The following is a 288358-nucleotide window of genomic DNA, read 5'->3' on the forward strand; positions in this document are numbered from 1 at the left end:
TGTTGTAAAAGTTGCAACTTAACAACATTCGATGGCAAGGCTCACTCTATTACTTACAGCACAAAGAATATAACAATGATTCAAAGTTACTAAGACAGAATCAAAGTTACCAATACAAAAATCTTAGTGCACTATAATACCAGGTTATGCACGTTATTGGTCACTTACCAAAGATCTGCAGTTGGTGGGAGGTCTCTCTGCCTTGAGGACCAACGTTGAGAGGTGTCCCAGCTCAAGGGGAGATCACCATGCAGCCAGCTGCTTAGCAGGGAGAGGTCAAAGAAAGCTCACTTAGGCTGTCGTATTTATGGAATAAAGTGGTTGGCCTGTAGTCAAATTACATGCCATGGAAAAGGTATGCATGAGACACCTTGTACCCACAACTAACTTTGTTCCTTGATAAATGAGTCTTGGAAAAGCCACCTGATATTCATGTGTTAATCGCATGATCAGTGTTCCAAGCTCATATGCATCGATGCTCACTGTGTCGCTCTGCTCCTTTGTGGGTTTTCAGAGAACAGATTGGAACTAGCAAAGATCTTGGCCTGGTTACGGCTTAGGTCTTTACCTCCTTTGGAGCCTGTACCCAACTACCACTAGTTTGGTTAAGGAGTTGAGTGCATCCGTCACACTTGGTCAGTTTGTTCAGGTACTTTTAGCCAGGCACAGAGACTCTGCAAGAAAAATATACATAATTCAAAATAAAGCAGTTAGCTATTGGCTAACACACAGAAGAGCTAACTAGGGTTTAACAAGCTATAAGACTAAGCATTAGTACACTTGCCACTATGTTAAGCTACCCAAGAAGTCTTTGCTGGGCAGGCAGGCAAGAGTCAAAAGGGGAAAGGTCACTTCCCATGGCTCTCTGGAAAGGATTCCCAGCATTGCCAAGTAGCCATCCTCCACCAACTCCATCAACACTGATAACATGACACAATGATTCCCAGCTAGTCCCCAACTAGACTGGCTAGCTTGACCAGACTTCCCCGGGTGATTTTTCCCTTTAGGATTTTATACCTTTTCATGCTGGTACTTTCCCCCCTGAAATCCTTGAACTACCAACGATCTCATGTCAACAGCCCTACTTCTATCTGTACTTTCAACTTTCTTACCTCTCTACAGATGTTCTCACAGCTCTCTCATAGCAGTCTGGATCAAGGTTATGCAGTTGTGCCATATCAGAGCGGGGCCTTGGATATACGTACACAGGCAGCTAAGGACCTGGGAGAGGTGGGGCGAAATTCAGAGCTGTGGTTACAGAGAAAGAGGGACTCAGGTTGGATTGGATGTCTTCTTCCAAGCTGTTCCAAACTACATTGCTATGATTTGGTATATAAAGCACTTTGGTACCTAACTTGGGACTTTAAATTCTGTAGACACTGTGACACTCAACACATTGCAGTGCCAAGTTCTCTTGTGGATTTACCTTTGTTCTTTTCTTTCTATTTCAGTTTTCCCACCTCAAATATGAGAAATCTGACAACTTGCTTTTTGAAACACTTTCTGACCAGGCATGAAAATTCCTTATAGACATTATTCAATAACTTCTTAGGTTTTTGGGTACTAATTAGTACCTTGAACATTATTTCTAGAGAGCAATGAATTCATATGTTAGTAAGTCTGGAGCATTCAAATGATAAGCTATTACATTGTTCATTCTGGAATTTCTGGATTATGTGGATCAGTGTGCAAAAGCAGCATCAGAGATTATTGCTGCTACCCAAATGGAGAGGCAAGAGAGGGCTGAACATCTATAATCCATAGCAGAGTTGAAAAGATTCAGAAAAAGTTAAATATATCAACAGATTTTAACAGGTATCTCCAGTAGAGGCCTAAAAGAAGAAACTTTTTCAAACACAGATGAGGGGGCTCAAAGCAGAAAAATAACTTAATATATTATCTTTAAAATAGTATGTGCAAAAATCTTCCACCCCTACATTAAAAGACAAAAAGGAGTGCAATGACACCCATTCAAAATTTTAAAAGTTCTAGAACTAAGCTGTCTTAATTTATTCCCTTTAGTTTTCATTACATGATGATATGCCATTTTTCCCATCAGATCCCTTAATATACAAACCCCCCATGTTTTATTTACTGCATATTATTCAAATCCTACTTTCAAATATAGAATTGATAAATTTCCAGTAAGCTTTTCTAATTATACTGTCTAAAAACATTAGAGGAAAGAACTTATAAGCATATTACAGAGAGCTGTTAATAAGCATAAGGGAGAAAAACAGAAAAAAAACCATGCCAAAATTTTGGCAACCAATTTTAGACATCTGTGATTTGCATTTTCAGTAAAACTAAGCAGTTACATAACCTTTCATGTATATACTCCTCTGAGTTCTGACACAGCAGTAAATGTTCTAGTGCCTCCAGACCAGCACACAGGCAATGAAAAATGAGTAACTAGTGACTGTCTGTGAAAAGTTCAGCTTACATGACTCACACGACATGCACAGGAACTCTGTGGAAGAAATAGATGTAATTCTCCAGAATAAGGTTCTGAAGAATAGAACTATCCTTCGACTAGAAATCATTTGCTTGACTAGAAAGCAGAAGCATCATGAGAAAATGGAAAACCTGACTAAAGAAGCAGGGTGTTACTCAACAGAGGGAAGCATGAGATATCACTGCAACACAAAGAGGCAGGAAACAACTGGCTAGACAGCAATTCAGAAGAAAAGGATCAAGGTGCTGAAGCGCATCACAAGCAAAGTGTAAGTCGGCAACACTATGCTGTTACGAAAAAAGGCAAACTGTATATCAGGAGGTATAAAAAGTAACATAGCCTGTAAGGCAGAACACTTCCTGGTCCACATCCTTCCGACGAAAAGCAACCAAGCTTCGACAACTTGAGACAATCCAAAGGACAGAAAGGAAAACAGTGTCTTAATAGGTATGTTATGTTTAACCTACCAATGTAGTTTAGGAAAAAGAAAATAAGAGACTGAAGACCTCATATGTAAAAGTGCTACAAACTGGAGAAACCTTCACCACGAACACCCTGAAAACGATAAGTAACAGGTTTAAACGAAACTTCCTCATGGCTACATCTTCTGATGGAAGCAGTGACCCAGGCAGCTTGCGGCACACTGTACCTCTCTGAATGTCTTACCGAGGCCTGTCAGATGGGGACCCACAGCCGAAGGGCAGGGCAACAGCCACAGTGAACTCCTGATCTCCCTTCCTGCCTTATGGTCCTGCGATTCTGGGAGTGGAAAGTTTGACTTTGTGAGCCATAACCTTCCTTAACGTGGTTTCTGAGTGGGATTTCGTCAGACAGCTGCATGCGAGACAGTGGTGCAGCACCAGACTCATGGCCTCAACCCCAAGCCCTGCTGCAAGCACCAGGCCACCTCCTCGCCCTGTCTGCCTTGGTGGCCAGAGCGAGCATCCCCCAGAGCCAGACCAAGGAAACACAGGAACCCTGGGGCCATGGCACCAGAGGCAAAGGCCTCTTGGAGACATCACTCCTACGTGTGGTTTCTGACCAGCTCGAGACTGGGAGGCTCGAGAAAGTGTCCGTTTGAGCAAAGTGTCCATTCTCTGCTCCTCACAGTCCTCTCAGGCTAACCCTGCCTGTCCTCCTCTCCCTGCTTGGCCTCCCCGGGGTCGGCCCCTGTCCCCGGCTGACCCCAGGCCCTGCAGCCCCTCCTCGCCCCGGGGGCACCGGAGCGGCCTGGCCTCCGCCGCCTGACACCTCCTCCGCGGGTGCCCGGCTCCCTCGGAGGGGGCAGATGGCGGCAGGCGCCCTGACTTTGGGAGGGCAGCCAAGGGAACCGGCCGCCTTTCCCGGAGCCGGGGGGGAAATTCTCGAGTCGCTGCTCACCCGGCCTCCGCGAAGTGGGAAGAGGCACCGCCCTGCCCCGGGGAGGGACGGCCGTGCACGGCCCCGCCGTAGCTCTTCCCGGCACTGACCGCGGGGGCCGGCGCGTCCCGCTGGCCGCCAGGAGGGGACCTGTTTCCCCCCAGTTCCTGAGGGAGCTGCTCGGCGGCTGCAGGTGAGTTACGTCGGTCTCTCCCTCTCGCGGCAGCACCTCGTTCCCTCAGTAATCCCGCTTTCCCCTCTCCTCCCGCGAGGAGACCCCGGCAGCCCTCGCTGAGAGGAGCGCTGCCTGCTCCGCTGAGGAAAATCCAGCTCCTCCACCCCGGTGCCTTTTTTGAAACGCTCTGTGGAGTTTTTACTTTGAATTTTAGCCCCTCTGGTGCCCGTTAAGCCCTCTTCACCCTTTGCCTACCCTTTAACCCCCGTTTCTCCAGGCACTCCTCGGCACGGCGGGTGCGGGAGGGCTGCGGGAGGGAGGGGAGCCGGCGTCTCGGCACCGCCGTCCTCGTACTGCTCCTTCGTCCTCCAGGAACAGATTGCCGCGGCAGCACCATCACTTACCGTTGAATTTAACGCGTTTTATGACCCCCCCAACCTCCTCTGCTTTCAAGATGTCACTGCTTAACTACAGCGTAAAAGCTGCTGGTTTGACCTGAGCAAAAACTACTGAGGTGAGGTACATCCCGGGAAGAGGATGCTGCTCCTGCCAGGTGATTAGGTTTGGTTTTTAACGTCTCCTGTTCCTACAAATTCGCGAAGGTGTTGACTTGCCCAGACCTTTAAATCCAGCATCGTACAAGGTGTTGCTCCTGCTTTCTTTTAAGTAGCTGAAATCTGTTGTTTAATCTCAAAACCATCAGAGTAAATGAGAAAACATCATAAATTCCAATGTGGTTCCTGCATTCTTTGGAGTTTGACTATTTTTTTTGGCATAACCTTTTTATCTCTCTTTTTATCTAAATATTGCATGCCTGGACCAGTCCCTACTCCAGCAGAGTAAACCAGATCCTAACAGCATTACAAGTGTATCATGCCTGAAAACACAGTAAAATTATTCTTCCTGTTGGTATGAGTCATGCCACCATGTTATGTGATGCCTTCCCTACAATTGTTAGCATTTGCTTTCTGATGGGGCAGGAGTAGCCTTACATAGTTTGTTGAGCACTTTACATTTTTAGACCCCATTTTTTTGCTATTTAATTGCTTTTTTGTTTGGATTCCAGCCTTCATGGGACCATGAAATACATAACGTTTTCCTGTTTTGGCAAAGCTCTTTAGAAAACCCACAGCATGTATCAAAGAGCTTTCTATTTATCAAAAAACAGGAGGTAAAGCTGTCCCTAATTGATCAAATGATTACATGCCTATCAGACCTTAATTATAGAAATTCCTTTCTTCCATGTGCAGCTTTGTAAACTTGTTGCTCACCCATTAGATCACAAAGGCTTATTAGGAGCTTTCAGTGTCTTACACACATATTTTTTGTGCTAAGTGTAATTGAAACCATCTTTGAAATTGCTTGGGAGAAGAAAGCCTGAGTACAAGGACTAAAAGAAGGGTTCATCCACTTTAGAATTTGGTGTCTCAGCTATTCATTTTTTTCAGAATTCAGAATTGTTACAAATGAATTTTTCTGTGAATAGTGTGATGTTTATTTTGAAGAGGGATTTATTTAGTTGCAGGATGCTTTGGCAGATGCTACTTTACCAACACTCAATAGGTTTCCGATGGCTTGACACTGCTCCCTGTTTCAAGTAAAGCTGCCTCAGTTGGATGTCAGCTCTGCACTGTTGATTTTGCAAGGGATATCATACTGGGAATTACAGGAATCAGGAGAGCGGAGGCACACTTCAGTGCACAGTCTTTGTACAAATCATTGACTTAGGGCATTCTAGCTCATTTTGGCACTTACCTAGTTACCTGTTTGATTAAGAAGAAAAAAACACCTCCGGAGGACAAGTTAGTCTACCTATGGTCTGGCTTACTTTCTAGGCGTGCCTCTTTCTCTTTGGTGGCTATGGAAGGAGTTTATTAGGTTTTGGCACTAAACACATTGGTTCTGTTAGCAACCTTGTACTGCGTGGTATGAACTTGAATTGTGATTCCTGTCCTCAGTCTGTCTGTCTATGAAGTAGAGGGAATGAAAACATAAGATGAAAAATGTGATATAAATCCAAAGTAGTAGTATTACTGCATTTGCCTCACTGGCAGTCCTCTTGCATGTCTGGTTTAGGAAAATTTGTTCGATCAATAGTGTTTATGATTTGGTGTCCCTATGTAATACTCTCCTTTAAATGGATAAAGTTTTCTGGATCCTAGCAGCTGAAAACATTTCTTTTCCCAGCCTGTGTACAGGCTCTGGTTCATCTGAGGATGTGGGTGGCGACTGGCAGCTATTTTAAATAAGCAAAGCAACGGGCACTGAGAAAGGAAAGTTGTATGATTTGAAATATGTGGCTTTAGGAAGATTGATACAAAACAGATTGACTCTGTGGTCAGCTAACACTAGATGTTCATACCAGGGGCTTCCTTTTCTTACACACATGGATATTCCAGGTACTGCAGCAGTATGTGCACTGTATAGCTTCAGCTCCCAGCCAATGACTCCCAAATACTATGAGCCTGATCTTGAAAGACGTTTCAGTTGAATTTTGGTGCTTTAATGCCTTTGAAGAGAGGTTTGACTAAATGTCTATCTTAGGCATGTTTACAAGATGAATAATGGGAATTTCTTTTTCCTCTCATCCATGGCATCACAAAAGCATTGGCCTGGACAGGACTTCGGGGATCATCTAAGCCAGCCTTTTGCTCCGAAGAAGAAATAGTTTACCTGGAGGTACTTATTTAGACTATTCCAAACTACTTACTGAAGGAGATTTCATCTCTTCCCAAGGTAATTCGCTCCTGTGCTGTCCCTGCTTCTTGAGTGATTGCTTTTTAATTGTCAGGTCTCTGAACAATTCCTGTTGCTGCTGAATATTACTGCAATTGCCACCAGGTCTCCAAAATGGTTCTGTTCTATTGATTTGTCTATAAGTACTGATTAATTTCAAGTTAGGCTGGGGAGTCCTGAATCCATTTTTATCTGTTTCATCACACCCCAGGTTACATTTTTCCAATGGGAAGAATTACAAGTAGACTATATATTCATGAGTTAAAAAAATCTATCAGTGATTTAAGCTACAGACTGACAAGACTAAATTTATTTCCCTACAGATGTTGAATTTTTGGAAGGGGGAAGAATATAGGGTAAAATGAAAAATTTCTTGCTCAGTTAACTTCTATAGCTCTGACAGATCATTTTGTGCCCAGTAATCCTCAACTTACAGCTTAGTAGTATTCCCCATTTTATAGATCATTTCACAGTGTGTACCAATAACCAGATTCATCACAGAAATTAGACCTGTAACTACTGTTGTTAATGACGACAAAGAATTAGAGCTTAGGGGAGTGATTATTTCCTTCTATTTGGCACTTATGAGGCCATATCTAAATTACTGTGTCCAGTTTTGGGCTCACAGTACAAAGAAGACTGACAGAGTGGACTGAGTCCAGCAGAGAGCAATTCACTGTCACTTTTCTTGTGGCATTTGATGATTGCTCCCTGTTTCTCAGAGGTAGTACTTTGCCTCTTTCAGGGTGATGAATTATTTAAATACCTAAAAACCTTCCCTGGCTTCCTGTCTTCATTCCCTTTGTTGTTCAATTATTTTCACTTCTGGCAAGGATGTAGTTAATCTATTATCGTAATGGTGTTTTTAAAATGAAATTGATAATATATTTTGTACAACTGTTTTAATTCTCCTTTAATCTTTGTAACCAAGACACAGATTTTTAAATGATGATTTTATAAAAGTACTTAATTATTGATAATACAGAATAAGTGCTTGACATTAGTTGGTAGTAATTACTGTGATTAATTTGTTAGTCATAGGCAGAAGTTTCTGCATAAAGATAAGTCAAAATATTACTCATATATTAAGGACTGTATTTCTTTTTCTCTTGAATAGTGTTTCATTTATTTAAATTTACTTCATATTCTCTTTTGTTAGACAATTCCAGAACTTTTCGCATGAACACTGGTTTGATACAGTTGTGATACACATTATCACAATTCATTATTGTGTGGTCACTCGCAGAGGCGATCAGCTCCGGTGCAGGCGCGTCCTGCAGCGGAGCGGCGGATGGTGGCGTACAGGGGGGTGTCCTGAGCCGGGGAACCCACGGGGGAGCGCAGAGACCCGCCGGAGCTGACGGCTCTCACCAGGGCGGCTGATGAGTCCTGGGCGGGGCCCGGAGCAACGGCGGCCACCCCCCACTGCCACTCGAGGCAGCCCCTGGGAGCGCTAGGAACAGGACGGGCAAATGGGGCGTGGCGCATCAGCTAGGGCGTGGCATGGCAGTTAGGGCGTGGCATGGCAGTTAGGGCGTGGCACGGCAGTTCGCGAGGGAGGGTGCCTCTTCGAAGGAGGGGCATTCCACAGGCCGAGTGGGGGACTTGGCATGCACATAACCCAGCAGCTGGGCACAGGTCAAGGGCACTCATCCTACCTGACCCTCAAGGCAGAATGGCGGCCACTCATCTGAGGGTAAAGGCCGCGGCTCCAGCTGGGGGGTCTGCACCATCTACCCCAGCAGCGGCCGATGCCTCCACGCAGACGGAACTGCTGAAGGGAGAGGCTGCGGTGCAGACCTCAGGCTGCAGGGAGTGCCTAGACCTCTCTCCTGGGGCAGGGACAGGCAGCAGACCTGCCTGCAAAAGGTGTGCCCAGGTGGAGGACCTCCTGCAGCAGGTGGCTGAGCTGCAGGAGGTGGTGAGAAGACTGCATAACATCAGGGAGGTGGTCAAGGAGCTAGATAGCTGGTTCCAAGCGCCGTCTGCAGTGGACCCGCAGCCCGCGGCCAAACAGCCAAAAACGCCCCCACTGGCCCACGCAGAGGGGTGCGGGGGGGCCAATAATGGAGAAGAATGGATGGTTGCAAAGGCAAGGACCAGCAGGAGGAAGAGACTTCCCCCGAAGCCTGAGGTGCCCTTGCAGAACCGCTTCATGGCTCTGCAGGCCAAAGAGGAAAGTCCTGTCACACCAGAAGCGCTGGAGCTGAGTAATGCAGCCTGATCTGGCACCTGTATAACAACCAGCACCACTAAGAAAAGGCGACGGGTGATAGCAGTAGGCAACTCTCTTCTGAGAGGTACGGAGGCACCCGTTTGCCAACCAGACGCACTCTCTAGAGAGGTGTGCTGCTTACCGGGGGCTCGCATCAGGGATGTCACCAGGAGGCTACCAAGCCTCGTACAGTCCACTGACTATTATCTGCTGCTGCTGTTTCACGTGGGCACCAGTGACACAGCCAGGAGCAGCCTGAGGACTATAGAGCCCTGGGAGTGGTGGTAAGGGATTCAGGAGCACAGGTAGTTTCTTCATCAATCCTGCCGGTCAAAGGGAAGGGGTTTGAAAGGGCCAGTCAAATCTGGCGAGTCAACAAAGTGTTACGGGACTGGTGCCACAGCCAGGGGTTCGGCTACTTAGACCATGGGACTCGCTTTGAGGAACCTGGTCTACTGGGGGCTGACAGGGTCCATCTGTAAGAGGAGGGGAAGAGCATCTTTGGTCATAGGCTTGCCAAGCTGGTGAAGAGGGCTTTAAACTAGAGATGCCGGGAGAGGGGAACCTCAATCCATCCCTCTCCCACCAGTTTGATGCCAGGGCCAGCAATAGATGCCCAGAGCCTGCAGAAGGAACACAGGTCAGCAGGAGAGTGCCTGAAGAGTAGCACAAAGGAACTCCAGCCAGTAAGACAGCTTCATCGGGGGCCCAACTTAAATGCCTCTATACAAACGCACGTAGCATGGGGAATAGCTGGACGGAGTCCAGCTGTCTCACAAGGGAAAAAGGATCATGGCTCATGAATTGGCAGGGCTCATTGAGAGGGCTTTAAACTAGGTTCGAAGGGGGAAGGGGATAAAGCCAGGCTCGCTAGAGATGAGCCGAGGGGTGGCGTGCCGATGCCGGGGGCGAAATCGATAACCCAGCTCAAGTGCATATACACCAATGCACGCAGCATGGGCAGCAAGCAGGAGGAGCTGGAAGCCATTGTGCAGCGGGAGAGATATGACTTAGTCGCCCTCACAGAAACATGGTGGGGTGACTCTCATGACTGGAGTGCTGCAATGGATGGCTACAGACTCTTCAGAAGGGACAGGCGAGGAAGGAGAGGCGGGGGGGTGGCCCTGTATGTTAGGGAGTGTTTTGATTGTATAGAGCTCAACGATTGTGATGATGGTACAGTTGAGTGTCTATGGGTAAGGATGAGGGGGAAGGCCAACGAGGCAGATATCCTGCTGGGAGTCTGTTATAGACCACCCAACCAAGATGAAGGGGCGGATGAAGCGTTCTATAAGCGGCTGGCAGAAGTTTCTCAATCGCTAGCCCTTGTTCTCGTGGGGGACTTCAACTTCCCGGACGTCTGCTGGAAATACAACACGGCAGAGAGGAAGCAGTCTGGGAGGTTCCTGGAGTGTGTGGAAGACAACTTCCTGACACAGCTGGTAAGTGAGCCTACCAGGGGAGGTGCCTCGCTTGACCTGCTGTTTACAAACAGAGAAGGACTGGTGGGAGATGTGGTGGTCAGAGGCCGTCTTGGGCTTAGCGACCATGAAATGATAGAATTCTTGCTTCTTGGTGAAGTAAGGAGGGGGGGCAGCAAAACCACAACCATGGACTTCCGGAGGGCGGACTTTGGCCTGTTCAGGACGCTGGTTGAGAGAGTCCCGTGGGAGACGGTCCTGAAGGGCAAAGGGGTCCAGGAAGGCTGGACGATCTTCAAGAAGGAAGTCTTAAAGGCGCAGGAGCAGGCTGTCCCTGTACGCCGTAAGAAGAATGGGCGGGGAAGACGACCGGCCTGGCTGAACGGGGAGCTCTTGCTGGGACTCAGGAAAAAAAGGAGAGTTTACCGCTTGTGGAAGAAGGGGCAGGCGACTCAAGAAGAGTACAGGGATCTTGTTAGGTCGTGCAGAGAAGAAATGAGAAAGGCAAAAGCCCAGCTAGAACGCAATCTGGCCGCTGTCGTTAAAGACAACAAAAAAAGCTTTTACAAATATATTAATGACAAGAAGAGAGCCAAGGAGAATCTCCATCCTTTATTGGATGCAAGGGGGAACATTGTCACCGAGGATGAGGAAAAGGCTGAGGTACTCAATGCCTTCTTTGCCTCAGTCTTTAACAGGCAGACCAGTTATCCTCAGGGTACTCGGCCCCCCGAGCTGGAAGACGGGGACGGCGAGCAGGATGAACCCCCCGTAATCCAGGAGGAAGCAGTCAATGACCTGCTATGCCACCTGGATGCTCACAAGTCTATGGGGCCGGATGGGATCCACCCGAGAGTGCTGAGGGAGCTGGCGGAGGAGCTCGCCAAGCCGCTCTCCATCATTTATCAGCAGTCCTGGTTAACGGGGGAGGTCCCGCACGACTGGAGGCTTGCCAATGTGACGCCCATCCACAAGAAGGGCCGGAAGGAGGATCCAGGGAACTACAGGCCTGTCAGCCTGACCTCGGTGCCGGGGAAGATTATGGAGCGGCTCATCTTGAGGGCGCTCACAAGGCATGAGCGGGACAACCAGGGGATCCAGCCTAGCCAGCACGGATTCATGAGAGGCAGGTCCTGCTTGACCAACCTGATCTCCTTCTATGACCAGGTGACCCGCCTAGTGGATGAGGGAAAGGCTGTGGATGTGGTCTACCTGGACTTCAGCAAGGCCTTTGACACTGTCTCCCACAGCATTCTCCTCGAGAAGCTGGCGGCTCACGGCTTAGACAGGTGTACTCTGCGCTGGGTCAAAAACTGGCTGGATGGCCGGGCCCAGAGAGTTGTGGTGAATGGAGTTCAATCCAGTTGGCGGCTGGTCACGAGCGGTGTTCCCCAGGGCTCAGTTTTGGGGCCGGTCTTGTTTAATATCTGGATCTGGATGAGGGGATTGAGTGCACCCTCAGTAAGTTTGCAGACAACACCAAGCTGGGCGGGAGTGTTGATCTGCTCGAGGGTAGGAAGGCTCTGCAGAGGGACCTGGACAGGCTGGATGGATGGGCCCAGGCCAACTGTATGAGGTTCAACAAGGCCAAGTGCCAGGTCCTGCACTTCGGCCACAACAACCCCATGCAGCGCTACAGGCTTGGGGAAGAGTGGCTGGAAAGCTGCCCAGCAGAGAAGGACCTGGGGGTGCTGGTCGACAGCCGGCTGAACATGAGCCGGCAGTGTGCCCAGGCGGCCAAGAAGGCCAATGGCATCCTGGCCTGTATCAGAAATAGTGTGGCCAGCAGGAGTAGGGAAGTGATCGTGCCCCTGTACTCGGCACTGGTGAGGCCGCACCTCGACTACTGTGTTCAGTTTTGGGCCCCTCACTACAAGAAGGACGTTGAGGTGCTGGAGCGTGTCCAGAGAAGGGCAACGAGGCTGGTGAGGGGTCTGGAGAACAAGTCTTATGAGGAGCGGCTGAGGGAACTGGGGTTGTTCAGCCTGGAAAAAAGGATGCTGAGGGGAGACCTCATCGCTCTCTACAACTACCTGAAAGAAGGTTGTAGCGAGGTGGGTGTTGGTCTTTTCTCCGAAGTAACAAGCGATAGGACAAGAGGAAATGGCCTCAAGTTGCGGCAGGGGAGGTTTAGATTGGATGTAAGGAAAAATTTCTTTACTGAAAGAGTGGTGAAACATTGGAAGAGGCTGCCCAGGGAAGTGGTGGAGTCCCCATCCCTGGAGGTATTTAAAAGACGTGTAGATGAGGCGCTTAGGGACATGGTTTAGTGGGCATGGTGGTGTTGGGTTGACGGTTGGACTCGATGATCTTAGAGGTCTTTTCCAACCTCAATGATTCTATGATTCTATGATTCTATAAACAAGAGGAGTTAGAGACGTGCGCGTGCCTGCTGGGCTACAACCTTATTGGTATCACGGAGACATGGTGGGATGGCTCCTATGACTGGAGTGTTGGAATGGAAGGATACAGGCTCTTTAGGAAGGACAGGCAGGGGAGATGAGGAGGGGGTGTTGCCCTCTTATGTCAATGACCAGCTGGAGTGCATGGAGCTCTGCCTGGGGATGGATGAGGAGCCGACCAAGAGCTTATGGGTCAGAATTAAAGGGAAGGCAGGGACAGGTGACATTACGGTGAGGTCTGCTACAGGTCACCCGACCAGGAAGACTGAGCGGATGAGCCCCTCTATACACAGATAGGAGCAGCCTCACGTTCACAAGCCCTGGTCCTCATGGGGGGACTTCAACCAGACTGACATCTGTTGGAGGGACAACACGGCAGGGTATAAGCAATCCGGGAGGTTCCTGGAATGCGTTGATGATAACTTCCTTCTCCAAGTGGTAGAGGAGCCAACAAGGAGAGGTGCTGTGCTGGACCTTGTTCTCACCAACAAGGAGGGGCTGGTGGGGAATGTGAAGCTCAAGGGCAGCCTGGGCTGCAGTGACCACGAAATGGTGGAGTTCAAGATCCTTAGGGCACCGAGGAGGGCGCACAGCAAGCTCACTACCCTGGACTTCAGGAGAGCGGACTTTGCCCTCTTCAGGGATCTGCTTGGTAGAGTGCCATGGGACAAAGCCCTGGAGGGAAGAGGGGCCCAAGAAAGCTGAGTAATATTCAAGGATCGCCTCCTCCAAGCTCAGGAGCGATGCATCCCAACAAAGAGGAAGTCAGGCAAAAACGCCAGGAGGCCTGCATGGATGAACACGGAGCTCCTGGACAAACTCAGACACAAAAAGGAAGCCTACAGAGGGTGGAAGGAAGGACAGGTAGCCTGGGAGGAATACAGAGAAATTGTCTGAGCAGCCAGGGATCAGGTTAGGAAGGCTAAAGCCCTGATAGAATTAAATCTGGCCAGGGACATCAAGGACAACAAGAAAAGATTCTATAGGCACGTTGGGGATAAAAGGAAGACAAGGGAAAATGTGGGCCCTCTCCAGAAGGAAACGTGAGAGCTGGTACCTGGGATATGGAGAAGGTGGAGGTACTCAATGACTTTTTTGCCTTGGTCTTCACCGGTAAGTGCTTGAGCCTCACCACCCAAGCCTCAGAAGACAAAGGCGGGGACTAGGAGAATGAAGAGCCGCCCACTGTGAGAGAAGATCAGGTTCGAGACCAGCTAAGGCACCTGAGGGTGCACAGGTCCATGGGACCCGATGAGATCCAACTGTGGGTCCTGAAGGAACTGGTGGATGAAGTTGCTAAGCCACTATGCATCATATCTGAGAAGTCGTGGCAGTCTGGTGAAGTTCCCAGTGACTGGAAAAGGGGAAACATAACCCCCATTTTTAAAAAGGGAAAAAAGGAAGACCTGGGGAACTACAGGCCAGTCAGTGTCACATCTGTGCCTGGGAAGATCATGAAACAGGTCCTCCTGGAAGCTATGCTAAGGCACATGGAGGACAGGGAGGTGATTCGAGACAGCCAGCATGGCTTCACCAAGGGCAAGTCCTGCCTGACTAACCTAGTGGCCTTCTGTGATGGAGTGACTACAGCAGTGGACATGGGAAGGGCTACAGATGTCGTCTCTCTGGACCTCTGTAAGGCCTTTGACACAGTCCCCCATGACATCCTTCTCTCTAAACTGGAGAGGTATGGATTTGATGGGTGGACTGTCCAGTGGGTGAGGAATTGGTTAGGTGGTCACATCCAGAGGGTAGTGGTCAACGGCTCAATGTCCAGATGGAGGTTGGTGACGAGTGGCGTCCCGCAGGGGTCTGTATTGGGACCGGTACTGTTTAATATCTTCATCAATGACGTAGACAGTAGGATTGAGTGCACCCTCAGCAAGTTTGCAGATGACACCAAGCTGAAGGGTGTGGTCGACAGGCCAGAGGGACGGGATGCCATCCAGAGGGACCTGGACAAGCTGGAGAAGTGGGCCCGTGTGAACCTCATGAGGTTTAACAAGGCCAAGTGCACGGTCCTGCACCTGGGTCGGGGCAACCCCTGGCATCAATACAGGCTGGGGGATGAAGGGATTGAGAGCAGCCCTGCCGAGAAGGACTTGGGGGTACTGGTGGATGAAAGCTGGACATGAGCCAGCAATGTGCGCTCGCAGCCCAGAAGGCCAGTCGTATCCTGCGTTGCATCCAAAGAAGGGTGGCCAGCAGGTCGAGGGAGGGGATTCTGCCCCTCTACTCCGCTCTGGTGAGACCCCACCCGGAGTACTGCATCCAGCTCTGGAGCCCTCAGCATAAGAAAGACACGGACCTGCTGGAGCGGGTCCAGAAGAGGGCCACAAAAATGATCAGGGGGATGGAACACCTCTCCTATGAAGAAAGGCTGAGGGAGTTGGGGTTGTTCAGCCTGGAGAAGAGAAGGCTTTGGGGACACCTTCTTGCAGCCTATCAGCACATAGCATATGGCATTTGTACTATGCATCAATAAAAGTGATCTAGGCTGTGTCATTAGTGAACTGACAGTGTAAATAACTGGAGAGAGAGCATTAAATTAGACATTTATTTCAGTACAATAGTTGAGAATGCCTCTTAAGAGCAGAAAAGAGTTTGGATTTGTTTTCCAAATAGGAAGTAATTTTAACATATAATCTAATATGTCATGACTTCCACAATACTTTCCCACTGTATTTAATGTTGAATTTAAGTGATACACAACAAATAGGGCAAATAGCTTTGTGTCCAACCCTAAAGATGTTTACAAAATCAGGAGTCCTCTGGGGCCAGGTTTTCATCATGCTGATATAATTAAGTCTGGAGTTATGCCACTGAACCTAACTGACCACCCTTGTATTAAATCAGTCTTAGAGTAGAGAGTCAACTCCCTTTACTTTAAAGGCAGTTTTATTTTCACTTTTTTCTGAAAAAGGGCATGCAAGATTTGGCTCTGTATCTCAATATTCATTTCATATAATTCAAAAGAATAAAAATCTATTGAAGTGTTACCAGAAGTTTTAACATAATCTGCCTTGGAAAGACTTCTTTTTGTGTCACTTACTTGCCAGTCACTGCTCTATAACAAAGAGCTATTCTGTCGTGTTTATTCCAAACAAAACATATAAAATTATTTTCCCTTTTAGATATTAAATTTGATCAGGTGATAAAAAAAGTCTAAACTTAGAAAATCCAAAATGAAGCAGATTTCTCTAAGTCAGTTCTTGGAACAGTCTATTAGTTGCATGTGAATTAGGCCTAGGTTCTCAAGAATATTTAGATTCTTTATTCATGTTGATTTTAGTGTTGTCCAAATACTTTTGAGGATATTGGTAAAATGGCAAGAAAGACTGCAGAAGCCTATACATTAGGCAAGGCAACACCTTTTAAATATGAGGGCCTCCATGTGAAGCATTGTCCTGGTTTCGGCAGGGGTAGAGTTAATTTTCTTCCTAGTAGCTGGTACAGTGCTGTGTTTTGGATTTAGTATGAGAATAATGTTGATAACACACCGATGTTTTAGTTGTTGCTAAGCAGTGCTTACACTAGTCAAGGGCTTTTCAGCTTCCCATGCTCTACCAACTGAGAAGGCTGGAGGTGCACAAGAAGCTGGGAGGGGGCACAGCCAGGACAGCTGACCCAAACTGGCCCAAGGGACATTCCATACCATGTGATGTCATGCTCAGTACATCAACTGGGGGAAAGCTGGGGGTTGGGGCCGCTGCTCGGGGACTGGCTGGGCATCGGTTGGCGGGTGGTGAGCAACGGCATTGTACATCACTTGCTTTGTATTATTATTATTATTATTATTATTATTATTATTATTATTATTATATTTCAATTATTAAACTATTTTTATCTTAACCCACGAGTTTTCTCACTTCTACTCTCCCAATTCTCTCCTCCATCCCACTGCGGGGGGGGAGTGAGCGAGCAGCTGTGTGGTGCTCAGTTGCCAACTGAGGTTAAACCACGACAAACACTTGTGCTCACAAGGAAAAAGCTGGGGCACAGTGCAGCAAGTGTGCTTGTTGTGAGCGTTGAGCCCTGGGCTGCAGTGCTGCACGCAAGACTATTCTACATTTTCTATGTGACCTTTAGAAAGGTGAAAAAAAAAAAAAAGGTTGAAATCTTTTCTTTTGATCCTTTGGAGAAATTCAGAGCTTCTCAAAAACAGTGAATCTAAGGGAGGGTCATTAAACTTAAGTGTCTGTAGCTCTGAGGTATTAAATTGAAGGTTTTCTGCTAGGAAGAAATTCTGGAGTGAATTCCTGGCCCTCCTGAAGTCAGTAAATATTCTGTCCTTGGCTTTAGTGGGGACAGAAGGTCATCCTGGTTATCTGTCCTGCACGGAAGCAGCAGTAGAAGACTCTTCATCAGTATTCTACACAGCTCCAGAAATGTAAAAAGTGGAAATTAAAAGTTAAAGATAGCTGTATCCATAGTCCTGTTCCTGTTGTTTGGATTCCTGTACCCTCTGTGCCCGAGTGCTTTTATCATACTGCTGCTGATTGTTTACTGCTCCCTTCCACACGAGGGATTTTGCAGGTGATTCATGTTATATGAGATCTGATATAACGATCAGTCCCTCAGGACTGGCCTGTGCAAGTCAAACGGAGTTTCATCCTGTCACAACGTGAGTGTAAAAGCTGTAAAAGGAATGCCAGATAGAGCTATGTGGTGCTTGAGGAGACAGTCCTTCTAGGAATGGAACTTGCTAAGACTTTGATACATGTATTTCAAGTCCAGTCTAACTAAAGCCCTCCGTATAGTGTCCTGGGTGCTGCCAAAGGGCAAGACCATGCTTGCCAAAGTCTGCTGGATTCATTAGTCAGGCTCCAGGTGGAGTAAAACCACAAGGCCTTTCGCACCTTTGATGCTTTTTTTTTTCCTTGTTAGGATGGGTATCTTGGTATTTGTGCAGGAGGAAAGCCAAGACATATCAGGACAAACTTTTGTTTTAACATTCCTTAGAAATAAGTGGAGGGAAAACTTTAAAGATATTGTGTGTTTTATTTGTTTAGAGTAAATTGAACTTTTTGAGTGTGGTGTATTTTTCCCTATGCTGTAACCAGGTCCTAAAAACAAGAGGGTTTTTTCATTCCTTATCTTTCTTTGTCCATTCTTCCTGAATTTCTCTTAAACTGCCTGGAGTCTGTGTGGTTGAGCTTTTATTCATTCTTAAATACAATAATATTATCTGGACTATTGTCTGGCATGCATTTCTCGTAAAAGAAACAAATAAATAGAAATGTCTTCTTTCCTGGTAAGTCTTGTGCAGGAAAAGGCAGATGAATGATGAATCCCTTCATGGTTCTGGCAGTACTGCTCCCCCTGAGGACTTGCTACGCTACATACTCACAGCAAGGTAAATGTCTGAACATTTGCTTTTTTATTTGGACGCAATCTATAACAACTGAAGCTTTGGACTTGCTCATTTGTAAGTCTCTGGTGATCAAGCAACATGTTACACGCTTAAGCAAATGATTCTCTTTGGTAAGGTGATTAAGCAACTTGTATAACTACCTTTTGTAACTCTATCATGCAAAATTGCCTTTTTAATCAATAACTTGCAATGATGTGAAGCCAGAGTGTATTTATTTATCTGCCCCCCCCCGTCTCATATGTTTTTGATCTGTACTCTATCCTCTTCAAATAATTTATTTCCTCTTTGACAACTTTTATGCTTTCCTACCTCTTGCCTTCACTTTCTCTTTTTTGTTTGTCTCATCTATGAAAACCTTAGCACTTCTGTTGGCTCTTTTCTGATTGTGCCACAAGATTCCAGGGCCAGATTTTTATTTCTTACACTTCACATATGTATCCAATACAAAGAAAAAAGCAAATATGCAATTCGGAGGGAACAAAGTTGAATATAGGGATAACTTTCCGGAAGGATGTGTATTTTAAGGTAAAAGTACTGCTTGCACACTTGCTGCTGGCAATAGCATTGGGCATGACTCCATTAAAACAAAAAAAAAGGAATTAATATTTTTAATTGACTTTTCTGTGACCACCATTAAGAAAGCAGAACTTACCAGACTATAGTCTGCATTATAGAAGTTGTATTGCCTTAATTAAGTGAGTGAAGAAGGGAGAGGGGTGTTTTTTTTGTATAAATGCTATCACACTGAAGGGGGTAATATATCTGTTTCAGACTTTTTTGCCTCTCTCCAATGTTGAAATTCATGTGTTCACACTCCATTCACCCAAGGTGCCATTTCCTCAGTTTTAAGACTGTATTACCAATGCCCCTAGAGTGGCAAAACTTTGTAATGCAGGCAAGTCCAAACAGTTACTGCGTTACAATAACTTGGTCACTTGTTTTCACATGCAGTTGTTCGGGAATAAAATTAGTCTCTGCTGATAATCATAAAGGTATTCATATAGTCTTGAGTTAGCTTTCAAGTTAAAACAAGTCTTAAGATGCCGTGATTATTTAACTTTGCTAGGAAGGGAAGCTTGTAACTGTGAATGGTACAAATATTTCTACATGTGTAAATTATGCTACAAAAGTCTTGAAGTCCCACATTGTAACTCAGTGGTCTTCAAGATCTTGGATATATCCTTAACTATATTGTTTCTTCTGTTTGTTGGTACTATGTATAAGCCCTGACTGGTGATCTAGACTGTCTTACGCCAGGCTCTGAGGAAAACAAAATTGTGTGAGGTCTGAAGTGATATGTCATCTAAATGAAAGGAGATAGTACACTCGTACAGATGGAGAAAAGACAGAAACTAATGAGACCTTTGGGTTTTTGTCAAGTTGATTAAATGTGGCAGGTGAAAATATTCTCCATGGTGAGAAAAGGGATGAGATTTTAGCTTGGACAAAAAGATACAGATGTAGAGAAGAGAGGCAAGCTCATCATCAATGCAATAGGGATAGTAGTGACACCTGCAGTCAGAATTGGCTAGAGAAGGAGCAGAAAAGAGGATAGGGTAATGCAGAAGATACGCAGGGGTTTCTTTTAATGGTGCACCATAATGGTTGGCAGAAACCCCTTCCTTTTTCAGGAAGGGGTTTCTGCCAACCGGCTGGCTTTTCTTTCAGGCGCATTTGTTTCCTTTCCCTTGGAGTCTTACTTTGTGCCGGTCAGTTTCATTGAGAGACTAGCTGGGTCCCTTCCTTTAGGTTTGTTTATTTGTGCTGGGCCCATCTGTTTCCCCCATCTTGCTTCAGCACTGCAGAAGGAAAACACAAGAATGGCAAGGGCCAGAGCTTTACATCAGCCACCTATTTGCATATGTGAAATGAGATCCCCTCAGAGGCTTGGTACATGGTGCTTCAGGTAGAAGGATGGTGAACAAACAGGTAAGGTTGACCAGAAAATGAGCAGCTAAGATTACATACTGGAGAGGAACAACGTTACAGTCAATTCCTTAGCATAACTGGGATTTTAACAGGCTTTATCTTGTTTTGATGGTGAAAGTCTGTAGAATGTGGGGAGATGAAGTGTGTCTTGTCCTACCTTCCCAAAATGACGTAAGATACTCTGCTTCCACAGTTAATTTTATGGCTCACTTTGTTGCTTTGGTTTTTCTGGCTTCTTGCCTGGTCAGTCCTTGGCAGTGAAGCTAACAATATTTCTGTTTTCCAGTAAAACCTAAAATTGCTGCTCCCTCATCATTTAGGCAAGTGAAATTTATCCCCAGACCTTTCACTTTGTTTATTCAGTTCCAGACATCTACTAGTTGTCATAGGTGCTGGGTTTTCTTATGGTAGTATAAAACCGATAGCCATTATCTTTCAAAAGCAACTGTCAAGCAGCAGGTATGGTTTTTTTAAGGACCATGTCATAACCATAGCCAAAAAGGAAATTTTACTTCTGCGCTTGAAACATTTTTGCATTTACCTTACAGAGACACTAATACTGTCAAATTCTGCTTTCACGTAATTTAAACATGTTCATCTTTTTCCAGTAATTATATATTAAGGCTGCAGTGAGAATTGATAGAAGGTACGTGTGTGTATATGTGTGTGTATACTTCTTCCTCAGAAACTTTTTTAGGATACCACAATCCTGTTTCTGAGACCAAGTGTTTGAACAATGAAACCTTGATTTCTCCTTCCAAGCATATCTGAAGAAGCCTATTCCAGTAGTTTCCTCTAGATCAAAAGCATATGGTTTTCATTTTGCTTTGACTTCCAGTACCTTTCAAAATGGAATTGATTAAAAATATATCAACAGAGTTTGTAGATGATTTGCTAAAAGAGAAACAATCCTTTCTTTCAGTGTTTTTTTATAAGATGTTACTAATGGTACAATATATACTTTCCTCCATTATAGGCTGAACTTGTACAAACAACTGAGCTGTGTCGGTGTCTGTATTCTCATAATTAATAACTATGCTTATAAAGTATTATTTGCTTCCTTTGATTGATCTGGGATTGTTATAACTGCTGCTTCTCTTGAGCCTTTAATTTCCTACAGTTAATGTAAAGATCCATACATAGGGAAACTGCTGCACAGAAGTTAGTGCAGAGCAGACACCACAGGATAAATTGCAAAATGGTTTGGATATCTGGTTGCTGCCAGAAGCATCTGTCAAAACATAGATTCTCAAACTAAATTTCCTGAATGCTTATGTTTCTGCCCGTCATATTCTGTAAATGTCTCAGATAATCATTGGGTCAGTGGGTGAAGCACATCTGGGAGAAATGGCTGGAGATCGCAGTTTTGTGAGCAGGAGCTGCTGAGGTCTCTCAATCCAGCATGTCCCTGAGGACTGTGGCTGTAGTGGGGCAGGAATGCCCAGAATGAGTTCTGTCTTATTAAAGCATACAGTTATTTCTGTGATTTCTTTTCTATGTCCTGGTCAGTATAAGCATTCTGACCCTGTAACAAGCAGAAGCATCTTGGAAGGCAACTGTGACAAAAGAAAAAGCATAGTTACTTAGTCATTTCAGTTCCCTGGCTTCATTAACAACCAGCTCAATTTTAGGGTTTTTTTTTTTGTTGGTTGGTTGTTTATTTTTCAGGAAGGAGGGAAGATACAGATCAGTGAGCACCGTATTTCATCTCTTCCAAGGGCTAGGTTTTCTTGGGAGGGGTGACAGAGCAAACATCTGAAAAGAGGGACCACTCATAAGGTGACCTGTACTTTTCAGCAGGCTAGTCTTCTTAAGGGGGCTTTCCTTTCCTGACACCAAAAGGGACTTCAGTCTGACTTTTAAACTTTATTTTATTCTGGGAATTAACTCCAGACCCACAAAAGGACAGAGGCACTGTTATAACTAGGTGTCTAATTCCAGCATAAGAATCCACGGCCCTGACTAAAGTACCTAAGCTCTATGTAGAGCAACCAGGAATGTACCTAATACTAGACTATCATCTGAGCTAGCTAATGGAAGGAAACTCTTAACCTATCCTATTCAAATACTTGATTTGCATTAACTAATTTAATCTTAAATAGGTCAGAGAGCAAAAGTGAGCCTAGATTTTCTGCTCTAATGATGAGAAGGCTTGCTGGGGGTTGGGATTTCTTGGGATTCATTCCCTGTTAATACATTATGTTGTTCCTCTTCAAAAGACTATAAAGGGATGGATCAGTATTCCCATAAAGTAGCTAGTAAATTGAGGGCATAAAGAAATTAACTAGCATACCCAATGTCATGGTGGGGGGCTACTGGGTAGATTCAGGAATCTCATTCTAGCCTGCTGATGCCTTAAGATGAAAGATTATCTTTGCTTTTGAGATCAACAGCATGAGTCTTGATCACTTCCCCCCCCCGCCCCCCATCAGAACTGTCTGGTGTGGAACCTATCTTACTTCTAACCGCTGTTGTTTCAGATCGGCTTTGTAACTTAGCAAAACATTAATATTTTTGTGTCCTTTTTGTGCTCCTAGAATCCACTGTGTTTCCAGTAACATACCTTAACATTTCCAAGGATTTGGCTCTTCAGCGGCTGCTGGTGGAATGGGATGTTGGCAAGTCAGCGCATGATGCTGAGCTGGCAATGTCTTTTGAAATACAAGTCCGTCGAACAGATAAAACTATTACTGTGTGGACAGTAAGTGTATTTTAAAAAAATGTATAGTAGTTATTTACAATATAAAGGAAGCTAAAGGCAAATCAAATGTTCAGATGCATATGCAGATACCTTTGCTGTATAGGTTTACAATTTACAACATAGTATTTACAAAACTGTACTAGAAATACCTCTGTATTTCACTAGGTGCCAGACTTGGTCTAATGCTATGCCCAGTTTTTGTGCAAAAAAAACCCTGGCTCAGATGAAGAAGTCATTTCCACCTGTGCAGAATGTAGATACGCCTTGCATACCCTTATTGGGGGATTGTGGTGGGCAGACTTAGATCTGATTTTGAAGGCTTCTGTTTCCCTTTCAAGGTGCAGGTCCCCTAAGTGGCCTTCCAGAAACGTGTCTTCCATTGCTCCTAAAGGCAGTCTGTTTTGTAACATGATTACTACCCTTCACTGGGGAGTAACTGAGCATGAGTCATGTTCCTGCAACTCCTCTTACCTTATGAACCAAACGATAGTCTTACTGTGAGCGAAGCTTTTTAAGCCCTGTGCTTGGCTCTGTTAGCAGTTACCTTATACCCACCTCTTCCAGTTAAGGAAGAAGTAGTGATGTCTCTTTTGCAAAGTCCCTATCCTGCTAGTTCTTCTTAACACCTAAACCAGCCAAATTTTCTGAAGAGGTGGAGATCACCCAAATCATAGGTTTAAGCCTGCTCCCAATGTTTTCCCCAGTTTGTGACCTCAGTGTGAGAACTTTGTCTCCAAAGAAAATTTCCTTTGGATCTGACAAAATCTTTTGGGAACTAAATGCATGTTTTAGGGATCTTATAACCTATTATGAGTCATCTGCTGATTGAACTATGGAAGAATATGAAATGCACGTGTTAAAACTTAGTAAAACTGGAAAACTGCTCTAGCTCATTTAAAGCTGCTATTTGTGAGAAAGCACATAAAGCAGAGACAGGCTTATTTTTCTGAAACCAGAAGTCCATAAAACAAGATGGGCACTGTTAAGAATCACAACTTACTCTGATCAGCCAAGTTGGTAGTATTTTGTCTCTGAGTTTGAAGAACCACATCTTCACTGCAGATGAGCTTTATGCAGTTCAGAAGATTTTGACCACTTTGATACACAGGATAGGATTTTTAACACACCATGAGTAGATCTAACCCTGAAGTCAGAAACTGGGGTCATATAGCTACAAACAATTAAGTGGTTTTTTGGAGTATCCTTCCAACAAACTCTTATTAACTTGCTGGAAGAGAGTTTTTCGAATCCAAAGACGTAGTCTGTTCTGTTACTTATAATAAACATGACATGGAAAATAAACAGGGTATTTTGGATGTCACTACCACACAGAAATGTATTTGCTTCTGTGTTTTTCTGAAGAATATGTACCAATAAAGAAACTTTGTGAGTCTGCTTATACCAAAACACAGAGACTCTATATAACTTCCAAAGCAGTGACTACATTCCTCAGTGTTATAACTGAAATTTAATTGTAAGCCTATTGCATAGTTTTTCTCAGAGTGGTGGTATTATGAAAGTGCAGGTGTTGCTGATGGAAAGCAGTAATGGAAAGCAGTTCTCTAGTTGTCAGCGTGAGCCAGGGCTCTGGTACAGCTCATATGAGCAGCATGGATCTATGTGCTGAGAATCTGGTACGGCTGCTTTAAGAAGTACTGAAATACATGTTCTGTTCTAAAATGTATTCATAATTACTGGTGATTAATAGAATTTTTTGAGCCACTTTTTCCTGCTTCTTATGGGCTCTCATGCCAGCGGAGATTCACACTTGGGGTACATTTTCCTCTGTGTGTCTGTGTGACTACATGGTGCCCTGGTTAATTTGAGTTGCTGTGCCGTGTATTGGTGCAGCTCATTTAGTGCCCAGGTAGGCCTTAGTAGGTACATGCTGAGAGAAATTTGTAGGATATCTTCTCTTAGAGAGCAGCAGAACTTTTTTTTTTTTTTTTCTGTTTGTCTGCATTTATATAATTCAATATAAAAATGTTTGCCAAATTACAGAGCATTTAGCTCTCATGATTTTTGAACTCCATTTATATTTTAGGCTGTCCTTCTTCTGTTACCTTCATGGAGCTCTAACAGTTTTGGATGTATTTTTTCATGTTTGTTGCATGTGCATATTACAGCAGTCAAACATTTTAGGGAAATCAGCAGATATTTTCCTACTCTGCCTGTCACTGATGGTAGTACTGTCCTCAGATGGTGTGCCTCAGAACTACAGTAAGATATCATCTACATAAATCCTTACTGGCCAATGCAGATTCCTGCTGTAATTCAGAGCCAGGGATATGTAACTCAGAGCATTAGGCAAGGTGCACTTGCAGACAGCAGCATCTGTGCATGCTATTACTCGTGTAATAGCAGGCACAAATAACCCACTGAAAGTCTCCAAGAGTGAATCCATTTCATGAGAAGCAGGGCCTGACTCACAGCTACGCTGTCAGAATCAAGTAGTCTTGCCAGCACATCAGTCACTCCACCGCTGCTAGTACAGATTTGTAAGCAGTACTTAGCTTACTAGTTGCTTAGTGTAGCAAGTGGGATTTCAGAGATTCATTTCTCAAAAGCATTTTCCTCCTTTGAGCTTTCTCTCTCTGTCACTGCTTTTGATTATACTTCCAAAGTGTCTACACATCGCTGTGTTTTCAATACTTTGTCTTTCTGGCCTTTGTTTGTAGGAGGTTCATAACATCACACTCGATAAATCGGGAAAGCCACTTCATTGGATATGGGATTCAGACTTACCTTTGGAGTGTATGTCACACTCGGTGAGAATCAGGAGCAAAGCAGAAGGATCAGAAATCTGGAGTCAGTGGAGTCTGTGGGAGACCGTCCTGGGTAAGCAAAACATGACTTTGCAATATTGGTTTTATTTTTTCCAGTACAAAGCTAGATTGGAATTCACCGGTGACTGTAACAGTGAAGTCAGATTCAGGAGAGATGGCATCAAATCAAGAATCCATTTTGAACTCTTTCATCTCTAAGCACTAAGCAACTTTTTTTTTTGCTGGCAATAATAGCAATGCTTCAGCCGTTGTTTTAATTTGCAGACTATCTTCCTAAGCTAATAGGCCAAAAGTTTTAGAGCTTTTCTTGCTCACACATTAAAACAATGAAGTACATAGAGTGGCATGGGATCTTGGATAGGTTCTAGCATAGCCTATCACCAGGTCAGATGCAGCCCTGGCCCAGGCTGGGGGAGAGAAGAGGGAGTGCATAGCTATGGCTACATCATCTGATGCATGTGTTGCTTTTGTCTTGGGTTCATAGGTTTGATTAGTATTAAGGAGGCAGAGAGAGAGGAGCAAGTCAGCTCCTTATGTCACTTGGAATGAACTTCCATGAATGATATGAGAGTAAACAGGGAGTGAACCAATAATGTAATTAATGATATCACAAAACCCTTTTTTTTTCAGATTACAATGTCTTACTAGAACAGTTTGGTTTCCAGAGAATTTGGTTTAAACAAAATAAGTAACAGCTTTAGAAAAAAATGACTACAGTGATTTTGTAAAGAAACACTATTCTTGTATGGAGCAGCAAGGGCTTTTAGTTATGGGAGACATCATGGGTAGTAGAAGCATCACAGGTCTGTATACTTGGATTGTGGCACATAAATTGCCCACCTCCTTCACCTTATATAATGGGAAATAGGATGCAAGACTCCCTTTCTTTCTCACTAACCTCAAATCTTCGAGATTTTATTTTTTCAATTGGAATTGTATAGGGATCAAAAATACTATTTCTTTGTCACAAACTGATTCTGCATTACAGACCTGAAAGATAGTGACTCTAGACTTCATCAGATTTTTGGATCAGATTCTTGAGAGTAGATTTTATCTCCAACCTGTGCAAAAGCTTGTGAGTCACTTAAATCCCACTAATTTTTGCATCCAGCAAGGAGTCCAGCATTGAAAGCCACAGGAGTCTCATTCCAAGTTAAGTATCCCCTTACTGATCTGATTCATTCAATGTTGACTCCTCTTAGCTGAGCTCTGCATGAGCTTCAGAACATGACGTTTTTCTAGCCCCCTGCTCATAATCTTCAAGAGCAGGCATTTTGGCTGTAAGCATCAACCTGTTCATAGGTGCAGGTGGTAGTGTTCATCTGTAAAGGCAGTTCTTTAATGCACACTTTTTGTTTCCCCTAAGTGAAAGGCAGTGAGATGGATTTAGTCTCTTAGGTAGTTTGTTGGACTACATTATATGTTTATGGGTTTAAGAGAAATATAGGTATGATTACATGTGAAGTTGATCTCTGTATGGGGAAGAATACTAAATAAAAGTCCATGAATGTATAATATAACATTAGCAGGTTCTTGTGTAAATGCTCAGTTATGTGTTCTGGTTGAAGATTGCTTCCATGAGCAGATTTTGAAATGGTTTATTATGTATTAATTTGCAGGCCTGGACACTTCAAATAGTAGTGGACCACAAATCTTCCCAAGTGAAAAAATTGTAGAGGAAGGCTCAGACATCACTCTTTGTTGCATTGGAAGGAAAGGCCAAATCATTAAGGAATTCTTTCTAGTCCCAGCTGTTCATGTTTTCAATCACACAAAAAGTCAAGTCGGACTTCTCACTGTGAAAAATGTGGCATATCAAAAAGTGCCTCACATCACTGTCTACTGTCAAGAGTCTTGCAATGAAAAGCAATGCTATGATCAAGCAGTGTTGTTTGTGGGTAGTAAGTGAATGCTTTATTACAGTTCTATTTTCCTGTTGTTATTAAGTCAAGAATGGCTGTGGGGAATGGGGGGAGAAAAAAAAAAGCTTGCTGTAAGTTGTCATTGTCCTGTCATGTCCAGCTGAACGCTGTTTAATGTCTGACTTCAGATCTGTACACTTGCATATAGAAAGCATTAAAGAATAGCATTAAATGTGTTCAGACTAATCTCATTAATTGATCCTAGGACAGGTGACAGATTTTTAAATATACCTACCCATTTAGGAGTTCAGCTTCATTGTCTGTGTGCATGTGGTAAAAACTGAGCACAGTCCCCATTTTGAAGGCTAGTAGCAATTTTTGCAGATCAAAAACAATACAGATTAAATTAATGAATGTATGAATATAACAAGAAATAATGACATACAGAAGTGTTTGGATTGCAATTAATTTATGGTGTTACCCTGATTTTCTCTGCAGAGTGGTCACTGAAGAAGTATAATTGAAATAATAACATCTGTAGTAAACCAGACTTTGTACATATCCGTTATTTCTAGTTTGTTAATATAGTAAAAAGGTTGATGACTTTTGCCTTGACTGCCATGCTGTTGGTGTTTTTTTGGTTATTCCCTCTGACAAGAACCACCTGATACACCTAATGATTTTTCCTGCCAAACTCAAGACCTGAGAATAGTAACATGTACTTGGAGCCAAGGAGGAGACACCTATCTTTATGGACGTCATTCACCAAAATACACCTTGTCTGAAGAGTAAGTCTCCTCGTTATATTAACTCTGGTCTGTGCTGTACAGAACAGTCACATTCTTTCCTTTAAAATCTGTGGAAAAGTTTTTTATCCTTGTTGCAATTAGCTGCCTGCCTCTTTCCAGCTCACTAATCAGCTTATTTAACAAAGGTTGAGCAGTGCAGAACTGCTCTGAATTAGACTACCTATAACAAAGTTGTGGGTCCATCAGACCAGGTTCTGCTTGATAAAGCTTGTTCTAACCATTCTTTTGGGTTAATTTGTTTGGATATCTTTCAGTAGGTGTGAAGACACCCTGCAATTAGGCTATAGATAACTTAAAAGTATAAAGTAATTATTGGGTAACACACACAACAGATAACTAGGATTTAATCAGCTCGTATGCTGAGTATTAGTGTGTTCACATTCGTTGACACTAATGCTGACTCAAACTGATGATTCCTAGCTAACCCTCAGTTAGCCTGATGAGCCTCCCTAGTTCTCTTTCTTTAGGATTTTATAAGTTTACATGCTGATGTTTTCCTTCTTGAGTCCTTGAGCTACTGACAATCTGTTGTGGTTTAACCTCAGCTGGCAACTAAGCACCACACAGCCACTCGCTCACTCCCCCCCAGTGGGATGGGGGAGAGAATCGGAAGGGTAAAAGTGAGAAAACTTGTGGGTTGAGATAAAGACAGTTTAATAGGTAAAGCAAAAGCCGCGCACGCGACCAAAGCAAAACCAGGAATTCATTCACTCCTTCCCATGGGCAGGCAGGTGTTCAGCCATCTCCAGGAAAGCAGGGCTCCATCACACGTAATGGTTACCTGGGAAGACAAACTCCATCACTCTGAACGTCCCCCCCCTTCCTTCTTCTTCCCCCAGCTTTATATGCTGAGCACGATGTCACATGGTATGGAATATTCCTTTGGCCAGTTTGGGTCAGCTGTCCTGGCTGTGCCCCCCTCCTAGCCCCTTGTGCACCTGCAGCCCTCCCAGTCGGTAGAGCATGGGAAGCTGAAAAGTCCTTGACTAGTGTAAGCACTACTTAGCAACAACTAAAACGTCGGTGTGTTATCAACTTTGTTCTTGTCCTAAATCCAAAACACAGCACTGTACCAGCTACTAAGAAGGAAATTAACTCTATCCCTGCCGAAACCATGACACAATCCTATCTCAAAAATCCTACTTCTGTCTATAATTTCAGCTTTTTTTTTTTTTTTTTTGGTAAAATCTCTCTGCAGACTTTCTCACAGCTCTTTCTTAGCAGTGTGAGTCAAGGTTACACAGCTGTGGCATATCAGACCTGGCCCTTGGCTCCTTGCTACAGAGGCATCTAAATGGAGAGCAGAGGGGCTTTACAGCAGGGCCTGCAGGGAAAGGGGAGCTCATAAAACAGGACAGATACCTCATCATCACAAGAAACTTTCATCAAAAGATCTCAGCAGAAGGCAGGTCATGTTGTGTATACCTTCATGGTCTCTGCATCATTCACTTCCATTAAGATACTATGATGGTGAATTTAAAAATGGAAGGTTAGAAGATGCACTTGAAATTACTGCTTCATTTAAAAGCATAACGGTAGATGTGAATGGTTTAATTCTTGGCAAATAAGTCCCTAGTTTAGAATTTCTATGAGGAACTCACTAAAAGCAATTTAGCTGTATCTTAAAAGGATAAAGTAAACTTAGCTGTATCTCAAAAGGATAGCAATTTAGCTGTATCTTAAAAGGATAAAGTAAACAGACTTTGAAGAAAACTTTCTTCTAATTGTAAGAATACCTGTATTCATCCTACTTCAGGCTAGGGGAAAGAACTGGGTGGCTTCTTATAGTCCCCCTCAGCCTTATTTTTTATGATGCTGTATTCTAGTTGGGCATCAAAAATTTCAACACCTATGTTGATTGTACATTATGGAAAAATGTCTTTCTCTCTTTTCTCCCCCTTCCCCCCCTCCTTCTTTGACAGGTTTTCCCAAAAAACGGTTCCATGCACAGTAAGTTGTTCTGAACAGTGCTCGTGTTCTTGGGATATAGGCCAGCAGAGGATCTGTAATATCACAGTGACTGTGGAAAACCCACTGGGAAAGAAAACTGTCACGGATGTTTTTGATGTAACTCACAGAAGTAAGGTCTTTTCTATGTCTTTGTTGAGGGTTTTTTGTTGCAGGCCTTGTCCTCCTTCTGATCTTAATACTCGAGTGCCCCAGTTTAAAGTATGGAAGTTCTTGATTTTTATCTTCACAGTTTTTATTAGTTATCTGTCCCTGTGCTATAGTTATCTGCTCTCTTCAGTTTCAGCTTTGCAAAGTTGTGTTAATGGTAGAAAACAGCTTCACTCCAAAGGTCAGATTTGGTTATTGAAATGACCCCTTAATCCTTCAAAATCTGCTGCTTTCCTGAAGCTCGTTCATAGTACAGGAAGCGACATGATACAAGGATATAAAATGGGGAGTTCAAGAAAAATATCTGTGTAGGTTACTTGGGCATTCAGTCCTTTCTCAAAATTGTTACTGCTGATGTTACTGTCTTTCCAAAATAAAATGGAGATGCACATTTTGAAAAATGGGTAAATAAAATTACTAACACCTCTCCAAATGAGATGTGATACAGGTGTAAGCAGCTATTGCCAGGAAACAGGTGATAGTGCTAACCTGTCTTGGTGCTAATAAGGGACAGTAACATCCGCTGTGCTACTGTAAGGGAGGAAGAGTAGTTCATCATCAGTGAAATAAAACAGGTTATTCTGTGAGCAGTAACTGGTGGCTGTGGTTCCTTCTTCCCTATTAGTTGTGTCGTTTATCACAGTGTGCCTTGAGTCCCATAAGTTCCTACCTACTGCTGCCTCAAAACACCTGGGTATTTCCTGTGTCTCCAGCAGTATTTCCAGTTCTCCTTGTGTCCTCTAGCCCCACCACATCCACCTCAGTGTTCCCAAGGTCCTGTGGCCGCCTTACCTGTTTGAAGAAGCAGGAGGCAACATGTGCTTTGTCTAGTTCTGAAGCTGACAGGCTGATGGATGGGTAGGCTGCTGGTGTAACCGCTGCATTCTGGCAGCGCTTCCTTCCTCAGAGGCACTGATTACAGTTTTGCTAGACACGTGTTTTCATGTGACTTGTAGGAACATATGTTAAATGCCTGTCTCTGTTAAATTTGTCTCAGAGAGGCATGAGAGTTCTAAAAGTTGATTATTTGATTGTTTGGGGGTGGAAGAAATAGAGCAGGAAGAAAGTGGAGGAGTAAATTGACAGGTTGTAGTGAGACAACACAATATTATAAACTAAGTTTTCATGGGAAATCAGGCTAAAATAGGTTACATTCAATGTGCTAAGTACATTGAAGTTTTACTACAATTTTCTTTTTCCAGTTCTAGTGATTGTTACAAGTTAAAGAAATGAGATATAATATTTATGATGCGTTAAGCTTTTAAATAATGATTGCTGTAAAGTCCTTTATGTTTTCTCTGATCCTGGACATATTTACAGTAGAATTTTCCTTACTTAAAGGATGTCAGCAAGTAAAGGAGAACTGAAGTCCATTGCTTCCAATTCTGCATGTGGTAGCTGGGACCTTCTGTATCAAACACAAGCTCCTTTGAGTCTGGAAGTCCTCAAATTGTAATTCATGGTCCATAAAGTTCTAGGATAATGGCCAAAGCTGTAAACATACCACTCACTCACATTGCCATGTCTTATTCCTTACAATTGGACTGATAATATGGGAGAGTTTGAGATCTGCTGCTCTTGCTGAATAGTGCTTAGACAGCAGTAAATGATCTCAGAAATGTTTTGGAAGAGGTAGCATTGGCACCGTTTACCAGAGGGTGACTACTGGCAGGAGTCAATGTAAGAGTTGTGAATAAAATTTCTGGTGAAGAGGGTAGATTCTGGGGTGTAGAAATGTGGCCAACGTTACTCACCATGCTACATCAGGAGCCTCTGCCAGGCCCTGGATTAGAGAATTTTACTGGATTTGCAATGGAAGTCTCTGACTCTTTCTTTTGTTCATGATGTTCTAAAATATTTCCAAGTCAGCACAAGGGTTTTTTTTAATATTGTATAACATTTACATTCTGAAACTAATTTTTACTAATTTGTATCTGCTTCAAGGCCAGCTTGGATGGGGCTTTGAGCAATCTGGTCTAGTGGAAGGTGTCCCTGCCCATGACAGGGGGTTAGACTAGATGATCTTTAAGGTCCCTTCCAACCCAAACCATTCTATGATTCTATGATTCTCCTAGAATGGCAGAAAAATCTGTATTTCTTACTTGCTTTTACTGCTCAGCTAAAATACCTTAAAATACTTTTGTGTATATTTTATGTTTTACAAGAACTAACTCAGATTTTCCACTGGCAGTTTATCCCACTGCACCTTTCCAGCTGTGGGAAGAATGCACAGATACAGAAATCACATTATATTGGAAACATCGAAACAAAGGAATTGAACTCTTTTGTCAGACTGAAGTGCTCCAACCCGATGGGAAAGTAGAACTGGTATGAAACCTGAATTTCATACACAAAAACATAGCAAGTATCTTTTTGATGTGAGATTAAAAAATAATTCCCCAGCAATACGAATACACTATAAATCTTGTGAGCATGTTGATGTGTCTGTTTTCTGGATTTGTTTGCTCCCAAGGTCTACACTGATGATGTGGTCCATGTGAGCAGCCATTGCTGGCACTAATTCATACTCCCAACACTTCCTATCCTGCTGGTCTGAGTGTACGGGGTGACTGTTCTGCATATGTGGCTCTGTCCTCTGCTGGATGGGTTCTGAGATTTGTTAAAGTAAATTGAAATACTTATGGGCCTTATAATTGCTGTTAGCTATTGCTAATCTTAATTTGTCACGTTTTTATTACTCATATCATCTTACACACAAATGGTGGGGAGGTGTGTTGAAGGCTTCTTTTATAGTAGTCCAGGAGCTTTCTGTGTACTACTGAATATATTTGATGGTAGTGTGTCTGGTTTCTAGTGAGGGAACCCCAGAACAGCTTTTCTTCCCATCCTCTTCCATCTCCTTGAAGATTATTTGAGTTAGACACCTTGCCTTGTTCCACCTCTTTCCCAAACGGTGAGGCTGACTGACTCTGCATGCATACTGTGGTTTCTCTGTAGCCCTTTTCTTGCGAAGGCAGCTTGCCTCTAGCATATTAAAAATGCATTATGAAGATCAGGATCAAGCTGCGTTCTGTCTTAAGTATTGCTCAAGAGCTGTAAGATCAAGTGGGTGCTGCAGTTGACCATTGCAGGAGACAGTTTAGAGGAGAGGCTTAAAAGCATGCTCACTTTTTGACTCTTACCAGAACTCACCCTGTCTCTTAGGAGGGGTTTGGGGAAAAAATTGGGAGAAAAGGTAGCTGTAGATGCTGTGCATAGATCTGGAACAGCAGCCTACTTACATGAACTGAGTAAGAGACCCAGACTCTGTGAGGATAAGATCGCAGTAAATTCCCTCCGTGATGTAAAGAGTAGCCATTTGTGAGGTTGTGAGTGACTCCTACTCAAACAGTTGCACAGAGGCAGCTTGCAGACCTCTTTTTGGATCTCCCAGTCTTTTGCTCTTGTGCATATCTTTTTTTTTTTTTTTTTTTTTTGACTATTGTTCCATGATTATCTTTTCCAAGTCAAGCTTAACTGGCTATCGTAGGATCTAGAGGAAGAACTATTTTTTCAGACAAAAACCTCTTGCTAATGAAACTGAACTCAGCTCTGACTGTTCTGTTTTTCTGTCTTGCAGCATAATAGTTCAGACATGCATCTCCATTATGCCAGCATCACCCTGGATGGACTGCAGCCATACACTGAATACACAGCTAGAGTACGCTGTGGGGCAGCTAAGCATTTCTGGAGGTGGAGTGAATGGAGCGAAGCCCGAACCATCAGAACAAAGGAAGCAAGTATGTCCAGCCTATTGAGAAGGGAAGCTTGAAGGATGTTCTTTGCTTCTTACCTCTGTTTGCTATTTGTTGCTACTCTTCTGCTGTGTAGCTAAAGCAGAGGCCTGTTGCATGCATAAAAGTAGAAGCACACTAAGCAAACTTTAAGAAGCTGGCTTCTCAAACAACTCTCATCCTACCTGCCAGTCTGCCATTTCATCCAGTGTAGGCAGTGGGAAATCCAGATGATTGGGAGGATGCAAAGACTGAGTTACAGTGTTCTTTGAGGGCTGGAGGAATGGTGCAGACATGGGAACAAGGACCTGGGAACTGCAAGTAAAGAAAGATTTTTCTAGGGAAATGAACCAGACATTCATTCAGAAAAAAACAATGAAGGGAGAAGGGAGGCTTCACCAAGGGCAAGTCCTGCCTGACTAACCTAGTGGCCTTCTGTGATGGAGTGACTACAGCAGTGGACATGGGAAGGGCTACAGATGTCGTCTCTCTGGACCTCTGTAAGGCCTTTGACACAGTCCCCCATGACATCCTTCTCTCTAAACTGGAGAGGTATGGATTTGATGGGTGGACTGTCCGGTGGGTGAGGAATTGGTTAGGTGGTCACATCCAGAGGGTAGTGGTCAACGGCTCAATGTCCAGATGGAGATCGGTGACGAGTGGCGTCCCACAGGGGTCCATATTGGGACCGGTACTGTTTAATATCTTCATCAATGACGTAGACAGTAGGATTGAATGCACCCTCAGCAAGTTTGCAGATGACACCAAGCTGAAGCGTGTGGTCGACAGGCCAGAGGGACGGGATGCCATCCAGAGGGACCTGGACAAGCTGGAGAAGTGGGCCCGTGTGAACCTCATGAGGTTCAACAAGGCCAAGTGCACGGTCCTGCACCTGGGTCGGGGCAACCCCTGGCATCAATACAGGCTGGGGGATGAAGGGATTGAGAGCAGCCCTGCCGAGAAGGACTTGGGGGTACTGGTGGATGAAAAGCTGGACATGAGCCAGCAATGTGCGCTCGCAGCCCAGAAGGCCAGTCGTACCCTGGGCTGCGTCCAAAGAAGTTTGGCCAGCAGGTCGAGGGAGGTGATTCTGCCCCTCTACTCCGCTCTGGTGCAGACCCCACCCGGAGTACTGTGTCCAGCTCTGGAGCCCTCAGCATAAGAAAGACACGGACCTGCTGGAGCGGGTCCAGAAGAGGGCCACAAAAATGATCAGGGGGATGGAACACCTCTCCTACGAAGAAAGGCTGAGGGAGTTGGGATTGTTCAGCCTGGAGAAGAGAAGGCTTTGGGGAGACCTTCTTGCAGCCCATCAGCACTTAAAGGGGGCTTGTAAAAAAGACCAGGACAGACTTTTTAGCAGGGCCTGTTGCGACAGGACAAGGGGGAATGGCTTTAAACTAAAGGGGGGGTAGATGTAGACTAGATATAAGGAAGAAATTTTTTACGCTGATGGTGGTGAAAGACTGGCCCAGGTTGCCCAGAGAGGTGGTGGATGCCCCATCCCTGGAAACATTCCAGGTCAGGTTGGACGGGGCTCTGAGCAACCTGATCTAGTTGAAGATGTCCCTGGTCATGGCAGGGGGGTTGGACTAGATGACCTTTAGAGGTCCCTTCCAACCGAAACTATTCTATGATTCTAAGAGAAAGAAGTTAAAGGATAATGTTTTGGCAAGACCTGTGAGTGATGGGAAAAAGAGGTTTTGGGGGTAGAATTTCTTCAAATGGGAGGAAGCAATTAAACAGGTTATCCTTTCTGCACCTAGAACCTAGAGCATCTTTGTTTGCTGTATTTATTGCAGGTCCATCAGGGAAACTGGACATCTGGAGAGAAATTACACCAGTTCTTCGGGGGCGGAATGTGACCTTGTTATGGAAGGTGAGACATTAGTGTAGAAACGGAAACAAAACCCTTCATAAAGGGGTTGGAAACTTCTCCCATGGACTTTAACAAGTTTGTGTGCACTTAATAGCAATTCAGTTTGAAAATGTCTTTTAAGAATCTAAGACAAATACTACATATAACATACTTCAGAACATGTGTAGCTGTATGATGGTGGGCTGTCCTGGCATTTCAGACATATATTTCTGTTTTTCTAAGTATTATAACAAGACAAATCCCATTACTGAGATTTCTGTGTTTCCATTTCAACCAGTATATGTATGCATGTATGGAAACAAGTGTTTCTATTCTTACAGAAATAATACATCCAATTAGTCATTTAAAGTTCTAAATGCTTCTCACATTTTTTCGGCAAAATTTACTAAGTAATTGGTGTCTACCTCCATAACTTTTTCCCCAGCAAGCACCAAGTTTTCGAGCAAATGGAAGAAGTATTTCATATGAGGTAACCTGGGAAAAAGTAGAAGATGGCTCTAAGCCTGAAAGCATCTCCTTTTCATCGGTCTGCAATAGCACAAGGATTTCCATTGATAACCATTCCTACAAAATAAGTATCATGGCAAAGAACAATGTTAATTATTCACTTCCTTCAGTATTGATCATCCCTAGAGCTACAGGTAACAGTAGGAGTATTTTCAGTTAGATTTCCATTCTGAGAGTTTTGTTCCTACCTATTTTAAGTGAAGTGATAATTTATCATTTTGGGGGAACAAATGAACCTGGTCTGTTAACTCACATCACTACTATCTGGAAATTATTACTGTATTTTGGCCTACAGGGTGGTAACTGTATGTATATTAAGCTTAAGCGCCTTGATCCATCCCTTACAACAGAAAGTCTGTTTTGCACACACAGTCTCCGCAGGGCAAAACACATTTAGCCTTAAACTAGGGCCTCAGACCTGCGGCAGGTGCTGTGAAGGTGCAGCCAGTGCCTCACAGGGAACCCTTGTGTGTGATTAGCCCCTTGTGACTTTCTGTTTATGACTCCAGATTTCTGCAGTTGAGTTCTTTTTATGAATATATAGTAATAATTACTGGATGTTTTCTGAGCTGTCAGCTTTTAGCATACAAAGAGAACAGCTTTCAGCATGTGAAAGATTGCATATGTCTGATAGCGAAGGAACGCAACTATTTTATTATTGTTTTAACAGCTTAGCATAGAAACTATATTGATCTTCATTTATGAATCTGAGGTCTCATGCAGGAAAGTAATACTCTGTTTTGTTCATTCCTAGGCACTGAAGAGCTTAAAGAAGAACAGGTTAATGGTACAGATGATGGCATTTTTATTTCCTGGGAGACCAGACATATATATGACAGTTACATTATCGATTGGTGTAACTTTCCAATGTTGCAGCCTTGTGATTTGCAGTGGAAGAGATTTGGGCCCAACACTTCCAGCGCTCTGATTAACTCAGGTGAAAGCCGAACAATTTTTCTTTCCGATGTCTGTGCAGCAATCTTTCATGCTGTGGGCATTAATTAAATTTGGGAAACAAATCCTGTGGAATATTGAAGTCTGTGCAGTGCAGGTGTAATTCTTCAAAGGCACGTGGCATCATGTTTTGCCTAGCAAATGAATTAGACACCACAAATTTACCAGCACCATTAAGCGTTGGAAGTCAGCATAGTATTTTAGAAAAGTCAGCATAGTATTTTAGAAGAAAACTCCGCGGAGTAGCTTGTACTAAGATCTTGAACGAGGATGGTGAGGTTAATGAAGGAGTTTTAAATCTTTTAGCAGGAGATGCAAAATGGAGCTCTGCCTTATCTGTAACACGGGTCAGAAGTTTAGACTCGGGCAATTTAACACCCACTGTGTAGTGAGAGGTTTAGTGCTGTTAGTGTGCCACAAATAATGTGTCTTAGGACCAGTTGTGTGTTTTTTATCCCCGTGGCGGCCATTAGACCTAAATCCTTTCTGGCTGTCTGAAAGTTGCTCTAATATACTTCCACAGCTGCAAGAATATAGCCTTCCTGGAGTCTCTTGAGCTGCGAGTTCACTTTGGAATAAAACATGTTTGAACAAAATTTGACTGAATACATTTTAATATCCAATAATGGAATTAACTTCATACAAACACATGGGAGCCTCCGTCCTTACTGAAGGAGAGTGTGGTAACACATGGGAAAAATGTTGTCCAGTTCTTCAGTGGGTTGCACTTGGTTAATCCAAATGGGAGAGGATGTCAGTGAGGATAACATGGAATCCTGATGCATGGGTATGCATCTACATTAAACAGTCCAAAACACAACCTTTGCCTGTGCCAGAAACGGAAATAAAATTATCTTGCTCTTTGATGCATTTGGAGTCTATTGTACACTCATCTTGAATACTCTAGGGCCACAAAAATATATTAAACCCCCTCTGAATTCTCTCTTTCAGACAGAATAAATGTGTTCAATTCACATTATGCACACTAAGAATTGGTTTACCCTATGTCTCCTTCAGTTGCTTTAATAGCACAATAGCACACAAAGAAGATTTCTAATGGATTATAGACCTCTGCAGAAAGCAGTTAAGTAACAGCAAAACCAAAAGACAAACCATAACCTATTTTTTTAATTAGTTCCACTATTTTCTAGCTGCTTTTGTTCCGGGGGTGAGATACAACTTCCACATCTATGGATCTGTGGCTAATAGAGCCTCCTTACTGGAGAAGAAGACTGGTTATCTCAGAGAGCTACGTAAGTTGGCAACACATTTAGGGTTTGTGTATTTGCTAAATTCATCTGTCACAAACAGAAGGATGCCACAGCCTTCCTCCTGCAACTAGCTAAAAATGTATTAGCTGTGTTGTTTCTATATCAACAGTGAAGCATTTAAAAGTTATACAGCAATGTGCATGGCCCCACACCGAGGATATTTGACTAGTGCAATGACGAGGCAGAGTCCATGTTAATTAGAATAGCTAAACAATAGCTATTCTAATAGCTTTGTGTATAATATGGACTGCGTGAAGGTTCTGTGAAGTTGACAGTTTGTGTGGAGCGCTTTGGCTTTGTTAAGCTTTTAAATACAAGTAAGATATAAACAGAAACACCACATGGGAATTCAGATGTTTTTCAAGTGAGAAGATGAACATTCTTGAAGAATAACGGCAAGTTTAACTTGAATTTCCTTTCTTCCAGCTCCTCTGCGTGACCCTACTGTGAAAAAAGTTGAACTGACTTTCAATGCAGTAACACTATCTTGGGATTCTTATCTCACAAATGAGACACAGTCTGGTTTTGTAAGAGGCTACCATGTTTATGTGTCACCTATACAAGAGGACTGCAGTTTGAAAGGATCCAAAAAACATGTTCTTCCAGGTAACTGAGATTTAGGAATTTGTGTCGTTGATATAGGTGAAAGACTTTGTGGCTGTTGCTGATGCTGCAGCCCCTTAGAAAGTTTGCATTAGGCAGGCAAATTGGCTCATTAGGCAATATATAGATTTCAACACCTGCTGCTTTTGATTGCTCTCTAATGCTTGAAGTGCTAATGGGCGGAAGTGGGTCCTGGCTTTATATAGATTTATAGCCCTCGTCCTGTTGTCTGTAGCTCCTTTAACTCCAGTGTGAGCTCCAGAAAAGATTCTTGCAGTACTGTAGGAGGAGTCAAGTTTCTGCCTCTTGTGATCTGAGTTTTGGATGAATTTCAAAAACATCTGTTTGTGGTCTACTTGGATGAGAGTCATAGGAAGCATGTTTAGTTTTACTAGGATTTGGGGTATTTTAGAAACAGATGGGATACAATTTATTTCCTTCAGAGTTGCAGCACTGTGTAAATTCCCCATTTAAATTCTTTTATAGTGAAAGTATTTGTGGCTGTGCTCTACAGTGGAGTTCCTTCAGCAGAACTGAGCTGTGGGGTGGCACAAAGCCACATTTAAACTTTTATGTCTCATCTTCCTGCTCCACACTCAAAACTGCTCCAGACTTTGCTCCATTATAATTTTCAGAAGTTTCCAACATGTTCAAGGATGTATTCCTCCCCCCCCCGGCCCTTCTTCCAGTTGAGTCATGTCCTGTATCAGATCCTTCTGTTGATTAGACTAGCACCAGGCTGAAAAGCTTGGTTTGAATTGAAGGAGGCTTATGTAGGAGTACCTAGATAGAAATAACTATAGAAGTGCCATAATTCTGCAAGTAATCCCAGTTAGACTTTAAAATCTTTAAATCAAAGATCTCCTGCTTCCCAGTTTGTCTGAGCTAGCAGACAAGGGGTGTGACTGGGAACAGGAGGAACAAGCTAACCCTTTTCTCCCTGGGGTCTAGAAGTTGCACAATAGAGAGGCCAAAGAATTTTTTTCAGGCAGAGTTTTCTTGCTTTTGATTACCTTCAAAGAACTTGACCTAAGCTTAAGGGCTACAGGATTCTGGTGAAAAAGGAAATGGCAAAACCCAGATAATTCTGTTAAAAAGCTCTAGTGAAAGGAAATTAAAACAAGCAGTTGCAGCTTTTGACAGCAAGTTACTGGGTGGTCTGCCAGAGAATTGGCAATGCTGTGGATGGTCCAGTGAGAAGGGATGTGAGTTGAGCCCAGTGGCAATGAATCAGGATGCGTCATCCTTCTCAGAAGAAAGTGTGCAAATTACAAAGAAGACTGCTTGCAAATGTTCTGTTATTTCAGTGGTCTAGCGGTCTCAGTTAAGCTGATTTGTAATTTGGGGAGACCTTATTGCAACCTTTCAATACTTAAAGGGAGCTTATAAGAAAGATGGAGAGAGACTTTTTACCAGGGCCTGTAGTGATAGGACAAGGGGTAACGGTTTTAAACTAAAAGATGGCAGATTTAGATTGGACATAAGGGAGAATTTTTTTACAGTGAGGGTGGTGAGACACTGGAACAGGTTACCCAGAGAAGCTGTGGACTCTCCATCCCTGGAAGTGTTCAAGGCCAGGTTGGATGGGGCTTGGAGCAACCTGGTCTAGTGAAACCTCTCCCTGCCCACGGCAGGGCGGTTGGACTAGATGACCTTTAGAGGTCCCTTCCAACCCAAACTATTCTGTGATTCTGTGATTCTGTGATTCTATCTTATCTGTTTCATTTTAGATGATTCAGTGCTATGCAAATACACAATTGAAAACCCAGAAGAAAAGAGATACACCGTGAAATACCTATTGTCAAACACAAAATACAAACTAGTGGTTAAAGCATATACAGGTGGAGGAGAGACTCCCATTGTTAACTTTATGTACATAGATACACCGTTTAACTGTGAGTATTGGCTGTGGAAAATTTGTCTTCTAGCAGAAGGATGAGATGATTTAAAAGGTTAGAATAATCTTCCTTTCTCAAGGGAAAACATTTAATTTAATGTAACATGAACTTGAGAAAGGATTCAACTGAGAAATGAAATGTGCATACCAACATGGCATTTTGATACTTTTAAGGGGCTGTGGTTTTTTATTTTAGAATGAAAAAAAATTTACATCCTTATTTAAGTCATATCTTTCTGGTGTCGTGGTTTAACCCCAGCCGGCAACTAAGCACCACACAGCCGCTCGCTCACTCCCCCCGGGGTGGGATGGGGGAGAGAATCGGAAGAGCAAAAGTGAGAAAACTCCTGGGTTGAGATAAGAACAGTTTAATAATTGAAATAAAATAAATTAAAATAGTAATAATAACAACAGAATATACAAAGCAAGTGATGCATGATGCAGTTGCTCATCACCTGCTGACTGATGCCCAGCCAGTCCCTGAGTAGCAGCCCCCCCGCCAACTCCCCCCAGTTTATGTACTGAGCATGACGTCACATGGTATGGAATGTCCCTCTGGCCAGTTTGGGTCAGCTGTCCTGGCTGTGCCCCCTCCCAGCTTCTCACTGGCAGGGCATGAGAAGCTGGAAAGTCCTTGACTGGTGTAAGCACTACCTAGCAACAACTAAAACATTGGTGTGTTATCAACATTATTCTCATACTAAACCCAAAACACAGCACTGTACCAGCTACTAGGAAGAAAATTAACTCTATCCCAGCCAAAACCAGGACATCTGGGAAATAGCTTAATATACGCACATTTGCATGACTTGTGAGTCCTATTTGCTAGAATGCATTAAAGAATTGCATTTGGATTTAACTAGTTTTCTAATATGGGAAAAACTACAGACCTGTGTGCAAACAGGTAATTTCTGTATGGACTCTTGAACTTATAATGTTGATTCTTACTCTCATCAGTCTTTAAATCCATTGCCAAGTTAACTCCTTCAGAAGTCAATAAGAAGGGGTTGTTGGCTTGAGCATTGTAGTTTGCTAACAGGGCAGATTTGATCACCAAAGCAGAACAGGAAATCACTTGCCTGTAGTTCTGTTCCCTTGAAAATACCACTCAGCAGTCATGGTTGTGACACTTATGATCCAAACTGGAGATGCCTGGTTTTGAAAAATTTGTTGGGAGGTGGAGGTGAAGGGGGAGGGGTAGGAAAGGGTGAAGCATTGGCTCATGCAAGGAGACATCATGTTTTAGGCTAACTAGCAGAACAGTGTCTAAACCCTCACCGTTCCCGCACAGAGGCAGTTCTGCCTCTTACACCTATGTTCCAGCTCCCATTAGCCAGCCTTCTCTTGTGCAGGCACAGCCATGCAGGGAATCAAAATGGGGGCTTAATTAACCCAGAAAAGATAAAAGGAGAATGTAATGTGTCCATTCCCTGTTGTGGTGTGTGGTAGGGAAACACAAACTCGCTGGCACAGGGCAAGAGGGCACTGGCCAGGGCAGAGGGAGAGCGAGCACTAAGCCGTGTTGCCCCTCAGCCTGCTTGTGGAAAATGTAGCCCAAGACTGTGTCTTCCATCTAGAAGGAAATACTGAGATTCTTGTGTCAGCATAAATCCTAGGAGAGCATGAACACTTGTGTAGTGTTGCTGTCTTGCTACAGTCCGTCCATACTGGAGGTACAGATGTTCTGTCAATGTCTCATGGTAAAAATCTGTCGTCTCTGGGGATCTGACAGAAAACCTAAAACAAATAGTTAAGTGAGGTTATCATTGTCTTAACTTTTGGAAGTTTACCCTTGTAGTTAAGATGCCAATAGGAGGGCAAATTAAAAGCAATCTAGTAATAATTCAGTTTTGGTAAAGGAAATCAAGGTCCAAAGACTTACACCTGTATCCCAGAACTTCCAGCCAAACTATCTTGCAACCATGGACCACACAGTTTTACTGCTGAGTTAGTGGCAAGTATCCCACATGGGCTTGATGTTATTTTTGTTCCAGAAACTCAGGCTATATTGACTTTAACAGGTGAGAAGTTGAAAACAAACTTTTAAAGTATTTTTCTTCCACAGCAAACGTGCTGTACCTTCTAGTCCTGCTAGTGATAGTTCCATCACTAGTAGCAGCTGTATGCCGCTGGAAGATGAAGTGGTAAGTTATAGTGCATTTTTCTGTTGTAGACAGAGAGCATAACTAGCATAATTCACAAACCACATCTGCAGCTTGTTGCTTCCAGCCTGGTGTAAGGCCTCACTCATTTTTTCCTTTGACTGTCCAGCTGTGTGGGTGTTGTAACTATTTGGCTTGCGGCATTTCTGAGATACTCATCATCTGCTGCTGTTTCTGTACACATCTACATGTGGCTTTTGCTGGCAGAATATGCTTTGATGAGAGAACAAAAACGTCATTTGTTTTGCTCTCTTATTTCCAGGGTGAAGGAGTGCTGCTGTCCTGTAATACCTAGTCCTAACAAGAGCGAAGTGCTGTCGTTCAAAGAGTTTAAGGTAAAAAAGATCACTGAAAATCTAGAATTTTTAATTTTTCCATTCTTTGATTAGTAAAGTTTCAGAAAAATATTTTTCTTGTGTTGACTACATTTAAAAATGAGTGACGCTCATTATACAGAAATCAACATAATTTAATATCATCATTTAGTGGAAAAATCCTCCTTTTGATATTCATGTGACTCCAGTGATCAATCAGTTTATATTCTGCAGTCTGTTACTGCAAAAAGTGAAAGCATAATTGGAGAATACATGAAATCTTTTGATACAGTAGGTGATTCTTCCAGTATTACTGTTCAAAACCCAGCACTGTCCGAGTACAACAGACCAGACGGTACTGCGCTTTGCTGCAGCCTGTGAACTGTATCCGCCCGCTCCTCCTGCCCCACGTGTCCCTCTGCTGTAGGGCACAGCAGAGGGATGCACTCGCTGGCCCTTGGGAGGGTGCAGTGGCTTCTGCCAGGCACTGCCAGGTCTGGCTGGGAGGAAGGATTGGCAAAAGGCCTTCAGCTTCTTCTGTAGGCCCGTCGAACCGGAAGCTGCTGCTTCCATGCTGCATGCAAAGGGGTCACAAAACTAGGAGCATGTCTTTACCCTGGCACACGTGGGGCTGCTGCCTTTTTGCTGCTGGTGTTCAGTGAACACTAGCGCCAGAGGGAGGAGTCCGTACAACCTAACAGCCCATGCTGCTGCCTTCCAGTTGCTAGTGGTTCGGACTAAAAACTGCACGCATCAAAACCCTGGCAAAGTCTTTGAAATAGAGGGACATGGTTCCTCCTTCAAATGTAGTCATATTGAACTTGCTTAAAAAAGAAATCTCTAAATAAATACTGTGATAAATTCCACATAAAATACAGCTTCCACTGAACATTCTGTACATATGTTTTCCTTCAAATTCTGTTCATTTATTTGAAAAATCCAAATTAAAAAAAATTTGTAAGACAATATTGGAAGTGATTATTGAAGTAATCACCCCCTTTCCTTTACTCTGGGCTTCTTTCATTGAGTAATTATTTTTTTTTTTTATTATTCTCTTGTAGATCAGTTCTGAGAAAGTATTGAAAATAAGCGACTGCATTCCTGATATGCTAGCAGTGGACAATAAGGCTGAAGCCCAGAAATTACATCCATGGAGTCAGTTGTCTTCAACACCAACAGAAGATAAGATTGGTGGTCACAATTCTTCCTGGATTTACCCTAATGAAAACGGGGAGAGAGACTTTACACCCACACCTACACCTCAGGCTCATACTTGGTTTGAAAATTTTGCTTATTCTTCTCATCTTGGAGTTGAATCTGATCCCTATCAAATACCGGTGACATTAGAAGCAAGTAAGCCAGAACTGTCAGTAGCGCTGTACCAGCCACACTACTACTTTGATATTTTTAATGAAGATGCTGCCTCAACACCCAGAGAAACAGCTGGCAGAAAGACCAGTCTGAGATACATTTCACAAACAGCTGTGCACTGCCTAGGGAGGAGGCTTTGATGTACTGTCCTCCATTGAGTCCATCCAGATTTTGGTTACACAATGTAAGTAAGAATTTCTAAAACCACAACTTCTCCTTTTGATGAAGGCTTTCACAAGCCCAACTGCCCTACTTCTGTTAACGCTGCAAAGCTCTTGCTTTGGGACAAGTTTAAAAATACCGATTTGTGCACAGGCATGATGCGTGCTAAGGTTTCATCACAAGTTACGGGCATTAGATAAGACTTACAGGCTGTTTTGTGGCCTGTATTATGTAGAAGGTTAGATCACAGCAGTTCCTCATAGCCTGATGCAAAGAACTACTGTATTTTGCAGAGCTTAAAAATTTTTTCAGAAAGTAGAAGAGCAAGTTAAACAAGCAGGTAGGTGGTTGTGCTCAAGGAGTGTATTTTGCTTGCAGTATGCTGCCCATGCGTACTATGTGCTCTGGCCGCCCCTAGCCAGTGTGTATTGTGCAGCTGTGCATGGAGCATTACCCAGCTTCGGAGTCTGCCTCAGCCCAGTAACATGGCAGGGGTGCGCTGTATTTTCTCTCTCAAATGGTGTAAGGCATCAACTCCATTCAGTGTGGCTGTCCTGGTTTCGGCAGGGATAGAGTTAATTTTCTTCCTAGTAGCTGGTACAGTGCTGTGTTTTGGATTTAGGATGAGAATAATGTTGATAACACACCGATGTTTTAGTTGTTGCTAAAAGTAGTGCTTACACCAGTCAAGGACTTTCCAGCTTCTCATGCCCTGCCAGCGAGAAGCTGGGAGGGGGCACAGGGGGGGACAGCTGACCCAAACTGGCCCAAGGGACATTCCATACCATGTGACGTCATGCTCAGTATATAAACTGGGGGGAGTTGGCCGGGGGGGGCGGTGACCGCTGCTCGGGAGCTGGCTGGACATCAATTGCATTGTGCATCACTTTTGTATATTGTTTTATCATTATTACTATTTTCCCTTCCTTTTCTGTCCTATTAAATGCTCTTTATCTCAACCCACGAATTTTACTTTTTTTTTCCCCCTGATTCTCTCCCCCATCCCACCAGGGTGGGGAGGAGGGAGCGAACGGCTGCGTGGTGTTGAGGTGCCTGCTGGGTTAAACCACAACAGTGGCGCGTTAGTGAACGATTAGAAGGAACTCTAGGAGTGCTTACCCTGTGCCCCAAAATCCAGTGATTGGCCTGCTTTTACTTCACCTGTCTTCCAACTACATTTGGTGGATGAAAGAGTCCAGAAAACAGGTTTTTATAGTACAGGCCCCTGTTAGTGGGCTTCCACTCCCGTTTCTGGTAACTGCAGCTCCTCACACTTCTGCCTTCTCTGCCTGGAAGAATGACCCTTGAAAATCCTAAACAAAATCCTCTTAACTGAACAAAGAAATGTGGGGAGTTAAGCGGAAAGGAACTGTTTTTCCAGCAGGGCAGCTATTTGCAGAGGTATTACCGTGGCACTGTCTCTCCGCTCGTGCACATGAACTTAACTTCTTTTGGCATTAACCCCTGCACTTACATAGCAAGCCCCAAACAAGCAGGCAGACAGTAGTCAGATGCACAGGTGTATGAATCCCATTTGTGAAGAACATCATATTCAGGCTGCATATCAGCTAGATCTTCCAACGCTACTTTTGCATGTATTAAAAAAAAAAAAAAAATATTTTTATTGTAACACTCGGAATTGCAACAGTAGGCAGCGGTGAATTTGGGCTTCCATTTTGATTTGAAAAAGTTGTACATTTGTAATGAAGCAGAATAGTTGGAATTGTATCTGAAGGCCTCATCAGATTAACCTCCTCGGCGCACAAGGAATCCTTTGTTTTTGCCTAATTATGATGTTGTCTGGAATCTTTCACAAGTAAAAGAATTCAACTTCAGAGCACAGAATAAGCAGTTCTCAAAAGGGAAAATACGAAGTGTTTTTTACAATTTGATCTTCAGCTAATTTATTAAAATGCATTTACTCATCTTCCCTATGTTTAACTAGCTAATCACACTTCCTAAAAACTAGACAGCTGCAGACAGAAATAAGTTTTGGTACTGGACCACATCTAGGTTTTACGCTGCTGCTGCCTATAGATATATAGGCACGGGCTGTGTTGCAACGGGAAAACCAACAAGGCTTTGGCCGAGACAAGCATTGACTGCAAACAGAGGGAGAAGTCTTCGGGCAGGCAAAGGTGAAGTACAAAGGTGCAAGCACACAGGTGGCTAATTGTGTGGCTAGAGGTATCCAGTCAACGCACACTGGGCTGTGTCCACATGCAGGTCACACACAGATTTACTTCAGAAGTAGAAAAAAAATGCAGTATGGTCCTTCCTTTCAGCCTTCAGACAGTGGAGTAAGGAAACATGGCTGGTCACATTTAACTGAGCTGCAGCTTGGCAGAGAACAGGGAAGTAAGAAAGAGAGGAGGCCGATGCTATTCAGTGGAGACATCTCAGAGAAACTTCCTCCCTTACATTGCTCTCCTTTGGGTTACAGTGAATCTGAAAGTTTGATACCATACTATCTTTACGACTGGAGAAGGAAATGTTCTAAAAGTGTTTCATCACATCATATATACTTGTGTAGTTTAAAAGTTTTACTGCTGGAAAAAAGGCCAATAAACAGAAGGGAGCTGTTTTGCCGCTACCGAAATAAAACTTCCTAGCTGTGCATTTCAAAAAGAGGCCTGTTTATTTAAAAAGGTTTGAAAGGTATCCTGAATCAAGAGTTACACATCTAAGGGATTCCGATACAGAAGTCGGTGAAAAGTCAGACTATCCCACAAAACATTTTAAATTTCAACATGCTGCAGTTCCCGATGCCAGAGGACAGCTGTAACGAAGGAGGGGGGTGTGGGGGCGATGTAGCCAGTTGTGCCTTCCCGACGGTGGGGTGAGACACGCCGGCCTGGTGGGAGTTCCCACCTCAGCTCCCTTGGTCTTCCCTGGGGAGACCCTGCACTGATGAAACGTCATTATCTGGAAGCAAGGAAGCGCTTTACCAGGTACCAGATTGCTTCGCGAGGCGATGAGAAGTTAGCTCCTCTCTGTCCATACGCCCTTCTGCTTGCCAGCCCTGATGGGTGCCATTTCATGAAACCACCTGTGCTTAAAAGCACACAAGCAGAGGATTCCACGGAGGACAACGCCTTCGTGCCAGTCAAAGGGTACAGTCCGGGCACTAGAAATGAGGATTAGAAAAGTATTTTTGCATGGGCGGGGAGGCAATTTTATATTTTTAAAGACATCTGTCTTGCATTAATGGTTGAATGAGTTAAAAACTGTCAACTTCTGTCATTTTTTTTGTTTATAATTCAACTTTGACAGCTGTTGTTGAAATGCTAATACTTAAACCATCACATAATAGAAAATTATTCTCAGTATGCTAAATTTTTAAAATAAAAATGGTGTACAAACTATTAAAGAGTCCCCTTCTACTTTTATAAGACATCTTACAAAGCATTAAATGTAAAATATATTTTTGACAAATTTTATTTTGAAAGCTTCAGGTTGTTCTAGTTAATTAGTAACTTACAAATATAAATAAAATTCCAACCCATTTCTAGTGCTGAGAGGTACATATGAGACCAGAACAACTGTAAGTTTAAGTACATTTTATTAACAATGCATCCCTTTTGATAAGATTACGCTTCAGGAGGCTTTTAATGCCCATTGACGTGAACTGTACACACTATACAAAAAAAACCAGAAAAAACACCAAAAAAAAATCAAGGTGGGCAATACCATTTTGGGACAAGCCTCTGTTTAAATTATACACAGCTCAATGCAATATTCTTACGGAAAATATATAAATACTTTTTCTTTCTATGTTACAGGTATACAATATAAATCCGATTTCAATGTCTTTTCAGTGACCTACAAACACTAGGACCTCCAAATATGTAGCAGCGTATTACTAAATACAAAAAGACCACACGGGACAGGGAGAGTAAGTCTTGAGATTTTCATTGATCCCTTCCCTCCTCAGAATGATTAATTTAGATAATCTCTTGTAATGCAGTTTTAGGGATGCTGACAGCCCAGTAATGGAGCAATTTTTCAATTAAATCTACAAAATGTCTGCCTTTTCCCCCCTTACACATTGCATCTTGTGCTAAAACACCCTATTCAGTGGCAAAATGGCATGTTACACTTTTTGGCATAAATTACATTTCTCAAATAAAAGAGTGTATTTTACAAAGCAAATCAAGCAAAATGTGCAATTTCTGCATGCTGTGGCATTGCTATCCATCTACGTTACAAAAACAGTCCAAAGAAAATCCACATTCTTTACTGAACATACAAATCTGTTGAAAACAAAACTATCCAGGGAACCAGAATCAGGACTTGAACAAAAACCAAGGTGATGGGGGGCTACTAGCGAAATACAAATACGGTTTCTAGCATGTTCCCAAAGGTCTTCTGCAGTTCTCAGATATTACTCTCACCTAGTACAACTTTAATAAGCACATGACAATAGAAGTGTAACTTTTTTTTAAGTTACAGGATCTGCTTTCAACCGGCTCCAGTGAAGCTCTGAGTAACAGGACGTTTGTGCAGCCCTGCCGGGAGGCGAGCAGAAACCTCAGAGACGCTCCGAAGCCTGGCAAGAATCCTCCACTGCGGTTGCTCAGCTTGAGCTCACGTTCACTTACAAGGTAACACCAGCTTCCTGCAGTCCAAAAAGCCAAATACCAAGTCCAGGACACAGGCTAAGAAGCAGCAACAACTCTACTAGGCTTTGATTATTGCATATTTCTCGAACAGCTACCTTTCTCTTCAGGCACCTAGTAAAGGTGCTATAGGTTTTTCCACTCACTCACTGCAAATTACAACTCTCATTCAAGACCACTACATCTGTTTCAAAATAAAACGACAAAGACTAGCAGGATTCTCACTGCTGCCTTTTTAAATGTTTGTAAGGGCAGCTCACCTCAGTGTGCCAAGCCACTGTGCCCTAAACTACCAAATACTCTAGCACTTCATTGTGCCTTGGGGAAAAAACAAGAAAACCCAACGAGAGCACATCTAGGGTACGTGTGTCAGGTCAATTAAGAACTGTCAGAACAGGAAAAGCAACGGTTTCAAATACAACATGCCAAGGGCCCAGCATACAAGTTAGGTGCCTCAAAGCCTGACCATTTCCAGCTCTAAGTGATGTCCATGACAGCTGGGAGCATTCAGCATCTCTGAATTTCAGACAGCTGAAAAGGTGTCTCCCCAAAAAGACACTCGCAGCGCCCAGCTTCGTCCTCCTCCCCACTCAGTGGAGAGAAACAGGCCCTCGGGGAAGCAATTGGGAGCCCTTTAGTTAGCTCTCTGCCCTTTGGAACGGGCTATCCCTTTCCACTGGCTGTGAAAGCAGACTGAGAAAAGGAGCCAGCTAATGTAGTAGACTAAATGCGACTGGTTTCACAGCCAGCCTCTCCTTCCCACAAAGGCGCTCGCCCCGGAGCTGAGTATTTTGTGCTAGCATGTTGAATCATTCAGGAGCTTTCTTTGCCACAGCAACCAAACTGTATTTGTATACGGTGTAAGTGAACACTACATGCTTTATCATTTATTCGACAGTATCACCAATTGTTTGGACTGGAAAAATACAAAGCGGGTGGTCTGTCAGCTTCCCTTGCAAACCTTTCTAGTGGAAGCGGAAGGATTCCTTATTAGGGTTAATATAAGCACAATTTTTATTTACTACTGTTTTCTTTTGAAGCTTTATCATGAAGCAAATAATACCCCAAAATGAGAACTTTGGAAGGGCTATTTTAAAAAAGAAATCTATGGAATTAGAAATTCACAGTTTATAACTAGGCCAATATCAAATTCCTTCAATAACAGTATCCCTTCATTTGCCAATTAAAATGAAACATTAACGTGAGCTCAATGTAAATATGTAAACTAATCCTAGAAATGTTGTATGTTATGTACAGTACAGACTCTACATCCTTGATGCATACTTGTTGAAATCTACTGACACTCATACACTTTCAGAGGAAAAAAAAAATCACGTTTTATAACCGAATTTGCAGCCATAATTTGTATGTCAAGTTTCTGTTGTCATGGATCCCCACACAAGCGAGTACTTCAGAACACAAACATTTCAGAATGGAGAGTCTCTCAGAACTATACTGACATTGCTTTTGCTTACCTTTTTATAACCAGAGGCTTCCTATGGCGCTTTCTACATTAAGTGCTATGGGTTAAACTGGTAACAAATGAACAAAGGTGTTTTTTTAAATACAGGTGATAAAACTTGTTTATTTTGCTTTAACTGCAGAAAAATAACATGAAATTGTTTGGTGTAACCCCATCTAGTTATTAAAACAAATCTCTTACACTCTAGCCTAACTGAGGTAGTGTTTGAAACTACTGTATAAGATACACTAGCCCCGTTTTTGGGAAAACTACATTATTTCCTTTGGAGTTTATACCACTATTTGGTCTACTGTGACTGACATTTTGGTTTTACAGAAGCATTTATTTCTTATGACCAGAAATGTCCAATAGTTACTGGTGTGGTATGCTTTCAGAGCATTTCAAACATGCCTTGACACATAGATACATTATTTGTGTCACTGACCACAGAAGAATTGAATCAGTTTCTTTTCGCTCCTTCTTTCAGTGGGAACTCAGGAAAATGTGATCTTAGGAACTAAATTTGACTATGAGCAGCAACTTACAATCTGCTTTACCAGAACTTCATGGTACGCAGTGCACATAAGAACTCAGTAAAGTGATAGCTGCAAAGCAGTGCTTATGTGGCAAGATGAAATTTCCAATAAGAACAAGTAAATTCTACATTTCACTAGGAATCGTGTTTTACTGTTCACAGGACTACTTATTGAAATCTCCAGTAGCATAGCTAGTAAGAACAGAGTTATGAGCATCAGGATAAATTTCACTCATCTTCACTTAAGTATTAATCTGACAATTATATAAAATGGTAAAAGTGAATGGATAAAAATACGTTCTACTTAGTACAGTCCAGCTGAATTATTCACCTATATCAAAATCAAAGGGTAATCCCTTCTATTACAGGCATTCTAACAAAGGTGGCCATGCTACTGTATATACACATTTGCATATATTTATATTACCTTCATATAAAGGCTTCTGAGTCTTCAGATCCATGATAGAAGTGACGGGGATTCTTACTTTTTTTTTTTAAGCTTGCACTCATTAATTTAGAAACCTCACTAGTAACGTGATAGAGGCAACTATTTCAGTCATTAACAGTCACTGTTTCATTCAACTTTTGCAAGAAGTCTTAAATACCAGTATAAAATTATAAGTACTGCTGCTCCAAAATTTGGTACTTAAGGCTTTTCACTACAATTATTAGTACTATCTGATGCTTGCTCACTCATCCATTGAAACTTCAAATGAACCTTTGTTTTTATAAAAGGCTGTTTCCATGGAACGTGGAAAACACTCATATTATGTCTTCTCACAAAAGCAGCAATGATTAAATACCTTCAAGTTTAGTTTATACAATATTCATTTATCTGATACAAATCATGCTTTTTAAAGGATTTTAGTTAAGAGTAAGACCAACGTTCGTACTATATGAGCATGAGTGTAGAAACTGCAAACACATGCATATCATTCAGGGAAAACAATCTGATTTCAGCATTTTAAGTTTAAATGATTTGTTATTTTTAAAATCAAACTGTAGTGAAAATCCTTAACTGGTTCAGATAAGATACATGTATGTAAATGTAATGAAATTGGAGAGACTGCTAATAAAATGACTTACAACTACAGCAATATTAAAATAACTTAAAGGAAACCTCAGATTCACAAAGGCTTTTCTTTCTCTCTGAAGTTACAAACCCCCAAGTAGTGTTATAAACAGTACAAAAACCAACAGAGCAAGGCTAACATTAATCCCCTGGTGTCCATGATTATAGCACAGCTCCCCATTGCTGGCAATGGAATGCACCCTCATCTCTCTGACTCCTGGTATCCAGGGTTTAAAAAGCAAGGCATCGTTCTGCTTCTCTGGAACAGAATCAGAAGTCAATCAAAAAAGATGTCTCTGCATGTTGTCCTCTTTATTTTAATTTATGGTAGAAAATGAAATGAAAACTTGTGGAGGTGTTCAGTGCTCGGCTCTTGCATATACTGGTAATACTATTATTAAAACTATGGTAATGTTTAGTAACTCCCCAAAGGGCTCAAAAGACTGGGGCAGTAATTGGTTGAGGAAGAAAAAGTTTTCGGTTCAGTCTTCAGGTACCAGTAGCTTCTGGAACGGTCTAGAAGATGATGCTCCAAGCTTTTTATCCAGTCAGTCAGAGGTTGTCTGAGGATTTCAGAAAGTCTGTATGCAATGCACTGCGCGAGACAGAGGTCAGGATTCAGCTGATGTATCCGTTACTGGCTGTTGTGTCGGTGCTGCTAAAACAGCTTCTGCTTCTTCATGCATCTAAAGGAAAAGGACAGATGAATTTTAACGTTGTTAGAGATTTTACTAGAGAGACATCATAAAATGGTTTCCTTTAAGACATATCTGAAATCATCTTTTATTCAAACATGAAACCGGCACCCAGCTGGCACATTTTGGTGCATTCAACGCATTTGAACCCTCCACTTACTTGTAAGAACTGTACATCTTGAAATAGCTCCTGAATGAACCTTCGAGATGGAAGTCGAAACGTACAATGTGCTAACAAGTAGGACACCTCGGAGTAAAGGCATATGTCATCAAATGCTTGGGGATACTTCTCCTTAATTCTGAAAAACAGAAAAAACAAATTTTTGTGAGTCTTGAACAGATTTCCATTGTATTTTAAAAAAATGTTCAGTTAGATTTTTATTATCATCCTTAACAAAGTAGAACTCTTCAGTAATAGGCATTATAAATTCTGGATCTGACGAAGCAAGAAAATCAGAACAGACAGCATTATTTTGTACCAAACTGGAAGAAATCTATATTAATGAGATGAAACAGAATATATGATTTGAAAGTTGTACAGATCACCTAGTCTTAAAACAATAGATTTAGGAAGAGAACAGTGTATCAAAGAATTAGCATCCACATGTACAGCAGTAATAAAAAATATGGAAAAACTAACTTAATTACCTCTAAGCATTTTTGAAACTAAAATGAGCATTTCTCCGTTTTCTTTTAGCAGTTGTACGTCAGTTTCCAATGTCACTAGCCCAGAAACCTACAGGTTTTATTATAAGATTTGGTCCCTGGATTTATATTCCTGTATTTTAACATGATTTTTTCTATAAATTAATTCCAGTAGTTGTACTCTTGCTCAAAGCAGATTTGTATTTCTCAAGAAGTTACTTTCAGTTTGTTATTCTGCTTATCTGATATATATTATTTGGCACAAATAACAAAAAAGAATTACCGTTTATTTTTTAAAGATGCATGATATACTGGGTATGTAATGAAATATCACTACAGTTGAATTACTGATTTTAAAAAGACTGGGGAAGAGTAAGAAATTAAAGAGAGCAAAAAAACCAAAAGGAAGATTCTTTGCTTAGCTTTTACGTTACATTCCATCATACCTGTGTGACAATTTTTTGAGAAGTCAGAAATAAGGTTAATCGCTATCCCAGAGATCTTAGAGAATACATACAACTAAATGTTTCTAAAACGTCTGAAATGTATTGAACTTACGTCAGAAGTCCAGTTTCATGGCCTTTAGTTCCTACTGAACTACTCAAATTGATTACTAAACGTAAGACTTCTTTCCGCAGAAGTATTCTGCACACTGGTGTATCATCTGGGATTGATTTTACTCCTGGAAAAACAAATTAAACAGTATGGAGTTTAAACAGAATAGTCTTTGACTGTGCTAATCCTATGCCACATAAGTCTGTTTTAGCATTCCATAAACACCCCCCCCCTATATATTTATGTATGTATTCTGAACTATCAACAAATATTTCCACTGAAATTAAAATTGAACCCCCCCCCCTTCAGGAATTTTAACACAGAAATATTTTAAAAAGGTAAACTACCATTTCACAAATAGAAAAACCTGTAAGATTCAATTACAGTGCTGTCCCTACCACTAAATCATGTTGCAAACTGGGTGAGTGATTACCTGCTCTGTTTCCATCAGATGTTGGAGAAGTTAGCAACCAGCTACTTCATAAGACATTACGGTATTTCAAAATGTAAAACACAAGCCTAAAAAAATGTCTCTCTTTTAGAGATTCAGTTGGGGTTTTTAATTTTTTTTTTTTAAACTAGTAACAGCGTGGGGAAAAAAGGCAATCAATTTGCTTGTAATGTCAGATACAGAGCTATTTAATAACCTGCAGAAACGTTGTATAGCAAAAGGAGAAGAGTTTAGAAGTATGTTCTCCCATCTGGAGATGCTTGTTCTTTTTATTCTTGTTTTTCTGTTTGTTTTTTTTTTTCTTTTCTTTTTTTTTTTTTTAAATAAGCATTACTTTGTTGCCGTATAAATGAAATATTATTTTTCCACAATACCTAAAAAATACTTTAAGAGTTATAGTCTCTAATAATCATATAAGGCTTTCAAACTTACCTAGTACAAGTTCTGTACTCTTGGTGCTGCTAGCTGAACCATGGGATACTGCATCACTACAGCCTGAAATTCCAGAAAATTTGGAGGAATGCACATCTAAGTGATTGTGTATGGTCTGCCCACACCAGTCAGTATATGGAATGTCTGAAAAATCTGACATAAACAAGATGTTGCATCTTTGTTATTCACACTTGTCCTCACTTCAAATGCTTTTCTTATTTTTCAACAATGGTAAGCATGCAAGACACTGATGCACTAAGTACTGTGCATATAAACCAGCTGGCAACTAGATGTTGGATTTTGGACAAATTGTCCTCAAAATGTCTAAAAGTAACTTTTTTTGATTCTTAAAATACTCGAGTGAAAATAATGAACTCTTTTTGACACTGAAAGAAGCCTAAAAACTATCACACATACAGCTCTTATTGATACATCTGTGCTCTATTTTACGTAACATAATAAAGATGCTCTTACATACACATAATTTTTTTTGCTCATACAATTACCACAGGTGTTGCAGAAAGGGCTCTGACTTCATCAATGGAAAGATGTAAGATTCTTCTGGGAGGTTTCACTATCCACAGCTTTTGGAATTTTGGATTTGAAGAGATGAATATAAAATCCATGCTTTTAATTGTCGCACAGTTAACAGAACCACAGAAAAACACAGGTCTGAAGGGAATTCTGGAGATCACTTAGTTCAACCCCTTGCTCAAAGAAGGGTTCAGCTCAAAATGAGATGAGGTTACACTGTGGAGTTTCCCCTTAAGTTCAACTGGAATTTCCATTCCTGCAGCATGTGTTTGTGGCCTCCCATCCTTTGGCTGTGTGCCTCTGACAAGAGCCTGGCTCTGCCACACCTGTAATCCCCTTACGCTATTTGAAGACTATAGCTGGGACTTTATTTGCCATTCCTTCTTGATACTGAACTCAAGCTGAAACTCAGCTCTCTGGGCCATTCCTCACGTTTTGTACATCCCCCTTGCCAACAGTACTCTTTATGTGTTACTACCTGAATTTGTAACACTTGTAAAACAGTGAGGATTCCTACTAAGCATTTTCATTAGTTTGACAGCAAGCGTCAGTTTTCAGGACGTGGATTTTAAGTACTAAATTAGGTTTCAAATTTTATGTTTTGATAAGCTCTTAGAAATATTTAAAAGAAGCATGCAGACACCTAGTCAACCTAACACCACTAGAAATCGAAAAGCTGGAAATGACCATAGAAATACCATTGGTTGCACAGTGAGTTTATTACGGAGAATTAATTTCAAGGTCAACAGTCAGTAAGAAAAAAAACCCTTACAGATTAATCCATTTTAAAGATGAACAAAATTCAATATTTTCATTCAGTTTTATCACACCTCCCCACAAGAAACACTAACCTGTACGACTATATGAAGAATTAATTTTGTTGTTAGGCTGATAACCCAGTATTTGAATGCAGACACAGTAAAGGCAGTTCTCATCTGTGTGCTCCTGTAGCCCCGTATCCTCTGTATTTTCTAAAAACTGAGAGGCATCTGATCGGCTCGTATTCATTATTTCTGTGAGACTGATCTGCTGTCGGAGCATCTGAAAAGGGCTTTTGACAACATCACTTGTACCTGATGGAAGACCTGTAGATAAGTAATTAGACATCAGAAAAACAAACAAAACCAAGCAACCAGCATTATTTCAATTAAATTTCCCCTTTTAAGCCTTTTAAGGCTGGGGAGGGGCTCTGTGCGAAGATCTAGAAACTTCTTTTTGAGTGGTTAAGCTCCCAAGATTGTTACCATTCGGGAAGTAGACGTCATGTTTTAGTCCTGGCTTATCATATATAACAAAACATTGCAAAGGACAGAATTCAACCTCTAAACACACATACTGTACACACATATTGTAAGAAGATAAGCGGTAAATCCTGACATTGTATCAACATTAGTAATACCCATGTAACACTAATGTTACCAATTTCATAGTGTCAAACAAGGTTAGTACAATATACCAGATGTTTAAATGACACATGCACCAATGAACACAGAAACGCAACTTAAAAAACCTGTAACTTAGTGCCTGTAATAGGAAGAAGCTAGTCTCAACAGTGAAGAAACAAGCCGAAGACACTTTAGTGACATGCTCTTCCTTGGGTGGAAAATACCAACAAATACAATTTTGAACAAGAGTTACTTTACACTGAAACTTAGCAAGCTACAGAAACACACCTTCAGGAAAATGTTTATATTTAATATATCAGTTTTATATATTACATTACACAAAAGAAAAAAAATTATCAGTAAGGTGCGTCTATTTGGATGTTCAAAGTGCTTGTAATAAAGTTCCAGTTAACTAGGAGGCAGGACAACAGCTATGCTACACTACCTTAGGACCAGTTTCAATGCTTCTTTTTCAGTTGTCCTACTGAAAAGACACATATTGATGCCCTACAGATTTCTGACTACTCTGGAGTAAAAAGGAAGTGCATTCCAGAACAAGCCAGGCTTTACAGACCACTTGCAATTCTCTTGTACCATGTCACATCACCTCTGCTGATCAACTGTCATGGAAACATCACAGAAAGACAAAATTTACCTCTGAAATACACACCTAACACCTTTACTGGTTCCTATAAATTCACGTGTAATCAAAGGGAAGTCAAAAGGTAGCAGCTCAATATGTGGCATACATATTTTATCTCAGCTTAAATTTTGTTACTTTCTTTAATGCAGTATCACTACCAGTCTTCGATTAGCATTAGCTCATATTATAATCAAAGATAAGTAGACATTCATCCTTTGTTTATTAGAGCAGGACCAAGCTTATGTTGCTTTGAAACAACACCACATTATCTCAAACTAAATAAAACAGGGAATTAATGGCCTGCTATCGTGAATCCAGAACACAGTTCTCAAAACATAACAGCTAAAAATAACCTTTTCTGTAAAGAAAAACCAACAAATAAACCAACACCCCACCCAATGTACAAATAAACAACAGAAAGGTACAGGAGGGGAGCAAAAACAGTACCTCCTGCATCAGGTGCGAAGACCCTAGCTCCACGGTCATCAAATGGAGGTGTGGTTTTCTTCTGGAAATACGGAGTTTCCTTTACCTGGAATATTCAAGTGAAAATTAAAATTAGCACAGGTGATAAACATATACAAAGGAAAAATACATTTTATGAGGAAATAAAGTGTTGCCCATCTTTTACTTCAGGAAAAAGATCTAATTAGAGGAAGAAAGTAAGAATGGGCTCCTGAGTACTAAAGAAAAGCCAATGAGAAAAACATACATTTGTGAATGAACATGTATTAAGCAAGGCTTATGAACAGCCACTAAATGTTAAAACAGTGGTGACAGGCTGTAACGAAACCAGTGACCCAGAAGTGGCTATTAATGATCCGTCCATGATCACTCTACACCACTGCAGATCTCAGGACAGCAGTGCAAAAACACCCAGGACACCTAAAATATTGCCTGTAAGATGGTTTAGAGTCGAGACGTGTCTCAATTCTACAAAAAGAGTTGAGAGAGAAGAGATGAGGCAACATACATATGCCACGAAGACGGTGAAGGAGAAAGAAAAAGTAGTCATTTCATAAAGGGGGAAAAGAAGCAGGTATGATGGAAAACCTTGCCTTTACTCTAGCTTCAGTAATTTTTTGAGATTAGTAAGAAAGTAATTCAGGTTTGAAAGGCAAAGACTAAGTAAGCTAAAGGTAAGGAAGCCCACTGATTTACCTTTGACATAGACCATATCCTGGTTTTGATAATTAAGTAATAGAGTATTAAACCCTGTGATGCATCAGTTTGTTAGATGGGAATGTGTTTTAACCAAGTAGAAAGAGGAAGACAATTGATAAGATGCTTAAAATAATCTGTTTTAACTTAAATATATCTGTGAGATTAAGTCAAGACAATATAATTTAATGCTACGATGATATATACACAAGTAAACTAATATTTAATCAAGATCATGGTAGCAGGAAGTTAACTGTGCAATTGTGCACATCATTTACGGCTGACCAATGAACATATCAATTAGTTGGCTAAAGAGGTATTAAAAAATGTCCACAGACTATGCTAATTTTAGTATAAAAGCTAGCTGTCAATTAAAAATCTTATGACAGCATATTTATGCTACCATTGTTTAACACTCTTCTAACCTAGTCTGTGTCATTATTTGCCTAATAATACAAAACAGACTAGTGATTTTCTGTAAACAGGGTTAGAAAAGAAACTCTTGTTCTCCAAAATGCATTCCTTGAAAGTACCACATCCGTATTTCCTCATTTCTCTAGATCTAATCTGTTCTGATGAACATGCAACAGTTGACTACCTTTCAGTATGAAAATGCAAATGAACCCATTAAGTTATCACATACATACCTGAAATATTTCATTGATATCCACTGGGAGAGCAAGGCCAATGTAATCATCAGAGCTACCATATGTAGCATTAGAAACCATGGAGCGAACAGAAGAGGAACGCTGAAGTGTGTTTTGGTTAATAGGACTTAACAAATCTTCTTTATCTAACGAAGCATAACTTAAAGCTTTCATGAACCTGTAACATTTAAATAATAAATCACAATCTTGGTAAATCTCTTATTCTGGCACATTAAAAGTAAGAAATACTGCTGACACAAAGACTGTCTTCATCTTCCCACTGTAGAACCCAGAGCTTGTTACTCTGTCAAACTACAGCTATAGACTCATTGCTTTTTTCTGTCTCATATTGTATTGCATGGTTTGGCAGTTCCTTGGGTAAAAATTTTTTCTTTGAAAGTCCTGGGACAGGGACTTGAAAGACAGCAGTATGGAACTTCTGCTTGAGGGGCTGCCAACCCTGCAAACCCACAAGTTTTCTCCAACTTACCAGGCTTTGAAGATTTACAGCCCAGACATGGTCAGTGAAGATTTAGGCTTTTAAACTGCTAACTGCCTCATTTTGATATGTACCTATACACTGAACGTACCTTCCCTGGGTATTCACAAACTCAGAGCTCAGCAGGTGCATCCCTGCAAATGCAAAGCTTGAGCCTGCTAAGGTACCAGTGATGCAAGCAAGGAACATTTTTTTCCCCTACTCTAAAGGAGCCACCCGCTAGGTCACCCAAGCATGGAGGAAGAATTTGCTCAACATGAATGCACGAAGAACAAACTTGAACCTGCACAGTGAGCAGAGCTGACTGAGACAAGCAGCCCGAGGAACAAAGAAAGAAATAGGTTGGGAAAATGAGACAGGAGAGAGGAGGCTGAAGAACAAGTCCTCAGTGCTGATCAGAGTCCTGATGATGGAAATTTCACATCTGGCCATTTGTCATTTTACTTCTCATTGAAGATAAAAAACTGTAAATGTTTTCTGCTAATCAACCTATGTAGATGGTCTATATGCAGTGGATTAAAGCTTCCTAGTAAAAAGAGACACACCTTAGGAACAGCAAATTTTCATTATATTACTGCGGATTATTATACACTGGGAGGTAAAGTACAGTAAACATTTGATTTCTTGACTTTCTGCCTTAGAAATAATTTTATATCATTTTTTGTTTTAGATGGGCAATTAAATGTCTTCTTATCCCTAACAGTTTAACAGATTTATACTGAGATAAAATTAAATTATCAAGGTTTGACCATGCATGGTTCAAGACATTATTATGCGATGGGAATGGGCAGAACACAAATTATAGGGTATCAATAGTACTCTTGCTACTAACTAATTCTGACCAGTACTAGTAAACAGTAGCAGTGGACTTACAATAAAAGTCAAGCCATACTTCAAAAGGATGAGACGAAACGGCCTCAATTTGCTCCAGGGGAGGTTTAGATTTGGTATTGGGAAAAATTTCTTCACAGAAAGGGTTGTCAAGCATTGGAACAGGCTGCCCGGGGAAGTAGTGGAGTCACCACCCCTGGAAGCATTTAAAAGATGTGTAGATGTGGCGCTTAGGGACATGGTTTAGTGGTGGACTTGGCAGTGCTAGGTTAACGGCTGGACTTGAAAGTCTTTTCCAACCTAAATTATTCTATGATTCTAAAACCCAAAAAGTTACCAATTGCATTGGTTATTTCATAATAAAGCATTCTACAATTACTCTCAACATAAAATTAAAGATAGAAGTATTAATCCTAAACATTTGTCCCTGCTTTTCCTGGAAAAGCTAACAGATATATCATTAGTAGTGATAAACACTGGTAAGTTTTCATGAAAGCATGTCTGCAGATGATAGGGTGAGAGCCATGATCAGGATTTGAGACATGCACATTAACATTTTTTGTTGGTCTTTAAAGACATAGGTGGAAAATTTAGCCTCACAAAATAATTTATGCAAAGAAACAAGCTTTTCAACCTTTTGAATGAAAAGAACAACTAGAAACATCACAAAAATCAATTTACAGCTGCTAGTTGCTACGAACACATGAATTTGTCAATGAAGCATGAATCAAATAAATTTTTCTGAAGACTGACAGAAAAATAGCCTTGGCAGACAAAAAAAAGACAGACTATTTCTTTCCAATTTAATACTTAAACAGCAGTTAAGGACAATATTTATCCGGAAGTAGTAACATACTCTGAAATTAAAAGGACCACAATTATTCAGTGCAGACACGCAGCTGTAACCAGCAAGAAAAACACAGACACTAGTTATATCATAGTCTTTCTGAACAATTATATCAGTAACCAACAAATCTGGCAATCTCTTATAATATGTATGGTCTGCAATTTTTTAACCTTATCAGAGATACGAGCACTCCAGCCATTTCAGTTCAATGTTAAAAAGGTCAGCTCAAATCCTTGAGATATAAAGAGATCACGAACAGCTAAGCACCAGGAATACTGTTAGTATGACATTGCATGCAGAGTCTCAGGATGAAGTCCACTGCAGCAAGGCTGCTTTGCACATCAAGAGCATGACTGCAAGGAATGGTACAACATTACTACAGCCGCAACAGAACCTGTACTGCCACTGAAATGACACTGGTTTGTTCGTGCATTAGCACAGGAAGCCAGTGACAGAGCAAGGAACAGCACTTCTGATTTCCCAGATAGTGCAGCTTAACTATGGAATCATCCTTAATTTAATCAGCACACTCAGTCTAGTTCTAAGTTAAGTTTTGTTCCCTTTGTTCAATCACCTTTTATGGCATCTTTACAGAGTCACGTGAAAATATCAACAAATGAATGTTGCTCTTAATCAGGACAAAAATGCATAATAATAAACAGGCACCATATACACTCAACTGGATTGCAGAGTGCAGTTCAGGGACTGGGCATTTGCTGTTCTGTGCAGTAAACAGATGAATAATGTACTGGTAGCTTCTCCCCTTTCTCTCATCTGAGAAAGGATATTTAGGTTAGAACAGAGATAGAAAGTATCTTTTCCCTTTCAATAGTAATGTGGAAATCCAATGCACTAGCTGAAAGATGATTTGAAAGGAAAAATTGGGTAGAAGAGCTTTTAAGAGAAAGTTGTTAAGCACTGACTGTAGCTGCTAGGAACAGTGTCAATGTCACGAGCTAGATATCTTATGTAACTATCCAATTAGTCTTCAGAACATCTAATATTACTCAGAAATAAAGAGGTGACACTGCCATCTAAAAATAAACACTATTAGTAGAATCTTTGCTCTGTTGTAGCTAAGAAGCCAAACCCACATTCATATCAGTGGTACCAGTATCTCACTACTGGCCTCAATGCCACAGTGAACATGAATATAGCATATTGGCAGGAGTCCCTGTCTTAAAACCTCACCAAGTGACATCAAGAAAATTCTCTTCTGAAATATAGCTCTAACTACATGGGCAATTTTGTGTCATTGCAACTTTAATAATGTTAGCAGTGTAATTGCATTTAAGTATTAAAGTGTGATAAAAGGAAACATTTTCCTTTGTTACTAACAGCATTAAAGGGGCTGAGCACAGCTATGAAAGCCGGATTTCTCTGACAGCACTTATGAAATTGAGAATTCTCATTCTATTATATTATTCTCCTAATACCGATACTGCTCTCAGTGAAGTTATGAATCATTCTGCAACAACTGTCACTTTTAGGTGAAATTGGAAAAAATATTAGAAAGATACTGTTCTTATTGAATTGCTCTTACAGCTTTGAAGTAAGAAATGAGCACATAATAATCTCTTACCGGCTTGGGGTTAGCCGAGAATCCAAGCTGCCAGACTTCATGGTAATAGTGTCAGTAAACAGCACGTCCTTTGCTGGAGATGCTAGGGCTTCTGAGTGAGACAGTGAAGGATGCATCCTCTGCTGTTGTAAGCGTTTTAGTGTAGCATAGCCAAAGGCATCACGAGAACTTGTGTAGCTAAAGTTGTAGTCAGCAAGACTTTTTATCGTAGCAAGAGAAGGAGCTTTAAGAGACTGGGCTCTTCGGGGAAGTGTATGAGAAGACCCTGGTGGTACCAGGGATACAGAGTTGGATTTTGAGAGAGGCAGGTGGTTAGACTGTGGTGTTGAACAGTGACTTGGTTTAACTGTTTTTGTGCTTACCACAGTACTCAAACTTCCGCAGTCAGTATCTACGTTTGTAGTGTCCACACCTACGGTCTCCCTTGAAGGGCTAGAGCTCATTGAGCTTATGCCACTTGTTGTGGTATCTGTATTAAAACTTAAGCTACGACTCTTGAAATGTGTTTGTGTAGTACCATCTCCTATTAGCCTTTCTCTGCTTGTGTTTTCCCGGTGAATTTCATTTCCAAGACCTTTTGGCAGCTTCAGATCATTGTCTCCAATACTTGGGGTACTATCAGTATCTTCCATGTGCTTAATTCCAACAAAAGAAGTTTCTAATCGTAAAGTCTGGATTTTAGGAACTCTGAAAACAGGGTTGAAGTCTTCCCCAGCAGGGAAGTCTATGCCACTGGAAGGTTCTGTTACTGTACGATTTCGCCTCGGGCCTGATTTACTGTCAGATGATGTCAGCTTTCCTCCTTTTGGATCACTGCTACTTCTGTGTTTTTTATTAGGTAGAGTAAGAGAGTTTAGAATGCGATTTTTCACAAGTCTACTAGAATTAAAAAAAGGAAAGGGACTACGGTCTTTGTCCTTCGAAGGTCCAGGTCTGTCATAAAATATTTGTTCTGCATCTTCAGTAATATCTAGGAAGAACGTACTAGTGGAAGTACTACCAAAACGGTCATCCTCCATGATGAACATACCTGAAATTGTATGAGACTTTGTCACTGAAAATGGACATTTCTTCAAAGTGTATAAACTATGTTGCGAAAAAGCAACTCTATAGAACCCAAAGTGGGACACTATGTGATTTACTGCAATTTTAATTCAAAATATTTTCTGAAGAACTTTGTAGTGTAAATTAAGTGTCTTGAGGAGTACCTGAGCTGAAGGTCTCATTGCTTCAAAAGAAAAGCCACACTATCTTATTTCAGTGCAAATATCCAGCTACTAGGATTACAATCGATGTGCTCCTTCAATGATATCTAAATATGGTGTATTTCTGGATTTAAATTCCAAATATCCATAGCAAAATTAAGATGTATTAGATACTCAAAATATACAAGAATTTAAATACAGCAATACCCTGTGTATGTGTATATACACACAGAATATATGTATTTATATACTAGAATATTCCTTTGAGGACAACCAAGTAAATGTAACTTTATACCTAAGCATGGAGATTTCTGCAGGATATTACAGCAAGCTGCCATGACTTGACATAAAAACTAGTAACTTACCCTGGTGTTAAAATTTCTTACTTCTACACCAAATGTAAACCTAAGACACTGTTCTCTTCCCTCTCACTTGTCTACATCTCTCTGAATGCGTATAACTGTCCCCTTGCTTGCACTCTTCTTTCTTGCAATAGCACCTTTACACCATTTGCCTGAACCTCATCCTGCCAAAAGGTTGGTAAGAACACCAAAATGCTGTTTTGTGGTGGGTTTTTAGGGGTTGTATGTTTGTTTGTTTTGTTGTTGTTGTTACTTACTTGAAGGAGCAGATTCGCTTTCACTGTTATGCCTAGAACTGGTGGACTCAGAGTTCAAGCTAAGAGTGCTGGGTATAGAAGAAAGTTCATTGCAGAGCTGCTCCATGTCATCAGGGACCACTGGCCAAGGCTGTCTACGACTGTGTCTCACTGCATCCCAGTTGTGATGCTTCAAAATGTCACATCCTTGTTTAGTTTTGGCTATTAGACCAAGCACGTAGACACAGGTTCTGTATTTAATGTATATATAGAAAAAAGAGCAACAATAATAGCATCTAATTTAACTAAACTTATTTCTCTTTTGAAAGGAAACAGTTTCAAAATAACTCAGCAGAAACTTCACAAAACTGCCAAGTAGCATTTCGTTAATTTTTATTTGTAAATCAATGGAAGCTTAAGAAATGCACTAAAATATCTGAGAACAATACACTATTCAAAAATAAAAACTAATTATTACAAAAGCCTGATTACATAAAGTAGAAAAGTACCTTTTTTAAAAAAAGGACAAACATTAATGCAGTAGCAATATTGGGCAAAAGACCATCTATTTATGCTTTTAAAGATTCAAAAAAGATATTGACTAAAATGATGGAATAATAAATTTATTCCAGAGATACTAAGTAGCAAATATTTTAACGTTTTTTTAAAAAAGGAGAAAAGTAGTATGTATCTTTTTTTCACAGGTTTCATTTGCTTACTGCATGTTCTTTCAGACTTCCTACACAATTCTGTGACTGTATAGGACTGAAATTGATACTCAGTCATCAATGATCTTTAATAACTGATTTCCAAGTAAGTGCAAAACTATATTCATGTAAATTAGGTAAGGCTATTTGAAAACCTATGGCAACTATCATCTGTAAATTTTATGTATAAATAAGATACACATACCCTCTAACAGAGAGAACCTCACAATGTTGGGCAAGTGCCATTATATCAGGAATTACATTCTCCTCTTGAAGCAAGTTAAGACCCCAATTTGATGATCCAATATTGCCCTGGAATAAAAGTTTGCCAAGTAAGTTTTGATTTTGATGTGATCTGCAGCACTATCAGTGTAAAGCTTTTGACATTTTTGTCCGTTGGTAGAACAGTTTCAAGCCATACCTTCTCAACGCAATTAGAGATTTGAGCACCCTTTTTGGCACTTCCTAGTCGTGCAAATCCAAAAAAGGACTCGGTACACTATAATACCTAAAACTGCTCACAGTTAACTACTATGTATTCCTCATTTTGCCAATTCTACTACAGCCAGTAGTATGATCTTGGTTTACTCATTTTACATTCCTCTTACACAGGCATTTTATTACATACCTACAATATCTTCCAGTAATAGTCACCTTGGACAAATGTTCCAAAATAAACTTTGGGGAAGACAGAAAAGCAGCAGATGAACAGTTGAGGTGGCAAATTTAGAAGTGTGGCTTCAATAGGCACAGACACTAGATTTTTGCCTATCCCAAGTACCAGGGGTGTCATAACCATACATATTCACGCACATCAACAGTGGCATCCAACTTTCCTGCAGAAACACTGAATTTTGGACCACCGCAGTAAATACATTAAAATGAGACCACAGTAACTGGTAACTACTGGTTCCATACTAATATCGTTGCTACATGTGGCAATCTGTTCTTTTTATTTGTTAAAAAAGAAAAAAGAAAAAAGAGACTATTAAACTCAGAACAAAAAAGGTGCAGTGAACCATTTTCAACTGAAAGTCCAGTTAGGGTACAGAATGCCAACTTGGAAAAATCACACACATTTTATGACAAAAACCCTAATTAATGATTTTATGGGATTTTGCTTAGTTATTTCAGAATCAAGAGTCATAACAGAACTCAAACAACTGCAAAAAGTTTGTAAATCTATTACTAACCAAGGCCCAAAGGGCTGCTTTCAGCTGCTTAACTCCTTCCCACTTATCCAGCATTGGGGAACGAACAGTGTAACTTAGATCTGTAACAATACTCTGAAGGAGAAAAACAGAAGAAAAAAACAAACCCTCAGTTGAAAATGAAAAGGATATCTCAGTCAAACAGGTTCTCTTGCATTTTTAATAAAAGGTAAAGCACTAATTTAAAGTATGCACCCTAAAATGAACAGTGGTAGTTTTGCAATAATAAGCATAAATTAACAGCAATGGTAATGCAAGTAGAAAATGTTAATGTAACCACTAACTGCATGAAGTTAATTCAGATTTTATAAAGATAACAGATTAATCAGACTAACATACTGCAATATATAAGCTTTCTCTTGAACTTTTCAACTATTGTATTCAGTTCATTACATCATCTTGCAAACCCACATTAAAAGTTAATTGATAAAAGCAACTATGAACTGACTTAGGGTTTATTTTCTTAGCTTTTCAGGATATTAGAAAGAAGATTTTATTCCTTCATCTCCACATTTTTGTATGCATAAAAGGATAGGCACAGTTTTACTTGTCAACGTACAATTTACTCACACGCAGACTGAAAAATTATTTCTACTGGTGAGTTGCTTTCCATTCTAAGATTTTGCTAGCCATTTTAAGAAAAACGTTGCAAGGTATTTCTCTGATATTTTGGTGTCAGGAAGGAATTTTACATGAGACTAGATGGCAAAGACTGTCTTTACAACTTTTTGGCCCCATATAACTTAAGACTTTCATAATCAACTTAGTTTGCAATGACTGTTTAAATGCCATCTCTTTTAAAACATATTTAAAAAGGGTTACAGTACTCCTTAAAATCTTTCAAGTTACAAATAGTTAATATTCTCACCTGAGATTCCAATAAATGGCAGCCCGTTTTATGGTGCACCAGTTGGCCATAAAGGTGAACTGGCAGGTAAACATGTGGTCGCTGTAATCTGTCAGAAAGACAAATCATATGCTTTCCCAGCAATTCTGACATTTTCTTTTAAAATAAATTACATTGCAGTGTAATGCAATGACTTACTCTTGAGTTTTTTCAGACAAAGAGGATTCTTTTGGACAATTTAGAATAGAATAGATTATTTCAGTTGGAAGGGACCTACAATAATCATCTAGTCCAACTGCCTGACCAATTCAGGGCCAACCAAAAGTTAAAGCGTGTCATTAAGGGCACTGTCCAAACGCCTCTTAAACACTGACAGTCCTGGGGCATCGACCACCTCTTGAGGAAGCCTGTTCCAGTGTTTGACCACCCTCTCGGTAAAGAAATGCTTCCTAATGTCCAGTCTAAACCTCCCCTGGCACAGCTTTGAACCATTCCCATGCTTCCTACCACTGGATCCTGTGGAGAAGAGCTCAGCACCTCCCTCTCCACGTCCCCTCCTCAGGAAGCTGTAGAGAGCAATGAGGTCGCCCCTCAGCCTCCTTTTCTCCAAACTAGACAAGCCCACAGTCCTCAGCCGCTCCTCACAGGACATGCCTTCCAGCCCTTTCACCAGCTTTGTTGCCCTCCTCTGGAGACATTCAAGGACCTTCACATCCTTCTTAAATTGTGGGGCCCAGAACTGCACACAGCACTCAAGGTGAGGCCGCACCAACGCTGAATACAGCGGGACAATCGCCTCTTTTGACCGGCTGGTTATGCTGTGCTTGATGCACCCCAGGATGCGGTTTGCCCTCTTGGCTGCCAGGGCACACTGCTGACTCACATTGAGCCTGCTGTCGACCAGCACCCCCAGATCCCTTTCTGCAGGGCTGCTCTCCAGCCACTCCTCTCCCAATCTATACTTGTGCCCGGCATTACTCCATCCTAGGTGCAGAATCTGGCATTTGGATTTGTTAAATTTCATCCCATTAGTAATTGCCCATTAATAATTGCCCAATGCTCCGATCTATCTAGATCCCTCTGCAAGGCCTCTTGTCTGTCAAGAGATTCAACAGCATCTCCCAGTTTGGTATCATCTGCAAACTTGCTAATGGTGCATCCAACTCCTGCACCCAGATCATTGATAAAAATACTGAACAGAACTGGCCCTAGAATTGACCCCTGAGGAACACTCCCGGTGATCCAGACATATGCCAGCCAGACATAGCCCCATTCACTACAACCCTTTGAGCTCTGCCCTTCAGCCAGTTCTTCACCCAGCGCGCTGTGAACCCACTCATCCCACAGTTGGACAACTTGTCCAGAAGGATGCTGTGAGGGACAGTATCAAAAGCCTTACTAAAATCCAGAAAAAAATACATCCATTGCCTTCCCTTCATCCACTAGATGGGTGACCTTATCACAGAAGGATATCAAATTAAGCAGGACTTTCTCTTTGTGAACCCATGTTGACTGTGCCTGATGATTGCATTATTCAGTAGCACCCAGTACGATCTTCGCCATAATTTTTCCAGGCACTGAGGTTAGACTAACAGGTCTGTAGTTTCCTGAGTCTTCCCTCACCCCCTTTTTATACATGGGAATAACATCGGCTAGCTTCCAGTCAGCAGGGACCTCCCCAGACTCCCAAGACCTTTGGTAGATGATCGAGAGGGATCCTGCCATAACATCCGCCAGCTCCTTCAGTACTCTGGGGTGAATCCCATCAGGCCCCACAGACTTGTGAACATTCAGCTGATACAGCTGGTCCCTTATGATTTCAGTGTCCACAAATGGAAAATCACTGTTTCCACACTCGTGATCCTCCAACTCAGGGGACCGGGCAGCCCAAGGTCTATCAGTATTATTAAAGACTGAGGCAAAAAAAAGCCTCTGCTTTTTCTTCATCCCTCTTAGTCAGGTGACCATCTTCAACAAGTATCAGTCCAATGTTTTATTTAGACCTCCTCTTGCTATTAACGTACTTAAAAAAGCCCTTATCTGACACAACACTGGCCAGTTTCAATTCCAGTTGAGCTTTGGCCTTTCATGACTTCTCCTTGCATATACCAGTTACAGCTCTATCATCTTCCTGCAAAGCCTGACCTCACTTCCAGAGATCACACAATTTCTTTTTTCTCTTGAGCTCCACGAGGAGTTCCCTGTTCAGCCAAGCTGGTCTTCTGCCCTGCTTGCTTGACTTGCGACACAGGGGAATTGCCTGCTCCTGTGCTTCCAAAAGGCGGTTCTTAAAAACTGACCAGCACTCGTGGACTCCTAAACCCTCAAAAGCAGATTCCCAGGGGACACTGCTAAGCAACTCCCTTCAAGGGCTTGAAGTTTGCTCTCCTGAAGTCCAGGATAGCAACTCTGCTGTCCTTTTTTCTCACTACACTGAAAATTTTGAACTCAACCACTTCATGATCACTGTGGCCAAGACAACCACCTACCATCACATCTCCCACGAGTCCTTCTCTATTCACAAACAGCAAGTCTAGGAGGGCATCTTTCCTAGTTAGCTCACTGATTACTTGTGACGAGAAGTTCTCTCCTATAAACTTCAAGAATTTCTAAGACCTGCTCGTCGCAGCAGTATGATATTCCCAGCTCATGTCTGGGGGGTTGAAATCTTCCATAAGGACAAGGGCTACCGATCCAGAAATTTCTCCTAAGTGCCTACAGAATTTTGTCCTAAGTGCCTATAGAATGACTCATCAGTGCTAATATCCTGGCTGGGCGATCGGTAGTAGACGCCCACTACAACATCTTCTTTGTTGCCCATCCCCCTAATCCTCACCCAGAGGCTCATCGCTAACTGTCAGGGCTGTACCATCAAACCTCTCCCTTACGTGTAGCGCGACACCTCCACCTCTCCTGCCCTGCCTATCCCTCCTGAACAGCCTGTAGTCCTCCATCCCAGCACTCCACTTGTGGGACTCACTCCACCAAGTCTTGCTAAAACCAATGATATCGTAGCTCTGGGAGCTGACCAACGCTTCCAGTTCATCCTGTTTGTTTCTCATACTGCGTGCGTTGGTGTACAAGCATTTCAGATATGCTCCTGAGCCCTCCATGCTCCCAGGAGCAGTGTAAAAGTTCTCACTAGCATTGCCACTCTCAGGCGATGCCATGCCAACCCCTGGCTGCAATCCTGTTGGTATCCCCTTGCCCCATCGATTCTAGTTTAAAGCTCTCTTGATCAGTCCCCTCAGCTTACGTTCAAAGACGCATTTTCCCAAATTTACCTTTGGTTGCTCCGACGAACATAGTTATCACCATCAACAGGTTTGCGGTATGTTGTAAGTGCTTCATTAAGTTGTTCTTCTATCAATTCAACATACTTTAAGTTATATTCCTGAAAAAAGACAGACAAAGGTTGAGATAATACATTTAGTGGTTTATGTTTTCATAGTATTATTCCTTCATAAGGAAGGAATAATTGAAGTGCTCCTTAAGGAAGGCTGAATTTCCTTACCATCTGAAAGTGGGGCTCACCAAAATTACTGCACTTCATACATACAGTGAGTTTACAGAGTTGACAATTGATTCCATAATTATTTCAGTGAATTTGTTAAAAAGGAAGGAAAGAAGGAAATACTTCACATCTGACTTTAACCCGAATAACCTCAACAGACCACCATGCATTTCAGTATTCCTAGAGAAGTAACAGCTTCTAAGTTAGTAAAAAAATTGTCAACAGGAATGAGACCAAGCACTTATAATCAATTCTGAAAACAAAATAATGTATGAAGAGTTTGATTCTAGTCATGACAATGATGCATTTTTCTTAATGGTCTTGTGTTCCTATTTACTTCCTAACAGCATAAGCTAATTCTGTCTTCACGAGCTCTAGATTTAACTTTAATTAGCAACAACCAGAGATAACAGGTATCTTGAAAAGTAGTATTCCCTTACACGCTTCTCTAGATAAGACCTTACACAACAACCTGTTAGAAAGTCACCACATTCCTGAAATATTTGCTGAAATATAGAAGTTATATAAAAGGCCTGGGTAAATCAAAAGCAAGCACGTGCACAGGAGCTATGGAACTCTAAGTCCCTGTCAATCTTTTTCAGCAAAATCGTAAGTCACTGAGGCAATAAATGTATTGGCATTAGCAATACACATATATGAATTGCAGTATTTTTAAGAATCTTTGACCTTCTAAACCTGCATATTCACACCCTTCCTTCTCCTAATATCAAGCACACTTTTTATTTTTAGCATTACCTTTTGCCACTTTTCCATTTGTTTTGTTACATAACCTCTTTCATTTAGATATGAAAACCCCTTTGGGATGGATAGAAATCTGTAAAGTAACATCAGACAGTTAGTACTCCACTTAAAACAAATCACGTAATTTGAGTAAAAACAAACACTTACTTGTTTCCACAGTGTAAAGTCAAACAACATATTCAACATTTACCTTAGGAGTAGAAGCAAACCCTTGTCTCCAAGATGAGAAAGAGCTGGTTTCATTTGGATAAGGGCATGAAGATTGGCCTAAAATAATTAAAAATGCATAAAGAGTATCTGAGCACTATGTAATTCTGAAAACTACAACAATTACAACAATCTGCCAGCAACGAAGCAGCAAGTTTTTCACAAAAAGACGTATCAAACAGCACTGACCTCATCCTAATATTATCCACCTTAGGTACCTTCTGTCATTAAATATCTATTACTTCACAAAAAGTATAATGATCAAAATAGCTAAATTAGTTGGAATTAATATTTAAAAGTAGGCTTAATCCAGAAGTCTACATTTTCTTGTCATTAATACTGCAGTATTTTCAGCAAGGGGGGTCTATAAACTGTTATGAAGTCCATCAATGACAATCAAGAAAGGAAACCACCAGTAGCTTCTTGCATACTTTTACTTTGCTACTGGGGGAGGGGTCGGGGAACAGCTTACAGAGCAGCATACCAAAAAGAGGTTCAAAAGGGAAAGGATACTCACCTTGTCTTCACATGCCTCATCTAGAATATCAAGTGCCTCGGAAGAAATAGTTTTATTTTTATCATGTAACTGGGTCACCAGTAACTCAATCCCCCAGTTGCTGAAGAACTCTACATTTGCTCTCAGTAATACTCTTAAGTGTTTTGTTGCGTACAACCTGCAGCTCTGCAAAAGTAAGGAAAATGCTTTTTTAAATGGAAGGAAAATAGCTAATGTAGTTAATGGTTTATCACTTTTAAAAATACATTTAAACTACCATATTTTACACCAAGTAGCTGTGATGCACACCTTATGTATTAAAACTACAGTCTATTAGAGAGCTATTTCTATCTTATTAAATGGGAAATTTGAGTCTGAGATCACAAGTAATCTGGTCACTGCAAGTCTCCTTGGAAAGCCCTTATCAATTAGTCATTCACTGTGATAGCACCACACAAAGTCATCAGGATTAGCAGGAAAAATACCTTGTAAATGGTGAGTGCAATTGCATATACTTTCATGTATGCAATGTTTTGGAAAAAAACTTTAACAAGCAAATACTAGAATCTGTGGGGAATTTATTTTAATAAATTTTAAATTGTTTCCCAGAAGTATCTGATTTTCAAACCTTCTCAGAAAAACATTTTTCTGTTTAGAGTGTATTTTCTGTAATAAGACAGTTTCCCAACACTTAGTTTACTACTATGAATTTCTCCAAGTGACAGCAGAATGAAGTTAAGTATCGTGTCAAGTTCCTGTACTGCTGTTCAAAACTTGCTGAATAAACAGCATGAACTCATTAACACCATTTTCTATTAGAAAAAATACACACAAAATAGAAGCAAAGAGGCTTAATCTACAAGAATTTGCAGTGTTCTCGAGTAGGCACTGAATAACCCTGACAATGTTATGGGTTTCCAATGACTAGGAAAGGTGTTACCTATACTTAAGACAAGCACAGCTGGAAAAGACAAAATCAGATGCCTGAATCTTTCTTCAGGTCTTCAGTCCCTGCATTTAAGGCTATGATAGCTATAACCAAGTAAATTTTATATATGTTAAAATATAAGTGATCTAGGTTGGGATGCATGTGAGTATCTGTATTCCAAGGGATAGGTGAATTGGTCCAGGTTGGACAGCACTACCTAGATTAATATCATCTTCTGGATTGTTTGTTTTCCTCCAGAAATATTGGCAAGAAGGACTTGAAAGAAAATGAGAGTAGGAAATGTGAATGTGCACAGTTAATTTCAAAAACATTGTCCCATTATTTCAACTTCAAATATCATGTGCACATTTCTATTTATTCAATATACAGAGGCTTATATTTTGGAGGGGAGGCAGGAATGACGTAACACGTACCAAGAAAGACTGTGGAACAGCGATTCACAACTCTGACACAGGCTGCACAACCATTTTGAAATGGTTTGCATCCCATCCCGTATGCCTTGTACGTGGAATAGATAACTAGCAGCATATTTATTAAAGATGAGAAAAAGAGCTATTATGCCAAAATGATCACTTGATGTAGATGTTAAGCCTACAGAATAATACAATAATATGAAACGAGAATTCAGTGTCATGTAGTTCAAGCATTAAAATCTGTCTATAAAGAATCGTTGTTACTGCTATAACTACAATGAGTGTGACACAGAGAACAAAAGATAGTAATGTTCACTTCCTGAAATACTTCCTGAACATGAATTAATCTATCCAGATAGCTAGTACAGAATTAGAACAATTTTTATTTTCTGTCTGGAGAAGGGAAAGATAAGAAGGAACTCATGACTCTGATGGGACAATGAAATGGCAAATAAAATTCACTGCAGATAAATTTCAGACAATGAGCTAAAACTGAAAAAATCATCTCAGCTTTACACACACAATAGGCTCTGAGTCAGCTCTTTCCACCCAGGGAAAAGATCTTGGGGCTGATATTAGTTAGTTCTATGGAAGCATTAGATGTAAGTTCAATGGCAACCAAAACTACTGAAAGTAAACAGAACAAAATGCGTCAGCATTGTCACTAGGTAAATCCACTGGGTGTTGATATCTTGGACAGTCTGTACAGTGCTGATTTTATCACCATCATCAGAAAGAGTAACAACTAAAAAGGTGTTAAGAACAGCAGAAGAGGGTTTTAAGTAATTGAAGGTATGGAAAAGGGTCTTTACAACACAGAATGACTCAATAGACTAAGACGTTCAAACCTCAGACCTGGGGCTGCAAAACCACCGCATGCATTTCCAACAGTTTTAAGTCTTCAAGCAGGGCCACAACCTTTGTGCAGCAAGATCACCTGTATGCATTTTGCAGATCAGAGGGGCAAAGTCCAGCATTGCTTTTCCAGATGAAGCAAAATCCTGGAATGTTCTTACTTTTGATGAGAACTGACAGGGAAACCAGTGGAGAAGATATCTGAGGAAACAGACATTCCCCTCTTTCCCTCATGCATGAACTACATGAAAAACATAGATAAAGCCCTGTGCTAAATCTGTCAGAAGAGTCTTACTTTTACTATTAAAGGGCTTTGAGATCCTTAGAAGTGAAGAAGCAAGTCAGAGGTCACTATACTTAGCTGACTACATGCACCTCAGCATAGATGCCAGCAGATGTAGGATAAGTCTACCCCTTAGCCACCTATAAAGACAAAATTTTAGGTCATGAACTGCAGCACTTGAGAACACACTGGCTACACTGCTGTTTCTACCATGAACTGGCAGAAAGGCAGCTGAGGAAGTATGAATTTGCTTTAGCATGAATGACCAAAGCACACCTGGAAGTAGGTTAAGATGTGCTTCTGCTTCACTGATCTGCAAGGATATTGCTCTGTAAATGTTTTTGTTGTATATAGTCACCTCAAAATGCTACTCTCCCCTTCTAATGCTAAGCTGGCTACAGAAATTACTTTTCCTTATTCAGGGGCACTCATCAGCAAATGGCTAACAAACCTGCTTCACAGCTCTGGGTAGCTTTAAAAGGTATATGAGGCTATAACCTCAGTTAACCCAAGAAAAAGAGCATCTTCAGCTTTTGAAATAAACAAATAAGGTATTTCATTAACAAACGTCTCGGGAAATTAAAAATTCTGAAGGGAAAAAGCCTCATTGGAGACAGCGTTCTCCCTTACAAAACACAGCTTTTCAGAAATTATGTCCAGTTCCATACATTTTTATTGCTTTTAAACAGAATTTAGAAGCCAGAGGCAGCATATAGAATCAAAATCACAATTTGTCTTCTCGATTATGAATTAATACAAACCCTTCCAGAGGCTTACTATACAGGCTCCACACATCCTACAAGATCCTCATCAGTAGCCTTTGAAAAGGGAAGGTGGAAGGCCTTTAAGTGCCTTATTTGAATTGAACTGCATGTTCTTTTTTAGTATCAGGGTTCACTTCTCACTTCTGGTAATATTTAAAAATATATTCTCCTTATGGGACAGAACAGTGAGTGGTATAAACTGTGCCAAGTTTCAATTTTTTCCTACCATGCTTGCTAAATACGAAGCAGTAAATTTTCTTTTGCTGTTAGCAATGCTGCTGTTTCAGAATTCCAGACTCTCAAACCCAGAAAATGGCAGATACCTTCCCCTAACATCTACAAAGACCTACTTCCAAACTACTCCTCAGTCAGTGGAACTGCCCATGCAAATACCTGTCAGTTCAGTATTTCCATATTCTTTCAAGTATCTTATCCTCTCAGAATTGACAAGTATTTCCACCTCACATGAATATTTTTATTTCTGGGAGACTTGTAGTTTTGCCAATTGCAGTTGTTCAAAAATACCACTTATACCCCTACGGATACAGTTAATACCAGAATAATCAAAAGGTTTTATCCTTTGGATTAGCTTTTTATGCTTTGATCTTCTATTGGGAGCATACAACACCAGAAACACTGAGGATAAGCATTTTGTCCAAGAGATGATACTGGCAATTTTGTGTACAGCAAGCATTGCTAAAGGGTTCTTCGACAGGTCAACATTTTGCCTTTTTGTCAAGTAGTACTCAGTGAAATCTTCTCTTCAAAATCCCATCCATAATCATATGTTTCCACCATAAGAACATACACAGTTGGACACATGGTAAAACAGGAAAAGAATTTCTTAAGGAGGTAAATACATTTTCTCCAAGTGTGAAATCATCTGTGGTTGATGCAAATGTAGACCCATTTCTGCTGGCTGAGACAGTCCATTCTATTTGTGATTTTCCTCTTTTAGATGAAATATACAAAATATTTCCCTATGAATTCCAAAAATTCCAAGCAGGTCAACTAATTCAGGAAACAAAACACCCTGAAGTAGTTTTATCCATCCCTCAGGGTTCAATACATTTCAAAAAGGAAGTCAGGCTCCATTTAAGAGGTTCAAACAGTAAATTTTCCTTCTTTTTTAGTATCCTGATAGTAAAAAATTCATTTACATTAATGATGAACAAACAAGATATAATTTTTTTTATATTTCTTAAATGTGTTATCACAAATTCTTTAAAAAAAAAGAAAATATTGAAAGGATTCTCATGGTATTGCAGTGCACAAAAATCACGGTACAGTCTCATCTAGTGCAACACTGAACTCTAAATAGTATCATTTAACTCACAATACATCTCAGCTCTGAACACTGCTATGGTTAGAGACCTGCTATACCTGAATGCAGACCTAACTCTTAATATTAAGGACTATTGACCCATATTGTTCACATATGAGAAAGATTACGCTTTTACTTATAGAGTAAGACAGTGCTCGGCAGTTGAGAAGATATATCCTAATAATTTCTGTTCTTTTACATTTTGGCAGAAGACTGCCAAAACAGACAGTTACTTAATCTCTGCTGTTTCCCTAGACAATGTTGCTAGATTCACACATCAATGCAAAACTGGGAAATGGAAGCATTAGAACTCAGTAGCCATAGGCTACTAACATAGGCTGAGACATCAGGATGCAAGAAGGTATCAGTGTATCTGGCAAGAAAGACCTCTAGCTTTAAAACTAATTATTTAGGTTTGAGCTCCAAAATTTGCGTTCTTAAGTTTGAGCCTGTAGAATGTCTCTTAGCTTTCTCCAAAGAGTTCTACTTCGACATCTGTCAAGGCCTGGCATTAAATAGTCAAGGTAATGCCAGCAATGCTATCATGATCTCTAATCCTTTCCACAATCCAAAACAGACCAGAACTGAATGGGTAAACCTGGGGGCTCTACAAGCTTTCTTAATTTCTAAGGTGCCGGAGAGTGATGTCTACCCTATTCACATCCAAAGTACAAGAAGCGTTTACTACCTAGTGTTCATTAAGCTTAATTACAAATAGGTGGAAATTCTATTTTTAGTTATGATCGCTAAGAGCAGCAGTAGCTCTCAACTGCTTTCTGGCTTTGTGTATGTTTGGGACAATATGTTCAGACAGTATCTGCACCCCCCTTCAAGCCGGTCTGCTTACAGCTAGTGATACCTGTATCAGAGTTGAATACATTCTGGCTCCCACCCCACCCCTGCTTAAGATAAAAAAAAAAAGTAGAAAAGTAGGTCTTTAGATATCAACCCATTCCTACCTACATAAAGCTTCTGGTGTAAGTACTGGATGCTTGAAAACATTTGGAAGTATCTCTCTCAAAATAGAATTTAAGTGTTCATACCTTACATATCAGAATCAAGAAATCTTTCCCCAAACCTAAACCACAAACACTCATTCGTAATAAAATATCTCACATTATTAGTGTATCTGTACACTTCATTGAGGAGATTGTGACAGCATGCCTGGATTTTCTAATTGTTAACTAGCTACATTTGGAAGAAACTGAAATGCTGGAGTGCTCTTCCCCCGTGTATGGTCCCTTTTTATGAGGTAAAAATAGCTGGGAGGTGGTGTAGGGGACAAGGGGCAGTACCCATTGACATGAAATCTCAATAGAAACTGCTAAATGAAGTTCCACAGTCTAAATTGCTCTTAACTGACAGCCATCTAACAGGAAGTCAGAAGTGTAAGACACAGGCATGTGTCCTCACAACATAGTAATTTCTGTTTTCTTGCTCAGACTAGGCATAAAACAGCTTTGGAGAAGAGATATCGGTCATCACTTCATTGAAAGATTACTTAAAAATACTCAGTAGGGACCTTCACCCTCTTCTTTCAATGAGTCATTCCTTCAACCCCAACTATCTTTATTACTTTCAGACTCCACTCTTTACCCACAAGAATCATCATATCTGATATCATCATATCAATCTCTGATAGTCTCAGAGAAATATGCTCAATTTCTTTCTTTCCCTCTCCTCTTCCAAAATACAATGAGACATTTAAAGCTAGCATCTACCTTATTCCCTCTTGTATCCACTCTAGAATATACTCTGCCTTGTCCAGGCGACAGAGGAATAGCTCTCCCTGAAGTAATGAAAGTTCTCTTCTAGTTAGATTTCAACTTACTAATTGTCATTTCCCTGACATCAGTGCTTGCTTGTCTACTATGTTACACCTCATTGATTTCTCTTTTCTTAAGAGTTCAAGAGCTCCCTTTCCCAAGTCTACAAAGTCTGTTTTCTTTCTACTTACCTTCTTTGATTCGAAGTACAAATCCCAATACCTATTTCTGAACCACCCCCTCGTTCCAGGAGCTATAGCTTTTACTCAGTTCCACCACAGTAACCTCAATCATTATCAAAACAGTATCTACCACTGGAAGGTTAACCTGTTTATTACTGCTAGAAACACACATTTCTGTTTGTGAAAACAATGCCTTCATGATTGATTTACTGACCTCGACAATAATGTTACACTTGGTTTATGCATTTAAAGACTTTAACTCCTTTCATACATGACAGAAACCTCTATTTGAATGACTTAATTTCCTGAGCACAAATACAATATACGGTGTGAAGTTCACAGCAAATTCAAAAGCTACATGAGTAGGAATTTCACTTCTCTGCATACAAAAATAAAAACCTTTCTGGATATATAATAGCTTAAAAATAAAGTCATACACCTTGAATAACAAAAAGAATGTCTAGTGGCAAATAACAATGGCACATAAGTTGAATCGAACTTACATCAGTAGCTGCTGTCAGGATTTTAGAAAGGATGACTCTTGCTAACCCATCTCTGCTGTAATCCAAACTAGAAACAGTCAATTTTAACAAGTGATCCTGGTTCTTCAAAGAACAAAGATTAAGAAGACTGGGGGGGAAGGGGAGGGAGAAGAAAATAAAAATTAGTATTTGAACCACTCAAACCCATTTATTTATTCAATCTGTAATTTAAACTTAAGTACTTTGAATTAGACTTTCATTTCTATATACAAAGTAAGTTCTCATATGAAATGGAGTAATTTTAAACTGTTACAGCTGTTAGAGTCAAATAGGGACCAAATAATGCACTAAACTTCAAGGGAGAAAACCCAAACCAGCATTTTTTATAATTGCTCTGTAATAATTTTGTCAGCATACTTTAATTAGTGATTATGAGTACAAAAATTAATGTTCATGAACATCTGTGAACAATTCCTCATTGTAAAACGTTCTGTGTATAAAGCTTGCCATAAGGTTAGTCCTATTAACTGTCTAGATTTTATTGTAAATCAAGTTTTCTGAAGCCAGTAAAAACTTGCGTTCCCCTAGAGAAGAGAAGGCTTTGGGGAGACCTTATTGCAGCCCATCAGCACTTAAAGGGGGCTTGTAAGAAAGACCAGGACAGACTTTTTAGCAGGGCCTGTTGCGACAGGACAAGGGGGAATGGCTTTAAACTAAAGGGGGGGTAGATTTAGACTAGATATAAGGAAGAAATTTTTTACGCTGAGGGTGGTGAAAGACTGGCCCAGGTTGCCCAGAGAGGTGGTGGATGCCCCATCCCTGGAAACATTCCAGGTCAGGTTGGACGGGGCTCTGAGCAACCTGATCTAGTTGAAGATGTCCCTGGTCATGGCAGGGGGGTTGGACCAGATGACCTTTAGAGGTCCCTTCAGACCCAAACTATTCTATTCTATGATTCTATAATAATCAAGGAAAACAACTTAATTAAAAAAACAGAGTACATCAAAACACCTGAATTTTCGCTTGAAGTTTACTATATTTAAAATAAACTGGTATTAACCACTAGCCAATCTACTCCCAAAGAAAGTTAAGTTTATTTGTACCTGAACAAAATTTTGAACTTCACAACTTCACTCAAATATACTGGACTGAAGTTTATGTACAACGTGCATCATCCCATTTCACAAACAGTATGATACCTGCAAGTTTTTGGTGGCTTGTGTGGGTTTTGTTTTGGTTTTGTGGGGTTCTGTTGTTTGTTTTGTTGTTTTGTTTTTTTTCCCTGTCTTTTCAGTACAGTATCATCTTTCCTGATACTGATTTCAGTCAGATAGGTGTGGATAGGAAAAAGTAAGCTATTTTGTGACACAATCACCCATCTCTGTTCAGTAATGACAGACTAAAAGACCCCGTCTTAAAAAAAAAAAAACAACCCAAAAAACACCAAACACCCCCACAGCTGGGGATCTTTACTTGTAAGTAAATCAAAAGAACTTTAAAGTTTTCAGCTTTACAGACGGTGGTCCACATGCACAGTTTACAGTTTTTGTAACTATTATACCCATAAGGGCAATTCAAACAGAATAAAAACACTCACCACTGAAACACGTTACATTTTTCAAGCATTTTCACTCCATGAGGGTGACAAGAGAGAGTACCAAAAAACAGAAAGTAGTGCTGGCTAAGGGTATTTAGTAACCCATTATTTTGAAGACTACGTTCAGGTTTCATTCCTGATGAAGAGTTGAGCCAATATACAATATCTTTAACCAATTCCTCCAGGTAACCTTGTCCATCCTAACAAAATGAAGAGTAATAGCATTTACTACTGGGTCTCTCTTCTTTACTGAAATCCATCATATTAAATTTCTTAAAATGTACAAACACAATACAGATACAAAATAGAAATGCTGGCTGGCAAACACAATTCAGACTAAAGAAAAAGGTTCAAGGCAAATAAAAGGAGTTTAGCTTGGAGACATCTTAGGACCAATTCTATTCTTTCCAGGAAAAGGATTGTTCAATGATATTTTCCTCTGGCCTGAGGCATAGAAGTCTTTAGCACACAAGAAGAAAGGAGGTAGAGAAAGAAAGGACATACATAGCAAAAATTAAAAAAAACCTCCAAACCCTAAATCGCATTTAATAAAACTGTATTTAATAAAACTTCTACTTAAACAGTCATCTTCCTCAGTGTGTCATCTGGACAATTCAAGATTTTAAGTTCTCTTTCTGAATTACACTGATCATTTTAGATTTAACACCCAAAGTCTAGAGAAGTCTTTACTAAAATTAAGGTTTTTCCTCCAAGTGGCATACAGCAGCACTACTCATTCTACCTCCAGCCTTGTAGCTGAAAATTTCTTACCTCTTCTGATTCAAGAAGAAATTCAGTAAACTGACAACCCACCACAGTGAGCTGCTTAGCCTTGGCATAGTCCAGATCCAGGTTGGCATACAGTTTACTGCTAGGCTTGTAAAAATACAGCAATCTCCTTACAAACCTATGGAAAGTAAAAAAGAATTTTCTGTTTTTCAGTATGACAAGGACAGTCTCACAGTACAAAATTATGCTGGTAGAAAAGACATGTTATCACTAAATTAGCTTATTGGCAATAAATTTTCAAAAGAGTAGCAGGTAGCAGTAATGAGTCTATCCAGACACGATTTCAGAGATGCAGCTGTACTGTGTGTTATAAAGGGTTTTCTATGCCATGACTTAAAATAAGCAAAGGAACTCAAAATCTCTATGCTCTTAGAAGCCATAGCTTCTTTCTCATTCTCAATGCTTATAATTTATTCTGCTGTAATTTATCCTGTGGTGAGTTTCAAAGACTATACTATCTAGACTACAAAGAGCTAAAAAAGAATCTGTGACATGAGTCTTCTTCAGCTATAATAGTTAACACTAGGGTGAAAAATACATTTTTGTGTTCTGCCAGGAAAAGGCCGTATCTATTCAGCAACAGTATTTTCATTCACCTCACTTAAGCATTTCTGAAGCATAACACAGTGATTGCAAATGCAGACTCTCACTCAGACTTTTTGAAATCATGGTGAGCAATATAGCTTGAGTTTTGCATTGCAGGAATAAATCTTCAGCAAAGAGCTTCCCCTCACCAATTCTTAGTCAAAAAATAAACACGTTTGTGCCTTAAAATAACACAGAATGTTCTGTCTGAAGGTAGATATGTCAAGCTTTAAGAAGACTTAACTGAAGCACTGAGCCTTCAGTTAAAAAAGTGAGAGTAAGCCACTATCCCCAACTCCAAACACAGGACCAATTATAAGGAAATCTGAGGGTTTCTTTAAATTTTGTCAAATGAAATGTATTTTATTCTGCGTTATTAGCAATAAATATATTACATATAGTAACACGTATTTACATGTGTATGTATATATGTGTATACTTAAGTGTGTATATATGTATGTATATACACATAAATGTGTATACACACATTGCATTAACTGTATCTCTATGAAATGAAGGAATCTGTATCAAAAATATCTGGAATTTCACTTTAACAGCCATAAGATCACCACAAGACCACTAACAGTGAAAAAAAAAACAAACAAAAAACTTATGGAAGGACAACTAAATGTACTTTACACTTCAAAAATGAAGTGGCTGAAAATTTTTTATGATCAGCAGAGAGATTTGGGGCTTAATTAGTTATAATTAAACAAGAGCAACAGCATTTTAAAGCCATTAAAGCATCCACCCCACAATCCTGCAGAAAGGATCAACTAACTGTAGAAGTTTTACACTAACTCATTCCTAGATTTTCTCAATTTATTTGGAATTAAATTATTTAGGCACTGAACAATGCTTGAGTGCAGTACAAAACCAGGGAACAGGAACACTGTCCCAAGTAGGTAGGTAGAGGGGTGGGGGTGGGTGTCATAGCTAGGACTGCAGACATTGCTTTAGAGAAGCAATGTTATAAACCACCAGATTTGGAAAATAATCCTTTACCACAAAGTACAGATTGGCAAATAATGTTTAGGGAAGAAAAATAAACCAGAAAAAATACATATGCAAAAATAAATTATGGCTATGGTTACAATGGGACTACCACTTAGCTGGAACACTATATAAAAGTAGCCTGATTACTTTTTAGTAAAAATTTAAAATGGAGCAGCATGAGCCTTTCAGCTATGGTTTAGCTTTAGGTTTTTCCTCAAATTCATGTAGAAGTAGCTTTTCATGCCTACAATACAGAATTACTCTTCAAAATAATTTAATCAAATCAATTTCTGAAACGCATGTTAAAAGAGACATCCAAGAACTAATTAGTAACACTATTACCACACATGCACAAAAGTAATAAAAATGTCTTAATGCCAACAGACATGAAAGGAACTAGAGCTGTATACCTTTGTTTTGGTGGGGTTTTCTTTTGGGGTTTTTTTTTCCCCCTCCAGGTGACACATACTTCCCTTGCCATTAATAGCAACTAGAAAAAACTTCCTCTTGGTTTTTGATGAAAGCTGTAACTCCATGACTGTACAACTGTATACCTATTCTGTCAAAATTTGTCAAGTGCTGATATCAAACACTAATGTATGAAATATCAAAGAGGTAACACTTTAAGGTTTAAAATGAAATAGGGTGTTTGCAAAGCTGGTATGATTCTTGTTAAGGGAATAAATATGTAAAGTATCTGTGCATAGAAAAGAAACCACTAAAGCTTAAAGATCTGTTTATTTAAAGCCAATATTGCAACCTAATTATCTAAATTTTCAGTTTTGCTGCTTATCTATAGACTAAGTTTTAGAAATGTGACATATGCAAGGAATAGTTTATTGCAATATTAAAAACCATTTTTTCCAAATTTCTTTCTTCAAAGGAAGTCTACATAATTTTTACATACCTGTGCAATTGTTCATCTTTATAGTTCCTTAGATTTACATTTGGCCACTAGAAAAACAGCAAATATAGCATTATATGAAACTTGTACATCAGTCCTTGATTAGTCACTAAAATTTACTCATTTCTATTATAGTTATATTTACCTAATAATTAGAAGTGTAAGTTTTCTTGCATCTATTGTTACCTATAAAAAACCCTTATTTTATTGAAAAGCCTACACTTCTTGCTCCAAGAACTGTTTGATTTTTTTCTATAGAAGGACAGGGAATGTTGGTCGCATGCTATGTGTACAAGGCCACCATTCTAATGAAAACAGCAAACTATGAAAAGCTAATGAAAAATAAAAAGTTTTGCTCAGTTTCTTCTCTGCAAATAAAAAAATTTTGATATGCATAACAGGGAAATAATTTTTGTCGTTGTTTTCATTATTAATCAGATTTGTTTTAAAAATAATAATTATTCTGTTACAGCTCACTTAAATACTGCTTATTAAAATGGTATTTAAAACTCCTCTGATGACACTTCGCAAGATGTTTTAAGAAGGATCAGATGAAGTCATAATACTCTCTTTTGGACCTATCCTTTCTTCATATTTTATTTTCCTCTGTTTTTACAGCCATCTGTTGCCTCTATGGTTTCAGATTTATTTTTGTTGCTACTAGTAAGTTTCTTCTTGGAAGGGATGGAAAAAAGTGCATCAAACATTCTTCTTTCCTACCTAAGCGATACAGTTCTACATTTCCAATTGGTATACTAGTATTAAAACATATAGTGCACTAGTTAATGATTAGTAAAACTGACTACACTAGTAACAGTGACAGATAAAGTATGAAGCTCTGCTGTCAACAACAAAGTCGCAATTCCTCCATCCTGACCACTGCTACTTTTGCTCCTTTTAACAGCTTAGACAGCAAGCTGAGCAAGTAAAAAAGGCAGTAAGGGACCACATGAGATGCAAGTAGTGAGGTTGTTAGAAAGCTGATGCTCCACAGCTGCAAGGCTGCAACAGAGACAAGAGGGAGGTGAGCAGCCACATGACATAGCGAAGTCCAAACATTGCAAACATTGGAATCTGGATCCTGCTCATTCGAGGACTGAAGATGGACCACCCTGATAACATTATCTTAGGTTTATGCTGGTGGTGTGCAGTTTAACAGGAACGGAAGTGGTTAGAATTAAACCAGAAAACACAGAAACTTCTCATTCTGAAAGACAGAAGTCCCTGATTTTGAGACATTGGCAACTGTTTGACAGAACATTGGAAAATATACTGCTGGGGAGGTCTGAGATAGCAGGGAAACTGACAGTTTGACCTAAATTTCAGGTAAAAACAACACCTTAGCAGTCAACTACATAAAACTTCCATTGTCAAAGTACTACACAGACTAATTAACAGTGAGATTCTGAAAAAGTTTCTTGATAATATCTTTAATACTGAATCAAACGTAAAAATATCTATGATTAATAATCATAGATAGCTAGTAATCCAGTAAATCTAGTAATTGCAGTAAAAAGCCTTTAAATAGTGAAATTTGGTGGAGCAAAGCTACTATCATATATGTATTCAGGTCTTTATTCCAGACAGATCCTTGCTCTCTCAAGTTATCAGTCCCTGAAAAAATGCACAGAAATATTTAGGTTCTTTTTTTTTTTTTAAAGATAAACTTGATTACGATTGTCACCATTAATCCTTTTTTGTACTTTCACCGCCTTTATAACAACACAGTAAAGAAGACAATAAGAAAATGTTACTTGGGGGTAACAACAGAAGGATGGCTTTGATGCACAGAATGATAGGAGCTATTTTCGTTCAAAGACTATACTGAGTACTCGCTCAGAAAGTTTTCTTCCTCAAAGAAAGTAAGTTTTCTGCTTAAAAAAAAAGAGGCAGTCTCTTAAAAGTCGCACATGAAATATATGTAAGATAACGCCCTCCCTGTCAGAGATATTTCCATTATTTTGTAAAAACAAATTAATGTTGTAATGAACTCGATGCTACAGCAGTATTTGTATTAGTTCCAAACATACAATGAGATTGCATACTACTGAAGTTTTCAGATGTGCCTCAGTCTAAGCACCTGAAGTTTGATCTATAACCCACCGCCAGCCTTAACCTTCAGCTCACATTATACAAAAACAATCTGCTATGAAACTGAATGAGGCAGTATCCCTGTGTAGCTTGGACTGAAGTCTAAAGTATTAGCAGCTTTAAAGTCATTATAGCTAATTCTGTAAAGTCTATTTCTATACAAATAAAGTTACATAAAATTTAATACATGCTTATTAAGAAATTTGTGAATTTAACTGTAGTGTATTTTTGCATATAGTTTAAGGGTTGTATACAAAGAGACTATATCAGCACTGATTAAACCCATGAGATTCTAATTTTTGGAAATAAAAAATATTATGGGATGTAGTATGGAGTTAATATTAGAAAGTCAAAACTCACATGTGAAATGGAGACTTTTTTTCCCAAACAATTTCATAAAAATAATACCATGCCCTTTTTAAGCTCACCTTCAGTATGGTCCCTATTAGATTCCAATTCCAGTCAAGGTTCTCTTTATGATTGAGAACTTGGCTGTCTCGAAGATTCATTACAAGTGCTTCTTCTGTATCCTGGAATACAGACATTAAAAACTACAGTAAGTTTCCTTGCATCGTTTTTTTTAGTCTTGTCACATGATATACTTACTGTTCATGTAACAATCATTAAAAGGGCTATGCTCCACAGTAATTTGCATCTGAAAGTAAATTGCATGGTTACAGTACTGCATTAAGAATCTAGTAGTAAGAGATCACAAATTGGCCCCCAAAAGCATTAAAAATTATTGTAATTTCACTCCTCAATTTCTAGAAATGCAATATAGAATCCACAAGTACCTACAAGACAAATTAAATGAAAAAAATACTACAAAGAAATCACATAAATGGCTCTGAATCAGATGAGAGAGTGAAGCTTGGAGGGCAGGATCTAAGTCTCCAAAACACAAAAGTCAAATTCAGTTTTGAAAAATCAATAATGGTAATACCTTTAAAATAAAAATGTCTTTCTGCACACGGTACTGATCCCTCTTTTGGTGCGTTGAGATTGCTTTCTGAATAATATGATCTAAATGGAGGCTGTAAGGTTTAGGTCCTCTTTTCTTCATCTCATGAAAACGTTTTAAGCAGTTGAGTGCAGCACTTGCTCGTCTAATAGGAAAAAAAATACTACAATCAGTATTTGGCAACTGTTATCCAACTAAAGAGCACCACTGCTATATCCTGAGTAAATAAACATAGCTCAAGAAAGAGCTGACCAACAATTCCAAAGTGAATAAAAAGAAAATAATTTTCTTGATTAAAGTTTTCATACATCCATAGGCTTCAGTCTTGTACTGAAATTACACAGAAAATTATCTTTCAGAATTTCTAGTACTGAAGAATGAGCCTTATTGATACCTTTTCTTCTACACTGCAATTAGTGGTGTCTATCACAGTTCACAGAAGACATTGTAAAGTTTAAAGTTGATAAAAGTATTGTGAGATATCACAGTAGGTCAACGTTCTGCAGTAAAGTTGAGAGGGCTAGCTTCAACTTTGACTAATGAAGGATTTCTTTTAAATCCCCCCCTCCCCCTCCCCCCAAAGAGTGGCAGGAGTATCAGTAGTTATGTTTCCTGCTCTTTATATCTAAACAGTTCAGCAATAGCATCTAAGAAGTTTTGCAGGAAAAGATAAGAAGTAATAGAAATGACAGCTCACAGGGGCAGAAACAGTTAATTACAAAATAGTGGTAGCAGAAAAAAAACAACCCTGCTGAGCAAATAAAACAAGAAAGTCTAAAAATGAGGAGGTAAGTCTACCTTTCTTTCCCATAAACAAAAATTCTCATAGGGTAGGAGAGTTTTTATTTTATATTATCTTCAAACAAACAAATACCTTTGAATTTGGTCACTTATCTAAATGACGTAAATTTAATCTGTAACAGGACTTACAGTTTTTCAGAGTATGAAACAACGCAGAGTGTTGACCAAAACCAAGATCCCCAAATAAAAAAATACTACTTCTACAAAATCACTTTCTTCCAACAAAAACGGGAATTCTTACTACTCTATCACGTATGTCCACAAATGCCAAAAAGCAAAAACACTGCAGGTAATCCACAAACATATCCCTTCTGCTCTTCATCCTTCCTCTCATTCCACAGCTTTGACCAAGTGAAATATCCTGTGACGGAGTTTCAGATATGCCTTTTTGGAAAAATAACTCTGTTTTCACATATCAAAATCTTCTACCGACATACAAGAAATCTTCAAAGCTAAAAAGCAGAAGAGCACTATGTTTCTTGGAAGCATTCTACAAGCGGCATTTATCATTTCACAGTGGCAGTTCAGAAAGATTCTGTAATTCTTGTAATTTATCACTGACAACACAATGAAAGACAAAATAGAAAGTTATGATCTATTTATCAGAATACTGATCTGACAAGTCAGATCAGGAATGGCAAGAGTAATTAACAAAAAAATTTCCTCTAATTTCCTATTAAAAAAAAATACACTCAATTTAAAGAGTCTTCTACAAGGAAATGCAAGTAAGAACTCTGAGTTACAGAAACACATTTTAAAGGCACGTGAATCTATCAAATTATTTGACTTCTTTCCTCAGGAGGTTTAAATTGTGTGAAGTACCCAGGAGATAGTATTTCATAACAGAGCACTTCAGAGGTTGAATTGCAAGATTAGATGATGTACAGAGACATTCTAAAAAATAAGTAAAATAAAATAAAAAAGCCCACAGGTTTTTAAAATCCTGAAAATTCAGGTATTTCTAGTCCAAAGAGGAATAAAAAGCTTCTATAAACATTTTTTTGAGTCAGATGCCTAAATATACCTCATTTGATTGGCACCAGGACTGCCAAACAGTTCCCTAATACTGTTCCCTAATACTGCTTAACTACATGCCACTGCAGAATGCTGCACTAAATTTAAAATTTCTGTTCATACATTCTTATATTTAAATGGAAGTGAAAAATTATCAGTGCAAACTTTGAACAAAAGCACCACAAAGTTTTAACATAACTATTGTTGTTACAATTACCATTTTCTTCTGAAGAAGAAAAGGTTAAAAAAAACAAACCCAAAACCAGCTCCATGCCACTATTAGATTTTTGCTTTTGCTCACACTAATAATGAGTCACTGATTCGGTCTATTTCTACTTAATTAGCTATAGATAAACAACAGAAGAAAAAAATTGGCACAGGCTTTTTTAGTTTTGAAAGCTCAATTGTATCAAAATGCCAAAAAAAAAAGTGTGAAATAACGGAGAGGTCAAACACACAGAACACATCTTGGATGTTGCTTGGTCAAACAGTGCCTCAGAGTTCATTTAAGAAAAATTCTGTGTAAAAATCTTGCAATCTATGCAAAAGTGTTCTGAAGTCTTCTATCAAAACTTTCTTTCCAAATTTCAAAATTCCTAAGTTGTTACTGTAAACACTTTTGGAATGATGCACTGGAAACTATTTCCCTAGTAAGTGTGACAGAGGATTTCTATATGCATGCATTTGTTTGCTTTTAAATAAAGACAGCAGTGGTTTCAGCCACCAGAAAACTTGTAATGTAGGTTTTCACTCAACTGTAGGGGAAAAGGAGATGTAAATATTTTTGCTTTTAAGTGTAACTTAAAATTCTTACAGTCTTTTCTCTTTCATGATGTCAAAAGATGCTGCCATATTCATTAGCGTTGGTAAGCAGTGCAGGTGATGGCTGTGAGAATGAGGAAGAATTGTGTTTGCCTAAAAAACAACAAAAGACCAGTTAGAGTAACTTATTACAACATTTTCAGCCATCTCTTTAGGATCAACATTTGAAGAACCTAGACTTTCAGAAATGCATGACAACAAAACTACCTTTTGCATAATGTCAGAGCAATAATTACACATACCATTTTGAATATTTGATCTAACTAATCAACCTGAAATGCAATTGAAAGTAACTTAAGACAATTTTAGATTTCAGAGCCTTCTAATCTCTATTGTTTGCACTGGTGTTTTTTTAAGTGGTAACATGCAAGTACATGCAAAGCATCAGGTATCCTTATGTCATATGTACTAAAAAAAAAATCTAAAATCAGTAATAAAATTTAAGCTGAAAAAAAAATCTGATTAATTAACATAGTTTTCTAAGTTACTAGACATTTAATTGCTTTTATTTTGGGAAACATAGGTAGTTCTGCAAATATTTTTTGAAACTGAATAACAATGAAGATAAAGAAATTACTTCAACCTCTTAAAACGAAACAAAAGTACAAATATTTGTTCAGTATTTTGCTAAACAGTCATCTCTGACTAATGAATCATCTCTTCAGAAAAACAAAAAATATCTATGCTTTGCAGCATACTCAAATGTCAGTAACAGTCACTCCCATTCAAAAATATTCTGGAAACCAGAAAAATAGCATATGTTATTACAGATTTTCTTCTTAAACTACATGGCTGACTTAACGCTCAGGAAATTCCACCAATTATTTAAAGAAAAACAACTGAAGAGACTGAAGAACATATTTGTTGTGGTTGTGACCCATGCTGCTGAGCTGAGACGTTGTAAATCACTGGAGTAATGAGCAATCATAGAATCACAGAATGGTTTAGGTTGGAAGGGACCTTAAAGATCATCTAGTTCCACCCCCCCTGCCATGGGCAGGGACACCTTCCACTAGATCAGGTTGCACAAAGCCCCATCCAACCTGGCCTTGAACGCTTCCAGGGATGGGGCATCCACAGCTTCTCTGGGCAACCTGTGCCAGTGTCTCACCACTCTCAGTCCTGTATCTGAAGATTGTGATCTTGTTTTCTGGAGCATTAAGCACCACTGAAATGAGTCGATAGTTTGAAGATGCAGACTATCTGAAACGAGTCGATAGTCTGAAGATGCAGACTGTCTGGTAACTCATATTCAAATTTTGTAAGACAAAGTTGTATTTCACAATTTTACCATCTCTTATGAAGTAGTTTATTTGGAAAAAAGATTAAAAAAAACACAAGAAAACTGAGCAAAAAGTGCTCTGCTGCATATGCTGTTCTTGTCATCCAGAGAGGATGTGAAAAATAAAAGAACTGTTTTGCAAGAAAGGTAAATCATATCACTTCACATATGACTAACAGCTCCTTGGGAGGCTGAAAGCTAGCACTGGAGTGTATAGGAAAACAACAATAATAACATCTCTATACCAAAATAGTTTACGTTAAGAGAGAAGCTACTGTAAAAGATATGTTAGGTAGAGGGAAGCGGAATGAAGCAAGGTCCCTTCAGCTTCTCTGTAGCAGGGGCTACCGACAGGCAGTGCTGAAAGAGCATTCCACCAAGCTGGAGTTGCATGAATGAATAATATCAAGTGCCCCAGCCACATCAAGCTGAACATGAAAAAAATTTCATCTGCCTAGCCTGTGAGGCAGAAAGCTAAACACACTGCCAGAGGGTTAACATCATTCTAAGAAAAGCAAAAATCAGCAATGGTCCTTTTCCCAAACACAGTAACTGATGGGTGAGTTTGCAGAACTCCAGCTTAAAAATACAACTGGCTACTGAGGCAAGGAAGTGTCTTGGTGAGAGTGAGAGCTGAGGATTATACTTGGAGCAGAATCCCTAGCACTTTCAATACTTTCCTAAACGGCCTCACTATTGATTCATACTGTTTTTAATATATGAAGTGCCAAAAGATCTGATGTAAATTAACCCATTATTCTGACGAAAAGTAGATGTTCCAAGTTCGTAACACAAATTCAAAGCTATAATAGGAAATATCTATTTACAACTAGCTACTAATACTACTTATTCTCAGCAAAAAATTTTACTTACCATGTGCAGAAGTTCTCCTAAAAGGATAGTTGCTCTAACAGATACATGGTCATCACTACTCGTGATCACTTCAACCAGACCCTTCAAAAAGTTAAAAAATTATTACAACATTTAACGTGTACCACCTTATTTTAATGTTTGTAAGAAAAAAAGTAGCAAGCATCTATTCAAACTTAAAGTCATTAGTTACCTCTAGAAGTCCATTGGTAATAAAAGCTGAAAGCACTAAAGCCAAATAATTATCCATGAGATCAGGCCTAAGGAGAAAGAAGTATGGAAACAGTTTAGAAAGTTAATTTCTTATTGTGTCTGCAAGAAGAACAACAAATATTTTGTCAACACCACCACAAAACAAAAACAAGGGTTTAGACTAAGTTCATTAAATGCTCACCTTGACCTGGCTCGATGGGGTAATATAGTTTTAGCTTCAGCAGCTACAAAGCCATCAGAAAGTCTCCAGCAGTCCTGAAACCTGCTTGGATCTAGAAAAAGAAAATATGGACAACGGTTAATTATAACATTGGATTTCATAGTGTTATTTTAATGGTTGTCAGTAGGTAAATAATAGTTCTTGCCAACAAATGTTATTTCAGGTTTCAAATTATAGAACATTTTGTCAGAAGGGATCTCTAACAAGTCATCTAACCCTCACTCCTGAACAAAGCAAGGCTAACTTCAAAGCTAGCACAAAGATTGTATCTAAGTATCAACCAAAATAACGACATTTCCAATTCATAAACACATTAAACTTGTTTAACAGAAAATATTGTAACAACTAAAATTTTAAAATGTACATCCATATGTCACAAAGTAGCAAGTTTGCAACAAAGAATGATTTCCTTACTTATAAACGTGGAACAAGGATTAAGCTTTTATAATCAACTGCATGACAAAACATTTATAACCACAGTTTGGAGAAGAGAATTGCTGGAACATTAAAGGCTGAAACTTGCTCCTTTTGGGCTCATACTTCTGCACCGCGAGACAAAGCAGAGGATACCCTTGGGTTTACAAAGGAGGAATTCTAAAGATAAAAGACTATCTCTGCTGAATATAAAGACATGAAAAAGCATACACTTGCCCTAGGAGAAGTAAAAGTCTGCTAAAGTGCAGTGGAGATAGCTAGCAGATACACAATATAAAGAAAAGACTGTTAATAACTTTTCTGTAACATTCACTAGCACTCCTACATTACTAATGCTTCTAACACTTGAAAGAAGTCTAATTTGTATCAATGTGTTTACACAGTCTTTTTTGTAAATGCTCCATTATGCTCCACTGCTGATCTTTTATTAAACTTAGAACACATAACAGCTGATAAAAGAATTTTAAACAGGACTTCAGAGCACCCAATGAATTCATATTGATGTAATTTACAATATAGAGGAGACAGTGAAGGGTTCAAATTTGTAGAAGAGCTTAATAGACAGAATTCTTATGTGAACTGGTTCTAAATACTTACCTACACTGAGAAGTGCCTCAATAAATTCTTCTGCGATAACAGGGAGAGGAAGACGAAATATATCATAGAGAACTTCAAGCAGACCCCGCTACCAAAAAAAAAAAAAAGGCAAAAAAACAACACAACAGGAATTTTATGGATTTACAAAAATTGTCCTTTCGTTCACTATTAATATCAAAGTTGAGATTTCTAGAGTGCTATAATTGGTGTATTTTTCAGTGTTTCTTTTTTTGATAACGTGCTTATTTTCATAAACTGAAATAATCTAGGGAAGAGAAGAAAGGGGGCTTGTTTACTTCAGAACTGTGCCTTATTGTCACTATGAATTCTACAGAAGCTCAGGGTACTTGGATTACAGATTTTTAGAATAGTTCCTGCTGCCACCATCAACCTCTTGGTTTAACAGGTAATTGGGAAGAAACATTTTTATTTATCTTGGATTCAACTCTGATTATTATGCTTTAAACTCGTAAGTGCAGCTACTGTGAACTTGCTTTGACTTGTGACCAGAGTTAAAATTAATTTATGTACTTTTCACTCCTCCATTCCCTCCTCTCAGACATACAGGGTGTGCTTCCATTCTCACATGAATTTTATAATGGAATTATAGACTTGAACTTGGGGGTGAAATAAACTTGAGGGTAGTGATTTCATAACTGCAGTCTGTGTTTAAACCACTATATTGTTAAAAAGTTAAGAATATATTAATTAAGACATCCAATTTTAGTCCTACATCAGTACTAAATATTTACCACCTACCCGTATTTCCATATTTGGTATACAGAGTACTCCAATAAGAGACTGAATCCCAGAATTTCCAGGTTTGCACAGGCTGATAATACCTAGAACGCATTAAATACATAATAATATTCCCTCACCAAACAAAAAAGCATTAGACACATTGTTAAATTTGATTTCCAGTTTGAGTACAAGCACAGATGACAAAAATTACTAATCATTAACATTTTCACCTTTATAATGTCATGTCCTTTCCAATCAATAATATTTAACAAAACTTTCTAATCACAAAACTTTGTTTCCTCATTAAAAACTATAGCTACTTTTGCCCTTTCTAGTGTGAACATTATTTTCAAATTATCTGCAAAAACAACATTTACATGGAATAAATGGCAGAAAGAAAGACAAAATTGTCAATAAAGAATGAATCTTAAACCTGAAAGATTTGCATCATCTTGGCAGAACTGAGAGATGTTTCTCCATCAAAAGCTGTATCTTAACCTAACAAATTATTCAGTTCCTTTTAATCTCAGGTGAATTCTAAACAGCAGGTTTACACATACTTGGAATAACATTCTCTGTGCACCATTTTAAACCATCTTTTCCCAAATGACGAGTACTCATCTCCAGCAGTTTCAACACAGTAGTTTTAACATTTAACTTCATATGAAATCTCAGAGCCTCTCTTATCATTTGGTCCTTTTACACTGTATTTTTATTCAATTAGTTTAATATTTCAATATTAATAGGGAAAATCTTCAAATTGTTTCTAAGTGTTACAGAATACCACCTAAAGCTTACAGTGATTTTCAGCCTCAATTTATATACAGTCTCTTCATTAAAAATGTGACTGCAAAGACAGTAACCTTGCTCATTTCCTTGACCACTTCTCTTCATACTTCACAGAATAAATTAAAAAACTTACAGTAACATGCTATCCAGAAAACAAACAAGTTTCTCCAAAATGCAACTTCAAATGAACAAAAAGAATCCAGGTTTGCACACCTTTTTGTCTTACATATGATAAATGAACCCAAACCGTCATTCTTTAAAAATTACTAGAAGATTAAAAATATCACCTAGTCATCCATATATTTTCACTAATACAAATTTAACTTTAATGACATGTGCTTTATATGAACTTGAAGAAAGTCCTCAATTCAAAACTTTCATGTTACAAAAACTTAAGACATGCACATGTGGCCACTGACACACATGTTCTACAGCGCACCTCAGAGGCCTTTTCCAAGAGCATATAGTGGCCACATCCCAACTGCAATGCAGGAATAGATTTCGGTGCATGCCCCAATTTTATCTCTAAGGACATGATCGCACATGGGGATAAAGGACATAGTAACCATCAGCTCTGAAGAAAAACGCAGTCAGGAAAATAAGGAGAGCAGAACAGTCAAACACAGCAGATAGTACACACAGGCAAAAAAAAACCTACCCAAAAAGCCAAAACAAAAACCAAAACCACCCTCAAGCCTGGTTTAGCTACATGTCCTTTGGGAAGACTGACAGTGTAAGGACATTTTTGTACTAAAAACATTTACGATGTTAGTCTCCAACATGACAAGTAATATAAAAAAGGATGAATGTCTAACAGTGAAGTGCCATTGCAAGTAACACACTCCAAGACAATTATTCCTTCAGCCACTTGAATTTTCAGGCATATGCTATTAGTTTTAAGTGAGTAAGGGAAGATGCAGCAACACTATTAGAAACTGCTTCCTAGAAGTTTTAAAGTTGTCAGAAACTTCCCAAGCTTCCTCCCCAAACAAGTGAGAATACATGTAAGAAACTTTTGAAGGATACCTGGATATTAAATTAAGCTTACTGATCATTTTCAGAACATTAAAAAATAAAGCAAATAGTCTTATAATGAAAAAGGCTTTCTATACAGTCTGAATCTTTCCTAAGTATAGCCTGTAAAAATCCTACCCAAACTTTTGGTAAACGGTCATATCAACTGACTTAGTTTATTTGCAAGACACTGTCTTGACTAAAAGAATGAGCAGTCCCTAAGGCAGTAATCTTCATGGTAGATATTGTAATATTGCAGAGAAAGGATTTAGAAAAATGCAAAAACCTGCTTTTTTGCTTCAGAAATGTCCTCTACATGAAAAATCCCAAACTATGTCCATCTGCAATTTCTCTTCAGCTATGGCACCTGGTAAAAGCCAGGTGCTAATGAAACTATCCTGTTGGTATCTCTTCACATAGACAAAAAGATTTCTTATTTACGGTGGCAGAACCATCTCAAAGGCAAATTCTTATGATGTTATTTTCAACATCCTCTCACCCCTCAAATGTCAAGTACCACCATCCAGGTACAACTTATAAGGTATTCTGTATGGGGCCGGGGGGGAAGTTGTGTCTTGTCAGTAGAGTTAGTCAAAGAAAACTATGTGTATGTCCTCCAATTTTACAGTATCAAAACACATCTTAGTAGCGCTGTAGGAAGGTATTGATAGAAATTAGACACATCAAATGAGACAGATGCTGTGTTTAAACAAACCACTCCTATACTAGAAAGTAAAATTCCCCTTCCAATCATCCAGCTTCAAACAAACAAAAAAATCTTACCTGCCCATGATCGAAATGCTGCCACTATTCCCATTTTACTAGCTAGGAACCGTGCTTCTCTGTCCTCCCTGTGATTAAAACAACAAATGTCACAATACAGTTATTTACCATAAAACAGTGTTACTAACATAGCAAGTAAAAAATAGTTAACTGAGATTTTAGATAGGGAACAAAATCCAGAGTAAGAGAAACCTTTTACGTATGCATATATGTGTGTATATGTATTCATGCAGCGTGTGTACACACACACACACAAAGATTAGAATTTTTAAGTATTGTTACTTTTCCTTTTTCAGGGGAGTTTCCATGGTAGGAGGATAACATCACAAAGTAAACACCTGTATGTGGTCTGATGAATCACTCTGCGCCTCCACTGACAGCGAGTCTACAGCAGCGACCTAAAGATTTGGACCTTATTCAGTTACCCAGAGCTAAGCATCTAATGCCATTTGGTAATTAAAAAAACCTGAATAATTCAAGTTGGAAGCAATCTCAGGAGGTCTCTAGTCCAAACTCCTGGACAAAGAAGTTGTCAGCTATGAGACCAGACCAGGTTATACTCAAGGCTTTATCCAGGCAGGTCTCAGAAACTCTCAAGGATGAAGGCTGCAGGACACCTCTGGACAGCCTGTTCCAACACTTGAGTGGCCTCACAGAAAATTCGCCCCCCCCCCTTATATCAAGCTGGAACCTCTTTTGTTTCAACTTCTCTCTGTTGCTTCTTGTCCTCCCACCTCTCACCACCATGGCTACACCTTTCTGATAACGTCTTCATAGGTATTAGAAAGGCTGCTACTCAGGGGAGGGTGTCCCCCAACCTTCTATTCTCCAGGCTAAACAAGCCCTTTTAAATCTTAAATGCTTAACAGTATTTTAGGAAGTTGCATTCTAACCTACTGTATTCAACTTCAACTAGTTTAGTATCAGGTCATTGCTTTTACTTTCACTTTGGAAAGAAAAATAGTTTAATTCCAATACCATGAACACAACTGGTAGCACAAGTAGCAGCACTAACACTTACTTGAGTTGTCCTTCTGCTGTGTCTGGATTATGCCTGTAGTGAAAATCTGTGTAAGGAGCTAAAATTCGCTAAACAAAAGAAAGACATGCATTACTTTCACATGAGAATACAGTTAAATGGGTCTTGCCCTTTCCTCAGTCCCACTCCAATCTGTCATGTTACTCCTGCTTTATAAATCATTATGCTTTTAGCCTAAAATGTTGTATTTTAAACATTTTGCACTAACACAGAAGGTGAAATCCAAGATGCAAATTAAACATTTTCATTAGTGATACAATGTTTAATTTCTGTCACTAAACAAGTAAAACTGAACCTACCTCTAATTCTACGTCTGCTCGCACATATTGTCGGGTCTTTGGATGATTAATGAGGTGCAAAACTGTAGTTATCAGAGCCTCATTTATTCGGCTTAGCTGACAATCAATCACATTTTTCAAGATGGTACTTAAACCACCCCGAAGAGCCACCACCTCGGGATTCTGAAGTGCTAAATAAAGAAAAACATGTCACTTTCGCCAGTGATGGGAAAGAAAACATTTCATGGCTTCCAGTGTGACAAACTTGTCGTCTCTTTAGTACGTATGTCTTTTTCCTCCCGAATACTGCTGACGCACAGGAAAACTTTTAATGGAACGGACAGACATTAGCAGTGAATTGAGATTTTTGATTAATTTATCATGAACAAAAATACTGGTCAGTCAGTCACCACTGTGCAGCAATTTCCCAACTTATTTCTAACCAGGTTTCCACACAGTAGTTTCTGGATTTCCCCGTAAAAAGGTTTTGTGCTTCACTGGACTGACATGGATAAAATATTTATACTAGAATATAAAACAGTAACAGATTGTTTATTTCTTTAAAACAGAAGTTTGTATCTTGAAAACATTGCTGAAGTTATTCCTCATTGATTCAGTTTGAAAAAACTTTAAAAATCAGCACCCACATACAAGTACAGGGAGTTAGTATAAACCACTGTCCAGATAGTCTTTACATGGACACATACACTGACTTCCAGAAGCCAGCTAATCATATACCCACTGTAGAAATTTTTAAAGGAGTATGTTTTGTAGTTCTCTGAACTCTTGTATGTTTGTCAGCATCTCATGTATGGAATTCTCCCTACTTCCTATCCATTAGTTTTAGAAACATCAACCGCAGCAGGGAAATGTTTTTAAGGTAAAACAAAAATTGGCAAGTCTTAAGAAGACTTAAGCAAGTCTTAAGAAGAACAGCACCTGAAATCTTCAGGTACTTTACTTAAGAGATTTTAAGTTAAAGTGATATTGTTTTACACCAAACTAATGACTAAAATCCATGAAACTGACATTAAGAACATTTAACGTCTAATTATTAAACAAATACCATTAATTATTTGAATACAATCTATTTAATACAAACCCACAGAAGAGAATCTCTTAGAAAACTGATGACAACCATGTCAAAATTTTTCTTAATTAGCTTTCAGTTATCTTACCTAGTTCACAGATAATGGCTATACAGGCTCGAACCATTCTGTCTCTTTCTTGAAGACCATCGTTTCCAACTGCTATCAAAGAATTAGTAATAGAACTGGGAAACAATGAAGCATTCACAGTGATCATCTGTGAAGAAAGACAGAAAATGCCCTCTGGTTTCTTCATAATATTTCTCTAAATATACTCACAGATTCTCCAGCATTCTGTTTCCTAGACAGAACCAGACAGACCACTCCATATATTACTTGGTTGTATCTGGCGAATCTTCAAATGATTTCTTTTGTTCTTGAAATTCTTTGTTTGTCAATTTACTTTACCATTCTCTTCATGCTTCAGTTTTTTATTTTTATATTATTTTATCATAATAGGAGAGGGTTAAAAAGATGACTGTTGCAGAGGGAACTATGGCTACCTTTTTCATATTTTTTCCAAGCATTTATCAACAAAGAATGCCATCCAATGACACAGAGTAGATTACAAACTCTTCTAGAAGATTCTTTCATACTGCAGCAGATTCTTCAATACCTATTCAACTGTTTAATCAGCCAAGACTGAAATCCCCTGTTTTGTAGGGAGATCCTTAGATTGCTGCAGACTACAAAAAAGGACAGTCAACAGAAGAAGCTACTGTAGTATTTGGAAGGCAACTGTCAGTAACACGCGATATCCTCTTGCATACTACCTGATCTTCCTAGAACTGCAGCGCAATTCAACTTCATTGTAAGTTATATAGCTATGGCACAAAACCCACACACCTTAAACATGTTAAACTGAAAAGCAAAGATGAAAACAAGACCTGTGTCCCTTAATCAAGTCATTCTTCAATTAAAAAAAAAAATTGCAATAAATTTGAGACAGAATAGAAGAACAGATTTTAATAGCCAGTGCTCATTTACACTACAGAAGAGGTCCTGCACCATGGCAATCCTCAGCTGCTAGTTTAGGACAAGCAGAATTTACACCAGATTAAGGAGCAAGGCCCTGTGCACAAGTTAAAGGCAAAAAACCCCACTCCAAAACCACCAACCAGTACCACCACTCCTCACCCTCCCCCAAATGAGGCTTTGAGTACAAAGGCTGAGTAGCTGTCTGTTCACATTTTTTTCATAGTTTGTGAAAATTAAATACACATATCCTCTATACTATGGAACATGAACATCACTAAACAGATGTATTACTAAGGAGGAAGTAGTTTTTTTGTCTGTCTGACTGCTTAAAAAGGGAACAACGTAATGTGTTATAGCCCACTCAACCATGTCACCTTTTTTTCTACTAATAAATAGAAGTGAGATGTAAAAAAAACCAAACCTCAATAACCATCAAACACCTAAAAACTTAAGGCTAGTTTTCCAAAATTTTGTTTAATATCCCTTTTGTTTCCAACAAAAGCAGGCTTATCTTTATTATTTTTCCGAAATTGATTTACCTATATTCATTTTACAGGTCCCTTACATGTCTTACAGATATTTGTTCAGACAAAGCGGATTAATTATTTTACCCTCTTTGCAGAGGATGTTAAAATGAGAAGAGATCAACCATTATGAGAAATATATTGGTACACTTTAACAAGTTTATTTTTAAGACACGTTTTTGAGAAACTTCTTGTCATACATAATGTTGTCACCCACAAAACAGGAAGCTTTAACATAGGACTCTAAAGAAAACACAAACTCTCCTCCACCCATGCAGTCTTTCACTTTTACAACGGCATGAAGTAACAAGAATTAGCAATAGAATGGGTGTACCAATCCACTCTATATTATAACCTTTTTTTCCACTGATATTGACATGTACTTAGTGTGAGGACACAAGCAGCCTCTTTAGGCTGTTCTGCTTCATTGTTTTCTTTGGTTTTAAGGCATGAGAAGGAAAGATTTCTTTCTTTTAATATTCAATTCCAAGTACATTAGTAGAATAAATATATACTTTTGCATTTGCTTTCATTCTGCTCTAGGTATTGAAATGCAGTTCTAAAGACCAAGGACAGGTGATGTAAAGCTACTTACAAGCGGGTATGATGAAATAAGTAACAAAGACTATGAATTTGGTATTTAAAGATTCCTTTAAAAAAGAGGAAGAAAGAAGGTGGTTCATATTGTACCTAACCCTGACTTCTGCTTTGAAAATAAAACATCCCACCTATTAAATTATAAAAAAATAATGGTCTTATTGACTTCTATTAGATGGAAAAACGCTTTCTGAAGCAAAATTGCAAAAGCTCTCACTAGGAAATGTAGAGGTGATTACAGTCAAGAGAGATAGTGAGCACTCAAAACCTTCAAAAAAAAAATCAGAAACCAAGTTTAAAAAGTTTAAAGTTGTTTTTCTTTTCTCTTCCTATACTACTTGAACATTTTTTTTTAAACAAGTCTAACATTAAGTGCCTTTTATAAATTCATAGAACAGGATTAATATTTTGTATTTTGTTCTTCTAATCTATGAAAAGGAAGAGAAGAAAGCGAGAGAATGTTTTAATTTTAAAGTTTTATATCTACGCTATTCTTACATAGGCATTTTTGCTATCAAAGATGAGGTTAAAGAATTGCATCCAGACTTTGAAACTGAAAACAATAGTTCTATGATGCTGGTGGAAGAACCAGTTCAGCTCTTCCATGGCTCACAGTAAATTACCTCCTACATAAATGAATTAACTCTGTTTTATTTGCCATTCATTCTCCTCTTCTAGACCTTTATACAATCTTGTAGGAATCCTGGTATCAAACCACTGAGTCTGAGATATTGAGGGAGATGAAGAGAGATGGGAAAAGGGCTAGAGCAGGGTAACAAAAAGACAGTGTGAAAACACAGAATGTGCCATTCAGGACCTGTGTCACAGTATTCCTTGTGAGAGTTTCTCAAGTACTGACTGCTCTATGCCGATGCATGCTTAACTGCTGTAGGCCAGAGAGGACATGAAAAAGGTGTTAACTTTACTGGTAGCCAGGTTGGGTAGCTTTTTGTTTGTCTGACATTGTCTTTTAAGAAACAAGGATGTTCTAGGTAGCAAAAGATGTTAGGAAACATCTTTCATCAACATAGTTCTCAGCATGGAAGAGCCATAAGCATCCCTGTACAGCATGTACATTCCATGCATGTACATCCCATGCACAGCATCCTTGTACAATGATGGAGGAAAAAAAAAGCACTGGTCATCAGCAGTATGGTTTTTTAATGCTGACCTTTCAGGATCATTTTTTCAAATCAAACTAATGGGTTTATTTCTCTTGCTTCCTCTTGTTTCTTTCAAGCAAGACAGAAGTCTTTGCTCAACTAGGAAATGCTCAAAAAAGCCCAGGAATAATGAGGACAAATTTCTGACCCAAAAAAACCCAATTCATTATAAACGTGTTTCCATTCCATCTTCTGATTTAAGTTATTCTGAATCTACATTGAAGCTCTTTTTTAAAGCAGATTAGCAAAGAACTTCTATAAATTGTGACTTCCTCAAGGATCCACTCCTTTGTGGTTGTGGGTTTTGATTGTTTGGGTTTAGGGGTGGGAGTGGTGTTTAAGCTTTAAAAATCTCTTTTTGTCACAATTGTTAATCAAGCATGTTGTCTCTTCTGTGAGACAGAAACCAAGTGAGCTCATTATAAGAAAAGGAATTGCGTATCAAACTTCCATATTTTCAACCTAAATATATATATTAAAAAATACATATACACACAAAACAGATTAAATACACATAGTGCTCCTAGGGAACCATTCTTCCAACTACTTCAAACGTTACTCAAGCCTTTGGTAGTTTTTCCTAAGATGCTCAGTAGAAGAATATAAGCATGGTAAAGAATAGTAAAGCCCAGTACAAAGGCAGAATACTATGTTGCCTGAAAAAATACCTTCAGTATCTGTATGTGCCAATTTCTCTAGGATGAACTTGAAAATGCAGCTATCACAGCTTCAAACATCTCACATCCATGGGTGCATAGTACAGTAACCACCACATATTAACTATGTCTTATCGTGTATCTGAGAAAAGAACTATGGATAGCATCAACCTCTATGGATAAAGCAGTAAGGCTAGAAGCATTCCTTCAACTGATTACTCCAGTGATGCCAATTTGCCTCATTTCTCAAATGGCAGAAAATCTCCCATCCTTGATTCACAGATGCTTAACACACACTATACAATAAAGTTCAGTCATTAGATTAAACTTAGTAATATGGTTCTTATACCCTTGCATTCATCATTTGGTAAGTTTTTCCCAAATCTTGTCCAGTATGATCCTGGAAAATTAGTAGGACTTTTCTAGCCCACTCGAGATTCTCAGTGGTAAGAGATTAAAATCAAAACAAGTCTCAGCACTACCCTTCCTTCTCTTTTTGAATTATCAGCTATAATTTCTTCTCACATGATAAAGAAAGGTAAGGTATTAAGAGACTGTGTGAAAAAAAAACTGCCGATGGAGAAAACCAGGAGTCAGCACAACTGACTGGCATAGCTGATAAGACCATACGTAGTTAGATTTTACCTTTCTGACTAATCGAAGTGCTTGTGTTCTTTCTACTTCATTACTCTGCTGTATGTCGATGCACCTAAAATAAGTTAAACACACATTTTGTTTATAACAATGCTAACTTTCACCTTAACTGTTAACAACTCGCATTTTAGTATTTATGCAATTGAATAAACAGAAGAAAAAGAGTATTATGACTGATTGTTTAAAAATTCTGCCTTTCAGCAAGCATACTCATTATGATTGATCAATTCGCTACGGTTTATATTTTTTTCAGTTATCTTCATTATAATTAAATCACTAGAATGTTCTAAAATATACAATGGCAAGGCATAACAGCTTCAACAAATATTTTCTGAGCTAGCTGCATTTGTCATTTCAAATGAGACTAAACAAAGTATTTGTAATGTTTCACATCAACGTTTTGTGTGTGTTCTCAGATCAGAAAAGTCCTTTGCTCCAACAAAATTAAACAGCACACTAAAACTGACTATGTGTGTATATTTATAAACAGAAACACACACAAATCTATATCAGTATATTAAATCCAAGAAGATTTTAACAAAGGAAGCACAAGAAAGCACAAGAAATGTTAATATTTAAATCTACTTATCCTGCTGATCTTATTATGTCATTCTTAGTTTGCCCTTTGGTATTCTTCTGTTGTGTCATGGGTTATACTTAGATTACAAACTCTTGGGCATGAACTACTTTTTAGCCCTGACTTTGTACTAGAGTTTCTGAAGCACTATGATAATACAAAGAATCAGAACAACTTCCATAAAACAACTCAAGACATGAAAATTACTGATGTTTCAACCTTCTAATAACACCACAGATTAATTTATGATTAATGGCACTTATGATTGAAAAACATAGGGATTTTTTAGATTACTCATAGTATATCATATATTAGGTCAGCATTTTATTTGGATTAGCCGGTGTGATGTATTATCCTTCTATTTTTAAAGGATGTTATTTATATTGAAGAAAACTGGCTTTTATAAAACTACATATCAAGAACATAAGAGGATATGAAAACACCTTTTATCACCTGTCTCAACCATGAAAAAGCAAGTGATTTACAATTGTACAATTTACAACAAGAAGGAAGAGAAAAATTACCTGGCTATCAAGTAATCCACTTTCAACTTTAGCACCTTCTGGAGAATACTGGAGTCTCGAATGAGATAGCGGAGTGCTCGCAATCCTGCTGCTCGCACCTCTTTTGCTTCATTTAGTAAAGCTAACCTCAGACTACAATGAAGAAAACAAGGGGGACAAACAATTATTTAGCAGCAGGTAGACTTCACCATCTAACATGCAGCTACCACCTACTCACTTAAAATAAAAAGTCTGATTTTGAAAAAGAAGTGTTCTGCATTAATTTTCTGTCTTTGAGATATTTACCTGTACAGCCTAGAAGGCAAACCTTCACCCTGCCAGCAGATGTTGTAGGCAATGTATTAATCTGAAAAAGCCACAAACCAATTTTTTCTCCCCCCCCCAAAGAACAGCTTGTACATCCATGAAATGATACATGACCAAGACCTGCATACGACTTGTTATCTGACAAAACAGCTGAGCACAATATTAGTCCAAGAAAATTAACAGGTAGAGCATTTTCTCCTCTGCTAGACTGCCAACCCATAAGCACAAGCCCTCAAAACAATGTCTTGACACCTAATAGAGACAAATTTGTACCTTAAGTAATCATATGCACCACTCACTAAAGATGTTATAGCACCATGTTACGTTTACATGAAATATGACAGTCATAATTTAAACAGCCCAACACAGTACAGGTTTCTACAGATTTCATTTTAACATATAACCAAAACGTATTTCTCTTTAGACAGATTTTGAAAGCATTTTGCTTGCACCGAGGTGAGCTTTCCTAACCATAACTGCCATCATAATGTAATTTCCTAAATTCACCATCTAGGTGAAAAGAATGAGATACTGAAGGCCTCCAGAAATGGAGTTTGAAAGTATTAAGTTACACACTGTCCTTTTGAAGGCCCTCAAAATATTTACCCCTTTTCCTTGACTACACAGGGGGGGGGGGACAGACCCCAACCCCCTCAAGTGACATATTTTAGTAGGATTCTTTCAGCGGACATCTAAGAATGTAAATACTTCAGCCAGTGAGACTGAACTTCTACCTATACAAATGGCTTATTTTTTTTTTCTTATTCTAGGATCGTCATGCATGGTAATCAGCTACTCCAAGGCCAAAAATCTTCTAAATCTTTCTGGAGATTAACTGGCCTGTGTAAAAGTCACTGTAACAGGAACCTACTTCCAGGTGATATCTAGACAAAGTAGAAAGGCTGCAATACTATATGCAAATAAACATGAACTGATTATTACTTTCAGCACCAAGTAGGGAATTACGTCAGGAAGACCATCTTTGCTGTAATACCAAATATGATTCTTCCCATAAAAAGAGTGCCACTAATTGCCTTTATTTACCTACTTTAAGCTGAGCTAGAAGCAAATAAAAAACAGGTTCTCAATACTGTGAGGTTAAGAAAAATTCTTCCTCTAAAAAAAGCTGTACTAGAGGAGATATTTATTTCCAAAGTAACTCAAGAAAAGCAGTAACTCTTCAATTATGCTGAGTACATCACAGGTATTCTTTAGATCATGAGTCATGCTTTGTTTCTAGTTTTGCAGTTTTGCAGAGATGGAAGTCTGAGGGATGCGCACATAAGACTCAGTTCTACTGAGTGGTATTTTTCTATTTGAACTTTTACCTCACAGTTTACAATTGGTTTGGATATGCCAGTTTAAGACGCTTCAGCAGAGTTTCCTTTTAGGGCAGAAGTTACCCATTACTCATGCAAACGGTGTTGTTGCTATCCATGACATTTCTTACTAGGACAGCCAAATACTGAATCTGGATTTTTTCCCCCTCATAAAGTACATTACTTTTATATTTGAAAGGAAAACATTTTTTGAATGGCACACCAAAACAATCTTTAGACAAATAGTTTCTCAAAAGCAATAATGCTTTGAAAGCTTGTTCTACAACTCACAAGAGGAGGATATTCTTAATTTGTAGACAGAAGTTAATTTAAGAATTGGCAACAGTGAAACCACTACAAAGGACAACACTATCACGAGATTCAACATCCAAAAGCAGAAGGTACCAAAAAGGGACGTGTCACTATCTTTAAATAGTAAGAATGCAATGAAAATATATAGCTAGCCAGAAAGATACAGACCTAAATAAAGGCCATAAAAATCCACAAAGGTCCAATGAAAGCAGTGACATATAGAAGTGTACAAGGCTGAACAAAAATCTCTCCATTAAAAACAAAAACTAAACAAAAGAAGTCACCAGTCAATGACTGAACTGCAAAAACCTCAGAGAAACCTGACCTTATAAAGACAATGAAGATATGCCACAGCAGGCAGAAAAAACCCACACACCTATGCGCATGTGTCTGTACGTGTCTATGTGTTCTGACTTCTCAGCTATACCACAAGGAGAAAACTTGAAAAGTTAAAATCGGACCCACTGGATAACCCAAAAGGAAAAGGAGAAGTAATGAAGCAAATAAGAAACTGACAGAGGTATGACAGAAACAAGCATTTTCTTCATCCTAGGTCACTGCTTTAGAGATCTGCATGAAGATTCCTATCCTAAAGCCTTTTTTATTAAACAAAATACGAGTTAGACTAAGAAGTGAAAACGATGGAAGAACTGGGAGAAATCTATTAGTAAGTATTGTCAGCGGCCCACCAAGCTTCACATCTAAGTGTTTGGAAAGAACGTTAACATGAACTATCTGTATATATTTGCTAGCACCGTATTATAAACAGTAGTGGCCAAGATGGAGAAAAGGCGATAAACAGGTCTATACAAAAAGGATTCCAAAGGGCATCCAGAGGACTGTTTATGATCTTAAAATAAAATCACCTTAAAATAAAACTGGTTAGCCATGTGAAGCACCCAGTAGAGTTTACACAAACTATATTCTACTAATCTTCTGAAAGACTTGAAAGGAGTTATTACAATACTGTATAAAAAGGCGTAAGTTGTTGCTGAAGATTGTATTGGGGGGGGGGGGGGGAATGGGGGGGGGAGAGAGAGATATGAAAAACAGTTTTGCAAATCAAAATCTGAAAAGATGAATTCAAAGAGCGGAGGTGAATGGAAGATTTTTATCCTGACAATTTTTTGTCCTGAATTTTATCCAGGTTCACAATCTCCTTTTGGAGGCAATATTTAGTATACAATTCTTGATTGGAGGAAACAGGGAGGGCAGAAATACAGAGAGCAACATAGTTGATATCAATAAGAATAGGCTGGGGTTATGAAAAATTTCAAGGGAACTTAAGAATTATCTGTATGCATAGTTAACAAGATGGTGAAGAAAATTCAAGATTATTAGATGTGACTTAACACACATCAGGACAAAAAACTGTATTATAAACCCATACTACATGATTCTAAAATAGCCATCAGATCAAGAAAATTATTTTGATACGCACGCTCCACGTGCATCTGTGGCTGAAAGTGCCAAAAAGACATCACAATTGTGTAAGACAAAAAGTAAGCGGAATACTACTTGCCCTAGTATTTTCAGCATCACTGCAGAAATGAAAATAACTTCCTAAGACAGCGTTAAGGCTGATAAACATTAAGACTGATAAAAAGTTTGGAAGAACTAACAAAGGATGGAATAAGAAAGGATATTCACTACCTATTACAGGATCATTCTTGCACCTTTTTCTAAAGCATCTCATCCATTCACTATAGAAAGATAACCATAGTTTTGACAAATCTTTGTTTGATCCAGCCAGGTCATTGTGAATGTTCTGAATTTTGCTTTTATGGCCAAAGCCTCTTGGCACATTACTAAAAGACCTCAAAAGTTTCTGAGGCCTACCAAAACTCCATTTTCTTCATGGCTCAAGGTTTCCTCTCATCTGTCAATGGTATGGTGCTCTGGGAACCGGGAAGACCCATCTACACTGGGAATGACAACAAAATGTGTCACTATTATCTCCATTTGCTGGCAGGAAGAAACTATAATCAGGCACCTGGACTAACAAAATTCTAAAAAGAGAATGAGTTCTAAAAAACAGATCTCTAACTTGAGAATAATTGCAATTATTGCATACTGCAACTGTCTTTAGTTTGGGTAAATATTCTATCAAGGTTACTGACCCCAAAACCTAGAACTTTATAGGAAATGTATAATTATTCTTGAAATCATTGATTCCCGTTAGTTTAATGCTTTAAGGTTAGCCATTCATACTTCACAAACGCAGAAAACTCGAAGTATTTCTTGCATCCAAATAACTTCTCATGTTTTCAAAGAAAAACAAGTTTGTTCTGTAGAACAAAAAGGTTTCCCTATGGAAATCTAAGATAACGCTGGGAACATCAGTAGAGCAAATTACAGAACTTCATGTTATTTCCACAGGAAAGGTACTTGGCCTACCTGAAGGTCATTTCCAAAATTAATTGAAAAGTTCAGTATTTGCAAGTTACTTAGAATGGCTGTATGCTGTATAGCAAAATAACCTGCAAACAGAGTACTACTGCAGAATGGCTATAACTCTGTAGAGCAGAATTTTTAAATTTGCCTCAAAAGTCTGTATTTCATGAAAACAATCTATCCTGTAAATATTTCTGAAGAACCACCAAGCAGCACGATTGTGGTTGTTAAAATGTGAGTATTTGAGTGGTGTCCTTGAGTTTGAAAAATTATCACTATAGCAGAATAACCTACATATATGCATAAAAAATTTGCTTCTCATGTACATACACAGAGGAACCATTGGACTGACCAAAGCAACAACATTAACCAAGATAATTTTCCTGCTATATTTTTATTTTTTTGAGAAGCCATTTTTGGCATTTTTTTCTAAGTAGGGGGCTATTTTTCTTCACAAGTGTGCTGAGAACAACATTTTTATCTGTTCCTTATCAATATCCGTAATTGTGTTTGGATTAGGAGATCCTTCTGCAAACTTCTTCCTATAAAAACAAACACTAGTATTTGCATAACCTTTTAAGACTTGTATTTAAAAATATTTGGTAAAGAACTCTGAATTTTGAAGTTACACTCTTAAGAGATGTTTAGTCCCATCATAAAGCACTAGAATAGATTACATAAATAAGATCAGAAGATGACAGCCTATTAAAGCTTACAGCAAAATATGCATTCACAAAACTATATTAACATTTTTTAATTTTTTAGTTCTAGCATGGAAAATCAGTTCTATTTAAGAAAACAACTTACAATATTTCCACAAGAAATTACACAAGTTTTCCCAACATTTTACTTAAAAGAGTGACTAGCTTTTCTAGGCTTGCTTTCCTAAGTCAGATAACTAAACTGAAAGAACACAAAGTCATATTAAATACTAGACCTTAGTTGTTTCTGCCACCAATGCTAAGCCTCAGGACAAATTTACCAATGTCTGTGTAGAAACACAGAAGTTCTGGAAATAAGCACGTAGTTACTTTTGACTGTCAGAAATGGCAACAAAATATAGGAAAATTCCACTTGAAAGTACATACACAGGGTGTTTTAGTAGCAGGGAAAGCAATGCTACAGACATATATACACACCAAAATAACATAAAATGTTTATCTTTAAATCCTGATTCTACATCAAGAGTATGCTCTAAATTCTGTAGATGCACATTTTTACTAAAAGTGCTTTCTGCAAGTACTGAAATATAGAGGTATTTTTTACATCTATGAGGAATATAGTAAGTAATCCACACTTTTAAACTTGTAAGTTTTTTCCCTCTCTTTGCCTGAAAGCGAATAATGTATTTCTGATTTTACTCTTAAAATATTTGTAAGGTATATGTTTGCATAATGAAATTTCAAATACATTAGAAATACAAAATACTAGCTCAAAAGTACAAAGTTCATTTCACTGCACCTAAAACAATTAAAGAACCCTAGTACTGCTCTTATGCTCCTTACTACTTACCATATTATGATGCTGTCATATGTAAAACCTAGCTTTTCTTCAGCATGGCCAGTATTACAAAGAAGCTGAAAAGAAAAGAAAATGTCTATTATTTATAACTCTTTAAAAATGACTATGTAAAACTGTAGATTTCTGGCAATGCTTTCCAAGAAACCTGAGGAATTTCATTCATGGCAAGGGGATGTGTACCAACTTCAAACTTCCTTGAGAATTTCTGCTGTCAGTGTTCTGTTCCTATATACGCCAGACACACACAAATCTGTGGCCTCTCATACTAGAGAAAAGCTTGCACAATTGTGTAAGCTGCCTACGAGTCAATTTTTCAATTCCAGATTGCTCCTCCTGCTGCCTTTAAGCTCTTTTCAGAAGAGCCACTAGTAGGGCAATTGGTAACCTGAGTAGAGATGAAAAAGACTGAAGTCAAAGCACATCTGCATTCAAGAAGAGGGCTCAGGTGAGAGTTTTGAAGCAAAGATTGACACTGGTGGTCCACTGTCATGTTCTGCCACAGCAGCACAGGCGTAGGAAAAAAAAATAATAAAAAAAAAAAAATCAGAAGGCATTGCCAATGGTAATTGTCCCGTAACTGACATTTGGCCTGGCCTGCCATCAGTTCCATAGAACTTGTACCTCCGAAAAAATCAGTGCAAAGGTTGAATTTATGCACACAAAAAGACACCTATAAACTGTCGCAAATTCTGAACATTTCAACCATATCTATCAATTTTGAACACAAGACTGAAGATTTACAAGTGCAGTTTTTACGTCCAAAACCAATCTCAAAAGGAGCAATCTAGTGCGTGCCAATGTTTTAGCCTCTTGAGGAAAGGAAAACATTCTCTTCTGTAAGAAGAGTTGACGCTGTTCTACTTTGCAAGAGCAACAAAGAAATTCCTAGTAATCTCATTTATAGCCCCTAGCTAAAATTATAAAATACTTCATTATCACATCCAAATCCCAAAGCACTTTTCCAAGCACTTCCAAAAACTCAAGTGACTAATACTGATTGCAATAGCTTTGTACTTTGTCCTCTCTTTTCGAAACTGCCATGTGTTCAGTTCTGAGCCAGCGCGGCATTAACAGTTTCTCCTCAGTGAGGAATTCAGGAAGTGTTTGTGCTAACTAGTGAATAGCCCTGCTCTGAAAGTATTAAAATATATAAAAGCCTGTGCCATGTTCTTTATATGTATTTACTGCTAACAATAAGAAATTTATAATAAACTAAACGAACAGTTAAATTAAGGCTACTGTAAGTTGAAATATTTAACATGTTCCATGCTCCCATTCTATTGTTCATCTCCACTTGAAAAACCAGCATATCGCACAGAAACTCTGCTTTTAAGCGAACCCATTTTATTAGCATGATGGTTTAAGTCCAAAAATACTTAGGTTTGTGCTCAACAAGTACAAATTCTTCCAAGGATCACATTGCGTTTTAAGAAATTATTTTTCATATAGTGAGAAAAATGCATAGCGATAATGCTGAAATCCAAAGCTGTTAATGAGATAGATTATTAAATTGGCCTAGATCAGCTCCACATTTGGGCTCAAATAATCTAAGTTAATCGAAATATTTTGGATTTTGCATTTTTCTTAACAGTGGCTATAACCAAAGATGATTACAAAACATAAGGAAAGTTATTATATAACCTCTTTTCCCCCACCTTTCAAATTTAAGTGATAATAAAACTAGACAATTGGTGCATTAACTGGTTATGACAGTATGTCACTTCCTAGCATCAATCTATTTTTATGCCATGTTGCTGGACTGCCTAAGGCCACCACTGCTGCTTTAGCATTTCTATTGACATCTTATGAACTGTAAAAATTGGCTGGCAGAGTGTAAGCAAAACAGTGTGAGAAGATAGTGAGTAAAAACAGTTCATTGTTCAGTTTCAGAAAAGTACATCAATAGTTGTTTAGGCTCATCACTTATACATCTAAACCTCTCCCCATCGTTCCACCCCAGACACAAATGAGAAATCCTAATTTAACATACCAGATTATCCTCCACAGTCTTTCTTCCTACTTAAAAAAAAAAACCCAACCAATCAGAATTGTAATTTTGATGTAGGAAAAAACATTTTTGAGAAAGCTGCTATTGTGTGCACTAGTGCCTTTCTGAAGTGAGTCTCCTATCATCGCACCTACTATCGGTTTGCATCTCGAGCGGTCCCGAGATGAAACTAAAGCAGATGACGTGTTTCAGGAACCCACCTAACTTGCTGCAATTACTAAAGAGCATTCAGTTCACTGGACCAGCTCTAGTTTAGTTGTCAGTAACCACTCTTACCAAATACATACAGTGTAGTTATTAGCTCATCAATACCAACTGTTTTCCTCTATATACGTGCTCCCACTGCGCACACCCACATTGATGCGGAAAGAAACTTGACCTTATCTTGAAACTCAAATACAGTTATGTAACCTGACAACAGTTATAACTTTGATCAAGTTCATCTGCTGTGTGGATACAAATTTCTGGACATGATGACAATTATTAAAGTGTTTGATGGTGTCTGTGCGTACATGTGAAATATTTCTCACAGAGAATGAACAGAAAAAATTGGCTAAAAAAAGTAAGTACAGGATTAGCTACTTTAGCTATTAGTTTACTCTCATTCCAGTGGGCCACTATTACTTATGTATTGGCTCTCTTTGCAATTTACACACAGTAGTGTGCTTACAGGATTTCTGCTAGAAAAGAATTTAAAAGACGGACAGCAAGATCAGAACTCAAAATGTTTCAGTGATTTGAAAGGAGTGCCCAAACTCAGTAAGAAAATTCAATTAAATAGAAGGAACAGCGTATCATATCCTTCAGGGTACCACATATTAACAGACAGATAAAAACTTAAAGGAGTCCAGCAGAGAAATACAGTATGTCCAGAAAACATTCAGAATGTTAAATACAAAAACAAATTTCAAAAGGAAAGCAAGATCTGTAAGTTACAGCAAACTATAAACTAAATGAGTTAATGTGATGTCATTTCGGGTGGGGGGGAAGGAAATTTTACCCTTGGAAATACTAATGGGACTGCATTATGTTTCAGATTAAAAGACCTTTTTTCCCCACTTCACAGGCTGCTCTCAAAACTGCACGAAGAACAAAATTTTGGATGCCACATTTTAAGAGCAGACAAACTGGAAAAAGCGTAGCAGAAAAATGTACAAGGCAGCTAGAAAATACACCCATGAAGGCTCAGCATTGGGTTTATTTAGTCTAGGAAAAAAAAGCTTGGCAAAATAAGGTTGGATTGATATATGTTTAAAAGGCGGAAAAAAAAGTCATGGAAGCTGCTATAAAGAAGATACTGTTCAGCTGGTCTCAATGCCTTGGGTATTTGCTAGTTATAAATGTCTGGTCTTAAATATATTAAAGGGAAAACTTTGCCACTTTCTTCTCATTTCACCTTCAAACAACATTAAGCAGGTCAATGATTCTGGCCCAAGTGCAGTGACTTTTGTAGATGGCTGAATTCCTGACAAAGCCAAGTAACCGTCATGTTCGACTGTAACATTTAACAATTAATATGCATGTCATTGTAGTGTAAGTTTGTAGGCAAGCAGTACCAGAATACTAAAATCTGCTTTTCGCTACACATTGCTGTATTTCACTAAAATGGCAATGGATTATCCTATCATGTAAATGCCTGGAATCATACAAATACACTTTATATTTGTATGAATCTAATATATTTGTATAAATCTATCTATATATCTTATATATAAAATGTATATATTTTAAATATATACACAATAAATTTTATATATGTTTATATATATACACACACAAACACACAGACTACACTTTGCTTGTTAAAACTGCCAATAAGTCAACTCTAAAATTCAAAATTTTTTGATATAATAGTCAATGAATGGGAATAGCACAGAGTCTTTGAGGGTATGATTAAATATTAGGACAAAATGGTACTTAGGCTAGGCCAGACAGTGACTAATTTACAGTGAAGGTTTTTTTTCATGTTTACTGTCAGCTATGAGTTTTTCATGCTACTTGGATGAGTCATAGCAATATGAGTAACACATCAACATGTCTTGGAAACAGTAGCTCAAACAACAAAACCACAGGAGGTCAACAGGATACGCCAGTTGAGTGCACACTGAGACCATTCAAATTTACATTTAACAGAATAGTCACAGCGATTGCTAGGTAAAAGTATGATATTCTATGCATCTGAAAAATAATTATTATACTGTAATTTTGGAAATACGGTTTGAACCATCACTGGTTATATTTATGAGGTCACTACTTAGTAGACTCCTGGTCTTAAGAGAAGCCCCTGCTGAAATTGCAGACTCTGGATTTAGACCCATTAGCTCTCCAGGTTTGTTCCACAGCTGAATGCTCCTAAGCAGATGTTCTGTTCCTATCTGCTACCTACTTGGATGAATGTTAGTCAGCCAATACTGCATTCAGATTCTAAGATACTTGGGTTTTGCAAAGGACAGCTGAGACTCTAAAATGATGGACTATGAATCAAAAAATCCATGAAAGCCTCTATAGTCCCAAACTCAATCTATATCTTAGTGAAATTTAGCAGCATAGTCAAAAGCTAACAGGTATCTAGAGCAGAATAGTACAGCCTCATTAAATAATGACAGAATTAGTTCTGAGCAGACTGAAAATATGATTTTCCGTATCACTGATGCTATTCAATTGCTAAATTTAAGCTAAAATGAATTAAGTTTCATTTTGTCCTTAAAGAAGCACCTTTCTTTTTGAATGAAAAACAGAAATCCCTATAAGAACATCTGTGGGTCTTTTTTTCTGTTCGTTATTTAAATACGTTTTCAGATTTAAAAAGGTATAAAGGATCTCTCAGAAGCTAACAGTGGGATAAGTCTTTTATAGTACAGGATTCTAAATGAGTACTTCAAATCCAAAAGATATTTTCCACTAAGTAAATGCAATGGTATAGTTCCTTCTGGTTTTCAGTAATTTATCACTTACTACTTCTCATGGGGGTGGGGAAAACCCCAAAGTAACCATGATGTTTTGGTATTAATCAGCAGAGGTTGGGAAACTTCAAGGTGCTTGCCTTATGTAGATGGCCATATAAATGAAAGATGCGTAATCCTACTCAGCTTACCGAAGCCAAAGGCACATACCGAGCTTGTGAACTGCTGTGACGACTGAAAGTGTCACTGACCATTAACAGGTTTGAGGTCAAAACTCAGGTTAGCTTAAACAGTGATACAGGTGGTTTGAAAGGAACAAGATTATTTCTGTCTAATACAGATTAGGCAGTACTTCATAAGCTTTTTTGCCCACAAAACTTCAGCTTCACTTATTAGGTGATAAGCAGCAGATGAGGAGAAAAATTTCTAAGTCTGCCACTGCTGCAATTCAGAACTAAACATAATTTTCCATAGCCTGAGTATCACCAGACTGGGAATGCTAATTTCTTGGAGCAGAAAACTTACAGCACCTGCTGGGCAAGAACAACCCATGTTCTGCAGCCAAAGAGCCAAGAACATGAACATTAACGTTTTTACTAAGAAGTAGTACTACCTAAAACTCGATGAATGAAATGCAAGTTTTTGTAAAATATCATGTATACCACGTACTTTGCACAGTAAGTATGGGTGCTGTGGGGACTTGGAACGTCACCAGTTAACACTCATCTTGAAGAGAAAGACAAATGAAAAGGGAGTTACATCTCTTGGGCATGCAAGCTTCATACAAGGTATCTGCCTTAGGGTATCATTCTTTCAGATAAAGTAACAAATCCTGTTGACTGCTGACCACCATTTTTGTTTAAATTTTATTTAAATTATTTAACGTCTGCATAAAATCCTGGAGTCTAGTTCAGTAATTTTTAAAGGGTGATTCCTTTCCTTCTCCTTAAATAAAGGGGCGTGGGGGGAACAAACCCCACCTTAAAAATCTAGTCCTCTTTCAAGGAAAGAAACCTGAACCTAACATACCTCAGATATCTTGAAATTAATACAGAACTTAACATTTACCATGATCTCTGTCAGGAAAGTCCACATTAACTTACATTACTTGTTTCCACATGAATACAAACATTTTGCTTCCCCTGACCAAAAAAGTAGAAGAGTATTTCTTCCAAATGCGAGATTCGTCCAGTCTTTGAAGGAAAAATCTGGGGCAGTGAGGAGCAACTGCTTAGACTGGTACTGGCATTTTCTTTTAAGAATAATAACATTCCTAACAGGAGAGTTAAATTTTATAGATTTTCTGTATTATTTTGTCAGAAATATGCTATAAAAAAATTTCAAAGGTCCCTTCCCTGTCCATAGGACAAATACCCCAGATAACTAGTAGCCTTTCAAAAATGGACTATAAAATGCAAGAATTTACAGACAAATCAAGTTCATCTTCAATATAATTCCAAGACAGGATACAAACATCCTCAGCTCTTAGCACATCTATCTTCCCCACACTCCTATTTCACACAGGGGGAACTAAGACTATATCAATTCATGGTAGGAGACCAGAGTGTAAAAAGGAAATAAAACCATCTCCCCCAAGCTCCAGGCTTTCACTCCTAACCACTGGAATGAAAAACACAGAACTGTTCCAACCACAAGGCAGACAATACAATACAATTTGCAACTTTTATTCTATTTTCATAAATGCATTTACAGTTCAAACAAAAACAGGAAGAGTTTTCAAAATCAAATGTGTTAAGTTATACATTTATAAAGCAGATATTCCAGGGGGATGAATACAAGAACAAGTGCTAAACATTAGATAGGGTAGGATGATTCCCTTATACAGGGTCACTTTGATTCAGGATCAAAACCAGGTTATGAACTACAGTCTCTGTCTTCAAAAGTCGTATTTAATTTTAGCAAGCTGCTTTTCACAAATTCATCATTTCTTGCCAGTCTTAAGTCTGAAAGTTATGAAAACCTTCCTTGTGTTTTTGTAAGTATTTTCCAATTTTAACACCAAGTAAGTATGATGAACAAATTCTTCAAATAGTCAATTATGGAATTATTCTATTTTTCTAAATGATCTTTTAAAAATAATTTTTGGTTCATCCTTTAATTACAGTATGCATATTTACTAATATACCATGTTTATAGGTGCTTAACATCTGATTTTCAATAGTAAAATGAACACTGTTTTAAGATCCATAGTTTCAAATTTTGACTTTTCGCTAGGAATCATGCATCTGCAAACCTGATCTAGCTCTTTAATTTTAAGGCAACTAGAGAACTTGGAAGCACTCACATTTAAAAGTTTCCAGATTAACACAAAAAGGAAACACAACTACACATCAGCCTTTTCTAGCAGAATAAAGGGCTTTCTTGCAACAGTTTGGAATCTCAGTAAAAACAGCAGCATTTTGTCAATGGTGGATGTCTGACAGACTGACAGACACAGTAACGCAATGACCCAAAGAAAAGATTTCAGTGTAAGTAAGTTCAGTTCCTCAGTGAATGCTATGCACCTACATGTGCTCTGAACCAACTCAGAAAATGGAGCATTTACAGATTTGTTATTAATGCACTAGAAGATAAATTTATTTGCTATTGTGACTTTGCTCCCAGTACTCACCCTCCTGCTAACTGAATCCCATACTCTACCACTGAAATGTTGTTCAATCTTACAAGGAGTGCTTTTAACAGCCAAGAAGCATGCCTACTTCAAAGATTATCATGCACGTTTGTCCTTCTCATATCGATTGGTCCTCCAAACCTGCCCTTGAGCATTCGTTCTTTCACTTGACATTGTCTCAAAACTGTCAGGTAGCCTCCTGGTTATCTTACTCAATGATTTGTTATCAGCTCATTTACAATAACGTAAACCTTACTTTACCCACAAAATTCTCCACTACTACTTTGTTTCTTGGCTACTGCTGATTGCAGAATCCATCCTCTGTCACAGAAACTTGGGTTTCATCTTCAGGCATGTTGCTCTACCTGTGGCACTCTACCAGAAAGGTGTACAACTTATCAGCTCCTTCTGAGTATCAGTCCATCCATTCCGGTAACACTCACACTGAAGCTCCAATGTCTCCTAGCTCACTGACTGCAATGCACATTTCCCTTGCCTTGACAGATGGAACACTGGTCCAACCACAACCATTCAGTATGCTACAACAAACTCCCTTTTCCTAACTCCCTGCCCACCTCCTATCAGTTGTCTCTGCTCCTCTCCACAGGTTCCTCATCTACCCAAAAAACTGTACTTGCTCTCCTTCTGAAGGCCTTTCATGGCCTCTTTCTTCAGCCTACACTCTCATCCTGCAGTTAAGTTTTTAATTCTTGCCTCCTGTCAGCTCACAACGACAGCTTCCAACATATCCATCATACTTTCAGGCAAGTACCTGACACATTCCCATGATTTGGAAGCATGTATTTGGAAAAAGCACCTCAAAAATCAGCAATACAGACCATTTCTAGAAACCACCCCTTTAAATCTTTTTCACTATGAAACCGGCAGTGAAAGTTGACAGTTGCTATTCTATTAGTGTCCAAACCACTGCATATTATGCTCATTGATACAGTCCTTCCCCCCACCATACTTTGTCAGTTTACATCCAGGGAGTCTGGCATTTCACATTTTTTATTCAATTCTGTGGAGCAGGAACCAATCTTTAGCTCTATTTGTGCAACTTAACCCATTAATTGGGAGATATTTCAGGGTTCTAAGCACTAAGATACTACAAAAATTCAACCAGAAGGACATGTAGACAAACTTCAGCATAACCCTGCATTCACATATTTGCTTGTCCTTATTTGCTCCTTTCATCTCCCACAGTATGTAGATTTCAAGTACTGTTCCATGATATTAGGCTGCTTCATGAATCTCCCAGCCAACTTTTGATAGCGTACATTCAAAACATTTTGCCTGTATGATCACTTGTTCTATGACACCATTTGAGCTCTTACCTTAGTAAAATTATTCAAGTGACCTAGTTTCCTCATATTTGAAACACCTTGTAATTTGGCCACGTTTTGGAGAATCTCTCTCATATTATCACAGGGTTCTGCAAAAGAAAACAGGTTAGTAACAGATACAGCTGACAAAAAAATCCAAAATCTAAACATGCATGCAACATACAGTTTCCTAAATGTAACAGGTACTCTCCTGGTCTTAATTAAGGATGGAGATCATTTTCGCCTCAAGAAGCATCAATTTGATTTATGCTTAGAACCAAAACCAGGCATACCCAAGTTCTTTAGAACAATGCTAAAGCCCATGAAAAAGAGAGACTCCTATTTTAAAGCGGATTTGAATCAGCATCTTAGATTTACAATTGACAAAGAAATCCATTTAGTGTCTGAAACTCTAATCCTAACATCTCGTAACTGAACAGCTTTATCCCTAGTCCCCTTCTAATTTAAAGACAAGGAGCAAACTTAAAGACAGAAGTAAAAAGATAGCACGTTACTGCCACACCACATGACTTCTTTTTTCTGTCTAGACAAAGGGTTGGTGGGATTTTTGGAAAGACGGGACTCTTTTCTGCTCTCCATATTAATCTCTGTCCACAATCACCCTAAACTTACCAGAAGGCTAGGACTTTCCAGTGACATGGGAAGTGAACTACAAGGTAAACAGGGGGACTAGGAACATCTCCTTTCTTCCTAAGGGTCCACCATCCCAACAACAACAAAAAACTCAAAAAATCCACCAAAACCCCAAAATCCACTAACCAGGATTCAGGCACCAATTGATGACCCCGCATTCTACTGGGAAATGGAAAAGGACTACCAAATATGGTGAGAAGAGGCAACACTGCCCCACCTTTGGGAATAAGGTTGGGAGTTGAGGCAGAGTGGGACAAGCAGCACAGAGTGGGACTGGGCACAGAAAGCTGCATGCAGAGCTACTGTAACAGAAACTGCAGTTAAGTGCTGTACATGACGTTATTGGGGCAGGACAGTTTTCAAAGGGAGATGCTTGACTGCAGGGTTCTCATGCAGTCTTGGATTAGACACTGTGTGATAGGCACCACAACAACACTATCAACAGCATTGTAGTTTGAAATAAATGAAATACCAAGGCTACGCTGGAGATGTGAACTGTTAGAAAGTATTACATTACCAAAAAAGAAAAAATTGCATTACGTAAAATGAAGTCTTTAGAAAAAGCCTGAAGAGTCCAAACACCAGACATCTGGAAAGCAGCGAAGAGAAGGGTTTTGTGTGTGGTGCCCCACACTAACTTCAGTAAAAGAAACTTGCTTTCTACTGCAGTACGAACAGCTACAGCTGAATTTGTGGTGTATACATACATACAGTCTTTTACTTCCCTGTTCATCCTGAAAGGATATTTGTATATTTTTCATTATACAAAGGAATTCAAAAGTGTCAGAGATGAAAAGAAAGTACCTTCTTCACCACCTCTCTACAAACCAAGCTGAGTTTTTTTATCAACTTCTGTAGTCTAAAAACTTAAAAGAGCAACAAATTTGAAAAAGCAGACATAACTAGCAATCTCATCAGGATATATCCAGAACGTATTTGGAAAGACAAGACCCTGTACTTGCACTACCATCAGGAATACAAGACAGTATTTAAAGATTAAGACACCTACAGGTAGGCACCTGAATTAAGGTGTGTAAACCTGTAAACCCACTGTAGTCAATGGAGATCTCGTCTATTAGCCAATGAAGTTGAAAACAATTAACCTAACTAGCTGCAAGATGCCTACTCAAGGGTAAGGTGAATCAATTGTATTGACTATACTGCTTATAATGAAATTTTAGCACATGTACAGACATGCTACTGCCAGACCACATAATTGTGGGTTTTTTTCAGACAAAGGATCAGTGAGATTTTCGGAAGACAAGACAGGCTCCTAAATGTGGGCATCAATCTCAAGTCATCATTAGCTTGATGCGAAATATCCTTTTCCACAAACCTAAGTCACAGCAATAAGCAAAAAGTCAACTGTTGGATACACAGCCCTGAGTACAGACAGAGCTACCTTGCATTGCAGAACAGCATGCATCGTGAAACCAAGCATCCAATAACTTTGAATTTAAATTGGAACATGTGCATGCATCTCTTTGAACCCTCCCCAACCAAGCCAAAAAACAATAATAATCTTCGATACGATCACAGAAATTAAGAGACAGTGAAAATCTTAGTAGATCCATCGCAAGTTTAAGATTCCTCTGCATAGTTTACTTTCCCAGGGCTTAACTCAGTTTGAGAGGTTTGCAGTAGCACAAGCCATAGAAACAAGTGAACAAGAGAAACACTGAAGACAAGTAGCTAGGGATAGTTATGGCACTATAAATAGTTTACATCATAGCCCCTGATTTCAAGGGAACATAATAGGAGAGGAAAATAACTTCCTCATAATTCAGTTTCTCTGAAAATACAGTTTGGCTCATTTCTACGCTTTGGCCTGCCTTGGGTAATAGGTGGGAATTTCCCTGGCTCACACCAGTTCTGGACCTGTAACATACCCCATTACGCCATAAGAAAGATCCCAGGTGAGCAGCCTTAGAGCTCTCCAGAATGTTCTACTTCAGTTCCATTGAGAACAAGCAGCAACAATAACTTTCCAAAATTACTGGAAATACGCTTGTAAGTTTTATTTTTTAAAGTGCAGGTGGCTACATACTCAAGGTAAACCTCTACTGGAACAAAGCTCACTAATGGACAGGAAAAGACCACGAGACTAGCCCAGGAAACCTCTTATACATCATTGGCAATGAACATTTCTGTTCAGCTACTTGATAGAGTGGGCACTAACTCAGAAGTGAGCAAGGTGTGCTGCGCAGAAAGGCGGCCAATTTGAATGTGAAGAAACCAGGACATGGTGATGCTACCACTTCCCATGTTAACAATTCCGTAGCAATGGCAGACCTTAATAACGAGGCTGCCTAATTAAAACGCGCTCTAAAACCATTTTACTCTACGTGTGTATGAAAAACTGCATTTACAGCAACTTTTCCTTACATTGTTCTTTTTCTGCCGAGAAAAACTCTCATTTCTAGAGAGACATAAAAGTTTGGGGAAAACCATCTTTGTAGGGCTTAACAAAGCAGCCAGGTACTTCGCAGAAGCTTCACTAGGAGTAATTTGAAGCAAAGTGGGGACTCCAGTATACGATCTACGACACTGAGAAAATTGAGAACATGACAGACATTTCCACTATCGAATTAATAATATGAATACAGCAAGTTAGCTGGCTCATACTTCGATTATATCAACAGCACTACTGCTGTAGAAAAAACAAGATAGTAAAGAAATAAACACCCTCTAATAGCATACTACCTCAGAAAGAACTAAGATTACAGAAGCCTTTTTAGTCAAGCCTTGTCAGCTCAAGTCTTGTTTTAAACTTCAGAAGAACCTTCTTGCAAAAAATCTCTTCCAAAAAAGTTAATGAAAGATTGTGACATACTAACTTCAAGGAAAGACTGGCTATCCTGTTTTTCCTCTTCTGGAAATCCATCATGTATTAGAAAGAAGTAGAAAATTTACTCAGTTACTCAAGCATGACTCATTTTTATTAAAAATGAAGCCAATAGGAAAGGTAGGCAGGCCTAACAGAACTTCATATGTGGCAGATGTAAAACAACTTAAAAAAAAAATAACATGACTTCACAGATGGAGATAGAGTCTCTTGCTAGTCTGTCCCTTACATTAAAACGGGCTTGAAAACAGACTAAATACATTCTGGATTCTACTAACTAAGCCATGTGGCTTTCCCGTAAGCAAAGATCAGATCCAGCACTGCGTATCTTCCTGTCACAAAGCCTCATACAACAGCATTGAAAAACATGGATTAATGCAGAAATGGAGAAAACATGGCACAAAATCAGAAACTGATCTCCCAAAAGAAGAAATATCATGGCCTTAACATTTCATTGTCAAGCTTAACAGCTCAAGCTGGTGTTGATAAGAACTTTTGCTTTTTGGGTTTGTTTTTGGTTTTTTTTTGGTTTTGTTTTTTTTTTTTTTTAAGGACCCCAGTTCAGACCACTGCTGCAGAGATTTCTTAGTTCTGATTAACCCTTACTCTTTAGCTCTTCAGAAGTTCTTGCTTTTCTATCTGAAAAAAAGACAAAGAAGAGAAGCTACTTGTTATAATTTTAAGACCCCTCAAAAGTCTATTCTTTCCTGACTTACCTCATTTATTACTGAGATGCTGACTCATCTCAAGCTGGCCCATAGCAACAACCAAGTATCTTCACATTCTTTCCCATGGCGCTTCTGAGGGTGGAGCTGTGCAAAATGACTGAGCTGATCTTACAGCTTTCTTCTGCCAAAAGATGCACAACCCCTTCCCTTACTTTCCTTCCCTCTACCCTGTCATGATACATCCTATCCTTTACTCCGGCACCCATCGACTTCACATTAAAATAATTCTGCTAACTAACTCAGCAGAATACTTTTCATCCTTTTGGCTATGTTAGTTTTCTGCTGGGTTACTGAGTCAAACTGAACACTAAAGTCTTACAAAAATCCAAGTAGAAGTGGCTGTGCCACTGAGCCATTCAGAGGTAGAGTGGTGGAAGCAGGACACACCCTTTCCAGAAGAAGAGTCATTAGAAAAAAGTCCGACTTTTTTTTTTTTTTTACCTGCACTTTTACACTTGGCAAATTGTCCTGATTAATGTACACAAAGCCACTTTGCCTCAAATCTCATCTAAAAACTTCTTGATATATACAAAAATTTCAAGCCAGCAAACTTGTATTCTGCAACACCAGCTTTGCTTGCTCATCATTAGCATCATTTTCTGTGTATCTGCCTTCTTTTTTTGGACAGCAAGCACTTTGAAGTAGCAGGTATCTTTGTTCTGTGTACTTCTGTTACACCAAATACAGTTTCTTACCCACAACTGTTTGCACTGAATAACACCCGGTACATACAATGATAATATTTCGCAGAGTGAAACTGGTGTTTTTAAAACCCTAGCCTCAAGAATTCCATGATTCCCTACGCCTTAAAGTAACTTATAGATGCATGTATATTAAAAATCTTTCAAGTTGTGTTGTTGTTTATTTTTAAACCCTCATGACTTTTTAGGACTTGACTCATTTTTTCACCCCTTCAGGACTGTGATATTGTTTTTCCCCAGTGAGAATCATGATGCATTCCGACAGATCCCATTCTGTGGAGAGAAAGAACACAGCAGAGCTCCAGCTACACAAAACAGCTAGTGCTCCATCTAATGCAGGGATGAAACAGGACCAGCAATAGCTATATTAGCACAAGTGACGACTCCTTTCCCCTGACAGATTGAGCAGCATTGTTTGACTACATTCAGTAGTCTAGCAGCAGGCCAGCTCGCTATTCTGTTATGCACATGTGAATAAAAAGCAAACAAAAAGAATGGTAGGCTTTAGCACACAAATAATTCAGTAACTCTGAAGTCAGGCATAATGAGTTAAACTGAGGAGTGTATATTTTATATGCATCACTTGGTAGATGCTAGGACAGTACCTGTACACAGTAACCAATGTACGTACAGTAAGTAAACTCTCAAGTGAGAGACTGCACTAGCAGCTGCTATCACACCTACCAGAATCATAGTGCCAAACAGTGAAATAAGAGACTAAATACGCCTAATGAATTCTCTTAAAGAAGGAAGTTGTACTTCACTACAGTTAAGCATTTCATCATTGACTAAGAACACAAGAGTATCTTCCTCTTATTGAAGGAAAGAATCACAATATAAATGGATGATCCTGGTAAACTTACTATACACTTATTAGAGATTTTTAAAGTCTAAGTGCTATGCAACTATATTGCAAAGATGCTCTTAGTGGCTTGTTAAACTACGTGCTGCCAAAACAAAGGAAGTTGAGTGAAACACACAACTAGAAACATTAATGCACTGTTCTCCATTTCCACTGAAATAGTCATGAGTTATCAGTTATTAAAAGCAATGAAACATTGGGGAGGTTTAGATTGGACATGAGGAAAAATTTCTTTACTGAAAGAGTGGTTAAACATTGGAACAGGCTGCCCAGGGAAGTGGTTGAGTCCTCATCCCTGGAGGTATTTAAAAGGCGTGTAGATGAGGTGCTTAGGGACATGGTTTAGTGGGCATGGTGGTGTTGGGTTGACAGTTGGACTCGATGATCCTAGAGGTCTTTTCCAACCTCAATGATTCTATGATTCTAACATTAGAAATCAGTTACTTAAAGGTGTCTATGTAAGCCTAGGTGACAGGTAATCAGTCTGCTAAAACACTTTTTATCAACACCTTTAATAATGAAATGAAATACCAATGAGAAGGCATATCCTGCCATTATCAACTTGCTGGGGAAAAAAAAAAATCAGGACAATTATGTAATCTCTCATAACATGAAGTATTCTTAATTTACATCTAATTCAAAATGTGGAAACTGCACAGAAGAAAAACAACTAGGTTCTGAGAACAATGGAAGAAGAGAAAGCTACATAAAAAAAGCAAACTGCATGACACAGAGATCACTTCTGAATTATTTATATTCACACATCAACTCCACTTTGCCAGATTAAAAAAAATTAGTGCATGAACAGTTTACATTCAGCCTATGATTTTCAAAAACACAGTAACATATGTTTAGACTGAAGGTATGTCTCAATTTATAAGGTAAAAACATAGAAATAATTGTTTGTTTGTAGTATAAAGTTTAGGTAGTTACTAATATGTTGGAAAATGTATTGAATACTAAGCCAGTATTAAAATTCTACTATCACACTTGAATCAGTAAAGTGCAAAATACTTCGCACTGATACAGTGTGATGTATAAGTTTTGCCAAATAATTCTCATAAGTTTTAGATTAAAAAACCCCCACAATGTATAACAAATCTTAACAATTAAAAGCATCCCCTTGAAAAGTACAGGTGACCAAAACAGTGACTTCTGCAGAATGTACCCAGAGATATATTTAGTTTGATTCCTATAGCTTCCATAGGTAAACCATACATAAAGTACTTTATTTTGAATACAACAGAGAAGTTCCAGTAACTCATGTTCATGAAAACAGAAAGAAAATAAAAGCTTAGAACTCAAATTATTTTCACTCTTGCTGCTTAAGAAAGCTATGAATAGATGAAAGTGGGCCAGTAATATGGAAAAAAGCACACCTCCTCTCTTTCACGGCAGTCAGCAAAGAAAGTAAAAGAACTGTTGTTCCTCCTACATCAATCAGGTAGAAATTAACCTTCACATTTTCAAAAATGTCTATTAACTAGAAAGCAGTGCAAAAGACAGCATATCCAAGGTAGGATCCAGGAATCACTAGAACCTCAGATAAGAAGAAAGTCTTGTATCAGGATTACACTTATGAGTCTAATCCTTCATATTTAGCTCTGTACATCTAGACTTGCACATACGTCCTTTGGTAAGTAAACAGGAAAGTAAAGATATTCCAGAATACACAGTTAAACTCTAGAAGAACTCACTCCAAAACTTTCAAAAGTTTAGATGTTTAAAAGAAAAAGGGAGAGAAAAAAGAAGACAGAACACAAATGGAGGCACAAAATGCTGGAGACTGAAGAATGCTCCATAGCAGCGCGCGGCTATGCATTTGTTTGCCCTGTTGTTCTACTCTCTCCTCTGCATCAATTATCAGCTACTATCAAAGACAGGACACAACGCTGGAGTGACCCAGTACAGCTGTTCTTATGCTCAAAAGCCAACAAAAGGCTGAAGGATAAGCCTTTCCCTGATTCACAACACTGGTTATGTTGGTATACAAATCAAATTAATACTTTCCAGAACATCAACTATGAATTTGAATGCTGAATATGAGTTTACTGTAATGGTTTAGAAAATTATCTTCACTTCCTCCAACCCATTTTCTTCTTTTCTGCCACCAATTCTAGAAACAGAAAATTCAGGACAGTCACAATTTTTAGCTGCTTTAACAGAAGATATACTGTGACTGCTTACATCATGCAACTACTGTTTGGTGAGCGCATCAGGCAAATCTCCTTTCAAAACTACTCAAAAGAATTCTGATCATATATTTCTCTGAATTATTATCAAACTGACAAGCAAGTTAATAATAGTATCACTGACATTAGAAGAAAATCTGTGAAAGGGAGAAATATGATAATAACTAAGAATATTTTCCCAATTAACATTCTGATTCTTCTCTGCATCATTTTAATTTTTTCAAGAACCAAAAACGTAAATGTTGTCCAGTTAAATTGCCCTTACTGATAAACTCCAAGCTGTCAGGAGGTAGCCACTGTGCCCAGAAATACCCTGTTACATAGGGTGTCATGTAAGAAGAAAAAGCCTAGCAACATTAGCAGATGTAGGATCACCCTGTTTGCCGATGAAGACAGGAAGGGCAATTTGGCAAGACATGGAAAGAGCAAAGTAATAACAACCTCAAATTCAAACTTTAATAAAGATACACAACTGGAAACTACAAGTAATTCACAAACAGCACTAACTGGAGCAGGAAACTTTTAAACTGTGGCAAATGTGCGATGTGATAACTACCCCCCTTAAAATGCTCTACCCAGAAGATTTCAAAATAGTGCACAGACTGATGATGCTTGGGAACTCCAGTCCCTCGTACTAGGGACAGGACAGGTCTCATCCATCTGTAGCTGTGACTGTTCAAGACTTTTACTCTTTCTCCTGAAAAGGTTATTTTCAGAGAAGGGACAGGAAGCATCCTATTTATAAATTTCACAACAAGATCTAAGTATAACTTGTTAAACACAAAAGACACCTAATTTGTCGGTCAATTTCAACTTCGAAAAGTCTATCCCACTGAAGTAACCTAAAAAACTGAGCTGGAAACACCACATTTATGGAAACAGCAAAATTTTTTCCATTTCTTTTTTTGTATTTCATGAAAAAAACCTCAGCAAGTCTACCCATGAGAATCACATATGGTTTGCATAAAGAAGGAGATGAATACATTCTAAATTCTCTAGATATGAGTTTGCTAAAGCTGAATTCTGACTTCACTGATGCTCAGAAGGTAACAAAGGAAAAAGATTACTTACAGATTTAATCAGGTTTTTTTAAAAACAGTAATTTTCAGGCAACAGCTGTTCTTGATAGTCCTCTATTTTTATGAAGTAATTATTTTTAAAAATACATGTATTTTTATTTATAGGCTGCCTACACTTCAAGCAGGAAACCAATCTTTTATGCAGCTGAAAAAAACAAACAAAATCCCTGTATTGTTCACCATATATCTTTACATGAAAAGATTAATGAAATTATTGTTATTCTTCTATAATTACTACATATTTTTCCATAAATCAAGTCCATATTGTTTTGCTTCAAATACCTTACCTCTATGCTAAGTATCTAAGTATCTCTTACTAATCATTCTGTAGTCTTAAATCAACAGCTGTAGTTCATTTCACAATGAATAAAATTTATGCAAATGGGATATAGAGAGGCACGTCTTTCATTTTAACCAAACAAGTGCTAACTGAGAGTAGCCATTTCAAATATGGGTGAGTAACTGTCCTAGCTCATCTTTACTATTCTGCCATCCTTCTGGTTTTAGACTTACAAGGTTACTCAAAATATCAGTGATAAACAGCATGAAATTTTGCTAACTACCCATTTCTCCAACTGAAAGGGAATTAAAAATCTTTGTGCGTTTCATTTTACATCTCAGACAATTAAGTGTATTTAATTTCTACTAAATAAATAAGTAAACTTTAAAGTAGCTTTCTGAAATGTTCCAGGAGCAGCTACCTGAACAAATAGCCAGATGTAGCCAAAACCGTAGCAGTAAGTAGCACTTGGACTAAAATGAGCTTAGAGAAGTCTGGATAGTAAAAAACAAACCCAGTAAATTTAGAAACTAAAATTCCCCTTTTAGGAAAACTTTCGGAAAACTTTCATAAAGGCTCTATCACGCAGACTAATTTATTAACGAACAATGTTGATTCCAAGGATATTGCTGTTCAGGTAGAATTTGGGAGAAGAGACTGCCTTATAATATTTAGTTACCCAAACCTATTCAGGCCACCATTGAGACGCAGCTTGCTACACTGATGAGTACAATAATAGAAGCATAAGACCATGAGTCCTACAGAGCTTTCAGTATGTGCTAACAGTAAAATTCAGTCACATAACTAAGAAAACAACTGTAAGTAGGAGTTTTTGTTCTTTGGGGTTGGTTTTTTTTAATTTGGTTTTGTGTCAGTTTTTTTACTCCATTTCCTCACTTTCTCACCTATGCATCTTTACCAGCGTTCCTCCTCTTCACCAGATGCAAGGATTTGGTGAATACACTCTTCACTAATCACGCTCTGAAGTTTTGCTAACTCCTCCTTTTTTCCCCCTGATGCATTCTACCCAAATTTTCCATCACCACAACAGATGGTTGGCAAATGAAAAAAAAAACATTTCTGCAGCATACATGAATATACTAATACTACAGATTTTTAAACTAGAATAAAGCAAAATACATTTTATTGTGAGAGTGAAAGTTACAAGTGCTCCAGTTAAAACAATTTGTCAAATATCAACCAGCACTTGCGTAGCAGTGTTAGGGCACCTTCCCTTCTTTATCAGAACTCATCACAGGAGTGTTGCTCAGTGTGCAAATTCACCTGCACTATGGTATAAGCATCTGCCTACCTGCATGCAGCTAAAATCACTTCCAATGAAAAGCAAACCTCTTATTTTAGCTAATCTTTTGTGTAGTTATCAAAGTCTCAAGTCACATGCTTATGTCTTAGTTGTAAGAAGCTAGCTGGTTTTAAGGTAGATAACTTGTGTCAGGTTTGTTTTTTTTTTTTTTTTAAAAGTCTCAGACAGAAGTCTCAGTATGAAAGATAAAAAGCATATCTGATTTTTCAGTACATTCCCCCCAACTAGTCAGCCATCATTTCAACATCAGTTCTCAAGCCATCCTATAACTCTCTTGAACATTGTTCTTTTCTGCAATGTTTGTGTTTGTATGGATATAAACAGTTGGAAAACAGCAGGTTTTCACTATAACTGACTATTTCACTTCTTCCCACTTTAAAGACAAAAACTCTACCTGATGTTGAGCGTATCTTCCATGTTATTAGGGGAAAACTTCTGATATTGCTAGGTAATTGGTAAAGTATGCATGAAGATCATGAGATTGGGCAAATAAGTGATGTATTTCTTTCTGGGAAGGCTATAGTTGACATAGCTTCCTTATTTACTGTAATTATGATGAGGGGTGTGTTTCTTTACACAGCATCTACACTGGATAGGCTCTGATGAATAAAAAAAGTCCTGAAACTAAGCACTGCATTAATCTCAAAGGGGGGTGAGGTGGAGGGGAGGGAAGGAAGAAAAACCTGAAGAACACCTATGACAAAGACTAAAACATTCATATCAAGAAGGCGGCAGAAACTAGAGATTTTGGTACTTCAACAGTTTCTAAGATTCAAATGACAAGGGGGGAAAAAAGCAGAATATAATGTTGTGGAAACACAGCATTGCTTAAACACCTAAGCAGCTATTTATACCGATCCAAAACGCAGAACAATCTCTTTTGTCAAATATAAATAGAAACCACAAAATATTACAACAGTCATTTTATTCTCTGCCCTTCAGAAGAGAAATGCTGACATTTGTTGACCAATCTAAACCACAGCAGCAAAAACATGAAGAACCCACCCACAAAAACAAATACAGAGATGCTGTACACAAAAACTTCAAAGACAAATATGAACGCAGATCTTGAAAGACATGGTAGTGCCCAGCTTCTACAGATACCTTACTGCTACGTAATCAAGTCATAAGGTTTTAAAGTTGCCTTTTGTAAGATTTTTCCTTAAAAATTAACAACATTTAAAATGTTGTTCCTGTTTTCAAGAAATGAAGTGAAAATATTGTAAGCACACACTATTTTAGTAGTTCTGAGAAGTCTTAAGATTGTAAAAGCAGTAATACCTTAGGAAGCAAAGTCAAAGGTATGCAGGTGTTATTAATATAACCAGGCCAGTGCACTATACAATTCCAAAACAACCATCAACTAAAGCACAAGTGCACACAGGAAAGCTAAGTGTATGCCTTAATTTTGGAGTTCATATACTCAGCACCTCTAACTCCTACTTTAAAACTTACGAAAAGGTTACACATTGCCCAAAGAGTTAGCAGGCCACTGTCATTCATCACTTCCCCTTTGGTCTCCCTATATAAAAAAATCCCAATATACAAGAATAACATAGCAGAAATTTTTTCAGACAGCAAGACAAGTAAGATCTCTCTCCAGCTGTTTTTCAAGTTGCCCCTTTATATCTCAAAAGAACTGAAAAAAACCGTTCCTAATTACCTTCTTGCTCCTATTATAGCTTCTGTTACAGATTCACAAACAAGGGAGCAAAAAAACAGCTATTGCTCTGTGTGATCTGCTCTAACACAAGCATCCTGCTATAGTTGCCCATCAAAATGATGGCATACTGCAAAGCGAGGGTGAAAGGTGTCCACACATTTTGACATTTTGTTTATTTGGGTATTTTTAAAACACTGTTTCAACAGTGTGGTGGAGCCCCCCTTCTCCATATTTTCAAGCCAGACCATGTATTGCAAGAGCATGCAAAGAAGAACTTAAAGGCTTTCCGTAACAGTCTTGCCATTGGTGTGGAAGAACTGCCTTTGAGCCACCAAGAAAGTATACATCAGTTACCATCTCTGCGCTGGTTCCCTTCTGCCTTGCTGCGAGCACTCCAAAAGGGGTGTTTTCCCTCCCCCACTACTTGAGCTCTCAGTATCAGACAGGTGCGCAGTGTCCCTCCCTGCTTCTTCCATACTGATGAAGGAAGCTGGAAACGGCGTGGTCATCAAATCCCAAGCTGAATTTGGAAACAAAAATTCATCCAGCCTTCTTTGACTATCCCGCAAATAACCCTTAAAAATGCCCAACATTTTTGTGGGCTGTAAACTGCAAATAGCATCCTGAGATGTTTGCTCTGCATGCAATGCATTACGATTTGCCATGTGGGCACATGGAATCAAATACAACATGGTTCAAAGTGATGCAAGCACAGTAAGAAAAGTAATACAGTTGAGATCTTGAAGTTAAATGGAACTTCTGTATCTTTTATTTTTATCTACATGATAGAAGTAAATGATGGAGAATAGAGGCAAAAAAGGAAAAGGGTATTTTTTTTTCAGGTAACACTAGTCCATTTTGTGAAACTCACTCTCAGGGAGTAAAAAAAGCCAGTTTTCTCAGCTACTTTATTCATATCTGTCTCGTGTTGTAGCTAGAAGACTCAACATTTACAAAATAGAGAGACTTGGCTCTACAAGAAAAGCTGCTAAATCAAAGTAGTACCTCGTAATGCACGTTTATTAATAATAAATGAAAGTACCAATGTTGGACATAGGTACATTTCAGTTAATTTAAGAGTACAGTATTGGACAATGAAGACTGTTACCCTCAAAAAGGAGGAAATGAAGACATACAGACATGAACAGCACTCAGCTATCAGCAGTTGGCACCCTTGTGTCTCTCCAAAGCTTCACTAAGCAAACAAGCTCTGAAAAGTTCCTAACAGCCACTGCAGGCTCAGAGCTACAGGAATCCAAGAAAACAGGCATCCCTTGAAGGAAGGACATTTAAAGGAGCCTGACTACATATGAGGTACTGCGAGACACAGCTCTCAACTAGGCAAGTTCAAAACTACTTAGGCCTTCACAACCCAAAGGCAACAGCTGAAACAAAGGAAGAGGTGTTGGTCACCCAACAAGGATAAGGTGATTCAGTTACAGAGGTGAGCAAAGAACTTAGCAGCAAATGAAGCGTGGATTACACATGCCTTTTACAATGCCCAGAGTTTTGGGAGGTATATAAGCTTCTGTAATTCAGCTTGGAATATCTGTAAAACAGTCAGAAATGAAGATGAATTATGCTAAAAGCACGTAATACTTGTATTGTGGTTACATACACAAACATGACCAGACTCCTTGTATTGTGGTTACATACACAACCATGACCGGACTCCATGCAAGAATTCCTACCACATGCACTAACCTGGTTGATAACTCCAATTGTCCTTTCTGGCCTTAAGAACTTAGGAGTTTCATTTCAGTAGTCTAATTAAACCAATCTGCCTCATCCCGTTGCTAATTCCTTCCAGATGACTGCAATGGGAGTTGCACTGGTGGCAAGTCTGTCCTCCTTTTCTTTTTCTGTTCTATTCTGAGCAGGTAATGTAACACAAGGCCAAAACCGAGTACTCCGAATCCCAATTATTAACTGCAATTTTGTAGTCAACAGGAGACACGACGTATGACCTTGAGTAGACAAAAGCAATGAGTCTAACCTGTATCTGCAGTTTTTTCTTACGATACCAACATTCTGCCCAACAATATTTATGCTGGGGATGATTTTTCCAGAGTTGATCATCCTTTCAGCAAACTGATTTTCTTAAGAAAATTATTGTCCCAAAAGAAGATCTATCAGAATCCTCTTAAAAGATGAGGTACAGCCAGGGCTGAGTGGCCCAGAAGTTTTAAAACAGAACAAACAAACAAAAAAACCCCAGAAACAGCAAACCAGAGACTTTACATTATCATCTTTAACCAGGCTAATCTTGTACATAGAGAGTCACACACACACACAAACACACACAATGCACCATCATATAAAATGCCTTTCACAAACGTTATTATGTATCATTTTTAAAAAGGCAGAGCACCAAGAAGCTCCAAAGAGTAAAACCCTACTATACCAGCCATGGTAAAAATACATAAGAGAAGAACATGGTGTGTTCTGGGAAAACATGGGCAACCCTCAAACTACAGCAGCAGAGAAAAGAGCAAACAAAAAGCACACAGAGAAAGGTAGATCAGCTCTACAAGCAGCAAAGCACTCCCCGAGCCTTACTGCACAAAAAGCCAGGAAGAAGCACGACTCAAAGCAACACAAAAAGGGCTAGCACCCTCCCCACATCTATTATTAGTTTGGGAATACTTAATAACAGCACCAGCCTCTTGCATGGGAAGAGTATATAGTATGTAGTCCACAGGTATGGACTAGTGAAGGTCTGACTTGTACGCCAAGTCATATTCATCAAGCCATCGCTAATAGGAACCTGTTTAAAACAAGGCAATACCAATATAATTTCACATTTGTAATAAAGAGGCCACTGTAACTAGAAGCATATGGCTGAGGCACTGATTATGGTGATTCTCTACTTTGCCCAAATCAGATATTTCACATTAATCAACACAAAGTTCAGTTGTCTGGGCAAAAAAACCCCCAACATTAGAATATTCTTTTAAGTTACTGAAAACACGAGCCCTGTGGAAAACTATGTGATCCGCTCAACACAATGAACCAAAACAGGGTATTATTAGTACAGCATTAGGGTAGCAATCTAAAATATTTAAACTAATTGCTTATATAACTATTGTAACAGCTGGAAAAACAAACATTCACGGTGTTCAGTGTGGAAATCAAGCCATCATCTAGCTTAGTTAATGTCTTGCTGAGCCTTTTTAACCTTTTACTTTTGTTTTCTCTTTAAAATGAAGTTAATACCTACCATGGATAGCTATACAATTACTGATCAGTCAGCTGTAGTTTCTCGGACAAAAAAACCAAACCCCACACTTTTTTGATAAGGGTATCACAAGTAAATTTAAAGCAGCTTCTTATTCAACTGCAACAACCATAACAATGATTATTTTTTTTTTTTTAAACAGGGGCTATATACAGTCACAGTACAAAACATTTTTTTCATTGTATTAAAAATTTATTTTGCATCTTACCCGAGAGACTCTTTCACAATACGATACATATGAAGTAGTTATACTGCTACTACTACAGGTCTCATGGAATCAGTAGGTGGCTGAAGATACCTCACGGCAAAAAATCAATATCATAATGATAGTCGCCTATCGAATTCTGAGTAAAAGATTGCAAACACACCACATCTAAAAATTACCACTCCAGCATTTAAATTTTGTGTATTGTTCTTTCACATCAGAACACTTCAGTATGCTACATAAAAAATTTACTAAACCCATTCATTAAAATCCTGATTCTGTAAATTTCATAAACAGATAACACCACTTGCAGTAATAACTGTGTCACGTGTTTGAACTGTTAAGGCCTTTGTCCTGCATTTTATTGACGAAAGTTTCACTTGTTTTAATTTTAAAGACAGTGTCTCATTAAAGCAATCACGTCCATTTGGAGATAGGGTGGGAAAAGCCTGTTTCTTTAAACTGAAAAAAACTCAGTGCTTTCCCCAGGAACTAAAATAGATGTGTAAATATGATACATATATGCAGAAATAACTTTCAGGCCATGGTAAAACTGCTTAATAAAAAAAACTTCTAAAGAGATCATACTGGAGGAAAAAAGAATTAGAGGTGGAATTGTTGATACAGCCTCTTACTAAGCTGAAAACTTTATTGATGCTACTAATATTTGTACTTTCTTTACATTTCACAGTCCACTTTTATCTCATTGATTCTGTCATTTCCTTCCCTACTTCCTTATAAAATGGATCTATTCAGGATAGCAGCAGCCCCGGATCTTCTGAAGCAGAACAGTTATACTACAAACACCAACTTTATTCCCTCCCCCAGACCAAGATCTTCTGCCCCAGGGATGATCATTGCTTCTAGTGGGCCAGTTTCTTTTCTGCATTTTATTCAGCTCTTTGGGACAGTCTAACCCTTACCTTAGCCCTCAGCAAGGCAAGATAAACTACACATTTGGGTAGGAAACAAGTTCCCATTTGTCTGAGACAAAGTTAGTTAGTATGTAGCAGATGTTATTGTTGCTTCCTTCCTCTTATCCTTCCCATATATCTGAGAGCAGTGGAGGATGTTTGGAGCAATTTAGCAAGTAAATGGGAGATGAGTGCCATCTGGTCTTACAGCAAGAGGCTCACGGCAGGCACCGTGGCCAGCCTGCCTAGGACAGGCAGGGATATACACCAAGGGATGGAGGCAGGACCAGCCGGCACTGCCGAGGTGCTCCCCAGAGGCGCATGGCCCGACCCGCCGAGCGGAGCGAGGCCGGAGGGAGCCCCGGCGGCGAGGCCGACGGGCGCGGCGCGGGCAGCCCCACTGCGGGACAGACGCTGTAAACAGCCCCGTCTACAAGCAACGACCTCCTCCGAAAACAACCCCAGAAACGCCCGAGGAGCCTCTGCCCACACGCAGGGGCTTCCCTCGCCTGTGACTAGGGGAGGCCAGCCCTGTGGCCCCGGCACGGCACCGCGGTGCCCGAGATGCCCGTGCTGCCGCGCAGTCGGCGGGGGCTGAGGAGAGGCTTCCACCTACGGGCAGCTCCGCTCACTACAGGACGCCGGGCAGCCCACCGGCGGCGGGCACCGGCATCCCGCTCCCTCTTCGCCTCCCCACCACCGCCCACCAAGACCCGCGGCCGGCCCGGAGCACCAGGCCGCTCGCCGCCGGCGGCTTCCCCCCCACGTCCGCCGCGGGCGCGCAGCAAGGGGCAGGCGGCGACCCCCGCCCCACCGGCCCCTACCTCGGCTGAGATCGAGGGGGACGTTCTCCTCGCCGCTGTCGTTCCGACCTGCAGGGACGGGGGAAGAGAAGCGCGTTAGGCTGGCGGGGAGGAAGGAGCCGGAGGAGGAGACAGGGAGGAAGGGAACGGAAAGGGCGGCTAGGCACCGGCGTGGAGCGGGAGCCGGCGAGGGGACAGCTGGCGCCGCGGCCTGCCCGGGGCCCCTTACCTCGGATGCGGAGGTGCCTCAACGAGCGGGCGCGGAGACTCACCGCCATGTTTACGGCCCCGCAGTCACAACACCGGAAACCTCGCCCGCTCTCGCGAGGAGAAGCCCGCGGAGCCGCCGCCGCGGCCGGCAACCCCTCCCCTCCCCTTCCCTCCCTCCGCCCCGTCGCCGCGCCGCCGGCGGGAGGAGCGCGGGGGCGGCTGAGGCGAGGCGAGGCGAAGCGGGAGAAGGCTGAGTGGCTGTTGCTTGGCTGCGGTCTCTCTCCCGTCTCGGAGCGGTGCCCAGTGGCTGCGAGGCGGGGGCTCAAGTACTAGAAGGCGGGTGAGGGCTGCCACTCCTCAGCCTCCCCGGGGCGGTGGCGGAGGGCTCCGCCTGCCTGGGCGAACGACTGGGTTACGCTTCCAGCGGCTCGGTGTCGAAGACCCGGGCGCCCACCCCGCCGCCCTGAACCGCTGGAAGCGTGACTTGAGGGAGAAGCAGCGGTCTCCTCAGAGCCGCACTGTCCCAAGGGCCGCGTTCGCCGCCGGGGTTCGCTGCGGGGCTTCGTGGGCGGCTCAGCCCCGAGAGGCCAAAGCTGAGGGGAAAGGAGGGTGGCGGGAACGAAGGTGCATCTGAGGGGGCTTCCCCACTGCGCCAGAAAACGTGGCGAAATGGCTCCTTTTCCTAAAGAGCTTGCCTTGCTGGGAGCTGGCTTCCTGCATAACTGCTCTGTCACCACATCTGAAGGTTTTGGTCTGTCAAGTGAAATTACTTTTTTTTTTTTCCTTTTGGTTTTGTTTTTATGAGGTTTTCCCATTTAGTTTTCCCTTTTTAATCTGCACTTGCCTTGTGATGAGATGGTAATTCACGTGGATGTGGCATGACCATTGGCTTTGTACACCGGATGTTTTCCACACTCTGCTTTTTAATACGTGAGGTAATTAAAAACAGGAAAAAATATCTTTTCATTTTGCTCTTTACTCGCAGTGGGGCTCTCTGCAGTCTCAAGTGTTGATCTATTTCTACCTTGATATTTGTTAAACTTACCTAATAAAATCAGCATATATATAAAAAAACAAGCCTGAAGTCCCACTACTAGAAACAGTACACTTAGATATACTTGCTCTTGCTCTTTTTAGGCAAAAGTTCAAGTAAGTAGATAACACCTTACATCGTGTCCTGACACTTAGGTCGGCCATAGCCAAGGCAAGTTTTTGCACACAGAATTCCCAAATTCTCAGGAACAAAACCGGCATATAATAATAAAATTTAAGTGTAGAAGTTGCCAGCCGTATAAAAATAGCTTCACAAGCTCAGGTAATGGTTTTCCTGTTTTGTAGTCAATCGTTTTCCACTCTGAGTTTTCCGTGCTCTCTCTTGAGGTCTTTCAATTCAGATCCTGCACTACTAATAAAAATCTGGTTTTATTAAGTATTCATGAGCATTAAGTTTTGTCTCAAAAATTGTAAATTAGTTTTTACACTGACTGGTGCACTTCTGAAACATTAATACTGATTTGGGAGATTAATTATTTGTAAAGCCAGAGTAGAAGAACTTTCTGGCATATCAGTTCATGACACACATACAAGAATCTTGTTTTAATAGGATTATGCCAAGTATATGTCAAGTATATTTAATTTAAAATACCATTTTCAACAACTTTCCTATTTTGATTTTTGCTTATTAAATATGAAGCCACTGTTCTTGAAGAACCCCAGGTTCTCAAAATTAAAAGGTCTAAACAATAAAACCTCATCCATACATAACACAGGACCAAAGCATATCAAACTTCCTTAAATAGTTTCATCAATATGCCTCAGGGCTGCCCTTTAAAATTTCATGTCCAGCGAATCCTTGACTTTCTGAAAATGCCAAATTAACTGCTACTTCTGGTAATGTTGTATCCTGTTTACTACAAATTCTGCTGGGACTAATTAATTTCACATAAGCATTGAAGCACCACTGAGCGTTGGCTCACTGTTAAACTTCTGGATTGGATTTGAACTTGTAACCTGCATGTAAAATGCTTTGGACCCTCATGCTAAATGCTAGTGCCATACAGCGCTTATTTCTTCCCTTACACATACAAAGTCAGAGAGACATGGTATATTTTAAAAGAACGAGAACATCTTCCAACAGGGGAGAGTAAGAAAGGAGTAATGTTTAAACTCCAGAGTGCTCTTTTGCAGCTTTGTTCCTGCAGGCACCCTTTAATAATCAAAATATTTCCCTTAACTCGCTGGGCTCCTGTTTTCTCTTTCTTTTTTTTTTCCCCGCTAGTTATATTTGAATTGTGCAGACAAAATTGAGGTTGTCTCTGATAATGACACACAAATTAATGCCATAATGGCAGTTATAAGTGGTAACCCACAAGGCTACGTTGAAGGTAGTTTGAGGTATAATTAATATTTGCCACAGCTCGGGGGGGGGGGCAGGAAGAACATTGGATTTTTAAGTTTTTGTTAAGGTGAAATGGAAAATAGCAAGTATGTGTTAGCCTTAACTACTGCTTAGATACATGGGAGCTCCCCACAAAAGAAAAAAAAAAAAAAAAGCATGCTGGAAAGTGAGTCTGGCCCTTAAAATGTAATGGTCATCGCTGGTATGACGAATCCTCACCCTGTGAGAGTAGAGAACATTTTGGGATCTATTTTTTGCGCTTTTCCCATGTTCTGTTCTCTCATTAATGTGGGGAAAGAATCACAAAAGTTTAATTAAAAAATAATAAAGGTTTCGTACCTATCAAATTTTCTACACATTTTCATCAGCCACTGTTGCTCCTGAGTAGGCAGGAGGGGAGAAATGTGGAGGGAAAAAAAAAGCTGTTTTGTCCATTTGGAGGTGGGAAATCAATACCAAAGACAAAATGAACTTCTTCACTGGTCTGATGGCTTGTCTGTGTCACAAATTACAGTTGATCCAGCGTAAGGCAGCCTTTTCGATTTATTATTTTTGTCTTTCAGTGTCTAAATCACTATAAATCAAATCACTATAAATCAAATTAAAGAAAAGATGTTTTAATGGCCACATGGGGAATCAGACTAGTTCAATTTTACTTCTTAGTTTATAATTCTATGTTAATATAGCTTCTCTATATAGATAAGTAAATCTCCTAAAGCTGGGGACACTGTGAAAGCAGAGTTTCCTGTGAGCTGCTTGCGTACTTCCTTTCCCACCTGCAAAGCACGACATGTGAGAACATAACAACAAACCTTCAGTGTCATCTGGAGGTTTGCAGAGGCAGGTTAATCTTGAAACTGGGTTAAAATGTTTCTACATGTTCAGTGGTGGATAGGGGCTTCTAAAGCTAGAGCTACATTTTTGCATGTACATGCAAAGGACTCATGAAGAAACTGCTTTGTTCCATCCTTTTCCAATCAGAAGATTGTCTCTTTTGCCCCCTCACGTGGGATTTTGGAGTGACAGCCTTTTTATACGCCAGATAGAGTTCTGCAATATGCTGTAGAGGATACTACTATGTGAATGATAAACCTTCAAGAATTTAAAATCTAGTATGAAGATCAAAGAGAAGAGCTTTCTACTTGTTTGGGGTCAAATGAAGAAATATGGGTATGAGGGACAAGCTAGGGGCAGAGCCTTAACTGGCTTAAATTGTTTAAACTCCATGGAAATGAATAAGGATGTGCAATTTACACCAGCTGCAGCCTGCCCTTTATATACACATAGGAGGAGAAAAAGCATAAGCTTGAATCAAGCTATGCAGATAAGAAGTTAACCTATTGAATTCAACTGAGCTACAGTGATTTGTAGTTGTTGAGCATTTTATCTTATACAAATGTATTTGTAACACTCTTCCTTAATTTGCAATATCATAAAATTGGCTTTAAACAGATGATAAATCCTGAATGATGGTGGGACAAACAGGAAGAGGAGAAAATACAGTGAATGAGATCAAAAGGTTAAAAAAAAATCATTGCTTCTTTTGCTATCTCTATATTGTTAGCAAGAATTTTTGTAATCACTCTATTTGTTTAATCTTTTTCTTCATACGAAGCCCATCAAACTGCTTAGGAACGGGTAAGACATGAGCTCTACTTCCTGCAGCCAAGAAATATTGGCAACGGAACTATAAAAAAGGAAGGTATAAAGAAACCATCACTGATTGAATGAAGTATCTCAGAAGTTAATCAGCAGCCAAATATGATAGACAAACAGGTCTGCACCAAAGATGACCAGATATTGGTTTGTCCATTTGATATTGCAAGAACCACTTGACCTGGTTTTTCTTATGTAAAAAAATCTCAGACTGTAAAAATGTCTGGCTCAGCAGCAGCTCAGAGTCAGGTCAAGAACAGGTGCTGGTGGGCGTTTGCTTTAGAAGTTCTACAGTTTGAGACAATCAAATCCAGCTCATCAGAACATTTTTAGCAGCTGGACAAATGTATAATATCAAATAAAGTTATTGGCAGCTCTGATCTACCAGCAGTCGCTCTGAAGTAACACACAGGTACTAGAGCAGACCTGCACAATGCCTGGCCTGTGGGCAGCCACGCACTGATATTCCCAGACCTCCAAGTGCTACACGGTGGGTGTAAAGCAGTAAGAGCCGGCATGCCGCATCTCCATCCAGTGATACAGAGCAGTCTCTGGGAGGATGCAGCTGCAGCTCAGGGCTTGTGTGCCTGTTGTGCAACGGAAGGCTCTAGGATCTGCTAGGGAGAGGGTTGTGCTGCAAGATTAAAAAGGCTGCGTCTTCAGAGGATGCGGGAAAGGAAACGAGGGGAAAAAGGTGACCCTGCTAGCTGCAGCTTAATCTATATAAACCAAAGTCCTTTAACGAGCTGTTCTTGAGATTCGTGTTCTATGTCTCTATAATACAGCAACGAGCAGAAATAGGAATGGTCCTTCTTCCTGCGTATAAAATCAGCTGCCTCCTGGGAACAGCGTCTCTTTGCCCTGGACCCTGCCAGAGGATCTGAGAAAATGTGAATGTGGCCAGAGCTTGGTTGAAAACCTAGCAGAATTTGGGGTATCGGGAAGGACAGAGGTCTTGAAGCACAAGTGCAATGTGAAAGCATGGATATTGCATTTTACACACATCTGCTTCCTTGGGAATCCAGCTGGCTCTTGGGGTCGCTTGGGGAGGGCAGTGGTGACATGGAGATCCTGTAAATACATGCTGGGCCATCTTTGGACAGCCTTGCACTGGTCCTGAGCCAAAACTGTCCGGTTTGGCCAATGTGACAGCAAAGACCATCAAGGTGCGGTGCCCAGGGATGTTTATTCCCTGGCACTGTTTTAAGTGACCTGTATGGATGCAGCTATAGTGCCTAGGCTCCATTTGGTTATAGGCAAGGGGTGAGTCGCCAAACTGCTCAGCCTGGGACAGGGCAGAGACTAAGTCAAGCAAAGAGGACCCTTGTGTGTAACCACTAAGTTCAGGTGGATGCTGAATTTTTTTTGTTGAACTTTTGAGCCATGTGTTAGGTTTTTGATTCGTCCCTTTTGGTCTCGTGTTCACCAAGCAGCTTGGAGAAAAAGAAAGGGGCAATTTGCAGTTTGCTCCCCAGGGAGGCTGTTTCCACTGGATTTGCTTTTAGGGGTGTGATTGCTCTCCTGGCTGATGTGGTATATTCCTGATATATTCCTATGCTAGCCTTTTCAAACACAATCCAATAGGTGTATTTCTACATATTGTTATGGAAAAGGAGTTCTACAGACAATATTTTAAGTATCAGTAATAGAGTTTGCAAAAGCAATGTGATTTGGCTAAAGAGAAAACAATTCGTAACAAAATTTTCAGCTCAGTAAATATTTTTTTCTGGAATTGCTCTGATTTTGGAAAACAGCATAATCTAAGTGAATTCATTAATATAGTACCCTTAAATCCAGCTAGAAATAAAAACTATTAATAAAAATCTGAATTGATTGCAGCTGGGTAAATTGTTAGTATTTATTCAGTGTCCAGTAATGGAAGAAATTAAAAAATGAACATACAGCGCATAGCAGAAAATTATGCAAGAGTAGCAGTAAGGAGCATACTAAAGCAACAACAACCAGCTGCAAAATAACACAATGTCAAGTGATGCTACGAGTCTTCCTGATTAACTGGGCAGGTTGCTAACTAGATTGTTAATTAGTGCAACCTCACATTTATGCACTCATTCATGTAAGGTTTTTCAGAGCATTGTGCACTGCATAATCCTATTGAAGCTGTGAAAAGCAACAGGTGTTGAGTCTGCGTATGGTTGGCATATTAATTAGACCTGAGGAAAAAAACTTGAAAAAACCATAGCTGTTAAGTGTTTCAGTCCAAATAAACTCCAGTAATAGTTTATAGGGCTGAAGCTGTGTGTAAGGGTAATTTATCATCATCCGATTCAAAATCTGTATGGCAGCAGAAACTATTTTTTCTAAGTCTTCATGGTCTTTTTTTAAAAACTGAAGAAGCCCATTAGCATTGTCTTTGGGCACTGGCTGACAAAGGCCGGCTAACATTTTAATAGCAATGCTATTATACATCATGGTATCCATACTGAAATATTTGGATATCTGAGATGCTCAGCAGTCAGTGGATATGATTAGAACAGGCTTCAGTTTCTTACACGGCCCGTAGCAAGTAGCTTGCTATGAATATAGGAGCAGAAAAAGGGGTGGGATACAAAAGATTTTTTTTTTTTTTTAATTTAAACTGGCAGTAGTAAGATTTACTTATATGTAGCATCCCAACTTAAGTACTGAAAAAACCTCCCCCGAATACTGAGGGCAGAAGGAAGGTATGTTTGGCCTGATTTTAAATGCTATGGGATAAACAGTGTAGAACACAAAATACAAGAATTGTAAGTCTTCTCAGTGGTTGGTGAGTCATAAAACCTCTGCTGGTGTCACCCACAGAGTTAGGAATCTTGCACAAAAACTGAGCATTTAAACAGAGCAGCTTTTAAAAATGGGATAAAAATGAAAGTGCCGGGGCAGGAATGCAGAAGTAGGGGAAGAGTTTAAGAGGATGAAAAGAGAAAGGAACAAGGAAGCAGAAAAGCAAAGGACAGAACACCATGGTGAGAGGATCAAGGAAAAGAGGAATAATTATAGGGAACAGGAAGTAATCGAGCAAGCAAGTAGAAGAGTACAGAGAATGTCTCAGGCAGTAAAAGGAGGCAATGACAACAAAAAAATAAGGATGTCTTTGGCTCAATACAGAAGAAGAAACTGGGCTTACCTGTGTGAGCTGGAAGGTGTGTGATGGCATCATCCAAGGCAGGAGAACGTGAAAGAAGCTGGGATGCAGGAGAAGGGAAGGGAGCTTGGCAGAGTGTCCCTTCTGCCAGCAAGAAAAGGGGACGGGAGCCCCAGATTCTGTGTCTGTATTTTGTGTACATTTTCCACCCGAAGTGCACCCACACGCAAATGAAGGAGCAGGCAGCTTTTCCTGCTAAGAACTTGAAAATCAGGAATCAGGCCAAAAAAAGAATTAAAAGGCAGGAAAAAAAGCTAGGGCTGATTTTTCTTTTCTTTATCTGTCTCATGGTGCTTGAACTATACGATTTGGTGATATTACTGAAGTAATGCAAATTGTATAATGTTTCTTAAAACCCTTGGTATCCATCTAATTCACATTTCATTCACGCTCATGTTGACATTTTGCATATTTCCTTTCTGCCTAACAGTGAACATTTTAAGTTCAAGCAGTATTTACGTGTCTGTGCGTTAAGAAAGAAAACAAACGCAGTTTCCCATATTCTTTTCAGCAAGGCCCATAATATAAAAAGCCTCGAGCAAGAAACTCTGTACATTTAATAACAGCTTAATCCTCTCTTTCAAAGTGCTTTAGAAGGAGGCAAATAGAGATAATTTAACAAATTCTATGTATGTTCAGGAGCCAGCTAGCTAGAATGAAACACAGAGAAGAAAGGCTTTGTGAGATCATTGTAATTTTGCTCCACCCAGGCAAAGAAGGGGACCTGGGGCTACCACGCTGCTGCTCTTCACAAGGCTAGGACATGTTGCGGTGGCATTCTGCAGTACTGCGGCTAACCGGAGTGGCACAGAGGTATCTTCCAGCTGGCTAGGATGCCGGAAACTGCTTAGGATGACCCTTCAGCTGCACTACTACCTTGTTTCTTAGACAGGCTAAATAGTCGAGCTGGAGGGCTTGGAGGGCTACGCAGCTATCCTGGTTGAATGGCTTCTTATAAGTAAGTTAGTTCTTTCAGAACTGGTTTGGGTGTCTCAGCCTGGCATATCCCCAGACCATGTACACGTAAGGGTTTAATTCTGGCAAAAGCCGTAGACCTGACTCAAAACCATGCCAACAAACTTGCTGTCAGCATGGGAGTTGGGAGACAGCAAGTGATGTAAGTGGAGATAACAATGTACACCACTCAATTCTAGAATGTGTCCCCAGTTTTTATTAAGTTTCAGAATATAATCTGAACTATTATTTAAATTAAGTTTTAATCAGTATCCCCTATCTGCCCCCTTTTTATTACTGTATACATGTTATATTTAAAATACACATTTTGGATGCTAATACTTTTTAAACACAAGGTGTTTTCTCTCTTCTCTTTGTGTTTAACCACAAGTAGGGGCAAAGAAGAGGAAGAGAAAATAGTGAGAGTCCTAATCTAGGAAAGTACTAAAAATATAATTAATTTAGCTTTAGCAGTTTGGTTTTATATCCAGGATTGATGGATACGTGCCACAAATTGTCCTCTGTTCATGCCTTCCTTTCATACATTAAAAACGGGGATAAAATATTTTCCTGTCTCGGAAGATAAATCCATTACTGTTCATGGGAGTCTGAGATATCATTGTGATGAATGCCATGAGAAACTAATAATTCTGGGTGCAGCACAGGCTTGGGAAGATTTGCACTAAATAAAGGAGTGGCCAGAAACTGAATGAGCAGGGCTGAATAACTGCCTTTTCTGTTAACTCTCGTCCAGCCCATGCACTAAATGAGGCGGGGATCCTGTGGAAAAAAATACTGAGCCATCACGTAATTGTAGACTGCGCATGCAGTTAAAGACGCATCCACACAAGGAGGCAGAACTGAGGCTGTGCAAATACAAGCTCATTTCTTCCACCTCGTAGCATTTGAGTGCTTCACTCCGTAGCGAAGCTACATGCAAAAGCCTTTCCGTGTAGGATGGTCTAGGGCTGCTATGCAGAAGTCATAAAGGTATCCTTTTACGGGTCCGTTAGTTTCCTCAGAAGTTGTCTTATTTGACATAAAATATACACACACGCACACATGCTTACACCTGTATCTGTCATGTAGTGGGTAGGGGCTAATCAAATTCACACAGTGAATCTAGGTTCCTCCACTGAATTTCCTTCCCCTTACTAAAGCACTGATCTTCACCGTTGAGGTGGATTATGCAAGAAGATCTCACATAGAGGGGGGTTTGTTACCACCGTGGGAGGAGTAACCAAGGGATCTGCAATTAATGTGGCTCGAGAATATAAACCTCTTACACAGGAAGGCACAGGAGATCAGCTGCATTCCTGCAGTCCAGAGCCTGCGGTAACAGCAGAGGAAGGCTCTAAAGCTCCTGAATTAGAGAAGTCTTTTTTGCCCTCCCAGTTTTTGTTTTGCTTAGCCTGTTTACTGGGACAGCATAGAGGTACAACACAGATGGAAACCAGCTCTGTTTACCTTATCTGGGGTGTTCATGCTGAAGTCTGATTTTTATGTCAATATTTTGATGTTTTCACTGCTGAATGTTCTAGCAGGCACAGCCAAATACTTCAGGATTATAGACTGAGTTTGGAGAGGGAAAAATGTCATGAGAACAGCTTTCCTTTTCTTTCCTTATGACTTTTAAAAGATAATAGGATAAATTACAGGTGAGAAACCCTTAAAACACAGTCTTTCTTAAACTGCCTAAGTATAGATTTTCCTGTCTGGAAGATTTTCTGCTTACATTTCACTTTCTGGATAGTAATGACTGACAAACAAATGCCACATTGTAGTTGTGCTGCCTTTGCAGCAATAATAAAGTTGATTTTCACTCCATCAGCTGCTCAGTGGTAATTTTCAGAAGTTATTTTTCAGCTGCTGTTGTTCTACTTTAGCAGAAGATGGTGTACCCACATTTCTTGTCAGAAAGCATACTTTTATTCAGAAGAAAGAAAAAAAATGCATCCAGTGAATGACATTGGTAAAATAAAGAACAGAAAAAATATACAATACCAGTAATTTTTCACTGTGTAGTACCTTATAAATACATTTCAACACCCTGTAACAGTCACATATTTGATCTTTTAGCTTAAAGTATCTTCTGATTATTTCTTCTGATGATTTAATGTATTATAAGACCAATTCAGTCAGTATGATCAGTAAGGAAACACAGTACCTACAACACATCAGGGCTAAGAACATGGAAAAGCTATTCAACATACATGACCGAAAACTCTCACAAAGAATAAAGTTCACTTCTTTTTCAGGGGAACAAAAAAGGTTTGTGTTCTACTGAAATCCTTTAATAAAAGACAAACTATATTCAAAAGGAAAGTTCCTTTGTTGGTCTTACTGCAACACATGAAGTTCTACTACCGGTTAAAACTAAAACAAGACTGGGCATGTATGTTAGAATTAAACACAAACTCTTTTTGAGATAATTAACTGTGTAAAGCATGAAACTATTTATCCTATTGTTAACTGACAAGTGGTTGTGTATTTCTAAATGTCTGTGTTCCCTCTCAGTTCTTTGGCATATCACTAATTTGATGCAAATACCCTCTTGAATGCCCCTGAAAAATAAATAAACCACCGGCAGCGACATGGCCAAATAGCCAGACACATTCATTGTACTTAATATACAAGGTCATGTTTTAAATTTGGGTGCTGGTGCTGATGCTTACACATAAAACTGGTATTTGTGTGACTGGATGCTGGTTGAATAGCAAATATAGAACAGGAAACTCAAGTTTGCATATAGCTGTTCAGTGTATTATCAGTGATTTTAAATACAGTATAAATTAGCTTATAGGCTATTACCTCTACAGTTAATTTTATGTTTGATATCCCCATAGCATTATACCTCCTTAGAGATTTACTGTATTTTGAACTGTCAATAAAAGGCACTTGTGTAAGATGAAATCTCGGCTCCACTGAAGGTAAGACCAAAACTCACTGACTTCAACAGAGCCAAAATTTTTTTATGTTCATTAGCTAAACTTGCTAGCTTGCTACATTGCACTGGTTTGCACAGCGTACCTTACCTCCCTTGAGGATTATAGGAGACTTGATTATCAAAAGGAGTTGCTTGCTCTGATCCAGCCACATTGGTTGTTACAGGTTTTTGATTATCTTGCAGTACAGCAAAAGCATCACACATTACAAATACATGTTCCATTTTCTGCACATGCTCACCCTCTTTATTGGGAGTTCACTGTAAATGTCTTTTGATTTCCAGTGAGTTCTGGTACATAAATGCAAAGTGATATTTATTATTATGATTCATCTGTTCATTTTACTTTGATTTGCTACTTGCTCATTCAGATAACAGCATCGCCAATGATCTTTAGGAATAAATGTTGCTTCTACAATGGATAAGCATGGAAATGTTTAATTTCTATGCTCTCTTTTAGCCAAGTCTAGTGTAAAATATAGTACTTAGAAGAAAAAGATACTATCAAAACGGCGTGATAAATCTAGAAGTTATTTCCAACCAGTTTATCCTAAATTTATAGGTCCGTTTTAATGCCTAAATTACTACAGTGACAACAACAACATACCTTCAAACTAAACAGAAATTAAATCTTAACCTAAATGTTCTGAATATATTTTGAGCAACGCTATACTATAAAGCAGACTCTTCTGTCCTTTGTATCTCAGAGTGCTGTGTGTAACACATATAACATTGTTGCTATTTTGCTATCAATATTAGTCAAAAAGCACTTACAAAATGGTCAAAAAAGTTTTAGACAGTGGTATTCTATCATTAGTACAATGTAGAAAAGGAAACTTCAGCAATAATGGTACATGGCTGTACATGTCAGTGTAGCTAACGCTGCTGCAGTTGGAATGGCAGGTCAGCAATGTATTGTCTTCTCTGATGCCCGCTTTTGATTTCCTGTTTTCACAACAGGATGTTATCACCAAAGGAAGCATTTCTTTTCAGGATACTGCCCTCCCCAGAGTGGCAGTCTCTGGTGTTTAATAGACCAGAGCCAGAGCAAAACTTGTTCCCAGGGTTTGTTGTCCTCTGTATCCTTCATAGACCTGAACTGGCCTCTTCGGGTATAGCTAATTGAAGAACTGTTTTCACAGGGACTGTCATAAATGTGGAAAGCAAGTGGAAAATTGTAACCTTAACTTCAGCTCATGTTCCCCAAATTCTAATTGCTCAGATAAATGGCAATACGAATGTCATACAAAGCAAGGGATGACAAAACCCTGAAATCCTAAAAAAGGTTAATTGTACATTTAGAAGAGTGTAAGCGATTGACTTGTAATCGGCTTTCATGACTTCTCTTGCTTTGACAATTAGGAAGTCTGAAATAGATTTCGATCTTCAATGAAGCTCTTACTTGCATAGAATTCTTCATCAGTCATTATCATAGATGCAATCTGAAATGGAAATAAATGCAAAAATATTAGTATTGCGTAGTACTTTGACTCAAGAATAAAGTTATTTGCTGTGATTGAATACAGTTATTGTATTGTTTGAAATGTTCAACATACCATCGCCAATATCATCGTAAATCTCTCCATCACTGTAAGTTAAAAAAAGAAAAATAATGTATTAAAAATTGAGACATCAGATACATATTACTATTTGCATGCAGATACAAAATAATGTAGCAGTATGGTGCAGACATTCTATCTAATTAGAAAAGTGCAACCTTTGTGGTAACAGAACAGTGTTGAGCAACATGGTCAGGTCAAAGGATTTTCAGTGCAGGTAGAGCTGGATACATTTCTTTCTAACGTGAAAGGCTTGCTTTATTAAAAGGTTGGGTTTTTTTAATTAAGGTTTTAAGTAACCTTAATTAAGTAATCTTCTAACAAACTCATAGAGACATTTCCATAAAAAATGAAATATTTACTGATTTTTTTAAATAAATAGAAAAGATGAGTAAAAAAAATCAGTAGGCCCTTGGAATTCTTATTTGTTTCTGTACTTGGCAATGCCATAATGGTTTTGGAGGAGCAGCTTTTTAGATAATGAATTTAGGTAATGTCTATAAATGATACATGCTCCCTGAATAGGAATTTTCAAAATATGTCACTTAGATACATGAACAGGCCCATGGAAGCCAATAAAGCTATTTATATATATAAGTTAAACATGTGTATAAGTGTTTGCAGGCCTCAATTCTAAAAGTGACATCTGATTTCATATTTAAGGGTCTAACATAAAGCCCATTGAAGGAAATGGAAAGGCTTTGTCTGACGAGAGTTTTGGATTAGAACCTAAATGCTGAACTCCACGCAGTTATTCAGAGCAACACTGAGCCAAATCTGCTTAATCCCAGTAAGACAGAAATAAAAATAAACCTAAAGAAAAATTGGTCCATTTTAGTTAAACATTTGAAAATGGCATCAATACACTTAATCACATTAATGTGCAGTTCAGTAATAGATTCTAGTACCAATAATGGTTAATTTATGTAATTTTTCGTGGTTTAAACCAGGGTTTATGGTTAAGCAATGCATGGATATATGTGACTAATTCTTGAGAAATCTAAACCACATAAAAATAACTCAATTTGCAGGACTAGAATGACATACTAAAATAATTACATTTCACTTTTATTTAACAAAACAGTTTAGAACAAAATTGTTAGTAACAAATTTTTCAAAACGATCACTTTGTACTTACTTCTCAACTAAATTGCTTCTCAGAACATAGCCATCTGTAAAATTGAAATATATATGTATTTAAGTTAAATTTTAATATTCATGTTATTTCTTCTGTTGCTAGCACTAGTGAAATGCAGTTTTTCTCTTCTAGATATTTCAGATGGAAAGACATAATAGATGGATAACAATGTACAATGGATACGTACTCGAGGAAAGTTTTGCTATGTCCAATTTTAGTTTTAATTATTCTTAACTGCTTGTTTAGTATAACATGGTGCTGTAGACAGGGAATAAGAATACCACAGTAGCTCCAAGACCAGTTAGATGTCTACTGTGCCAGGTACTTTACATATTAATAAAATGTAATTTCTCTTGTTTCATTGCAATAGTTTCCATTGTGTACAAAACTAGTGTTGAAAGGAGAAAATAGTAATACAGGTTATGCAAGATTAGGTTTTCATCTTATATTTTAGTTTCCTGGTTGCATGAGAGGGGTGTGAAACAATAGGTATTAACGCAAAATATAGTACAGTTCACAAACTATAGCATAAAAATGTGGTATAATAATAACAACTGCATAATATTTATAATAATAAATAACAGAAATATCTATAGTTTCCTACAGGGACAAAAATGCCTTTAAGATGTATACACTAATTAATTATCATTAACTGTAATGGTTTAAAAATTTTTAACTATCATATTGATAAGAACTGTTTATATAGATAATGGAAAAATGTGAGAGAAGCTACTCACTGGTGAATTATTCTATTACTCTGTTGCATACTAATGAAATCAGATAAAACTATACATATTCTTCAATATATTTAATCTCTTGAAAAAATGACTTGCTGTCTTTGGTAAAAGACATCTACTGAAATATTTGTCAATTGGTAAAACATATACAAGCAAAGAGAAAGCCATAACAATAATTACGTATTTGCACGTAAACATTAGTATGTTGGTACAAAATTAGGACAGTTCTAAAGGAGAAATGTGATCCTGTGTTACATTTGAAATTACTATATAAGTTTTCTTTTATTCATTAGGAGGCTTAAATGGTCACACTAAAATGGCAGTTTTTTAGTAATTTATGCACAATTCATAGGTTTTAGAATAAATTTACTAGCTTGACTTGTAAGGTTCCTTGAATTCTTCGAGCTGCTACTGCTCCTTGTACTTAGAGGAACCATTATATAGTACAGAAAGTCTCAGTTTTCTGCTAGCATTTCTGCTGGCGATCCTTCAGGTCAGTCTAGCTGAATCCCCAGATCTTACTGTTTTAAGCAATTATTTCCTTCTTCACATGATTTTTTCTTTTCTGATACACAAGACATGAAAGTAGCTTTTCCTTTTTTAAATGCACAGTAATGTCCAGCTAAAGAATCTCATATTTTGTGTTAAGACTTTTTTACGTCCAAGCCCTAATTTTATTCTGAAATTGCCCTTTTCAAGATCTGTAACTTTACTGGTAGGGGAAACCTTCCCTTGTAAATTGGCATCAGACACAATGAGCTAGTATTGTTCCCGAAAGCTGCTGAATTATCACAGTCTTCAACTGGCCAGTGTTTTGATATATAAAAATGTCCTATGATTCCTATATGGAATACTGGAAAAGTTATCTGACAAGACTAATATCCCAAATAGTCCTGCGAATAGTAATAAGTAACTAATTCTTGTCTTCATAAAGAAACATTTGCATAATTCATTTTAACTTGGCGTATTTCCGTCTTAAAATAGGTAGATGTCAGATATTGCTATAAATCTCAAATGTAAATAAGTTTTTTTCCAGAATATGCTGTATTAATTGCTATATATAAAGTAGATTAGCGGTTTGCTCTGTGAACGCCGTAGTACATTAAAAAAACTGCATTTTAAAAGAAAACTTCTGTCTTGTGCTAGAGCTGAAGGTTGCCTAGAAAGGCATAAATTTCCTGTGATAATATTTTATTTGACACTAATCTGCTTTAGCTTCTGTTTAAGACTTAACAGTTACATGAATGAAAAACAGTTCTATGCATTTAATATTTGATTGCAGCTATATAAGATAAAATTTGCTTCATTTGCTTGTATTTATATCTTCAGTGTCATGAAGATTTGTTACTTACATAAATTCTATTATAACTTTTGCCTACTAAAAATGTTAAACTGGAGGTAATCTTCAATAGTCAGAGAACCCAGTGCTGCAGATTTTCAGTCACCTGCATATTCTCTCAAGCTGATTGCAAGTCGGTACATATAGGGAAAGCTCTGTCTATTCAGGATATTCTTAGCCTGGTTGTCTTTCCTCAGATTTTAGTATCTGGGATAAAGGCATGGAAATTAATTTTTTTTAAAAGACGTAATCTTTTAAAAATTCTCTTTAAGCAGAGTCCAATAATTTCCAGACTCCTGAAGTCTCACTGGGAATCATTTAAAATCATTTGCCTAATCTAATCTTCTCTGTTTCTTCTTTTAATTTTCTCACAGGAAATACATGAAAGCAAAATTTCTTCGCTTACAGTCATGGTGTACAAACACAGCGTGCTTGCAAGCCAGATGTGCATATGCCAGTCCTTCTACCGCTGCAAAGCATAATCTAGGTTCTTCTGACAGTCCCTAGCCCCTAAATATGCGGGAGATAGAGCCCCTGCTGATGTCACACTCTTTCAAATTTACTAATCCAAAATTACATGTCCTAAGTTTCAGTTTCTAACTAATTTATTCGTATTTACATGGCTTCCATAATAGGGAACAAGGCAGCAGGTCAGCACACTCCATCTTGTTTACTTAGCACCACTGAAAACTATGACACATCAGGCCAGCTGCTCTCCGACAGTGTAAAGGAAGCTTGGAGAGGACACAGCCTACATTTTCAGGCACTGAAGTCCATTTATATCCTAATGTTTAAGCCAAACACATGAAAGTGAATCAAAGGTTTTTGTGTATTTCAAAAGGTACGTGGGTCAGACCAAGGCAACAGGAAGAAGGAATTTGAGAAGGTAAATGAGAATCAGTTCCTTGTTTCACTTGTGAAATTTCAAATCATTTCATAACAATTAACATAAGTGATAGCAGAATATGTTCCTAAGGCCATCAGCCCTTGCTTAAAAAGGTGGGAAGACATTATAATATAATTTGTAATTTTGTTTAACTGCTGGTAGAGGCATGAAGCTGTGGAAGTGCTTCATAACTTAACGATCAAACGGAAGAATTCATCTGCAAGAAAGTAACAAAAACATCTTTAATTGTTGATTTTCAGTCTCTCTGGCCTTCAAAAGGTAGTATCATAGCCTCAAGATATGAGGAACTAGAGCAACTAGAGCAAATAACAAAAACTGTCATGCACTTAACTAAAGTAGGATTCAAACTTCACTAATTAATGTGAAAATTGAGAGAGATCTATTCAGGGGTTTTCAGGGAGGATATTTTTATTTGTTTTGCTCTTTCATGCATAGGAAAGCAGTAGCTCCTGTCACTATTTGAAAGGCTTTGAAGACTACGTGAGGAAAACAGCCAACATGAACTACTTTCTACTTTGTTATTAGCTGGATTCAAAAAATGCAGCATTGAAAGCTGCTCTTTGGGAAGTGGCTACACTAGTACAATCCATATTTTGAAAAACATACATGTTGTTATGCAAGAAATTCTTCCTCACCCTGCAGGCCTGCCAGGAAGAAGGCTATACTCCAGGCTGTAACAGTTGAGTACAGAGGGAAAAAAACAGAAGGAAAGTGACTGAATCCCTTTCAGAGGTTTATGGCATTGGACTGTCTTCCACATAGGTCAGAGGTAAAAAGTAAACGTTGAGTGGAAGGATGCTGCTACTTTGAACGTAGTCTGTTCCTACACAAACTGAATTTTCATTAGGAGATTTGAAAAGTATTGTAACAGAAGCACATTAAGAAATCAAAACCAACAGTAGATGGTCCATACATCTCCAAAAATGCAAAAACTTCTGCCAATGCACACCCTGGCCAAGGGTTTCAAAGAAACACTGAAAGGCCTCACGCAGCTCCCAAAACAAGCAGGCATGCCAATGAGGACATACGCCTTGGATCAGCTGGGGGCTGGGGGGAAGACTCCTAAGCAGTTCCCCAGCCCCACCCCCCCATGCCTGTTGGAAAGATTAGGCTCCATCTCTGGCAATCCAAAATAAGAATATTGTTATTGATGTTCCCTTGGCTGCAGTCAATGGGCAAGTGCTTACCAGAGGCGCAGCAAGGATTTTACTTTTACTAGATTCTGTGGGGTATCATAGCTATACTCTTTTTGGCAAACGGAGACAGAAGCAACAAAACCATCTGCTAATCTTAGTTGATGCAAAGCAAGATTTACATAACTAAGTTGTCCTTTTTCTCACATTTGGTATCTCTTGTCTGTTAGAGTTTTAATTTTTTAAGGCAAGCTGCTCTTAAAAAACAGTAATAAACTAACAATTAGGCTCTGCTTTAATATGACAGGGTAGAGGGTTTTTTACACATCCTGACAATCATTCTCTGACAATTTGATTTGTACTACAGCTTTTTAATAAAACTTACATTTTCCTTCTTCATTCCTGCATAGGACCTTGGTATCATCTGTACTTTCTATAATTTCAAGAGACTCCCCTGGTTTAACTTGTAAGTCTTTAGGTCCCCATCCTCTCTGGGGCAAATCCTGGATTGTGGTGGTAGAGTAAAGAACTTTAATTTCACCTTCAAACTGCAAAAGTAAAATAAAAAGATGCTGGTTAAAAACCATCAATGTAAAGCTTATGATCATGCATTTTTTTAGACCAATCTATTCCCATTTATTACTAAATTTTTGAAAATTAGGCAAATAATTGTTTATGCTATGTAGTATGCACGTGCTTGCCATTTGGACTTACAAATGCTCAGATCACTATTTTTACAAGTAGTAATACTTTATCTTTCAAGGGCAAAATAATGGATTATTTACAAATTAGGGGATACAAATTAGAGGACACCATCCAGATATTTTAATCTTTGTATTTTATGTGAACAAATCTTACTTTGAACAAAACTTACTTTGAATTTTTTTCTGAACTCTTTCTCTTCTTTTTCCATCTTTTTAAGCTTTTGTGCATCTTTTTCATCTGATTTACGTTTTCCAAGGCTTGCTGATTTTGATGAACTAAAATGAGGTTACAGATAAAAAGAAAATTAGCAACACATCTGAGGTATTGACAACCTTTCTGATCATTTTAGTGAAAATGCATTTGCCTTCATGTGTCTTTAGTATGTTTTTGTTGCTCTACAAAACTAATATGGATAATACAATACAGATTTCATTTCCAAAGAAATAAAAAGTTGGGGTTGTCTTTCCTACTTTTCTCTTTTAATGAGTTCTGATGTGAATATATTTATCACATAAGTGAATATGGAAAATTATTCAAAGTATCTAGCTGCTACAGCAATAAGAACTTCACATCTGCTAAAAATAGTTTAGGTAGATGGTACCCATCACTTTAGGATCTCTAGGCAAGGAGCAATTTTTGTGAAGTCTAGGTATCGTTGGTCAATAGGCTGAATAACACATGTCCCACTGTGGAGGCAGCTGGAACATCTTAGCCTTTTGTACAGCAGCTGTGTTAGTCCTGTGTTCCCATAGAAGACCTTGCTACACCAGGGCATCTGCATTACAGGACCTATTTCAAGTTCTGTTGGTTTTCCACATCGCTGATACTGTTGACTTCTGCCAATGAGCATGGAAGGGTTTCATGCCTTAACTGCCCTTCCTGATGCTGTACCTGGGAATTTGAAGTCTGACTCTACTTTTCGATCCTTCCTGATCTCTGTAGGAGTTGTAAATGACAGTTTCACTGATGATGAATATATGTGTGTGTGTGAACTAACTTAGATTTGGTTAGGAGGACCATGTCTTTTCCTTTGGATATACAGTTCTCTCTGTTTTAATGCCTCCAGACTAGATTATTGTAGTGCACTCTGTAGCTCCACCTGAGTGGAGTTAGCGACAACAGAATGTGACGTGTTGCAGTCATCTTCACAGATGCATCTGTGCTCATAACACATCTGTGCTCCAGAGATGGCTATAACTTCCTGGTCTGGGGATAAAAGTTTTCCAACTTGAACTTTACACCTTCAGATGTGTTTCATACTTATAACACAGGGCACTATCTCCTTTTCTCTTAAAATACTACAGCAGCTGGGATCAAGTACTTACCCTAACAGTCCCCAAATTTTGATAGGAAGAGGACTGCATGCAGGGAATTTACAATGAAGTACCTTTAGGCCATGCATTTGTTTCTACCGCTTGTCCATCAGGGACTGAATTTGCTGAAATTCAAAGCATGCTTATTTATTCTATAGCCTAATTATTATTTCAATCTGAAACGGAGGCAGGGAGCATTCAACTGCCATTGTCGACAGTAGGGTTAGGAGAACTACAAAACCTGACAACGCCAAATAAAGCATACATTAATAGCAATCTGCCTCTAGTAAATACTTTGAAAATGTTCCACAGTGTATTACAGATTTCTAATCAGGGGAGTAATTCCCATTTTCACTTGCTTGAGTTCAGGCGGTGGATGAGGGAAGTCTGAAGAATCTACGTCATCATAAACATCATTGTCTCCACAATCTGAAACAATAGTGTTTAAAAGAATGGAAAATTATTATGAGATCCTTGAGTAGTGAACACATTGTGTTACAATCTATGGTAGTGTACCTAAGTTGACAAGAAATTGTGGCAAGTACTGTTGCCATTTATCATCTATAGTAACTGTGGGTTCTCTGTTTTGCACAATGTACTGTGCAAAACAAACACCAGCCAACCTTTTCAGAATAAGACTCTTTATTAATAATACTAGGTATTCACTGATATTTTAATCTTCTTAAGCTGGAGCAAGTTTTAGTACATGATGGCTAATGCAATAGCCTTTAATCTTCATTTTAATTAGTGCATTTCCCACCATGTTGCATCAAAGTATATTTTTGGGGTTTGATGTTAATGTACACTCAGGCACTCCTATAGCACTCTGGTCAATGCAACGTTGCTTAGAAGTGGATATGAATCACATGTATGTTAGTTTTTAGGCCATCTCGCAATGCCAAAGCAGTGAAAAGAATTCTTACCCCAAGAATATACTTTGAATCACATTCAGCATATTTGTGGAGAGGAAGCAATTGTTCAACTCATCAAATCAATGGCTAGAAAAATCACAGTAGGAGATGAAAGGTTTAGAACTCAGTTCAGGTAACAGCCTCAAAAATTGTAAGAACTTGCTTTTTATTCCATGGCTGAGCTGATATTTATGAATATATGTTATCTTACAAAGACACTGCAAGTGATAAAAATAACAACAAGCATCTCTTTTTACTTTTGAAGTCTTGCATTAAGTGTTTCTTTCCAAGTGTATCTGTTCATACTTCATGTCAAACAAAATGAACTAGTGGAAATCTCACATAGAAAAATCATGACTTCTTAAAAAATACATTAAATTGTCTTTTAGAGAGCTTGCAATGCATTTGTATCTCCTTGTCTGTAGCCAAATCAGTCACAATATTTGAAATTTGTTTGCTGGAACTGGGTAAGCAATGGGAAATCCTGTTTCCTTCCTTGGATGTATTTTTGTGACTAGCATGATACGAGTAATGTATACAGAAAAAAGGATCAGGAATCAATATGGAGACTGAACAATAGGCTATTAATTACCTTTTCCAAACTGCTTTGTTGAAGGAGACATGCTGGAAAAAAAAAAGATGCTCATTAATTATTTATATTACATTAATAGGCTTTTGCATCATTTAAATCATTTAAAAAACTTGCAACACAAGGGCTCCAAGTAATCTCCAGACATTTTGAAGCTTCGCTGTCACCAGCAGTACTCATGGGCTAAAAGTATTTTTACCACTGAATCAAAGTAAACTGGTTCAGAACTGAATGAAAGAAGATGGTGGTGAAAACATCAGTTGCTGACCTAACCTCTAGGCAAGATGGGTAGAAGACAATCTTTGCATTTTTCTGTTTGGCGTATTAGTCCTAAAATTTGGATTAATGGGACTAGATTTACCAGTTTATCTTGGCTACATTGCACTGATGAGCAAAGTACATTTTAACTGAGGATACAGCAAACTTAACATCACCAGAGTGGCACAAAGATGATGGATTATTTTGGTGCTCTTCACCAAAAAAATTTTTTGGTATATTTTAATTACCAGACTTAGGCAACAAATACAGCTTGTTAAGAGAGTAATTATTTTATGCAGGTGAAAAGAAAGGAGGTCAGTGTTTTTGCAGAAAAGTATCATCCTGAGGTGCAATTTGATGCATGATTTATTAGGCTGCTGTGAGAAGATGTTAGTAGCATGTGCTTTATTAGAATTAGTTAACGTCCACTGAGATTTCCTGGCAGACTCTTACAACAAATCTCCATTATCTTCTGCCCCATTGACTTTGGTTGTTTTTTCTCGTATACTTTTCTTTTTGTCATCTTTGACCTTTAGCCTCTTCAAGATTCCCCAGGACCAGATACCATTCTTATCTTCATCCTGCGATACAGACCTTTGGAGTATGCATGCAATTATCACAATGTAAAATGTAACATTCTTTTTAAAAGGTCCAGTTTAAATTCTCCATTGATGCACATAATTCTCATTAATGCCAACAATATATATACCACAAGGTGCGGAGAGTTACCTAAATGCAAAACGCTAAAATGCTAAACTAGAAATATGTATGTTAGGTCATTTGTAGATATTGAGATATATTTGTAGGTACAGATATTAATCTGGTGGTTTACTGCTTTCATGTTACTCAGCAAGGTAACATTCAGTTTGTTGTTTTCATTTCAGAGCTATTCTGTCTAGTTGGGGATTTGGGGATTTTCATGATTGCAGCTGCTTTTGCTGACATACCAAAATTAATTACAAAACAAAACTTCTCCAAAAGACCAAAGAACCCTTTTTTTTAGCTTCATGAACCCATCCTGATGTATACCCACTCGCTGATCATCCCAATACTTGCTAATTATTATGCCTAATTCAAAAATACTAAAAACTGAAATGAAAACACTCTGTTAAAGAGGCAAATTATTTAAAAGATGTAAAAACTTACCTAGTTACAGCATCTTCATCATCAATCCCATCATAAATTTCTTGATCAGAAGGAGGAGGTGGGAACATCTCTTTAACAGATCAAACAGTGAATTAATGCATTTATATTTAATGCTGCTGAATAGGGTATTCATTACTGGCCTCTTAAGTATGTCAGATGTGTGTGTAGTTTGTGCAATATCTGTGCAAATGGAATCTTTCTGTAAACCAGCACAGCCTATTTATTAAAACAGTGATTTAGACTTACCTCAGTTGGGAATGCCATCCACAGCATTTAAATGTGGCACTGCCAATCACAAGAGCATGAATACTGAAAACAAATGCATTTTTAGTGTATTCAGTGAAATTCTAAATGGCTGATTTTGGCCCAGTCATTATGATGACTTTTTAATTTTTGTGCGTGACTCGAGTGATGATTGAAGATGTCAGACCAACACTCTCAGCAAGTGACATCTTGTGTTCATCCACAGAAGCCAGAGGCAAGTGCCATGTAAGCTCCCCTTTTTGGTCTCAGTTCTGACCTTTGAGCCCCACCTCCTTCAGTGCAGGGTTAGCTCAGTTTCCATGTCCAATCCTAGCCACTGGTCAGAGTAATCACTGAAATCTGTACTTAGCTGGCAGCAGCTTCATTCAGCACTGCCAGGAGATGCTTCTGCCATGACTAGTATCTAAACTCTAAGCTGAGAAGATGAGCTGTGCTCTTGTGATCAACAGAGAATGCTACATAAATATATGTGCTATCAAAGGGGAAACTGGGTTTGAATGTATGTTCTTGACAGTGTGAAACTGCTGCAGTCATACTGCATACATAGGACTCCAGAGGACTCCAGAGGACTCCAGAGTATTGCTGAAACTGATGTTGCCCTTAACTCTGTCAGCAAAATGCAGTAATTGGTAGTATTACTGGCTATTTCAGAACTGGATTTCTCCTGCACAAAACCTCTTGGTCATGTTAGTATCTTGCCAATTATGTCTGTGCTGTTTTGTAGGATGATTTACCTTCACACAAAAAAAAGAAAGGTTTTGTCATCTTCTGGCATGCTTCTGATTCACAGTATCTAAAGACAAAACTTCTTTCTTGCCCAAGTCCCATAGGTGGAGAGAAAGTTAATTTGGCCGCTATACCTCCTTGTTTGTTGCCTGTTAGCTACCATTTAGCATGCTTATGCATAATTACTACACTATTTGGAAGCCACAGAGGTCTGGATTTGAAGGAAAACAGTACATAGAAACAACTCTCCCCAAAAAGTAGATGTAGAACTTACTTTCAGCTCCACTTTGACCACTGCTCTGACTGGAAAAGCAAACGAGAGATGTTTTAGAAAAAAACAGTCATCCTTTGGAAAAAACAAACACCATGATCACCCATCACTTTTGCAGTTATTAGTTCTACACCTTTCGGCTTTGGCACTCATCTACATTGCCAGCTGAGCACTACAAATTCTGCACTGGAAGCTCAGGCACATGCTTGTGTGTTCTATATGGGCAACAACTAAATGTGCCCATTGGGTTTTTTTTTTGTTTTCACCACACTCACACTGATTTCTTAGTCAAATAGTTGCATTCTCACTAATGCTAAAGAAAATGTGTCAACTAATTCATAAGTGAACTAGCTCTTAGATGAGGTGAGATTAACTTTTAGTAGATTCAGGTAAAGCAGGAAAAATACTCTATTTTTTTTTCCTTGGAAATAATTAATTACAAATCAGAAAAGAGTATTTTAAAATCTCATTCACAATGATTCAAAGGGTTCTAAGAGACAGAGTTATCAATACCATCTTTAGTTAATGTAAAAATAAAGGACAGTATTTTATAAGTAAAGCTGTGAAGCAAATTCTCTGTTTGCATAAACCAATGCAGATGTTTCAAGCCAATGAAGGTGCACATTTTCATACAAGCAGAACATTCGATCCTAATTGTTAGTAATTGTTAGCAACTGTTAGAAATTTCCAATAAAGTGTCATTTGCAAGGAAATGCAAACTGATGTCTATAGCTATAATGATTTACTGTATTTAGAATATATTTTATACTCCTGTTGATATCTTTAAACTTAAGTACAAAATATGACTTAGGATCATAGGATAATTCATGTTGGAAGGGATCTCAGGAGGTCATGGGACTTGGTGGGAATAAAAATATAATAAAAATATAATAAAAATATAATCTGACTGAACACTAGAGAGTGCATCCACACCCTTTAGATTCATCCCTTATGAGGGGATTTTCTTGAGATGAAGTGGTAAACAAATGAATTTATTGCTCAACTAGCTTTCATTGGGTGATGCTTTAAACCTCTAACTGAATGTTTCTAGCATTTCAAGGATTCCATAGTAGCCCAGTGTTCTAACAGTAATTGAAAAAAAACTGATAGGTTCACAGTAGCTGAGATTATTTCCAGGTCAGAGCCTTATTTAAACTTATACATCAAAACAAGATACTTGTTAAATTCTTGTGCCAAGAAATCCTGAAATACAACATCCCTAGTCACTTATTATTTTTGGAATATTAACAATACTACCGATAATGAGATATTACTATTTGGTCAAGAGGCTTTTTTTAGTATGGCATTCTTACAGTGGTTTCAAAACATGTTGATGTATGTCATTCCTTCCAACAATTCATGCTCATGAACTGAACAGAATGCTATTAATCACTAGAGAAGATAAAAATGTCAAACTACAGCTTAAAGGATTTAACAAATCTGAGCCATTCATTCATCCTTCCAAGTTCCTTACACTGTTATTTTAATATGCAACAGTGTAAGTATTCTTGTTTGCCTTTGAATTAAATAAATTTTCTAAATTCCTTGCATTGAGGTGGGTAATTGTAATGCTTGCCATAGTGAAAAGGATTGGCCAAAGATACTTCTGCAGCGAAGTACCTAATGCTCAGATTACCTAAAACCTAGAACAACTAAAGCAACTCTTCTGGCTAGGTTACGATGCTATGAGACCAATGTGCAGGGAAGAAAACTGATATTGAGCAACCTGGAAAAATATCAGATGCAAAACTATATTGGTTGCTTAAAGAATGCCAGCCTGAAGGCAGATCTTTCCAAGCGCTGTTTCTGGAGCTTATGGGGATGTTCTAGCAGCTGAGGATCAGCTGCACCTAGCAGCCAGCCAGCTGCAGTCCCTTTATTCCAGCCAGGCCTCTAGGTTAATGTGCTGGGAAGCAGTAAAGGCAGGTGTAATGGCTGAGTGTTTCAAGATGGTTGTCCTAGACATTGAAATCCTTTACACCCATACGCAGATCTCTTATCTGAATCCCGTGTTATGTGTTTCTGCACATCAGGACATGTAATGGAGAATGAGCACTGGTTTGTTGCATCACATGACGGAAGCAGACTTTTATGTGAGGTCGGGTAACAGAGGTACCACCGTCATGTTGGGTCATGTGATAGCCTTGACTTTTGTCACAAGACCGCTAGCATATTTCCCTGCCAGCAAGTTTGATACCCCACTGGAGATGGCACTTCTCTAGCTGCAGATCTATTTGCCGTGAAAAATATGGCACATTGAAGTAGACAGTCTGCAATGTAGCACTGCGTTGCAAATACATGTGAGACTGTGCCATAGAGGAGAAGCTTCTGACGAAGTCAAAAAAGTATAGCTCATACCCATCTTGTGGGATTTTATAGGCCTTATTTCCAGGACTAAACACATTAGCCACACTCTATTCTGAAGGGCCATCCTAGTCATGCTTCCAGAAGTCTCTTCTCTTCAAAAGGAAAGAGGTAGTAAGACTCATAGTTTGAGAGCAATGAAGGTGATCAGGAGCTCCCCAGTGCAGCAAGTGTTTCCATTGTTTTTAGGATCTTTTATTCTTGCATGTTAGAAAAGGCAGTATGTGACTTCAAAAGACAGAACAAGAAAAGAGAGGGAGGGAAGAGGATTGCACTTCCTGCAGGTGATCTGTAATCCTGCATGTTTTGCATTTTGTTCTCTTTTGGGCTGCAATGCTGTAGGTCCTCTTCCAATAGTATGGGTTACTCCTGAGTATGAGTGCTTATAGATGCTAGATTCCAGAATCCGTTCTTGTCCCTCTGACTACTTCAGTTTGAATAGCTCAGTTACATGTTTCTGATATAAATGGCTATTCTTTTGTGACAAGAGTCTGCTTTGTTGTAAAACCTCTCCTGTCTAGGCTGCCTGGGGTGAATCACTGGTTCCTTTTCATGCATTCCTTATACATACCTGCTAATACTGTCCTGCTCTCCAACATCATCATACACTTCTTGGTCACTCTCTGGATGTTTCACAGCAACTCTGGTAGATGGTTGTTGCTTTCTTCTTAAAGAATCATAATCAATCTCCACCATGGTTGTTTTAATGTAGCCATCTAAATGAATGAAACCATGTAATTAGGCAGAGATAGTTTTAAAGCTCATGGTAAAGAGATGAGTTTAACAAAAGGTTCAGAATCAGTGAGTGAATTGTTTTGTATGATCTTTGAAAACTTTCACAGAAATGTCTCATTCCAAGCAGCCTCAACTTGAGTGTCCATCTGTCTACACAAATACAAATCTCAGATCTGTCTCAGATCTCCCCCCAAACCCTCCTCAGCTGGTGTCAAGTTAACTTCATCTTTATTTGCTTCTCAGCTACAGCAGAAGAATTTTCTATGCAGTCTCCGGGAATCATAGGGCAAGCTCCCTTTCTTAGCTAACCTTGGGACCACTGCAGTCTTGTGGCATATTTTAGGGCAGTCCATGACATAAAGATTCTGACAGGTCATTAGGAGGGAGAGACACTTTGTTTGCATTGGTTTTGCTTCAGGTTGGTAAACACGCTGCAGCTGCATTGTTATCCTCTTGTCCCTGGATCTTTGCTAAAATGATCTGGTTATACCCCTGGGTGCAATGGCTTAGGAGAAACTTGCAGCAGAGCAGTTGGCCTGAGATTGGGACCTCTGTCTCTGCTGAGGGGAATTTTAGACAGGTGTACTGCCTGTACGGAAGAGAGCATGAACGGATTTTCTCAAAGGTGAAAAATGCTCATGCCATTTCTTGAAAATGGAAAATCCCCCACTCCGCTGCTTCTGAGTGAACCCAGTTTTTAGTGTGCTTCCCCTCAAAGCTGTAACACATTGATTTTTTTCTTTTATTTAAATGATCAGAACTGATTTTCCTCTGTTGTTTGGTCTTCTTCACAGGCCGTTACTGGCCTGTGAACATTGAAGGCTGAAGCACTGGTGAAACAAATTGGGCTGTACCGTTGGCACTTGGAAGTGAGAAGCCTTGTACAACTTGCAGTTTTGCTGAGGCAAGAATTGGTTTGTGAAAAGTAAACTAATTAAAGGTAAATTAATTAATCGACCACACATGCTCAAGAAAATACCCTTCTCCCAGCCCTCACCAAGATTTGTTTTCCTATGAACAAAACGATCCATGCAAAAGACATATTTACAAAACTTCGAAGTGTCACAGAAAAGCTGATATTGGAACTTACCTCTTGAGATCATCTTGGCCAATCCCCTTGGCCAAGCAGGATCTGTTAGAGCAGGTTGCCCAGGACCATGCCCCATCAGGTTTTGAAGATCTCCATGGATGGAGACTCCACCACCTCTTTGGGCAACCCGTTCCCTTGCTCGGTCACCCTCACAATAAAAAAGTGTTTCCTGATGTTCAGACAGAATTTTATGTGTTTCAGTCTGTGCCCGATGCCTCTTGCACTGGGCACCACTGGGAAGAGCCTGGCTCCATCTTCTTTACACCCTCCCATCAGATATTTATGAACAATTATAAGATCCCCCCCTGAGCCTTCCCTTCACCAAGCTGAACAGTCCGAGCTCTCTCAGCCTCTCTTTGTATGAGACACGCTCCGGTTCCTTAATGTCTTTTTACATCCAGTACTACAAAGTGCTCAGCTGGTATTGTCTAGTTCTACATGTGTGAACTGTTTTACTGAACTTATTGTCATTTTAGTCTCCTTAAAAATCAAGCAAGTGCTTTTAATAATTTTCATTGATTTTATGGATCAGTCTTTTAATGTCTTTGCTATAACCCAGGAGCCAGATCATCAACTCCTTATCATACTCATAGATCCACTAATGATATTTATACAATTAGAGAAACAACTTGGATTTCAGACATAAAATAAAATCTAGAAATCAGTTAGAAACTTTCCATAGGAATAGGAACAAGACAAACACTTAAAACAGGACCTTATATTCTCTGCTTCTATTTTAGGAACACCCATGTTATTTTTAATACAAAACCATGAAAAAATGCTATCCTTGTTACTTGCACGGAGCCAAGTTCTGGTGCTATTTGAAGGCTGACATGGAATTACCTCTCAATAGGTCCATGAAGATCCCAGCATATTGTTCCTAACTTATTCTAGTGCCTGTAGATGTTACATTATGTTGTACAATAACTTGCTACTATGAACTAAGCCTTGCATGCCAGCTAAGGACAGGAGGGTGAGTTGTGGTAATTGTTTACTTTGGTGGCCAGTGACTCAGCCTTGGTGAGGCTACTCCTTGATGTAATGCTCACATGTTTGCTGTCATACAGTAAAAACATTCAGGAGCACAGTGAAGAAACAGAACTCACAACATCCTTTTATCCTGCCCAGCCACTTCCCTTCTGGGTTGTCTGTGAGGCGAATGATTTCAATCTCATCCCCCTGTTTGACAGTCAGCTCATTCTTCCCTCCCTTGTGGTCAACACAAGCTCGTGCCTGATGAAGGACTTGGATGGGTCCCGTTAACTGCAGAGAAAAAGCAACAAAAGAAATCACAGATGTGGAAAAATGGAGCTCTTTCCCAAACATTCAGACAAAAGAGAAAATAACTGTAATGATTATTTGTTTCATTGACATTTGAAACGGTCTAGGCAAATAAACAGAAAGGCATCACTCCTGTTCCCAACTACCCAGTTTAAATTAATAATCAGGAATGAAAAGAGAGGGCAACGGCATAGCAGTAGAGCAGCTGAAGAAGTAACTGGCAAAATCACAGAAATAAAAAGACTAAAACCAACAGGCTAACCTATGGAGCCTTTCACAGGTTCACAAAACAGACACGTATTTCATTCCAGTGGGCAGCTCCATGTAGTTCGAGCAGAACTACTCATATGTGTAAATGTTCATTAACATTAACATGAATAAGTCTACCACATAATGTTCTGTGTTTACAATTCTACTCTATAAATGATGCTACAAGTACTCACAAGAGATGATCACACTGTTTACCGGAATTCAAGATTCTCTTTGTGAGATCTTTAGTATATGTTACGGAGAACCCACTTTGGACTGTAGTATCTGTGGCTTTAAGATATATGTGGTCTTGCAGAGGCCTGTGGCTCTGTTGACAATTATAGACTAGCTCAGGAATATCTATCCTGTATAGGTGGTGAAGAAATGGGAAAGAAAATATGCACTAAGATATATTTGTTTGCATTTAAGAATAATAACATACTTTAATGGCTGCAAGAGAGCAGTCTGCAGTCTGAAAGCATGCAGTGCACTAATGCCTACACTTCACAGGAGTCGTCTGAAAAATAGACTTGGGGCCTGACAAACACCAGCTAACCCACTATTATTAACTATTGGTATCTTCCTTTAACATTTGCTCCTCAACTCATGTCAGTCTCTCCACAGCAGACCAAGGCCATGATGTGAGAGAATGACCGTGGCTTTACTGTGTACAGACCACAATAGGAAGAAAAACAAAGCTGCCCACTATGTACAATGACACTGAAAGAAGCACAGTGGAGCATTGTGAACAGGCATTAGTTAACAGAAAATGACTGGCAGATTTGTAAACTGCGGGAGCATGCTGACCACCAGCTATATAAAAATGATATAAAACAGAAAGAACTGTCTCATCATTTAGCCCCTAGGATTTGACAGTGACCGTAGCTCCCCTACATGTGCCTTATTCCCTTCCTCCCTGTTTAGACTGGAAGTCTCTTTAGGTCTCTTTAGACCAAGGCAAGGGCAATGTGTTGCTATATAATGTTGGAAACTCCTAAGGATTGGATACTGTTGTATCTGCCTGCAGTGGGGCAAAAACCACTAGGTATATGGGATCCAATTCCCACTTTTATTAAGGACTTTTGATGCTATTCTAGTGATGTAAATGCTTTTTAAACAGAAAAGTGAAAGGAAATGTTTTTAAGGCTTTTTTACATAGAAAGAACATGAGAAGGGAATTTAACGAAAACTATAAGCACTAAAAAAATGTCTTTGCCCTCAGTACAGAGCCTGAAGCCAAGCATATGCGAAACATAAAAGGGCAGCTTAAACCTTTATTCAGAATTTGGCCAGGTGCTTGAACTACCTACCATAACAAACAGTTTTGTAGCCAGCTGAAAAGTGTATTTTGAACTTGGCAATGCTACATAATGCTTCTTACATGTCTTTGGCCAGATCACGAAACAAAAAGCTTACTTTGAACTTCTTCCTTATTTCCTGCTCTTTCTTCTCTTTTTCCTTTTGTTCTTTCTTCTCTTGGTCCATTCTTCTCTTTTCTTCCTTGTCCCGCTTTTTCTCTTTTCCCCTTGATGATCTGAAAGTGCATTGCCAGGACTCAGTGTAGCAGTGAAGCAAATCTCACTGGAGCTTTCTTACCCGAGGTTAACAAAGAACTACATGTGATGCAAAATGACTTCTCCCAGTGAAATCAACGCTACAGAATCTAAACCCTAGTGTGGCTGAACAGATAGAGTAAGCAGCCCTTTCTCTTATATTACATATATAATTTAAAGTGGCTGTCCTCAAGAGGACAGTATGCCGGAAATGGTTATCTGGAGGTAAGAGACTGGCTCTACATGTGCATGTCCAAACACCTCTGAGCTAATTTTGGCAAGCAAGCTTGGAAACTGGTAGCAGTCTAGGTGTTCTGGCACTGGCTGCAGCTGTTAAATATTTACCCAGGCCATCAGTGGTTGATGCAGCATGAACTGAAGCCTGAGCTACCACTGGACTGCGGTTTTAAACCTAATTGCAACCTGTTCCAGGCGTCTACAAAAATGACAGTCTTCTGCACTGCATCATAAATGTGCCTATCATGCCAGGGTACATTGCCTGCTGTGCCTCATATACTGGACGGTACTGAGATCTGGGCACTAGGATGTAATTAGGACTATAGCTGCAGCTCTGCCATGTGCTGCCAATGGTTTGGCTGAAGAGCTGTGCTTTACAAACCCTATGGAACTGATTGAGTGGGCTCCCTCCTCTTCCTTTTTTGGTACTTTTGCTAAACTGATATACTCAAATTACATTAAAAAAAGACTGAATGAGGATCACTTGTTTTGGTTATATAGTTTTAAAATTATCTATTTTCGAAGGGAATTCAACAATAAATTCTTGCTGAAAGTCACTCTACATCTGAAAAAAGTTTTTTTTAATAGGAACTTTAGACCGTTACTTATTCCAAGGGAATTAGAGCTTTTCTTTGGCTATTGTCATACAGTGAATCCCATACATTTAGACATTAGCAGGGCAAGAGACTCCTCAAAGTAAAGGGCTAAATGGCAGAAGAATGACCAGAGATCATATTCTGGCTCTGTAGCTATGCTAGGGGACTCAGGCCATGAGAACTGTAAATCCAGCCTCTCATCGGAGTTCTAAGTGCATTTACCTGGAAAGCAAGAAAAACAACCACAACAAAAGATCTATCTGGGACCACAGTATCTAGAGGCTGAGCTTATTTTTCCTCTTAGGCTGTAATTCCAAACAGTGATTCAGACATGTTCCTTAGATCAGAAATCAGTCCTGTTATCTAGATCACAGTAACCACATGGTTTTATTGCAGGCGTTTTTCCAGCCCAGGGCATACCAGATCTAAGTAGGAAAGAACTGTGAACAACCTGACTTTCTCTAGGTGAAATGAATGAACACAATAATGCCTGGCAGGGACTGCAGTGGAATCACACTTTTGTGCCAGGTGAAGTATCTTTGTTAGCAAGCTTTTAGTAATAAAGATACAACAGGTTATAAAGTTTAAAATTACTACCTGATGTCACTTATGTCTTCATACATCTCTCCATCACTTTCTTGGCCCTATAAGAAAAATTCAGTTTTCAATTGGCCTTTTCAATTTGGAAAGACATGAAGAAAATGGACCTGATATGTAAGCTTCATACAAACTATATAAAAACATTTATAGCAAAATGTAAATACAAATTCATTTAATCTTCCCAAACCAAGTTACGACATTTTTTAAACCCACTATTCTTTTTCTCTGACTTTGTTTTTACGATACCACAACTATAAAGTCCTGGATTGTTACAATCACACTAGCACATTGCTTAATCGAAAGTGGATGTTTTAACTGCAGTGTTAGTCCTAGAAAGCCTTTATCTGTGTTGAAGATTGCAGTGCCATGATGAAGGTGCCAGGGTTAGCAGTAGTTAAACTGGAATGCTAGGGATCTAAATGGGACTCAGATTCGGGTCCCAGAGGCTGTTTTAGTCCTAATACAGCCAGGTACTTAAAGACACGATACAAACCTGTGCTTAACTGAAACAAGTGGTTTATTACTAGACTAGAACAGTGTCCTTGTTTCTGGAAAATTTCAGTGAAGTGGAATGTCAGTGGAAATAGAAGGGGTGGTTTTGCTTTTTTTTAAATCAATTTTTGCTGTCTAGCCAGCTTTGATAATTAGTTCCAGTTTCCTCTGCTTACCCGGTTTTATTTCTGTCCTTCACAATAAGTGCGTGCTTCTACAATTTACTCTCAATATACTGGATTCATTCTGCAATTAATTTTCTAATGCATTGAAGGGATTTTACTAAATTTGTAAGTTTGTGCTGGAAAGGATAGGTTTATCATGGAGGACAACACTTACCCCCTCTGTATTTCCATGACCTATATGACAAAAAGTAAAAACAGGGTATTTATTTTTTGCTGTACAGAAAACAATTCATTCTAGTGTTAACTATTTACAAACTGCTAATGATAGTGATATTAACTAGAAATATGTGCAGGCTCCTGGCTTTTAGTGAGGGTATGAATGCAAAAATCAGCGTTTTTCCAGGTTGCTTTTGTAGTACACTGTAAATTAGAAATATCTACAAAATAGCATATTTCACCATGCATTTTTAAAAGTGGAAAATTTGTTTTAATGATTCTTTTGTGACATAGATGAACTTACCTATGCTATTTGTTTACAAAAATGCCTATTTATACAAGAAAGTAATTGTTAAAAACCTAATAAATCCAAACAGACCTCAAAGAACTTGCTTGCACCAGCCCAACAGCTGAATAATGAGGCCAAAGGCTCTTTTGCTAAGCCAGCCTCTACCCTGGGCTGCAGGAGAAGAAACTCTGTGAATCTCCTGCTTCCTCCTTACTCTGCAGGTAGTTAGGCAAGAAAAGAGCTTGGGCTCAGTTTCAGCTCCACAGCCCACATTGCTGTACAGCAGGGATGGCTAGCACACTAAATGATGCATACTGCGCCTGGCACAGACCAAGTCCTCTTGAGGAGAGATCAGAAGGCAGATTGAAATTCTTTGTGCCACAATCTGCTTCTCTGGCTGCTCCTGGTACAGCATAGTGACTCACTGCCTCTTATTGAAGGCAAGACCACAAAGCGTCATTAAAAGCACAGTCAACAAATTTTTTTTTATCAAGTATGAAACAATGCCCGCTTCACCAGAGCACACAACTTCAACTCTGAAAGAGCAGCATTCATTTTGGTTCAGATTTGAAAATCTGGTAATTTATGGTCCCAGCATATTTCTAACCAGAAAAAGGGGGGAGAGGGAAGATATTTAAAGCAGTTCCTGACAGTCTGACATGTTAATTATAGAACAGTTAGTGTTATGAGACAACCGTCTTCACCCATAAAACTGCAGAACCAGCATAATTAGTTACACAAGTCACTCATGAATACAATATGCTTTTGCTTATCTCATAAATACAATATGCTTACAGCTTCATATAGCTGCCATTAATTAAAATGTATGTATCTTACCCTGTGAAACAAATTCAACGTCATCATAATTTTCTTCATTGTCTGGACTTCTGTAAATATGAAAAAGTGGACATGTGAAACCTATGAAGATGGTTGCATGGTTGCATTTTCATTCACCATTGTTGTGGTGCTTTTTTCAGCTATTTTGTATAATGGCTGGACAGTCTGTTGAGCTGTGTATGCTACTTAAGTACCCACAAGATTCCCTAAATTGTTCTTCCTGACTGTGACTCGTTTTTTCACGTGGGGACACCTTGATCCTGAGTATAAAAGGAGAAAATGAGCCAAAGGCGCTCAGATACCACGGAGATGAGCGTGGTATGAAAAATATAATAGGCAGATGGGCTGGCTGAATGGAAAGAATCTGTTGGGCTTTTTAACCATCTTTGCAGGTGCAGGCTTCTTACACAACACACAAGCAGAACACCAGACTTTTGCACAATGTTAAATATAGCTCTAAGACTTGCTCCTCAACTTGTAGAGCTTAAGGTCTAAACAAGGGACAAGAGAAAACATGGTATAAGGTTAGGCCAGGTAAAAGGTCTCTGATGTTGTTAGATTTAAAAGTGCTGTCAAACAGAGAGAAGCAAGAAATTGAGAATGTAACTAATAATAACATCAGGGCCTTTTAACTTTATAATAGTTGAAAGAAAACTAGGGCTGACAGTCATCATCACAGAGGTGTAAACAAAGAAAGGACTTGAAAACAGAAAGTGATCTTCTAAAATTGGCTTGACGGAGAAAGCACCGAGACGGGGTGAAAGAAAACGTGTCAGCACCCAGGCGCATATTTTCAGCAGAGGGGAGAGTCCAGAGGGCACGCAGGGACGGGAGAGCAGAAGGACAGCCTGGAGGTAAACTTCGCAGGTCCCTGAAGGCAAAGAGGACACGCTTGGCTCCCAAGCATTTGGCAAGGAGGGTATCCAGGAGGGCTTCTGCAGGGGCCGCGGAGCGGCTGCCGGCGCCGGGCGCTCCGGCCGCTAGATGGGGCGGTGATGGCAGCAGCTTCCCGGGGCCGCCGCCGGCGGGGCGGGGGGGACGCTTCCCACAGGCCCGAGCACGGCAGCAGCAGCGCGAGGCTGATGTTGTCACACCATCCGTGCCAAAATACGGTATGCGTGCTGACACACACCTCTCTAATGCCTAATACATTCTCCCTGTCTGCCGTTCGCTGCCACGTGCAGTAGCTGCTGGCCGGAGAGCGGCTCATTATTCAGGCTCAGCTTGTTTCCGGTCAGTTTTGACACTAGACCGAAGTGCTTTTAACTCCTTGTCGCTGGGAGGTTCCCCTTTTGTACGCAGCTCTTCGAAGAAGGATAAAGAAGGGAGCCCCATATGCAACAGAGGCTTCTCAGCGTTATCACAACAGGTCACGACGCGGCTCCTGGTGCAGTTTCACAACCAGTGCTGAGCTCAGTTCCTCTGGCTTCCAAAACTGCTTCCTGGGGTATCAACTCATAGACCCGACCCTCCCGGCCCTCATCCCCCAAAAAATGCAGAGGAAAGCTTCAGTTATTGATAAAACTGATTTTCTACCAGCGTATGAAGTCTTTGAACCCTTCTGGATTAAAAAACCCAGGGGGGTGTCTGTTCCCTCCCCCCTCCCCTTACCAACAGGACAGAAAAATGTGTTGTTATAAATAAGACAATTTAGGGAAACGACTGAATAGATGGAAGGTTCAAGCTAATCAAAACTAATTCCAAACAGGCCAGGGACAGTGTAGGACAAGGAAGGTGGTGTGGGACCTCACACCCCCAGAAACCTGGGACACCTGCAGCCTTAATCTGCTGCTGCATGAGCAAAGTAATTGGCAGAAAAAGGTGAGAAAATAAAGTCCTTGGGGTTTATGTTCACTTACATTGTTTCAGAGCTGGGCTTGGTGTTTCTGGGAGGCAGGCTGGGAGCTGCTGGGGACTGCAGGGACGGGTGAGAGGCTGGCGGAGGAGGTGGCAACTGCATAGCAGAGTGTGGTGGAGGTACAGGTGGGGAGAGTGCTGCTGAGGAAGGTGCTATCTGTTTCAAACCTTCATTTTTAGGGCCTGGAAAAAAGCAGAACAGACTGAATTTATCAAGCAAACAGCTGAGGAAGGAACCTCACTGTTTACATGAAGTATTAGGATGAAATATCAGTACTTCACACACCCCAGAGCAAATATATTTTGTTGAACCTGCTTCTTAGATATATTTGGTGCCTTATTTTACCAGAGTAGAGAGGCTCTGCCTAGAAGAACGTACTGCCTATAGAAGGCCTTGAAAATGTCTTTGCCAAGATATGAACAAGACACAAAAACATGAGTTCATCCAGTATATAAGTTCTTGTGCTTTAAAACTAAATTATCAATTAATTCTACAATTTGCTTGAAAAGACCAGCTGCAGAGTTTCATACGAGCACTGATGCAGTCTTGCTGGAGTTTTCCTTGCTCAGACACAGAATTTTAGGGGAAGGGATGAGAGATGAAACGATATTTTGGCATTGATTAAGAGGTGTACGGGTCTCTGTACATCTTCAAGTACATTTCTAATGTGAGTTGTAAAAGGCTGGACTTAATTTTCTAGCAAGCCCATAGTAGAAAAGTGGCAGTTTGAGAAGCTGCACAGAAGCTACACCCTCAACAAACAGGTGCAGCCTTAAAAACAAGACGATGCCATGCACCAGGCACAGAAGCCATAATTACATGAGTGAGGTGGTGTGCATGTGTGCTGCACTGAATTCATGCTCCAGGTATAAGCCACAACCAAACCATAGTAACCATTGCTTTGAGAGTTCATGCTGAGAGAAGTTATTCAATACAACCAAATGAAATCACTGTTTGGATGTCACGATGTTAAACCTAGAATTTTGTTTCAAGTATCGTGAGTGGATTACAAGCTACCCAGAAAGAATTGTCCCCAGCTGTATGGAGGGAAGTCCAACAAAATCTAAGGAAGAGGAAAGCAGAAGGAAAAATCAAATTCACAATTCAGTTAAAACCAATTACAGTCGAAAAGAACCCCCTTGTCTTCTGGAGATTTTCTTCAAGTTCACACCTGTATAGTGGAGATTAAAATCTTGTCAAGAAAAAGAAACTTTCACTGCGTTGGAAAAAAGTGGCTTAAACATAGAACAACGACAAATATTTAGTAATGCTTAAAGTTACAAAAACTACTGAAAGAGTTTTCTTCAGCTGCTTGGGAGTCTGAAATTCTGTTCTTGGGATAGACAGGAGAAGGGGAATCGGTAACTACTAGAAGGACCTCTCGTGTCACACAGAAATCAAAGCAAAATTACCAAGCCTTGACAGTTTTTCTGCTTACTAACAAAGAACTCAAAAATTTCGGGATAAATTGGGCTCCATGGCTGCTTGGAGCAACTTCTCAATGTATATGTCATCAACAGTGCATTTGAAACCTGTTAAGTTCCTCCATTACTTAAACAGCAAAGTACTAAAAGTCCCAATACTGCTGATTACACAGGTGAATTCTTTGGTGTTTTTGTTAAGGAATATTCATCTTGCAAAAGCAGATCCTTACAATTTAAGATATGCCAAGATTAAAGTTGTATGGTATCACATATCTTGTTATTCGCATGTCTTTTTATAATTTTATTCAAAAGTATAGCCCAAAAGTCAAGTGAAATAATCCTTTCACTTAGTACTGAGGAGACTACAGCAGGGTTAATGTGTGCCAGCTGGAGAGAGCCCAAAGGAGAAGAGTGAGAATGATTAGAGGTCTAGAAAACATGAATTCCTCAATATCTCCATGAATGGAGATATTGAACAAATGGTGGTTGTTTAGGGAAATAATAAGACTGAGGGAGAACAAAATGAATACCTACGTCTCTGGCAAAGAAGAAAGGGATAATTTTTTTTTTCCCTTCATTTCCATGGTGGAGAAGGCAAGAAGTAATGTGTTTAAAGGCCAGCAACATTTGTTAGGAGGCACTTTCTCATTGTGAAGGTGGAATTCCCATGGCTTGAGGTCCATGTTGAAGAAGTAGGATAAACTTATGGCACGAATAAGTTCTAGTACAATTGTTATTACCCTACGCATGGGGATGGACCAAACAACTTCTTTACGTCCCTTCCAATTCAATGATGACACCCTCTGTTTCTAGTCCTATATTTTACAATACATCACATTTGAAATACTTGCCCCTATATTGAACCCAACAGCTGGAGATCTACTAAAATGTCATTTTGGCTAAAACTTGTCTTCCAGAAAGATGTCCCACTTGTTTGAAGACAAGAAAAAGAATGTACCACTACACTGTTTGTTTGGTTAAGTTCACTCACTGTTAAAATCTGCATCTTATTGTTTTCTAAGTTCACCAGGCTTCAGGTTCTATTACTTTTATTTCTACCTTTGCATACTAGATCAAAAACCTTTTTATAACCATTTTTTTTTACCCATAAGGTATTGATACCACTGAGCTTAACCAATATCTCAGATTTCTTTCTGATAACTTTAAAGACCCAACCTTTATAGTCTCATCTCAAGGCATTTTTTTTTCCATCTAGCAAATAATTTGTAGCTATTTCTGTAATCTTTCCAACTTTTCAGTGTTATAAAAAATCTGGCACTGGAATTCTACACAGCATGCACTTGTCTGCCACATGCAGTGATGAAAATTACAAGTTGTTCTTCATCTGGCCATATCTCTACTGATTGCATCCAGGGGGTTTCAGTATTTTCTCTGATTGTCATCCCTCCTCCTGTTTTGGAAGTGCAGGCACCTGAATATCAATATCAAGCAAAAAGCTTTTATTGAAAAACTGTGTAACTACATGAAGATTCCTTAAGGGTAAAACTCCAAGAATTTAGGGTTACAGGCTGGCAACCATTATGCATTAGACTTTTCTGTCACATCATTGTCCTTACTCAACTGTAGAGTTGTTTATGATGTCTAGATTTTTTCCCACAGCATTACACTACCTTGTTTCACAGGTATGATTTACATTTCTTCATTCTACACATATATTTGCATTTGAGTAAAGACAAACTCTGTTTAAATGAGCCAAGATTATACATGATTGTGCTCTTGTTGTATCTTAGTCTCTGAGGACTGTGTGTTCACATTTAACTCTTCACAGTCTTTATTTATCCACAGACTTTGTCAGCTATAATCTCTTATTGTTCTAAAATCCCTGATAAAGATGAATAGCACTGACCATCTAAGCATGTATCTGCAGTTGAATTCTTTTAAGCAGATTCTAAATAAATAAAGAAGCCAGAAAGTTTTTTTTTCATAAAAGCCATGTTAATTGGTATTAATTATACTCTCAAATTTTTGTGTTTTAACAGGGAATCCTATATAAGTTTTTCTGTGGTTATGTTTATTTTGCCCTAATATGTCAGGCATATATAGTGTATATGCACAACATGCATACATGCATTATGTTATCATACAGCATTACTTCATTGTGATTAGTTTGTAGGACTAAGGTAAAAATTTTGCCCAAGTCTCTGTGCATAACACTTCTTTCATCTGATGTCTTTTGGGAGCAAAATCCAGGCAATAGGAAACTGAGCCAGGAAAGGACACCACATGCATTTTAGATTAAGTGCTGATTTTTAAATATAAGGGCTGATCTACCTGTCCCTTTTAATTTATGTACATTGCTGGAATCTAACAATGACTAAATGATCATCATATTAATGGTAACACTGTTTTTTTTTATTTTCTAACTATTTGAACTGACTCTTCCCTGCCTTTAGAGCTGTAATTACCTACACTTACACTGACTGAGACCGATGTGGGTGTGAACTGCTTTAATTCTAATACTGAAAATAATGGGATGAGTTAGGTAGGAAGGTGGTATTCAGTATGAAAAAGCTGTTATAATCAGGCCCACAGAGCCAAAGCTATCATAATGTTTCAGTAGTGGTTTTTTTTTTCCTATTTTAATGGAGCATTTAATTTTGACTCCAGTTCCATCTTTTTGTGTCTCTGAGACACTTGGTATTCTGAGGACACGGAAAGGCTCTGTGCTGCTAGTGGAACTGAAGTCAGCTCTGGATACTCAGAACAAGAAATCAAACTGAAACTACATCCTGGCTTCACGTGCACCCAAAGCACTCTCATCACAGGAAAGAGTGTTAAGGGCCATCACTGTGTGGTAGCTTTGACCACTAACACCTCAGTTTCCAAATAGCCTCTTGTCTCTTCTTGGGACTCTCAGCTTTTTCACATGCTGTGCCCCACTGAAGAAACAGATGCAGAAACTGAAGCTCTTCATGAAGAAATGAAAGAACAGATAAAAAGGAATGAGTTCCTCAAAACCTGTGCAGCTGTATAGTGGCTAAGAGAAACTTGCCATAGAAACTGTCCATAGAAAGTACCAAATAGCCCATTACACTGCTGCTTGTGGTATTAAACTGCTTTAATCACGCCTAGAGCTTCAGCACTTACAGCAGAACTGCGCACAGAACACTGCAAACACTTCTCTTGTGTTCTTGGGGGACCTTCTCAAACAACTTCCATACGTGCAGCGACCAAAAGGTCACCTACATTCTTGGAGAATGTTTATTTATCAGGAAGTTCAGGACACTGAAGTTGTCTTGATGTAAAACTTGTGACTTTGACCCTTGCTATTCCTGGCTTGTGAAAAGGAAATAATACCTCTTTGGTAGCAAACATAACATCTAGAGAAATATCACATCTTCCCTTCATGTCTAGATACCCTGTGTTCAACAACCTCAGGAGAAATCAACCTGCGTTTAACAGTGGTCTATAATTTCCATGCTTCTCCTGTGTGAACTCAAAAAGAGACTAGTAAAAAACCCAAAATAAGTCCAGCTTTTTGGAACCCATGTACTCTATGTAGTCAAAAGCAAATTTCAGGGCAGGATGAGAAAAAGATATCCATTCTCACCTTGCTAAAATCTTCAATGCTGTCCTGAGATGGTAATACCAGAAATATGTGGCAAACTGAAGGGAAATCCCAGCAGTGCCTGGAGTCCTTATTGGAGTAACACATACAACAAGCAGTACTTGGTGGGATAGAAATCTGATGGGAACCAGTACTTCGGCCAGGGCCAGTTCTCCCCAGTCCTTTTCAAAATTGTAAAATAAATTGGACTCATGCAAGGGTGATATGGGCTCCAGTACTGACAAATCTGAAATGACATGTCTCTATTTATCCCCTCCCTAAATACCAGGGTATCTCACTGCTTGGATGGGAGATTGGCACATAGATGAAGAACAGTATCTAATTATCAACCTGAGCAGAATAGAAGCAGTCAAAGAAAAAAAACATTTTTAGCACTCACACCTGCAGTTCAACATCCATTGGCTGAACATACAAACCCTGATGATCAATTCAACTTGTATTGCAATAGAATGTGATTACTTGGCACAAAGCTTTTAACTGGCAACAATGACAATTAATAATCTTGATAATCTCCTTTGAAGTAGGAAACTATCCTGTCCTGGCAGAGGGTGGTCTGGCTTCAGCTATTCATATTTTTCTCACACCTTGGCTGGACTGCAGCAATAATGTATACCTGCTCTCAAAGTCAATAGTGCTTAAAAAATTCCAGTAGGCTCAGAACAGCTGTATTGCATCTTATCAGCAGCACACTGTCTTGCAAATGCATTAGCCTGGCCTCCAGTCTCTACACAGTCCAGACTTAACTGCAAAGACTTAACTCTTAATTATGTTTAAGGTATCAGGCTGTAGCATCTAAGCCATCTATTGCCTCGACCCAGAAATTTCTAGTCCAAGATTGCATACTAAACAAAACTGGAACTGAACAGCAATGCATATCACACTACCTTCCATTTCAAGTTCATTCTGATCGCACCTACTTCACCATAAATACATAGCAATAGACATGTGTAAGAAAATCCCTTCCATAACAAGGCAGTCTCTTGCACATACAAGGGGAAAAGCTGTTTCTTCACTTCATATCCTAAAAAGCAGACCATCCCCCTCTTTCTTTGGCCCAGAGTATGGCCTTTGGCAAGACCTTATTCCCTTTGACCCCTGCTGCAGTGAGCTACTGATGAGGTGTTGATCCCTTCTGCTTTTATTAATGTAAAGAAAACCAGACAATGATCAGCTACTGCAAGGAGACTCCAAACATTCTGCAGAAAAAAATGCCTGGAATTTTAAATTTCTTAATGAATTTCTTTAGTTTTTATAAAAAAGGACTTCAGGATTTTTCAAGCAGTTACAGGTCAAAAGTTTTGCATTTTGAAAGAAGCATCCTTTTATAAAACAAAATGCTTTTGAGCTACTCTGCAAATGCAACATTGTTTTTCAGTTTTACTGCAAAACAGTCCACCATTTCTACATGCAAGGTCTCGGAAGCTTTCTGGGTTTTACAGAGGGTTTGCTAAGAACCTGCAACAACATCTGCAGCAGCTGATCACCCACTTCCTACTTTATTCATAATGTGCAGAGAGCTGTTCTCTGCTCCACTTCCCTAACCTGCATATTCATTTAGATACAAGCCATGGTTTCAGGTTTCACAATTATGCTGCTTTGGAGGTGCTCAAAGTAAGCAGGTAAACGTACAACATTATTGAAGCTCAGTGCTTTTGATTGTACTGTTGTCAGACATACCGTAACAACAGAGACACAAAGATTATTGGAGACACTGCTTACACCTTGGAAACAAAGACCACAGAAAGTTTTTGATTATTGCCTTCCTTGAGTCCAGACCCCACTTTAAGAAATGCCCGGGTACAATCTTTTCTTCATTTTCTTTTCTTTTATTCTATTCTCCTCATCTTTCTCAACTCTACTTCCAGTTAGATGGTAAAGCTGTTTTTTCAGCATTGTACAAAGGAAATCACCTCCATAAAAAGGGGGAATTTTGGAGGAAGGGAAAAGGGGAAAATGGAGACCTAGTACAGGTTTCCATCCATTTTAAGACTACTTTGCTCATCATCACTCATACATCATGAAAAACATGATCAGAGCAGATGGAGAATTTGTCCTGTTTTAAGCAGAACTTCCCACTGATGTCAGTTGGGAAATCTTGTTTCCAGAGCAGATGCACAGACTACCTTAAGGGTATTTCACATAACACTTAACACCTATTCAATGCCTTATAGTCTCAAAATGACATAGAGATGACATATTAAGTCCCAGATCACATACCTGGTAGAGGGTTTTTCCCATTCTATGTGAGAATGTAGAGACAAACAGATGAAGATTAAGCACCACCTGAAAGTGAGTACCTAAATCTACATTTAAGGCTGAGAGCTGAAAAATATGAAGCATGCGTGTAATCTTACTCCCAAAAGAAAACCCACAGGTTCCATCCAAAGTACTTGGGCATGTAAAAGCTTGCAGGACTGAGCCTTATGGTGACTAAATACGAGGTTAGATATTTAGAACACTTTGTCTGGGCAGTGCTGACTGGCATAAGGAAAGTCATTTCACACTATAGATGTATAATCATACGCAGAAGCCTATCCTTATGTAAAGGGGAACACAAAATTAATTCCCAATTGATGTATAGGTTAAACTTTTCATTGTCTGATAAAAAGCCTTAACGATTACTTCTTTTTTTTTAATAAGGAATATTTACAACCTGAGCCAGTTAATTTCATATTACATGGTATCATTTCATATGCAAGAAAAAAGAACTGCAACTGGAAGTATTCAGAGATGGAGGACATGTAAGATAGCAATAGTTTAAAGTAAATCTTTGGTAAATCATTTCTATTTGAAAGAGAAGGCAAAAGAAAATGCATACAATGATGCAAAGGCAAGCTAAAGAAAATGTACTAGAAGAAATTTACATAAAACGTGCCTATTTATTTCCCAAACCAACAAATTGATGAAGGGGTTGATAATTTCATAAACCTATTGTTCAATCTGAAAAATAATTACATCATACATAGCATGCAATTCTAGTTAAAAATTAATCATAGCAGTATAAACACTGATATGTAAAATATCAAGCTGCATAAAAAATTCCCATGCAACAAAGTCTTGCATTCAAATAGTGGGGTTTTGCACATTTTCTCTTCAGGATCTTCAAACAAGGAACATCATTGTTCCAAGTGCACACATTTTATGAGGCTTCAGTTTTGAGTGGAAACCGATGACCTCAGAAATATTCATTAATAAAATGAACTTTTTAGGATAAAATTAATTCTTAGTGTACTGTTTCAAAAGCTTCCTAACATCTTTACTATGAAATGCTTAATATTTTGTTTGTCTCTACTAGTTTGAATATTTATTCTAGTATTTAATAATTAAAATCAAAGCTGTCAGGAATGACTGGCTGTTTCCTATAATGAACTATTTGGACGACTAACTTAATTAGTCAGCTTATTAACTTGTACGTTGTTACCCATGTAATGCAATGAAATGATGAAGATTCATTAAAAGTGATTCTTCCTGTGAACCAAAATAGGTCTAGGAAATAAAAAGATGGAAATACTTCCTCCAGTATTGTGTATATTGTCTCAAATTCAGGCATTATGCATGCTGCATAGGTTTTACATCTGTGAGCCACTAAGGAAATATTATTTAAACAGTACAGAGAAATAAAGACTCCCCAGCTCAAAGAGAAATTTCAGTACATATCAAACTTCAAATATATGAGAAGTATATTGCAAACATTCTTGTAATTATGAGTAAGCAGACTACAGAGCATTTTTTTGGAGCTAGCTAAACACCAGACCTTTAGGGTTCGAGATGCATTCTCCAATAATAGTACCAGCAACATGTCCAGAACCTCATCACCACAATATTTTTGCGTATCTGGGAAAAAAGTGGGTTTTTTTCCACCTTTACCATAAAGCTGTCTGTAAAGTAATGTGATATGCTGGATACACTTCATTGCTACAATGAGTTGCAAAGTAGATTTTCCGCAAAATATGTATCAACTTAAAGAATGGGAAACTTTCAGCCAGTTTGTATTTGCTGTGGCTTAACCCAGCAGGCAGCTAAACACCAGGTAGCCATTTGCTCACCCCCCCCCCGCCCCCAATTGGGTGAGGGAGAGAATTGGGGAGGGGGAAACAAAAAAGTAAAATTCGTGGGTTGAGATAAAGACAGTTTAATAGGACAGAAAAGGAAGGGAAAATAATAATAATAATAATAATGGTAAAAGAATATACAAAGTAAGTGATAGTGATGCATGATGCAATTGCTCACCACCCACCAACCGATGCCCAGCCAGTCCCCGGGCAGCGCCCTCCCCCCCCCAGCTTTCCCCCAGTTGATGTACTGCGCATGACGTCACACGGTATGGAATGTCCCTTTGGCCAGTTTGGGTCAGCTGTCCTGGCTGTGCCCCCTCCCAGCTTCTTGTGCACCTCCAGCCTTCTCAGTCGGTAGAGCATGGGAAGCTGGAAAGTCCTTGACTTAGTATAAGCACTACCTAGCAACAACTAAAACATCGGTGTGTTACCAACATTGTTCTCATACTAAATTCAAAACACAGCACTGTACCAGCTGCTAGGAAGGAAATTAACTCTATCCTTGCCGAAACCAGGACAATATCATTCTTATCGAGCTCTAAATTAAAATTATTAATATAATTTGTATTCACATTACTTTCTGGGATATGGACAGGTTTCAGAATACTTGCAGCTTTAGTACAGCAGCTTTACTTGTGTACTGCGACCCATGTAATGCAACCAAATGATGAAGGTTCACCAAAAGTATTTCTTCATGTGAATCAAAATAAGTATAGGAAATAACAAGATTTCAAAAACTAAAACAAGGAAATGTAAGTAAGCAGAGAGAATTACTCAGTTCCATCAGTTTTACTGTTTTTCTCTCTAGCAGTTTCCTTTCTGTCACCTTCCATGATAAAGTCATAGCTGTCTTTTTTTTTTCCTCCTTGTAAATTCTCCTTTCTAACTAGTGTTCTCAATACTCCTTCGCAAAGACTCCTTTTGTATGCGGTATAATCCCAAAGACATTGTGTTAAACCCATCCAACACTGACCCTGCTGGAGGGTGGACACTGGTTTCTAACACAGCATAACACGTCATGTGTTTCATTCATTCCTTTCTGAAGTCCAGACCTATTGAGAGAATATGTTAGGCATATACTTTGATTCAAAACAGAATTGGCCTCAAAACAATTCAAACTGCATGTCAATGTGTGTTTGGAGTTGCTAGTAAGTGATCATTTAGGCTTACTCAACAGAATTAACAGGTGCATTCGCATGGTTTATCTTCAGAGTCCTAAATCCTGCATCTTAGATTCTGAAGTCTCCGTTCAGGAATGATTATAGCTGACTCGATGGGATTTAGTGTAGTCAACTGCAGGAATGACTCTAGAATTCATAGATAGTCTATAACAAGTGTATGCATGAGAAAAATGTATTTCTGTGTCTCCATACTATGATATAAACAACCCATATCTTACTGTTAACTTTACTAGAATCAGATCATCTGGAAGGGAACAAGTGTGCCACGTAAGGCCTGACAAACAAAAATGGAGATATTTAGGAGAAGATCTGTGAATGTGCCAATTGCAGAAGCTATGACAATTCACAACTGAGAACTGTCCTCTGGTGGTTTATTGATGGATACATTTTATTCCTTTTAAACTAAAAATATATATTAAGTTATTTGAAAGATGTTGCAGACTGTTGTAGCTAAGGAAATAATCAAGGGCAATGAGTTTAAATACTAATTTGCAATGGGTTTTGCGTACTTTTACTTCCTAATGCACAACAGCAGCAAGTTGTACCCAGAACAATCTTCTGCAGGGAAATACTAAATTTTGGTTTCCCTCAAGACTTATTTTATCTATAACTTGGATTAGATTTATCTATTTCCTTAGGTAGATAAAAACATTTTCTCATTCATATTTCTATCAGGATGGTTGCATTCATTTTTAAATTGCAGTGATTTATCTTTTTCAGTGCTGTAAGCCATACAAGCAGTTTAGTTTGTAGTCTTGTCCACATATTTTAGCAGAATTATATGGCAAATCCTTGACCAATTAAAGGTAATCCTTCACAGACTTCAGTGTGGCAGGGTTTCCTCCATAGCATTAATATTCTTTGCTATGGAGGCTCTTAAAAAATCTGAAAAATTTTCTCTCTGACTGAAGCAGACTGAAAGCATTTGTCCACTCTTTGCTTATTGAAAAATTTAGTCTTACATGCATATTCTGTAATTATGGTGCATGTAATTATAGCTGGAGAATGAAGATGTGAGCAAAAAGACTGAAGGAAATTTAGTTCAGCTGGTCTTTTGGAACTTTCAGATTGAACTATTGAAAGATGGCCAGCGAAATAATACTGAAATTAGAAAGGAATTCAAACCTCTTTTTTGAAACTGACCTTATGCCAATCCCATGAGCAAGACAACTCCTTTGGGGTCAGACCCACACAGGTAATGTAATTGCACTTGTACCAAACTATGTACATTGTGTGGGATTTCATATGCTGCGGTCTGATTTTCGTGACAAATGCATAACTTTGATTATATTTCAGCTGACCATCATTCTTCAGTTCTAGAAACTTCAAAAATTGATTCTCCTGTTTCTCAGAGGTGTAAAATATTTCAGTATAATGCTGCTGAAAGAAGAATCATTTGGGTTCTCTCACTTTTAGAGAAGGAGAAAGAGGAATGTCCTTAGAGGAAGGCTGAAGAGCTTTTACATTCATTTCCACTAAAAACTTCTCGTCCAGATTTTGTAGTTGCTTTCAAGCAGATCCAGCAAAGTTAAGTTTTTGGGAGATCTGTGTGATCATAATTTCAACTTCATTTCCATAGATTTCAGGTAAATGTATGGAGGAACGAATAATAATAGACATCAACATCGTGAAATCTAATAAAAGACTAGGTAAAAAGCCTTGAAGGTCTTCAAATTCCCACAAATAGTCTCACTTCAGTACATTTTTGATATTGCTTAAAATTAACATTTTAGCTATGTATAACAAAGTCCAGGCATTATGTTGCACATAATTACCATGCTATTCTGAAATTATCATTTTGACATTTTCTTGAGCTGTACCTGGTTTTATGGCGTGCTATAGTTCACGTGTGCAAACAGAGGCATCACATCATTACACACAGCTATCCCCAGTCCACCCTGAACAGTGTTGTTTGATATCATCACCTACTTTTAGTTTCATCTGTCTTAGAAACAGATGATTTGGCTCAAGTTACAATTCTTTTTATCCCCTTACACCTTAATACTGGGCTGTTGTATAACTTTATCCAATCTAGCACTGAGATAAAAAAAGAAAACCTACATTGACCTTTTAAGTCCAGATTCTGCAGTAAACAGCTGTGACATCCTGTGATAAAAAAATCCCCTGTTTTTTATAACTTTGGAAGCTGCTGTTTCATCTTGCCATCAAGTAAGAGCAACAACTGACTAGTTCTAAGGGGCTTTGCAAAGACAGCTAAGAAGTTTACTGTCCTTGGGAGTGGTGCTTGATTGTTAATTGCTTTACCAACAGAGTGTTGTGATAACTTTGACAATGCACCTCAAATTTTCATTCCTCCTTTCTCTCTGTTTGCCTTACCCAACTCAAATAGCTGTGTCACTGTGTGGGTACACAATTCATCGCAGAATAGAACCTCAACAAGGTCTCAGACACAACCATAACCCAAATTATAAATTATGAGAATTTTCTTATGTCTTCTTTTCTCCTAGATTCAGTACAGTTTCCTTTCGTTTCTCCCAATACAGCTCAAAATATTGTCCCTAGCTGAAGCCCCAGTGTTGATCATTCACGAGGCATTCAGAGGTGTTTAGAGTGCTAGGCACTCTGAGCCTTCAACTGACTTTATGTGGGTGGCCATCTGTACATGCACGACCCACTGAGGTCAGCCCAGGTGCAGTTCTTCCCTGAAAGCAACAGTACGGTGTGGCCCCACGTGGAAAGCTGTCAGCAGAATGACTTTGCTTCTCTTCTTTTTTCTAACAAAGCCCTGTTTGCACTTTGGGTGTTTATAATAAAACAGTATCATTAGTATTATTTTCTGAATCTAGAAAGCACATGCATCCCATTGATTCTGAGCTATTGTAAATATGATCTACTCTCAGGGAAAATTGCTGTAACGGGACATAACACAGGAATTTACCAGAGTGCCAAGTATTGGTGTGCCAAGGTTTTCCGCACCCCAGGCACATGCCCCTGACAAGTATAACAACCGCCATGCATGGAGCTTTTCTCTTCTCGGAGGACAACACAAACGTTATTTTGCCCTAGTACAGATCAAAACCCCCAAAGGTTAGATGTCAGAAATATATATGGTTGGACTTGATGATCTTAGAGGTCTTTTCCAACCTCAATGATTCTATGATTCTATGACCTGTATTCACAGGCCTAGTCAGGAATTCCTTAAAGGCTTCCTTCACTGGAAAATAGTAACGCATCAATAGTCAAACTTTCCTCAGCAAGACACTTGTATCTACAGAAGTTTTATCAAGAAAAGCTTTTCGGGACCAGGTGAAAATTTCTAATCCAAAGCAAGGCCAACACCAAACCAGTATCCTTTAGTATTCATGCAGGCATGGTGGACAGTTTAAATCCTTCTCCCACACATGACTAAGACTGCTGCATCTAAGGTAAGTCTTTCAGACTCTAACATTTAAAGTTATTTCATGCCCAGTGAATACTTGATTATGAAAAAACAGTAAAGCAGCTTTCATGGGAAAGAATAACAACCAAAGAAAAAGGGGTGAAGTGCTACTTCTGAGAAAGCCGAGTTCAAACTCCTGGTTTAAATCAGGCAATACAAGGTTTTCTGCACCCCAGGCACGTGCCCCTGACAAATATAACAACCGCCATGCATGGAGCTTTTCTCTTCTCAGAGGACAACACAAAAGTTATTTTGCCCTAGTACAGATCAAAACCCCCAAAGGTTAGATGTCAGAAAGCTTTGTTGGATGGGAAGACCATTTCCATTTGCTTGTTCTTCTTTTTACTCAGCACCTGAATCACAGCAGCAAATTGAACAACTATGGCAAGCTGCTGTTTATCAGGATGAAGTAATGAGCAGGAAGAATTTGTGCTGTGGGGGTGGCATCTTCCTGACATGACTTTGATTCTTGAAATGACAGTTAAAAAAAAAAAAAGAAAACAATTCAGTTTAACTGCCTTTCCAAAGCAGGTAGGTTTTGTCATTCGAGTTTAATGTTCCAAGAAACCCAGCAGCAATGAATAACTTTGTTGAGCTGAAAATGAGTTTGTTCAGGATTCACTCTAGAACACCTGGTCTCCACCAGAACTGTTCTACAGAAAGTTCTGGCCACAAAGAAATGAGCTGCATTAATTAAAGCCAAATAGAACATCAAGCTCTACATGCCAGCTCTACGGGGGAAGGCTGAAGTTCAAGGCCACTATGAACAGCTTTGTATTGATGTGTTTTCTAAATCTTTCAGTCTTGTCCTGGACCCAAAGACTGTGAAGTAGAGAAGACCATATCTGACCCTTTAGTTCTACTTAGTTGGGTGTGTATTTTGCAACATGTTTGGAGAACAACCTGTGCCACCATACTGGGCAGCTCCATCCTTAGCTCATGTTCCCAGTGCGACTCATCCAGGCCAGTGGCTGCACTAGTGCTGGTTAGACAACTGGAGATCCTCCTTCTAGCAAAGTTCTGGTATTATTCTTACACCCCTGTTCACAGTATTCATTTTAAATGCATAGGATAAATATTTCCAACCCTCAGTTTTAAAAAGAGGATGAAAAAATGCTTTGTGTCTATAACTGCATGGGAACCAGAAAAAAAATTTAAATAATTGAATAAACAATAAACAAACAAATAAAATAGTTCCTGCATTAATTACTTAAAAATAAACTAAAAAATGTATTTTTAAAAAATTAATTGCATTTTTCGGTGTTTCCAGCCTTCATCAGGACTTCTCAAAGTTCTAACTAGCAAAGCTCTTATTGTTTTTGTTTAATCAAAACATTTGCTCGTGTCATTTGCTGAAAATGCTGCTTTTCCATTTTGAGACTGCTCTGGGCACTCAAGTAAAGCCTGTCATGCTGAACAGTGCTCTACGGAGAAGGGGCAGCTGCTCAGACTGTTGTATATTGCCAATTTCTTTTAAAGAGACACACAAATTTACACCACTTGAGGATCTGGCCCTGATCATGGATTTGTGAGAACATTTCCATAACTGTAGGGTAACACAGGAAAATCAGAATGTAGCAGCTAACAAGAAAGTACATTTTATGTTGCTGATATGCTCCTAATTTTTGAGCGGAATTAATAATAACAGAATATATAGTTGCAAGCACACTCTGTGTTTTTAGTGTGGCTTTTAGTCTTTAGAGAAACTCAGCTCTGAGCTTTTTCGTCCAGTCATAACCCCTTTGAATGTCTTCTGTCTCAGGAAGACCAGTCTTATGTCCATTCAAAACTGCTGAAGCACAAGCCATACTGTATTCTAAATACAGAAGGCACAAGGACAGATTTTGTATCAAATAAATTACATGAATGTACCTGATGTACTGCACATGCACAGTGTGTAGTTATTCAGAAGCATCTATCGTCAGCTACGTTAGGCATCTAACTTTAATGCCCTGAATCACACCGTTGGGCATCTCCCTTTCCCACTGACAACACTGAAAATTTAGGAGTCTAAGTTTGATCTGTTTAATTAAATCTAAGAGAGATGGTTAAGGCAGACTAACGTAGGTGAAATGCCCCTCATTATCAGAAATTACTTAGCTGTGTGTATCACCTGACACAATTAGTTGCAGGACATAACTGATTAAAATTACTTGAGCTAAAAAAATATATGTGAAGATTGAATATATTCTTTGCTTCTTGAGCTCAATGCAGACAGCAGTGCATTAAGGAATAAATAAATAAATAAATACCCCCCCCCCTAAAAATTTAACACAATAATAAATTTTTATTTCTGTCCTTTTTTCTCTCACGCACTGAGATCAAGAATAGCTTTCTTCTGGACCCATACAACTTAAAACTTTAATTTTAAAATGTGATCAGAATTTCTTATGCAATCATAGTTCCTAACACCTGGTGCTATAAAAAAAAAAAGAGAAAGCCTCCTTCAGCTACTGTAAAATGTGTAATAGAAACATGTCAATTGGCATCACCCATTCCAACTGGAGTGGCTGATTTTAACTTTTTAGAATTGTCAAAGAGTGCCTAAAAGTTTTGGAGGTAAACCTTAACCCAAAAGTTTGAAATACAGGTGATTTAAGGGAGAATTAAGGACATTCAGAACCTCCACAAAACGGATCTCTCCTTCAAGGAGGTGACAGTGGATATGTGGGTCTAACTTTAGGAAACTACATTTTTACATGAGATTTTCAAGGGCGTATTTTGAGTGCCTCAGAAACAGCTTATATCGTTGTTGCAACTTGTCTTATGCGGTGAAAGGAACCTGTTGAAGCAGAACTTTTTGCGAGAGTGGAGTCACAGCAATTTCTTTTTTTCACAGGGATTTGTGTCCTCACAGATATTTTGAATGTATTTACAGAAGCTGTCATCACACACAAGACCATCTCAAATTTTACAGAAACATGGTGGCAAGCCTTAATACTCATGCCTGGATTGTGACCATCAGAAAGTTCAGAGGCTTGGTTCTTTACAAAAATAGTGGGGCAGAGCCACAGGTGCTACTAACTGCCACACTGCTGAAGTCATGCAAACCTAACAGAAAACACTAAGTCCAGGAGCTGCTTTTGGAGTCTGGATTCAGATCTGGGTATAAAATCAACACAACTCCATGTGGGAACAATTGATACTGTAATTTTGCATAGTGTTCAACTTTCTAAACAAACTTTAAAATACAGCAACTTATAGGGTCACGCTGTGATTAGTCATTGTGAAAGGCAAAAAAGAAAAAAAAAAGTGGTTACTACAGGTTGTAGTATATAATTTTGGTGGCCCTCAAGCTGTGCGCAGGAAGATATTGTCGAGAACAGGACACACAACATCAACTTCTCATTTATAGGAAGTCAGGACTTAAATGTCTGTTGAGAAAAATATTTAAACTCCCTGACACAAGTTATAGCTACATCTAAATAGTTTTGAAAAACAAATAAACCCAATACAGAAAGCATTCATCCTACACCTTATTGCTGAGGGAGAATATAATTTTAATTTCTGTCCTGTATGGAAGAGACACAAACATAGGTTAAAGCTTTAAGGGGTTGTCTGATGCACAAGTCTCATGTTATTTCTGAACAGAAGAGGGGATTCCACCTGAAATGAATCGGGTACTATAATGCGTAAAACCCCCAATACCCAAGAAAGCAAGAACAGAGAGGACTCACTGCCTTTTGGGCTGCTCTTCCCAAACCTTTCCAGGTCCACGCTGGGGGGTCTGCTGGGCTTCTGTGGGGGCTGGCCTAGCTTGAACAGTGGGGGCAAGGCTTTCCGCTTGGGGGTTCCTGAGCTCCTGTCCCCATCTTCTTTCTCTCGTGATCCACCTGATGGCCTTCCTGCAGCAAGTGCTGTGTTTGTCTTACAGAACTTAGGAGAAGAACCTGATTCTTCCTGGATGATTTTGTTGAGAAAGATGTTCTTGGCAGCACTCATTCCCTTTTCTTCAGTCTTTTCCTCCACATTTTTGCGGATGCCTTGAGATAAGCTGGACCAGTGGCCAGTAGGCTTCAGAGCCATGTTAGAAAAATGGCTGCCTGCAGATTCTGCAGCACAGTTACTATTTTCATCCATTTCCTTTGCTGCTTTAAATGAGCCTATATTTGGTCTAGGGCCTGATAGTCCTTTTTGCAGAAAAACATTTTTATTAGAAGTGTCTTTGTTGTGGGAGATCTCATGGTTTAGAGAAGGTTTCTGTGCAAGAGATGGTTTAGAGAAAGGAGGCTTGGACTCATTTTCTTGTGTTGCAGACATGAACTTCTCCTTAACTCCAGTTACTTTTGAAAATGCTGGTTTTGCCTCACTCTCCTGTGGTGCAAAATTTGAATTTGGTTTTGTTTCCAGAGGATTTTTTTCCTTCTCATGAAGAGCAGGGTTAAGGAACTTGTTCCCTGCAGGTTTTGGATACAGAGGCTTTGGCTCTTCTTTTGCCAAGTCACTGGTTTTGGTGGGGGGTTTAGCGCATCCAGCTTTTCCATCATTTTCTCTGTTAGCTGCCTGAAGCTGAACTCCAAACCTTTGTGCCACTGGTTTCAAATATGGGGGCTTTGGATCCTTCTCTCTTTTATCATCAGTTGAAGGCTTGACCCCCAGAGGAGGCTTAGGATGAACAGGTTTGTGAAAGGTACTGGGTCCTGAAGGAGAAGTTGCATTTCCTTGAGTTGCAAATTTCTCAAGTGCTGCTTTCCTTGTCTGTAATCCGGAATGGATAGGTTGTCCTGGGACTTTGAAGGGTCGACTGTTACCAGAAACATCCTCTGTGGGGCTGTTACCCGTGTTAAATTTCGCCATGAGTGACTTCACATCTGCCTTGCCATCCTATAAGCATACAGAAGAGAAAAAGAAAGAGCAGCAATGAGAAAGTCCCCGTTGCAATGTTCACACATACTGTACTTAAAGAGTTTCCTGGTCTGAGGCTTGTAGTACTGCTGATTGGCTGTGGAGATATTGTAGCACATCTTCCTGTAGGGTTAGAGAAGCTGAGCATTTTGTTATATCCTTGCTGGGGTTATAAAATCTTTTAAAATTTTCAGTGCAGGTACTGCCTTTAGAGCGTGGCCATGCAGCTCCTTTTGGGCATACTATAATTTCTGTTTATTTCTGGAATTGGGAACTGAACACCTAATAAATGTAAGAAAATACATACTGCTTTAAAATTAATACATCCCTAAAAATATGAGTGTCCTGTGGTGAGAAGCATAGACTGTACTAGAATCTGGATTATGTACCAGACTAGTGTTATTCCTGCCAACTCTTTGGAGAACTGCGTTTCTTTGTGAAAACAGAAATTCTTCTGGTTTGGTGTGTGTGTGTCAGTTTTTCTTTCCCTCCTCAGCAATTTTCTTCCCTGCTGCTCCCCCACCCTCCCTTTGTCCTTGTTTCTCTTCTCCATTTTGTATCTGAAAAAACCTGTGCATGTATGGATGGAAAATGAAAGTATGTGGAGTAAAATAAGAAGAAATGACAATCAATACACCCAGATACTGTCAAAGATACTTCTTGGGGGAGAAAAAAAAATTGAACAATTCCAAGTAGATAAAACCCAGCTTCATTCGAAAATATTTTAATTGGTCAGCCCTGTTCAATACCTTTCAAGACCAGTCTTTAATATGACCTGAGAGCAAAAGCTCAATACATTTGAATTCAGTACAATTAAAACACAGCGCAGTGAAGGATGGGGGCAAAGGGGAGTGAACTGGTCCCACTGCACTGGGGCCACCTTTGGGTTCCAGGAGCCCTCTGCAGCAGGGAGTCCTTTCCCAGCCAGCAGTGGCAGCAGGGGTGCAGCCACGGCAGATACGCTGGTGTATCTGATTCACAGCTTGTTTAAGTGGGATCTGTTCTGTGTGTGGAAATTCAAATGTAAGACTAATGGTATCAAGCAGGGATGTTACATCTAGGAAGGGCTCTGAATAATTTGTTTGGAAACAAAGGAGTATCACTACAAAGCACAATAAATAGGGGTCTGAAAAAAAATTTAGAAAGAGGTTGAAGAATGAACTGTGTCTTCACTCAGTACAGTTCAGCGGATGTTCAGTAATTTTTTTTACTTCATTAACAAGAGCTTCTAAATTGGCGTTCTGGTCCTTTTGCCTTCTGTTTGATTGTGTCACATTACATTAATTGCCTGTTACGTTGGAATAGTTTTACCTGTGACTTCTGCAACTTAAAGTTAACTTTCCTAGTCTTCCAGTGTCACCAAGAAATTCAGTCTAACTGTTTTATACTAAAAAGTTGCTTACAATAAATGCAGCCAAAACAAGATAGACATATATGAAACTTATCCCCAGAGCACCATATTGTTATCTCTTTTGCACATAGGGAAGGGAGGAAGTACACATTTACTATGGAGATTATCAGGTTTAAACCATCTACTGCTGTTTGACGCATGTACACTCACACACACACAATTACACTGCAGAGATAGCTATATGTATCACTAATCATTCAAGATTTCTCTCACAATACCTCACAAAACACTGCTTTTACCCACTTAAACAGAAATTTAAGCTAATTGCAATGCCAGAGAGAACAACAAAGCCTTTTGTCTCTGATCTCTTTTGACTTTGTACTAACGCATGCTTTTTTTTTTTAACTTCTGTAACAAAATCTAAACCATCAGAGACACTGTAACTTTACCTCAATTTATAAGTCTTCAGAACTTATAAATTACAATCTGATCAGCTGCTTGGCCAACTCAGCAGCTCATTTCTTTTGAAAGTTACAGCAATAAATTGATTTTTCTGCTACCTCTTCCATTTGAAATTTAAGAAAACGTACTGTGACAAACTACAGTAATGCGAATGTTCTGGACAAGAGACATTCAGCATGTAGACCTTTTGGAAGCTGGAAACGTGGCTCTGAAGAAACTTTTCTTGTGATGATATATGGTTTCTGAGTTTTCTACATCTTTGCAATAGCAAGATCAATTACATTCATATATGCTTTCAAATGCACTGAACTATTCACTACTGCCATGTTAGGACTGTCAATGGATTTCTTTTAATAAATTTCTTCCCAGTACTGTGAACAAACCTTGCCCTAGTCATGCAGATTTACAAGCTCTTCAAGAGTAAAAAGCTCCTGGGCATGTGGAATGGTTTACAATCAGAAATGTAGCCTCTCTTATTTACTTACAGTGAGTAGTAAGTGGTAAAGGTAATACTAAGAATCAGAAGAGAGTAAGAAACTGTGAAATCTTTCTGCTTCTCTTTAACGTACGTCACCAGTTCCTGTTTTCATAAACTACGTTATACTAGAAGCCATATTGTGGATTCTAATGCACAACTTGACTGGCCAGGTAGACAGATGGGGAACTGGGAAAAAGAGAGAATCTTTTATTTGTGACCCTGCTCAGAGTAATCCCCGCAGTTTCTGTGTTTCCCTTCCCAGAAGCAACAGCAGTTACCTATTCCATTATCACATACAATACGTTGTAAATCATGAAATGGGAACTTGAAAAGATTCTGAAGTGAGATTAAGTTCACCCTACCCTTCCCCTCTAAAGTGCAAAGTGCCTGTGGGACAGAGGAGTCTCATGCAAGAATTACTTGGGTTATTTTCTGAACTTTCTCTTTGCGCTCTATTGGGAAACCCAGTGCAAAATATTTTGGCTTTTCAGCTTCTGATCTGAACTGGAAGCAGCACATAAGGTGCACAGTAACATTTGCTTTGATTCGAGATGGTTGCATTATTCAAATGTGTTTGCTCAAATCCAGAACAATACCCAGGTTTTAGTTCCTGTGCCATAGATTCATCAAGGAGATTTGTGTACGCAGTGCTTTCCCAGCCTCCCACTGCCTTCAACAGAGACTCACACAGATACCAAGATACACTTGTACAGAATTCTTCCACAACTAGGTCTTAATTACACCTCAGTGTAAACAGGTGCAATTCTCCATTATTTACAATATAACTGCACATTTCTGTACTGAAGTACGGTGTAATGACAACACAAGAAATATAAAGGTTCCAACTGTGTTCTTCCTGAATTTACTGTGGATATTCCAGTCTCAACTAGCAGCCTGATCAAAAAACATTTGTTTTGTTTTGGCATAAATATGCTCTCATTATTTACTTTCCAGTCTTGGTGAAGCCAAAAGATCATTTCACTTCAACTTCCCCTTGTGGTTGCTCTTTCTTCAAGCAGCAACACTGGATCAATGAAAGGAATAGCAGATCTGTGTGCATACGATCCTTAATGAAGCAAATGAAATCTATGTAACTGTTGACTGTACAAGGAACTGTATAATTCTTCAAAATACATGCAGATCTGATTTATAAAGGAAAACAGCCCATCTTTTCTCTTCTCACCTTAACTTTTTCCTTTCCATTCCCAAGTGATAGGGTCTAAACAGGCCTTTTAAAAACTCATAATCTTTTAACAGAATCAGATCTTGATGAGTTTGCTAGAAAGTAATGAAATAAAGATTATAAAGCTATCCTTTTAAGAAGAAAAGTTAGTATACTCATGAATTCTGTGACAGTGAAATAACCAGAGAAGCTGGTAAACACTAAGGGAATTGAGCTGTAACCCATGGACAGGATATAAGGAATAGGGAACTGGACAGAAAAGGCAAGGAAAATGACATATGAAAGTTATAGAAAAATACAGATCTGAAAATTATTTGGCAACTTTATGGATTTCAGGGAGTTTAGCTGCTTGCACAAGATGCTCGTGCCATTCTGAATTCATGATAAATTATTGTTTGACTATTTCCTTTTCCAGACAGAGGGACTTCAGAATTATCATTATGCAACTTTGTTGTTTCCAGAAAAGATAAAAAATTTCCAAGTTGCTTTTCTTCCCCTGGAGTCTAGTTTTAATTACGAGTTAAAGAAGACTCCCTCTAACAGTGAGTGCAGCATTTGGAAAGTGGAGTTAAGATGTTGCAATACTCTGTACCTCTGAATGTAGGTAGCAGAAGTATGAAAAGAAGGCAGAAAGACAGCATCTGCCCAAAGAAAAAGACTTGCTAATACAATGGTTGGTATACAAGAGAAACAAGCCCTCATCAGATACTAAATAATGAAGAGGCAGGATATTCTGCTGTCTGGCAGACCTCTGGGATGGAGAGGATAGACAGAAATCTAAGGGATTCCCCAGTGAGAGGCTGACAGCCTCTGTGTTATCCTGAAAGCATCGTTTCAAACATCCCTCTAACACCAGCAAGACAAAACCAGCAGAGTCATGAGGATATGCGGTTGTCAAAATTAGACAAGACAGTGTTCCAGCCTGATCACACTGTATTCTGTATCTTTTCCATTGTGCGTTCCTCTACACCTCTGTTGTCACTCTCTTGCACTTTTTCTCATCTTTTACCTAATAGCAAGACCAACTACATCATATTGCAGGAACATGAGAGCACAATATAGTTCATCCACTCCAGGTCAGTTTGAGACCAGGACTAGTGAAGGCATAGGGCTTGACCAGAACAGCCAGGTGACATCCCACCTTGGTCCCAAACTATCGCTGTCACAGCCTATGCATGAGACCAAAGCATCTATCCATGCATGGTCATTTCTTTGTCTTATGTCCTGATAAGTTCAACACTTTTATTTTCTTGCTTCTTTTTGGTACCTGTCTATGTCAAAATCGGGAAATCTGTCAACCATTGGCAACTCAGTCTTCAACAACAGAAGCCTGGCAGCTTCAGTTTTCCACCAAGAACTTCTATCCAATAAAAACAGAGTAACAAATATCCCTTTCTGAAAAAGGATTACGGTTTTTTTAAACATGGCTTTATATAAGCACAGAATTTCATGATACTTAATAATTTTGGCTTCTAAAATTATTTTTCTCAGATGCTAATCAACAGTTTTCAGAATAATGTAAATTTTCTACCGAGTCTGCCCAGAAATGAAGCAGACAGATCCCTCTTCACTCAGAACCGTATTTATATATAGTGTATACAGTGACTGCCTTATGAACGTCTTTGATTTGACTCTGGTTATTCCACTAAAGCTAATGTAACATCTCCAAATCTCAAGGCAGAAAAACTTGAGTTCCTGCCGCTGAAAAGTTCCTACCCTTATTTTCCATATGATTTTAAAGGAAATTTTGGGCAGTTTTAAGACATTGAGTACCTTTCTGACTCACTGCTGGAAAGAAAAATATTTTCCATGACCCACTACAAACAAAATACATACACTGATATCTCAATCCAGACTATAGCATATTAAAAAATACCCCACCCACAAACCAACCAGCCACAAATAATGCAAAAGGAATTACTAGAAAATAATTGCCTTTAAGTAATACCATTTCTGTTATTATTCAAAATGCAAAGGTCACACAAATTAGGACTGCTCTTAGTAAAATTTCAGGGAACCAAACACAAAACTTTGGGAGAGAAAAGTCCATTTCATCAGCTTGGCGTCTTTTCAGCTCCACAACTAATTGTAAGTAAAATCTGCAATTAAAATTTGCAGTTATGTGAGGTTATATGTAATACCTTGTACTGATTGTATTTCTCCTGGAACTTTGCACGTTTATTTCTAAGACAAACATGTACAACAATTTACCTGGATTCTCCAAAGCTCTCCAAGATTTTGATACAGGCAGAAAAACTGGCTCCCTCAATGGGACAATCCACGGGTATATCACCTTAACATTCTGGTCTGTTTGCTAAGAGCAGTTCTGCTTGTCAGCGAGGGTTTGCATAAGAATGCTGCTTGTGGGTTTCATTATCATGATCAGCAGAGAAAACTGCTCTCCTCAGGATATTAGGCAAGAAGTGGTGGAGGAAAAGGGAACTAAAATGTGTTCAGACTGTTTGGCTGCTGCCATCAGCAGTATTCACCATGTTATATCTAAAAGTATTGCATTTACCCCATTTTGCGGAGTCCTGTGAAGCTATACTGGTGCATACAAGCTTCAGTCTTTACAGAACAATGGCTAATGAAATGTGTGTGGTAATTACAACTGTAAAGTCAAGACTGGACCAACCTCTTGGGTGATCAAGTCTAGTCCTCTGCTACCATTGAGAATCACTGCATACACTCCCACTCATCAGGTGTCAGCTAACGTGTTTGTTTACTCCCACCTTTGCCAGTAGGATCTCAAGAGATTCTGCTGGCCAGTTTTTTAAAGCTTTTGCTATGTGGAGATTTTTTTTTAAAAACTATGATCATACATTTCTTCTGCCCTTCTGCCTGTGAGTTCATTACACAAACCAAAGGATGGTGATGTAGGATAGGATAGGAGAACCGATATTGAGAAAATAAGCTTCACAAGAAATTCTAAACCTGTGTTTGTGCTGAAGGTAAAGTCAAACGACGAAGGCGGAACCTTCTACTAAATACAGCTCAGTGAAGCTGCTGGAGCTCTGCACGGGGATGAGATAGCAGAAGAAAAATTGTGTGTCTTTGAGCTTCATAAAAGATTGTTTGAATCTTCCTCATTGTCTATCACTTCTCCTTCTGCACAACTTCCTTAGTATTTTTTGAAACATTTTTGGGTGTCAGAATAAAGCATTGGAAGTGCTTGATATTTCCAGCTTAATTTTACAAAAACTTCTATCTTAGCTAGTTTAGAAGCTTATTAGAGTGCTGGACGGAGCTTATTTGAGTTAAAAACACTGCCACATGCTTTATATATGCCACTTGCCAGTGATAACTTTTTTTGCTACATAACGCAATGTTTTTTTCTTAGTCGGAGAAATGCAGTTCTTTATGCTATTCATTCTGCTAAACACTGTATTTTATTTATAAAATCATATTTATTTTTGAAAATAAAAAATCATCACTGATGATAAAGCATTTATTATTAATATTAAGGCAGATTAGACATTGTGACTGTTGCTATTCTATCTGGCGGTCTTCGTAATTGTTTTAAGGTGCTAACTGTAGCAATATATTCATTTTGCATGGGTAAGCACCACTGCAAGGGTTTGCGCACAGTATCAGTGCTAGACAAATCATGCAGTGATCAAAGAACAAGCTCTTCTTTGCAATTCTGAATGCTAGACAGTTCCTGTTGTCTTCTCTTTCATCCAATACACAGAAATAAATATATCCCTAACTGATAGAATACTGCTGAGAATATACATTGCAACAAACACAATTAAAATAACTGTTTATGCTGTGAAATTGCTGTGAAAGTTGCCCATCTGCTATGTCTACCATATGCTTCATTTTACACTTGCAGGTGCAACAGCTTCCCAGATCCTCTCTGTTTTTTCCACTTATTTCTGTAAGGATGTTTGTGAGTGATTTGGGGGAATTAGCTATTTTTAGGTGAAGAAAGAATCTGAACGAATTAATATTTTAAGGAACAGGACCCGCAAGCCTGAAAGTAGCTTATAGATATTCTGCCTTTAACAACAACAGCAGCAGCAGCAGCAGCAAAATCACAAGATTATATTCAAGCAAGACAAGAATATCAATAATGATAATGCCTTCTCATGTATAAGCATGCCATTCCAGATTCCATGTAGACCAAAACCAGCATCTAAATCCCAGCATAGCAACGGTGTGTTACTGTTCCCACGTGCAACTTCTATGACTGCAGCCTTAAGTATTTTTTTTAATAAGAGCATTTATTCAACTTTCTGCTTCCATGTACCTTTGGGAAAAGTGGCTGCTTAGGAATTAAATTTGTCAAAAATAGAGGAAAGAAAAAAGGGGAGAAAAAGAGCCTTACTGAGTTTCTCTGCCATAAATGCTAGTCCATCTTTTTAAGGTATCTTTGATCTACTGATGTTGCCCTGTGCTCTGAAATGGTTTAAAAGGTCAGACACTCCCATCTGAACACCTCTGGCTTTCCAATTCAATGCTCACGAAGAAAATCGTAGTCAGGATCTTGTTGCCTCCACAGCTGTGTCAGTACCATTGTTGGAGCTGGTGTAAACTGAAGTGACATGATACAAAATAAAAAATATCTTTTTTTCTTTCCATGTTGTTTTTAACCTGCTTCATTTCATTGATCTTAGCCTATTACATGATCCCAAAACAGGTGAGACAGAATAACAGAATTAGTGGTGAGTGAAGGTGGGAGAAGAAAAAGACAGAAATGATTGGCTGGGGCAGGTAATCCTTAAACCATGTATATATAGGAAAAAAAAGTACATGGGAGAGCACCTTTGGACAGGTGCATTAATATCATTAAAGCAAGTTAACAATCTCTTTCCTAAGTCAGAATAGTGTTGCTCTGTATATCTGTAATACACAACACATGCAAATATGCAGATATCTCTCTCAGCAACAGAAAGTCAATGTTAGCACATTTTTTCACCAAAATTTCTCTTCCTGCCTCCTCCTCACTCTCATGGGGCTTTTGCCTCCTAGGGGCAGACTAGGAGCAGCAGCAGAAATGATGTATTTCTCCATTGATAGTCTCTTTGTACATACTTGTATGAGAGAGTTACAGTCTACCTGGTTTCCTGCTGCTCCTGGGGGATAACACTTCAAGTATGTGAACCTCATCAGAGGGCAAGGCAAAGAGGTAGCAGTCCTGCTTAGCAATTCTGTGCCACTCCCCAGAGTCAGGAGTTCTGGGTAAAAGGACCACCCTGTTGTGGCGGCAACCCTGTTACAGCATCACTTTCGAAAGTACCTAATTTTCAGTAAAAACTGGATATTTCTGAACACTGGCAGAAGCTTCTGCCTGCAATTGCTACAGCATGCTATGAGAACGAACGTTTCTTGTAGCATCTGTCTACATTATCTTTGTGTCTGCAGACAGGGCTAGACTTCCTGAAAAATGTGCTGTTGCATTTCCATCAGGTTGCCGTTTGAAGGTGGTTTTAGTATTTCTGACAGCAATTTGATGTGGTCATGAGCGAATTAGCAGCATTCTCTTCTGTCTACATGCACTGTCATGCTTATGGGAACAGCTGGGCTTTCCAGATACTGTTTGTGGACAGCTGACACACAGAATTCCCTGAAAGCTCCTCAAGTCAATGCTGTGGCTCTTTTAAATTGCCATAATTCAATCCTTATGATTTTATAACCATTGACTATTATTACTATATTTATATTTGTCTCAACAAGGAGTCCAGAAATCTGTTTCCACTATTTATATTTTTCTATACTAGAGAAAGGTAGAATTGGCAAATTCAAGAAAGAAGTCAAACGACACTGGCAGAGTCTCCTTACCCCAACTATGCTTTGTGAAGGACGTATTTCTGTCACGAAGGAAAGCCCAGCGTAATCCAGAGCATCACAGTCAGGTGCTTTTTAAGCTCCTGGTTTTCTCCTTGGGTATATGCACTGTAATAAATCACTCCCTCCAGAGCACAGTCCTTCCTGTGGACATCTAAAGCTGATGCAAAGCACCTGCTGTACAAAACAATCTCACACACAAAAAACCAAGTCTCTCTTTTTTGTGACTTGACCTTAGAAGCACTCTGTTGGCTCAAATCTTAAGCAATTCTTCTTTGAATACAAAGCTTGTATTCAGGTATTAACTGTCATATTCCACCAAATTACTCATCTTCACTGCCCTGCACTCCCCCCTCTGTGCTCTGCCCCTGGGCTGCCCCTCAGTGCCCGCCACCATATCACAGGCTCTTCCCTGCCCCTTTTGCTGCAAAGCTCACTCATGCAGGGGGCTCAGATTAAGTGGCTTTTGAATTAGGCTTTTTTGCCCTGCAGACCGTGCGGTTTTTGCCAATGTCAGTGCTCCTGGTTTCAGCAGCAAGAATTCAGGGAGAATTGAAAGCAGTGTGGCAGCAGAAAACGCTCCAGACAGACAAAACAGGAACACCAGGCCTTCACTAAACCCTCCACAGGCACCAAAAAATCCTCTTGAAAGTAGAGTTCACCATGGTAGTCAAGGCTGTTCACAGACACAGCCCCATGAAGCACGGGCTGGGGCGACTCAGAGCTTGCTTGCCACAGCACCATCGCCTCTCACATCTCACAGCTCATGCCTCATTGAGGGCCACAGCTGATCACCAGTGGTAGCTTGATTAGATGATTTAATGAGCTAAATTGGAGGTGATGTGCATGTAGCTGTGATGGCTGAGTTTGCAGCAACCAGCTCCTGGGCTGAGGCAAGGGGGCTGTGGAGAGGACCTGGTGGCCGTCTTGGTAATGCAGGCAGGCAGGCTGGCAAGCAAGCAAGCAAGCAAACAAACAAGCAAGCTGGCTGAGAAGTTGCTAGAAGCTGTGTATGAAGGGAAATCTGTAGAGACTGGGGTGAGAGGGAGGATGGAGGAGCATGACAGGGCTAATGGGAGCTGGGCACGAGCAGTTTGTGTGGGGAAAGGAGCTCTGGCAGCTGGGGAGGGTCCTGGGCAGCCTTTTGCCTGCCCTCATGACTCTGTGCTCCCTCAGCCCTGCTCCCCTGTGCCCCTCAGCAGTGGCCATGCCTGTGCCCTGCCTTTCCCCACCATCAGCTCATGGGGCCCTGACTACCTCTGTGCCTCCCTGCCGGGGCTCAGTCTGTCATGGAGGGACTCAGGGCTGGTTGGAGCCAGCACAAGCCTGAGACTGTGGGGGCGGCCATCTTATCAGCTGCTGTCAGCAGTGTCCTGGCACCCAGAGAGGGGAGAAGAGAAGGAGCCTGTGCTGGGGGAAGGGGAGATTGGGTGGGAGGAAAGGGAGGAAACAACTTTCTCAAGGAAGGAGTCACTTCAGTTTCTTCCCTGTATACCCTCATGTAAATGGTTGGGCAGGGGATTATCCACTGGCCTGGTTTCCCCCCTCGGCATCCCCCCCAGCTGCTGATGCCAGGAGGAAGAGGAAGTGGAAAAGCAAGAGGAACAGAGAGCTTTAGCAAAACACCCCTGACTTCCCTTTCTTCTCAACACGTCCTTCCCTGCCTCTGCTTGGGAAGCAAAAAAATGTGCAAGAACATGCAAATACCTCACTAGGAGTTGTGCAAACCCTGTGGGGGAGAGAGAGGGATCTCTCTGGACACCCCATGCTTTCGCACTCAAACTTAACAACCTCCTTTCCTGCCCTCTCGTATGTTAAACCCCCATCAGCTCTTCAAGTCTCATCTGCTTTTAGTGCAGAGAAGCAAAACAGAAACCCATGTTTCCTAAAAAGCATCCCAGCTCCAGGCAAGGTCCTGCTCTCACTGTTTGCCCTTCTGCACTAGCTTATGGGGGCACAGAGGACTCACAGCTGATGTCTGTGCCTCTTCAGGTGTCACCTAGCTCAGTTATCATGAGCTTTCTCTAGGAAGTGTCTTTACTTGTCAAAATATCCTCCTTAAACTTCTGAAGAAAAGGTTTCAGATGAGAGCAATTTAGGCTCTGTTAATGTCATATGATTTCTTACCAACAGCTCTTCAGTCTTTTCCTTTTAAAAAGTGGAAGATCAGACCTACATTTGGTAACTATTGCACAAATCATACCAGAGGTGATCAGGCTGCTTTTGCTTTAAAAAGATGTTTGCTTAAAAAAAAAAAGATTTTCATGGTCGATTTTGATGAATCAAGCAATCCCTGATAAAGTTAAGACAAAAATGAGTTTTAATGAAATGCAATTGACATCTTTCTGTACTGTATGTCCTCTCAAGAAAGTACCTGTCACAAGTAGAGCCAAATTTGAAAACATCTGAAACAGAGAAAATGAAGGCTCAAGTTAAATTCTCAGTTGTATGAACCTTTCACCATTCTGCCTCTGCACCCTTTCACGGTGCTTCTGTGATAATTAGTATTATTTAGTATAACTGCAGCTAATAATTTTAGAGTCTTTTCTCATGGTCTCGAATTTTAACTTTTTAGTTACTATATATGCTGCATTACAAGTATTTTTATGTTCTAAAACATGAAGGAGGAAAGGCCAAGTTAAAAAAAAATATCAGTGCTTTACAGTTTAATGTGATTTATACAGTAGAAATTTTATCTATGTTGCAATGAAACCTTCTTGGCTTATTTTGTCAAGTCAGTTTTCCCAGGCAGTCACACAGCTAAAGAGTATGTATTTTTTTTCTGTGTATCGTTAACAGGTTTCAGAAAACAGATAATTACTTTCTCGTGCAAGTCCTGTTGACTCACTGAGGAGCTGGATAAGGAAGGAAAACTCTTCTTTCGAGGCTGGAGCTCCTTTTCTTCTGCTCTTGTACCAGGAATAACACAAGAAGTGTCCAACGAGGAGCTACACTGTAGAGCTCACCATGTTCACCTGAATGAGACACCATGTAACACTGATCTCTGATATAATTCTGTAATGTCTTTTTTGTAACTAATGTACTACTTTGCACTGGGGAGTATTTACAAAAAATCTGTAATATACCCTTAATCTTTTAATGGCAAACTTCTCAACAGATGAGAAATGCAGAAAACAGGAACTAATTTTAGCAAGGCTTCACAATTTCAAGTACAGTTAATCCAGCATCAGATATTTTTGTCCATCTCTTATGAAGTTTTTTCAGTTTCTTATCCTTTGCATTGAGAAATTTCTTGAAAAATACTGCTGATTCTAGTAGATCCAGCTAATTTGCAAAGACCAGAAAGGGAAAGCTGCTAAGTACTTTCATGGATTTTTTCCTTCAGTAGCATTTAATGACCTCTCTATAGATTCTTTGCTCTCAGAGTTCATAAGCAGTGCAAACTCACACAGAGCAGTTGAGGAAAAGTGATGTGTACTATTAGCAGCTTGTGAACTACTTCAAAATGAGACATAGCACTAAGGGTTGGACCAGATGATTTTTCAAGGTCCCCTCCAACCTGGCCTATTCTATGATTCTGTGATAGCAGTGACTCTCAATTTTGCTTGCAGTTGGTTCGGTTGAAATGCTACCTCCTCCCCACCTGAACTGCAGGATAAAGTGCCTCCATGCAAGTAATTAGTGTACTTATCAAGTGGCTGAAGAGAGCCTTCACACAGGCAGTTACTACCCATCAGCTATAACTTGCTGGACTCTGCAGCTGGACCACCAGCTCCCTGTTTCCCAGTCTGTTCCATGAGTTCAGCCAGTGCAGAGAGACTAAGTGGTGGCTGAGAGTGCAGGGTCAAGGCCAAAGCAGAGTGAAACAGGAGTCTCTGACAGGATGCAGTTAGAGTTCTTTTATGTAGAGCTAAAGCTGTGTTGTAAGGAGGTAGGGAACAGATTGGGATCCCAGTTTGTGTGTAGCATCAGGTAGGAGGATGAGGATGTAGAATAAGGGTCTGGGTTGTAGAAGGGAAGATGTATGATAGAAGAGTGGGGAAAGGAAGACAAGAACACATTTCATGTCCAGCTACTGCCACTGTGCAAACAGAGTTTAGGAATCCCCTGTGTAGGCCTGGCATGCATTCTTGCTTGCTGCAGACCCAATCTACTTATTTATAAATCATCGTTCACCCGTTTGCCACACATCCTATGCACCGTTTCTGCAGCTCCTCCTGTAAGTCAACAGTTTAACCACATCAGTGGAAAATTCACAATAAAAAAAATGAGCCTATGCTGTCATGGTGTTCAGTCACCTCGACTAGTTGTACCTTCTGAGGAAGTAATACGTTCTCAGTGTTGATGTGGGGCATGGGACACCTAACAATTACACTTTTAAATTTTTTCCCCAAAAGGCTAAGAAGCCTGTCCTGGTTTCAGCTGGGATAGAGTTAATTTTCTTCCTAGTAGCTGGTACAGTGCTGTGTTTTGACTTTAGTATGAGAATAATGTTGATAACACACCGATGTTTTAGTTGTTGCTAAGTCGTGCTTACACTAGCCAAGGACTTTTCAGCTTCCCATGCTCTACCGACTGAGAAGGCTGGGGGTGCACAAGAAGCTGGGAGGGGGCACAGCCAGGACAGCTGACCCAAACTGGCCAGAGGGACATTCCATACCATGTGACGTCATGTGCAGTACATAAACTGGGGGAAAGCTGGGGGGGGGGGGCCGCTGCTCAGGGACTGGCTGGGCATCGGTCGGCGGGTGGTGAGCAACGGCATTGTGCATCACTTGCTTTGTATATTATTATTATTATTATTAAATTTCAATTATTAAACTGTTCTTATCTCAATCCACAAGTTTTCTCACTTTCACCCTTCTGATTCTCTCCCCCATCCCACTGGGGCGGGGGGGGAGAGTGAGCGAGCGGCTGTGTGGTGCTCAGTTGCCGGCTGAGGTTAAACCACGACAAAGCCTGTGTAATGACCTCTACTATTTTTCACTGCAGTTTGTAAAGGTGCCTCCTCCCCTCAGGTCTGCTGCAATGGAAGTTGAAGACTGTTCTATATCACGTGTCTCTGAAAAAATACAGATTAAAAATGTTCAAGGAAAGGAAAGAAAATGACAAAAAAGGAAAGGGACTAGGGCATGGGAGGAGAGGTGCTTTTCAGTGCAGATAATTTCACTGGTTGAGGTTACAGGACACAGCATTTGTACCAGCAATACAAAGAAATACAGGTTTAGAGTAACTGCATGAGAGGAGTGCTTGGGTGAGGACTCCCTAAACTGCTGTTGCAGTGGAGGAAAAGGAAGGTAGGAACACACCCTTTGAACATAGCTTCAGGACAGCTTGGTTGGTTAGGCAGGAACAAGCAAAATACAAACATAGTGTAATTTCTGTGCTACACATGGGCAGAATCCTTCTTGTTCCCATCTCCCAGCCAGTGCTGTACTGCAAGGTCTCCCATACGAGCCTTTTGTTCTTTTTTATACTTTTCTTCCTGGACAGTCTGACCAGTTGCAGAACTGGTCAAACCTCAGAATTGCTTTCATGTAAGCAATCTCACATTCTCTAGTGTGAACTTTTTCATGTGAGCAACACATTTTCAAGGATTGTCATACATGAAATCAAGCATCTGGAAAGATGTTAAATATAGAATGTTAAAGTTTAATTAAAAATAAATGCAGCCCTTTATATGATTTCTTAGTTTAGTACAATTCCTGACATCAGTAACAAAGACAATAATGTGGCCTGAATAACAACAAAGAGCATGCTCCCACAGCATAAACATTTCAAAGCACAAAATAACTTCAGAAACGTTCCCATGGGAGTTTTAATCAGACAGTAAAGTTAAAAATGAAAACCCAGTTTAATCCAAACATCTTTAAAAATAATGTTTCAACAAAAATTTTCCTAAGCCCTTCTGCCTAGGATTTGCGTAATGCCTAACATCCTTTCTATGGCCTGATCCTTTGGGCTTTTAAAAAAGTTTATTTTGACTATCAATGAATTCTGATCCCTGATCCTTAGCAGGTGATAGCAGGTTGGTCACAAAGCCTGCTGGCTTTAAAGTGACTGGTTAACCTGTGATATAAACCCGTAAACAGAAGAAATTGAAAGTTAGGTTAAATAAGAATGTATTCATCTGTGCCTCTGACAATCACAGCAGAAAAACAGGATCAGTTTTCCATCTGCTGAGAGTCCTTTTGGTAAACTTAGGCAGAGAGTGTACACAAACCCCATATTCTGAAGCCTTGCTGGTACACTCAGAGTGTCTTCTTTCAAAAAGAATAATTCTTCCTTCCTGCCTTCCTACTCTCCTGTCTTTTTCCGAGACTCCCCTCTCTTCTGCTAACCTCACTTTTCCCCTTTTCATCCCATACTTGGAATGTGCTACCTGGGAAATGAGAGGTAAGTGGACCTTGTGTCCCCTCTTCCTTCATACACCTGCCCTGCAGCCAGATGGAGCTCACCTTTCAGCTATTGAGAGGAAGGGAACCCTAATTCATGCAGCACTTTCTCTGTACAACTTACTGTGTGCATATTTTTTCTGTGATGTCATTCCTGGGTGCTTGCACAATAGTGACCTCTAACGGAAGAGCCACTCCCATTACAAATGATAGCCTCACAGAATAATTTAGGTAGGGAGGGACCTCTGGAAGTCATCTTGTCCAACTGTCTGCTCAGAGCAGGGCCAAAGTCCCCAGACTGCTCTTGCTCAGAGCATTCTTCAGTTGGGTTTTGACTACATGCAAGGATGGAGAATCTGCAGCCCCTCTAGGCTGTCCCAGTATTTGATTTCCCTCACTGTTAAAAAAAAAAAAAAAAAAAAAAGAAAAAAAAAAAAAGAAAAGGAACTAATTGGGATTTTCCTTTTTTGCATCTTGTTTCCAATGCCTCTAGTTTCCATTGCCTCTCATGCTATCCCTGTGCATCTCTGAGATGAGTATGACACCTTCCCATCAGATATTTGAAGACTGCAATAAAGTCTCTGCTTTACCTTCTTATCTCCAGGCTGACCAGCCCCAGTTCTCTCAGCTTCTTGTCTTGTCATGTGTCCTAGTTCCCTGATCACCTACTGTGAGCACAAGGAATTGGGTTTTTGCTGTTATGTCTGCGCAGTGCCTGCCTGCTGCCTTGCCTCAGAGGCAGAGAAGTTATGGCTGCTTTCTTAATCATGCAGATTTAGTTGCCTACCAAGTCTGTTATTTGCAGGCACTTGAATCTGCTCTTTACAGGGTATGTGCGAATGAGAAGGGGAAATTCAGCAGGTCTCTTTCAGTTTTGCTGTCTCCTCACAGAGGCTACAGGCCACAACAGATAAGGAGGCAGCAGGTACCAGCCTTTCTGCTCCAAGGGCTAAAGTGTATGGGGAAAATAAAATTTTCCATTTTGTTGTTGTGCAGGATCACACTGCCAAATTTGTTGCTGAGCACTGGCTAGATTGAAAGGTAAGGCCAGTCTGCTGGGCATCCATTAAAGGATGGGCCATTAGGTAGATCATCAGTTGCACAGGATACTTTTATTGTGGAGGATATAGGACACCTACTGACTGTGTTGGGGAGAAGAGCAGCAGGAAGCAGAAAGGCACCAGTGGTTGGCTAAGGGAGGTCCATATAGTGACTGTTCATTCTTGTGGGCTAGTGCATAAATTTGAGCCCTAGCAACTGCTCTTAGAGGCTGAGAAAAGAGATTTGATTGAAAACTTATGTCATGTAAGGAAAACATTCAGATCAATGGAAACCTAGTGGTGGAATAATGAATGAATTAGAGACTGAGGTCCAAAAAAGGATAAGGTGGGACCAGTCGTAGAGACAGGTCCATTGGGGGATAAACACTTGAAGAGATAAAAGGGATTGTCAAAAGGATTTGGAAAATAGAATCATAGAATCATAGAATCATTAAGGTTGGAAAAGACCTCTAAGATCATCAAGTCCAACCGTCAACCCAACACCACCATGCCCACTAAACCATGTCCCTAAGCGCCTCATCTACTCGTCTTTTAAATACCTCCAGGGATGGGGACTCAACCACTTCCCTGGGCAGCCTGTTCCAATGTTTCACCACTCTTTCAGTAAAGAAATTTTTCCTCACGTCCAATCTAAACCTCCCCGGCGCAACTTGAGGCCGTTTCCTCTTGTCCTATCGCTTGTTACTTGGGAGAAGAGACCGACACCCACCTCGCTACAACCTCCTTTCAGGGAGTTGTAGAGAGCGATGAGGTCTCCCCTCAGCCTCCTTTTCTCCAGGCTAAACAACCCCAGTTCCCTCAGCCGCTCCTCAGAAGACTTGTTCTCCAGACCCTTCACCAGCTTCATCGCCCTTCTCTGGACATGCTCCAGCACCTCAACGTCCTTCTTGTAGTGAGGGGCCCAAAACTGAACACAGTATTTGAGGTGCGGCCTCACCAGTGCCGAGTACAGGGGCACGATCACTCCCCTACTCCTGCTGGCCACATTGTTTCTGATACAGGCCAGGATGCCATTGGCCTTCTTGGCCACCTGGGTACACTGCCGGCTCACGTTAAAGAAATTACTAAGAGATGGAGCAGATCAGTGGTTGTGGCTAAATTGCTGTTTTGAGAGACTTTATACAGGAGAAGTAAGTGAGAGCCTGGGGACATGATTTCCAAAAGTTTTTCTTCTCCAAGGAGAATAAGAAAACCACTCTCCCTATGACTCATCTTCAGAATCAAAACACAGATGCCCTCAGAGAAGGGTCATGGAATTGTAGAGGTTGTGACACTTCTCCAAAACTTTGTTACACAAGTGACTAGCGGGAAGAAAAGCTGTTAAAGATGTGTCAGCAGAAGTGAAAGGAACACACAGCCATAGCTGCAAATCCAAGTTGCACAAGATCCTCTGATCCCCATTTCATTCTGTGAAAATGTAAGTCCCCCAAAATGGTTAAAAGAAATATTTTGCCAATATTTATGGATTGAATTTGGCAAATTCCATGTGACCCATTTTTAAGCATGTGCTATTAATTGTTCTTACGAATTTTCCACACCTTTCAGTGATGACATTACAAGTTGGGGGCCATCGTTCACAACTTCCATGCAAGAACTTGGGTGAGGCTTTCTTTTTGTACATTTCTGTGCAATTTTTCTATTCTTAATTTTCTAGGTACTCCAACTTTTGCATTGAGGAATGCTGCTGAAGGCAGCTGCTATTTTTGTTCATTTCAGATTTTTCCTGTTAAGAGTCCTGAACTCTGATGGAAAATTACTTTTATTCTTTTTTAGTTAGTTGGATTCTCTTCATTAGAATACAAAACAGTATGAATGCTCTCTTTGTAAGAAAGAAATACCTAAAAAAGATTATTTTTATTGAAATGAACCCACAAATCTCATCAGGTTCTTAATCCCAGACTGTTGATTCAAGTATAGATGACTTACTGATAAATATTAAAACTTTGCACTTATAACAAAAAATAAAAGAGTGCACCTTTAGATATCCTTGTGTTACCTGTCTTAAACTATCAGGAGACATTCAAAATATACTTACATGAGACAGGTCTGGAATAAATGACTACAAAAAGGTCTCATATCAATATAAGTATTCAAATGAGAGTCTGTTATCAAAAGAAAAAGGATATTAGGGCAAATGCTGCTAATTCCCACCTTTGAGTGTGACTGTTGAGAAAGGCAGTAGCTTTACTAAACGGTGAGCAAACACAGTTTCAAGGAAAGGAATCAAGAGTGGAAGCTTTTTCTTGAAAGCAAAGTATTTTGGTTTTTTTTCCAATTCCTTCAAACACCTTTGGTGCTTTTAAAAAAGCAGATAGCTTGGCAGCACTGGAGAAAGGGAGCTGGAAGCCCTGCACTAACTTGTGTAACTTACTCTTTGTTAGAGTAGGAGAAGCTGACACATAAAATCCAACATTTTTCATGTTACAGTTCAGGTGGCAAAGAGAAAGATTGGGGTAATTTTGTGTCTTAGAGTGAAATAAAAAAACATGGTATGTTCTGTATCAGCTTCATGTTTACATTTGTTTATGAATGTGATTTATTTCTGTCTAATTTACATACCTAACACATTTTTCCTATCTTAGCCTTCCCCCCCGCCCCCCCCCCCCCCCCCCCCCTCAGGAATAGGAAAAACCCTAAGGAATGAAGGTCGTATGAAAGTTCAGCAAAGGTATTGTTGTTCTGCATTTTAGGGGTCTCTGAAAGTCTGTGTTTTGTCCAAGTTGCAAAGTACAGGGGTGGGGAAGGTTGGAGTTCATTCCACTCCTCTTAAATAGGCCAAGATGTTGCCTGATTTCAGTGTGAATGGGCTGAGCACAGACATGGCTGGATGTAGCAAGTCCTGGCTTGCCAATAGTTTTCCTTCATAATATCATGGGGCTCTCATTAATGTGTTGCAATAATATTATGGGGCTCTCAAGCAGCAAGACACTTGCTTGGCAGCAAGACACTGTAGGATAACTGGAATGCCAGTTTGGGATGTTCTGAGTGCAGTTTGGCCCTCTGTGCCAATCTAGAGGCATCACTGGGCATTATGTATGCACAGAGCATAGCTGTCATTGAGTACTGTAGACAATCCACTATTCCACTGCTTGGCTAGCTTTACCATTACAATCTTTTCCCCAGTCTCTCATACCATGAGCAGAAAAGTGTTTTTTTATTTCACTGGGACAGGTGTTCATTTATAACATTTTTGAAAATAGCCTAAAGACCCGGGAAAAAAATTTTCTCTCTCTCAGTGTTTCTCTACTTCTTATGATCCACTTGGGCTTGACAGACAGAAAATTGTGCCTGGCTCACAAAGACAATAGTATCCTGAACATATTCTTAGCCCTGCGAGTTTTGTTTTGCACAAATCAGTTTCAAAATCTGCTGTGCTCTCTAGAGGAATTTCTCCATTCCTCATGTTTCATGAAGATGTTGGCCCAAGTCTTGGTCAACGTTATATCTCCAGTTTATGGAGATTTTGATTTGGTATAACTCCTTGGGTACCTCTGAGTGTCATAGAATCATAGAATCATTGAGGTTGGAAAAGACCTCTAAGATCATCGAGTCCAACCATCGACCCAACACCACCACCCACTAAACCGTGTCCCTAAGCGCCTCATCTACTCGTCTTTTAAATACCTCCAGGGATGGGGACTCCACCACTTCCCTGGGCAGCCTCTTCCAATGTTTAACCACTCTTTCAGTAAAGAAATTTTTCCTCACGTCCAATCTAAACCTCCCCGGCGCAACTTGAGGCCATTTCCTCTCGTCCTATCGCTAGTTACTTGGGAGAAGAGACCGACACCCACCTCGCTACAACCTCCTTTCAGGGAGTTGTAGAGAGCGATGAGGTATCTTTGCATTGTGCAGTGTGCATGCAGAGTTAGGTGGCAGATGAATATCAACTTTGAAAATTCTTCCCAAATGGTGGACCTCAGTGCCTAAATGATGGGCATAGGTGCTGAAGGAGGCAGCTTTCAGGATTAGATTAACAGACTTGGTTGACACGGGAAACAACATTCAAAATGCTAATAGTTAAATTGTACACAAAAATATCACAGTAGATAATCTTAGCAAGCATATCAAGAAACGAACATCTCTAGCTCGGAGATAACCCTTAATATATTTCTCACTCCTCTCTGTGACTTTATATGCCTGAATCCTGTCTAAGGATAAGTGCCTTCTTACACTTTTGGCTGTGCATACTTAGGCCCTCTCTTTCAAAAGAATAACCCAAGGGGGCATTTCCTTCATTAAAGAACAGATGGAGAGGGGTGTGAGTCCCTTCCTAGCAGTTAGGAGTATGGGTTACAGTGTCAGCTTCCAGAATTGCTATATAATGTACAATGTAACCACTTTTGAACAGGAAGAAGCTTTTTCTGACCATCCATTAAAGTAGACCACTTCACTAAATGGCCATAGTTTTTGTGTGACAAAAATTTGGTCCCAAAGGATTAATGTATTTTGACTATCCTGGAAGAAGACAAAACCCTTTCCAAGATGAATGCTACAGAACTATAGCACTGAGCCCTGACTGAGTTATTTCAGGGCAAGCTATGGTACAACAGCTGTTCTCCAGGAATTGCCTGTGTGGAGACTTTTTGTCTGTAGTCATATAACACGAATGACAGAGTCTGCCATGATTTAAATGCGAAGTTAGTAACACTGATGAGGCAACATGAATGCCTTCCAAACTGAGATACCTGGAAAATGTGCCGCACCTCACTTTTTAACTGCTGTTCTAGCTCCATCTGAATGTTATGACTAAATAGATCCCAGCAGTCCCCTCTGCTTTTCTGGATTTTCTTTAAGTTCTTTTCTCTTTCTTTTCTCTTTTCTTTTCTTTTCTTTTCTTTTCTTTTCTTTTCTTTTCTTTTCTTTTCTTTTCTTTTCTTTTCTTTTCTTTTCTTTTCTTCTCTTCTCTTCTCTTCTCTTCTCTTCTCTTCTCTTCTCTTCTCTTCTCTTCTCTTCTCTTCTCTTCTCTTCTTCTCTTCTCTTTTTCTCTTTTTTCTCTTTTCTTTTTCTCTTTCTTTTTTCCCTTCCCTTCCCTTCCCTTCCCTTCCCTTCCCTTCCCTTCCCTTCCCTTCCCTTCCCTTCCCTTCCCTTCCCTTCCCTTCCCTTCCCTTCCCTTCCCTTCCCTTCCCTTCCCTTCCCTTCCCTTCCCTTCCCTTCCCTTCCCTTCCCTTCCCTTCCCTTCCCTTTTTCCCTTCCCTTCCCTTCCCTTCCCTTCCCTTCCCTTCCCTTCCCTTCCCTTCCCTTCCCTTCCCTTCCCTTCCCTTCCCTTCCCTTCCCTTCCCTTCCCTTCCCTTCCCTTCCCTTCCCTTCCCTTCCCTTCCCTTCTCCTCTCCTCTCCTCTCCTCTCCTCTCCTCTCCTCTCCTCTCCTCTCCTCTCCTCTCCTCTCCTCTCCTCTCCTCTCCTCTCCTCTCCTCTCCTCTCCTCTCCTCTCCTCTCCTCTCCTCTCCTCTCCTCTCTCTCTTTTCTTCCCCTTCCCCTTCCCCTTCCCCTTCCCCTTCCCCTTCCCCTTCCCCTTCCTCTTCTTTTTTCTTTTTCTTATTTTTTTTTTTAAACAAATGGTAGATCCAAATAGATCAACCAAATTCCTCGGTTGGCCATATCTGTATCAGAAGATTTATCTGAATTCTCATGTCTCAGAGGTTCTTTTGCTTCTTATAGTATATCTGAGAATTACCAGTATCACTGCAAGAAGATAGGCATGTCAAGGGCTATGCCTCTAGGTCAGAAATCAACACAGCTTGTCTTGGCTCGAAGTCAAAGGAAAATACAACCATTTTCCTTTGTGTTCATCAGCTTCAATCTCACATGAAGCTACACCTGCCAGCAGCTATTACTGTAGTTCTAGTATTTTTTCATCTGATATTATGTCTAAGTGTTTTGGTTTAAACTTGGGTCCGTTATGATGGTCGGAAATGAAATAGTGAATTCTATGTTTTGGTCTTCATTTGGATCTCGGGATTCTGCAGAGCAGTAGCTCTGCTCCTTCTATCTCTTCCTGTATGCGCTAAAAACAGAGCCAGCCTCAGCCAGATTATGCCCAATCTCATGTTCAAAAGGTTCATTGGCTTTTTTTTGTAGGAATAAGTTTGTCTTCCCAACCACTCTGACCTCTGTCTACTGTAAAACTGCCAGAAAACAAACTTTCCTACATTTCTCCTCATTCCACCTTCTTCAATTACTTGTTTTGCTCTCCTTCTAATTTTTTTTCCTGTCTTCTCATATTGCTGTAATATTAATTTCCACCCATGCAGTATCAAAGCAAAGACCAAAGTATGTGATTTGCTTCCTTGGTGAGGCTTCTGGGTTGCCTGTGATGCAAAGATGAAAGCACTCCTTTCCCCATAGTGCTATATAACATTGTCAAGAAAATACAGTAAGTGTGTGAATTTATGGTTTGCATTCCTTTGAACTGTCATTCATATTTGGATTCAGAGAAAACAACCTGGAGATTTGAAAAGATTTATATGAAAAAGTGAAACTTATTTTTGCTTATTTTCAAACTGCATTTGGCAACAGCAGAAGTCCTGTGTTCAACATATTTGCATATTTACATATTGTTTCTAAACAAACCTTTTTGAGAGAGCAGCTAGACATTTGAATCATGCCAGAAGAGTAATTGTGTGTTTGCCTTGCAAATTTTAATGTAGAGTTTTGGAAATACAAAGGCTCCATGTATATTTGGGCTCCTGAATGACTAGCTCAAGTTAAAGAATCTCTGTGGCAACCAGAAATCAGCAGGCAACAGCACAGCAAGATGCTAGTTTGGTAGAACTGTTGGCACTATTCAGATCCCATTTATCCATATGTAAATCCAGAGTAAGTCAAGTGACTTGAACTGAATTATTGGCATAAACAAACATAGCAGTTTGCCCTTTAGTACTTGATTCTGCACAGTGGGATTCATTACAACAGAAATAAATAGAATAAGAAATATCTGTTTTATATTTTAAATGTGAAAAAAGATTACTTATGTAAACAGTTTGAGGCCATTGCTTCAGATTCAGGAAGAATTACATCATTCTGTAAAACAGAGACAAACTCAACCAAAAACCTTCAAACTTTGTGGAGCATTGTTGAATGTGAAGTGTATTCTGCATTCAATCCTATTCCACATTGCCATTTTTCAAGTGCTACTTGCAATGGGCAAAGTTAGACCTCGTTCCCCATGAAGATACTGAATTCTGTAGCTTGGGTTCCTCTCTAAGTTTCATGAGATACTTTTTTTCTCTTGAAACAAGATTGACAGCTTCAAGTAAAGAATACTTCTTTAGTAATACTACCTTCAGGGAAAGATTGCTTTATTTGGGCATAGGTACCGTGATAAAAGTATACAAGCTACTCCAGGAGTTCTAAACTATTTCCCAGAGCAAAAATAGCCTGAAAAGCTATACAGATTTCACACTTTTCAACATTTATCTGTAAAATAATTTCTCTTTAAATTATTGATTTTGTTTATTAATAAAATACTTATAAAAACAGATGCATATAGAGAGTTTGGAATTTCAAAGAAACTGTCTTTTTAAGGAAAATAATTCTACACATTAGAAAAAAAAAAACCCAACTATACTGAAGGTTTACACATAAATACACAAATCTTGAGTGGTTTTTTCCTTTTTTTTTTCTTTTTTTAGTTACAAAGTACTTCTGAATCAAAATAAGATAGTGCAATTGCTTTCTGGAAATCGAATTAAAAGGCTTGACCCATTCCCATTTCTTGCTTGGTGTCACATTGACACTTGACTGCAGAATTCCTCTAGACACACAAACTAATTTGATGGCTTAGCCTTGAAAGATGCTGTTTTCTCTTCCTTAATTTTGAATGCCAGAATCAGTAAGGCACATACAAACCAGTTCACATGATGAAGGAGCTAAAAAAACTAAAAAGTTTCTTCATGCCCTCAAAAGCAGGAAATTAGCTGCAAGGAACTGAGTTGAAAACTATTAGAAATATGTTTAAAGTTTTACAGTCACATCCACTGCAGTTTTAGTACTAAGTCTTATGCATCCATGTAATAAAAAGTAAATGAATAGAGCTCTGTACTTACCATAGTTTCAGGCTCTCTGTCTCCACAAGTCTGCTAAAGAGTATGTACTGTACTAGAGAGAGTCAAAAATGTTCTTTGTCCTTCGCTGTGCACTTCCTTTTTTGAAAGTGTATGTGGTCTATCCAGCCTTCACAGGAAAAGATATCAGCAAAATCCTTGTTTTGCATATTATCAGAGACCTAACAGAATTTTTAACAGCATTTGTTTGGGATACACTGCCCCACTGTGAAGGACGAATGAGCATTCATTCATTTTATGACCTCCAAGATTATGATAAAAAACAGGTCTATGCTGATGAGAAAATTATATGGTTATGTTTTCTCTAATCTTTGACTGAAATGAAAAGGAAAATATATTTTGGTTTTGTCTTTCATATTCAGGGTTCCTGAATTTTCATGTATGCGGGCTTCACTACCAACCCCACGCACGTCTCCTTCTAGCTCAGATTTTCATGGATGTTTAAAATCTGAAGTAATTTTCTTCCTCTAATAAGCTGAACTATATTTCTGTCAATTAACCTTTGACTATTCAGCTCTTCATAGCTGATATTATCAGAAAAATAGGATTGTCCTGGTCCGACAGGATATTAAAGTTCTGCACTGCTGCAGACTTCCTATGCATAAAAATTGAAGGAAGAAAGGGCATATGGCCATAAACCTCATTGAGCTGGATCTAGCAAAAAAAGCTAAAAGAGAAGGATTAATGAAAAGAGATGAAGGAAGGAAGAAGAAGAGTGAAGTACATGCTAAATTCAGGGGAGGGGGGGGACATATATTTTGGGTGATGTCCAACTGCTAAATAAAAAAATCAGTTGAGTTTTCAAAAAGCAAGCTTCTCTGTATGAAGTAGTGGGGGACAAATAAAAAATGATAGTAAAGTAACAGTAAATAGCATATCTGTGTGACAAGAAAGATTTAAACTGCATTCTGTGATGAAATCAGGATTTCCCCATAAACTCAGTTCTAGAGCACTGAAAGGATTGCTGCATTGCTGTAAGTCCCAAACCGCTGGTTTTCAATTAAACTTTCAATGCAATATATCAGTGTTATCTATTATATAGATAATAGCAAATACCACTATAGATACCTACCGTGGCAATTAGCAAACATATTACCTATTTGCTAAAAAGCAGAAAATTACTAGGGCAGCTACAGGCTTATTTGCTTGAGCACAACATTATGCAACTTTAACAACAGATTTGAAAAAACAGTCTGAAAGAGAAAATATTAGGTATATGTAGCTACATTTAAGGTAAGTTTCATTAAAGATGGATTACATCTGAATAACTTAATATCTGTTTTACAAAGTTTAACTGGCATTTTAGGCAAAGGTAATACAATGAACTTGATCTATCTAGATTTCAGCAGAGTATTTCATATAATGCCCTTTGTTGAATTTTAAGTGATGAGAATCAGGAGAGGATGTGACCTGTCAGAAAGATTGCAAAGTAGATAAGGAGCTGGCTAAAGCAACATCAGTTTAGAAGTGGAGGGGGAATTCCTGAGTTTAACTGGGATACTAGCAGTGTTCTGCAGGCATAGGTGGTGATCCTGCTCATTAACTTGTGTCAGGAGTCCAGTTCAAGAGCTGGGCCTATACTGATGTTATCTGAAGATGTACTAAACTGAATGGTTCTACTAATACTGGGGAGACTCAGGTCATTACACAGGAAGAATGAGAAGACTTTGTGCATTGGAGTGGTAGAAGTCAACCAAAGTTTAATAATAAAGTCATATACTTAGGGCTAAGAACAAGAACAAGAATTTTTGCATTGAGCCAGGGAGACAGTAGGTATGAGTCACTAACATGACACGAACATGTGAAAAGAGCATGTGATTTGAGTGCACAGTAGGCATATAATTTTTAGGAGCTGCAGGAAAAGAATTTGTGCAGAGCGCTGATGAGAGCTCATTTAGAGTATTGTGTGCAGTTCTAGTCAACTATGTTGAGTGACCATGAATTTAAACTGACACAGGTATAGGTCAAGTCTTGTAGTATGAGTAGAAGGACTTCCTGGTTTCTGAAAGGACACTAAAAGAGCTTGCCTTGTCTAACTTAAGAAAGTGGAGATGAAAGAGGCTATGACAAGGTCTGTAAGTATCAAGGAAGAATGATTATTTATACTAAAAAATAAAGGATTGGAATCAAATGAGTATAAATAGGTTGTGAGTACATTTAAAGTGGAAATTAGACAAAATTTTATATTCATTTATATTTATGTTCAATAATGATCTTCCAAAGATAATAGAGGAAGAAGGAGATCAGTAAGGCTTCCATACGCTACACGAGCAAGTTATGAAAGAAACGTAATGACAGGACAGGGAGGATTCTGACATTAGGAAAAAAATTTGTTTATCAGATGGAGAATACTAATGGTACTGGTCAGCATGTCTGGTCACATTGAGGGTTAAATATCAGGCTATGGTAGGTTTCCCTAGGCCTATCCTCTTCTTATTTTTTTTTAACCAGGAATGTTTGCATGTGCAGCCCTTGAGGAATTGCTCTGTCTGCTAGGGATTTCCTGATATCTGATAGCTCTGGTCTTGATGAAGATTCCTGCTGTTGCCACAGTGAGGCAGTAACATCAGACCTTCCACCAAGAGCAGCTTTATTCCAGGTGCACAGTGCAGCAAAGTACGTAAGTGTTAGGTTGGAGGCTTTCTGAAATGTCCCAGGAAGACTGCAAGGATGGCTAGGTGCATGTGTGCTCCGTCCATTGAGAAAATCCTGTGTTTGCACTTGGGAACATTAATTAGTGAAAGCCTTTTTCCACTTCTGTGGTGTGAAGGGAGCTGTGTGTTGGCAGGAACCAGTGAAAGGCCTTTTTTGGTCTGCCTTTGTAGCATGGGGTGTGATTCACTTTCTTTGGTCATCAGTAGACTTTCACTTTTTGAATGCTCTCCTACTGTAGGGGCCTGGGAAACAGTTCTCTCTCCTGCTTTCTTTTGTGGTGTTTGGTCTTTGGTATTAAAAGTCTTCAAGGTCACTTGTGGTGGGCAGGAGGCAGGTAAAGAAGGTTCCAGGGGACTCTTCCAGACCTTGACTGCAAGTATGCAAGGGACTGATCTCATTGATCCAATGGCTTTTACCATTCCTGTGTTTCCAAACCGCTCAGCTTTCATATACCTTTGTTCTTAACTTTTAAGAAGAAATCTGTTTTCTTGTATCTTGCTTCCATGTAGATCTCCTGGTGACTAATAGAATAGCTAAGTTAACATTAATACCTTTTCCTCAACAGGAACACTAATTTCTTCTTGTTTTCTCAAAGTTTTTCATGAAACTTCTTTGAGAACTATCCTTCCTCCGCACCCCAAACAAATTTTCCAGTAATTGTTTGCTAGGTTCAAAAGTCACTGAGAGGAAGACCGACAGGTAGCTGCAATGACAGTACAGTTGCCTCAGCCTTGTTTCCTTTGGAAGTTTTGCTAAATATATGGATGGAAATATAACAACTCTTCTATCCCTTTGTAATGTGGCTCTGATTTCATATGAAAATCTTTAACACATTGACATAGACGAGATACAATGTCAGGCTATTCAGCAAATGTTTGGAGGAGCAAGAGTAATAACATGTCGTCATAAACATGCTGGTGATTCAGGGCCTGAATTAGATGTAAGATGTGGGGTTGGAAATAAATCCACAAGGGCATTTTGCTGAAGATAGTGACTCTCACAGGTTCTTTACTAACAATATACCATCAATCAGCTGTTGTTATATACATTATTCTGATACTCATGCTGGATTTAGATTCTTGAAAATCAGTTTGAAAAAATACCACAAAGAATTATGAAAAAAACGTTGACAAGGGGACAGCATTATGCCATTGACTAACAAAGATAGATAATTCATGCTTTAATGACGGCCACAGACAAATAAAAGATGGAGCACACCCATTGCATCAGCTCATCTATGTTATGATGTTTATTGGTGTATTACTTTGTTTTGATTAGCGATCATTTAAACTGCAGGTGCTTTTAAATCATGGTGTTCCATTGCTCTTGGGTAGCTAGCTGGCCAGCAGAAACTGTGATTTGTAGAATTGGTTTGGAATCCACTACTGTTTTCTAAAAAAGGAGAAAATGACATATGTATTGGTCAAAATTTAAGTGAAACAGTACTCTCATGGCTTACCAAGAACACGATTTCACTGTTTCTCAAATATTACTGTAATGTAAAATAATTCTAATGAAGAATGAATCAAAACACATACTGTGATTTGCAGAAGACTTAAGTATCTGACTTCTGCTGCAAGAGTGAGTACTCAACATGTCTGATATATCAGGAGCCAAAGTTAAGTTAATTTTTTTAAAATAGCTTTTACTATGCCATACCAGAGAAAACATATCTGAATATGTATCATGAATAATCATCATAGTATTTGCTATCATGGCTGAATAAAAACATGTCAATGATATAGTGCAGGAATAAAATTAAGCTGCTTATGAGATTTTTTTAAAATAAGATCAACTTCACTGGATCAAGCAAAGGCTAACTTGATACCCTGTTTTTAGCAAAAAGGCAATAGCACTGACCTAGTGAATGTCCAGGAGTAGGGAAACACATAGAAATACTTTGACAGAATACTTTCCCATCCTGCCAAAATTGATGCTTCAGGGACATCCTGAGTGAGCATGATTATCTACATGTTTGAGAATCTTCCATTAGTTTATGTTGAGGTAAATATGCATTTTAAAATGCATATTTACTTTTGGTATGCCCACTGTGTGAAGGTCTAGTCTTCAGTGTGTTTTGAATCTGCCACTTGCTAGTTTTATTTAATTTCCCCTACTTCTTATACTTGTCTTCCTCATATTACTCTTGATTTTCCAGCTCTGTATCATATTCTTCTCTCAATTTCTCTCTTCCATCTGTGGAATAGCTTACGGAATAAGTAGCTTTGATAGCCTGGAGATGCAGTGTTGTAGGAAGCAGTTTGTAATTCTCTGATGTAGGGCTAGATGGCCCATGAGTGCTGTTACATCTTGCTGGCTAGGCATTCTTCAGGGTGCTTCACAAGTAGAATATTAGATGTAGCTGAACTCTACTGAAGCTGAGAGAGGACAGGCATAGAAAAAAATCTTCTGATACATATTTTTGGTGCAGGTAGAGGTCATGTTACGAGACTTACCATCAGGGTGTTTCAGTGGAGAAACATTCAAAATCCTTTCCCTATCTTGCCACCTCTTTTCTTCTTGTGGCCTCCCAGAAGAGAAGGAACTTATGGTAACATGTTAAGCATAAAACCCAAACACTTCCTTGTGGGCCTGAAAACTCTTACCATCACATCTAAGTAGCAGGCAAGCTTCTTATTCTCAGCAGGTGAAGAAAGTTGAGACCACCTTGCTATTTTATGGACCAGAGCACCTATCCTCAAAATCCTGCTTATTTTTTTGTTTTGCTTTGCAGTATTATATTAAAATTAAAAAAAAAAAAAAAAAAACAACTGACAAAACCATGTAGCTAAACATTTTCTTGAACTATTTTTTTCCAAGCTAAAAGTTTCAAAACTGCTATTACTGTAGCTTTGTTGGATTTAAGCATTCTACTTACCAAGTAAAAGAATTCAGATTCCCAAACTGTCTTTATTTTTTATTTCTGGAAAATATGTCTCTTTCCCTCTCCCTAAGACATAAGTTTTTTGATGAAGAGTCTGACTGGAGATGAAATCTGGATTTTAAGAGCTGGATTTTTAGTTTGTTCTTATCCGGAACTCCATTTTACTCTTGGAGTTCTGTGGTATAACATTACTTGTCAAGACATTCAAATACAAATCTAAACATTCACAAATTCGAGCTACAAGGTGGCTGTTTTTAAAAGCTATATCAAATCACAGATTTAAATGAAACATGTAAGTGGACTTACCCATCATTTCTTCAACTGTATCACTGAAATGCCCCAAATATTGGCTGACTATTTATTCTAAACAGCAATAACACATTAGTACTTAGAGCGGCTGCTTACCTGTTTTTAAGCAGCATAACTATTTTGCTTCTCCACAGGGCCGTTTTTCAACGCTTTCTCCCTGGCATGGTCTGCCACCAGGTTCTGGTGTAGGATTATTACACTGGCGAGTTCGAGTGCTTTCTCCATTGATGCAGGTGGACCAGGTACTCCAACAGCTCCAGCCTCCATCAGTGACTACTGGTGTTAAGACACCATACTAGGATTAGTCCAGCATCTCTCTGTCTTCTGTGCAGTGACAGAAGGATTAATTAGAGCTTTTTACTTGGCACTTTTGAGGGTGGACAAGGTAGACCATGATTCAATTCTTACGTCCTCAGTTATGGTGGCTCTGCAGATCATTGCACCCTCCAGCATACATCCCATCGCACAGATTTGGCTTTTGAAAACGCCCTTGTCAGTGGCGCTGCTTAAGAGCCCAGAGGTTTCAACATTTTTGTCACCCTAGGAAGCTGCCTGAATATCAAACTCTGAGGCCCATTTTGGCCACCTGTGCTTTAAAAACTTGGCCACAGGGAATGAATTTACTGCACAACAAATTTTTTACATTGCCAGTTGTGGAACAGCATTTATCTCCCTCTTCCCCTTCGTGGACCAATCTAATATTAAGCTAGCACAGTAATTATGAAATGTGATCATGTGTTAGCAAACACAGTGCTTTTGCAGGAAACTGAAGACAAAATAGCTTATGATGTGGTGAGATTGCTTTTGCCTGAAATCAGTTTACCATTACTGCACCATTCTTCAATAATGCCCCTGTTTACTTAAATGGACTTGGGGTATCATTCTAAGACACAACAATGTATGTGAGACAATGAACTCTAATTTATAGTGTCCTCTGTACGGAAAGAACCTAGTAACTTACACTAACTTGCACACCATATAGCCATAGCAGTAAGTATAAGGGAGTACTATGACATCATTCTGTCCTTATGAAGGCTCATTTTGTCAGGATGTTGTTCACAATAAAAAATGTGCTCATTTTAGTCTGTCTGGAGTATTTACTAACCTTGAATTAATGTAGATTTGGGAATCTGACAAGCAATTCCCTTAAAGTAGCTTGAGCACATGCATGTACAGGCTCCATCTACCAGCATAAGTGTGCCTCCATTTTTGCAGGGTTCACATTTGCATATACTGTATTCGATAATGTAGTCTTCAATTGCTCTTTCCAAATTTTGTTTCTTTAAATATGCGTTTCTCATTTTAACCGGAACAAGTGTATGTATTGGAGAAGGCTGTAGAAGAAAAAAGCCCGTGCATAACAGATTTTTCCAAAGTTCTGAATCCTTTTGATATACCCATCACTAGTAAGCATCTGAAGAAACTCAAAATGAAGAAAATACCTGAAAGTTCATGATAAACTTGGAGTCTCACCTCCACCTTAGAACAAAAGCTTTCAAACCGTAAGAGCCACAGCTTTGAAGAAGTTGTACTTACCCGTTGCTGTATCACTACTGGAGCATCAACCAAAGAGTTAGCCCACTGTATGTAATCCTCTACATCAACCATTTTGGATCGTCGCAGTAACATTTCTTTTATTTTAACCGAAAAGTCAATCTTCCCTCCATCAACTAAGGAAATGATATCATCAATGATAGCATCATCCTTAAGTTCTGCTGCAGAAAGAAAGAAGAGAGGACGAAGAAGAAAGTGTAACACCCATGCATCTTGAAAAACAGTTGTCCTTTTGGCACAACCAGTCCATCTCTATAAAATGACCATAGAGAGAAGAACCCTTCACTCACTGGTTGTGGTGGAATTAAATCTTTCTTTGCTCATACCTCTTATGTGGGAGGAAATCTTCTATTCTGCAATTAAATTAGAAAACCCTATATCTGAAAGGAAAAGAAGGGGTAGGGCAAAATGAGAGACATTATGGAGATCACAGCCATTTGATAACAAGCCAAGGATAATATGAGTAATGCTACTGTATCACCTCAGCTGAACCAAAAAGGGCAGGAATTGGAATAGTAGGAGCTTCTGCTTCATAACTAAAACACAAGAACAGAGCACTGAAAATAATTGCCTCTTCTGTGCTCAGTAGTAAATCTCCTTGGCTTTTGCAATTTTTAGGTCATGTGATAAAACACTCATCTCCAGACACACAAAGGAGCAGAGAGGAACAATGACAGGCAGGGGAACACAAGTAGCCTAATCAGAGAAAGGGAGCCCCTGCCTTGACTCCTCCCAGGCCTGTCCTGGCAGAGCCATTAGCCCCACAGGATGGGGCTGAGGATGAGTCAACAGCAAGATGAGTCAATGGAAGGGCTCTCTGGATGCAAAAAAGGGTATTTGGGATTGCACAAACTTAAATACTTAGAGTGTATTTAGGGGAGTGCCATTGAAGAGGTAAGGGGAGATCAAGGTGGCTTTGGGAGGAACAAGCATGGGAAAATAGAGGGATAAAGGCACAAAGGGGGACTGATTGCATATAGAAAGGTGGCTGATCAGTGAGCTTGTCTGCCATGTACTGTCCTTGATCTTTGCAGTCTGTCCTGGCTTACCATTAAATTCCATTTCTAACTATCTTCCTGGGTGAGAGGACTCTATTCTGTGTGCATGCATGTGTATGGAGATGTATGTGCCAGCAACTAGAGTTGGACAATGGCTGATGGGGACCTGGTGTTCGTGGTGACAATAACTGGAGCAAGTGAGAATACATATGTCAGTGTGCGGTCACTAGCAAATACCAAGCCAGACTAGCAGGTGAATAGGGTAAGTGGCTTGGGAGCCAAGTATTAAAGTGGCTGTTAGTCTGGCCTAGATATGCACGTGTCTTTAGAGTGAGACAACTGGACGACCTGGCTAGTGGAGTGACCAGGCGCTCTATGCCAAATACTGGAGAAACCCTAAGGTCCTGGGGTTGACCAAGACCTGTTTGCATGTGAGTGTGCGTCTGTGTGAGGCAACTGGAGACAAGAGGATCCAAGCAAGGGCCAATTGCTGGGTAAACTGAGCACCTAAGGGCAGTTACTGGAGGCATCCATAGTGTGTGGGGTGTGTGTGTTGATGTATTTCAGGGGGTCTGTACCAGCAATGGGAGTGGAGCTGTGGGCCTTGGGGTGTTATATATCTGGGTGCCAGCAACAGGGGAGACTAAGGATCCAGTTGATGCTTCAGCTGAATGTCTAAGGTCAGCTGCTGGAGGGATCTGTACTGGCTATATATGTACACTGAGGAGGAGCTGAAATACCTGAGAGTTGTGCTGCCTGGGGAGAACATCTGCTCTATATGACCTTGCCTGAGCAGGGGAGTTGGACAAGATGGCCTCCAGAGGACCCTTCCAACATCAACCATTCTGTGATTCTGTGGTATTTCCCACTGACAGACTTTCACCGTGACCAGATGGAGAGGAGAACAGGATGAAGCCATTGGTGCTGTTTGTGTTTGCCTGAGTGCTGTGCTTCTGTCTATATTGATTTGTGTGGCCAGCAATTTGTGTATGTATGTATGTGTTATATAAGTGTGTTTGTGCGTGTGCCTACTGGGAACACATGCTCAGCCTGGCTTGACCTGGGAGCGTGGAAGTATGGCAGCCTCACCTCTACTGGTCTACTGGATTTGTCCTTTCCCTAACAGCAATAGCTATGTTGATTATAAAAGGGGAAGCAATTGGTATCATCTTTTCTTAAGCAAAATATGTAATTTAAAATAAGGATATACTTACAGTTGGCCTTCACATTAATCTTTTGACATTTACCACCATCAATATTAACATCGGCATGTAGGTCTTTATATGAAATATTGGCATCTAAATGGTAGCCGAGGCATCTTTTCACATCTTCTACAGTGATACCTGGAAATGGAAATAATTAGGTGATTAGAGGGATTGAATGACCGTAAGTAATGTGTTATTATTATTACTGGAGAATACATTTCAGGGCTATTGGAAATGTTTATGGCTTTCTTCTTCCCATTTATCTTCTGCTTTTTCCTATTCCAGGAAATGAATGTGAGGATGACTGTATTTGAAGTGCTTGCACAGAGGCAGGTGAGATCTACAGTGATTAGGAAAATACCAAACCCCTCTAAAAACTAATTTCTATTTTGCTTCATCTAGCTGAAAGCAGATGTCCCTCAAGGGACCACTCTTTCCATATATTCTATTGGAATTTTGTCTTTCTCAGCTGCTTATCATTTGCTCTTTCTATTTGCTAAATTACTCAATCCTCCCAGTCTCTCTCTCCCAACCTCAAACACATTTCTCCATTCCTTTTCCTCATAAAGTTAATTAACACCACTAATCTCTTACAAGTACTCTATTCCCAGAAGTTCTAATCCTCCTCTATCCTCTACTGCCTCCAACACCTCCTTTCTGTTTATTAAACTCAAATATATTATCTGGAACTTCACTTTTGTGTTCAGAAAGAATTTTGTTTAAGATTGATACTTAAAAAAAAAATCCAGCACCACAATCTCCAGGTGCTGAACAGAGTAATACTGGGATGTGTAAGTGACATCTTTGCTCCATGTCCCTTTGCATAGTCTGAACATCTGATAGTAATATTGTTGGTGCTGCATGCAGCAGGTACTTACTTTCTGATCTCCAAAATCAGCATGAGAATTGCCTTTTCTAACTTTATTCCAGAATGATCACTTTAATCCATCACAAAACCACATATAACTGAACTGCACATGAGGGAGGATTAAATTAATATTTTCCTATCTTAACCAGGGCAAGGAAAATTCCAGTGTGAATGTTAAAGTCTGTAAGAACAGTTTCAACACACTCAAGTACACCATGTGATTTCTAGGAAGTTCTTCAATTTATTCCTTATTTTTTGCCACCACCATACTCTTAGATTGATTGTACCACAAGAAAGTAACAACTAGCAAACTGGATTTAAGGTTTAGACAGATTTTCTAGGCATTTGGGATCTCTTGTGAATCATGTCACACCAATTAGTATTGCTAGTATTTTGAAGAGGTTTGTTTAAGATTTTTTTTCTCAGTTACAGACTTAAAATACAGACTTCAAATAATTCTGGAAGTTACAAAGACTGACTCTCATCTCTGTTGAACTCATGTAATTCTGTAATGTTACTGCTGTGCCACAAGCAGCACACACTCAGCTGTGCTGTTTTCAGTAGTGCTCCATATACACAAATTTATCCTCATACATCTCTTTGCATGACTGGAGATTTGGTGGTAATCTACATACCATAGCAAGGCCAACAGAATGCATACCTATTCGAGACATAGCGTAATTATCCAGCACATACACAAGTTCATATTTTCCCCCTACAATTCCAGAGACTGCATAGTGAGTTCCATAATCTTCTAGGAATTTAAAATATCTTCCCTTATCATATTCAGCAGGCAGAAAGTTTAGATCATCAAGGAAACTATCTGTGAGACGGACACCACGACTCCGCATTTGGAATCTTCCCAGATGAATCTCTCCTTTTACGTGCAGAAAGGTTTGGTTCTGAATGCAGGGAGAAGAAAGCAGATGAGAGTGCCATTCTGGTATGCAGCACAGCAAGAAAATCTGTTCTATTTTACTTATAAAGGAACTGCAACACTTTTAAACATGGTATTCAATCTAGCATTTTGGAACAGGGACAAACTTGTTTAATTGAAATTAAAAGTTCTCCAATTTAAACTGAGGAAGCAGCAAGAGATTTAGATGATTTCAGTTCTTCCAGTTTTGCAGAACTCTCCCCTTACTAATTTCAGCAAGCCCTTTGTGATCTATTTGACAACAAGGTCTTCTCTTTAAGTACAGTATCTACCAAAAGTGCCTTTCTGACTTTCATAACATTGAAAAGTAATTCCATATGGCTTGCCAGATAACAGAAGCTGCCCACTGAGGTCAGCTGGAGTTTTGTCTTTGTTTATAGTCAGAGCAGAACTAAGTTCTCTCTTCTTTTGGATCACTTCTCTGTTATTCTCAGACTGTGGAGAAGGAAGGGCACAGATCCAATTAAAAACAAAAAAAACGGAATAACATCGTAAAATAAAAATTAATCAGGAAAAAATCCCTTTGAGGGATTTGACCCATACACACATTCTAACTCTAGGTTTAGTGACTGATATTTTCATAAATTACACTGCAGATGGTTTTATATCATAATCTAAACTAGGACCCAGCTGCTGCCCGTAACACATGACATCTTGTGAAATAGTTGCACTTAAGGCTCTAAGCAAACACATGCCTTCCAAACCCCATTATTATCTGCGGTACTTATGCGACTCCCTTAACGGTAATGCCTAACAGGAGATACGTAAAAGGGATTTAGCAACTGACCATCACATTAGCTGGCACCATTTAAATGATCTTAAACTGCTGACTCAGATGCTGCTTAGGACTGGCAGAAATCTTCAGGCATCTAAATTACTGTGAGGAAACTTTTGTAGGTGCAAATATTCCTGCCATCCAGCATGTACAAAATCTCTTCCTCTCCTGGTGTCCCCGGGCTGCTCCTGGCTTTAACTTGCAGGCGAGTCCTGGAGGGTTCTCAACCAGGGACTGTCACTCCACTAACCTGCAGCAACGTGAGTTTACGGTAATAGACCTCTGCCGGTGACAGCTCATGACTCATTTTCTGAACTGATCTCCGAGCAAGAATTTGAGGCCAAAACTCCTATCACAAGCCACTAGACTATAAGCAGCCTACAATATACCCTGAGTTACAGAACTTGATCTTTTGTGTCTGTGGAGATGAATGTTTTGAGATTTAAATGTTCCACCTCTGTCCCAAGAACACTCATGCCAACACAAAGTCAGTGCTGAATGTCAGCTTCTCTTTATAGTACAGACCTTTCTCTTCAGCATTATTTTAATTAATCAGTTATAAAAGTTATCTTAGTTTTCCCTTATATCCATTTGGTCTCCAGCGCTCTGAGGGGGTCCTAGAAAACAAGGCTGACAAGAAACTTGAAAGATTGAATTAGTTGGGGCAGATCTGTTCTTCCTTGCATGTGGTGTGTCTCAGCACTATGGAGTTGATGTATCTTGTACATGATGGCATGTTGCAATCACAGACTTTGGCATGTATGGTGGGAAAGGGTTTATGACCTGGTTGGTTAATTCCACTAGCATCCAGCTGCTGGATTAGGCCATAGTGTCTAGCATGTCTAGTATCACTTTTTGTGGTCTCTCTCTCTTTGACCTCCCTAGATGCTAAGGCTACTTTTTTACTAGTCAGTACAATGGGATAGGGCCTTTCCTCTGTCTCAAAGGGCAGGTAGCGTGGTATGGCTTGTGTGCAACCCCAAAATAGGCTTGCTTTCTCCAGACCACCTACTGGGAACATTCCCTTCAAACATGCTGCAGGGAACCACAGGATGGACATTGCTTATGAGAGCATGAGAGCTGGCACAGACCAAGACCATGGCAGTGTCCTAGTAAAACTACGGATTATCGTGTGCCAGTGCTAATGCCCATGCCTCTTAGCCCAGGCTAGTTTATTCGTACAGGCATATCCAAATGGCTGAGATCTGACCTTTCAGTTATTATTTTACATGTCTATTTTGTGTTTACCTAGTGTAGGCCTACTCAGTGGCAATTTTTATCCCAGGACTTGACCTAATTTGCCCACACTGCACTAGATCAGAGCTGCTCTCTAATCAAGATGAAATCAGAGATCTTTGGCCCTTTCTAACACCAAGCCCCTGTTAAAGATGGGGGTGGTTGCTAGTCAAGGGTAAACAGTGCGAAAATGAAGCTACATTTGGTTACCCTTTGGCCACGTCTGAAATCCTAACCCTAGTATTGCCAGTATTTAATTTTTGTGAATAAATGTCAGAAAAGCAGCAGGCAGCTAGAATACTTAGAAAGATTAATATTGTGTTATTCTAACACTGTGTAAATTTTACTGTTTGTAAAATAGTTACATTAAACCCTTTAGCTTGATTAAACTTACCCTTTCTGTGGAGCTTTTCAGGATAGAACTTAAGCTTGAATTCTTGCTATAGTGATACTTGAACTTTCCTTCTAAATCATTTTTGTTACTTCCTTCAGTAGGTGTGTATTTCAGAGACAGCTCGACACTGAAGTGTTTTTGTTTTTCTATGTAAACCTCTCGTAACATTTTTACACGATCATGGTAGAACACAGATGTGAAGGCTTTGCCTGCTTTTGTCTTAGGAAAGATAATGAAAAGGTTGTATAAGAAAACAAAACAGGCAGTAATAGAAAAATCTGCATAGCATTTTGAAGTTGTACGTTTTACATAGCTTAGCAGTATATTTTCTTACAGCTCTTTTTTCTTTTAAAAGAAAACAAATGGGAATACCACCCCCTCCCCAAACCACGTCATCTGGATCAGCTCAGTGGTTCAAATCTAAACAGAAAACCGCAGTGACAATATTTCAGTGAGTGTTAAATCTCAGCATGTAACACTATCAAAGTAATTTATGTGTGTCAACAGTTCCTTTACATGTAAGGAGTAGTAGTCTCCAGCTCCTTCCTAGAACACAGACAAGATTTGCTAATAGGTCTCAACATCTGAAATGAATCAGAATTATGATTTTGCTTTCTTTTCTTATAGCAGACAATAGCTAATTCAGAATACCTATTTCAGTGTTGTTTATTTTTGTATACTTTAGCAGAACATAGTGTTTTAGTAACTGAAAATGGTTACGCATCAAAACCAAATATAAGCAATGATCTCTGGGTCAGACTTACTCATTTTGGGCAGGATCTGGTTTAATTTGTCATTGTTCTATGAAGCTCCTACTTACAGTGATAGGCAAAACATTTGGTAAGCAAAATACTGCTTTGATTTCTGAAATGCATCTGATATTGATGTTTCTAAGATCATCAACAGTTTTGGTGTTCAAACCTCACTGGAAGTCATAGTCTAAATCTCAAAAGCCTGTTAGATTTTTTTTCAGTGGGACAGAGAAAGTCATCACTGGTTAGAAAACCCAAGCAGGACCAGAGTATCATAATCTTATTCCTGCCTTTTTATCAGCGTCTTTTGTGTGTCCTTGAAAAAGCAGCTTGATTGTTGCTTTACCCAGTAAAAGTTAAGTGTCATATTCCTTTCTGTACATCTCCTGTTCATCTCATCTGCTCATATTGTAAACATTCCAGAAAGATAGTTTCATTTACTAGGCACAGGTGCAGCAATGAACATGTGGGAATTTATCTGGTGCAACTGAGCTTAACTGCTAAAGCAAATGATAATATAACCTGTTTCCCTCTGGACTTTATCAAAAGCTTGATGCTAAAAAGCTGCTGCTGCCTGATTCAAGAGATGTGTCAAGTCTTCCAAAAGGATGTCAGGATTCATCATTCAATTAAACACAACCTAGTTTGCATGGAAGGACTTAGACTTACATCGTAAGTGAGAACACCCACGTTCCATGGCTTGCGGTAGTATGTCCGTGTGTTTCCATCACGCACCCTTTCACAAAGACCATTGAAAAAGTCATTGTCAAATGGGCTGGCCATTGGCTGCATCCCTAAAACATTGATTCTACGAGAGAAATACAGGAGAGGTTACGCTTCAAAAAAGGAGGTGTCAGCACCCATAGCCTGTAGACAATGGTATTATGACTGGAAAAGCCAGATTCTGTAAGAGATGGGGACTATAGCTGTGGAACTGAGTCTTGCTTCATCCGCAGCAGCTTGCCTCATCTCTTGTGGTCCTCTCATCTGTGTAATGGAGGTAATGATACATCTTTTGTAAAGCACTTTAAGGGGCCACGTATGAGAAATAAACAAATAAAAGACAGATGTTAAACATCAAACACAGTGAAAACCTTAGGAATAAAAGGAGGTAAAAAACATTTCTTCTTGACCAATATATTTGTGAGGAAGCATTCCTTATAGGTTTAAAAGGGACATCTCAACAGCTACTTTTAACCTGTCTTTTTCATTACTTATGTTAGTTTGTTTGCTGGTAGGGACTTTGGTATCAAGGGTGTACAAGACCCATCAAATCTGTAGAAGGAACACACAGCTACTCCTAGCATTGTCTTTTCTCCCAGGGTGTGACCTGGTAGAGTAAGAGAATTCCCTGGAATGGAGGAGAGGAAATCTGAACCGCTACAGATCCAGAGAAGCGGGCATATCGGCTGTATAGCTCTATGCAGCTACACACCAATGTACAAGACATACTTCCAAAAATAACTGCTCCTTGGAGGATTCTATATCTTTTTTTTTCCTTTCTATGTCTGTTTCATAGATTTGAATATTTTCAGTATTTCCAATATTTATGTCTGATACATGTCCATATACCTATCTGAGTGCAGAAAGTGGTTATCAATTCATCAAAGTCGCTAGCATCACTACTGCACATCTATACAAGATTTTCTCATGGAAGATTTTAGTAATGGATTATAATAGAAATAATAAAGAAGCTACTTCTAAAAATGCCTAAGTACCTGGCTTACTTCCCCATGCTACAAGGGCAGCATTTTGTCTCTTGCGCAGTAATACTATTATCAAAATTAAATGACAAGGATGCATCCTTTTTATTTATACACAAGGTGGTGCTGTAGTATACTTTCATTTTCATTTGTTCCAGTTTGGATAGCTGCCTTCTAACTCGATTTGTAGATAAACAATACGTCACACTTTCTTTTTGTTTGAAAAGAAAGAAATCCAGAAGGGTCTGAGAATAGAAAGATTATTTTTCGACTTAGATTAATGAGGAAAACTCCTGTAAAGAACAAAGATCTGGGAAGTGGAGAATGCAATACTGGAAAAAAGCTGCAAGCAGAGTGTTGTTGCAGTAAGGCATCTCATTGTATAAATAATCAAGATATATTTTCTTCCTTTTAGACATGCATGTTAGTAAAGGAATTGGGAATGACTGATTTGTTATGAAATATCACTTGAAAGATATCTATGTATCTATAAGCTTTACATTTAAATAATAAGTATTGTAATATATTCATGTAACTTCTATATATGATTCTGTGTATTAACATAATGATTGATTTACACTGTCTATAGAAATATTTTATCCTCCCGAAGTATACAAAACAGTAGTTGCTCTTCCAAAAGCTACATAGCATTTCTGAATACAAATGCAAACATGATTCAGATTCTACTTTTGGGAATGTCAGTGTGCCCCAGTGTTTTCAGCTGGCTTTGGAGACAGTCCTAGACTCTTCACAAGGCCCAATACTACTTTTTCCTTCATTACATACCCTTGCCCTGCAGCCCTGCCAACTTCAGACACATCAATATCATGGTTACGGCATGGTGATCGTGGGTCGGATTCACAGTTATCTTCATCAGAAAAGTCTCCACAGTCATTATCTACATTACACACAAGTTGTCGCTTTATACATCGACCTAATCAAAGAATAAAACATTGAATGAATGCATTTTTTTTCCAAGATGGACTTGAAATGACACCCCCAGCTACACTTTACTGAGATCTTCCTCTTTGTATATTTCTATTATTGTCACGAGGAATTAGAGTCCTACAACCTGCCTCCTTCAAATGAAAAATAACCCCACACTACTATATTTACTTATGAGTTTAGTAGGATGGCAAAGAAAAGTAAGTGACAGGAGAACTGCTGTCATTTGCAGGAAGTGGTTACTTCCTGTGACTGTTTCTATGTTAATCTTTGATTATTAGTGTTGGGTTTTTTTAATTTGTGTTAAGAGAATACAGGAAAATATCAATTCAATATTAACAAAGAATTATTTCTAAATTGTTTAAATTGTTTCTATGTGGACTATGTTATTTGGACACTGTAGTGTCCAAAACTATAGTGATTTGTGCTCTAAAGCAACAGTGAAGTAGTAATTCTCCTGAGGTTGCGTATCATGGGTTTTACAAAGACTGTTTTTTTTTCTACAGGATTTAAAGATTTGGGGTAAATTTAATAACAACAACAACAACAATAATAATAAGTAATATAATAAATAATAAGTAATAATATAATGTATAATAATAAAATAAAAATAAAATACAATATATAATACAGAATATATAATATGTAATATATAAAATATAATAATAATAAAATAAAAAAACCCAACAACACTTGTTGATATCAACTGCGTCACCTGTAAGTACCACACAATGGCTGTGAACTAGCAGTTAAACACATACTTTCTAACTTTACTTTCTCTACTTGCACTTCACAGTATTTGAGATAAAGACAATACTGACAACGTCTTGGGTCTCAAAATTCACTTACCATCTTTCTTTTTCTGTTTTGACTAGTTTTATTACTGTCATCTTTTCCTGTTTTATTTTGATTTATGATGAATCTTGAACATTGCATTCATTCATACGCCATGAATGTATCACTTCACAAATTTACATCCTACTTTGGATCTAGAGGCATTCTGGTCTCCAGCTAGCATCTATCATACTGCTTCAGTCAGTAAACACTGAGCACTGCTCAGCAACAACGAAAACATCCCTGTGTTATCAACACTGTTTTCAGCACAAATCCAAAACATAGCCCCATCCTAGCTACTATGAAGAAAATTAACTCTAACCCAGCCAAACCCAGCATATTCCCTATCCATTTTGTTAAAATTCCTTCAGTGCTAGTTTTTCCCAGTGATTTTTCACAAAACATAGTGATTCTGTAGTAGGTGGGGCAGTTATGCTAGAAGAAAGGACACTCATAGTATGGTCAGCTTTTAACCATGGAGTAGAAATTACAGGAGAAGAATTTAAACTAGACACAAATTATAATGGGAGATGAGAGGAATGTACCCCTTCTCAAGCATTGTTCATGCTGTGGTTTTGGCGTTGTGGCTCTGCAACCCACCTGTCTACACACTGGGGACTCTGTTTAATCCCTAGCAATAAGGCACTGCTTCAGGAAATCATCCCCAACTAGAAAAGCACTGAAGCATACCTCTCTTTTTGTGTATGTATTTTGCCTTCAATGGAAACTGATTTCACTTCTTCACAGAACTAAGTAAAATGTGAGTTATTGCATAACTCACTATGGCACGAAAACAAAACTTACCAGAATTGCATTGAAAGTCAGTACCACAGTCTGGTTCTGGTTCTTCAGGACAAACTTGGCTGGTTTTACAGCTTTGTGTATCTCCTAAGGTCTCCAGGCATGGTGTTCCACCAAACTGTCCGAATCTTTCAATACGTCTAGAGCGAAACTTGAAGGATAAATAACACTATTAACATTTCTTAGAGAGAAAAGAGAACTACCAGAACTGAAGGATTTCCAGTTGAACTTAGAACTTTTCAAAATGAAGCATCTTTGGTGAAATTTTTTGTTGAAAATCCATAGGCACAGCTCATGGTGTAAAAAAAGTGTACAGGAACATTGAATTAATAATAATGTCGTAGCAAGTATGTAGAGATGCTTATTTTTCACTGTTTAGTTTATTTCACTATTTTCATTATTTTCAATCCAGGGAGGAAATGCATCACACATCTTTTGTATGTTTTCAAGTCTTTCATTTTTTTTAAGTCTCGTAAGAACCCCCCTAAGAAAATAAAAATCTGCTTTTGACAAAAATTGCTTTTTATTTAAAAAGGGAAATTGTATTGAAAAGTAATGTTCTTAATAGAAACATCCACATGGCCAAAATAGATAAGTTCTATCAACAAAACATTTTGAATGAGAACGCTTGACCAGTCTTGTACATCTGGATGTAGTCTTCTCTTACTCTCATGGCTTCAGATCTGAAATGATTATGGGTTTCATCAAATCATGAACATACAACATTAAGAGTTGCAACCTGATATTTTCCCATAATCAAAAGGCAGACAGATAATGTCCCTTTGGTTGTGGCTTTGGAACAAAGACTTCCAACTATAGCTTACCCTTTCATAGGTGCATGGGTCGCAGGGCCCCCACATGCTCCAGCTGCTCAGCTTACAATCTATCGGAGATGGAGCATTCAGTTCTCTTGTTCCCCTGTGGAAAGCTTTTTCTGAAGAGCTGTCAGACAAAACATTCCAGTACAGTCCTGGGCAGTACACTAAAATCACATGTGAGTTTGTATTTAAACCATAGACCAATATTTTGGAAGCATCTTCAAGCTGTTTTCTGCTTCACTTTCATGGCAGTACTTGGTACTTAGGTGTATAAACAGCTGCCTAATCTTAAATTCTTTGGTGGTTTAAAATTACATTAAAAAAAACTTTGAAGACTTAATAAGCCAGCTCTTTTTCCCTTTTTTAGATCTTTGTGCATACTCATGCTCTTCTGGTGGGTCATGTTATTGAAGAGAATCAAACAATAATACACAGAGGACATCTGCAGTTCCCCTATTCAGACAGTGGCTGCGCTCCCCATACTTAAAGCTGAAGGCAAAGGCACAGCAGCACGTCTGAAATAGATGTAACCTCAATACATGCCTTCGTGATTTTTTAGCTTATTAACTTTAATGGGGTTGCCCTTAAGCCTAGATAAAAGTTTAAATGCTTTCCTGAGTTGAAAGAAGGCTCGTAAATAAAGGTATTATTTGCTACTAGGCTAACTTACATCGTTGGAGAAACCAGACAAGTGTTTAACTATCTAAGTGCTCTTCAGCTTGCCAGGTTGAATACTTTGCCAGTTAGGCCTATATTTTCTAAAGTGACTCTTCATTTTGGTCCCCAATTTTAAATGCCATGAAACTCCTGGCTCTCAGTAGGTGAAAGGCCATCACTTTATAGAAATCGAGTTTCTTTAAAGCACCCACAGTTAGACATTAAAAACTGATGCACTATAGGATGACTTGTTAATTTTAAAAACCAAGGCCAATAGTTTACTGGTGACCCTATCTTCACAGCTAACAATGCTGGAAAGCAGAGGAATGGAGGAGCATTGTAGTCTAACTTGCCTGATTTGCTCCCTATAATTTCTTCCAATTTGGCCTTACATGCTGAGTATTCATCCAGTGTGAAGCAATTCTCTCTCTGCATCTCTCCAGGTTAGTGCTATTGCCTCTGCTCTACAATGGGACCTTCTTTGCTTAGCCCAGCTGGTTGGCAGATCTGCAGCTCCCGCAGTGTGATGTATGGGCTTCAGTTGCAGGCAGGGCCTTGCCCTCCACTCTTTGACCCCTTTCCCTCGTACAAGTATGTCAGGAGTCCAAACAAATGTAACCTGATTCCACAAGATTGAGAAATCTGCAGTTTGGACAAGGAAGATATACCAGTTGGTTCAGCTTTCTGGTGCCATTTATTGTATGTTCAGGTTACATACATAGTACGTTGTTATTGAGACACTAAATCAACCTATGTCTCTTTCCAGCTATTGAATCTTAAGCAGCTCAGGGATCACAGGGTTGTTGTGCAACCTTTTATAAACTCAGCTGACCCTGACTGGCTCTGATGCCTCAGACTTCTGCTGTCACATGCAGCAGCAGTAAACATACACCACAGCTGCTGCTGGAAGTATCTGTTATCACGCACTCCCACTATCTTGCCTGCTGCTCCTAAACAACTCTCTTCCCAGAAGTCTCCTGACCTCAAGCTAGGGCCTGCAGTAAATGGATCCTTGGCTGAGGATGTTGCTTTTAACAGGTGGGATTCTGAAAAAAGGAAACAGTAAAAAGCACAAATATGTCCAATATCTGTGGACAGCAGAAATGAGATAAAGAATTAAGAACTGTCTCCATACAATAGGGACCTCCCAAACTCTTAGCTGGTAGGGAAGTATGAAGCTTTGCTGTGTGCCTGGCACCAGGAGTACTGGGGTACCTGATAGAGGATGCAGATCCAACTTTGTGAAAAGTCCATTTTACACAGAATTCCCTTCACTAATTCTCTGGTGGACTCTGAGCACCTAAATCACTAACCCACTGGTTGGCAGCTGAAAGTGCTGGGAAGTTGGGAGATGGCATTGAATACCTGCCTTGTTCTTACACTACACCCTGAACATCCTTTAATGACCACTATCAGGAATAAAGTAATGGATCAGCCGCCTCTTTGCTCTGACCCAGAAAGACTGTGATTAGATTAATCATGGTACTTTTAATCTGAGCCTTTTCTTCTACTTCCACATGCCCACTTAGAGGTCAGCTTTCTTTCTCCAGTGCTGTTGAGGTTTACAGATCCCAAAACACTCTGCAAGGTGTGTGTGTATTTCAAATATTGACTGAGCATGCATGCTTACATACGTCAGAATGATACTTCAGCCTGGGAACAGATACAGTTTTTTCAAATTGTAATTCCATCTGAAGTTGCGCTGCAGTCACACTTACACTGTGTTATATTAAGGTTTATAACTCAAAAATAAGAAAGAAAAAGAAAGAGGTATACCGCATCTCTTAGAAACTTCTTCAGAAAAGGCTAAGTCCTAGAAGGTAGTTATACAGAAGATGGAGGCACCATGCAGAAGTTACTTCAGGGGAAATGCCATCTGACTATAAAAAAAAACTTTACCATGAGAACAATTAAATATTGGAATAGGTTACACAGGGAAATGGTAGGATGTCCCTCACTGGAAATATTCAAGACTGCTTGACAGGACCCCTGGATTACCTAATCTAAGGCCCTGCTTTGAACAGAACATTGTACAAGCTCTCCAGAGGTCCCTTCCAACCTAGGCTTTTCAATGTATTCTACAGTTCTATGAAATTCTGGAAAGTGGTAATGTATTTGAAATTTGATTGAGCCCTCCAGCCTCTTCAAAAACAATTCCTTCTCCTATAATTAGCTCATCTTACAAATACTTCAGCAATACTACAATTTACTGTAACTTCATAATAAGCAGGCAATGCTTTGAAAAGTTGCTGTACAGTATTCTATTAAATATTTTTCCACCACTCAGCATGACAGTAACATCAACAGAGGGAATGAATGAAAATCTACTGGTCTGGCAAATGGATGAGAATCAGCTTGTTCCTTCCTGTATCTGTAAAAATGGCTGCATATATGAACTTTCCGTCTCCTTACTGATGTAGGACTGTAAACCTCTGAGTAACAACACCTATTCTGGCATCTTGGGTTGAAGACTGACAGGTTGTCCTTAAAGATAGTAGGAGTGGGAACCCTTAGACCCTAAAGATATATTGAGGCACCTAATAGGATTTCTAAAGGCAGATGGCTATCTTATTCCTAGCAATTATCAGGTATTTTAGGCACTGTAGAAGTTTACATGGAAATGCATTTCTGAACTTTTAAATTATTACCTTAAAAATGCAGCCAAAATCCCTTGCAGGTAATAAGAACGAACCATGAAGAGCAGTGTCTAGGAGGAGTGCCTAAAGAAGCGATCAGACTCCAGCTAGTACAGATCCTAAAGACTCTCCCAAAGGTTCCTATGTCATTATTTTGAGTCTAAAATAAAAATCCCAGGCAGGAAAGGCTGGGTTGAACTTTTCAGTGCAAATGGGGAATTCTTGCCATCACCTGTCTGCTAACCAGAGTTGATGGTAGTCTTTGAGCTGACTTTCAGGTGGCACAGGTTTTCATGTAATCATGCAAGAATATTCATTGAGTGATGTACACACAGCCCTGGGGCCCCTCTATGTTAGTGTACATGATTTGCTGCAGATCCAGCTTTAAGGTTTTGGATTTACTTGAGGTTAGAGAAGAAAGAAAATTAGAAAAAGCTCATTGCAAATGAGTCTCATGAACTCTGAAACACTAACAATGCATCTACTATCCAGATTGATCTGGAAACTCAAAGGGACACATATGGAAAGAGCATTTTATTCAACAACATCGTTTAGAAAAAACAAAATTATTAGGAAGATTGGCAGGCTTGCCACCTCCGCATTAAACCTGGGAAGAAGGGGTTACTGAAAAACCATGCTGAAACAGGAGATATTAAGTCACACAATTTAAATATGAGAGGAGGTAAAAGCGGTTCAGCTACTGAAGAATGTCACTGAAGGTGGCAGTTAGGAGCAAGAACATCAGAGACAAGCGTGGAAATTGAAATACCTTCTCTGCTATCCATTATTGGGGAGGTTTGAGGGACACGAGTGCTCTTTGGAAAGGAAAAGCCATTTCACAATCAGTACACAAAATTGCTCACACCTTGTCTTGGATTGCACAATACACTCTGTACACCCTCAGGCCACACAGCTTTGGTGATTTGTTGTTCATCCACACTTCAAAATACAGAGCTGTTCAGTCCATCAGTTACAAAACTGATGACTCAAGAAAAAGTCATGGTTTGACAATTAGCACTGACCAAGAGAGAAGGCATGGCTCTTTTCAATTTGGAGACATGATAGCATCACATGAGGGCATAATTTTGCCAACTGTAGTTGCTAGCACAATCATGAAGCTGCATAGTCTTTTGTATGATGTGAAGTCAAGCTGCTGGCCCACATTGCCTGCTATGAACTCTCTGTAATAATCATATCTTCTGGCTGGGCTGTTTCTAACTGAATATATCAAGCCTGTGCTGTAATTGGATCTGAATGCCAAAATAATAATAACCATCAAAACATAAGGGGAGAGGGAAGCAGCAATCCTTATAGTTTTGAAGGCTGGTCTTCAAAGTCTATCATGTATTTCAAGCGATAATAGCAGCAGCCACCCTCAGGCCTAGACACAACATGCAAGAGGCAATACTTGGTTGTGCTGATAGTATTCACGTCATCACAAAATGCTTCACATACTGCAGTTTAAGTCTTAAAGCAGATGGATCCCAGTTTATTCTTAATGTACATATATCTATTATGAGACTCGCATTCTTTCACCACTTAGTACTGACCATTCTCATAAATGACATACAGACTAGGCAGCTCTATTTCTGGTAGCATAGCTTTTCAGTTGTTTTCACATGATATTTTTGTAGGGACTAAGCCTTTAGTTCTCCTTCTAGTGATACTTACAGTGAAAAAGCAAAGGCTCTATTTCCAAAGAATTAGAAATAGGTAGTCTAGGAGACTTTAAATAAGAATAGAAGTACTGTCAGCATAAAATTGTGCTTCTTCAGAAAGAAACAGACTGAGATTAGATTATATTTTCACACTCAGTGTGCAATAGAAAACAGTTGCCTGAGCTCCACCTCCCTACAAGAAGATGGCTTCAACAGCTATCAGTCACCTTTATTGTGCCACATACCAAAATAAAAGGATAAACCATTTCTATGTGACTCCTTGAAATACAGCAAGAAGTAGTTTCCTTTTTCTTTGGATATCTGTGCAAGCTACCATTAGAAATGTCTGCATTGGAGGTTTATGCTCTGTATAGGAGAAAGAACACAGTATAGACATCTGCAGAAGACCAAGGACACTTACCTTCCGCTTTCCCCCAAAAGTGAGGCAGCCACCTCTAAATTGCATAGTATGGATATAAACTGCAGAATAACATGCATGCTTCTCATTTTGTAGCTGAATAGACAAGAATTGCCGTGACTGAATTTGTAACTTCTTTATTTGTTCCTTTTGTTATTTATTACCAAGAGAACAAACAAAAAGCAGTGCTTACTGAAGAATGCCAGTTACTGGCCAAAACTGACTTACGGTAAGTGCTCTAAAGTCCACTTTTCAGAAAATTCCACTTTTTCCTGCGTGAGACTGGGAAATAGTGTAAAGTAGTTTCAAGATTAAAAACAAACCATTTTTGTTTATGGTACCTTTTAAATATGGGAAAGACATTTTCTATTTAATTAGAGAAGACTTAACTGCCTAGTAAAAAACTGTCTTAGCAGTGACTCATGTAAGAAACAAATAGTTTCTAAAGCAGAGCTGTTTACAAGAGCAAGTTCAGTGTCTAACATCTTCGGAATCCTCATTTGGAGTATTGGAGGAATAAAGTCCCAAGATTCCTTTTTCTTCCTCCCCCAGACAATATAAAAGAACAAACACATAATTTTTTGTGGTTTCGAAGGAGCCTAAAACTCTTCTAGCTTTCAGTGTGTCCCCAAAACCCAAACCACAAGCTAGCTCTTTAGAAGGGCATTCCTATTCAGTAGTCTGCTGTAATCCAGATTTAAGGCATCATGTGTTGGACACAGTCACAAGACAGAAGTAACTCATAAATAACTTGCTGTTTAGCAGTGAAGAATTAAGTATCTAGATGCAAGCTTAAAATAATCATCTAGTGTAAGGATATTCCAAATATTTACTTTAATTTTTTCTGTTCTTCCCTTTTTGTGGCAGTGAGAGGGGAGGGTGTGGAATAGGGCAGGCAATTTTTTTCCCTATTCAATCCTTAATTTGGGATAATTTCATTTAGAGGAACTTAAATCCGATGCAGCCTCAGTCCAGCTTGATGTGTCCAGTTGCACAATTTGTTGAGCAAGAATGCAAGACAGACACTTGTAATATTGTATTGTTTCATCATACCTGCTTCAGTTGATGCTATATATACACATCACTACGGTTCATGGTTCTTTAAGACAGAGACTAAATCAGAGTAAACAGCTATTTAAACTAAGCTAGCAGACCAGCAAGCATCTTTGGCCAGCTTGTAAGAGGTCCTGCTAACCAGCTCTTCGTGATCATCCTGACAGCTATTTCAAATCTCCAGCATAGCAGGACTGTTAATTTTAGCTTGACCAGCAAATGGTCATTTAGATACTTAACTCAAATGCTGGTAAACATATTCCTTCACTCAAGCACCAAGACAGCCAATGGGTTTTTTAGTTCTAATGGTATCTGAGTACTAAATTACATGTTGCCATGCGGCCAAAAAAAAGTCAAAGAAACCCCCAGTGATTCTCTGTGAAGCACCATCAGACCTATATTTCAAGCTGTTTCAATGCATTGTTTTATCCCTTAATCATACCTATCAAATGGTATTAAAAGTAAGCAAGCACCCACTCTATTTGTTCAGTGATACATCAGGCTGACAGTTACAGGTCTGTCTCCAGTACTAAAGGCTAGTCTAAACCAGGAACTTTCTAATGGATTTATTCTTTTTAGCCATCTGCATTAAAGGAGTTGTAAAATTTGTTCTGAACATGAGCTAAATGTTCTAATTTAGTTTTCCCCAGCATCAGTTTAGGCCTCCTGCAAAGCTGCAATAGTCAAGTTGAATTAATGAAACTACTGAATGCAATGCAATTTAAGTACCCAGCTTCCATGGTCCTGCAGAAGGGAGCAAGAAAGCATCTTTAGTAGTAGCAAACTCAGGCTGAGCAGCTAATGGGACAAGTTCTATTGACAGTTTACTAAGTCAGCTGGGGGTTTTATTTTTTACTGTGGGACAGCATTTGTTGAACAGGCCTGATGCAAGAAGCTACAGAAAGAGTTAAGACCTTGCTATCAGACAGCTATGGTAAGAACCTATGAGAAACAATTCTTAGCAGGCTCTGAACTCTGTGTCAACTAGACCACAAGATTGAGTTATGGAGGACAGAATCAACAGCCACACTGATGTTTGTTTGGTATGAACAGTTGCTTCTTTTTAATGTCATCAGGTAACATTACTTGAGATACTACAGTTTTATATAACAGTGTAACATCCGTAAGTTTCTACATTTCCAGTTTGAGACAAATACTTAAATTCATAGCTTTTTTCGCATTACAGAAAGTGCAAGAGAGGTTTATATACAAGACTAATTGCATGACTGGCTGAATTGGGTACTAAGGCTGTATTCAAGTTGACTTTCTTAGCTCTCCAGTTCAGCAACTGCTTAGGCATTTGATTTAACAGTACTATTTCAAGTTTATACTTAGCATTAACAGAAAAACCTCTGACACATCAGCCATCACCACTGGCCGAGAATGTAGCTGTTACAGTCAGTTATAACAGATTTAGAGATCTGTTAGTAGAGAGGTTCTTTAGAAAAGGTACAGTTTTCAAGAGATGGAGAACTACCTCACATTAATGGCACAGAGGTGGTGCATCTGTTCACAAGGACTCTAGGCGTGGAGTGAAGCCATGATTGTCTTTTTGCTTTCTAACATACTGGAAACATGCCACGCTACACCATGTGACAACTCAAACTGAGCAATATCAGGGACATTCACTGAGATATACGCAAGAAGCCTATCTGCTTGTTCCATTTGTCTGCCAAGCCACCTTAATAAAAAAGTAATCCTAGTAGATTTCCCTCCCTGAAAAAAAGCCATATTAGCACCAAGACAACAGTTAGTGTCCACAACTACCTCAGTGTTCTGCAAGAAGTGTTTCAGCTTATCTGACCCTACAGTGTAGACCTCTAGTCTAGGACCCCAGCAGTTCTGTTACAGACCCCACAGTTAGTCCCTTTATTACACATTTATGGCAGAATGATACTTTTACCATTAGTTAAATAGACAACCATTGGAATTTTTCTCCCCTACCATACAGTTTACATCTTTGTGGCTCAGAGAACAAGTCATATGTCCAGTCACCAATTAGAACTGAGTAGTGTCCACTTAACTTTACAACTGGCTGCTGTTGTGATAACAGGCAACTGACCTAGTTGTTTAAGGTGTGGAGTTCTAGCTACTAATTCAATTCCCTTATGTGAAGGCAACACTTCTTCCCCAGGTACATTCAGTTCCTATATTTTAGGACAGTAAGTGCTACAGAAAGAGGAATTGTGGTGACCGTGTTTACAAGACACATGACCTAGTGTTGCTAAGCTCTTCTGTGGAATATTGCAAAGAACTAAAGTAAAGTTAACATCCACCAATCTGAATTTGGGTCTCCAGCACAAGTCCAACTGTCCATTTGCTTTGCCCTGAATTAGCATCTTCACAGCATGTTCTTTGAGGGTTTGTGTTTCAATCCACCTGGACATGTTTTAGATTACAGACATCATGGAACGGCAGCAAAAGTGGCAGACAGCAAAGTGAAACAAGTAGAAAAATCATGTTGAGAAGAGGTCCAGTTATTCCATTTGTCCTTTTCTGGTTATGCCTAGTATGATGAAAAGGACTTAGGGTTAGGATGGCTATAAGTTATAGTTTTATTGCTTAAACTAGCTTAGAGCCACTGAGAACAAAACTAAGGCAATAAATAGCAACACTTGTCTCCTGTTAGAAGCCAGACAGTATGTCAGGGGAAGACTTAGAGGTGTGGCAGAGGAATAGATTTGCTAGTTTGACAGTTCATGTTCTCTAGTCAATGATACAAAAGTTTGAGTTGTATTAGTTTCTAGTGACAAAAGCTCTCATAAGAGCTGTTTTTACTCCAATTCACCCAGAGTACAAACTCGCAATTATTTAGGGGATTAAGCTTCAGAAAGCTGTATGGGGCACTGTGTGCTAACACTCTCCTAAAGAGATATCGGAAGGAATTCAGTCAGCCCCTCTGAGTTTTGCAGCACATATTTACTCATTAACTTTCCTCAAGGAAAGGAAATCTACATCTATTGTGGCCTTTAGACTTAAGTCCGTGGAAGAATAAAATCTGTATTTCTAAGAAAGTGAAGCTGGCTGGGCTTAGCCAGAATGCAGCTATGTATAAGTCTGAGTAGAGGTACTCTAGCAGAAGTGTTCTTCTAGGAAGAGTTTGCCATGCTTTAGAAAAGCATTAGAGTTAAGCTAGTGTAGTTTTTAGTGAGCTCTTTACCAAAGGTTTTCTGAATAAGTTTCAGAGAATGAAGTAGGTTGTCTTATTAGTGGAAGACTTACCTGATCTATGCAAATGGGTTGCCAAAAGGATCACCAAAAGGTGGTTTCTGAGACTCCTTCTAAGGAAAGAGAGATCAATAGGCTGTTAGTGGATTTCCAGGTTTCGCCAGGTTTACTCTGCATCGTTGTTTCAGCTAGCTCCTGTTCCAAACACCTTCTGGAAAGAATACTGCAGAGACCCTGCTAAATACACATTAACTGTACTACTTTTACAAGAGAAAAGGGCTCTAAAGCCGGTTAGCAGTTATCCTAGTCTGAGGCAAGGTATCTTTCAGAAAAGCCATGTGTGCTTACTGAACACTCGTTTGGAGCTCAGCCACTGTAGTCATGATGAGGTCTGTTTTAGCCAAATGCTAGATGTCTTAAGTCAGCATTCTGGAATTGATCCAGAGTTTCCACCAAGGGCTTCAAGTGCTGTGTCCCAAATGCAGTGATGTGGTTAAGCCACTTCCTCCCCCAGGGGGTACTGAACAAGGGAGCCTCCCATTTGTTCAGCAGGAGAACTGCACAGTCCATGCTGCTCAGTCTACTCCACAGAGAGATAAGTATAACTGAAGTGGAAGACTTCTGCAGCTACATTATTTTACAGTCTTTTGTAGAAGTTCCCACTACTGAAGAACTTCCTGCTAGGGCTTGCAGCTTGGGGAACTGGTTATGGACCCAAGCCAAATGGAATCATACTTTGTTAGCCTTCTTGCAACAAATGCCCTCTGTTAGATTAAATACTAGACTCAGACATGCAAGAAGTTTTGTTCCACAGCCTCTAAAGCCAGAACTAAGCCAGAGCTCAAACACAGGCACCCCTGTTAAGGAGAAAGAAAGGTTGGGTGGTGGTTTTTTTTTTTTTTTTAACTACTTACAGATGAGGCACTGAAAAGGTCTGTTTTAGCTTGATTTTCAAACAGGCCATCAGCTAGCAGCACACTTTGTCGGGGAGCAGGCTTTGGTGGTTCTAAGGAAGAGAGACATACTACTATAATCGCTTAACAGCTTTAACAAGTGCTCAGCTCTGTCTAAATATCAGCACCAAAGCTCATCTAATTAGATACAGAAAAAACCCACACAGAAGTTGCTTTAAGTGACACAATTTTATCTCCTGCTTGTCCCTCACTACACTTAAGCTAGATGGGACTTCTAGCATTGTACAGACCTAGTTTACCTCATTCTAGTCAAGTAGTTTAGGCACTAGGTGTCAGTGTTTGGCCACTGACATTGATCAATTCTGTAACATTATTAGGGGAGACAGTCCTTCAACCCTCTGTTTCAGTAACCATTGAATCAAATTTTGAGTTCTATCAGAAAAGGCTAGTGATCAGCCATCCCAATCCCTGAGCAGCTATCCAAGCAGAAGGGGAGGGGAAAAAAAAAAAAAGATTTTACCAGTCATTTTGGCAGACAGCTTGCTAGCTTCCATGTCATCATGATCTGTACTATCTTGAGGAATGCCTACTTTACTACTAAAATAATTGCTGAAAGCTTCAGAAGCACCTGAAAGGCTTTGCTGCTCTCCTCTCCTTGCTGGTACTGCAGGTGGCTTTGTCAGCTGGAAGTCTTTGAACATTTCCTTGACATCCTTCATCTCTTTATCACCAAGTGGATCCAGAGCAATAAAAGCATCACTCTCTTTCTTGGATAGCTCCTTCTGAGGTGCAGTTCTAGGTGGTGGCTGAGGTGGGCTAGTTGTTGTTGACATGGAGGGCAGTACAGATGGTGTCTGAGCAGGTAGTGTTGAAGATGGGAACACACTACTCTGGAAGGGATTTACAGCACTGGATGGCTGTGCCCATGAAGTAGATGGAACTTGTGCTGCCTGTGCCCAGAGACCAGACTGAGGGCCTGCTGGACCAAAAGATGCAGGCTGGTTCCAGCTTGGCACTGCTTGAGTACCAAAGGCAAGTGGTTGAGTAAATCCTGTAGGTTGAGCAGGCATCATAGACCCAGAAAAGACTGATGCAGCCTGAGTGAAGACAGGTGTCTGTGCACTCCATGGTGATGAAGTTACTGGCAAGCCACCTGGGGGGAGATTGTTGTTACACAGCACTTCAGTGATCTGAAGACCTCAAGCAGGAGCGTATCAATTCCACTGAGGTTACCAGCAAAACATTTTTCATGTGCTGTTTGCAAAAAATCTGTTGATTTACACTTAAAAATCAAGTCATTTGGGGGGAGGGGAGAAGGGGTTTAACATTTTTTACTTTGCTCCATTTCAGTCCTGGAAGAACAGAATTGAGGTTGATATAACAGAAGGAGGAACATACTTAGTCCTAGCACAGAAGTGATAGATGCATTTGCCATATAGTTACTTCTGTGTAAATGATTATTAAGACTCTGCAGCAGTGTTACCCTAAACTCCCAAGTTGTGCTTGGCTCACTTGAACCTTGTGTACCTGAGGCAGCAATCTGCTGTCAAAGTTTACACAAAAACCCTGTTCCAGTTAAGGATGCAGTGTTTAGGCCTGTATTCACAGAACTCAATAGTTTAGGGCAGACAGCACATGGGTTAAAGGGCGTGGCACTACACATGAAATAAAGGAAAACTAGAACCCCTGTTTTGGTGTTAGCAGATATCTTAGACTGGAGCAAGACCTTCACTTTGTGAACTAACCTAGACCAGCCAATGGAGGTGCTGTGGTAGGACTTGTTTTGAAGAGGTCCAGTGGACTAGTTGGCACAGGTCCTGTTTGTGCCACTGAGGTCAAGCTAAGGCTCTCTGTAATCGGCACAAAGAAGTCTGAGCTAAATAAGTCACTCGATGCAGTCTAGAAAGAAAAAAAGCTTTGTGAGATGGCATGGCAGAACACATGCTAGCATGATCAAGACTCCCTAGTCCAGAGCCACAAGCTTTTATTTCAGCTAGAGCAGAGCAGGGAGCTTTGATGTCTCATTTAGAGACCAAGTATAGGAGTTTCAAACTTCACCATTTTGTTCATGCCTACTGAGATGCATGGCATTAAGTACATACAATATATAGTAGTCACAAGTCAATAGCAGAAGAATAAGACTTAAAATGACGGAGTTATTTGCTATCATAATAGGCATCCCTCTGCCCCCTACCCCTCTAAGCATTCCTGCTCAGTCTGCAGTGACCCCCACAGTTGTGGCAAGGCCAGCAGAGTTTTGCATCATTTGAGTGCAAGACAAATGCAGCTGACCCAGAGCCATCCTGTGTCTAATCAGGCAAGTTGAGATTGCTCTCAGTAGGCAGGTACTGAGAAACTACATAGGTTTCTGTAACCTCGTACTAGTAGCTCATCATTAAGAAGCCACAGGCTGATGGGCATACGGCTATCATAACAGGTTCTGGCATTGTATTGAGTGTCAATATACATAGCAACATACTTACCAGACCTTTACAGAAGTATGGCAGCATTAAGGAAGAGAGTATACAGTTTAGTGACCATAGCTACTATGAAGCATTCATGAATGTTAGCATGTACCATGGCTGCAGAGAGATTAGAGTTAAGTATGACAGGTAGAAGAGAAGTAGACGTGTGGTAAAGCTGTTTAGCCAGTTACACAGTATGAAGAAAGAAAAGCTTCACCCAGCTTCTTTAAGAAAGAGCATGCATATCACCATTAATTACTTGAACATTGTTCACCTTGACAGACCTCCTTCCTCTTCCTGGCTTGGTACTTTGTGGTGGTGGGCTAATTGTTATAGACTCATGTGACATGAGCTGGATATTGCTTTCAGAATCCAGCTTTACTCCATTCTGCAGAGATAATCCTTTGGAAGGACCTTCCACAAACAGGGTTGATGGGGCTTTAAGAAAGCCATTCTGTTCTCTCTCTGGTACCCCATTTGGAGTTCTTGCTGCAGGCGACTTACTCTCAGGTGGCCACTGGCTTGTTAGTGCTTCTCGTTTGCCAGTTCTATTAGAAATCTGGTCAAACTGCTTACCAAAGTAGTCAATATCACCATTTGAAGCACCATTACCCACCGGTGTCAAGGTACTCAGACTTTCCTTCTTCTGATCAGCAGATTTTAGAGAATCAAATGAAGGCAGTGCAGATTGGTCTGGCTGTGCAAAAGGATCATCACTGAAAGGGTCTGGATTAGGTGTGGGAAAGAAGCTGAGATTGGTAGAGAAAGAACTCTCAGGCAAGAAGGTTGGCTGTGGCTTTGGTTGTGGAAGAGAGGTTGTGATGCCATTCAAGAAGAGATCCTCTTTTGTAAAAGTCTGTTTGGTCTCAATTTCAGAATTTAGATCCACTAACAGAATCTCTTTAGCTTCCTATTTGTCCAGAAAGAAAAAAAAGTTAGTTTTATGTAGGACTTGCTGCGTAGTACACAACCACAAGAAAAATGGCTGCAAAAGGAGAAATCTTATTATCCAATACATTATACTAATAAGTATTCAATATCACAGTGAAGCTGCACTAAAGCTTCATCTTATAAGTCATTAAGGCAAGCACTGCTGGCTGTGGTCAAATCACAGCTGCTTAGTTTCAGAAACTCAATGTTAAAAGCACCTGTTTTAAGATCCCTTAATTAAATATCAGATGCTTGTTCTACAGCCTAGAGACTGTAGAGTCATTAAGCACTAATTACACCTAGACTTTCACTTGAGCCAGGAATCCCTGTTTGAGTTCTAGTCCTTTGTTTTGACAAGTTATGAAATCACACTGCCTTAGTGTTACTTTAAGTTGCAGTCTCAGCTTCAGAGCAAGATTAGAGAGCTATTTGCCAGTGGAAGATGTTAACATGCCATCTCTCCACCAAGCAGGCAGTAGAAGGGTAAGACTTGATCACTAGCTGGATTGACAGCACCAATTGTATAATGGCTGATGGTAGCTTACAGTGCCAGAATAAATTGGTAGGATTTTTGGGGGTCATACTGAGCTATGACTGAGCTATGCACACTTTGGTGGAGTTAGGCCACATCTTGAGCTAGGACTACTCATCTAGAAAGTCCGGGAGTCCACTCTGAGGGACTTAAGGATTCACTTGTCTATAAAATAAGCTTCATCTTTAAAGGTCTTTAGCAATGTTTCTGTAACAGCTCTCATAGCAGCAAAGGTATGTACTGCTAGTACATATTTCTAGGACATCTGACTAGAGAGGTGGGCCCGTGCAAACCTCATGAAGTTCAACAAGGCCAAGTGCAAGGTCCTGCACCTGGGTCAGGGCAATCCCAAACATGGATACAGGCTGGGCAATGAGTAGATTGAGAGCAGCCCTGTGGATAAGCACCTGGGGGTATTGGTGGATGGAAAACTAAATATGAGCTGGCAATGTGCACTCACAGCCCAGAAAGCCAATCACATCTTGGGCTGCATCAAAAGAAGCGTGGCCAGCAGGTCAAGGGAGGTGATTGTCCCCCTCTACTCTGCTCTCATGAGACCCTACCTAGAGTACTGTGTTCAACTCTGGGGCCCCCAGCATAAGAAAGGCATGGACCTGCTTAAGCAGGTCCAGAGGAGGGCCACAAAGATGATCAGGGGGCTGGAGCACCTCCCCAGTGAGGACAGGCTGAGAGAGTTGGGGTTGTTTAGGCTGGAGAAGAGAAGGCTCCAGGGAGACCGTACAGCAGCCTTCCAGTACTTAAGGGGGCCTACAGGAAAGATGGGGAGGAACTCTATCAGAGAGTGTAGTGATAGGACAAGGGGTAATGGTTTTAAACTGAAAGACAATAGATTTAGATTAGATATTAGGAAGAAATTCTTTATTGTGAGGGTGGTGAGACACTGGAAGAGGTTGCCCAGAGAAGCTGCAGATGCCCCATCCCTGGAAGTGTTCAAGGCCAGGTTGGATGGGGCTTTGAGCGACCATGCCTAGTGGAAGGTGTCCCTGCCCATGGCAGGGGGTTGGAACTACATAATCTTTAAGGTCCCTTCCAACCCAAACCCATTCTATGATTCTATGGCTACCAGTACAGGATTATCTCTGTCACACAGTCTCAAGTGAACTCTGCTGGATAAGAATGACATTAACTACTCTAGTTAGTAAGTAGACAGTATTATAGCCCTGAGACACTAGTACACTGATGATAGCTAGGCAGATGTGTCTGTGAAACCAGGACTAACAAAGTAAAAGCAGATCTTATTACTAGGACTAAATTTCCTCTCAAAGCAAGAACAAAGACAGCTAAGCTAGATTCTACTTACTGTGGGACTGCACATATCAGGAGGTGTTGACATATCCCCAAACAAGTCCATCTGGTCAACTCCCTTGAAGCCAGAAATATTGAAAGAATTGGTATCTGTTAGACTTCTTGCAAAAGCAAGAATCAAGCATTATGCAGATCTACTGTAAACACATCTATAAATACTGCGTTTCCCACAATGTGGAGACAGTCAGTTATGAACTCCTTAATGGCATCAGCATGAAGTTCTAAAATTTAACGTACCAGTTTCATTTTGTCAGCTTGATCAGTGGGTAGTGCTTCGCTACCATTCTGTAATAGATGGATAACAGTGTCAGTAATAATTGGAATATCAAAACCTGCCTTAAGCAAGGGATTTGCAGGCTTCAAAGAGCAAGTGGGAGAAAGAGGAAGTATGATGGAGATCACCACTCAGGATCAGTTCTGTAGGCCCCTTTTACTCCCATTTCAGTGTAATCGGGCATTTGACATTGCCTCCATAATGCTGGCAGTGTAAAGAAAGTCAAAGCTAGTTGTGTTGCAGCAGCATACCTAATTGAGTGAGGCTGAGTTGGAGTGACTTACCTCAGTTTTACTTGCTTCTTCACTCTAAAGAAGAAAAAGAGGCTTTTAGTACCTAGATGTCATGTAGAATATCCAAAGCCTCTCGCTTTGGAGAGCTTACCAGATCTAGGAGGCAATCAAACTGCTGGCACAACTACCAACGAGTAGCTTCAAGTGATCCTGGATTTAGATGGTGAATGTCAAGTCTTACAAGAGCCCAAAAGCCAAGCCAAAGCTGAAGCAAGCTTTGTTTCTATGCAGACTAAGGCAGTTTCTATAATTTTACTCGCCTTTTTCTTATCTTCTTCTTCCTTCTTCTTCATATTATATATTAGCTGGAAGAGGTCCTTAAGATCAACAACTAGAGGCTCAGCCTGAAAAAGAATGTAGATTTTAAGCCATGTACTACTTCACAGCTTGCTTCAGTAGAAGTCCAGGGAGCAGCAAGCCAAACTTTCCTAAATAGTGCAACAGTAAGGTTGAGATAACAGGAAAAGCAAGAGTTTAAAGAACTGTCTAGTCTCCACACAAGAGAGCTTATGCAGAATCCAAGGGCAATGGGTACAACCAGCTTAGAACTGTTGTTAACTCCACAGGGAAAGTGGCTGTATTTGTGCTAAGCCTGCTATGTTTTTGCTAAAAAGCTTGTAGTGCAAGATTTTATAAGTGCATGGCAAGTCCTAATCATATTTCCTCAAAAGTGCAAAGTTTATCCAAGCTCTCTGGTAATCTCATGACAAGAAAACATTTTGCATCCGTCTTTTTTCTACCAATGCCAACACTGAATCTGGAGAAAGCTTCTATAGCTAATACTTCATTTATATTAAACAGGATGCAAATAGTAAATCAGCGAGGCAAGCATAAGGTAAGATTATCATCACCTCAAATGTGTAGAGCAGGCACCAGCTTTAAGTAGTATCTGTATCAGGATGAAAATTTAGTGTGAATTAGAAAGGCATTGCATTCCCTGCACACCCATTAATGAGAATGTTTTGAGTGGTTGCCGAGATGGTGGCAGGTTCAGCTATACTGATTTGGAACTTTTGCTTGAGGCATATAGCAGCTGTGTCAGTGTCTAGAGTAGGACAAGTCCCCCTGTTCAGCCACTACCTTTGGCTCAGGCAGAGAATGTGTTGAACAGATCTCACTGTTTATATCTGAGCATCATCCCCCCCTCATCAAGGGTTTTAGTCATGCCACTGCAGGAACAGCCATTTCAAGAGTTATCAACTTTGACAAACAGTACAGCTGCAGCAGTCTAGAGCTGCAGAAGTCCTTACTTCTCAGCTAGACAAGTTTGTGTTAAAAACAGCTAGCAGCAATTCAAGAGCTGTCTACACATTGGCTGAGCTTATAGGCTGGCAAGCAGCACCTCACAGTGAAAAGCTCTGAGAGAACAGACTCCACTCTAGAGCACACACAGAAGGCTTTTGTACTTAATCTACAATTCCAGTGAAGCCAATAAAACACAGAACTCTAATAAACTAATAAAACAGGCTTAGGAGCAGCCACTACAGCTGTTACTAAAGTAGTAACATGCTCCAACAAGGAGCCCCTCAGTCCCACCTGTAGTGGGTTTGAAACTGCCAACAGGTTCTCCAGAAGGGCAGGCAGGGATGCATATGAAGAAATTACTAGCTTCGAGGTCTTGGCTCATCAAGCCATTGTAGTGACTGTTATAAAGACATTATAATGACAAGCTAATAAGTGATAAATAGCTAACTTAAGTTCAGGTCATTTAGGAAGCTGCATAATACTCAGCAGTAATTCCAAGTAGCTTGTTTCCAATACTGCTTATATACAGATTCTCTTCAGAGAGACAAACCCTGCATACAGGATTTCTGCAAGGGGAAAACCTATCACAGAAGGATCAGAATTCCTCCTAAAAGTACCTCTAGGAGGACCGGACCTGCCATTCACTGGCCACAGAAACACTATTGCAATTGAGTAAGTCTGTTTTCACTGCTGCACAAGACAAAGCATCACGACAACTAGACTAGTGGGGTTCTAACATCATTCCTGTTAATTTGAGTGACATTCTGGCTATTTGACTCAAGAATTAGCGTTCTCACTGACAGTAACAGGCCACTGTACAGGAAAACCCATGATAACAGCTCCATTAATCTCACTAATGACTTCCATGGCGCATGGACATATTAAGCAAGGTTAATCATAGTAAGTAAGGCTACTTGAGTGTTTTTATTCTGGACTCCAGAGAAGCTGAACAAGATAAAAGCCATTGGTGATACAGTCAATTCCTACTGCCCTCTTCTAGAAGAGCCTATCCATCTGTGCTGGTATTCCCCTATACCTCATAGGGCTACCAGCAAAACACTACACCCTTATCACGTTAAGTGTTTACACAATAGCATTACTCATAGCAAGTGGAAAAGTGTGTCTGATCCATACCTGTTGTGCTGTTTTTATGGCAAAAAATTGATGCTGGCCTTCTCCTCCACAAATATAGCCAAAGGCACGATTGTCTGTTACATCCCGAGCAATAAAGGAGATTTTGTTTACTGGATGCTCATGCTCTATGACCTAGAATTGGGGGAAAAAAACTACTGGTTTAAATTGCTGGAAACATACTAGCTGCTCTTCTCTGTAGTTAGAATGTTTGAGACTGTTAGAAGGCTTCAATTCAAGACTCAGATTTATCAGCCTTTGACAAACCACAATAAGATGTAGCTAGCTTTCTGGGAGGAGGCTTCAGCATTACAACCCATTTCACAAGTTGATTTTTATATGCGGAAGAAGAGCAAAATGCCATTAAGGAATCTAGTTCCTTAATCTAGTTAGATTGGCCTAACTTCCAAACATTTAGCTTGCTTTAAGAATCACATTAAGAGAGTAAGTCATATCTTACCCCAGTTTTCTCATCTATTATCTTGATACCAGAGAGGGAGATGTTCACCCAGATCTTCTGTTTGTGTTGACCCTGTGAACGGGCTGCCACTGCCATTCCCTGAAGAGGATGAATATCAAAGTATTGATAAGATTTCTGTTAGACTGAGCTTTAACTTGTTTCTTTACATTCCTCATGACTGTACTAGTGTAATCTAGTTATTCCTATGCAACTGTACAGTTAGAGCAGCATTCCTCTTGCAACATATGCCTGACTAGGTTTGAAGTGATACCTCAGAACTAGATTGCGATCCCTCTGTAAATGTTTTGGAGCTTTAAAGCTTCTTATCTTAGTTCACAAAACTGCTGCAGTAGCAGGATCTTTACCAGCTTTCCTGGCCTGATTGAAGCTATGTGAGTGTTCTGCACTCCAGAAGTAATCATCTTTGTTGCTGCAGGGTCTTATTTATTCTTTGGCTTATCTATATCTCTTGGTGTCACTATTGCCACAGGATGCCAACTTGTGCTTTGAGTTCAGTGTTAAGTTGCACTGAGTTCCCCCCTCCCCACCCAAAACCCAAGCTCATTATTTGTGACCAAGTTCATACTATTAGCATCCATACTGGATGTCTGCAAGAGGCCCAAAGGGCCATTCCCAAGCTATTAGAGAAACACTGTCCTTTGAGCAAGGGGTTACAGCTTTAGAAGCAACATCCATCTAGGATGGTGCTGTTACTACTATGTTACCATTAAGCCGTATTTGAAGTTGGGCCAAAGTGACCATTTGATCTGCTTTCTGAAGGCTACCCAGAACTTGTTCCTTACATGCCAGCTCAAGCCCTTACCTTCAGCTTCATCATTGAATCCTGACTCATTTTGTCTCCTCTTGCCTCTGGGACATCATCAATGCCAATCAGTTTAGCTTTGTATCTTACACCATCACCTTTGAATCTGGCCAAGAGAGATTCATCTGTCTTTTCTGGCCCTGGAGACAGAGAAAAGTTTTTTCGTTTTTGGTTTGGGTTTTTTTTTTTTTTAAGAGAGAAATATCTATGTTGTGGCCTTGAGATCTTTTAAAAAAAAAATATACCATGTAAGTACATATTAAAATTGTCCCTTGAGTATAGCTGACTAACAACCCCTAGTCCTTCCAGTACCGTGTGCACTGCAAGATAGTTACTCCTTTAAGGTCACAGTGCTCTTGCAGAATCTGGCCTCAGTTCAAAGACTGAAGCCCAGTGCTTAATATGTAGGGACTTCAGAACAATTGTTTGCCATGTAAAAGACTGAAATATTTATGTGCAACAGCCAAGTAGATGTAAGCGCTAAGCAAAAACGGTACTTCCCATGGCATACAGGACGTTCAGTAAACCTTTCAGATGTTAGCCCCTAGTTCTGGTGTAGTCAGATCTCTTCTTGGTGTGCAACAATCTCCTAGTTCCTGTGCTAGAACTTTCTATCAGCACCATCATTTCTACAACAAGTCCTGGTGCCCCTGTCCCTGTAATCACTTGGGATTTTAGCTATATTTGCTATTTCTGCTCTTCCCGCTACTTCTCAGAACTGATTGGTTTTCTTCTCTGCATGCTCAACGTACTCCGAGTGTGTACCTAGGTATGTATTTCTGTATGAGGTAATTTTATATTTACATGACCTAATCTATCAAAAAAATCTATTATCTGATCTACAATAATTCTCATGAAATGAGTTTTCTAGCTTCTCTGGACTACAATCTGTATCTGTGTCCAGCACATCACTTCCTCTCTGGAGGGAGGGGAGGAAGCGAGTTCAGGTTCAGACTGACAGCTACCTGGATGGTCCTGGGTCTGGTCACCTCCTCAGGAGGCTTTCACTTCTCTGGGCTTTTGGCGACTTGTCAAGTCTCAGCAAATGAATTGTTTAACAAGTGGAACTGAAAGCTTTAGAGCTTAAAGCTAGAAAAAACCTTTCAAGCTAAAAGCCTACCTTCTGGTTAGATTTATTTTACTAGCTTATTTACTCACTATTCCAGTCAGCTTGAAACCTTGGAGTTATTTTGACTATGCTGTGAGAGTGATCTTGGTTTTAGGCAAGTGCAAAATATTAAGCATACTGACTAGAGGAGGTGCTCAAGAAGTAAGCATTTCTTACCTTTCTTTTTTTCCTTCTTTGAAGGTTGTGCTTTTGGTGGAGCCTGTTGCTCAGGCTGGCTGTTGATAGTAGTAGTTTCAGCTTCAGTAGACATGATGAGATGGTGGCCAGCTATGCTTGCTGTAGTTTTTAAAAATCCAAATAACAATCAGTAGGCAGACATAATAGTTTACCTTGAAGAAGAAATATTCTCATTAGACCTGTTAGTCCAGTTTTGTTCTGCTGAACACTGAAGCCCACTAATGCCTGAAAGTTTTGGTAGTGATCATATAGGAAGACCGACTCACTGTCTGTTCATCTCAGGCTACAGAAAGCATGAAGTTATGGCTACTAGGTGATGAACCCTCACCTCAGTAATACCTAATCAGTAGATCACACTGACCTACATCCACAGGCTGTACTTGCATCACCCTGTTTTAATCTGTCAACCTTTAGCTTTTTACCTTTTAAAGCTATTTATAGAACCTCAGATATTTTGCTCTATTCTCCTTCAGCACTGCCAGCTGCATCTCTGTAGTAAGGTAGGGGAGAATGCAAGAAACATTTGCCAGGATCTGTTCCAAACACCCATGAAGATGACACCAGAACACCCAAAAGAAGCCACTCGATCTTATTCATGGAAGTCTGAGGTTATACCACCCAACAGGTAAAAAGCAAATAAATTCTTTAGGCTGCAGACAGACTGTTCCAGGAAAAAAAAACACAACAAAACAAAACCCAAAACCCCACACCCTTGTCTTAACAGTAATCAAGTAACAGGTTTTTTAAAAACAAAACCTGCAAGTTAACAGAAACTATGGACTAGTATGACTTAACTCTTCACTCTATGCCATGAGACCATTTTGCCTCTGAGATACAAGATACATTTAAAAAACCCAATAATCTGCAGTCACCATGTTTTATTCCTACATAGCTGAAGCATTGATTCACACTTACCAAACAGAGGGACTCATATTGCCTTTATGGAGTTCTGAAGATCATCTATACCCAGCCAGAAAGAACTGGACATTCACATCTGCTACAGAAACTGTTCTATGAATCTTCTCTCTGGGGTATTGCAGTGGCTCAGTTAGTCCCTTGAATTTTATGGTGACAAATGAAGCCAAAAGATTGTTTAGATGATTAAGTAGCTGGGCTACCTTCTACTAGTAATTTCCCCTATATCCAGGCAAGCAGCCACAGACCAGGCCACCCCTTTTATCCAGCACACCATTTGAGACATATCATGTACCCAGATACAAGTGCTGAAGCATTGCATATCCTCTAGCATTAGAAGCTTGTAATTCTCAATAGCCTATTCCTCATTTGCCTTAGTTACAGCTAATGCTTTATCTATTACTTGGAAGTTACTTTCAGGGTTTTGCTCTGGCTCCTGCCTTCCCCCAATTCATTACTAAGTCAATAGCTACAGACTGACTCATCCAGCTTGCCACTAACAGAGTAATGGATGTCAATGCTTAACTGATTCTTAACCTAGGAAGAACACAAATTCCTAGGTCTTTAAGAGAGAATTTTACCCTGAAGGCCTCCATTTCCATTTAGCCAGGAGGGAGGCCTTTAGGGAACTAGCTGTTAATATAAGCAAAGTTAGATCTAGCTGCTTACCAGATGGTTTGTGAATTACATTTAGCATTGCTCAAGTAAATCAACAGAGATGGAAGCATTTGTATGGGAAAGATCTCTGGCGGCTATACCTGTTTTCCTCTGTAAGCAACTTATCTGGCCACAGCTAGGGAACATTTGATGCAAGGGAACACAGGTGTTGCTGTGAAAATTTTGAGTGGTTCTGAGTAGAAATAGATGTTAGAGGAAGAGTTGATATAGCAAGCCATGGTTATTTAGGACGTGTTATCATTGGAAAAGTGGCTTGTGTGCCCATTCTGACAAAGGAGCATGGGGGAAGCCATTACAGCCAACAGGGATTTTGCAGGATACTTGCACCAGAGCTAAAAAGGCATGTGCCCATTGAAAACCACACATTAAGCAGGTAAAATGAAGCCAGCTGAATTCTACTCTAAAACTAGACTAGCTTGCCTGATGGTATAATTTTGGGTGGAGATAGTCTTTAGACTTCAGTGTAATGAGCCTCTCCCTAGATTTATCAAATCCTTCAGAAACAGAGAGGAAGGAAAGACAGAGTTAGGGTTGAAACGTCAGTTAACCACCCATCCCCATCCAGAAGGTTACTGGAAAAAGCTTGGAGAAGAACAGAGCTAAGACATGCTCTCTAGGAGCCAAGTCATAGTTTTAGGACATTTTGCCCAGCAACATGCTGGAAAGAAGAAATAGCAACCTCGAGGTGCTAAGTCCTGCCTGTCAGTGATCTTGCTTCCCCAATTTATTTAGTAGAGCTACACCCAGCTCTGGTGCTATACAACCACAGTAAGTATCTCACTCTGAAGTAAAGTTAGGAGGCAATAACAAGCAAATAACCTAGGGAGGAGCAAATATGCACAAGCAAGACCTCACTTTTGGCAACTGTAACATGGTAGAAATCCAGATGGGCAGCTGCCATCTTTAAACTCTAGTCATTCCTTTGTTATTGCTATCTGCCTCCATCCTATGGAAGCCAGACCACTTACTTGCATAGAGACAGACAGCACAAAACCCCAAGATGAAGATGGGCAGGGATACACACAAGTCTGGCTGAACCTTTGCAAATACCCCATCTTACTGTGGAGAAGCTATTCTCAGTGTTAGCAATGCAATTTGAGAAGGTTAGTGGGGGCTTTATGGCCAGTTTATAGGACATACTCTCCTGTCTGAGGTCTGGCACAGCTCATATCACCTGGTGATAGTTCACAGTACATGACAGTTTTTTATCATACCTTTGGAGAACTCAATATCTTTGAGAATCATATCTCTGGAGCAAGAGAATTAGCAAAACTAAGAATGCAAAGATAGACAAAGGCTGCCTTAATACATGTTTATATTTTAAATAACTACTTCTTGACATTAGTTAAGCCACAAGACTAGCACAAAATTGCCTCAGGCTTTATGTTAAAATTTCACTGGGGTGGGGAGCAACATTATATAGCTTGAGCTAGCAGTAATCTAGTCTGCTTGGGGTACAAGAGTCTCAGCCACAACTAAATTTTGATTCTATGCTTTAGACCCAAGTTAAAGCTGTGCAAGGTCTTCATCACACTTAAGTTTGGCTTATCTTAATGGAAAGTACTGGTGTGCTCTACATGCAAGTAACTGAAATGAAGTCAAAATCTGTTTATAGTTCTTGCTCTTGCTTGAAGGCTTCCTTCCGCAGTACTCAGTCCCTTAGTATTTCCTTACTCAAACTACAGGAGTAAGGCAACAAGAAACTAGAACTGTTCTATTACACTTGAATTCTGAATTGATCTGAAAAGAGCCAGCCAGCAGTATGGCAAGGTTAGAGATGCATGTGCTTTTATGCAAGGACAGTCATGCCTTCAGTTATACTGGCATGGTGAAGAACAAGACCATTCCCACAGCAACTATGTCAGCAGACTGTTAAGTGATGCCTTTTGAATCTTCTCCATGTAGATAAGTCCACTGATATCACCACAGCTTAATTACTTGCTATGCAATTGTATGGCCCATTTTAACTACTGTGCTAAATACACTTTTTCAAAAGCCCGAGACTGCAGGTTTATGGATGTTGCTACCCTGGGAGAAGTGCCCCACACTCTTGCCTGTATCAGTATAATATGCACCAGATTTTGCTCACCCACTTTTCAGTTTACTCCAGAAAGGGCATGTTAAGAGACAACCAATAGTATCTTCCTCCTTTCTTATAGGGATTATCCCGTGAAGAGCAAGCACTGATCACTCCTTAGGGAAAGGCCATTTCAGGTCCTCAACACACAGGCCTTGAAGTATGAGCTGTTACCTACTGTCTCAAGTCAGGCAACTCTCCATTCAAGCATTGTACTCAATTTTCACACATCTACCCTGGGAAAGTCAGTCTTAAGACTTTGGGCATACTGTGCTCTTGGTGTCTTCTCTGAACTCCCTACAAGGAGAGCTGTTGGTAGTGACAAGTCATCCTTGAAGTACCTGTTTCTTAGCAAGACTTGAAGCACATGCCAAACAATTTTGTTGAGCAACACTTAGTTTCTCTTAAGAGATGTTTTCACAATTATCCCTTATTTGAGCAAGGGGTGGCAACATGGTAGCAACACTTAATGATTATATTTTTGTCCTGTGCACAGGGGATTGAGACTCTTCATTATGGCTGTAGTCTGCCATGGGATTTAAAGACTGGACAATAATCCTCACCCAACAGGCAGGCTTTTTCCCCCTCAGCAGACAAAGATAATTGCCTCAATGTTGATGAAGGCTTGTCTGAGAAGACATTAGGGACACTGAAAGTCAGAAGCAAGGCAGATAGACTGCTGAGCAGATGTTTAGTTTAATACTTTGTCCTTTTCACAGCCTGCGCTCCTTCTTTGTCCCTTGATACTGCAAGTACATGATTCAGCTTAAAGAGTTATTGCATGTAAATATTAACCTCAAATTAGAATCTGAGAGGCCAGGAGAGGACAAGAAAAGCTTTTACTGCCAAGTGCAATATAGCCTGTTAGGATGAAGTAGTAACCGGAAGCACAGTAATAGTTCAAGTGCTAAACATGCTTCCAGGTTGTTCCCCCCCCCCCGCCTTCTTGCAGAGTTAGTCAAGTTCTTCTGGTTAGAAGGTTGTACCATGACCTGCACAATGTATCCTTAGAAATATCTCTAGCCATCAAGTTCTTGACAGAAGAGCTGTTCTCAGAAGGCTGGTAAACAAGCTGTCCACTTGAGTGAATTAAAGACTTCAATTTTGCAGGCTGAGGAAATAAGACTAAAGGCTAACAGCAATATATACAATGACTAGCAAGAGTTAAAGCTGTAAAGCCAGATACATTTACTAATAATGGACTATCTTGATTAGCAGCATTCTATCCACATTAGAAGCATAATAGTTCATTTGTGTGAGCCCCTATATGACTGACTTATATTTGTATCTAACAAATGCCTATGTACATAACTGACTGTCACATTTTCTGCCTAATTCCTGCTGCAATGATAGTGCCCAAAGTAGCCTTGAGAAGCACTAGGCATGCATTAATAAATCAGAAACATGAATGTGCTGTTCAGACTTCTGCCTTTTAAACAGGGTCATTCATGCTCAGGAGTCAAATAAAATATCATCTTAAGTGTTTTGTTTCATTACTAGAACACCCATTGCTCTAGCATCTGACAGCATCTAAGAATTCAAGTTCAATAAACCTGTAACATAAGATTACTATGATTTAGATGGAAAATTCCAGCTGCTTGTTCTGATGCAAGCACTACCATTAGTTTGTTTCTTCTATTAAAAGAATCAGATTAGTCTGTTAGGAACTAGCATAGCCAGTGACTAATATACATGAAAGATACTAGCCTTACCTACAGGTAGGTTATACCTGATATGTATTGTTCACACTCATACATAACAAGTACCTGCTTGAAGACAAGTGGTGGAAGAGACTTCATAGACAGCTTGGGAACTGTTCCCCTCCAGTTTATGCCATGTCTGGAATGCAAGAGCAGCATCACTTGCGAGAAAGATGGCTGAATACAGGCTCCTATACTGCTAAGCCTAACCCAAGCCCCTGTGGTTAAGTTTTCTAAGAGAGACAACTGAAAAGGATGTTGACCTACCTTGCCTGACAAGTGAAGCGATCTGTCATTCACTCAATCAGTAAGGTCTAGATTAGCAATGCCCCGACCACTCAGTTTCTCCTGTGATTCCTTGATAGCAGGGAAACCAAGGCCAGTGTTTTCAGCCTAAGTTCAAAACACCTGTTTAACTGTCCTGTTTAGGCCGTAGGTAGTTAGACACATGATTTGTGGTTAAGAGAACATTTGCTTGGTATCATGGCCTCAGTTAAGGCAGGCACTTGGCTTGTTGGCCAGAATGTTTCCAGATTAACAGGATTTTACTTTAGGGAACTTCTTTCATGAAACTTGCTTTAAGCCCTGTTTGATGTTCTGTCCTCTCACCTGAGAGATGGATCAATACTTTGCTGAGGTATTAAGGGAGCCTTATTGCCAAGGGCTCCTCTGCCAACAGGAATATCCTTTTGGAATAAGCTACAACTGTACTTACATATTGCAGGATACAGCACATAGTCCAGCTGCCTTGATCATACACAACCAGTAATGAGAAACAGGGAAGGGTGACATTCATCTGCTCAGTGGGATAGAAATGTCATAATGGACACATCAGGGAATACCTCCTTCATGCTGCTCCCTTCCCCCAGTACCAACTGCAAAGTAGATAAAGATCTTAGTACTCTAATAAGTCATGTCAGCTACAGATGTTGGCAGGTACCATTGCTGGTGCAGGATCATGCCTGTGAAACTACCCAGACATCTTACCATTTCAGTCAATTTGCCAACTGTTATTTCATCAGTTGAACAGAACAGTCTGTTCTCATCATATCAGTGCATCAGTCTCCTCTGAGCTGTTTGGTTTTCAGCAAGAACATAGAAATTCAAACTAAGTTCCCAAAAGTGTTTTCTGCACACTTGAATCACTGGAATCACAGCCAAGTGAACATCACTAAGTTAGCAGCTGGAACTGAACAGGTCACTCAGTTCAAGTGGTGCAATCAGACCAGTACTTCTTGCCATTATACTATGCTTTTGAGCACATAATTTCTGATGGGATAGTTAGTTACTTCAACCCAGCTACCACAGTAACTCTATTTTTGATTTTTCATCCACTTGTCATGGGAATAAATACAGCTGTTGCAGGAATACTAGAACAGAGGGCTCAGGAGAAGTCATGAACAGTTTAAACAAGCTGTACCTGACTAACAACTTGGAAAGGCATAAATTAGCAACTATTGCCCTCTGCTTACTTTAAAGGAAGAAAGGGAAATGCTTTTCATGAGCTAGTGCTATCTGTTTCCCTGAAGACTTCATCTCAAGCTGAAGGGAAATAGCACTGCTGTAGTCCAATAGGGTTATTCTTCAGCCAGGAACTTCAGTGTCCAAAGGTAGTGTCCAGACACCTAGCTAGTCCATCTCAAATTATGAGTTGTTCCAGGAATAATGCAGCATCTTGCAACAAGTCTTGGTAGCAGCCTTTCCAACCTCTTTTCAGCATTTAGCATTCCAACCTATTAGTTTATTTCTTAGATTAAGAAACCCCTTCACTCTTAGTACCAGCAATACCAGCATCTGAACTCCAGATTCTTCTTTTAGAAAGAGATTGATAGATATCCCAGTATGCTCTTTCCTGAGAGAGCGCTATTCAGTTGGTAACACAGGCTTATTATTAGATTATATACTTAGATTATCCACAAGAAGTTTCTTCGTATCAGTCATCCCGAAAGACAGCATGCTTTGCAGCTTGCTAAGGGGCCACTCCTCTATACCACTGTCTCCAGTTTCCAGTGCTGAAGCCTCACAAATCAGTGGTTCCTGAGCCAGAGTTCAGTTGTTTGTTCTAGCTATTGCTCAGGAAAGCATTACCTGCCTACTCACAGGATGAGGAATCTCAGGCCACGTGCCTGCAGTGCATAGTACTCAGTCTTCTGTCAATACTACTTATTGAGACTCACTGGATATACCAAACAACCTGGAAGCAAAGCAGTTGTTAATCAAGGCAGCTAGTGTTTACTCACATGCAAACTAGTTTGAACTAGACAACAGCTCGAACACTTCACTTCCAACTGTACTCCTAACTCCCTCCTGCCTAGAAGGACTGTTTCTGGTCTTCTTGCTAGTTAGTATAGCAAAGGACTCTTGCCATTAACCATGCTTTTCACCCCCTTCCTCAGAGCAGGATCTTGACACATATTGAAGCTGTTATCATAGGTTATTTCAGCTGCATGCTGTTAACTGTCCAGTGCTGGCAGTTATCCGTCTTTACAGTTTGGGTGTGTGCAAGCTGTACTGAGAGAGATTACATATGTTCTGCATAGCCTATGCTGAACTGTAAGTGTTCTCTACCTGTTGACAAATGTATCTGTATGAGCAACAGGATTTTGCTGTATTATTCTTGTGTTCACCCAACATAAAACCATATAGTCATGGCCACAATGTCAAGTACTGCAGCTCCTTTACCCAGCCTGACGATCCCATGAGCAGCCAAAAACCTGTCCTCAAGCATTCATTTCTGCAGTATTTGAAGAACCTTCCACCTAGCCACCAGCTACTGTGCCTCTCATTACATAAACTGTTGTAGCAGTCATTGTCACAAGAGTCACTCCATACTGTCTCTTGTAACAGATACAAGTTATGTTTGTGATGTGTTATTATAAGACTGATGACAATTCTGTTTGCACCTTATGAGGGCAGGTTCTTCTACAGCAGTTTCAGTCCTCAGGTATTATGAAGCATACTGCTTAATATGAGGACTACTCTTGCCTTCAAGATTAGTCATAGAATCATAGAGTCATAGAATCATTAAGGTTGGAAAAGACCTCTAAGGTCATTGAGTCCAACCGTCAACCCAACACCACCATGCCCACTAAACCGTGTCCCTAAGCGCCTCATCTACACGTCTTTTAAATACCTCCAGGGATGGGGACTCAACCACTTCCCTGGGCAGCCTCTTCCAATGTTTCACCACTCTTTCAGTAAAGACATTTTTCCTCACGTCCAACCTAAACCTCCCCTGGCACAACTTGAGGCCGTTTCCTCTCGTCCTATTGCTAGTTACTTGGGAGAAGAGACCGACACCCACCTCGCTACAACCTCCTTTCAGGGAGTTGTAGAGAGCGATGAGGTCTCCCCTCAGCCTCCTTTTCTCCAGGCTAAACAACCCCAGTTCCCTCAGCCGCTCCTCATAAGACTTGTTCTCCAGACCCTTCACCAGCCTCGTTGCCCTTCTCTGGACACGCTCCAGCACCTCAATGTCCTTCTTGTAGTGAGGGGCCCAAAACTGAACACAGTATTTGAGGTACGGCCTCACCAGTGCCGAGTAGAGGAGCACAATCACTTCCCTACTCCTGCTGGCCACACTATTTCTGATACAGGCCAGGATGCCATTGGCCTTCTTGGCCGCCTGGGCACACTGCCGGCTCATGTTCAGCCGGCTGTCAACCAGCACCCCCAAGTCCTTTTCCGTTAGTCATCACCAAGGGCCCCAGCTCTCCCTTGTACCTGCAGCAAGAAAGGCAATGAATAACTAAATAAGACAAATCTAAAAAGGTGGTACAGAAAGATTTTTTTTTGACCAGATTTTTACCAGAGGTAAAGGATTTACCAGGACTTTCAGAGCTCCACTGCAGCTCCTTCAGTAGCTGTCCTACTAAACAGCTAGCCAAGTTTCACAGATGGCTATTCTGCAGTAAGTTTCCCTATTGGTAACTGTATTTACACATTTGTTATGTACATTAGAGGACCTTTACATTATTGCTCCTAAACCCACACTCTAAAGTAATTCTGACCAGGTTCTCTCAATTTTCTCTCTCTATGATGGTCTTGATACTATATTACGGGGACGCTCCCATCCATCAGAAGCAAGCAAGGACAAGTGTCAGCCTTCCATCCTGCTCTAGAGTTTACCTTCTGTTGGCCAGGCTAGAAGCTGTTTGCAGATAGATCTGCTATTCAAGCTACTAGAAAACTAGTTCTTACTCATATAGTGAACTTTGTGCCCTCCCTTAAGCACAAATAACCCTGTTATGAGAGACTACAGAAGATATCTGTAAGGTAGAAACACAGGTTGCAATATTAACACTACATCCTTTGTGTTCCTAACTTGTCTTGTCCTTTCCTAGAAAGGAAGTCTCTTCCCTAGGCATTTTAGCCATAGAGCAGATGTATGAGTTCTCATAGGAAGAGACTCGCTGTTGCATGACACATCAGCAGTAAGAGTTGAGTACACTTTGCTGGAGGAGCTAGTTCCTAGTTGATGTTGTCCTGAAGCCTCCTGACTGCCAAGGTAAAGGTCTATTATCCTGTCTCTCAGACCTAATTGTTCTGTTCAAGAGATAATCCTCATTAAGTATTTCAGCTCTCATCTTATTGCTTAAGGATGCAACACAAACTGACAGAGCAGCAGGAAATTCAGCTCCAAGGCCAATAGTCTGCCCTTAACTGGCCCCATAATGTCCGAGCTGTGAGATTTAAGGTGACATGCACCAGCTATGAAGCTTTATTAGAAGCTTTTTTAAAAAGTCCCACAGATAGTTGGGAGTAAATGTCTGCAGGGCTTTTCAGCTGAGACACTTCATCCTCAAAGCACTCCACAGCATATGCAAGGCACATCCTTTCAGGAGAGGGGAAACTAGAATGGTCTATGGCCCCATCAACCAGGGCTGACAAAAGTTAGGTGGGAGAAGATGCTTTGTTCAGCACTCAGCTGCCCAGCTTGTATAAACAAGCTAATCCTGTTGAAACTGGTACCTCTTGTTTATTGACTAGGCCTTCCACAGTATGCTTCATCCAGCTTCTTTATAACCCTGAGACCCTTGAACCCAGATACAGCTTCAAAACCAGGTTTCTAAAGTCAGTTTGTTTTGTCAGTTACGGTACTTCGAAACCTTATTCTACTTGATCCTTCCAAAACAACCCCAAGTTGTATTTCTGTGGAGTCCCTGCTGAGGTAGAAGAGTAGTGGCTTATGCTTGGTTATGTTTAACAGCAGAAGCTCATTAAGACCTCTTAGCATTCCTCCTCCCCTCCCCAGGAGGTAGAGTCTTGATTCTACTCATAATCCCTTAGTCTACATGCAAGATCTAGGTTTTTGTCCAAAATCCTTGCAGATGACAAGTTACCTTCTTGCTATCTCTTCATAATTTCTTTTGACAGAATCCAGCCAGCAAGCAGGAACTGCACCATCAGTACTGTTTCCAGAACAAGCTGGCTTTCTCAGGATGTGGAATTTATTGCTTCATTGTCCAAGCAAATTCATGCTTCTGTAGTGCTCACATATTGCTAGCCTTGCTGAATAAAGTCCACAAACATTCCCAAGAACTTGGTTAACCCAGCAGGTCACACCAATGTCCTAGCAGTGTAAAGTTCACCAGGACAGAAGAGCATCAATAGGAGAGAAAAATCTGTAGGTTTGGCAACAATACTAAATATCTACAGCATATTATGCACTTTCATTTACTTCATATCTCAAGCTATGGTTTTTATCCTAAACATCCTGTCCAGACACCAGCCCTTGATTCCCCCTTCCTTGACACTAAGTGCATTTATTTTCTTTACCACAGAGACAATAATCTAAGAGCTCTTTTTGCCACCCTTTACATATATTATATTCACCTGTTTAGAGTGCTTCTTTCCATATCTGCTTGTGACATAAAGGCCTTAAGGAAGATGTATATCCATAGCAGCTACTGGTCTGCAGGGTCCAATAATAGGGTTATGCAGGCACTTTGACAAGTAATACACTCCTCAGTGAGAAAGTGGGTTGTGTACTGCAGATGTATAGAGATACTTAGAAACACAGCAGAAGGCACATGTTAGAATGGATAACCATCTCTACCTTCACAAAAGGAAGGTGATGCCAGATTTTTGGCATTTGGCCCATCCTCCCAACTGATAGTACTGAGCACCACCTCTGGTGCTCAGCCAATAGCTTTGTTTGAAGTAAGAGCACAAGAGATGAGAAGTATCTTAAGTCACAGGACTATCAGAGTAGTGCTTGTCATTCTCCCAGTCTCCTGTCTACAGTGAGAAGCACACAAGACCCTGTTAGATTCCCCTCAGCAGAACCATCTCGTCATTTAAGACTTGGAGCACTTGCCATTCACTCCACTTTAGCCTGAGCCTTCCTATACTCCAAGTCACGAGGTTTGCTAGTTAAGCTTCTGTTCTGATGGTTCACCTGACATTCATTTAGCACTCACACCCTCCTTACCATTTCTACCACTTGGTTCTCCTCCTCCAAATGCAAACTCTAGTGAGTTACTTTTAACAGAAATTTCTGCTTTAGACTTGACCATATCCTCAGACCATTCAGAGAATTTTGGAAACCTGATTATCCCTCAAGAGCCATTGTGTTGGATGCAGCTGCAGTGATTCTTTGAACAGACATGGTGGATGACTCCCTCAGACAGCCTCCTTCTCGGCAGAAAAGATTTTCTTTGGATTCTGATTCACCTCTCCAATTAGCCACCTACTGCCTCATTCACCTCCTGGAAGCTCCTAATGGAAGCTGATCTGAAGACCTGCTAGCATTACAACTGCCTAACAGGTCACTATCAGACAATATTTTCAATTTACCAGTGCCTAGTAAGTCTTCGCAGCCGGCTAGAATACGTGCTTCAGAATTACTTTTCTCTAATTGAATCCGCATCTCTATTTTGCCTATCTACACAGGTGTTCCCATCCCTAAGCATACTTATGCCCATTCCTTAGCATACAATGGACAAATCTAAGCCTACATGCTCTCAGATTTGGTCCATTTTGGGCAGCCTTGTTTATGGAAGTTACAGAAGGCTTCTGAGGCAAAAATGTAGCATTAAGGCTAACTACCTTCATTAAGAGAAGATTAAAACAATTCCTCACCCCCCCCCCCCAAAAAAAAAAAATCAAGTTAATCCTTCCTTACCAGTGGTTTTGCATGCTTCCCTAGCAAGTGCTCAAGTAACCAGCCTCAGCTTATCTGAGGGGTAGAAGCTCTGCTACAGAGAAGTCCAGCTGTATTGGCAACACCTGCATTTATCTTACTGCTGGGAGCACAGGCACTACCCCAACGTAAGTGTCATCATATGATGATCATTAGACTTTAAGTCTCACCAGCTGAGAAGTCAGTTTCTCTGACAAGGTGGAAGACTAATTCCAATTAATCCTGGACATCTTAAACTATACCCATTTACCACAGACACAAGTAGCATCCTGAGATTTACGAGCAGACAGAGGAGTGCCCGGCAAGGATGCTCCATCCACAACCAAAACAAAAATCCACCCCTGCTTCACAGCATCCTAACCCTTTCCTCCTCTCTGCTCCTAGAGAGATTCTTTCGTATCAGTTATTTACGTGAAATTTCGTGTTTATATACTTTTTCGTCTTAATTCCCTCCACTCCACACACAAAAAAGAAAATGCACACTTATTTTGCTTTGCGCCCAAGCTTCCCCAGGGCGCCGGCCCTGCCAGAGCCCGGAGCAGGATGCAGGCGGCTTCCACCCCGTCTCAGCCGGGGCACGCTCCCCGCAGCCCGGCTCGGGCAGCGCCGAGCTCCCCCCACCGCCCCCGCGGCGCGGCCGAGACCCCTCTGCGGGGCCGGGGCCGCCCCAAGCGCTCCCGGCGCCCGGCCAGCGCCGCCACCTCGCCGGCTTTCGGCGGCGAGGCGCAGCCCCGCCGGCGCCTTTTGCCCGCGGCTGCGGGGAGATGCGAGCAGCCCAGTCGGGCTGAGCCCCGGCCGGCCGCGGCTGGAGCACCACGTCGCCCGGCGCCCCATCTTTGTTAGCCCCCACCACCCGCCGCAGCCCCACCGCAGGCACCGACTGTCACGTCTTCGGGGGAAAAGCCCCCCCCCCTTTCCCCCGATGACAGCCCCTTCCCCCCCGCGTAGGCTTTGCGAGAGCCGAGCCCCGCTCGCAAAGCTACTTACAGCCTAGATCCGTGCCGATCCGTGCATGATCCGACGACTGCAGCCGGTAGCCTGGCTGGGACCGGGGGCCCGGTTAAATATTCAGTTGTACTCTCGCCTTCAGATTAGTTAGCCACTCACAGCGAGAGATATGGTTTTAATCAGATGCTGGCAGCTGAGGACTACACAGGAATGTGCTATGATGTTTTTGCTGCTTGGTCTTGGCTACTCCCCCTCAACGTGTCGGTGCTCACAAGCTTAACCCCTTGCGAGCCGCCGCTCCGGCCCCTGTTGCAGGGGTGGGGGGAGCTGGGGCCCGGGACAGCCCCCTCCCAGGAGGGGGTCGGAGCCCCCCGGAGGACACGCCGGGAGGGGAGTGGAGTGGGAGACCGGGGGACCTTGCGGGGTCACGGAAGCGTGTGGCGCTCACTGTTTGCAGGGCACAGGTATTTATGCTTCTTAGGCAGCAACGGGCCGAAACGTTCTCCTAGAAAACGAGTCCCCTCATGTGTCTGCATAAACGTGGGTGCAGTGATGGTGTTAAAAAATCCAAGTCCAAACCAACATCTCTTTTTTCTTTTTTTTTCTCCCCCCCCCCCCCCCCCCCCCAACCACCAAAACCAAAATACCACCCTCTCCCCCCAAAAATCTGTGGCTAGCTGAACAAAAATATTGGGTCAGTGCAATTCAGTTTCTGGGTCACATCCAGGCCTGACCTTTGTACTTCCCACTCATCTTTATTCAAACATCTATCATGTTTTGTTTCCCAGTGCAGTACAGCTGTTTTCCAACTTGTGTGAAAGAGCCTCTGATAAAAAATCACATTTTTGTCCTTGTAGCAGAACTTTTTTTTTTTTCCTCAAGGCTGTAAACTTAGCCTAACATTTATTTTCTCAAAACAGTGCAAAATATTTTTGTTCAAAACTGTGATATTGCCCTCTACAGCAATACCCAACTTAAAAAGAGAAAAAAGAGCCAATACTTTTTCTGTAGTTTTAGTACATCTGATAGATATTTCTAAGAGTTTTGGAAGAGGGAAATACTTAATACAAAATGATTTTACCACCGGAGAGTTCAGGGTTCAAAACTGGTGGATGCATTTGGTCATCATCCACATCCAAAGCTACCAATGATACAATACTTTCCTTTATATGGTGTGGTACTCTTTTTTTATGAATAGCAAAAGTGGTAGGAGCCCTGTGCCTGAGGTGACTAAAAGCTGAGAGTTGCGTCTCACTTGCCTGTATCTGTCTTTCATTTCAGAAGTGCTAATTTTAATCAAAAAGGACACAAGGGATGTATTTTTATACACTAGCCTAGTGTTCACGGAAGGAAGTGCAATCCACATAAGTAAGGAGGCATTTGCTACAATTAACAGGTTGCTGGCTATGCACGTCTGTATTTGTAGGATTAGATCTGATTTCCTTGGGACACTGTTGTATTCATGTTTAACAATGTTGGTTTTGTACAACTTGCACTGCACTGTACATTGTTTTGAACACCTTGTGCTAGATGCCTACCAGCAGGACTGGAGCTTCCTGGTCCAGGGACAGTATGTATTTTAAAGAATAATACTTTGCTCAGCGTGCTTTGTGGGACTTAACACAGACTAACATGAAGGATGACATTGTGCCTAGTTTAAACATGGTGCAGTAACAATGCAACTTCTATAAAGCAACCCAGCCTGGTGCTGGCATAAGCAGGATTACCATTTGTGCTTTGCCCAACACAAAACCCAGGCACATTTCACTGAAATACCTTGACTAGTTGCATGAATGGTTGCAAACGTGATTTATGCTATTTGTTGTTGAATTTGGAAGAGATGAAAATGCTTTTCATTTGCCAATAGAGAGCAGTTTAAGAGCCCTTTGAGAGGCAATGAAATTACATCTACCACAGAAATGCCAAGAGGTCCTTCACTATCTACCAGCACTTGGGACATCACTAATAATTGCACGGAAAAACTTTTTTACTGATAAATGGTTAATAACTAACTGGAACAAATTACAGTTTTCTTAGAGAATAAAAAATGTCTCAAGCCTTAAAGGACTGCATTATCTATTTTGTAATTCAACTTAGAACAGCTCCCCTGATGTCCCACATTGTTGAGCTCAATGCTAAAATTCAGAACTGTTACATTAAACATATGTAATAGGATTGCCTTCTGAACGCAAGAGGAATCCAGGCAGAAAGCCCCACAGGAATTCAGTTATTTCGTCTATACTGTGCTGCAGGACTTAAAGGGCATGCTTTACACTTTATGAAAAGTAAAAGGATTTTTATTTCTCTACAGTAAAAACAAAATCAAATGGACAATGGCTGTTATGGCTTTAAGCCTGACTATTAAAAGCTTATAGTAGAGAGAGAGTGCTATGTTTTCCAGGATGATGACTTTTTTTCTCATATTTGTTGTGTCTGATTTTACTATTGCTGGCATAGGTTCAGTCCCTACCCAAGGTTTTTTTGTTTTAAGTTAACCGTTTATTGTACAGAACAGTATCAGCCTTAGCACTTCCCAAACACGAGCCATTTTTCAGCAGGTCTAAAATGATCTTGAAGTTGCAGCTGGAAACCTTCACCTCATGAGTTTTTCTATTGCTTTTCTGGACGTTAACTCTGCCCAAACCACAGTCTGTCATTAGGATCACTGGGATTCCAGTCTGGGTGGAAATTGGGGTAGCAGTGTGAAATAAAAACACCAAAGTGCAGAGACCTTCGGAAGACATCAACTTTCATGAATGCCTTGAAAGTGGTATCGATAACAGTTTGTGAAAAATCTGCTCGCAGCAAAGCAATGTGGTAGCTAATCTTGCGATGGCTTGCTCAGGAATGCATGGTTTATTATTAAAGTAATCTTTTAAGATTTTATTGGAATGTGCTTCCACAGTGGTGTCGCTGCCTTTGTGGGCTTTACTATGTGTGTGTCATCTTGTCCATAATTAAACTTTTCTCTGACAGACCTGGGACTTTTTTTCCTTAAACCTCCCACTTTGAATGCTGGAATTTCATTTGAACTTTAAATACTGCCTTGGAATTTGCCATAAGGTAAACTGTCTGCTCTTGTATGCTTCCCTGTGCTGCTACAGATGTTGCAGACACACAATAAGTGACTGAATGTAAGAGGAGTTGCAAACTTGTGTCTTAGTGTTAAAAAAAGGCTGACAGGAATGAAGTAATTGTTCAGATGCTCAGGTTGTCCCTAGAGAATTCTCACTTTGGAATATATGGGAATAAAAATTAATGGAAAACTGGCCTAGAAAATACATTTTCAGTGAAGCTTCACTGCTGTCAACTGGAGAAGGTGAAGTATGTCAAAGGAAACATGAAGGAAGAATTTGTACTTCAGCCTTTGGACTTCTCAGACAAGTTTCTCATGTGACTTGAACTTGCTGACCACTTCTTTTTATAAATTCAGTTAAAGGTAAAGTCCACAGGATATCTGAAGCAGAAAGCATCCTTGCTATTTTAAAATCTTAATGACAATCTATAGTTCATTTTAGTATAGCTCTAGGCATATCTCTGGGAAATGCAGTCCACATGTTAACAGCCTCGGTACCCAAATGTTGGGTCATCAACAGACCTCAAACTTGTCTTGGAAATAGTTTCTCCTGGAATCAAGATTACACTTGAATAATTATTTAATTGAAGGCTTGTTTGTTGAGGCCCAAGTTTGGGCATCTCAGGCTTAGACTGCCACAGGGATTTACATTGGTAATATGTTCAGCCATTTAGAAGTGATTGCGTAGGAGAAGTGTAAGAGCTATTGCCCCTCAGCTGAGGTACAACAGCTCTCTGGGTCTGTGCCTTAACCAGCTGCAATGCTAGGTAAACCCAATTATTTTAGATTGCCTTCAATGGTATTTGCTAACAATTAAAGCTAACCTCTCTCTCAGCTGATGACTGCTAATATGGCTTCTTTATGGTTGAGAAAGGATGACTTCCCATAGTACTTTATGCTCTGCCACGCTTCAGGCAGGGATACTTCAGGAGGAGATGGTGAATTTTAGGACTGGAAGCTCATGCACTGCCATTATAGCACGGCGGCTCTCCAGCTCTGAGGTTCTATCCATCTGACGTGGTCACCAGCACAATGCAGGCTTCCAAAACAAAAGACACATCGTAGAGTTGTTCAGCAGTTTTTCATATCTCCTCTCATCTACAGCCATAGTTTGCCTCAGGCCTGTCTGTGGATGTGTGCTGGCATGGAGGGTAGGCATGGTTTTATGCCACACAACATGGTTATGGTGTGCAGCTTACGTAGTGCCGCTGTTCCTAGCACAGCTGTGCTTGGCTCAATGGCCAGCAGATTTTATTTGAAGTAGAAGTGACATTTCCAACACTGAAACCCAGTGCTTGGTCACTGGTATGGTCAACCAGGAACATGAATTTGTCTGAGCAAAAAATATGCTGGTAGGCAGTATCATCTCATTTGAAAGAGTACGCTGCCCCCACCCATGTTAAATAAATAAACACAGTATTTTGTCTGGCAGCCGTCAAGATGAAGAAAGACCAACTCAAGCCATGTTTGCTGACTGTGAGGCTACTCTGTAAATAGTGGGAGGCAACCACTTTCTGTCTTGAAGGAAGGGTGGCCAGTATCTGTGGCCCAGATGACAGTGTATGTGCACATACATTCCTGCATACAGGAAGAGATTTTGGCCACTGTGTGCTTCTCACTGGAGCGGTGCTATGTCCAGAAGAGAGGGAGAATTTCAGACCCATCCCTCTTGGCAGTATTTCACGTTGGCTGACTGTAGATCCTTCTGTTTATGAGCGTTATATATTCTGGCTCTGTTTTTTGAGTCCACAGCTGGTGCCTGACTTTTGGGCTTCATAATATTTAGCATCCAAACATGTGAGCCTCTTCTGGGGTCTGGCCCATCATTCCTAACCTGTACAGATTGTTAACTGGAGTTTGACAGTTGACCTGCTTAGCTGTGTTTGCAAATTCTGCTAAAAATGCCTTGATTTTTAGGCATCTAAATAGTTTTATAAACCTAGTCTTACTCCTTCCAGTTAATTGAAACCTGTCTTTGGCGTGCTGCACAATTCCCTGTCTATATGTGTCAACATGAAAGCTTGTCCTTAACCCTTGTGATATGTAAAGTGAAGTTGCTTAAATTGCACCCTATACACAATTTAGATCTAAGCAAATCCAGAAGAATGTATGAAAACCCACAGAATCTTATCTGATGTAACATAACCAGGTGTAGGCATCCTTGCCAATATGGGTTCTATTGCGTTTTCAAAGATTGTCTCTGTAGTTATAAAGTAGATAGATTGACAGAAGGGAGTCTGAGATAATATAACTTTATCTGAAATTCTAAGAATTAAGCCTCACCTTTGAATTTGACCAAGTAAATGAGTACGTAACTAAGGAGCACGAACAAGTATAAAGTAGTGCCCGAAAGTTGTCAGCTACATCTGTGCGAGATTGTGACATTAGCTTTGTGTTTAGCTCAGAAATAGTCAAAGCCAGGAAACAACACTGTTGGGATCAGGCATCCAGAAGAAGAAAGACACACATGGTTCTTTCTTCTATTGTCTGTAAAGAAGCTGCTTTGGTTACAGCCTTTCTGTGTTCATGTACTTTCAAAAATCTTCCTCAAATAGTGTTTAGTATGTAAGTTAGGTCATCCTGATTCAGTTAGTGCATCCTAGAGTAGCATACTGCTCTGAAAGGCCAGCCCTGGCATATTTATGTAACAAAACTCAGAAGGTGGTATAAATACTTCCAAAAAACATTTTTGTATTAAAATATGCAATGCAGTCTTGTGGAGAGTTTTGATTTAAACAGTTTTGTTTATCTGCTCATCTTCTTTCTCTTAGCCCATGTACCTTGTTCTTCTAAGTTAGAAACACATATTATAACAGTGGAATACATTTTAGGTATTTTCTGTGGAGCTCCAAATCCATCCGAACACAGAACATAATATTTGTATTTTGTGTCCACAGAGCCCTTCATAAGTAAATTGCTTTTATTGCCTGAACTTTAGATAGAGTGAGGTTCAGAGGTGTAGTTTATGCTACAGAGTAACTTCACATTCGAAGTGGGCTTAGAGTTCAGGTCTCCTATGCAAATACGAGGCTGGTGAGGGGTCTGGAGAACAAGTCTTATGAGGAGCGGCTGAGGGAACTGGGACTGTTCAGCCTGGAGAAAAGGAGGCTGAGGGGAGACCTCATCGCTCTCTACAACTACCTGAAAGGAGGTTGTAGTAAGGTGGGTGTCGGTCTTTTCTCCGAAGTAACAAGCGATAGGACGAGAGGAAATGGCCTCAAGTTGCGCCAGGGGAGGTTTAGATTGGATGTAAGGAAAAATTTCTTTACTGAAAGAGTGGTGAAACATTGGAACAGGCTGCCCAGGGAAGTGGTGGAGTCCCCATCCCTGGAGGTTTTTAAAAGACATGTAGATGAGGTGCTTAGGGACATGGTTTAGTGGGCATGGTGGTGTTGGGTTGACGGTTGGACTCGATGATCTTAGAGGTCTTTTCCAACCTCAATGATTCTATGATTCTATGATTCTACTGAAATTAATCTGCTTGAGCATAGGCTTTCACTTGTTTGATAACAGTGCCCTGGGTAAATTGTATTCTTCCATACTCTTAATCCCATTAACACTCTCAAGGTAACAGAGGTGATAACTTGTAGAAAATTAATAATACATTTATGGTATTTAGATGATGGTCATGTGATATGTGCTCTAGGGAGAAGAATCAATCCTCTTTGTGTCCTTTACCTTTTGTTAGGCTTTTCTTCTCACTTTGGTTATTTCTCAGCATTTCTTAGAACTATTCCTGCTCTTTTCACATAAGACAGCATGTACTACCTTTGCTTGTTGTCTGGTTCTCTGTTCCCTAATTCTCTGGAACTGCCTCTCCAGCTAGGATTGTGTAGTTGTCCTTCATCCAGATTTTCTAGAATAGCTGCTTCTTGTAGCAGTTCCTTGCCTTCTTGGTAGCTTTGCTGCCTTATTGGTAACTCTTATTTTTGCATCTTCCTTTTCTACCTTGTAAATAGCACATCATGAGGAATGCAGTGAAATTGTTGCCTCTTCCTATTTTCTTCTTCTTTAGTTCGTCGGTCTCTGGCATCAGCTCATCAAATGCGAGCTTTGTACCAGCCTTCATGAGCAGACACATCTCCACATCAATGACAGGTGCACATTCAGAGACCATCTGCACTGACCCATCTCTTCCCATGTATATGTAATTTCATTTATTCTAAAATTTACAAAATTTGGCTAATAATATTTTGTTCAAGTTGACCCATCCTTACTGCCATCTAAAAATTTTTATATTTCACCCAGAGCTAATATCTTTGGTGTTAGTTTATAGAAAGGTACATAGAGGATCATTACACCAACTCCTATTACATGTTCCTGACCTATACCAGAGAAAGGAGGCTCAGCTTTGTGATGCTTTGCCTATGAGGGAAAAACAGTGATCTCTTTTGTTCTTTTAATTGATATTAATTTTATGGGAGCCCATCTGGGCCCTGAAGATCCAGGCTTGACAATACTGGGTACAGAAGACAAGAAACAGAATAGTTCAATATGGTCACTGTCAAATATGCAGGCTCCACAGCCTCATTTCACTAGATCACCTCATTCTCCTCATTTTGTAGGTTGAAAGTCTGAAAAGAACAGGTCTCTTATGAGTTGTCTTTGGGGTACTGAGCTTTAACAGCCTAAGATAATTCCTGTTTCATCTGAAAGGTTTTTATCTTAGACACCTGAGGTCTTGGAGCTTTGACGCTCACTTTGTGGTTTTGACCATGTCAGTTTGACTGCTTTACTCAGACTGGTAGGAAAATTGGGGCAAAGCCATTTTCTGAGCTCAAACTAAATAAAGTTTGTAGGGTACTTGTAAGATCAGCATCAGGATATGACTCTTACTTCTTGGGCTTTGCTCATTCCTCTAGACTTCCTGTTTGCTAAAGGTTTTTTCATAACAAGCTTCCTCTTACTACTTTTCAGAGTTCGATATTTTTACAAGTCAAATTAGACTTTGTGCTTCCCTTTGTCATAACTGATGTAAAACACTGTTAAAAGATATTGGCAATGTCATAAAACGATTATGATTTGACAAATCTGAGAACACTCAAATTTGATTGCCTCTCCCCAGCTGTAGCATTCCAAGCAGCCTGGAAGATAAGAACACACTGTTGTTATGAGACAAATGGTTTGTAAAATGGATTCAGGATTTTCCTAGTAAATGCAAGTTACTAGACTAGTGCTTCATGAAATAAATTTGGATTTTCGATAAACAGTGTAAAATATTAGAGAAACATGGAACAAATTAATCTACCTAAATCTGGCTGTAAAAATGTATGAGGTTTAACACAATTTGCTTCTGCTTGGGAAAATGATTAGTGCATATGCTGAGGAAGCGACGCTATAGCTCATAAACTACTATACCAATGATATCTCCACAGTGTATGGCACTAAATACTCAGATGGCAGCTTTGTTTGCTGTAACTTGGCCGAGAGGTAAATACAAAGATCATGGTAGACTTATTTTCTGTACTAATAGCCACAGAATTCCTAACAAAAAAGTTTGTTGGCAAGAAGCCTTACTTTCCTTAACCCCCTTCCCATACTTGCTTCAATCGGAGCTGACAGAGGTTTTATTTTTTAAGAGGGGGCATCTATCCAAGTTCTGTCACATCCCATCATGCAGCAGTATATAAAACTGGTTTGCTAGTATGAGAGGCCCTCTTTTTCTTTAGGTCACCTTTGTTTAAAATATAAATTATTGAAATAGCCCAGGAACAATCCCTGTGTTATGAGTGGTAAAAATGTGGCTTCCTTTTATTTTAGTTTTCTGTTAGGAATGTTCCCTTAAGGGTTACTATAGCAATGCAAGCTGCTATTGAGACTGTAAACATTAATGATGACTTGGAAGTTGACACCCTGCAAAAACATTTCAGTCATTCTAAGTAAGACTTCCAACAGCACTGCCATAATCTGCAACTCCTGCTGAGAACAGCAGGATTCAGAGTTTTTTAAGAAGATAGTCTATATACTAGACAGCAAAACTGCAATGAAGGGAAAATAATATATTCTAATTTTGCAACAAAACAAAATTCCCATTTCAGCATATTCTGATGCCATATTCATTATATTTTGGGAGGTCTGTCAGGCCACTTTTAAAGCAACATTTGCCTGCCAAGTCCAAATTGGCTCTACATCTCTCTGGAATCAAACTTTCGTTGCTATTGTTGCTGTTGCCTTTCTTTTGCAAATGCAATAAAAATATGTGCTAGGTTACATGTGACCATGGATATAATTTATCATGTAGGAAGCACAGAAACAAACCAACCACCAAACCAACCAGATGTTCATAGGATATTTTGAGAGGGCAAAATCCAAATTTGGGCTTCACTCCAAATTTGGGAGCTTTAAAATAGAAAAGGAAAATCACAGGTTTGTGTCTCAAACACATTTTCTGATCGGTTTTCGCAAATACAGTTTGTAATGTAGGCTGAAGAATGCTGTCTTCAGTTGCTACTTACAGGGAGGGACGCTTCAGTATAATATCAATACCTGTATCTGTATTTAATGTTTGCTAATGCACAGCTCCTTTGGGAAGCAACAGAGTGGTACTTAACAAAGCTGAGACAAAAGGCAAATAGTTTTAGGGACTCATGGCTATTTAATTTTCCCTTCCTAATGAAATATAGTATTTGGGCTTATTTTACAGCTTATTTTAGGTATCTAGCACAAGTGGAAATATATTTAACTAACTACTGTCAAATCAAAAAGGCACAACACAAGACAAATTCACAAAATATTCATCTCCCAGGAGCATCGCTTCTGCAGAGGCCAAAGATGGTGGTGGTGAGCTGGATCTTTCCTGCCCTCTTTCTGTGGCATGCTGGAGTCTTTGTGGCTTTTGGTCTTTCGCACCATGGGTCGTAGGCTTGTTACGGGGTGTTGGGAAGTATTTTGTGGTTTGTGGGGACCCTTCTGGACTAAAGAACTCTTTTACATTGTTGTCTGTGACTGTAGGAGCCTGGACTTATGGTCCTCTCCAGCACTGTGATACTGGAAACTTTGTTTTCATTTGCAACAGAGTTGATCTCAAGGGTGGATTGTGTTCCCCTGCTGAGGTTGCTATGTGTGGACTCTTGTAAATACAGCAGCCATTAATTTTCCGACATTTTCTGGTGTTGCACTGCCCTTTCACAAGTCCCCACGTAGGGGCTGTACCACTTCAGCCTTTGACAATCCCCAAATCTGGAAGGTACAAACTGTTTAGCCTTGGTTATGGGATAAAAAATTGGACAATTTCAGATTTTAAATAACTCTATTTTTTAACCCCTTTTCAAGGACAAACCCATAGTATTTAAAAATTCAAATTCCAAAAGTAAACAAATATAAAATTTTTGTAAACAACAAATAAATGTTTGTCTTCCACTGATTTCTTACATTGAGCTGTCATCTGACATCAGGCCATCTGAGCCAAGTATAAATACCCATAGTCCCTGTTCTCAAGATCTCACAAAGCCAATAGCCTGTGAATCAGAGCATAGGAGGTGACGAAGGGCACAAAGAGTCTGCTGCAACAGCGTCCCACTCAGAACACGCCTTGTTTTAGTGACAGGACAGATATTTTTAAGCACGCCCCATCTTCTACAAGGATGGAGTTTCTCCGTAATTTGGAGAAACCTGATAGTCAGAATTTGAAAACTCACAGGAAGGTAACTTGGAGTCTACTGATAGAGCCCCTAGAAGGAACATTTTTTAAGTATGCAGGCTGACACAGGGGTCATGATGCACATTAACATTCCTAATGGTTGTTAGAAGGGCCACTGTAGGAATGGCTCTGTTACCTGACTGATATGAGCATGTCTTCAGCTGATCCTGTTAGTCCCCATTTTGAACCTATATGGCCTGTGCTGGAGGGAGGTCTTCCCCCGTTGCCCATACACACCTTGTTGTGTACTGCTCCAAAGGAGGCAGCAATTGTATACCATAATGCCCTGTCTTCATCTCTCCCGTGTTTTTGCCTTCTCTTTCCAACCTTCTCTAAGTATGTCCTTAAGTGTTTCACAATACATTCAAACAATCTGGATACAGGACAGCACTAGCTCTTAGAAGTTATCTAGGTACTTGCCACTTAAATCTTTAGAGGCTATACTGACCACACGGTCTGTTTTGAGCTTAGAAAACACCTTCCACGTCAGTTTCCATGCTCCTCTCATAAGTGTCACAGGCTTCATGTATTATCCTTAACAAAAAAGCACCAGTAGAAAAAGATGTTTTGAAACACAAATTTTTTAATATTGCTATGTTTTTATTTTTTGGTGTTGGTTGAGAGCTCTTCCCCTGTTGTTGTCTGGAAAATGAATGTAGCTTTTATAGGAAAAAAGTAGTCAAAGAATAGTGAACTAGTAATATAAATTATGGGGAATGTGTGCATATACTGCCTTTTAGGAACGGAGTACTCTCTGAAAGACACCTGCCAAAGGCTAGCAGGTCTCTCTAATGCAGTTGTGCATTGGTGTGTTAGACATTTTTCTGTAGATTTTCAGCACGTTAAGGATATAGTTTGGGATTCAGTGGGGACATTGCATGGAAATAGCCTCTGTACCTATTCACATTTCTACCTATTTACTAGTCACAGGCGCTGTGCTGGTGACGTTGCAATTCCAAACTTCTGTGGCATCAAACAACTGCAAAACTATTGCAGCCTGGCAGGACCCCAGGGTCTAGTCCTGTTCCCCTGTTGGTATCACCCTGCATGGCCCAGGCCAGCTGCAGAGTGCGGGGACCAATAATGAAAAAAAGAAAGCCCTCAGTGATAGCCGCCAGAAACCTGCCAGGGTGCTGAGTGCACCAACCGGCGCTGTAAATTATTTCTCCCATCCTAGGAAGCTGTGTTCAAGGTCAGCTTTGGTACAGCACAGCTGTGTAACCTTGGATCGAGCTGCTGTGAAAACAGTTGATAGAAGTCTCGTCTGGGGCAGCTTTAGCTTGGGAGCCGTATTCAGGATGCGGGCCCTTGCTCTCGGTCCTCACCTGAGCTACACTGCAGGTGTGCTGGTCCGGCCCTCATGCTCTCCTGATCCTCACCTTGCCTCACCAGTCTGATTTTTTGGCTTGACCTCAGACCTGCCTCATCCCTACAGACATGTCCAGCAGTCAGTAGGGTGTGCCTGACCCTGGCTGCTGCCACTGGACCTGCTCTGTTCATCTTGTTTGGGCGCTGTGGGTGTGGACCCCTGCCATGAGGCCATGCTCCTGCCTGCCTTGCCATCCCCTCAGCTCCTTGCTCGCTCTCCCTCGCAGAGCAGCCCTACTATTGTATCTCCCTGACAAAACAATAAGGATGTTTAAAAGTGTTATATTTGGATTTGTATATGTGGATCATGATTTTTTTTGGCATTAGTTTCACTAACAATTCAAAATACAGCTACCATCACAACTCCCTAGCTACCTGCTTACTGGTTTATTTTGGTAGGGACTAGAGAGTTGAGCAACCTCTTGTAGGTAGGATAAAATGTTTCAAAAAGGCCTGTCATTTGCTTCCATTCATCTTCAGCAAAGTATCTCAGTATCCTGACAACAAGTCCTTAACAGTACAGCTAAGTGTGAGCAAATCCAAGAGTAGGACTCCCAACATCTCAGTATGTAAAACTGAAAAACACACGACCAGGCAGAATACGTTGTACAAATTATGGACAACAAAAATGGTATATAAATGTTGTTCAGATAGGAAAGAAAACTTTCAGTCTGTATAAGGCCAACAGCAGAGGGAAAATCAGAAGAATTAGGAGGCACAGAGAAGGCTAAAATCCACAATAATTATGAGATTTGAAAAGCCATGGGAATGTGATGAGAGAGGACAATACAAGACATGGGTTGTCAGAGCTGCTGTTAAGTAGTACAATAATCTAATTGTACCCCTCCAAACTAGAGAGAGATAAACTGCATCCATGTCATAGGATAGCTACATGAGCTCAAAATGGACCTGCAATTGAATTCACCTGACATTCAAATTCAGAAAAAGTTGCAGCTTGCATGCATATTTCCATCTGGAAAGTTTGTGGTGGCCAAGGATGTTGGGGCAAGCTGAACACTGAACCAGAGCTATGCTGCAGGTGTGCTGGGCCAGCACAATGACTCAGCTGGTGCAAGGTCCTTCTTGAAAGCTGCTATTGCTGCTGTCGGCTGTGGAGTCTGTATGTCAAATACTGTGACTGGTGTCAGCCTAATTCCTGGTAGATACTCCCCAAATTTCTATCAGAATTAGTACTAGTGAGCTGTAGTTCCAGAAAAGACAATACCACTGGAGTACCACGATGACAGCATAGGTCTCCCTGGTGAGGGGTGAGGTACACTTGCAGGTTGTGCTAAAGGAGCTGAATGTATCTGCTCTGTAGATAATGCACTCTTTGCTGTTTGCTATTATCATCTTGGCACTTACAAAAGCATGAAGTCCAAGCAAAAAAATGTGTTTTAAAGAGTATTGGAAGACTTCATTTTACTTGTTGCCTTCTTGCATAAGGTGACAAAACCATACCAGTTCCCTTCCAGCTTTCTGAAAACAACATCCAAGTTCAGCGCAGTAAAAATATCCTTGACCCCAATTACCAATCTCTGAAAACAGGAGTTTGTAACTGAAATGGGGAACTGAGAACAGAAGTTGACAGGGGCTCCTATGTTTTATATATACAGCATGAAGTCCAGAAGTATAGAGAGTAAGAGAGGGAAGTGTGATATCTATCTAGATTGCAATTTTACACAGTGGAACTGCCTCCGGAGCAGCCCATCTCTTGCACCCCTACCCAATTCTACTTGGGTGTCAGGGTGGAAAAGCAAGGTCCTTCACTACATGGGGTAGGTGATTTTGCCGCTGCTCTAGCCCATGTCAGAAGTAAAGGGAAAAGAGGAACAGGGAGTAAAGTGGCCTTCCATTTACTACCTCTAACTATTTCTTTCCAGTCTACTAACTTAAGAGAAGCATTTCCACTCCTCCACTGCTGTCCAAGTCTCTAATAATTAATTCCATCAAGAGTACAAAACAAACTCTGGGGCCCCATGGCTTGTCTGCATGGAGAAGTGAAAGTTAAGTAAGACTCCGTATGTTGATTTTCTGCTAAATCAGGACATAGTCGTGACGAGTGATATACTTGAATTCTTTTCAAAACCAACACCAAAAAAGTATTGCAATACCACAAAGTATTGTGAAACTATTAAACTAGCTATAACTGGGGTGAGGGGAGGCTGTGGGTAGGGGCAAGGAGGTTTTTTTCCATTATTTCACTTATTCCACATTATTTCCATGTTCTCAAATAATCCGATTTTGTTGTGGGACCAGAATGTGCTCTGTGGGACTCCACTATCTATTTCTCTGGTTTCTGGGGCCCCCACCCCACCTCCTCAGCACACCTCCCTCCTTGTCCTGCCCCTTCTTCTGGGGGCCATGGATGGTATGTGCGTGGCAGAATTTCTCTGTTGGGGAGCTGGAGGACCTCTACCCGGTAAGGTAATGGAGATGCGTTACTTCCTGCTAGACCTTTCCCACCACATTGCTGGAGTGGAGGAGCCACATTCAAGGTCCCCCTTGAATGTTTCCCTGCCCCAGTGAGGACAGACCTCAGAATTTGGTCCAAGCTAGTTAGATCCCACTCTTACATGTGCAGCTTTATGAATGTGACTAGCCCTGGGAAGTGCAGAGTGACTTATGCGCCACTTCCAGGACTGAGGCTAAAGTTGGCTCATGGAGAAGTGAAAATTGAGTAAGATAACCATGACACAGGCATATTTGTTCATTAACAGTTCAGTGTTACAGCTGTGGCAATATTGGGAACTGAGTGTTCCGAATTTCTGAATCATTTAGCTCGTGAATATTTTTCTTTTCTTTCAAGGAGAATTGACTTAGACAATATTGATTGTAGACTGGCTGTTTTCAGTGTGTGGCAACTCCTGTTTCTGCTGCTTTTCTGTTTGTCAAAAGGTACATTCCTAACAGGAAAAAGGGCCCGAAGAATGTAACTATATGCTTGAAAACTCATATTACTTGAAGTGACGTGACTAAGTGCAAGTATGCATGTGTTCATGTGTATGTAGAGAACTATAGTGCATCTGCACAGATAAAGAAGACAAATTATAATAGATATACAAGGAAGATGTATTTGATAGTCAGTAGAATTTAAATAAGAATCAGTGATCTCAAATGGAAACTTGTATTCGCATAATAGGAAGGCAATTCTTCTAATGTATATAATTAGTGACTGAAATTCAATAGCTAATGAGATGAAGTAGAGTAACTTTTTTTTGTAACAAACCAAAATAAATTATAATCAGTGTGTTTCATTTAATTGCATCAGTAGCTGTAGTTATGACTTTTAATTTGGTATTTTATCTCATTTGTTAACAGTGTTATTCATCCTACGTGTAATCTATCAGGGCGATCTTTTATTTGTATGGCAATGAAGATCTGATCTGCATTCAGTTAATAATACATACAGAGAAGTAATTGACATACTGCGAGAAAATCCTGGTATAATCGGATGTAATTGGAAAACAATACAGAAGTTGCATAAATGGACCTCATAAAAATGAATTAGTATATGCCATGGCACTGAAGGAAAAAACCCTTACAGATTAAAAGTGAATGGGATTTGGACAGATGTAGTTCTCCATTTGTGTCTAACGATGGTAGCTGTCACGCAAAAAATATCTCCACTTCTTTGCCAGCATGCTGG

At 39.7% G+C, this 288358-nt stretch overlaps 5 protein-coding genes across 17 annotated transcripts; 1 reads left to right on the forward strand and 4 right to left on the reverse strand.

The window, feature by feature from the left end:
• Window positions 1-3949: 3949 nt before the first annotated feature.
• OSMR (oncostatin M receptor) lies at window positions 3950-46148 on the forward strand. Of its 2 annotated transcripts, none has more exons than XM_076362914.1 (19): window positions 3950-4007; window positions 6595-6725; window positions 18023-18119; window positions 22604-22767; window positions 25446-25605; window positions 27173-27454; window positions 28074-28203; window positions 30147-30304; window positions 32534-32670; window positions 33923-34082; window positions 35879-35955; window positions 36380-36596; window positions 37217-37399; window positions 38568-38669; window positions 39114-39293; window positions 41021-41185; window positions 43253-43331; window positions 43612-43684; window positions 44725-46148. In XM_076362914.1, exons 3-19 carry the CDS (start codon window positions 18047-18049, stop codon window positions 45172-45174), a joined length of 2790 nt encoding a protein of 929 aa, XP_076219029.1. In that variant the 5' UTR covers window positions 3950-4007; window positions 6595-6725; window positions 18023-18046; the 3' UTR covers window positions 45175-46148. The 2 variants fall into 2 exon arrangements, with proteins under 2 accessions (XP_076219029.1, XP_076219028.1); XM_076362913.1 differs by lacking the exon at window positions 3950-4007 and adding an exon at window positions 4328-4542.
• Window positions 46149-48741: 2593 nt separating this feature from the next.
• Window positions 48742-138420, reverse strand: RICTOR (RPTOR independent companion of MTOR complex 2). Its single transcript, XM_076361875.1, has 38 exons — window positions 138376-138420; window positions 138168-138215; window positions 120671-120768; window positions 111782-111846; window positions 105939-106070; window positions 104829-104892; window positions 100356-100482; window positions 99199-99368; window positions 98882-98949; window positions 97861-97928; window positions 95293-95375; window positions 94534-94621; window positions 93463-93553; window positions 93262-93328; window positions 93072-93152; window positions 90909-91009; window positions 88262-88424; window positions 87747-87848; window positions 85231-85277; window positions 82725-82860; window positions 81954-82153; window positions 80378-80504; window positions 73360-73524; window positions 72826-72902; window positions 72630-72708; window positions 71644-71753; window positions 68381-68468; window positions 67495-67587; window positions 66507-66613; window positions 65616-65845; window positions 63792-64821; window positions 60033-60210; window positions 58672-58756; window positions 57048-57281; window positions 55663-55815; window positions 54783-54906; window positions 53740-53878; window positions 48742-53570 (listed from the first exon to the last, which is right to left on the reverse strand). Exons 3-38 carry the CDS (start codon window positions 120752-120754, stop codon window positions 53496-53498), a joined length of 5031 nt encoding a protein of 1676 aa, XP_076217990.1. The 5' UTR covers window positions 120755-120768; window positions 138168-138215; window positions 138376-138420; the 3' UTR covers window positions 48742-53495.
• A 9992-nt stretch (window positions 138421-148412) lies between these two features.
• On the reverse strand, window positions 148413-218233 carry FYB1 (FYN binding protein 1). 5 transcript variants are annotated; one of them, XM_076362194.1, is made up of 20 exons: window positions 218190-218233; window positions 192295-193441; window positions 174970-175150; window positions 173111-173160; window positions 171983-172002; window positions 171149-171195; window positions 169582-169699; window positions 167742-167898; window positions 165382-165526; window positions 162450-162478; window positions 161186-161255; window positions 160493-160633; window positions 159785-159816; window positions 158641-158710; window positions 157138-157243; window positions 156649-156811; window positions 152148-152181; window positions 151007-151038; window positions 150853-150892; window positions 148413-149741 (listed from the first exon to the last, which is right to left on the reverse strand). In XM_076362194.1, exons 1-19 carry the CDS (start codon window positions 218190-218192, stop codon window positions 150870-150872), a joined length of 2568 nt encoding a protein of 855 aa, XP_076218309.1. In that variant the 5' UTR covers window positions 218193-218233; the 3' UTR covers window positions 148413-149741; window positions 150853-150869. The 5 variants fall into 5 exon arrangements, with proteins under 5 accessions (XP_076218309.1, XP_076218308.1, XP_076218312.1 ...); XM_076362193.1 differs by having other exon boundaries at window positions 148413-150892; XM_076362197.1 differs by lacking the exon at window positions 218190-218233 and adding an exon at window positions 205548-205608 and having other exon boundaries at window positions 148413-150892.
• Window positions 218234-224151: 5918 nt separating this feature from the next.
• C9 (complement C9) lies at window positions 224152-243333 on the reverse strand. Of its 3 annotated transcripts, none has more exons than XM_076362401.1 (11): window positions 243248-243333; window positions 237882-237999; window positions 237061-237208; window positions 235264-235411; window positions 233444-233582; window positions 232023-232241; window positions 229342-229582; window positions 227822-227950; window positions 225592-225770; window positions 225161-225389; window positions 224152-224331 (listed from the first exon to the last, which is right to left on the reverse strand). In XM_076362401.1, the coding sequence occupies exons 1-11, from the start codon at window positions 243331-243333 to the stop codon at window positions 224171-224173; spliced, it is 1797 nt and encodes a 598-aa protein (XP_076218516.1). In that variant the 3' UTR covers window positions 224152-224170. The 3 variants fall into 3 exon arrangements, with proteins under 3 accessions (XP_076218516.1, XP_076218518.1, XP_076218517.1); XM_076362402.1 differs by having other exon boundaries at window positions 224314-224379; window positions 243248-243325; XM_076362403.1 differs by lacking the exon at window positions 237882-237999 and having other exon boundaries at window positions 243248-243325.
• Window positions 243334-245338: 2005 nt separating this feature from the next.
• On the reverse strand, window positions 245339-272846 carry DAB2 (DAB adaptor protein 2). 6 transcript variants are annotated; one of them, XM_076362159.1, is made up of 16 exons: window positions 272666-272846; window positions 264601-264673; window positions 259144-259263; window positions 257859-257998; window positions 257036-257134; window positions 256579-256710; window positions 254460-254543; window positions 254191-254214; window positions 253870-253917; window positions 253628-253690; window positions 251119-251754; window positions 250125-250278; window positions 248900-249532; window positions 248380-248471; window positions 247520-247578; window positions 245339-246803 (listed from the first exon to the last, which is right to left on the reverse strand). In XM_076362159.1, exons 3-15 carry the CDS (start codon window positions 259235-259237, stop codon window positions 247525-247527), a joined length of 2253 nt encoding a protein of 750 aa, XP_076218274.1. In that variant the 5' UTR covers window positions 259238-259263; window positions 264601-264673; window positions 272666-272846; the 3' UTR covers window positions 245339-246803; window positions 247520-247524. The 6 variants fall into 6 exon arrangements, with proteins under 6 accessions (XP_076218274.1, XP_076218273.1, XP_076218278.1 ...); XM_076362158.1 differs by lacking the exon at window positions 264601-264673; XM_076362163.1 differs by lacking the exon at window positions 264601-264673 and having other exon boundaries at window positions 249008-249532; window positions 259144-259316.
• Between the last annotated feature and the right edge of the window lie 15512 nt (window positions 272847-288358).

The sequence above is a fragment of the Aptenodytes patagonicus genome, chromosome Z, assembly GCF_965638725.1.
Source record: "Aptenodytes patagonicus chromosome Z, bAptPat1.pri.cur, whole genome shotgun sequence".
In the NCBI taxonomy this organism is placed as follows: domain Eukaryota; kingdom Metazoa; phylum Chordata; class Aves; order Sphenisciformes; family Spheniscidae; genus Aptenodytes; species Aptenodytes patagonicus.

Excerpts from the sequence above, each read along its gene's own strand:
- OSMR (XM_076362914.1), top strand. The coding sequence starts at position 18,047 with ATGATGAATCCCTTCATGGTTCTGGCAGTACTGCTCCCCCTGAGGACT. Across the intron at positions 30,305-32,533 it reads TTTTGATGTAACTCACAGAA|TTTATCCCACTGCACCTTTC; the intron begins GTAAGGTCTTTT and ends TTCCACTGGCAG. Across the intron at positions 35,956-36,379 it reads ATGTGACCTTGTTATGGAAG|CAAGCACCAAGTTTTCGAGC; the intron begins GTGAGACATTAG and ends CTTTTTCCCCAG.
- RICTOR (XM_076361875.1), bottom strand. The coding sequence starts at position 120,754 with ATGAGAGAGATTCTCCAAAACGTGGCCAAATTACAAGGTGTTTCAAAT. Across the intron at positions 91,010-93,071 it reads TAGGAGAACTTCTGCACATG|GCAAACACAATTCTTCCTCA; the intron begins GTAAGTAAAATT and ends GTTGTTTTTTAG. Across the intron at positions 58,757-60,032 it reads ATATCAATGAAATATTTCAG|GTAAAGGAAACTCCGTATTT; the intron begins GTATGTATGTGA and ends TGAATATTCCAG.
- FYB1 (XM_076362194.1), bottom strand. Across the intron at positions 159,817-160,492 it reads GAAGATAATGGAGATTTGTT|CATGTCTCCTTCAACAAAGC; the intron begins GTAAGAGTCTGC and ends TTTTTTTTCCAG. Across the intron at positions 150,893-151,006 it reads TTACGATGATATTGGCGATG|ATTGCATCTATGATAATGAC; the intron begins GTATGTTGAACA and ends TTTCCATTTCAG.
- C9 (XM_076362401.1), bottom strand. The coding sequence starts at position 243,333 with ATGAGAAGCATGCATGTTATTCTGCAGTTTATATCCATACTATGCAAT. Across the intron at positions 232,242-233,443 it reads TGGGTGTTCTCACTTACGAT|ACAAAAGCAGGCAAAGCCTT; the intron begins GTAAGTCTAAGT and ends ATCTTTCCTAAG. Across the intron at positions 227,951-229,341 it reads TTACGCTATGTCTCGAATAG|GTATCACTGTAGAAGATGTG; the intron begins GTATGCATTCTG and ends TTCCATTTCCAG.
- DAB2 (XM_076362158.1), bottom strand. The coding sequence starts at position 259,237 with ATGTCTACTGAAGCTGAAACTACTACTATCAACAGCCAGCCTGAGCAA. Across the intron at positions 253,691-253,869 it reads AAGCTGACAAAATGAAACTG|GGAGTTGACCAGATGGACTT; the intron begins GTACGTTAAATT and ends TCTGGCTTCAAG. Across the intron at positions 251,755-253,627 it reads CTGATATGTGCAGTCCCACA|GAAGCTAAAGAGATTCTGTT; the intron begins GTAAGTAGAATC and ends CTGGACAAATAG.